The sequence below is a fragment of the Toxotes jaculatrix genome, chromosome 9, assembly GCF_017976425.1.
Source record: "Toxotes jaculatrix isolate fToxJac2 chromosome 9, fToxJac2.pri, whole genome shotgun sequence".
NCBI lineage: Eukaryota > Metazoa > Chordata > Actinopteri > Toxotidae > Toxotes > Toxotes jaculatrix.
In genome coordinates, this window is record NC_054402.1 from 23,609,882 (window position 1) to 23,827,348 (window position 217,467).

General features: G+C 41.6%; 13 protein-coding genes across 21 annotated transcripts; 3 read left to right on the forward strand and 10 right to left on the reverse strand.

The window, feature by feature from the left end:
• Window positions 1-9,275: 9,275 nt before the first annotated feature.
• On the reverse strand, window positions 9,276-18,058 carry ywhae1 (tyrosine 3-monooxygenase/tryptophan 5-monooxygenase activation protein, epsilon polypeptide 1). Of its 2 annotated transcripts, XM_041045948.1 has the most exons (7): window positions 17,826-18,058; window positions 16,051-16,250; window positions 15,203-15,309; window positions 14,655-14,861; window positions 13,746-13,882; window positions 11,822-11,873; window positions 9,276-10,246 (listed from the first exon to the last, which is right to left on the reverse strand). In XM_041045948.1, exons 1-6 carry the CDS (start codon window positions 17,887-17,889, stop codon window positions 11,866-11,868), a joined length of 723 nt encoding a protein of 240 aa, XP_040901882.1. In that variant the 5' UTR covers window positions 17,890-18,058; the 3' UTR covers window positions 9,276-10,246; window positions 11,822-11,865. The 2 variants fall into 2 exon arrangements, with proteins under 2 accessions (XP_040901882.1, XP_040901881.1); XM_041045947.1 differs by lacking the exon at window positions 11,822-11,873 and having other exon boundaries at window positions 17,826-18,057.
• A 1,073-nt stretch (window positions 18,059-19,131) lies between these two features.
• On the reverse strand, window positions 19,132-28,632 carry crk (v-crk avian sarcoma virus CT10 oncogene homolog). The gene is made up of 3 exons (XM_041046695.1): window positions 28,110-28,632; window positions 26,783-27,360; window positions 19,132-22,840 (listed from the first exon to the last, which is right to left on the reverse strand). Exons 1-3 carry the CDS (start codon window positions 28,327-28,329, stop codon window positions 22,703-22,705), a joined length of 936 nt encoding a protein of 311 aa, XP_040902629.1. The 5' UTR covers window positions 28,330-28,632; the 3' UTR covers window positions 19,132-22,702.
• A 7,525-nt stretch (window positions 28,633-36,157) lies between these two features.
• lrrc75a (leucine rich repeat containing 75A) lies at window positions 36,158-79,430 on the reverse strand. The gene is made up of 5 exons (XM_041045738.1): window positions 79,165-79,430; window positions 69,721-69,849; window positions 57,801-57,913; window positions 37,895-38,168; window positions 36,158-37,033 (listed from the first exon to the last, which is right to left on the reverse strand). Exons 1-5 carry the CDS (start codon window positions 79,411-79,413, stop codon window positions 36,428-36,430), a joined length of 1,371 nt encoding a protein of 456 aa, XP_040901672.1. The 5' UTR covers window positions 79,414-79,430; the 3' UTR covers window positions 36,158-36,427.
• Window positions 79,431-81,324: 1,894 nt separating this feature from the next.
• poldip2 (polymerase (DNA-directed), delta interacting protein 2) lies at window positions 81,325-91,787 on the reverse strand. Of its 2 annotated transcripts, none has more exons than XM_041045740.1 (11): window positions 91,546-91,787; window positions 87,079-87,160; window positions 86,670-86,767; window positions 86,463-86,562; window positions 85,472-85,547; window positions 85,051-85,158; window positions 84,800-84,936; window positions 84,554-84,580; window positions 84,295-84,420; window positions 83,878-83,957; window positions 81,325-83,686 (listed from the first exon to the last, which is right to left on the reverse strand). In XM_041045740.1, exons 1-11 carry the CDS (start codon window positions 91,761-91,763, stop codon window positions 83,572-83,574), a joined length of 1,167 nt encoding a protein of 388 aa, XP_040901674.1. In that variant the 5' UTR covers window positions 91,764-91,787; the 3' UTR covers window positions 81,325-83,571. The 2 variants fall into 2 exon arrangements, with proteins under 2 accessions (XP_040901674.1, XP_040901675.1); XM_041045741.1 differs by having other exon boundaries at window positions 87,079-87,154; window positions 91,546-91,762.
• A 610-nt stretch (window positions 91,788-92,397) lies between these two features.
• tmem199 (transmembrane protein 199) lies at window positions 92,398-94,730 on the forward strand. Its single transcript, XM_041045744.1, has 6 exons — window positions 92,398-92,840; window positions 92,973-93,046; window positions 93,401-93,490; window positions 93,639-93,681; window positions 93,806-93,918; window positions 94,086-94,730. The coding sequence occupies exons 1-6, from the start codon at window positions 92,657-92,659 to the stop codon at window positions 94,179-94,181; spliced, it is 600 nt and encodes a 199-aa protein (XP_040901678.1). The 5' UTR covers window positions 92,398-92,656; the 3' UTR covers window positions 94,182-94,730.
• A 2,906-nt stretch (window positions 94,731-97,636) lies between these two features.
• Window positions 97,637-100,120, reverse strand: sebox (SEBOX homeobox). Its single transcript, XM_041045742.1, has 3 exons — window positions 99,881-100,120; window positions 99,102-99,307; window positions 97,637-98,653 (listed from the first exon to the last, which is right to left on the reverse strand). Exons 1-3 carry the CDS (start codon window positions 99,981-99,983, stop codon window positions 97,952-97,954), a joined length of 1,011 nt encoding a protein of 336 aa, XP_040901676.1. The 5' UTR covers window positions 99,984-100,120; the 3' UTR covers window positions 97,637-97,951.
• Window positions 100,121-100,150: 30 nt separating this feature from the next.
• On the reverse strand, window positions 100,151-147,966 carry smtnl (smoothelin, like). Of its 2 annotated transcripts, XM_041045736.1 has the most exons (15): window positions 147,869-147,966; window positions 147,292-147,358; window positions 141,462-141,538; window positions 132,121-132,220; window positions 125,800-125,950; window positions 124,503-125,440; window positions 106,944-107,025; window positions 106,017-106,274; window positions 105,848-105,910; window positions 105,696-105,756; window positions 105,453-105,599; window positions 105,228-105,351; window positions 103,462-103,613; window positions 101,402-102,031; window positions 100,151-101,036 (listed from the first exon to the last, which is right to left on the reverse strand). In XM_041045736.1, the coding sequence occupies exons 6-14, from the start codon at window positions 125,175-125,177 to the stop codon at window positions 101,905-101,907; spliced, it is 1,689 nt and encodes a 562-aa protein (XP_040901670.1). In that variant the 5' UTR covers window positions 125,178-125,440; window positions 125,800-125,950; window positions 132,121-132,220; window positions 141,462-141,538; window positions 147,292-147,358; window positions 147,869-147,966; the 3' UTR covers window positions 100,151-101,036; window positions 101,402-101,904. The 2 variants fall into 2 exon arrangements, with proteins under 2 accessions (XP_040901670.1, XP_040901671.1); XM_041045737.1 differs by lacking the exons at window positions 132,121-132,220; window positions 141,462-141,538; window positions 147,292-147,358; window positions 147,869-147,966 and adding an exon at window positions 130,001-130,082.
• On the forward strand, window positions 135,522-138,954 carry LOC121186782 (WD repeat-containing protein on Y chromosome-like). Its single transcript, XM_041045577.1, has 3 exons — window positions 135,522-135,732; window positions 136,261-138,258; window positions 138,824-138,954. Exons 1-3 carry the CDS (start codon window positions 135,522-135,524, stop codon window positions 138,952-138,954), a joined length of 2,340 nt encoding a protein of 779 aa, XP_040901511.1.
• A 3,648-nt stretch (window positions 147,967-151,614) lies between the features above and the next one.
• On the reverse strand, window positions 151,615-156,202 carry dhrs13b.2 (dehydrogenase/reductase (SDR family) member 13b.2). Its single transcript, XM_041045739.1, has 8 exons — window positions 156,077-156,202; window positions 155,695-155,871; window positions 155,337-155,612; window positions 154,887-155,216; window positions 153,327-153,674; window positions 153,114-153,206; window positions 152,742-152,761; window positions 151,615-152,625 (listed from the first exon to the last, which is right to left on the reverse strand). The coding sequence occupies exons 1-8, from the start codon at window positions 156,120-156,122 to the stop codon at window positions 152,611-152,613; spliced, it is 1,305 nt and encodes a 434-aa protein (XP_040901673.1). The 5' UTR covers window positions 156,123-156,202; the 3' UTR covers window positions 151,615-152,610.
• A 423-nt stretch (window positions 156,203-156,625) lies between these two features.
• Window positions 156,626-162,587, forward strand: gemin4 (gem (nuclear organelle) associated protein 4). Its single transcript, XM_041045729.1, has 6 exons — window positions 156,626-156,840; window positions 157,545-159,620; window positions 159,812-159,968; window positions 160,106-160,376; window positions 161,185-161,892; window positions 162,206-162,587. Exons 1-6 carry the CDS (start codon window positions 156,825-156,827, stop codon window positions 162,428-162,430), a joined length of 3,453 nt encoding a protein of 1,150 aa, XP_040901663.1. The 5' UTR covers window positions 156,626-156,824; the 3' UTR covers window positions 162,431-162,587.
• A 796-nt stretch (window positions 162,588-163,383) lies between these two features.
• LOC121186869 (TLC domain-containing protein 3A-like) lies at window positions 163,384-166,844 on the reverse strand. Its single transcript, XM_041045743.1, has 5 exons — window positions 166,536-166,844; window positions 165,941-166,024; window positions 165,504-165,717; window positions 165,283-165,378; window positions 163,384-164,744 (listed from the first exon to the last, which is right to left on the reverse strand). Exons 1-5 carry the CDS (start codon window positions 166,655-166,657, stop codon window positions 164,484-164,486), a joined length of 777 nt encoding a protein of 258 aa, XP_040901677.1. The 5' UTR covers window positions 166,658-166,844; the 3' UTR covers window positions 163,384-164,483.
• A 590-nt stretch (window positions 166,845-167,434) lies between these two features.
• Window positions 167,435-169,532, reverse strand: LOC121186783 (GTPase IMAP family member 8-like). Its single transcript, XM_041045578.1, has 5 exons — window positions 169,443-169,532; window positions 169,205-169,359; window positions 168,879-169,119; window positions 168,122-168,451; window positions 167,435-168,003 (listed from the first exon to the last, which is right to left on the reverse strand). The coding sequence occupies exons 1-5, from the start codon at window positions 169,456-169,458 to the stop codon at window positions 167,435-167,437; spliced, it is 1,311 nt and encodes a 436-aa protein (XP_040901512.1). The 5' UTR covers window positions 169,459-169,532.
• Window positions 169,533-172,025: 2,493 nt separating this feature from the next.
• usp2a (ubiquitin specific peptidase 2a) lies at window positions 172,026-212,493 on the reverse strand. Of its 6 annotated transcripts, none has more exons than XM_041045731.1 (14): window positions 212,284-212,493; window positions 209,615-209,735; window positions 199,643-200,462; window positions 178,965-179,015; window positions 178,092-178,215; window positions 177,673-177,784; window positions 177,395-177,505; window positions 176,691-176,755; window positions 176,337-176,440; window positions 175,932-176,012; window positions 175,506-175,584; window positions 174,918-175,022; window positions 174,640-174,760; window positions 172,026-173,258 (listed from the first exon to the last, which is right to left on the reverse strand). In XM_041045731.1, exons 3-14 carry the CDS (start codon window positions 200,405-200,407, stop codon window positions 173,174-173,176), a joined length of 1,803 nt encoding a protein of 600 aa, XP_040901665.1. In that variant the 5' UTR covers window positions 200,408-200,462; window positions 209,615-209,735; window positions 212,284-212,493; the 3' UTR covers window positions 172,026-173,173. The 6 variants fall into 6 exon arrangements, with proteins under 6 accessions (XP_040901665.1, XP_040901667.1, XP_040901664.1 ...); XM_041045733.1 differs by lacking the exon at window positions 212,284-212,493 and adding an exon at window positions 210,522-210,626 and having other exon boundaries at window positions 175,932-176,009; XM_041045730.1 differs by lacking the exon at window positions 212,284-212,493 and adding an exon at window positions 210,522-210,626.
• Window positions 212,494-217,467: the final 4,974 nt, after the last annotated feature.

Below are 217,467 nucleotides of genomic sequence, written 5' to 3' on the forward strand. Positions count from 1 at the left end.
CTGTTACTTTTATCCATCTGCTCTAACCATTTATCCAACAGTATTTATTCATTCTCAATTTTAACACCTGAGCACTGTGTTGCAATTGAGAATGAGTGAATACTATATGCCCTGTGCAGAACTCCCCCTCAGGCAAGTACCCCCAGTTAGGAATCACCGATCTGGTTCATCTTTTTAATCCCCCCTTGCCTCCTATTAGATCATTTATGGCATTGTTTACGAGTTCTTAACATTGTGCACACACACACACACAGGGCTGGTCTGAACAGGGTTTCCTCCTAGACCCAGCATCCTGCCTGAGACATTCCCAGTACCCACCCAGTAGATTTAGTGTGTGTGTGTGAGACACATGTTTGCATGTGCGCATGACGGAACCCACTTGTGCTTCCCTCAGGATATACAAGCAAGAGACACGCGTATGCACCACACACTTTCTAAAAACAAATAAGGGACTTGTGCTCTCATAGCAGTGCACTTCCTGTCCCCAAGGACTAGACTAACCAGGGCCTTGACACTTAACATACAGAACACACTGACATAAACACATGAACATACACCATTGATAGGAGGGCGGTTTCCAGGGTGAGGGGGTTAAAATGTGACACTGCAGCCGTACACTCCTGTCTTTGAGACAGGAAAATATAAACAGCTCTGTTGTGGTAGATACACATATTTCATTTGGATACTCTTCCTGACCCATATGATGACTCCAGGTCCCTCCCTGCACTCTTATCTACCAAATATCATCATTCATCCAGGTACCTGTACACATTACGCAATGTGGATTGCTTGAGCATTTCATCATAATTTGTGGGGTGAGATGAGGCCTAACCACACAATAAGGGAGCTTCAGAGCAGAGGCTCCTGGCCTTGGGGAGAGGGCCCTCCTAGATGGTCCATGAGATAGATCTGACAGATTGCAAGATGATGAACAGGACAGGAAAGCAGAAAAGCTCATTTATGCAAAAGACAGATCTTCCAGTACAGTTTCTGATTTACCTCCCTGATGTTGCCAGATGTGGCTGCTGTGAAATCTGTGATACAGCTGCAAAGCCTTAATGATGAACTTTCTTTACTTAAACTAGTCAAGATTTAAACTGGATTTGATCACAGGCATCTAGTGTACCAATGACTCAGAGATTTTACATGTTCTTCTATACAGGATCTTTATTGTATTTTGATATTAAATGTTTAATTTTTGTGTGGTTGTTTTCCTTCTTGCTCTGATATTACAGTATGTCGAATCTCTGCAGTGCTGCTTTCTCAGGCAGACTGTACCTCAGAAAGTGATTCTCACTTGCAACCTATCTTGTCTAAATAAATATTAAATGAGGAGCAGTATTAAAAAATAAAGATGCATGCTTTGAACTTGCATATTCTACAAATGAAAGCCTGTCTTTCAGCATGGATGTTGATTTGTGTGCGTTGTGTTTTGTGTGGAGGGGCAATACAAGCTGCTGGTGAGAGAGGGGAAGTGGCAGTGACACACATCCTTTGACCCCTGACCCCAGCTGGAGGCATTCCTGACAGCCTGGCATCAACAGGAAACCTGTGGCCTTGACACACACACACACACACACACACACACACACACACACACACACACACACACACACACACACACACACACACACACACACAGTCCACAGCCTTGGAGCAGACACGGTTCTGCCCAGATCTATTTTAAAATAAACACATATTTTGGAGATGATTGACTTCCAAGATAAGTACACTACTTTTTTTTCTTTTTTTTTTGTTTCTGTGGAATGAAAGTGAAATGAAACAACGCCGTGACCACAAACACAGATGAGCTGTAGAAAAGTAATTGGGGCAGAATATTTTTACAAAATCATACAGATGTAATTTTGAGAGTTTGCAAATACAAATGTAACTGAATACACAAATTATTGTAGTTTCCCAAGCTGTAAATTCATATTCACTGTAGCAGACATTCATGTTAATGTATTTAGTGGTTTGTTTTATAGTTTATATTTACAAAAATTATCATCTACCTGAAGGGAGGTTTTCCTCCTCACGGGGGAATGTTGGGTCTGTGTAAATAATAATATATTAAGAGTATATGATAATATATAGAGTATGGTCTAGACCTGCTCAGTATGAAAAGTGCCCTGAGATAACCTCTGTTATGCTTTGGTGTTATATAACTAAAACTGACTTGACTTGACATACAGAACATGCTACATCTGGTGAGAAATTTGAATGTTGCTAAATTTAGGCTTTGGACAGAGGAAGCTCTTACTGTAAATCCCTGTCACACAGAGGTTGTAAAAGCATTTGTTTTCCTATTTTCTTGTCCAGATCTTCACGTAAGTTATGACTGTGGAAACCACATTTCCTGTCCTTTAACTTCCTGTGGAGAAATACTGTATATCAGAGGTTACAGTGGTGGATGACAGGTCAGATCCCACTTTTTCACTCATAGTGCTGCAATACTAAGAAATCTTCTTTTTACTTTGGCATGTATATGTGTGCGTGAGTGTGTGTCCATTGTTTCCCTTAATGGATGGAAGATGAGTCATGAGGACAGAGGTAGCTCACACACACACACACACACACACACACACACACACACACACACACACACACACACACACATTGACATGAGATTTTCAAGGCCAATGCAGAAATGATACGACTCACACTACCAAATAATCTGTCATAACAATAATAACAATATAATATCAGTAACTACAATTACAATTTTATTTCCCTGACAATCATATTACTTATTATCATAAGCATAATTATCTTATATACTTGTGTGGGTTTAACAACTAAAAATGAAATAAAATGACCTTTAAAATGAAAATAAATAACGTGGTTTATCGTATTCCTCTACTGCATCAAGCCAGAGTCCAAACCTCCCAGGATTAATTAACTAGCTGTTTAATTTTTCTTTTGTTTCAAATTTGTTTTATTATTTTCATTAAAATATTACTCTATTTATTCATGGAGGCTGTATTTAGATATATATTTAGTTCAAATAATTAGTCATGCAAATTTAAATCTGGTTTTATAATTTTAAACTGGTATATGACATAACAAGTTGCAGCTTACCATGTGGTTCTGAACCAAAGCTACTTGTACCCGAAAAGGCTACTTCAAATAAATAAATGATTTTTTTTTTTTTTTAATATATATTAAGTCTGTGTAACATCTGAGCATCACATGTGGAAATTTGTTTAATTTTTACTTGAAAACTAGTTAGCAAAGTAGTGGGTAAGTCTAAACAGTTGGCAATAAGTAATGGGTAAGTTCCAGGTATCCACAGGAACTGCTTATTGGTCCTTAATATCTATTGATGTGATTTCCAGAAAACAGCAAAGAGGAATTCAGCTTCAGCATGGGCTAAGGCCAAAATAACAAACAAACCAGTTAGAGAAGCAAATGAAGACAAGCTAACCAAGAAATTAACCTTAAATTAACTTAATGACAATAACTGGCCTCTAACAAAAACAGGAGAAAAGGTGGTAAAAAGAAATGGCATCCCACTCCTACCAACTCCAAACACCAGAGAAGACATCAGCAGGTCAGGACGACAAATAATCAAACAACACAGCTGAGCCAGCTTTGCTTCTTATAGTTCACATATCATTTGGTAGGAGCCAATCAGCTGCTACATCTGGTGCAGTCAGCCAATCACCTCCTCGTCCTGACGCACTCCAATTTGCATACGAGCGCATGTTCTCACCTGACACACATCCTCACATCAGTCAGTACGACAAGTGCTCAAACTACTGTGTGACTGGTTGGGACAGGACAGCACGGCTGAGTCAGTTTGGCTCCTTAAAGTTCACGTCATTTGGCAGGAGCCAATCAGCTGCTACATCTGGTGCAGTTAGCCAATCACCCCCTCGTCCTGACGCACTCCTATTTGCATACGAGCTCATGCTATCACCTGACGAACGTCGTTCAGACTTAAAAGCCGAGGGCAGAAAACACATACACACAACTAAGAATACAAAAATATATTCGTAAGAAAATGATTGAGAGTAACAGATACAGTCAGTGGTTGAAATAGTTAGCTTAGCTAAAAGCAACGTATAAGTAGTTGAAACAGAACAGAATCAAATAATTGTTGTCCAACCAAGGCAGGAAATATATTTGTCCCACCATTAAAAACCACAACATAAAAAACACAAACAAAAACAGTGAACACGTACACAAGGTGAAGCAGTACAGTAATATACAGACTGTGCAACAGTTAGCACAGTTATACAGTATGAGTTTGTGGGATCCCCTTAGCTCAAAGCTAAGCTTAAATGAAACATGAGCTGTAAGAGGGAGGCATGATATGTAACACAGGTCCCAGGCAGCAGCTGAAGTGTGGACACTGTAATATTCTGAATGCAAACTTTACCAAACTGTCCTAAAAACTGACAGTGTGACAGTGAACAACAGTGATTCATGGATACAGTGTAAGATTTGTTATAACGGGGTATGTTGTATATTGGTTTAATTTCCTGCAATCAGTCCTGTTTGCTAGAGAAAGAGAGGGAAAGAGAGAGAGAGAGAGAGAGAGAGAGAGAGAGAGAGAGAGAGAGAGAGAGAGAGATGGATTGTGGAAGCATAACTGTGTGGTCATCGTGCATAGATACACTCTAACACACTTAAACATATATCTGTTCCATGGACAAAGGGCACTTGGCCACTGCAGGGCGATTTGAAGGGCGTGGGGCAGAACAGAGCGAGCTGCAGTTCACAGGTTCATCCTGCTGTATATTTGTGGTACGGTCCTGTAACCAGATCCCACATGGAGGCTCAGCCCAGACCAGATCAGACCAGGGCTGAGTAAATCTCACAAGTGTTGCCTGAAAATAACCCTGTCTATTTATAACTGCTGTCTCTGCAGCAGGAGAGGAAGTTCATAATATTTCATTGACGTTTGTTCCCCGGGTCCCACTCTGCAAGCAGTAATCGTGCTCCAACAACAGAACGCCACGGCAGTTTCCAGTTTCCACAGGAAGACAGAGGAAGCTCGAGGACGCCGATTAGGCTGCAGATGTAGAGGAGGAGACCACTAACTCCACAACCAGAACACACCCTCTGGAGAGCAGTGTCTTCAGATATAATGAGTGGAAAGTTAAGCTGTTGCACACCTTCACAGCACATCCATTACCATCCCCTGTGGAAAGGTGGAAATTATTTTAGGGTGAGTGATGTGTTTTCAGTTCAGATGGAACTTGCTGCCCTCTTGAGGTTTCATGTTACAGTGGACTGTTCAGTGGAGGAGAAACCATAAGGTGCCATGGTAACGTGACTGTCAACACATCTCCCGAAAGCTCACGAGGGTCTGTTAGTGTGACAGATTTTTATTTTTAAACCACTGGCTGAGAACAGGTTCTGCATCATAACCCAGCCGAGCATCTCACTTAGCTTTAGACAAATACCAGAGTTTTACATTGCACTGAAGCTCTGTTGTTCCAGGTTCTCTAAAGCACAGGCTCCCAACTTATTTTTCTGTCTAATGTATCTCCACAGCCCTGTTAGATAATATTAATCATATAAAAGTGAAACGTTTTCATGGAATTGAACCGCCAGTGTTCAGGTTGGTCGGGTCAAGTTTGTATTGTACTGTTACCTTGAACTGGCCTTTACTCGGACTGGACTTAACCGTGTGTCTGCTTTTTTTGGTCGTTTGATTCCTTGCAGATTTTAATTGTTTTTTTCTAAACACCAAAGAATCTATCTTGTAGAGGGGCCTCTGTCTAAAAACCTAGCACTAAAACCCCAATTATTTTATTTGAGATTGAAGTAAAGTTGAGTTTCATCACATTACAAGAGACACAAAGAAACCCTGGGCCTGGAAGTTTTCCAGTACAGGTATACGAACTGGTTTCTGGTTCTCTGGGCGAATGTAATGAAGATGCCATCTATAGTGAGCTGTGTGCACTGTACGTGATGAGAAAACATCACAAGGTCCCATCGTCTGGCAATAATTACGCCAAGGTGTCACAGTTAATTTGGCAATAAGATATCTGTTATCTGATGTACGACAAGAACTGTGCAGCAGATGCATAGAGCTGGGTTGGTCATGTGGCATCCTATCTGTTTACCTACCCCTCCTGAAGATCTCCTCCTCTCCTCCTCCTCCATCCTCATTTGGGTATCTGTCACATGAAGGACAGAAGATTGACTACGCCCAGGTCAGTCCACTGATATCTAATCTTCAGGTTGCCCCTCTCTACTTCTCATCATATAGACACCTCATTGCGCAACAACATTGTGACGTGATCTGTGGGAACCTGGTCTCGTTGTGTGTGGCAGATCTGACCTGCAGAGGGCACTAGACGAAGCTGCTGCACAAAAATCCAGTCAGAGTAAAGTCTGGTCTCTGCTCACAGCTGAGTGAGAAAAGAATCAGTCTAGTTCTTCCACATTACTTTTAATAAACGTGCCATTTCATTGCGTCAGATTGTTGTCTCTCATGTTTGCAGGTATAATCTCACTATCAATTCATTCTCTTGGAGTGAGTATAATTAAATAAATACAGGAATGTGAATGCAGGGAAGTGTTACTGACCCCCAGCCTTCTTACAGAATATAGTTATATAGTTATAAATATAGAATATAGTGAGAGGTAAATAAGTTATTAAAAATGGAGAAAGCCTCTGCAGTATATACAGACCTGTAAACCAGATAAAAGCAGAATGAGGCCTTGCAAAATGTGACCAAAAAGTGCACTCTGCCATAAATAGCCAGCTTGTTGTGACAGGACCTTTAACAGTCCAGAAAGCAATTTAGCCTGCTGTCCTTTACCTTGTGATCCTCCTTGTTCTGTTCTGTAGTAAACACCATGACCCCGTTAGAGTATATCTGTCATTTGGGTGTAAAGTGCCTTGTTCAAGAGCTTCAGAGACCTGTCTTTCCCATCTTTGGAAGACTTTCTGCTCTCTTCGCTGCATTTTGCCCTTTATTTCCATGAGTGGCTGCTTTGATTTCTTGCATCAGCCCTCCTGCTTCAGGCAAACATACATTGCATGCTTTCTGTACATTTATAGACCTTCTGTGGTGTTTGTCTGACGAGGAGGGAAGGTGTTTTTAATTCATCTCACATCCTCGACACTTTGCTGCCACTTTCTGCTTGACTGTAAATCACTATAATCACACCTCCACCTCATGTTGAGGAAAAGTAGACACAGCAAACACAACGAATGGGTTTCAAACAAGTCCTACCAGTCGCATGTCATAAAGCTGTAACACATCTTTGTGTGGAAAACTAAACAATTACAGAGATAACACAAAGTGGACAAACTGAAATTTTGACTGGATGACTGTGTGAGATTAAAAGTCAACAGATCACCAAAGTTCACTGGGACCACGATTGTCTGCACTAAATTTAATAGAAATACGTACAATGATCTTTGAGACATTTCACTCAAAACCATAAATGTCAGCCTTATGGTGGCACTAGAGGAAAGGTAACGGGATGACTGAAAGGGACCATGAATGTCTCTAAAAATTTCATGGCAGTATATTCAAAAGTTAGTGAAATTTTTCGGTCTCAATCAAAGTGGTGGACCGACTGACAGACCAACACTGCCATCCCTAAAGGTCAGAGGATAACCAAAAACTTAATGGTTCATCCTCCTGGGAGCACAAGCCACATAATGGAAAATATATCATGGAGTCTAAAACTGTGTAATGAAAGTTCACCTTTACACAGCAGACTGACAAAATTGCTTGAGGGTGTCAGCTGAAAAAGTGGGGAAATGGAAAAGGCTCATCATTTAGTAAACTTCAAGGCAACAAAACCCACTTTTAATTTTAACAGATTTTGAAATTTCTTATGAGACTTCAGCCTGATAGTTCTGTTAGATAGATGGTCAGTGGGACGGGGCACTAAAAATAAGTGTGTCATCCTTTGGGGAGAATGAATATGTTACTATATATAGTAACAAATGTTACTGAAATCCAGCAATTTGTTTTCAAGATACCTTTTCACAGCCCAGAGCGTCGGTCAAGGGGAAGTTTTGACCTGACAGTGAGCTATAGGAAAGGTCAGGGGGGTCACCCAGATGGATTCTTTGCAGATGTTTTGATAAATGTCTCTTCAGAAGGAGATTCAAACAGCCATCGACAGCTATAGCGGTTCATACTGCAGAAAGGAAGCTGCTTTGACTGGCTGTTAGTGCGCTCTCCCCGACAAGCTCCTCCACTTTCACCTGTGAGTCTAAATTTAGTCCAGGCGCTGAGTTCAGGCTGTTATTATTGGTGATGTAACAGTAGAATAGGCGGCAACTGCTACAGAGGTTACAAGAAACTGAAACTGGGGAGGCGAAAGGTTAAGGCCTCAGGTCCTGATCAGAATGAATGTAAATGCTGCAGGGATTTTCTGAATGCACACACAAAACCGCCAATTTGCCCTTTTTAAGTCACTTCCTCATGATCCATGTCTTTGGCCACATGGAAACATCCTTGTGAAAGTATGAGTAATATCTACTGTAAAGATTGCTCTGAGCTGCAGGTTAGCTGCTCCGTGTACGTCTCTACGCTCCCAGACCATCACCTCCATCAGCCACATACACACAGTAGCAGCTCAGAAGTGCAAAAAGCATCAGCTGCACTGTCACAGCAAAACCACAGGCATTAAGATTGCATTTGTCTCTCAAACACTATAAATAGAACATATAAATTTATGATCATGCTCACAGTTACCAACTCAGATTCCAGTTGCAACATCTGCTCTGTGCGGCAGCGCTGTGCTGGGGTCCATCTGGTTTTGGGGTTTAAAAAAAAAAAAAAAAAACAGCACTGACACTGAAGTTCTGAATGGTGAAGAAACAACTGTCATGCAAATGTTAACCTGCAGTTGCTACAACAAGGAAAAGCAAGATTCCCCAGGACACTTTTATTTCATTCATTACCATATTTGAACAAACAGTTCCATGGATTATATTTGTTCACATTAGACAAGATGAGCAGCAAAGTCACCGTCTCCTTAAGGCAAATGAAACAATAAAAGCAACCACTCAGTGTGTAATGTTTAATTTAGATTGTTTAATGTTAATTCCATGCTGTGTTTCAGTAAGAACGATACAGATTCCCTGTCTGTGGCTCCAGTCAGATATCCAGTAGTACAAATCAGCTCCAAGTTACACATAATGAAGCAAAACAAGAAGAGAGACAAAGGAAACGGCAAAAGAAACATAACCTCTGAACCTAGAGGAGCTTTAGCTAAAAAGTAGGGGAGAAGCAGCAGAAAAGATGTGTTAACTCATGCAAGCACTGACAATCTTGATTTTTAGGGCTCTCTGTTGAGGAGCGGCGCCAAATTGAGTGAGAAATCTCCCAAGTTTTGTTTTTTGTTTTTTTTTTTTAATTAAAACCACCAGCTAAGTCCGCCTTCAGAGATTCAGCATGTGTGCACAGTTACAGTATTTCAGCACAAAGTACAGTCCAAGGACAACTACAAAAACATGACAACAGAATCACTATGGTGTAAAAGTTAAGCACTTCTTTGCCCCACATGGATATCGCGAATTTTGCCAACTTCCTCTGAAAACCTAAGTTAACGAAAAGGGCACTTGTAGTTTTCCAAATTGCCCATAAAAAAAGGTAAAATGATTCGCATGACATTTCACTAAAAACAGAGATAAAATAGCTCCCATAACTAATAGTCAACATTATCAGTAATAAAAGTTAATTTCTGTAATTACATTAAGAAAAAAATCTCAATACATCCAGCAACTGATAAAAATATTGAGGAAAAAGCAAAAACAAACAAAAATACAATAATGAAAACAAAGATAACATCTCAGAACTGCTTGTACCAGGACAAAAAAAACAAAACAAAACAAAACAGAAACAATCCAGGGACTCTTTCATTATCTTTGTCTTTCTAACATTGTATTTCCTGTCTCAATTAAGTGGTATTTACTTGAATGATGGGCTAATATAAAAATAAAAAAGAAGAGAAAAATAAACCTGTTCACTCCGTGGCCCTGCTGGGTCATGGAGCTGCAGAGGTGGAAGAAAGGAAAAGGAGAGGAGAGGAGGAGGGGAAAGGAGGAGGAGGAGGAGGAGGAGGAGGAGGAGGAGGAAGGGGACGGTGAGTCGCAGAGAAGGAAAAGGATTTGGAGGGGGGAGGATGAGGAGGACGAAGGAGGAGGGACGAGGAGTGTGAGGAGGTGAGGGGAAGGTCTCAAGTTGTTGGCTGTTGGTGGCATAGTCTCACTGGGCCTCATCCTCAACGTCTTGCAGTGCCTCTTTGTTCTGTTCTTCACCTGGTGGAGAAAACACACAGTTTACCAAAGAAAGACAACGTCTTTAGAATCTCACTGCTTAGTTTAAAACACGCCCATTTGGTACAAAGGCCAACGAACTCAAACAGTCAAATTAAAACTTGTCAGTCTGGAAACAGAGACAAACAAAGCCCGGGCCTTTACTTTCCCTTTTTACAAAAAAAACTACATTCTGGAATTAATATTTAAAAACAAAGGCCAAAGGAAAAAATTAAGGGCTTGTTGCCAATTCAGCCTCATTGGTGTTTTTCCCCATTTTATCTTCAGTTTCTATTAGCAGAGGTCTTTTCTGAACTGTCCTCCACAAGGGGATCTTGTAAGTGGAGAACAGAAGTGGGACAAAACATTCTGATTTTTTGTTTTATTTAAACAAACCATATATAACTTTTTTCATAAAATCTTTTATTTGAAATATGCTCCAAAATATATCTTAATGTGGAGAGGTGTGGTTAAATGCTTCTGTGAGCCAGACTGACTGAACAGAATGACAGCATTGCAGAGATATTCCCTTCTAAAGTTTCGGAGTGAGCCTCGCCCTTCTAACCAATCAAAGAAGGCTAAAATCAGGGGTGGGAGCTCACAGCTGTCAATCAATATGTGACAGTGCTTCTGGTTCACTAACCCCCTCGCACTGAGGCTTCAAAATACTATGGCTGACTTGCAGGGTAGCAAGCTCCTGATTACTGCATTAGCTGAGACAGAGATGTAGGTGAAGGGCTGGGCGGAGTATAACGGAGCAGGAAGAGGAAGGGCGGTGGTGGTGGTGGTGGACTGGTTCGCCTTTGAGTCTCTTACTAGCATCAGCTTGATTTCACAAACTTGCACAAGGTAGCTGTAAGTACTTAAGTATTTTCAGGTGGGTGAACTTGACGACTCGTTTGATGCTGCTGCATTAACCCAAACACAACTTCCACCAGTGTACGGTGAAAACTGAAATGTGGTATCAAACTGTGCATCACAGTCAATCTCCTCCAAATACAGTGTTTAAAAAAAAGTGACGGTGTGAAAACTGTAAAGAAAAGTGAAGGGACAAAAACCCAAGGGGAACCGTGTTTAAAACCTATCACATCAGTTGAGCTTTTACACAAAACGTCACACATGCACACACGTGCGACAACTTCGACTCTTAACTTAATGGAGAAGGTCAAATACTTAAACACTACCATCATTTCAAAGGCATTTATCTGGGGTTTTCCTGACCAGGCGCTGCATCTGTTTAAATAGCTGACTGAAGTGTACAGAATGTGCAAGCAGTCTGACATGCTGATAACATGATCTATACCTCCGCTCCTTGGTGTACGCACAGGTTTAACAGGCAGCTAAGCGAACACGAAGTGGAGCTATGTAAACTCATTAAACATGTGTTTCAACTGACTGCAGAGGGAAGATAAAAGATCACAGCTCGTTATCAAAAGTTAATAAAGATCCAACCGGATGAATGAGTGACAACGCAATGGGTGAGTGGACTGAATTATTAAACCATGAGTGAGTTAGTGTTGAGAGGAAAAAAAAGAAGGAAGCCACACACACAGCAAGGCTTGGGTGAGCAACACTTACAAAGTACAGTTAACATGGGAAATGAACAGTCAGGTTTGTTTCCTTTAGGACTCTACAGCAGAGGGAATGAGAGAAAGACAAGAGAGATGATGAGTCACTGAGAAATTAAAAAAAAAAAAAAAAAAGGTGCCAGTGGACACTCTGCACCACAGCAAATGCAAACTACTGGAATGAATGGAGGAAGAGAAAGAATGAATCAAACAGGGCTCAACGATTTGTTTTTAAATTTAAAAAATGTTTTCAAATTTTAATATTCCAAAAGGAGCAATTTCATCTTCTCTAAAGAACAGTGTCTTAACAAACTGCCACCTGTAGCACTGACAGCAGATTTAACTCAGCTGGAGCTTAATGTTTATTTGGTGAAAAAGCAAAGCAGAAACTCAGGCTGTAGTCTGATCCATAAGACCATAACTGTACTACTTACAGTTTTTACAAAGATGGTTTTGGGGAAGAAGAAATGCCACACTCTGTAATTTCTGAGGTTTGAATGAATAAATTAAGGAGTTTACAGTGTCTTTTTTTATTGTTTATAAAAGACCTACAGAGTGGGGGCTCTTTTTCTACATCCATTTCAGTCTGACAGTTGTCTGAATCTCACGTGCATCAAGTCATTTCAAACTTAAAACGACTCTGAAATCAAGACCTGCAGTGTTCAGGACTGTGACGTAATCTGTCCTGTCTGTCTGTCTGTCTCTCTGTCTGTGATGCTAAGTTTAGCTACAGCACCTATAGTACATCACTGTCCACAGTAGCATTAGGAGTTGACAGTCTGACATAACCATTGTCAGATTGGATTTACCAGCACTTTATCATTATTACTACAACTGGCCAACGATGCATCTGTTATCAATAAATAAAGACATTTTTAAACATCACATTCTGTATATCAGTCATGCAATATCTTCATAAATGTGAGTTAAATTGGTCTTTTTTTTCTGTAGAAAATTAGTAAAGTGACTAAATGTATTGACAGAAAAAACAGGAAGACCAGCCCTGTGAGAACTTTAACAACTGCATTATTTTAATCTGTAGTTTTATAGCATGTTCTACCTGAAGTTTAATTTTTATAAAATCATTGCAATTCAAATAGCAATACTGGTCAGAAAAATCATAAGATGCATATCATCTTCAAATCGTTCAGCCCTAGAATCAAATGCTGCAAGGTGGAAAAGCAGGCAATCTCTGTTAGGTAGACAGATTAGGAAATGTTGCTCCAGACGGCTGTTTTCAGCTCAGCCACATGTGGACCAGTTAGACAGGATTCGGCGCTCTGTACCTGGACATGCACCCTGTGAGCAGCATGACACATGTCCTGAAAGCCTCAGCTGATGCAAGAGTATTCGAAGTTAACAACTGGTTCTATGTAGCCCAGAGGACACTTGTGAAGAGACAAAAATATATCTAATTACTTAAAACGCTTAACCACTTGCACCAGTGTTACTGATGCAAGTGGTTAAGCTGTGTAAACAGTCAGGTCAGAAACAAAGCCTGCACACACACACACTGGTGTAACACAAGTCACAGGGACAGACTGTTTTCATAAACATGAATATTTTGATTTCCTGTTGGTACTACAACACTACCACTACCATCAGTTCAATGTATGACTAAACTCCTTGTAAAAAGCACAATATCACACACTAACAGTGAATGTGTCTTGACTTGCTGTTGACTTAACAGATCATCCATCAGGCTGCTCACAGTACTGACAAATTAGGATGAAATAAATCCAGAGTAAAAGGTTTTAGGTGGGTAACAGGAGATGAGTGAGGTGCGAGTTAATTCATCAATGAGCAACTAGTCCTGGAAAAAGAGGTTGATCAGAGACAAGAACAAGTAGATACTGTCAGCGCAGATAAAATGTCACTGTACACAATGTCCTAAATAAGTATAAAGAATGGGCACCACGGTCTGAGCCTCTTACCCTCTCCCTGCATATCTGAAGTCCATAGTGTCAGGTTGTCACGTAACAACTGCATGATAAGTGTGGAGTCCTTGTAGCTTTCTTCACTCAGTGTGTCCAGTTCTGCGATGGCGTCATCGAACGCAGCCTTCGCCAACCTGAGCAAACACATTCAGCACTTCTGTTGAAATCACCATATACTTGCCAGTGTTGACTGTAATGATGATGTAATGTTAATGCCAAACCAAAACCTGACTTGAACTGTATCAGAAGTTTTATAAAGACTCAAGACTGTACAGATTATTTTTCAAACTGCAATATGTACATCTGTCATATAAAAATAAGACATAAAGATATAGAATTTATGTCAGTGATTGTATCTATTGTTTGTTTCTGAGGCTTTAGTTATATATTTTTATATATATGTGTGATCACACAGCTGACGCTACAAAGGAATGGATTCAACAAAACAACAAGGTCTAGCTATTTTAAAAATGAATGGGGGAAATGGCAGAGTAAAAAGCTGTCACTATTTAATATTGACTTGAGGAGGACGTAAATATTATTAACCTTTTTCTTATATACTTACACTTCATTTAGATCAATCTGTAAAGGTTTGTTTAGACAAAGGGTTTTTCCCCCCATTGTCAAAAGAAGCCAAATTACATCCACTGTGATTTCAATTAATAGAATAAAACAGAAAAAGGTAAAGGTGGTGAACACTTCTTCAAAGTATAGGGTTTAAAGTTTCAGCCTCACTAGTCAGAACAACAGCCATATTTCACAAAAGGCAAAAACATCTACTTATGCATGGCAACTGAGAAGCATCAGTGAAGGCAGACTGAAAACAATCACACAAGATTACTCAGCTTTACCGCTGTTATTGAAATGAGATTTACATGAGAGACATTGTATTGAAAAAACAGTGACCTGCAAGCACGGTCAGGTGAGTTGAGGATCTCGTAGTAGAAGACGGAGAAGTTAAGGGCAAGGCCGAGGCGGATGGGGTGTGTGGGAGGCAGCTCCGACATGGCTAGATCGGTAGCAGTTTTATAGGCCACCAGGCTGTTTTCTGCTGCCTCCTTTCTGTCATTGCCAGTGGCAAACTCTGCCAGATACCTGTGGTAGTCACCCTTCCTGTGGGAGAAAAAAGAAGGGACTTTTAGTAGTGTACAACAATATTATAAATATTTTTTTTTGCTGTTGTGGTCTTGAAGGAGCCAACAGTTCAACTCATTACATGAGACTTCAGTTTACACACCAACATATTCCTGTCATAAGTCCCATTTCTGAACTTCCCTGATATTGCCAGTGATTTGAGGTTGAAATTTAGTTCTCAATATTTGAAATTTAACCACATGAACCATATGCGTCAAACAACTAAGCAAACCCAAAAACTTAAGTGTGCTCAGCATTCTATGTAAGGACGAGACGTCATTTATTCATCTATTAATTAACATTCTGACCACAAAGCTTACATTTTGTTGTAGAAGACCTTAGACTCTCCCATGACAGCAGAGGGGAGTAGGTGCCTTTCCAGTGCATCCAGAATATCACCACAGATTGACTTCAGCTCCTTCTCAACCTGCCACCAAACAAAAACAAAAAAAGGGATTTATTCAATCAGCAATAACATTATTTATGTATTTATTTCCTACTGAAGCCCCTTCTTACTTTCTGCCTGCATGTGGGTGCAAGGGTCCATGTGATGTAAATTTAACCATGTGTCCATATCTGCAAGACTCTGCAAGCACCCATGTATGCAGACTCCCATTAAAGCTGCCCATGACCTCTATATCTGCCCCCTTTAAAACCCAAACTAACAATCTGCTGATAGATTGAATATTTAATATTTAATATTTTACTAATTCAATTTAGATGCTGTTGAATGTTTGATATGGTGGAGATAGAAGAAATGTGTCTCTCAAGGGAGCTGGAGAACTACAAACAAAATGAAGGTGCAATAGCGGGACAGCCCATCTCTGAATCCCATTAGGTCACTGACTGCAGTCAACTGCCTCTCCCATCTCTCTGACACACTCTGGCCTCTCCCAGAGTAATATCCAGCTCTTATTTCCCTTCATAAAAGCAAGAGAGAGTACAGCACTTGCCAACTATGACTCAGATGCAGTCTGTCCAGTAGGTGCTCATAATATGTATTATTAATATGAGAAAGTTTCACATTAGCTAAGCAAATCTGAGATGCTTTAAAATGAGACACATATATGGAACAATGGGACATGGTAAGTCCATGTAAGTGCTCCTGACAGCCACTGACCAAATGTAAATGCTAAGCTTGTTTGTGAGAAGTGACATCCTGCTTTACCGTTTGCCTGTATTCCCGGATCATCTTCAGTTTCTCTTCTCCACCCTTGTTTTCTTCCCTCTGTTCAATACTGCTGATTATCCTCCAGGAGGCTCTCCGAGCTCCAATCACATTCTTGTAGGCCACCGATAGTAGGTTCCTCTCTTCCACTGTGAGCTCTACGTTCATACCTGCCACGTTCTTCATGGAAACCACCATCTCTGTAAAGGAAACATGTATAACACTGACTTAAACATACAGATGGTTTATTCAAATATTTATGACCAGCCTTATGCCAATTGTCATGTTAGCTGACTAAATGGCAGTCTAAAGGTGTGACAGATTTCACAACTGACATATTCAAACTACAGTGTCATTTCCATCATCATGATATGACATAATAAGTCTCCAAATGACAGGTAGAGATTCAGATGTATTCAAGGAGCCACCAGCAGTATGCTAGTTGAATCTGCTTCACAAATCCATCAGTTTTTGGGGCAAAAATTTGCATTATGAATGAAGCACTCTGGCGTCAGGGATGTTGTGTTCATCGACAATAATTTGCATCTCACAGACTATGCAAGGCAGGTTTAACTGTGACCAGGGCTAACCCTCCACCAATTCACCAGCAACACCCACACACAAACCACTTACTCACTTCATTGATATGTCATGCACATCTCAGCTTAAATATACTAAAATATACTGTAACTGTATGCCATTCATGACAGCTGGGAAGGTATAAACTTTTTAAATAACAACTTTAAGGGTTAAAAGGTCAAAACGTGCAGACTGTATTTTCAGAGACTGTGTGCTGATGTAATTTGGGAAGTACATGACTTGTCCCACGTTGATCTATGAAGCTCTTTAAAAATTAATCTATCAAAAAGATGTTAACATTTGATAACCAACTGCACAAAAACAATATGAATACGACTACATTCCGGCAAGGATACCATTAAGCCAGTCAACTATAAATCACCCTGTAAATACACCAGGTCCAAATCCCGTGAATGAGTCATGGCACATTCACTTAACGTTTCTGGGCGACGTACATATGGTGGCAAAGGCAGCCGTCTAAAAACAGCCTCTGCAAGGCCTGTAATGGTATGACACCCTGTCAGGAGCGTAGCGGAGAGAGGAAGAGGGAGTCATTTTCGCCAATCGATCCGTACAGGCTGTTTTCAGGGGAACACCCCACCAAGTGAACAGCTGCCCTCCCACTCCCACTCGCTGCTAACACGCAGCAGGCTCCAAGTAGCTAACATTGTAATTCAGCTAACGAGCCCCTGATGTTAAGAGTTTGCCGGCATCGGTAACAAAATGATGCAAAAATAGATAGGTACGTTATTATGTAAAGACAGCAACATGTCACTGGATGTTGCTTATGAGAACAAACCGAACCAGTAGCTCATGTGATAAGCTATGGAGCTAGCATGGTGCAGGGGAGGCAACTACTGACAGCTCACGCTCCAGTAATCCGCCATTTTGTTGTAGCCCCTTCGCTAACGTTAGCCCCTGTCAGTCACATTCAGTTTCCCTAAATCACAGAGACTTCCAGGCATGGACTGTTGTTTTAATGTCACATCAGTTTATTCCAATAACGAGCCCCTGCCATGACAGTGAATAGTTAGCTGAATGACGGCGGCGGTAGCCACGTTAGCTCTCTTGTTAGCCATGGCTAACACTGAGCTGCCTAGTTGAAACACTGCTCCGTTAACATTAGCTAGCTCGGAGAAAAAAATCCCAGCGGCGAACATGTCCCACTCCGAGTCAGCCCTGAAAGTGTGGCTTACCGTCATATCGCTCTGCCTGCTCGGCAAGTTTTGCCTGGTAAACTAGGTCCTCTCGCTCTCCCATTGTGTATCGAAATGAAGGTAGAGTAGCGAACTAATCAAACTGACAGATATTTAGTGAAAAACACGGTGGCGTGCCAGGTCTGTCGGCGGTTCCTAGAAACCAACTGGGTCGATGAGTGGTGTTCCGCCCCACCGGCAGCTCTGCGTTGGGATGGAGTAAAGATGGCGACTAGCCTCATCCGGGTACTGCACATACGCACATGAATCCCCAGCTCTGATACGTCCTTTAGTCATTTTTATTTTTATTTTTTTGTGAGGAGATAACAGTAAGCAGAATTTCTGTAAGCTCGTTTAAAGAGTAACTAACACTAAATCTATTTAATTGAGCTTTTATATGTGCGTGCACACATTATGTCACTCTCTCAGGTGATCCTGATCCCTGTCCAGAGCAGCAGCAGTTCTGTCTTTTCCAGAGAGAAAAAAAAAAAGAATAATTCTGTCTTCTAGAGCAAAACATCAGTACAAATCTGTGACCCTGTCTTGCACTCCACGCCCCCCAAAGTACAAGGCAAAGTCACATGACTGTGATGTTCAAACTATTGAAAAATAACAGTTGGAAAAACTCAACAGTAATGTGTCTTTCCTCCACAGACTACCAGGACAATGCTTCTGGAAACACATCGCTGTTGAAGTTTCTGAATGTCATTCTTTACTGTTCCGAGTGGCACAAACAAAATCCTATACACCTCTGTTATAAAGGGTGCTAGAGTATGTTTCACAGGTTGATTTCTCAGTTCTCAACCCTTTTGCAAGGGCAATGAGAAAACATACATATTTTTATATGGCAACTTGACATAAAATATATTTTCACTGCCAGTAGCAACAGAAGAGCAGTCAGTACAAAGTACTGGAGCTAGCATAGCAGTTTTCTTAACATCTGCTCTTTAAGAGCTATGTACAGGGAAATCCAAATTTGCTTTAGAAGGCTGATGCACATTTTACAACTTATTTGGACATATTCCTACTGTATGCTGACACTACAGTTACCCAACTTCAACTGTTACTAAAAATATCTCACGCTAGTATGAATGGCAATGCTTTCTGTAGCTAGGCAACTGCCACGTGCAGCATGAATGAAAATGGTTTTTGGTCAGAATCAGAATTAAAATACATGTTTGACTCTTTCACTGTATATTTTAACTTCATAACAGCAACCACTGTTATGAAGTGCCCAATGAGGGATTCCTGACTCAGAAGCACATACTTTTCATGAGCATACAAAAGACCCAGTGCACTAACCAAACCATTTGTCATGGGTTTGACTTTATTTACTAGTATATTAACACATTACATGCTACAGAAAATAAAAAGGTAATTTCAATTGTCTTGAAAGAATATAGTGTTATAATAAAATGGCACATTTTGATATTAACACAATTTCCACTGGCATTTTGACACCCCTTCCTTTTTATGAAAGGAAATGAATGACTTCATGCAGGGCTACTAAAAAAATACTTCTTGGTGGTTTCATTGGCAACACAATTTATAAGATAATGATTTATGTAGCTAACCACTTGTCATGTGCAGTGTGAGAGACAAAGAAGCTTGATTTGATCGCAACTACAGATAAAAATGGACTGTGTCAAAAACTGGCAGTAAACTCAAATGTTACTTCCCTAGATCAGATTTTTCCAAGAAGTCAGCCAAATATTGTTAAACAGTAAATCTTTTAACATGGATTTGGAACATGGCCAACGTGAAAATAAAATGTGAAAGACGGACAGAGCTTCTCAGGCAAAGCCATAAAGTCAGGGAAACTAATGTGTTGGAGCAATCAAGGATAATTGAAAACCATAAAAAAGAGCACATATGATCAATGCAAACTCAGTGTAAAAGCAGTTAAGTGCATTCTGTTAAAAATCAAATTTCATCTCCTTTAATCTCATAAGCACTGGCAGAATATGCTTTCTGGAAGGATCCCATCTTTCTGAATGTTGCCACAGTGCCACCTAAAGGTGGCATTGTGTTCTGGCCAGAAATACTGTACAATGACATCTGAGAGGAACCCTGCACTTGGAAGAGACAGCACGTTCTCACAGATCAAATTCAAAGTGGACCAGGTTCACTCTGGCAAAAGTCTAAGCTATATATCCAGTCCGCTTCAATCCAAACCAGTCTGCTTTATGATGAATGTGGGTGATGATTGTCAGGTGTCAACAAGTAGATTGATTCAATCTCAACAGAAAACAACCCCTTCAGCGCAAAAAAAAAAAAGAAAAAAAAAAAAAAGCCTGTACTACAACATAATTTGCCTGGCCTCTTGGCAATACAGAAATGGCAGAAAGTAGAGATAAAACCGTAAAAGAAAAGGTCCATGTTGGCGCGTGCATCACAAATGGACAAGGCTTTAAATTAAAGAGGGGCAGAGGGCTAAGTAAGGAAACACAAAAGGAAAGCAGGCCGATAAGCCCGAGGACTAAAAGAACAAAATAGTGCAAGGTGGCAGCAAGATTATTAATAGGTTAAAAACAAAGGGTAGGTACCAAATAACACCACTTTCTCTTTTCTTGGACACATTTGACAAGATCTGAACACAGAGCAGTCTGTTTTGCTAAGGTATATTCAGTGAGCTGAATGGAGAGCACTAATATGAGAAGACATTACTAACATGGTAGACAGCCTACATTCACCCTGTTCAACTTCATTCATGTACATCAGAAGCAGAATTAGAACATGTGTTATTGTGACAACTGGGGGCAAACAGATACGCCCCCTCCCGTTTTGCACCAGTAACCCATCACTTCCTCCCAACATGCAGCAGTATTAAGTGTACATTGAAACTGTCCCCCCCCCCCACCCACCCAACCAGACAGTCCCAGCTATGAAGAAAACTACGAAGATAACAAAAACAATATTTTAGCATGTAATGATAATCACATAGTACATCATTTCATAACAATATGTTCTTTTTTTTCTTACAAAAAAGACTACTTGGTGGTACTTGGTCATAGGTGATCGTTGGATGGGGGCTGAGGTGAGCCAAGGTGGCAGGTGTGTAGAGGTTGACTGTAGTGTTGTCTTTATTTCCACCTCGTCAACAGAAGTTTCTCAGGTTCACTGCTGGGGCCTGCTCTACGGCTATGACTACATGAAGTCGCTACTAGATGCTGGTCTCAACTCAGTTTTGTTTCCTCCATTTGATATTTGGTGTCGGGGGTGGATGTCGGACTGGTTCTTGACCCTCCTTGAGAACTGTACACCTCCAGTTGACCTAGCTTTTTCAGTTCTTTCTGAGACATGACAGTCCTCCGTTAATCTGCCCAGTGCTAAAATGACACAGATGCACAGGCATTTCAGTCTTGCTGCTCTTGTCCCTCACAGACTTGGGTTGACTCAAAATAAAGCTGCATTCATGTCCAATAAGAACAAAAGTAGATGTCTACTTTAAAACTAGAAAATACCCTTCGCCTCAACTTAGGTAGGTTGGTAACAGGTCAGAGAATAATGTTCTGTCCAGTTGTCAGGAAAAACTGTTAGATGTTGTAAGCTCCTACAAATCCCTTCAGCATCTGTCAGGAACCCTATTTCTTTCATTTCCTGAATAAAGATATCGCCACCAAGGAGATGCCCGTCTGGAAAAATTAAAGGCAAATATAGAAAAAAATAACACGGCTGTGGCAGGTCTGAGAGAATAACTGTATCTTGTGTGTGGCGACACTGCAAGCTTTACTTGCTGTGGTGAATTTCACCACTCACTACAGGCATGCATGTTAGTGTGAAGCAAGCAGATCAGAATTAAAGCAATAGGTGGATATTTTAGGAAATATTTTTATTTGCTTTCTTTCTGAGAGTTAAATGGGAAGATTGTTACCACTCTCTTATTTGTACGGCAGTTAGCTTAGCTTAGCGTAGAGACAGGAAGTGTGTGGAAACAGAAAGCCTGGCTCTGTCCACAGGTAACACACCCTGCCTAGTTTCAGCAAGTGTCAACGACAATAATTTGATGTTTTACAGGTGAATATGTGCTGGGCTCTTTCTTGGCTGGGTGGAGTGACTTCTGCTAGTTGCCTGGTAACTGGTCCCAGGTTACCAAGATTCTGTTACCTTCGCACAGAGTGAGGTTAGCTAATCCCCCGCCCCCCCGCTTCCAGCTAAGTTAAATGGCTGCAGGCGGTAGCTTCATATTTACTGAGGGGAGAGTGTTATTGATCTTCTCTTCTCTTAGCAAGAATGTAAATAAGCACATTTCCCAAACTGTCAAACTTTTCCTTCAAACAAGACAAAACACATGAAAGATGTATTGTTACCCTTCAGCTTGTTATTGTATTCTCATCTGACATGAATGCAGCACGAGTGATCCTACAGCGGCGTAAACATGGTGACGGATGAGGATGAAAAACGATACAGTGCTGAGCAGTTATCTGCTGGCTCCGACACAGGAAGAGGAAGTGGCTGAATTCTGTGGCGAGGAGTCTCCTGAGGAGTGAGTGTTGATAAGGTGTCCACGACAGGAAGATGATGAGGGGAGGATCTAAAGGGTGTTGCCATTTCCGCAGAACAGGAGACTCGGTATATCTTCTGTTTCCACTGTAGAGTGTATGACCCAGTCAGACAGTCAGAGCAGGTAGTGGAGGACGGCAGGCATGATTATTCAGAGGGGTGGAAATGTAGGGTGTGCATTACAAGGGTCCAACAAGTGTCTGTCTGGTTTGTTCTCAGTGATTCTCTGAAAATGTACTTGGTTGCAGGTAAAAGATGGAGCAGATGTGAGGGAGGAGAGAGCAGGTGAGTGTGTGGAATAGGATGGAAAGGAGGGAGAAGGGATGAGGAAGGGTCTAATACTAGTGTCCAGGTCGCGGCCCAGCTGTCCGCTCTCAGCTGAGTTCGTCCTCGGCATTGTGCTGGTCCAGCAGTTTGACGTGTGTGAAGGGAAAGTGCCCACGTTTGCCTTTACATTCCCCTTCCCACTGGCCGTTCACGTTAATTTTGGTCACCTTCACCATATCGCCCACCTGGAGAAGGAGAGGGGAAAGGAATGGTGTGAGAGTAAAGAAATACACAGCACAGGTAAAAAGAATTAACACATAGATAATCCACTGTTCCCTCAAATCCACTGTTGTCAGGTAGAGATGAAAGAATTCATCGATTAATCCACTGACAGAAAAGTAATCAGTAATTACTCAATTTAGTTATTTAGCACGTCAAAATGCCAAGACCTCAACTGTTCCTGTCCCACAAATGTGAGGATTTGCTGCTTTTGTCTGCTTTATATTACTGCAAATGGATGTTAGCTGCAACTAACGATTATTTTCATTATCGATTCAATTTTCCTGATTAGTCTACAGAAAAAAAAGAGTGGAAAAAATGCCATTAACAATTTCTCACTGCCATGTTCATGTCTTCAGTTTGCATCTGTTTAATGGTATATATGACAAAGAAAAGCAAATCCCCTCATTTCAGATGCTGAAACCAGAGAATATTTGGCAATTATTCTTGAAAACATTTTTCAGTTTCATTTTCAGTTGAACCACTAAACCAGTAAACGACTAACTGCTGGAGCGCTAAAATGGAACGTCTTTGAGTTGTGGACTGTTCACCAGAGGTAATGAGGAAACGTGAAGCTGTCATGGTGCTACGCATTTTCTGAGATTTTACAGACTAAACAATTTATGGAAAAAAAATATTCAGAACAGATTAGTTGATGATGTGAAAATAATCCTTAGTTGCAGTCCCACAGTGAGGAGGAAGCATGTATGATTCCAGTCGACCTGCGCAGGGAGAGGAGTGGCTGTTCCTGTGTCACTGAACCTGAGCAAACAAGGACTAACGTTCAGTTCCAAAGGTCAAATCTATGTGAGTGATGACTGAATGAAGCTTTGTGGGCACGCTCAAAGCTCAGAGTCTGACGCTCTCCCAGCTCTTAATATTATCACTCTGATAACCTGTTACTAGTTCTGACAATCTTCCTTCTGTTAATTGTGCAACTGGCAGCAACTCATGAGTACCCTCACCTCATGCATCTGCACCGTGTGCACCTAAAATAAAATAAGCAAAACAACCAAGATACGTTTGACAGCCGAACAGCTCTGCATTTCCTCCTGTGGTTTCCTGTTTTCCAGTATTTAGTACCGTATAGTATCCTAAAGTGTTTTGTATCGTGTGTAGTGCTGCAACAAACAATTATTTTCAGCGCTGACTAATCTGCTGGTTCTTTTCAAACATTTGTTTGTTCTATAAAATGTGAGAAAACTGTGAAAGATGTCACCTTCAAAGTGCATGTTTTGTCTGACCAACACTTTCTCACTTTGTAGACTCTTCTGGATGGTATTCGTTCTCAAAGAACAGGAGTTTTTCAAGGACAAACAGCAAGTTAGGGTCAACTGTAGACTGACTTTGACCATAACTTTAAAGAGATGGAGTGGAATTAGCTGCTTCCCATTTAAAATGGAGATTCACCTTAAACCACTGGTAGGTAAAAGCTTCAAAGACTGCATCTGAAAATATGGTTGTAATATTGTATGTTCTGTAGTTGTGTTTCTCTGGTAAATTTCTGAATCCACTTGAACTCTATGTTGTATTTTGAAAAGACGAAGAACGTAGTGTTGCCCTGTTTGCTTCTCTATATGGTAGTCTACTAATCAAAAGACCGATCAATGGACTATATACAAGCAAACTGCAAACAACAAACGCAAGACAGCCAGAAACACTGAGATGAGTAAATCTCTGTGAACTGGAAAACAGTTGTGCAACGTGTCTTAACTCTAATGTTCAACCAACAGATCAAAACCCAAAGATATTTAGTTTACTATTACACAGGTAAAAGAACAGCAGGTGAGAACCTGAAACCTGTTTGGTATTCTTTTCCTGAAAAATAATCAACTCTTTTAATAATCGTTTCATCTCTCATCACATGTGATCTAGACACTGACACAAATGCAGCAGGACAGTATTCACTCAACATGACTCTGCCTGCATGCCTCGCTGTTGCTTGTGGAGTCCATTAATTAGAACTGTTGGCTCCTGTCATTCACAACACAGTTGCGTTAGGAACAGTTCCAGTATTTTAACAGAGAAACATTTGGTAGTTCTTTATTTTGTTTAACAGAAGGTGGACCTGCAGTACGATGAGCTAAGGATTAGTTATGGATGAGGCTTTACGCTGCAGATGCCAACGCACCTTGAGTCTTGTTGCCCCCCATGTTGGTCCTTAGGATTGGCTCAGGACATCCCTGAGCACTTCATTTGGTTCATTCCATTCTGTTTTGTTTTTTTTTTTGTTAAACAGAGGTGCTGTTGTCATGTCTACGAAATGAAAAGTATGCAGACCCTGTCATCATTATGTAACAAGCCACAGCAGTTTGACACACACTGATGACAGCTGTTCATTGATAGACAGCATCTCAAAATACCAGCGGGTGTTTCTGCTGCTTTGGCTCCCTATAAACAGCATGTGGGGTGAGGGGGGGCACAAAATATCGCAAACACCATCATCCAATCAAGTAAAGCATCACCACAAGCTATGGACTCAAAATTACCACACAGCTGATCCAACATCTCTTTGGCACAGTTTCTAAAATAAATTCACACTGAGGCTTTAAGATTTGTTGCTAATCAATAGAATTAGAATTAATCTGACAACTATTTTTCAACCAACCAACTATTACCTAGTTCCAGGTGTTAAATTATGAGGATTTGATGTGGTTTTCTGTTTTATATCATAGTAAACTGAACTTTGAACTTTGCTTTTGGTCTATTAGTTGGACAGAAAACTGAAGATGTAACCTTCAAATTGTATTACAGCCCTGCTTTATTCCAGGGATACTGAATGTCTGTTATTCTTATTTTCTCTGCCTTTATCTTGAACTATATGCATGGACTTCAAACTTCACAGATTGGAATTAGAGTTTAAGTCCAAAGTTATTATGACCTGTTAGCTCTACCACAGCACGACTGAAAGTTAGTTTTAGTTGCTAGAGAAAAGGAGATCTTCACAATCGCTGGGTTTTCTGAAGACGACACAAGGAAACTGGAGTTAATTATTAACTGTCCAGTACCACCTTGCTGAGTCACTACTGGCCAACTAGGGTGGAGAAAACAAGCAGCCTCACAGAGGTCAAAGCCAGAATTGTCTCCTGCAGGTGGGAGTGGTAGAAACCAACTGATACAAAGGATCTACCAGTCATACGTAACTAAGCAAACCTCACACAGCAGCAAACTGCTGGTTTGACTCCACAAAAAGAAAAGGATGGCGCAGATTAAAAAAAAAAAAAGTCAATGGTGGGATCTGTATTGGTGTCTTTAGCAGTACTGTCCAGCAGGGTAGAAGAGACAAGAGCATGCTCCAATTGGCCTGTCTCCTAGTCCCACTCCTGGCTCAGCTGGACTCCTGGCTTCACAGAGACTAAAGGAAATGGTCCTGTTCCCAAACACAAACTATTTCCTTCCCCCAACGACCTGCTCCGTGGGAGCCTTGCTTTTGCTTCCGGAGAGTGTAACAGCGCAGCTACCGTGAGCAGGGAGCAGAGCTTAATGGCAGTTTTTTTTTAAATATCTGGGTACCCTCTCATCCTCTCATCTTTTTCACTGTGAGGTTAAAATCTGGGAAAAAGATTAAGCTGCCTGAACTCAGAAGCCAGGGAGTTAATAACTATTATGGGCAGACTTTGCACAGGTCAAACACTACTGTCACTGGATTGATCTTTATAAAGGAGATATTAAATGACCAGATTATGTGGAAAACTACATACAGAGCCGACTGAGCACCTACTGACCTTGATTCCTGCTCAAAAATATCGAAAAGGAAGTAAAGGCACAACAGGAAAGAAAGCCAAAGAATGTGAAGTCAGATTTGATAAGCATACATGGATGGCCTGTACTAAATGTCTCCTTTCCTCTAGCACATATTAAGAGGATGCACGCAGTGAAGGAAAAACACCACACATGTCCATATTTACCTCTAAGGCCAGGGCAGTCTTGTCGTAGGCGTTGGGCACCCTCTTCTGTATGGCCCTGGCATAGACAGGTCCATTCTGGAGATTTGGGAGTGGGGTGGGCTGGGCATACTGGCTGGGGTCTCCCAGAAGCGGAGGGCCAGACTGAGCTGCAGAGCCATCAGAGTTCCCTAGCATCCCCATTCCTCCCGGCGGTCCCCCAGACACACCAGGCCCCGCCACCGAACTTGGAGATGCCGGTCGGTACTTCTCCACGTACGGCACTGGGATCATCCCTGCCCGGCCTTCAGAGTTCTGGGCGTTCCACCACTGCTCCTCTGGCTTCTCAAGAACTCGGAGAATATCACCCTTCCTAAACGGGAGATCCTCCTCGTCGTTACCAGGGAAATCGAAAAGTGCTCGGACATACTCGTCCTCCAGACGCGGCGGGGGGCCTCCGCTGACGAAGGAGGTATGTATCGACTTGTTGATAGGCTCTATCAAGGTGGTGGTGTCCAAGTAGTGGATTTTATAGAATTCTAGCAAAGCAGGGAGAGCGTCGAACTCCTGGTCACCGATGCGGAACCTGGGATGGACCAAACCTGGTGAAAATACGGCAGAATGGAAGAGGAGTCAGAGAGACAAATGAATGGCATTTCTTTTCTAAACAATCTGTCTGCGCTGGCATGTTCAAATCTGGCAGATCTGAAGCTTCTGTATTTCTGTAACTAGGCGTGATGGTGGTGATTTCCAGAATGACAAGGAAGGATTTTTATTTCCTTATTCTGCATTTCTTTCCCCTGACATGTTCATTTTGTTCCTTCCAATTAAAGGTCTTTGAATGTCTGAAAAAGCATGAGGAAACAAATATTCTGTTGCATTTCCCGAACAAGAGAGAAAAAAAAACACATCAAAGGCACGAGACAACGTCAATATGACAGACTTTTTCACATTTTCAACTCTGCCAGGGTCAGCTGGTAAATCAGACTCATTTTAATGCTGCATCAGTCCAGAACTCACATTCATTCAATCTGCTCTTTGAAAACTCACACCGCCCACCACAGCGTCTTTTAGTGACAGAAACGTGCATCTCTGCGATTTACTGACACCAACACGTTGTGTAATATCTAGTGTGTTGACTGTCTGAGGATTCATGATCAGAGGTATGTTTGCCCTGTAAGCAGCCAACGTTAAACTGGCACGTGTTTCAGTGTGTCTGGCCTGCTGTAGTCTCCACACAGGAGAGTAGAAAAAGGGACTACTGCGCATCGTCTTTGGTGCAAGTCATGCAAGAATGGTCACATCAGCATCTCCATACACCGAGCCCCTCCAAACCCCACTGGTCTCTTACCTGGACCGGATTGTCGGTTGTTACTGATGCTGTTAATTATGTAATGTGAGACTTTGGAGTTCTCCGATACCGAGAGCACGTAGTCGCCGGGGCTGGTGATGGAGTCCCGGACAAGAAACACGCCGTGCCTCTGCCCCTGCAACAGAGACACAGCCTCCTGCCTGCTCAACCGACCCCAGTACCAACTGCCACGGTCCTCCGCGTCAAAATTTCCGGCCATGATAACCACTCCAAAGCCGAGGCTTCACCGGGCCTTCCCTGCTCTCCCTCCCGTTATCCACAGGCAAAGCCTTCAACTCATACAAAAACTTTAGCGCCTAGAGCACGTTTAGTAAACAGGCGACATCCGCAGCTGGCCGTCTGGACATCAATTCGCCGATACAGAAACTCAACCACAATATAAAAAAGGGCCCTTATTTGGTTTGTGCCCAGAACTCAGCTCTATCAATCATACAAGGCGACTTAGCAGCAGAATTGCAGCTATAATACAGCGACCGATGACAACTAACTTCAAAAACTGAAATGGCGGATACGGGAAAACAAAAAAAGACCCCTCTCACCGGATGTGACGTAGTAATTATGTGCACCAAACGCACAAATGTTAAGCTGCAAAACAGTAAGACTAAACTTCCGCTCCGAGAGACACAACATAATAGTACTAATCATACAAGCTTATACTTATCAGATCAAGTCTAAATATAGAAAATAACAGTTGAAAAACATTTTAATATTAAGTTAGTGTCGTTTACCATTCAACAAACCGGTGTATATTTTCTTTTCGCAAAATAACAAATTTGCGAGCTTTTATTTTGGAGATAAACTCAGTAGAGTGCTTTTCCGGTTCAGACTAACTCTGTTTGACTTGACGATCCAGTCCTTCACGTTGGTGGCTTGTTGTGAAATCTAAAGCTTGCCTCACTGTTGCGCCAGATTAGCGACAAAGCTGTAATTATACTTCATACACTTCAGGTTTTGATCCCACAAGCATTGTGAAACTCTCAAAAAATATTTCAAGCACATTTAACCTAGTAAATACCGGGTTGGTTGCACTTTGTAAAATTGGCCACTAGATGTCAACCAAAGACTATTAAAAATCCTTAAACACTTCAAACTATATAAAGAAATAAAGAAAGAACTTTTTTTTTTGAAATGTGAAAAATACAGAAGTTACTCTGGACAGAAACCAAGGGTCCACTTCACTGAACTAAAACTATCAACATTCTGTGGTAACACATTAGTGCTCTGGTTACTTTATCCCTTCATAGAGGATTTGCATGTAACTAGCGCCTTAATGTTAATAAATCATTTAATGCTTTATAAATGTGCTTTAAGCTGTTAACTGGCACAGTTTCCTGGTTGTGGGGGCTGCTGATCCTCCTCTCCCATCACACTTGCTTAGTCTTGCTTTTATTTTTGCTTTTAAACTCATCATAAAGACCAATGCAATTGTTTGACACTGATCTTCTGGAAAAGAGCAGCAGGGCATGTACAGGGCATTCACTTACTTGTTGAAGAAATATATCAATAAGAGCTTGGGAAATGTGATTTCTGTGCTTTCCTTCCAAGAATTTGATGAAAAGCTAGATACCGGTTTCGTGTCTCTATGTTAAGTGTGGCATTAGAGCTTAGTATTAATACTGATACCATCTAGCCTGGCACTGTCCAAGGTCAACATCTTTGAAGTTCATTAATAAACACACTGTACCCAGTTTGTTAAATCTCAAACACAAATGTAAACATGACAGATTTATGGAGAGTTATGTGCTGTTTCCCCTGCTTCCAGTCTTTATGCTGAACTAGGCTAATCACCCCAAAGTTAGCACCACAATTAACTTAACAATATCACATACTGTAAATGATATTGGTAATTATCATTGGCTTTTCACATTTGTTTTAATTGCTATTAATTGCTAATAACTATTAATGACTCACCAGCAGGAGAGATTTATCACAGCCTGGAGACTCAAAGTCGTTCTTATTAATGATTTGGAGCGTCTCCATAAAGCATTTGTAAATCATTTATTAACCATTACAAAAGCTATTTGTTACCTATACACCATGCCTAATCAATGATTGATACCACTCTGTTTCCTGTGGCACATTATGGTGGTTCTTGACAAACCCATATATATGTTGACCAAGTCTATATATGGAGAGAGTTCTGAGTGTTGTCTGGAAGTCTGAATCAGTGCAACATTCCTTAATATTGGGTCAGGAAGTCTGTGGTTCTTCAGGGTAATGGGTTTAAGTGAATCACTGATAAACAGGCAGCCAAGATAAACTATGGGAAAGCTTCATTGCAATAATAATACCTATTACTGAACCATCTGAAAGAATGGTATATAGGACTTTTACACTGAGTTAAAGAACAAAATAAACTGATAGCTTTTTTTTTTTTTTAAAGGCAGCAATTTTTAAATGGCGTCATATGTAGGAATAAATACAAGTAGATATTCAAAAAGCAGAGATAGCTGTTTTTAAGTAATTCATACTACTACAGCGTGGTGGTAGGTGTAGTGTTGGTGGATGCTCCTCCACACTGAGGTCTATATAGTTTGTGCTGCACTCTGGGCCCCCACACTGGATGTAGCTGACACCTACAACCCAAACGTTCGTGGATAACAGATCTGGAGCAGTCATCACATTCAAACACCAAAGTAGAACAAGGCAGGATATGTTTTCATATCACAGAATTTATTGGTAAGATCTATGGCATAAAGGAAAATGTCAAGTTTTACAGTTTCACTGGTATATGAGTCCACAGAGCATTCATTTTGTTGTATCATCTCAATAAAGTGGCATGAAAATAAAAGATCAACGGGGGCTTTAGGAAAAGGGGAGTGACAGATGAAGATACTGTGCAGAGAATAATTCAGAGGTATACTGAAGATAGAGAAATACATAGAGAACAAAGATAAAAAAAAAAAGATCCAAGGCTACAGACACTCATGCCTTCAGATTCACATTACCATGATTCTTTTTACATCTCACAATAATATCAGCAGAGTTTGCGAGCGAGACACACACAGCATCTTCACATCCTCTTGTCACCTAAAGCATTCATAGCCCCATCCTGCTCCGTGAGTCCAAGGTGAACACCACAATCATCTCATGTCTCACTGTAACATGTGAAAGGACTAGTCATTCTGCCTGTGGTGACGAGCAGAGAGAGTCATACAGAGAAAATCACCAAACAATAGACATGTGGCGACAATCTGGGTAAGCTATTAATGCAGAACTGCAGTGGATGAAATAAAATTGATATGTGAGTTTTTGGTCAATATTCTCATTAGATACCAACAGACCTACAGAAGGGCTGAAGCCCGTTTGCAAAATCTTTGTGTCTTTATAATCAAGCATTTCATGGATAATAAATTCAAAACGTATTACAAGTTGTTGGGTGTTGCAAGCTTTATTCTTGTCAGTAAGAACAACTGTTGAAAGTATTTTATCTCTAAAATTAGTTTATTAAATTGTGGGAATGATTTTACAAAACTATGTTCACTCCTACCTCTGTGGAATCATTTCAAACTCCAGTTCGTTTTCAGGTTAATATTTTTCCAAAGGACAATCAGGTTAAGATCAAACTGCAATGAATCCTTCATATCAAAGGCGGATGACACTGAGTGACAGATCAAAGGTTTCAAATTAAAAGCGCACATCTATGTTAATACATCAGCCTAATTCCAGTTGTGATCTCTTTGCTTTGATTTGCAGTGACCTTAACTTAAAAGCAGACGTGTGCATGGCTTCATCACATTACAAACATGTACACATACCTCTGATCTCCACTGCCCAACTTTCTCTCTCTCTGCAGTCTGAAGAAGTCCTGTTACAGCAGCCAGCAGAAAACCACAGTGAACCTGAGGATAGAGTCTATAAGCTTCCACAAGAGTTATAGGTGTTGGAATCACATGCAGGAGCTCAGATCTCCTGAGAACAGGGTCCAAACCTCTCACTGTATGCTGTCTACAAACCTGGTGATCCACACAGACCAATGGTAGATGGTATACAAATGTTTACATCGCAATCTGAACTCACTACAAACTGATCAGGATTCAATGTCCTTCCACATGATGGTTTCAAATGCTGATAATCACTGGTTTTCATGGACAGTCTTCCTCTGTTTCACATTAATTGTGTATGTGATGATGCTGCCAGTGATGGTGCACTCAGCTCTGATGCACACTACCGTACAGCGACACCTGTCGGCTTCTCTTTAAAGGGTTCATTGTAACAACCTGTTTGAAAAACGACATGATTTTTGCAGGGGCAATGCAGTAGTAGCTTATTTTAAAGGCAGATTAAAGGGATGTTTCTTTTCATAATGACTTTCAAGTGCAAAACCACTGAATTTCTGCAGCCTGCTGTCCATGAGGCACAAGGGAGCTGTTTGCTGTATGGAAAGCTTTCAGGTGATGTGTATGTGACCCGCATAGTGTAGTGTTGTTGCCTCTGATCGCATCAGCAAAGTAAGTTGTGACAATACTTTCACTGAAAAACAGATACTATACACGGCAGGTTAAAAGACTTAAAGGCTTAAAGGAATATTTTTGTATAAATATTTTAAAATCTATTATACAGTCGAGGTTGATTTATTTATGCAGAGTTGTTTTCCAAAATAGTCTGTGCATACTTATTTAGAATGCAATAAAATTACTTTGGATTAGTTGCTTGCCTTTTTTGCCGTTTTGCTCAGTATTAATAGTATCCATTATTCTAAGAGTGCCAAACCTTACCTGTAAGTCAGCTTTTTAGATGAAATTAAATTAACTCCTACCAAGTGATTTATACTGATCAGGCCCTTTTCTTGAAATTCTTCATTCAGATTGTTATTTTTTACACAACACACCAAGGTTGCAGAGATTATTTTGGTAACACTTTGATAATACAGTCTGTAATTACAGTCTGTAAATACAGTCTGTAATTTAGTCCTAATCAGGTACCAGTGAAATACTTACTGGTTCCAATTGGTGTTTAAATGTGGGTATCATGGAAGAAAATAAGACTATTGGGATTACTGGGAATTTTAGGGGAAAGTAGAAATTAATTATACATAACATTTTGGTAAATATTGGGAACATACAGGGAACAACTGTTTGAACAACCTTGAGTAAAAAGGCCACACATTATCTTACGGCCCCTGCACCTGGGTCTTTCACTTATTAACAAGCATTAATAAATATTATCTTAGAAAATAAATAGAAAGAGGGTCAAATTTTACAGGTGAGCCGTAAGTAGGCAAGCTACAGCCACACTCGAGAGATGTATTTATCATGTCCTCCACTTCACTGTATGTTTTGAAATAAGGACAAGCCAAGAAATGCAGGCATATTCATCCATCACTGCAGCACTTAACATAACAGATACGCATACAAGCATACACAATGCCCAGGTGTTATTCCCTTGTTCCCAACTGCCATTTTTCCCCCCACTGAACCTACATTTAACTACAAGTAGGACCCAGTAAGTATTTTATTCATACCTGATTCATACAGTGAAATTTCACTGTAAATCACAGGCTATATTATAAATGACTTGTAAATGCCTTATACATGCCAGTTGTCAAGATATTCTACTTCTACATGTTGTTTTCTCATCATATTCACCTGCTGACCTTTCCACAAAGCCTCATGCAAATCTGTTTAGAGGTAATGTATATGCTGCTGATAGACAGGTAACGCTTGTAATGGCTTGTTATAATTTTGCATCAATAAGCAACTACAATATTTTAAAGGGGTACTCCACTGATTTAGCACACACACACACACACACACACACACACACACACACACACACACACACACACACACACACACACACACACACACACACACACACACACACACACATTTAGTTAGTTGGTTAGTTAGTTAGTTAGTTGGTTAGTAAAAAGAGATAGAAAAAAAGGATGATGAAAATCAAAGCAGCAGAGGCTGAGATGTCCTGACTTATAAGGTGTCAGTATACTCTGTCAAAACTTCTTGTCAGACAGTCAAACAGCTTCGTGCACCACCTCTCTTCACACCTTCCCAACGCTGGAACTGAGAGGTGGGGGTCTATTTTCATTCTTTACTTAACTATTTCTCTCCCTTTTCATATGAACAACTGAGTGGAATAATTTAAATGTCATGGTTGAGTCTGAAAACATTGGTCATTGATCCCATATTTAAACAAATACTGTGTATTTCTCTCTCTAAGGCCACTGACACACTATCTTCTAACTACACGTGTGATGGATTCCTTGATTCCTCTGCTATGATCTCAATGTGGTAACCTCCTCGAGAGTTGCCATGGTTTCTGTTTACACTGTGAAAAAGCACATATTCACAAGGAAAATGTTCAGTTTTCTTCCCCTCTTAGTGGATACTTCTTAATTCCCCAGATGCATACAAAGTATGCATAGAAGTCTGTGAACATGCTTGACTCTGGCGTTGCAGTCATGATCATGGTTATGAGTAGTACTTCTTGCAACACTGTGCTTCATTTGCAAAATCAGTGGAGTACCCCTTTAAAACATATATGAACATCTGTACATATAATCAAAAACTACAGTAGCTCTGCTTTGTGATGATATTCCCCCAGCGAGGTGTTGTGAATTCCTTGGTTTTGGCATTTTTGTATTCCACTGACTTATACTGCTCAATGTTTCTGTTATTTCATACACTCTCTGCAGTCAGGGATTAGTCCATATAGCCAGTGATCCGAGGGACCTCCATTAAGGAGTCAGCTGTGGCTGCTGGGAAATTTGTGATGTAACTGCAAGGCCTCCGCACATCACAAAAGGCCTTAATTTTTAATGCCACACACGTTAACGGCTCCAAAGGTGAATGTATTAGTGCGTGGGACAGCTGTCTAGGGAAAAGTATATATTTGCATTTATTTATTTTCAACTGCTTTAGGATTTCTTCTACAGGAGTTAATATTCTCTGCCTCAACAAAATCCTCCCGTCCATATCAATGAAACCTTTCCAGTCAGTGTCTTTGATATTATAAGAAATTAAGAGTCTACTTCAGCTATCTCTCAGGTTTGAAGCATTACTCGTGTACACACGTTACTTTGCCTATCCCAGACCACAAAAATAACAAATATAAATCCTTGAATCGAGTGATGTTTCTCTTTAAATAGCTGATCCACGATCTAAACAACCGCCCCAGGACAGATAAAAACAATATATATTTATATATATATATACTGTACATCCAAAAATACAGTTTGTCTCTTAAAGCTTTGCACGGACTATAAGTGACACGTGGAGGGAAAGCACTAGCTGGGTGTGAGCTACATACTGCATAAGGATATCTGCGGCTTATATATAAACACAGCACTGTAAGCATGTGATGCACGCTAGTGTACAGTACTGTGGAGTGACACATGACCTGGATTATGAGATAAAGGCTACTAAATATTTCAACTTGACACCCCAGGGAATTTGGGACACATGGCAGTGAGACCACTGAGCCCTTTCCATCCAAAACGGGGCACTTCATAGTGTCTTCACTCAAGGCCTTTACTGTGTCAATTTCTTTATCAGTGATTCGCTTCTTTTGGTTTCAGACGACTAATTTCATCTTCAGTGCACTTCTCTTCCGCTAAAGAACTGTGCATCTGTTCGTTTCTTGAGTAGCAACTGATTTCCACAAATCTGTTGGCTTGACTTTTGATTCCTGTCTATCTTCTCATCCATCTGGCAAGACATCAGCGTGCGTGGGAGGGAGATATTTTATACATTCCCACTTTTTTTGGCAAAAACATTGTTTCAAAAGGTTTAAGGGCCCCCAACTACTTTGTATGAATCTGTGTTTCTATATTTTCTGGTCTCTTTTTATGTCTCACACACTTTTAACCAGTAATGGGATGTGTTACAGGCACATGTAGGTAACACCAGGGTTACCAGGAAGAAGGACCTGAATAAAGGCTAACAATCTATACAGAAACGTCTCACATGATATAATTAATCAGTCTATTCTATGTATTAGCATCCTTAGTCTATTTGTACTTGAAACAACAGACGGTTACGATAAAACGGACGTCCTGTTGGGGATTGTCTTCTCATGGTACAGTCACCAAGAGTCACCTGGGTTCAGCTGTCCCCTCTGCCAGTATCTGAACGCTGCGGTGGCTGGTCACAAATCAGATCAGTGGAGGGAGTATCGAGTGGCATGTTCATATGGATTACATCCTTCCACCACTGCAGCCTCTTTGACTTTGAGCACGCTCAGTTCGCCTCTGCAGGAGTCTGCTGCTGCTGCTGCGTCCCTCCGCACAGGACTTGATACAGGAGGGGAAATATAAGCAGAGCGGAACGGAGCAGCAGTCAGGTCAAGTGGTCTGATTGGTCACTCAAGTCATCCTCCTCCACTCTCATTGGCTCAATGGCTCCAGAGGAGTGTTGTGACTGGCTGGAGAAGGACAGGCGGGAGGAGCGGCTGTGCGTGTCGTCCTCATCCTCCGCCATCACTGCCCTCCTCCCTGGCTGCTGCTCTTTCCTCTTGGCCTCCTTCTCCCCGCCCCCCTCCCCCTCTCTCCTGCCCCTTCTCCTCCCCCCTTTCCTCTGCTCCTCCACGGTCCACATGCTCTCCTCCTCGTCCTCCTTTCCCTGCACCTCCCTGTCAAAGTCCAGCAGCTCCTCCATCATCTCCTCTATCTCCATCTCTCCGTCCAGCTCCTCCTCCACCTCAGACCGGAGCTCGCCCATGCTCTCAGTCCGGTTTGTGTCGTCTGTCTCCTCCTCTTCCCCGAGCCCCCTCAGCCTCTCAGGGGGATCGCTGGCCTGACTCTCTCCGAACTCCAGGATGGTGGGAAGGTTGCCCTGCTTCGGGCAACGTTTCCTCAGGCTGACCAGGAAGGGCTGTGGCAGGGAGAAGATGTCCACATTGTTTCCCAGGTCAATCCATGTCACGCTAGGGAAACTGCCTGGATCCTAGGGTACAAAATATCAACACACTGTCTTAAAATTATCATCACCATCAACCTATTTTAAGTAAACTAATGAGAACACTGTCAGACAGAGGCCTGTCCACATCTATCACTTGCAATGGTAAGAGGTTCCTTCATCCACAACAAACGGAGCTAAAATCCTCAGTGTTTCTTCCAGCCAGTAGCAAACATAGCGGAAGGTTTCAGACATTTGTTCTAATGGCTGCTAGAGGCTGGTTTAAAGACAGTTCAGACTGCATGAAAGCAATGAGAAAATCCACAGCTTCTTTAAGCAAGTTGAAAGCCAATGTGGCATAAGGGTTAAAGTCATTGACCACAAACCACAATGTCCTGAAGTCAAGTCTAACAGGACTCTGCATGTCTTCCCCCTGTCTCTCTCCCCTCTCTTCCTGCCACCTCTACACAAGTCTACGAGGTCTACAAGGACCAAGGATGGTCTCAATAGTTTAACTTATTATTTGTAGATTTTCTTTAACTCTTTCCTAGCTCTTGTTTGGTACTACCATCTGGTGGCAACACAGAAAGAAATGTTTTTAAAACCTAATACTTTTAGGGGCATTACCACTGTATGAACTGTCCTAGGGAACCAGTAATGGGGGTGGGGTCTGCAGTACTGAACCTCTGGGCAAGTAAAGACTGCATGGCACCTCTGTACTGTGCCTTTTTTTACATCCATTTCCACTTTATCTGCCGTGGCCCCTTAGTACCTAGAATTATTTAGTTGAGAAGGGAATATAGTGACATTAATTTTACTTCTACCTTTGATGTTCTGTACTATAAAAACATTGATTGATAAACGTGACATTAAGACTTAATGAAAATATAATTCCAGTGACTTTCTGACCTTCAGGGCATCAGTCAGATCCTTCAGGATAGCTCTGGTCAGCCTGTTTCCATTCAGTGCCAGAGTCTCCAGGTGCGGCAGGGCGGCCAGCGTGGGCAGGAGCAGGAGGAAAGCCTCATCCGTCAGCTCGGTGAAGCCCAGCTCCAAGCTGACCACTGAGGACGCATGACGCTGTAGGTGTGCACATAGACGCTCCATGTCCCGAGCTGTCAAAGGGATACCAGACAGATCCAACGCCCCGCTCGATAGAGGGGCTGACAGCACCGCCTTCAGACTGCAGACAGACACATGAAAGGTTAGAGCCAGTTTGTTTGTTAGGACCAGTAGTGAGGTTGTAGCTAACAACTGTGCCAATTATGTATGTTTAACGCTCGTTAGATAAATCTCCATAGCCTACTTTCAGTGGTTACGTATTCCATATCAGTAGCTGCACATAATAATTCTATACAATAGCCTCACACATTTTGCATTGTTAACCACCTCCTCTAATCATATAAAACCTGCAACTTCACACTTTTCAGCGTGAACAACATGGTAAGTTTCCATGCTTGTGTCCTATTGGCTGCAAATTATTCACTGTGAAGAACCTAGCATTACAATAAACTAAGCAATACTGGGTTTGGCAGAGAACTGAGTGAGCCCAGCAAAAAGGGCTGATCCAGGGTCTGGTCCATAAACTAGAAAAACTGAGATCAGAAGTTTAATTTTTCCAGCTCACAAATGAAAACAATACTTGTAATACACACTGGACATGAGGGTCAATGCCAATTATCACCCACAAATAGCATACACAAGCATGTGAGGCTCAGGAACACAAACACACACAAAGTGGAATCGTTTAGGACAAACAAGCAACTGTGGTACAGACTGTGGGATTCAACCATTATCATCAGTTGACAGCTGAATATATTTATTTATTCACAAACCAGAGAGACTCGAGAGGAATCTAGGCCAGAGCAGCCCGAAGCTGAGCAGTGAACATGGGTCAAAGTTTGACTCAGTTTCCCAAGGGTCACACAGAGTCATCTGTCACTGGGTTATATCTTTGGCTGAGATTTGGGCAAAGCACGCAACAGCTTGTCAAGCTGCCAATCTACCGACATCAGTCGGGTTTCACAGCAGACATTTTGACTTGTCATAAGAGGAAAAGCACAGGTGTTAGTAATAACATGAACACTGGCTCTGTTCTATTCACATGTCCCACTGAGTCATGACAGTGTGGCAGCCTGCTTAATACTGTGACTGTGAGTTCACAAATGAACTGAAATAAACAGAACTCATCAGATCATGAATTTAGTTGTTTAAACCAGTGCTTTTCCAACTGTTTACTGCAATGTGCTTTGTCACTGTTACATTATATTACTGGGTTATTATTACTGCATTAATTACCATTTTATATTATAGCTGGTCAAAGTACAAGTACCTCAAATCTGTATGTAAGTGCAGTGCTTCAGTAAATGTGTTTAGGTACACACCATGACTGTGTGCAGCTAACACACTAACAGCCATACAGCCATACCCCAGCCATATCCTGTGACTCTGACAAACAAAATGAAAACATAAAAAAGAGATGTACGTGCTGACAATATATCATCTTCTTAAATTAAAAGCTGTACGGTTGCATTTTTTTTTTTAGCCTAAAGCCACGACATCACAGATAACATGTTAACAGTCTGGATACTGTAACGCTCACTTGGTTTCCGCCCTTTTCACATCACTCTTGTGTTTGTCTGTTATGTACGCTCCTTTCTGTGATGGGATTTGAAGAAGTCTCTCATGAACCACGCAGTCTGTGATCTGAGCTGACCTCAACATGTTGCTGCAGTTCCCTTTCAAGTTAATCTCCAGGTCAAATGTGACTGAAACAAGACTGTGGTGTAGGTTTTTACATCACTGCATCACTTCACCTCACACCTAAACACTTATCAGTTGTACTCCAGTTGGTAGATATTGTATACTATTGTGCTGTGTATTAAGCCAAACTGGCAAATAAAAAGCAGTAACAGGGTTTCCACAGAACTCAGTGTAATTCAGTTGGCTTTTTCCACTCCAGTCTGTCTCCCCTGCATCACTGTCACCACCAACACCTTAACACTCTTCCTGTGGGAAATACAGATAATGAAGTGCCTGCAACAGCTGCTCTCTGTAACATCAGGATGATCTCACACTTGAAAATTAGCATCAGGAAAAGCACATAGCGAACAGAGCACATAACCACCTCTGGTACAAAGTTAAACCTGCATTAATTCATGTTTTGGTCACCTGAAGGAAGCAGAACAAGCTGAAAACACAACCTTGATTATCACCTTATAAAGTTGATAAGACTAATGTGTTAGCAAACACTGGCTTATATACACATCCAGTGACACGCAGCAACATTGACATTCATTTGGAATCTTGTTTCTGACCACATGCAGAGGGTAAGTTCAATATTCATTCTCCTTTTAACTGTGTTTGCTCTCCATCAGCTCCTGAGGGAAACATCTGGCTCTTTACCTGCTAAATGCTCCACTATGTTTACCAGCTATCAGCAAACTTTGTCTGTCTGCTGTTTGTCTGTCTGTCTGTCTGTCTCTCACAGCGGTGAGAGGAGTTAGAGTGGACCACAACAGAGATGCTGTGGCCCTAAAACCAAAGCAATGAGCTAAAACTGCTACAAGATTCATACATCAAACATCTTATTACACATACAGTACATATTTCAGAACTGTGGTTGATCTGTAACAGGGACCAAACGTGAAAGCCACTGGCTATGTCAAGGGACAAGAGAGTCATAGTCAGGACAGGGATGTCAGAAAGTGTTAAGAGATGGACTAACACATTGCTGGTTTCGGTCTTTTCATAGGGTTTGTTGATAGACAGACAAATGTAAAGCAACGCCATCCATAGTCTGGTACAGTACATCAAGGGGCAGCATTTATGTACCATTTAATATTGTACATAGTCCTTTACAAATATATAAAGTTACAAAATATTTCTTATTGAAAAGTTTGTGACAGTAAGTCACTTCTTGCAAATAAATGCATATGAACTGATAGAAGCACCTTGGGGCTGATGAGGCTACCCCTCACTGTCTGAGTAAGTGGTCTAAAACCACTTCCCACAGAGACCCTGGAGGTTTGTGCACCAACCCAACTCTATGCAGCAGGCCGTTTCCTCCTCTCTCAGAGAAACTGTGCTAATTAGTTAACACAGCTGGTGTAGCGATGCCCTCGGCTCTCCGTTACACGTGGTTTGAGACCGCTGATCTAATCGTTACAGCTCATATTCTCCTCCCATGCTCAACCGTTCCTCCCCTCTCATAGCCCAGCTCCTTCTGTCTGGACTAAGTGTTTTTCTGGACTCGACAGGAAACACACACACAAGTGGCTTTATACAATGCAAGAAAATTAAGTTATACACATCTCAACCTGCAGACTGTCTACGTCTGATGTGTTATCAGCGTGGGGAAGAAATGTCTGGGGATTTCCCCATATTCACCCCTCCCACTCGCCTTATCCAGACAAGCTACCATTTGCAGCAACGCTCTGCCCCGTACAGTTTAAAGCAATAAACAGAAAACAGGCAAGACCAGAAGAGTGCAAATAAAAAGCAGATGAAATGCTGGGAGAGCTCGTGATGCATTTGGCCACAGACCAAAATCCCACGCTACAGAGAAAGACGCACGCCCGCTTCAAATGGAGGTCATCCACCCCTGTCTGAACAACAACCAGCACGATGGTGGGATCGAGGGCTGGTATACCATCTGTGACATACAAGGATATGAACTGTGACTTTTTACACTTACAGATATATAGTTACTTCAGAGGTTCAACAAGTAGTTTCTGCTGCTACTCCTGTCAGGCTTTTTATTCTAGCACAGCACATTTGCAGTGAAAACACTGGCAGATTTAACACTCAAATTCTAACTGATGAAGTAATCCCAAATATAGGACCGCAGGACGGAGCCGGACACTGGAGTAGTTTTAGTTACCTCAACATCTGGGCACATCTGTAATAACTGTGGGAACATACATGTGTGACAAACCATCCTGATTTCAGAGCAGAGTAAAGTTAACAAAGTTGTGTAGAGCATAGCCTGCCCAACCACAACTACTCAAGATCGGGACATTTGTCCTGCTAACTGATGAGACTGTCCTCCCAAGAAGAACAACAGCATCAGTCATTTCGGCATGGGCCCCAAAACGACATGTTTTTACGTTCAAGAGACTAATTCCCTTGGTGGCTGCAGTAATAATGGCCGGAGCGAAGGAGGAAGTCATGTGACGTTGTTACGGAGTGACAGAGTCTGTGCAGTGAGGAGGTCGGGATGAATGGATGAGACAACCAAACATCAGACTTTGGCACCAAAGTCTGATGTTGCTGTTTGTTTTCTCTTTCCAACATCATTTTTTTTCTAACCAAGACCATGACTGCTCCTTCATCGTACCCACGCATTTATTATTGTAACCATGACAACAAAGTTCCTCTAACCTTAACAAAGTATTCATCGTACACCACACCACAATGTGTACCTAAACCTACACCTAACCTTTTTGTGCCTAAAACTAACCAGACCTTATCCATAGTGTTTTCACATCAGGGCCCTCAGATCATAAAACACATTATTCGGCTTAAACATGCATAAACACTGGTAACTCTTCCTGTACCTCTGTGGGGGCATCATTATTTACCCTGAGGTCACTTTCTTTCTCTTGCTTCTTTCTCAGACCGGAACAGAACATGGTCTGATACAGAGTCAGAGAGTATAACGCTCGTCTATTATAACGAGAGCAAATACAGAGCAGTAATTTCCAGCAAGCTATCTGAAACCATAGGGAATCAGTCAGGCCCAACGTTCCCATGCTGATAGTCTGATTACCTACGTGCCTTCAATTATCACAATGAGGAAACAATATGTTGAGAGTCATAAGCTGCTCTTGCACTTATCCCCGGAAATGTAGACAGTATAACGATACAACAGGGACTTCGTCATCGCCTGGATTTCATATCACATCTCTGAAAATGCCATTTTTGCCTTTGCTCATCATCACTGCGTCACCACAAGGCTTAACTCTATTTCACCTCCATGATGTATCATCCTCCCTGTGCCTGTCCCTGTCTGACGGGATCTTTCTGCCTTATCTTATCTGTCATGCATGGTCTTCCTTCTCTGTTTGATTTCTTCCTCCATAAGATCTGAAACCACCCACTTGTTTCCTGCAGCAGGCTCACAAGGTGAATCCAGGTGAACGCATCAACTTTTCACCACTGCCCCCTCTCCAGACACGAAATGTGTAAGAGTTATTAGAATAGGGTCTTAATATACAGTGCATTCCACAGTTCTGTCCTTATTTCTCCTCTGCCTGTCTGCCTGTGTTTCCGTCTCCTCCACAGATCATTTATCACCCAGTCAGCTTGTGTGTGTGCACACCAAAGATGGCAAGTCTCCTTTTGCCTCCTCTCCAGTTCAGTAACAGTGGAGGTGAGAAAACATCCTCATCTCCTTCGTCTCCTGTCGAATGAGGTTTGCAAAGGTAGCACAGAGGGTGTGAGAGGTTAGGTTGTTACTGTTAAGGAACAACAGACGAGCAGGAGCAACATTTGATCGCAGATGCAGTACTATTCTCTGTCTGAATGATCGGTTGTGACATATTAAAGACACATCACTAGCTCCACTGCAGTCTTCTTGCTCAGTTTCTAATCATGTGCCATCAGGTGCTGCGTTTATGCTCAGTCAGATTCCAAGCAATCACTGCAGCATCTGATTACACTGATTAGGCCAATTTCAACGACAGAGGTGGAGCCAGGGAAACCAGCTGCTCGAGTGTTCAGGTGAAGGAAAGTCCTGCAAACACACTGTTCTCTGCGACACTGGTTTGACACCACTTGTCTAATTGTCTTTAGTTCATCTCCTGCTTTAACACCAGCATCAAGTCTATTGTTCCCTCTTGTCCAGGTGACCCACTTGAGTACCTTTCTTGCTCAGATGGCACCAGCTTTTATATCTTTAGTTCCTTTGAAGGAAGACAGACATTAGGTGCCAGTGCGAGATTTCTCTATTGCGATAGGAATTAGTTGCATGCTTGTTTGGCTAAATGTGATTCTAAAAGTACAAAAATAATTTATTTATTATTTTGAGGGCTGATCTGCATCATAATCAGCAGCTCCTTTTTCATCTTTGACATAATCAATATTTTAACACAGTAGAGAGCTATCAGTCAACTCTACAGCTCTACAGAAAGTTTTTAGCTCATTGTTTTGGTTTCAATGGAAAAAAACGGACAAGTCAGCGACTACTCGATGAACATAGCTGAGCATCTGGCAGCTAAAGAGAGTGCATTTTCTCAGGAACTGGTGGAGACCAAATCCAAAGCTAAAAGAAGAGCATTATACTAGATTTACATTCACACTAATATGACACCAAATAAACACTAATATTGCTCCTTGTCTGCTAAATGTTTAGGTACAGTGTTTGAATTATGGACGTAAATACTATGTACTATGCAACTTTAAACCTAAATGTTCATCCTATTATTTCCACACACATTAGAACCTTTCAGCACATTATCACTGAAGACAGCTGCTGCCAGATCTACCACGGCTGACTGATCTAATGCCTCCTAAACCAACCATTCATATTTCTAATGCTACAATAAATAATAAAAGAAATTCATAAAATCTAAATAAAATGTAATGTCTTGTCATTTTAAGTGTATGTGTGCAGCTCTGCCCTGGTGTCAGTAGTGCCTGAAACATGACTGATGGGGACGTGCAGTGTGTTAAATTCGTCATGGCTCTTGGGGCTGCTTTCATGTGTTGTTTTAAGCCCCTATGTGTGATTGTTTCATGTGCATCAAAGACCAGCTACAGCACACCTCCTGGCAGTGCATTCAGTACAGCAGCCTCTTTCTCTCTCTCTCTCATCACATCAACACCCTCCCATAGCGATTTTTCCATGCGATGACAAATAAACATAAAATCCATGTGAAAGTAATTTAAACCCAACATACTGTCTTAAAGAAAAGAATCTGGGACACTTTTGTAAACTTCAGTTATTCAGTTATAAGTTTTAGCTCAATCATGTGAAGAAGAAAGCCAACTGTGACTCAAACAGTTGGCGTCAATTCAGTTATTCATCGACAAAATATAGTGAGAACAACCGAGAGCCGATCTGTACAAAGTGTCTTTATCTGTGTCAGGCAGCAGTGGAGCTCAGTGGGTAACACCATTATCCACACAGCTACAAGAGGTCAGTGGTCCACTGGGAATAAACATGAGTCACATTGAGACACAAACAGATGACGGTGTTGTATTGTGGAGGAGGCCGGGCTGGAGATGGAAATGGCAAACCATGGGTCCTGTTTTATCTGATTCATATTCATATTCAGCCATGCCAGTGCATTCAAAGCATGACTGGTGTGGCACGATGTCGCCATACAGCTGTGAGCTTTAGCCTACATCATGGACGCACAGCAAAGGTTACATTTGAATTTCTGTGCTTCATCACAATACTTTATATGACAGCGCTGCATAATGCAAAAGGAATTATCATTTTTTCTGAATGGGTGTATATGTTAGGACAAGTATATGTGTTATAGATAAATGTGGACAGTCCACAGCTTTAGGGCTCTTTGAGCTTTTTGAGACGTGCTGAAGAGAAAAGGAAGTGGTGGGATTAAAGACATGTGCTCCGTTACACCATCTGAACTCACAAATTCAAAAATTCACAGCTTTTTTTTTCCCTCTAAGTCCTGTGAGAGCAGATCATTAAAATTTATCAAAAGCATAATCCGCCTGAGTCACCTTTTCTACTGAATCTTTTATCATCTCCTACTCACACAGCATCGCCGATGGTTCTGTCGTAATCTCATATATTTTTAGAAATGGGTGTTTCATTGTTTTCCTTGCTCTCCTCTGTGTGCTGTGAACACACAGAGTTATTGTAAAGCCAGCAACAGCCTCAGGGTGACAATGCGGCTCGGCGAGGGAAGGCAGAGGTGTACAATTTGGGCAGAGAGAATGATTCAGAGGACGAGTCAAGGAAAAGAGAAAAACGATTAAAATGAGAAAATGGAGGAAGAGAATGAATCTAAGTGCTTTAGAAATGCTCAGATTAATTTTGAAATTTCATTCATCTCCACATTCCACCAGTTATGGCCTGTGTTAATATCTGAAGCCAAAAGTTCACAGCTGCAATGAACTCAAGTGAGGCCAAACAACAGGGACTGAAAACAGTGTCAAGATAAAATGAAAAGTCATTTTTTAAATGCAGGATAAATATTAATTTACACCTCTCTTTTATGCACAGTAACACAGGTCTACTCACTCCGTGGATACCAGTCAAAAGGAAGAAACAGGCCTTGAAATGCATGAAAGCAGCATTTACACTGAGAACAATAACAGGGGAAAATGGAGGGGCAAGACAAGGACAAAAAAGACACCAGAGCTGTTGTCCTGCTTAAAGAGCAAATCCAACATAAAACTGTCGTGCTGTTCTTTTCTTACCCCCATTGATAACATTTTAAACACAGAAAAAAACCCAACAACTGTAGGAGAGTCACAGAGACCAATTCCTTCTTTCTCCCTCCGGAGCAGCAAACTGACCAAAGCTGACTGAGGGGTGGGTGAGAAAGAAAGACTGAAATCTCTGTTTAAAATAGACAATCTGAATGCTGGTACGAAAGCTCTGAATGAAAGTGACATGATTTCAAGGTAATGAACACTGGCACAAAATACCCAGGAGACATTCTGCTGCTGCGACAGCATCTGCAAATATATCACAATGACACGCCGATAGGTCCAAGACATCAACAAATGCTACATACATCATAACAGGCTACTTATTTATTTTTTTATTTGAGCTGATAAAAGCTATAGAAAATCATCTTTATATATATATTCAGAATTTAATTGGCAACCACATGTTTTTAACAGGCAAACATTTAAAAATCTGTATGTTCACATTGCATTTTTGCATCTTTTAGCTCATTGTTTTGGTTGTACTGCCTACAGCTTTAATGTTTTGATTCATTCTCACCACCAGGTAGCTGGTTCCAGCAGAAAAAAAAAAACACACTCCTGTCCACAGATGAGATGCTTTAGCTGCTCTGCATTACTAGCAGGTCTCTGTAAAGCTTGCAGTGCTTCACCATGCTTTTATCAACAAATACAAGTAAAAACGTCAAACTTCCTCCACAGTCCGAGCTTCCTTCCACGGCCAATCGCTGTAAACAAATGCTTGCGGTAGGTTCACAACAACAGCAGCGGTGATCGAGTGTGAAAGGGTTCAAGCTGGCAAATCAATGACTTCCTACAGACAGGAAAATGGGTTAGAAACTGGCAATGCTACATTTCCAATAATTGCTTGTGCTGCTCCTCTGTCTGACAGGGGTTTCAGTCAAATCACAAAAGTCCTTCATATTTTAATCACATTGCTGAAATGTGGCTGTGGGATATCTGAATATCCAATATTCGTGGAGTATTAACCAGCAGCTACTTCAGACTAATCATCAAGCATCTTTAACTGCCTGTGTAACTCTTGATGTCTCTCACTCCTACACAGACGCAACGTTTTTTGAAAATATATTTTTCTATAAGAGCAGATATCCACCCTGCTGGTTTTGCCTGCTGGTGAGACGAAGCAGTCAAGGGAAATGAAGGGGCAAGATGGAGCAGGGAGAGGCCCAGAGATCCTGAGTCAACGCTCAACTTCTCTCTCTGCTGGCTGTCAGAGCACAGGTGGGAGGCAGCCAATAAATCTGTTGGTGTGGCAGCGTGACAGCCAGCCAGTCAGCAGGCGGCAGACACGACGGCAAGCTGGCAGACGGGTACAGAGGCAGACAGACACACAGACAGAGCTAGATGTAGGTCTGTGTGTGTGCAGGCGTATATGCGTTTCCATGGCAAACAATGTTGTGGTCAAGTAAAACCTCAGCAAGACCTCATTATTTCCCTTCCAACACCATGAAAATTAAACGAGCCTTTTGGAAAAAAAAAAAAAGAAAGAAATGAAAGACTCAGAGGAGACAGACAGATTCAGATCCAGAGCCAGACGATCGACAGACAGGCAGTTGTTTACTCGGTCAGTTAGCATCTTGCCTGGTGCTGCCTTTTGGCTTGCTGTTCCTAAAGGCAGGGGAAGCTGTACTGGACCCCATTCAGCTAATGTATTGACTTTAGTCAGTAAAAGTGAAGAGCAACATTTGCTAAGCAGACTGCTTCTCCACTGCCCTGCAATAATTTTCCACTGACTGGCTCACGTGCTGTGGAGCAGAATGGTTCTCCAGACTTATCAGTGTTTCACTCATCCACAGTATAACTCTGCAACAACCTCCAATTCTAAGTTATAAGTATAATTACTGACTGAAGTCTCTGGGCTTGTACCTCAGCGATCGGTTCTGATGATACTTGAGGATAATGTTGGTGTGTCCTCATCACCTGTTGAGTTTTTCTTGTTTCCATCAGCTTCTCTGACTCTAGGCCAGTACTTCCCACCCGGAGTACGACTTCAAGAATATATGAGAATATATACTGCCACAGTGTTTACCTCACTGTTTTCTCCGCAGGGGTCCCAGACCTCGGCAGAGAGGAGACCAGGTCTGCTGGCTGCTTCAGACATTCAGCTGTGCAGCTGCCTCATTTCAAACCACTGAGAGGACTTGTTGAGCACACTGAAAGGAGCTGTTGTTAAGCAGCCAGACAGGGAACAGTAAGCCTTGTTAATCTTTGCCTTTTTTTTTTCATGATTCACAATCACGTCTACTTCTGCTGAATAGACAATAACAAACTGACACCCAGTTTATTTACATTTTATATACGGTCCTTCCCAAACAGCAACGATGTCCAGCTGGACTACTGAAACATCTTTTTTTTTTGGATTTTGATCAATCACCTTGACCCAAAAAAAAAAAAAAAAAAAAAAAGTTCAGACCAGATCCAGAGCCCGAGCTGCCAGGCCCAGCTGGTTCTGATCACACACCCCTCTTTGTCCAGTACACTGTCAATGATGTAAGACGTGAACCTTGGAGTTAAAAAGCACTGAAACTGAAAGCTTTTTGAGTCTCTTTATCCAAAAGAGGCCAATTACTCTGAAATCCTCTTTGTTTCACAGAAGAGAAAATTTCTCATGGAGGATTAGAAATGTCCTCATCTTCTTTTACTTTCACAAGTATTTCCCTGCTGATAAAAAAGTTTAGGCCTGACAGATCAGGAGCCCTTTGCATTAGTGCAAGTAAATATTTGGTCATTTCTTTCCCTCCTATTCATCTCTATCTTTATTATTCTTACTAAAACAGATGTGAGTCTAAAATATCTGAGGCATAATGTCGGCAGCTCTGCGTAACATCTGGATATTAAGCCAAGTTTGTGGTAAAGCCACAGTATTTGTTATGGTTTGTTGTGGTTTTCCAACCAACTTCACTTGTTAAATAAGGTCTACGACTGTGGTGGAATTTAAATGTGTGGTTTACAGTCCAGGGAGTTTGATCCTACTGACTGCTTAATCTGTGTGTGGATTAGGACAGCAAAGATGTCATGTACATTATGTTCTGATTATGTGTGGATGATAAATGTTCTGCTATGTGAGGCTCAGAGACCCAGCTGAATCATTATGAATTTCAATTTAAATGTATTATTTTAATGTATAATTTATAATATGGTATTTCAAGTTCCCATGTTAGATGAACACAGTAATCAGGTTAGTAATAAGGAAGACTGGACTTAACTGGAGAGGCCTTTAGGGGAGAAACCTTTATATTTTATCATTTTATTTAATCAAGCACAAAAATGAGGCGTATTTTTCACTTCTGAGCAGATGGAAACTGAGAACCACCTGGGGCTAACCCATATTTGAAGACACATACACTCAGAAGCTGTGCTTTCAGAAAATGTCTCTCTGCTGGTTTTGATCTAAGATCTAAGGTTAATATGGAAAAGGGATTTGTAGGAAGACATGAAGAAACACTGGCTCATATTTTCTGAGTGGTAAATATACAAGAGAGGTAAGAGAGCCAGGCATGACAAGATGCTGATTTTAGGAGTTAAAGTGGCAATGACAGAGCTGCTGGGAGATGAAAGCTGTCGCTTTCTGTTTCTAGGAGTTTTATTTCTGCAGTGAGTGAGCGTTTGTGTCATATGTCATATGTGGCATAGGTGAACTGTCCCTTTAATTGTGGACACCTGAGATGCACAAAGCTAAAAGCAGAGTAACCCTGCTGTTACACAGTGGGAACAAGGAGCTGGAGACAGATACTGTATGGAAAGATCATACGAAAGCAGACATACACACACGCACACACGCACGCATGCACGCACACACACACACACACACACACACACAAACACACACACACAAGGCTGACTGCCATCTATAGAACAAATCAACACACGGTGAATACGTAGCACAAACCCACAATATTTAAAAAAAAAAAAAACAGGTAAAGGAACAAAAGTACATTTCTGTTCCTACAGGCAGTAACTGTGATGACTGAAGAAACATGTAGCATATAAAATCCACAGCACACACACACACATACACTTAGAAAGGGAGAGACACATTTTTCATTATCAGTATTTATGGTTAAAACTATTCACGAAGGCTACAGTAACGTGTGCTGGGAGGTTAAAGATAACTAAAGACCAATACACAAACTCCTATTTAGAGACAGACTCTTAAGACCTTTGTAATAGTGAGATGTTCTTTGTGCCAATATCTGTTTTAATTACCACAGACATAATTAAAAATCTCTTTAACCTGTCTGACAGTTTAATCTCAGTGTGACTACAGTTTGACAGTATGACTATTAAAAGCGGCAAATGGAAATTATTTTTAATTTGAAAGGACTGTGTTTTTTGAGCCTCACTCTCAAAGTGCCGTCTGTGTCATTAGTGTTAACTGAAGACCTTTTACCAAAAATGAAATTGTGCTGTTTGGCACAGTCACTAACAGGAAATGTTAGGGTGCTGGAGTGACTGACCTGTCCTAGTACTCATCTGATTTAGCTCTGCATTCCTAAACCACAGTCGTTCTCATGAAGGACAGTTTTAAAAACAATGATCAAACCTGAGGAGAACTCTGGGGGGAAGTCTGGGGAGGTCACTTCTTTCTGACTCCAAACCCCCAGATTTTATTTTTTCATCTTTAAATTTGTAGTCTTCAGCCCCAGGCAACACCGACTCCAGTTACATCACTTGACTTCACACAGCTCCCTCTGGAGCCACGAAAGACTTTATGCAACTTTTTCCCACATATGCATCGTACTCCGCAACACCTAAAACCAGACTTTGGTGAGTCAAATCGATGGAGTTCCCCTTAAAGACATTCAGATCACTGACGCCATGTCAGAGATATGATCTATGTCTATGTATTTTAAGGAATAGTTTACTCAAAAATGAATATTATGTTATTATTTAGTGGGTTGTTACAATGAAAACAAAACAAAATAAAAAGCAGAACATTTCTCATGCTTGGTATTCTGAATATTATGCCAAACTACCTCACTCTTTTTTCTCACTTTTCTCTAAACTGTACATCTCATTGTAAAAAGGATCTTAACTATAAATCAAATCTGAAACACTGACATAATATCATGGAAAATAAAAAGGAGAAGAACACATAAAATATCATCTAATCTCACATCAGTGGTGATTTTGAGTCTTATTATTTGTCCACTTTACACGTCTGTCGATGAGCCCAATTATTAGCTAACATTTAAACATCAATCATCCATCAAATTAGTGGATCCTTCTAGTACCTAGACCATCTCTGGGAGATATCAGGGAAGACTTAAAAACCACAACAACACGAGCTGAGGAAAATGATGAGTGTCATGCCAGAACAGATGTCTGCAACCTTGGACTTGAAGAGGCGTTACAAGAAATCGACAAATGAAACAGGCACAGGGATCCATGCAGACAAAAGTGACATAACTTGGTGGAGCTCGGTGAAATAACACAATGGAATTTGTGGCCAAATTTCTGAAGTCAGAGCTGACCACAACGGGTGAGACCAAACTGAAAATACAGCGCTGCCACAGAGCTCTGGGGCTGCAAACACAAAGATCCACAGTGGTCACTCTAGAGTACAAAACCCAAAACTGAAAAAGACATAGGTTTTTATACAAAGACAAATCTAGTAGTCTAGGTCAACTACAACTAAGGTATTTCTGAATAGTGGATCTAGTATCTATAATAACGCAAACGAGGCTGTGGAAGGGTTTCACAGTGCCCAGGACAGAGAACCCAGCCCAACTCCAAAGCCATATAAGAAAGCATAGGAGAAATTAGACGGGCGTTATCAGCGAACAGGACAGAAGCTGCGTGCTTTCGCCCCACAGCTCCCAGAAGACCTGATATCAACAGCCGTGATAGAGCGTCTGGTCTGATAATCTGGAACTATTCCGACGTAGCTTTTAACCTCTCCTCTCTTTCTGAATGGACATACTGACCAGCTTTTAGCTCAAGATAAGATGGTATCATGAAGCTGCGGGAGTAGAGCAGAAAGCTGTTAGCTGCTGTTTTAGGACCAATCCCACTGCTTACTCCAAAGAGAGGCTCTTACCTTAAACCACCCCTCAGATTTAAGGAGCACAGCTGTTTAACCCCAGTTATGGAAGTCAGGTTTGTTTTTTTACATTCATTGTGTTCTGTTTTGTTTATATTTTCATAGCTGTCTATATCCAAGTTCAATAATAATATCTGTCAGGTTTTAATGGGCCATTAAAAACACCATCACTATCTCACTGTGAATGAAATATGAGTAAGGTCACTATATTCTAGTTAAAAGTAGGATAGACCACAAAGAAATTGCTTTATTAAACGTATATATATACCAGGTCATGATTGATAGTTTATCAAAAAAATATTAAATTTATTAATCTAAGAGTCATCTGGAACTTTAAACCAAAATTCATTGATCATGCAGAAACTGAAAAAAATCTGGCATGATAGAGGTATGGAGGGACCTACACTCCACAGAAAAGCAATTTACTTACTGCTCCCCTCACCGCACAGAATAAACCAGATTGGATTTTTTTTTTTAAATCTCAATCACAGACAGACATGATAAGCGAATGCAAGATAAGTATTAGAGACGTGAGATGCCTGGAAGGCAGCGCTAAGAGGTAAACCTATAGCTTTCACTCCTTATAGTCGAAAAAGGAGAAACATGGATACTTATTAGAACTACAGTCAAAAATGAAGAACCTAGAAACTCAGTGATCTACTCCACAAGTATTGGCCCAACTAAAATGCATCTGACAGGAAATAAGTAGCATCTATGATGAAGAAAATGAGTAAAAAAATGAGGTTCACTAAACTAAAATCTGGCCCTAAGGCTGTGAAGCTTCAAACTCAAACAAACTGAGAGGTTATACAATAGGTGACCACCAGAACAGTGCACTGACTGAAGAGATAACCATCACCCATCTGGACGGTGCTGTCTCCTGAATGAAAGCGAACAAAACATCTGGATCCAGTGGCTTCATCAGTGAATGACAGACAGTTACATCAATTGTCCCTAAAGAGGACAAGGGACTGAACATTTTATCTCTGAACTAACAGATCCAGACCAAACGGGGCTTGTCCAAGAAAGACAAGGACCGGATGTGGGGTGAATATTAGGCGAACACCCTGCGGTTAGAGAGTGCTAATCAGTCTAGTTGGGTGGGGTTATCTTTACCAATTACCAGAGCAATTTGGCTTCGGTGTGAGATCAGTTCAATGCATGAGATCAATACGCCCTCACTGCTAGAAAAAGAATTAATGGGCTCCTACCCTGATCCATCAAGCTGGACAGGTTGTCTCCAAGCTTGCTCACCTGGCCCCATCCTTTCTGCATTCTTTATAGACCCCCTAACTCAAAGGAGGATCCAGAGATTAACAGGACTTTAATAGGGGACACTGAATATAAGATAAGCTTATTTGGAGAAGACATTGTGTTTATTCGGAGAAACCCAGACAATTTGATGTCCCTCCTGAAACTATTCGGCTCATAGTCAGGATATAAACTGAACACACACAAGTTCCAAATACTTTGATTTGCAAAGAAGACTCAATATAGGGCTCCTCTGCTATTAAGTATCTGGGAGTTTGCATCCCAACAAAAAAAATATATGAAAGTAACTAGGGTCCTGTCACTAAGACAATAGTCTTAGTCTTTTAGTTTAGCAACTAGACACGTCAAACTGAATTTAAACAATAAAAATAAATGTAATTTCCCGGTTTCTTTACTTATTCCAGTCACTTCCTGTTGCTAAAGACTTCAGTGAGTGGAACAGGATGATCTTAATATTTGTATGGAACAATAAGAGGCCCCAGATTAAATCTAGGATCCTACAGTTATCTAAAGATAAGGGTGAAATCTCCCTTTCATGCATCAAGGACCACAATACTGCCACTCAGCTAAGACCACAGGTATGCTGGTGCAACCCAGACTATTCAGTCAAATGGACAGATTTAGAATTAATGCACAGTCTGTATTAGCTAACTACCCACACCAGGTTTCTTATCTGGATAAACCAAACCAATGGATCAAGGTAGCTGTTAGGGTTTGGTTTAAGACCTGCAAAAGGTTTCACCTTGTGAAGTATGACAGAATACTGAAATGGGATACGGCATATGATTCAGAGTTTAAACCTCTGGATGTGAGATTTAGGCAGGCGGCAAATAATGATGCAACAGTTTACTGCACTATAGTTATGGTGGTAAAGGTTTGGAATCTTTTAACTACTTTTCAAAAGCACACAACCTTAAAAGAAAAAGATTTCTTCAAACCTCTCCAGGTCAGAGACTATTTTAGTAAAGAAACAAAACAAACAGATGATAGTGAAGCTAATTTGATATATTCACTGATGCATATAAGATTAAAGACAACAAATATCTTGTATCATGAATATATAATAAATTACAAAGATCCAAAATTAAAATAACTCCTCTGGTGTGAATACATGACAATGACATTTAATAGCCTGGTCAGTTCCCTCATGTTATTCCCAGAATATATTTCATAGTGTCAGATTTTGATAGTTAATTAGTTCTATGTTGTTTAACAGATTTGGGGGAATAAGTCTTTGTAGAGCAGCTTACCCTGTACAGGACAACTGACTATAGAGGGGATGCATCTTTATCTAATGAAGTTTTTCAGAATATTCACAGAGGAAGAAAAACCAGCAGACATTCACTACACTGCAGCACAGTGCTGATGGGGTTAACATCACAGGGGAGGTTGAGAAGGAAAAACATTTACTATGCTCCTTGATAATTTAACTCAGGGTTGTGGACGATATTGTAACTATTGGGTCTGTAGTAGACATGGACATTCAGGATGATAACAACACAACAACACAGAAAGTCACAGGCCTCCGCATGGGGAAGGTGAAGCAAAGATACCCCATAAGGTGAATCTGAGTCTAAAATCCTTCTCCATCTCAGAGTCATAACTCAGACAGATCTGAATACACAAACATGAACACATATATTTGAAGATCCACAGTGACTCTTCCAGTTGATATCATTATCTCTGATGTCCATCACAAATAAAATCATCAAATCAATCTGATTATTGCCGAAAAATTCAGAGCTTCTCTGAGACTCATCACATTTTTAGGTTGTCTTCAGTCTCAAAGGAATCCAGTGTCAGTTGTGTGTACATTCATGGGTAAAATGCAAACAGAGGCCTCTACTAGATGGTTCTGCAAACTATTTATAACAAAATATAAACAAATAGGCCTACAGAGAAAAGCAAAAAAAATTTCACACTAAGCTGATGAAAACAAGTATAGGGACAAGCACCTGTCCTCACAGAAAAAACTCCACTACATCCAGTTTAAGATATAAGGACGTTGCTCCCTGCACACTTGTGATTAAAAGGGTCACAGACAAGTGAGGGGACGATCGGTGGATGGTGCTTCTCAACTGTTTTTCATCTGTGGAGAAACATTTTTCTTTTTTGTTGACTCCAGGAGGAGGGGGTGACATAATTAGCATGAGGATGTGTGTTTGTGTGCTGTGTGCGGAGGGTGTTAATGGCGTGTGCTCCATGCAGAAGGATGATTCAATCTCATCTCTTGCCCTGAGACTCTGAGTAAATGGGGCCTACCCCTCCTCTAGCTAATCACTCTGACTGGAGTTCATGACAGCCTGAAGTGCTGACTGCAACGCTGCGTTGATTAAATCTCATCCACCGGTCCAGAATTACTTAAGATAATTACCAAACTCATTTTCATTTTCAACTCCGGCTATCCTTTAATTCCATTATAGGTTAGACACTGCTTTAACAGCATTTCTTTGGAGATGACATTTAGAAAAAACAAACCACTCTATAACTTTTGTTGACTGTGAAGGCCGCAACACACACACACACACACACACCCAAAAAGACTCAGCAGGGGTCCAGTCTTATGGCCCATACCAAATTGTTATTTTTCCCTCTCTACACTTGTGCATTTGCCTGCAAACTGTTTTCTAGGGGAGTTGACACCTGGTGTTCATAACACACAGCGGTGGGGAATCCTCTCTCCAAATGTGTCCTGCTACAGTGTCATTTTGCTGCCATCTGCTCCCACCAGGATGTATTTTATAGCAGGTCTGGATGTTTCCGAGTAGGATTTAGTTTGTGCAGCGTCACACAGGGATCAGATTTTACAGCGAAGGCAGGTCCAGGGAAAAGAAAAAGTCTTTTCATTTTATTAGAATTATAGACACAAACGTGTCTTATTATAACTTTTGATATGATGTGGTTAATATGTCTGTATAGCCATTTTTCATTAAAATCTCTCATTAAATAATTTGTCAGTGTTGTAAAGGGAAACGGGCCATTGAAAATGTTTGTGTTTCTGAATGTTTGTCAGACAAAACCAGACATTTTCCCTGTTCTCTGATCGTAGTAGCTTATGGATCATAAATAATGAATCTATTACTCAAGAAAATAATGGGCAGGTGAATCGATACTCTGTGTGCATTTGCACAGCACAACACAGCAGCAGTCTAATGAACCAGTATACGTGACTGAAGATGAGTACTAGTATGTCCACACTGCCAAAACGTGACATTCTCTCTTTCACTTCCAAACCTCCACCTCCATCAGTTTTACCATCCAGTTAAACTGAAACAAATAAAACCATCATCAAGTAAAACATTTTTATGCAACATGCAATTGTTCAGCACTTGAGGATAATCCATGTGTGTTATGCTTTACCCCCAGAATATACAGTACATTTATTTACAGCCGGTTGCTCTTAAAATACTGCTTCATCACGCCTGCTGAGTGAAGGCAGTGATCTGCATTTATAAAACATTTCATTTTGAGAACAGCTTTCAAACGTCTTCGCTGACCGTACTTTACAGAAGTGGAGAATCATATGGATTAGTTGTTTATAGTTGCTTTTGATGGCTGATTTGCATATTGTGTAACACTGCTGTATAAATCAAATCCATTTCAATCTCCATTTTCATTTGGCTGCAGACCCTCAAAATGAGGTGTTTACATAATGCAGGGAGGGAGAATGGGGAGAAGGCTAACTGCTGCACAGCAAAGTGAAGAGAAATGAGAGCCACAGCTCAGAGCTAACACTTCAAGAGCACGCTCATCAAGCAACATTCAGACTTTTGCTTGGTTTGAAGAAGTCACGCTGAAATTGAAATGATTTCAAATAAAAATATAATTTAGGCAATAATGTGAGTCATAAAGATGGGGTTTTATCTGACAGTGAGAGGGAAAAGAAAAGAGAAACAGTGAAGGTAAAACAGAAGGAAGCGATTTCATCTCCAACTGTGTGCATCAGTGAGAGTGAGAAAAGAAAGAGGCCGAGACATGAGTGGATTTTTCCAAGGCATCCAAAGGGGCAGCAGATGATGACACACTGAGATGTTAACAGAAACAAAGACACATACTGTACCACGCAAAACACACACATATGCAAACACTCACCAGGCCTGAGGTTTCCTCTTGAGCAGGCCCTGTCTCCTCCACTGAGAGTGGGGGCTGAGATGGTAGGTCAGCTGACGACAAACCTTCTCCATGGCCCCGAGAGAGTCGCCCTCCTATTGGACACAAACAGAGACACACATACTACTCAGCTCAGATGCAGAGGACAGTCAGGTGAATAGAAAAAACCTTCTTGTGCCCATACTGGAGGGATTCAGCACTTACATTAACAGCTGGTCGCACATCTGAACTTTTCAGCAGAACAAATTAGACATGATTCATTTCTGTGTTGGCCTGGAAAGTGATTTCCTGCTGTTAGCCTTCATCTGACTGATATCACGGTGGGCTTGTTAACTAGGCAACCAAAGTAGCTTTTTATAAAACACGTGTGATTAGCACACGTGGTAACAAGTCTAGAGGTGTCCTGTTTTCACACTATACACTGATTCTGACTGTGGTTTGAGTGTGTCGTACGTTCTGAAAAATCATCATACCCAACAGGACCAGCACGCAGACTAAAACAGCTTTTTCTTTGCCACAGAAAAGACAGGAATTGTGTTGCACTGCTACCAGCTATAAAACTGACTAAACAAACTGGTACGGTGAGCTACAATATGTTTTCATCAGTTTTCATCTCTGGAACTGACATCTGTTGTGTCATTTTAGTTGGTACTTAGCAACCAGCTAGTAAAACAAGTCAAACAGCACATAATCTATGTCTAGTCCATGCTAAAGGCCCTGCACTCCTCTCCCTTTCCCTCTCTCTTTTTATGTTCCTGTCTTGTGTTGCCTGATTGCGGGAGTGGGGACAGGTGCGCAGGAGCTCAGGCCACCAGCTGCTCGTCACCATCATCCTGCTCTGCCATAAATACCTGGTTCCAACCTCAACGCCCTGCCAGACTGTAGACTCTGTTCCATAGTCAGTCTTATTCTAGCCGTTCTTGTTATTCAGCAGATCTGCTCATACTTGTCTCCTTCTTCCCGCAGCATTCCCCTCCGTCTCCCCCCCTGCCTCGCCTGAATCCCTCACTGGATCCACTCCACCTGCCTGTTCTCTGGACCCCCCCCCCACCCCAAAAAAAAAAAACACAGCCTCCTCAGCTCTGCTGCCCGGCTCAGTTCTCCGTCCTGACTTCCTGCTGCCTGTCCCCTGCCATTTTGACATGACATTTTACATGCAAATGAATAGAATCCATCCACTAATCTCCCGCAACTACCTGTTGACAAAAAAGGAAGGAGCTTCTGGTGAATTGCATTTTCCACAACAACCCGATGTAGAATTTACATAATTCGCCATGAAAATCTTCAAATCACAGATTATTGCATGATACTACATTATGTAACACTCATGCCTTATTCAGATATTTTATGGTAAGATTACCAACCAAGACTAATGAGGAAACGAGCAACAAGTAATGGATAACTGACTGACGTAATAATGTGTGAGTCAGAGGATTTATTTTCAATATGGACCAAGTGTGTGTGTGCTTTCATAATATCCTTTAGCTTAGTGCTCAGTGCTCAGTCATCTGTCAATCATTCAGCCTATGGCCCAATAAAAACAGAAAAAGAATCCAACCTGTGAAAGTGACGTGTGTTTTTTTCTATACAGGAATGTATGCGTAACACTCACATGGTTTTGATGCTGTCGGTTAAAAGCTTTGGAGTAAACAGAGGTGTACGCACAGAGGAGCAGGAACAGGAGGGGAAGTGTCAGGTTGGACACGACATGGTCACAGAATAAGACAGAGCAGTGAAGTGTCGCAGCAACAACAGACAAGAGAAACACTCAGGGATATAATAAAAGGATCTGAGGACCACTGGAGCAAAGAATTAACAAACACACGTTCTGTCAACGTCAAACGTCTGATATGACAGGACACACACATAAATACACTCACTGCGAGGCTGGGGAATTCACCGCTACACGGTGCGTTGATAAGCTGTGTCTGTAATTGCTCCCCATTTGCTACCTAGTGTGCGACATTACATTCACTCTGTGCCATTACATTTGAGTGTCTGAACTGTACACACAACTCAAACATCACACAATGGAATGAGAAACGTCATGTGCACATGTACGTGACTCTCCCACAATATAATGACTTGTCTCAGTACCTCAGATGATTGACATGTAAATTACAGTCATGTGAAACTACATCTATTGGTTGTGACAAATCGTAATGATGAATCATAAATGTTCAACATCTCAATTTACTAATGTGTACAGAGAACCCTACTGAGTTTTCATCACGTAGGGAAGAGCGAACATGGAAGCAGTTGCAGACACAGCTACCCATCTGCCTCAGCGTCAACACAACCCTCCACTGTACCATAACTGTGTGTGTGTGTGTGAGGCTTCCACCCATACTGAAATGCATTTATTCAGGTGGTGAGTCAGGTTTGCAGGTCCCCACAATCCAGTCTAAAACAGATGGTGAAGGGAAGAAGTGATGTCAGTAAAGACATTTAGTGTTCCCTAAACGGTGAGGTACCACACTGCGTGCTGTTCATATATGTGTGTGTGTGTGTGTGTTTCTGTTTACTGTGCTCTATATGCCTATAAATATACACAGGGAGAGACCTGAGTACAGAAATATAATAGCAGTATGAAATGAAATAACAGAGATTTAAATATACATTCATAGACAATAACATGACAAAATATACATACATACATATGTGTATTCTATAATATACTAGCCATAGTTATATAAATTTAAAGTCATACAAGCATATTATGTAAAACAGTCACACACCAGAAAGCCCTGACACACATCTCATGGTTAGTGCCATTATCATAAATAATTACAAAACTTTTTTATCACACAGTTTTCATTTTTAATCTTAAGATTTTTTTTTTCTTAAGTTTTAGAAAAAAAAATGTACTGACACCTGCAGTAAAACAAAATGTCCTGTCATCCCATAATATCCCTCTTCTGTTTGACAGGTTCAGTTTTCTTTTAAGGGTTGAGAAAGTCCTGGTCTGATGAAAACCTTTTAGAGGATACTGGATCAACTCAAATATGCATGCTAAAAATACAGTGGCCTAGTTGCAGAAGCATTGACATTTTGGAGTTGCAAGGTTTTCATTACACAGATGTATTACACTGCTCTACATACATGATCACACATCTGGTATTTCTAGTTTGCATCAGACACATTTTAAGGGTCAACACCAAACCAATAACTCGTGTTCTGACAATATTTTACTTATTTCAAACAAAACTTTTAGCCCTACATCGCTGTTTATCTCTGTAGTCTTAGTTGAGATGTATTGATGTTGTGCTTTGTACCGACACTCTTGGTAATGTACAGTAAGAGTGGTCTTATCATGTCAATAAAGCTGCATGAATTGAATTGTGCTGAAATGAATGAGAGAGAGCTCGGGTCGATGAGAACAGCAGCAGCAGCAGAAGACTCTGGATGGAGCCTCATGGCTTCACTGTGGCCTTTTCTACATTTCACTGCATTCAGTTCTCATTCTCTCTCATTTCCCCCCCTGTCTTTAGCCTCTCTCAGTTTCTCCTTTGCTTGTCTTTTTTGTCTTCTTTCTCTGTTGTCTTGCTTCCCTCTCTCTTCCCCCCCCCTCCTCTCTCCCATTACATTATTGATACAGACCACATCTATGAATCTTTCCAGTCTCCAGGGAGCTGATGACCTCTCCTCTCTCCTCTCTCCCTCTGTCTCCGCCTCTCTCTCTTATTTATCTGTCTGCTTCATCAGTACTCCTTCCCCTCAGGCTGGCCCTGATAAAGTTCGTTTGCACAGTACAAATGGAGCCATGACTTTAGTCCTATTTTTCACTGCATGCCCTACATGCTCTGGTAAATTACTGCTAAACTGTTCCTCCATTCTACAGATGAATTGTTTGGATAATTCAATTTTATTGCCGTCATCTCAGCGGTCAGGAGTTAAAGGGGAAGACCTGGCAGACAGATGAGAGGGGGTCATGGCTGGATCACAGCTCTCAGAGAGGGGATACTTCATGTGCTCTACAGAGGACAGTGACGTCCTCTGTGTTTTAGGGGGACTGTGGGGTCAGGATAGCTATAATCCATAACCCAAAGTTAGAAATGATTTCTTTTTTTTTTTTAAAGCTATTTCAATCAATAACTTTAGACCAACCAGATTAAACAAACAGAAACGACTCACTAGAAGTCACTGTGCAATGGTTTAGACATTCACTTAGCAAAAATAATATTTACAAATAATGTAAACAGTTGTGAAAAATCAAAATGTCTGTGTAAAATGCTGACTATGGCCCTGATGCTGCACTGTAACAAACAAAAACTATGAAGAAATGTTAAGTTATTGTAAAGTGAGCTGATTTCGTTAGCTAGGCTGTCAGTAGAACTACACCAGTGCACAGCAATGATGTCCAGTGTAGCTTTAGAAGGTGTTTTATTGTGATATATACATATGTTCAGAAGGATGCTGCTTGTTAGCTAGCAGCATAACCAGTGACAAATGCAAGTGGCTGACCGTGCCGGTCATAGTGTTAGGTATTAAGCTAAATAAGATTAATTCTTTGGCATATTTTGACAAAGATATGAGAGTTTAGAATATAATGAGGATAGGAACGGACAGTTAACAGGTGGATGATATGGAGAGAGTGGTTGGAGATAAGCCACGAAACTGGGTCACCGCTGAAATGCAGTGTATCTGCTGCTTCTCCACGAAGCAACAAACACTCCTCAGAAGCATCCTCTCACTTCTATGAGCAGAGAGCACCAACCACAAGTTTCAGCTGGTTCAGTGTTTTCATGTGAGTCACTCATGTCTCAACATTAAATAATAAATAATTCCATCATCAAGACTGCTGTTGAATTTACATCAGAAAAATCAGACACAACTAAAATGATCTTGGTGTTTGATTAAAGATTAAAAATCATTCTAAAGAAATGATTCAAAAAGTGCCTTTTATTTTTATGGACTGAAAGAAATAATGAACACAGTAAAATATGACAGAAGCTGATATGTTTTTTGTCAAGACTGAGACTGAAAATACAGCATCGTATGAGAAAACACTGAATTTTCAAAAATCTATTAAGTTATTTGGGTATGAAAATGTTCAAATTTCAAGCCTAAATTTAAAAATAAGTGGTCATTATAAAACACATTTGTTGGATGTTAACCACAGAGACAGGAGCAATTGTGTCCTCTCCCCTGTCTTTCATACTGAAAGTGCCTCGTGTTATCCTTGACCAACATTTCACTTCATTTAGCACTTTAGAATGACAGGACAGTCTCTGATAGCTGGATGTGAAAGATAAAAGACACACTCCAACAAAGACAGTGATGGAGAGCCTGAAAAGCTGTGTGTGTGTGTGTGTGTGTGTGTGTGTGTGTCCTGTCTAGACACCAAAGCGACAGTGATTTATGAGCAATCAATAACTTACCAGTATTCCTCTTTAAACACACACACACACACACACACACACACACACACACACACACACACACACACACACACACACACACACACACACGCACGCACACAAACATTCTTATCTTACTATCCCTGTGAGGACACACGTTACATAGACCCTTACTCTAACCTTCACCATCACAGCTAAATGCCCGACCTTAACCCTGACCTAAACCTGATCTAACCTGAACCCTAAAACCTAAAAGTCTTAACCCTCAAACAGCCCTTTGAAGTTTTGACGTCCTCACAACTATTTCAAACCAAAATTTGTCTACAGCAACAATCGAAAGACATGTACACACACACACACAGTGCTGAGACTTTCATGCTGTATAAGCATGGCCTGTGGTTATCCCGTTCAGTTTAAATTGCATTTTGTCATCTATTCATCCAAAGCCTTCACATCTCCTCCACTAAATGACACCTCTCTCTCCTTGAATAGAAATCTCACTGGGTCCATCTCAGCCACTGAAGCAAAATGACAATATCAGTTTGGAGCATGGAAAAGGAGACAGAAGAAAGAGAGACACGCTTACAGAGATGGACCACAATCTGAGAGGATTTCAGATTAGAATGAAATCTGTTATAGATTTGCAGCTGTAAGAACGTGCAGAGTGGAGAGCAACAAACACAACTGTAAGGCTCCACTCACATCTCTACATCTGCACATGTACATTAACATATAACATCCCACAAAGACTTAAAGCAAATACTAACTTTTTCATAAACTATAAGTTACTGCTGACAATATCTTGGCTATACTGACAGTAACATCATGTACTATGAGACACTCTGTGTTTTTCAGACATCACAGCTTATGTGCATCTTATTTCATCAGAAATAATGTACATGTCCATTACTAATCATCTCCCAATGCTCTTCCACATTTCCTCATGCCACATTTCCTCATGCCTCTGTCCTATGTTCAGGTACCTGATTTATTTTATTCACTTAATCTTAATCTTTGTGTTCATCTGTGATGAAAATGAGCCAAACTTCCAAGTCTGCCAAGTTTCACTTCATATCTGCTTTTTGATTAAAAGTTAGGTGCTGAAAAGGGGAACAAGGCTGAAGATGTGAGATAATAAGATGCAAAAATAGACATTATTATGTGAACAGCTCAGAATCTCTGTATGTTGTACAGGGACATATGGATGAGTGGGCAGATATTTATTAGTGGCACCTGTTACCTCTCAGAGTTACACTGGAATATTGTCCAACTCGCTGCGCTTGATCTGAGAGCTATGACAGATCAGTTTTATGCCACAGATATCTGAGGCTGTCTTAAAATCACTGAAAATGGTCTGTTTTTTATATGAAAATAACTTTATGACCATATTACCTCAGTTTATTAACATGTTTTGACATTTTCCCTTCCCACATGACCCCTGGGGGGCTCCCTACTCCCCCCCAGAATGTCTGAAAAACCCTGGATTAAGTTCATCAAGTTCATCAGTCCAGTGAAGATGTTTTTTAAATTCTTGATGGGATGCAAACTACGGTCTGAAGTCTAACACACTTCATACCACCACCCCAACCTGAACATCTTCACAGAATCATCAAATATGAACATCATTTGAATCAAAGAAGCACCACAATCATTAATACTGACCAATAAATACATAATATAGATAATGAAATACATGAAGGTTATAATTCAAATCAGGCACCATGTATCTGATGGTGGACAGCAGTGACAGACTCATTTCTGCCATTTAATGAACAGTCAGTATCAGCAGAGTCAAACACATACACACACAGATACTGTTATTCCATCCAAGTAAAGCTGAGCAGCGAGCTGTTGGATTCACAGCAGAAGAAAAGAGAAGGCACGGGCAGATGGATGGATGGATCACACAAGATAAGTGAGAAAGAGAGATGACTTAAAAGTTGCAGAACACAGACCAAAGAGGTATGAAACGGAAACAACAAAGAGGTAAAAGAAACAGAGCCGGAGAGAGAAAAGAGAAAATAACTGAGGGAAGACAGAGGGAGAATCACAGCAGCTGCAGTGACAAAGCAGCCAAGCTTTCAGCTGGTGTAAGTATCGATTCACAAGCTACCCTGCTTAGCTGGAGTCACACAGCAATGAATAGACCTTTCACACTCTCTGTGTAGGCTGCTGTGTGTGTGTGTGTGTGATCTTGGATGTTTTTAGTCCAAAAACTAAGCAGGATAGCTCTGAGTTGGCTTGTGTCCCTTTCCAAGAGGTCTTACACTGGTTGATTCAGCAGGTGTGGTCATGCAGGCGACTAGAAAGAAAGAAAGTCAGTGAAAGGCGTTTTAGCGTTTTAGTATTTCCTGAGTCATGTGAGCACTTCACTGATCTGTCTCCTGCTACTTCAGCAGACTTGTATTTGCAAACCACAATTTTCCTTCTGCTGCTGTTTCACATTGCTTCTGAACCACAGGGAGGCTTTTATTGTGAAGCAGCAACAGGAAATGCACTACTGTGTAAACCCTGTGAGAAATCACTCCTATATATACTCAGTGCTCGTGTTATGAGGTACACCTGCACAATCTAATGCAGCTTAATCAAACAGCTCTGCCATAAGTTCTACTTTTACAAATGCTGTTCAGTTTCTCTGCCTGGCAGAAATGGATTTTCACAGCTCTTGACTGCGACGGCTCACTGACAATGCATCCACACAACAACATTTTGGGCTTTTTTTTTCTTTTTGGATCAGTTTGAAATATCACAGGGAGCAATGCTAAAAGAAGAAACAGCAACCGTGGAGCTGGTTCGATAAAAACCTGCAGGCGACAGGTGCTTACTGAAGTTCACACACACCAGCAAACACACCATGATGGTGAAGAGCACCTTTTCCAACGCTGCTCTGTTATATATAGAAAAAAACCACCAGCGCCATGTCTTCATCTTGTCCTCTGAACCCACTACCTCATAGCATGGCTCACTACAAGTACCCCAGCTGTTTGGTTAACTCCACCATCGTTTACTATCATTCCACATTATACAGAGATGATATTACATGGCAGTGATATATAAACATCACAGAAAGAGTGTTTCACAGTCAGCTGAAGAATAAAACAATGTGCAATGTTTTGTTTTTTTTTGCTTTACAGTAAATGTTTTCCAACTGAACCTACATCCAATAACAGAAGACAGTGCTTTACATTCAGACCAATGTATTGGCTTCCTCATGCTGACCTTTAATTAAAAGTCATTTTAGTCCTTCCTTTGATTTGATGGATACGATGCAGTTTGATTGATTTAATATTTACTGTAGGATCGATCAATAGCAGCCTGGCTGTCTATGGGAAGAACTTATCCTGTACTGAGTGTAATCTAATTACACACAAGTGTACAGGAGTGTGTTTTATTATTGATAGTAGCAGCATTATCCAGGGTTTCACTGTGTTGTGTGTGTAATACTGTAACCTAATTAAAAAGATATGTGTTTAGATAGATACTGAAAATACAGAACATTTTCCGTCCTCTGTGGCGTATTATAAACTCTGCTCTCACCACAAATATTTAATAAAAAATCTATTAATCCAGGCTCTTAAATAAACAGGTTATCACTACCTTATTTATTTAAAGTTGTCATTAAAACTCCAGCAGTTTTACTGTGTTAATATTAATCAGACGTGAGGAATAAATCAATTCTCTGTTCTGTGACTGAAGTATCGACTGAAACATAAGAGACTGAAAGAGGACGGCTGTATAAAGATGTATTCTGTCACCGTGTTTGTTCACCTGATCTTTTCTATATGCACTTTAGTAACAAAAACAGTTACAGGCTGTAACAGCATGACTGACAACACAACAACCACGGCAATATCCACAACCACAGCTGTGAAACAACACTGTGGCAGATGGAAGTGCAGCAAACAACATCCTTAAAACATGTTCCCTCCGCACAAATGCAGCGTTATCCGCTGCCTGGAGGCAGAGCAGGTTATGTGTGGTGGCTGTGAGGTGTCCCTGAGATTACTATTTGTGCCTATGATGCTGCTTAATGGAAATTTCCTCTGTGGGGGTGAGGCTGGTAACCACTCTGAACTGTATGGCTTTGCAGTCCTTGGAGCTGCAGCGATGAATGAGATGTAAAGAATGATGAAAAGAAGAGTTACGTGTGAGACTCAAAAGAAAACTGAAGAGTTTTATATACTGTAGAAAAAAGGAGATATCTGTAATAAATCTGTGCAATAAATGTAATAAATCTGTTCACTCTACTCTGAGTGGGGCTGATTTCACAACCCATGCCAAGTAAATTAAACATCTGAAGCACAAGTTAAGCTGTAATCAATATTTTTATATTAGCAAAGAATCAAATGACTGTATAATGTGAAAGGCGTCACTCATAGTGTCAAACCACACAGAAAATGACTGTTCAACTCTGCAGTTCCCCACAGTTCTACAGAGAGAATCATGTAATTCTGCATGTTACATAAAATAGACTAAGACTTTAAGATCATTCCTGTGTCAAGAATAAAAAAATCAAGTAGAAAAATCAATTAGATCTTCTGACAGCAGCCTGAAGTCTGACTGTCTATAAGTCACTTGAATTATATTTCTCTGAAGTGAGAGAGGAAAATAATTATTCATAAGAAGATGTAATATTGTTATTTAAAGGAACATAAGTCATGACAATTAATATATTTGTTAAAGGGGAAGTAATTTTGCGAAACTATATTCTACAACGTCACCTCACCACTGACAGCACATCAAATATTCAATGATTATAAATGTCTGAATTATGTATAGAAAAAACTATGAATACAACATTCATAGATGCTGCATTAATGTTTTATGAGTCAATGATAAGAAAATAAGTGAAGCCTGAAAGTAAAAGAGAACAACGATCAGACGTGTCAGACGGGACGGACGGAGCAGAACGAGGGAAATAACACCTCTCTCTCTGCCTCCTTCTGTACTTCCTCTCTCTTGTTGCTTTTGACTCCGAACATAACAACACCCCCTCTGGTGTTTCTTTCATTCCTGCTCTGCTCTTCTCAGCCTCTCTCTGTTCACCTATCATGAACTACACACAGAATCCTCATCTTCAGTTTTCTCTGCAGCTTCCACATGTGTGAGGAGAGTCGCAGAACGTGGCTTGCACTCTGATCATGAGAATTCTTCAGCTCTCTGTTTGTAGTCTGAGACCATAAAACAACAACAACAATAGTAGACAACAGAAACGCAGATCTGTTCCTTTAGCACATCTGGAGGAAGATTTATGCTTGACCACTCGCTGACATTACTGCGGCAACGTGAAAGCGAGCCCACTGGAAATAACCTTAGACTTTGATAATGACCAGCAGCGACAGCGTAGCTGGTATTGTTTTCACCTTGTCTGTATATGTGCGGTTTGTGTGTGTGTGTGTGTGTGTCATCATGGCAAAATGTGGTCTTGGAGACACCAACTGTAACGGGAACTACAGCAGAGGCGGTTTGGAGCAATTTGGCTGGTGTCTGTCTGTCTGTCTGTCTGTCTGTCTGTCTGTCTGTCTGTCTGTCTGTCTGTCTGTCTGTCTGTCTGTCTGTATGTCTGTCTGTCTGTCTGTCTGTCTGTATGTCTGTGGACAGATGTTGTCACTGCAGTATAGTCACAACTGTGCAAGATGCAAGAACAAAACTTTACAGGTGTGCATTTGAGATCAAAATGAAGGGCAGTGTAAGCAAGCGAGGGTACCAGAAGTAAAGGGTAGGAAGTAGGAAGTATTAGCCCCCCCACTTTACCATCCTGGCCAGCATTCAGATCACTGCGATCCCACTGTGCTGATTACCTTAAATTACACTGATGAACCCTACATTTCCAGCATCCTGTTTTCACAGGAAATACATCAAATTAAGGAGGCAAGATGGTGTTTCGTGAGGTCTTGGTGAGGTCAGTGGAAAAAAGTCATAGACACAAATCACTCCTGTGTAGATTAGAACAATTAGCTTATCATGTCAGAAATACACGTGCTTCATTTCAGGCAGGAGGACAGATGGCATCCAGAGCTCTAGAAATTATATGATAGCTGTTTTTCAGATCTGACTTTACAGTAAATAGATCAAAATGGGTTCAGCACTGGTTTAAAATAAGCCTTTTAACACAGCCATCATTGGCTGTGTTAAAAGGCTTATTACACAGCCATCATTGGGGCAACAGTATTTCAATAGAATGCACCGCGCTGCAATTACACATCAGGCCTTTTAATTCCTATCTTCATCTGCATCACTCCTCCTTCCTCCCTGCATTATTCATCCAGCATGGCTGCTGTCACGCTTTCTTTCCCTCTCTCCCTCAAAGACACACTGGACTACACGAATGAACAAACACAAGGAGCTGTACTTCCCTCAAGGACATCCACAGCCACACAACCACTTAGAGCACTTCTGTAACCTAATAGTGTCAGGCACGATGCGTCAGGAGATCAACTGATAGCAGCAACAAAATGAATCACATCAGTCTGTGAGTAATTGGCAATATTTACTAAGTATTCTTCACTTTAGATTATTTTTTATGTGTGTGTGTGTCCTACCGTCTTGGGGCAGTGGACGTATCGTGCCAGGCTGATAATCAGGTCGTGTGTAATGGGGTCAACCAGGTTCCTGAAGCTGGCGTAGCGGTACAAGACATCATCCAGGGATGTCGACTCCATGCCCAGGTCCTGCACACACATATATACACATCAAGACAATCTGTTTTTCTATACCAAATTTCATACACAATTCTACTCAATGAGCTTTCATAAAAAAGAAGAAAAAAACACACATGAAAGAAAAAAATGGTTTGACTAAAATATTGATTAAAATACTGACCATTGGTAAAACAACACCTATTTTTCCTTTACAAGCAATGACAAAAATGTACATACTCATTGACACACACAGGAATACACTCATACACATAAATCTCTTCTGCTTAAGTGCAAACCAGAACCTGAAAGGCTTTTTTCCATGCTGTTTTGTAAACCCTCTGACCTCCTAAAGCATTAAATTAAAGCCTGCTGCACTGCCTCTTGCTGTCTGACTGTCGGCTTGCTGATGAAGGAAAATGAAAATTTGTCACATCTCAAGCTCTATCAAAGCCGACGAAGCATAAACCTGTTGGCAGAGCTTCACGCATGAAGAGCGGTGTTGTTAAACCTTAAAAAGTCAACATGAATGACAACTCTACTTAAAAAATAAAAATAAAAATACACAGACACAGGAGAGGATTATACCGTAACAGTTAAAGATATTTTGAGGAATGAGCAATGCAGCCTTAAACCATTTGCTTGAGCTCAAGCAACGTGACCACATTAATAATTTAGATGATTCATCATGATTACAGGCAGCCAAAAAACTTCTATTGTTTGGAAACCAGATTAAAAGTCTAATTAACTACCCTGAAAAGCTGCAGCATTCCTCTGCACTCACACTGTGTGTCAGTACTGAACATAACAAACAGCACAATGCCAGTTTGCTGCTCTTCACGAGCAGTGGAACAGAAATGTAAAGTTTGTCCTGAGTGTGGGAGTAAAGGAAAGGTCACAGACTCCCTTGGTAGCATGAATGTGCTCATTTCATGTCAATCTTCTCATCTGAATTATGAGAAATCCTGACTTTTTGTATTGACTCATGCAGTATGTAATATGGAGAGTGTCAGTCCTCTGGGGGCTATGATTCTGGTCAGTAAGAGTTTGGGCAATCTGTCCTTTTTTATAATACTTTTATTAATTTTATTCTGAGTCATGCTCACTTGAATTATGCATTTTGTAAAGAATTATGTATTTTCTTTCTATTCACCACTGGTTGAATCTTGGATTTAGTGCTAATATCTTAGACACTCATCTCTGTGAAGTCATTGTCTGTGGTGGTGGTGTTGTGTAACTGGGAAGCCTGACACCGAGATGTGTTTATGTTATTTTGCCCACGCCATTAATTTATCTCATTATCCATCAGTGAGACAACAGCCATTGAGTTTATGACCAACTCTTGGCACAAACACACACATACTGTGGTGTATACATAATGCATGTTGTGTATACACAACATGCAACATGGGTCTGGTGGGTCTGCTTTTCTATCTACAACGCAATTCTTGCTGAACTTCTTGGTGAATGTGTGTGTGTGTAAATGCATTTCAGTTTGTAGGTAAGTGCACACTCATAGTGTCTGCAGATATATTTGTGTGTGTTTGGGTTTGTTTGTGCAGACAATTTAAACCCAGTTAAGTGGCAACAGGGGGAGAGAGACACAGAGAGAGAGAGAGAGAGAGAAGAGAGAGAGAGAGAGAGAGAGAGAGAGAGAGAGAGAGAGAGAGAGAGAGAGATGCTCGGTCTCCTACAGAAAGGTATGACTCACCGAGGTTTTCATGGTGCCTATTGTTCTGCGTAGGAGGGGCAGTAAATTATGACAGGAGCTTTGACTGAATGACACACACAAACACACAAACACACACACACACACCCACACACACACACACACACACCCACACACACACACACACATACACACGCTTATCAGAGAGCAATATTAATAGCAACATAGCAGATGAGAAAAACCTATGATTAGTGCATCAACAGGTGTATGTTATGATATGTCCTGGTGGAGCCCAGGACACACAGACTCACACAGTTTCCAGCTGAGATCACGCAACTGAAATTATTTTTGATTGTGTCTAATGTCCACTTTAACAGAACTTCAGATGTCCTCTGGAGAGATGGGAGAAGCTGCCTGATCAATGACAGTCTCAGCAGTACTCCACCAATCAAAATGAAACCTACAACACAACAAAGTGTGCATAGGTGAAGGGCTCTGAAGCAACTGTATGTGCAAGGACCCAGTGGCACTACACACCCCATTCTGGCAGCCATGCAGCCAAATGATGAATTAGCAGCAGAGACGCTAGCATGGACATAATTAGATACTTTGCTATTCTTCAGTTTTCCACAATGTCTGGATTGAGGATTATGAATACAGGCTACTGACTGTTATTTCTACCAGCTGCAGTCTTTGCAGTGTGTACAAGTGCGACTATTTAAGGCGACATGAGGTAATTTAATGTTTGATCAGTCAAACGTCACCACATAAGTTCAGGTCTCCTTGGTATGTCACTAAGCAATCAGAAGGATTAGAGTTTTAGAAGCAGTGTCCCAAGGAGAAAAAAAACTGACTACCAGTATTTTTAAATGTTATTAATTGACACACTACGCCTCGTTTGTTTAATCTGTGCATAAATTAAAGTATTAAAACCAAAGGTTTCACAATGAGTTACGTGCTAGAACTGTTTCCTGGCCTGGTAACATTTAGAAATGCTGATGATTTAGGACTTGCTCATGCTTTTCCCCTCTGCTTCCAGTCTTTATGCTGAGCTTAAACTAACCAGCTGCTGGATCTAGCATCATATTTAGCAGGCAGACATGAGAGAGCTGTCAATCTGCTCTTCTCATTCAGCAAAAGACTGAATAAGTGTATTTCTCAAAACGTCAAACTGTTTATTTAAACATCCAATGAATGAATTTGGATTTGCAGTTTTTGGATCTTAACCACATTCATAAATTTTCTGACTGGCAATATGTCCAGGATGAAAAGAAACACAAACATAAGGATTCTTTCTGAGAAATTTTCATGCCTTAAAAAATGGCACCCACACCAAAAATCTAAAGAAATGCAGATTATTTGTGTGTGTGTGTGTGTGTGTGATAAGGATTTGAGGCGCTATGCAAATAGATCAGCCCTGAATGAAAATGAATCTTCCAGTTTGCTCTAATCTGAACCCAAACATGGTAAGGTTTCCGAAGCAAGAATTAACATATCCACAACAGGGGGCTGGCACTGTGTGTGTGCATGTGTGTGCTGTTGGTGCAAAGGTCTGCAAACGTAAAAAGGAAGTAGCAAACAAAGTAAGTACAACATAAATGGTATTCACTCTCCAAAAAAGCCATACATTATTAACAGTATCCCCTCATGAAATATACATGATAACAACAAAATAAAAATGCATAGTCTACTTCCTTGGACTCTAAGGGGATAGTGGGTTGAGTGTATACACGCACACACACACATACATAATAATTTATGCTATGAGGAAAACAGTGTGGGCTTTTCTTTCATTAGAAAGCACCACCCACACTAATTAGACCCGGTCAACATCAAAGCGGAGGTCTGAGCCCGGCTGAACATGAACAAAGACGGAGCTGGAGACAGACACAGCAAACACAGCGGCTCAAGTGCAGGCTCTTTGGTAAATAAGGGGAAATGGCAACCGGATCAGGAGACACCATAAGAAGCTGATACTGACCTTTAATAAAGATCACGTAACTGTCCAGACAGTGTCATCCACCCCCGACGTTATGGAAATTATTATGTTCATTCATCAATAAGAATCTTCATTATTAATAATATTTTTATATTAAAGGTCTAATGGCAAAACGGCTCCAGGCTGTATCTTAAAAAGCTATACATTTATATGTTTAATTTAGCAAATTATTAATTCATTTAAGAGCAGCCACACAGCTGCCGTCAGTTACTCTGGCTGATTAGACCTGATCTCAGGTTGAAGCAGGGTGGAGCCATGCTGGGATGCCAAGCATGGCTCCACTAATCATGGAAGAATTTGGAGGCTGTGTATTGTATGGCAATACGATGCACTATAACATGCTCATCCAGAGCACATGTCCAAAAAAGCTTCCCAGCAGACGTCATGACTCATCACTGAATGAAAAGCACAGGTGTCATAAGTGTAATAAATGGTCTTGGTATTGTGCACGTTGCCTCACTGTCATAACTTGCAGGGGACACTTTGATGTAACTGGGTCATGACGGATGTTTTTAGGTTCCAGCTGTTGTTTTGCTCGGCTGTGACAAGCAAAAATATCTGCGGTGAAAAATCTCTCCTTCTATGACCCTGAAATGTACACGATCTTGAACAAAAACTGAGTAGGTCTGTGTTTTAAGTTTGTGGCTTAAAACTTCATTGAACAAACTGTCTTGTTCAACACCTGCAACACAACTAAAAGGAGAGTCAGAGAGACGCCAGTTAGGCACAGAGTGCACATGACCACACAGTCCTGGGAAGAGAAAGGTGAACACACCTGCACAGGTCATGAGTGTACAGTAGCTTTAAGGTCTAATGTATCCCACAGTTTTGTTTTGTTTTTACCACTGAGTAAATGAGATGGGTGCTTTGACTTTGGCTGTTCACTTCATTTGCAGTGGGTAGTAGCTCAGTACCTTCCTGGCTAACAATGTTATCCACCATTTTTGTAGTTTCATTAACAAAACATTAACATGATTATAACATGAGGCTGCTTCACACCACATAACCAGCCTAAATGATCGATTTTTTATTTGTGGTGGTTAAGCTTCCAGTCTTATGTTACGCAAAGTCTTATCATCACAGCATGCACCACCACATATCTGCAGCACTGAGATGAGACTTAAAATCCAGTAAAACACTGAGTCCTTGCAGCAGTGTGGAGGTTTCATCATTTCTCATTTCTTTTACACACAGAACACCCTAACCCTACAGACTAATGGCAGCTTCAGTCGCAATATGTTAATGGCGACCGCAACAAAATAGCCTCTCATTATCTGACAAAACCCTGGTCATATACCATAGGATGAGCTAAAAATCTCATGCAGCTGTTTACAGCAAACTAGAGACCAAACTAGAGGGAACCAGTGAGGAGACATTTAGAGCCGATGGAGGTGTCCAAACACACTGTTGGTTATAGTTTAGCGATCAGCTCTCGGGTAGCCCGGGGGTGAGGGGGGAGGGGGGTGGAGTGGTGAAGAGATGCAAGATTTGGTTTTAAGTTAATTGGAGGGCGGTGATTAAGAAGGTGGCCTTCCCATTAGCTCTTAACAGAGCTCCTGCGTGATTAATCAGTGTCTATTTAGTCTGAGCTCTCCGGCCATTGCCATGGTTTCCGGGCAACGAAGAGGAGAACCTGGTTACCAGCGAAGAGTGACTCTCCTGTCTTTCACACACAAGCTGTCTTTCATTTCATTTCTCCTCCTTTTCTTTCCCTTCTCTGTGGCATTTCCTATTTTTCCCCTCTAGGTACTCTCTTCTAATATTTCTGCAATCACTCACCACCTCTTCCATTCTACTTTTTCTTTTCCTCAAACACACCTTTTTTCCCCCCTCTCTGCTCTCTTTATCCTCAGTAATTGTCTTTATCCAATTCATCGTGTGGTCTGGCCGTCCTGTACTATTCTGCCAGAGCACAAACTCTCCTGAATAAGAAGGCAAATGTGACTGATGGTTATGTCACTGGAGCTTGTCCAATTTTGTCTTCATGACCCAACATGAAAGCTTGTTATCATCTACACCGTGTAAATGCCTTTGGGAAATAGATGCAGATATGAGGTAACACATGTCGCTGTCATCCTTCTCAGTCCATTCTCCGGCTCTATGCCTCCATCTCTTTAAGGACAAAAAGTCAAGGATTCACGTTCATCCTTCAGTCTGAGAAATCACAATGCATCTACACATTCTTAACTCTGACCCAGTTGGAGAGCACCGTGCTTGCTGAGGTTTCATCTCCTCTAACCCCCAGCTCCACAAACAGCAGCAAGGAAAAATCCTTAAGAGGTCAGAGTAGCTTGACCTCAGCCTATTGCTCGATGGATCAGAGCTAAAACCGTGTGGCCTGGTGTTTACACCATCACACCTCCTCTCTTCTATTGGTACTGAGGCACAAGCAATCCTGCTCTGTGCTGGAACAACACTGTGAGTTTCATCATATGAAGAACGGACATGTTGATCAGGAAAGGAAATACCTTCTGTCTAAACTGTTTACAAGTCACTTAATGAGAGCAGAAGTAGTCCACTAAGTGCCGATAGAGGCTTTATCGTTCACCACAAACCTCCCAGCAGCTGTATCTGTATCTGTTGTGATAATGGGCGGAGAGTGGCTGTTTGCAAATAATGCCTAAATATGTTACAGTGAGGTTAGATGAAGAGAGATCCTTGAAACAGACAGTGGTCTGACGCGTTAAGCTGCTCTCTTCAGGCAAGCCACCGGTAGAATAACAGGGAAAAAAAAATCAATCACGTGTGCTAATAAACAATAAAGCTCATTCTGTTGAACAGGAAATGCTTGATAAAAAGGAGGTGTTTTATTTTTAATCACTTTTATATTAGTGGTATCTGTACTGATTAAAGCTGAGTATCACACCTCAACACTCAGAGCATCAAATTTCTGCTCACATTTGTAATCTTGTTTTCCTGCTCTTCTATCACACAGTTCCTGATTTAAATGAATGTTTTGTGTTATTTAGGGAAAATTATTGTATGACTGTTTTTGTTAAGGCAACACTTACTTGAAAACTTTAGCTTCTTTTATTAAATGAAAAGGGGAATTAACAGGAAAACGCATTTATATTTCTGAAGTATTGTTTTGCCATCGATACCAAGACTCACATATTATATCCAACATCAGCCAACATCAATGAATTTTGATGTTTATACAGAGAAACACAGTGTCGTTCCTCATGGACCTGCAATGTACAACAGACACAGAAACACCACACAGTCTTAAAAGGTTCAGTACATTTTTGCCTCTTGTACCAAACTGGACATGTTGGTGGAATTTGAGTAAAATACACTTTAAATCTCAATGACTGAAGTCGTCAGTGATGGTGCAAAATCCATCAGGTTTGCTGTTACTGTTTGTCGATGGCTGATGCTGCTGTGTAGCTCTTACAGGTAAACTGCTACAATAACAACAGCGGGGGAACACGTTATGCAGGTAGCGTTGGCCGACACCTGATGACTGCAAACTCCACCAGCAGAGATCAGTGTTCGGACCCAACCACAGCATTCATGCACCTTAAACACACAGTCCATTGCCACGAGTCCCATCTGACAGCAGTGATTCCCTGTTGTTTCAGTAGCCTGTCCACATCAGTGGCTGTGTCCAGATGTGGCTGCGTAGCCACGTGCCAGTGAAAACAAAGAGGCAGCAGTTCATTTCATCATGCTCACTCTGCAAATCTCCAGAAGCTGAGCTTTACTGTTGCAAATATGTAAAACTGGACGCACTGAAATATTTGGTCTGAGAGAGGCAGCTGCGTCTGCATGCATCACCATGGCAACCAGAGGTGTTTTTAGGAGTCTTGCTGAACTTTGCAGAGAGTCAGGCTAGCTGTTCCAGTCTTTATGTCTTAAGTTAGGCTAACACTCTTCACTCTTGGAAAGAAAGCGATAAAGTGTATTTCCCAAAATGTTGAACTAAAAATGCTTTGCACAGAAGTGGAACAAAGAGCCATCTAGACATCTAGGTAAAAAACGAGGCTAAAGTTGGTTGAAACGACGACAAGGTTGCATTTAACTGTCCAACAGCATTTTAATGACTATATTTCAGTGTGTGGTCGTCAATAAAATATAGTCATTTAAATGCTATCCAAACAACAGGGCTGCTACTAACAATTATTTTCATTATCTGCTCTACAAAACGTCACACAATTGTCAGCCTCCCAGAGCTCAAGGTGACGTCCTGAAAATGCTTTTGTCAAAGCAACAGTCAATTTAAAGTTATCAACAAAAGGGAGCAAAGCAGCAAATCTTAAAGTACACTTTAAGAAAAATGAAAGCAGGGAATGTTTGACATTTCTGCCAAACTGCAATTTTGAAAACTGTCCAAACAAACAGGCCAAACAATTAACTGACTGCGTTTTCAGCACAATAAGAAACAGACTTTTAAAAACTCTCTTTTCATCCAAGTTTCGTCTTGTTTTGGCCGAAGCGCCTTTTGTCCTGGACATCACACAGAATCTGTGCTCCGTGTGAGGGACTCTAACTGTGCTGCTGTGTCCTCACTTTCAGACTGGAGACCGTGGCTCTCCCCTGAGGTATCATGTCTTAATGAACCAGTGACAGGGACCGTAATCCCTCAGTCTTAACGATGATGGAGGATGGAGAGGTGTCCTTCATCTTTAAGCCTGTTTGCTTTGCCCCACTGTTTATTATTGTTTTCATGGATTAACAATCTAAATGGATTTGATCAGAAAAAAAAACAGTAACAGAAAGGAACTGATGGAAATCTCCAAAGCCCAAACAATAAACTGTGAAAGCAGTGTGCATGTGCATGTGTGTGTGTGAGTGTGTGTGTATAAGCTGGAGGAACTGTTCCCTGTGGTTGAGTCATAGGGGATAAACTGAACACTGGCAGCATATGGATTCTGTGCAACACTGTCTATGGAGATGAGCATTTATAAACCTGTTTCTCTCTCCACTGTCTTCTTTAGCTTATCTTCATTTCCTTCTTATCACAGCGATAAAGCTCTATTCAGATCAACTTTTCATAATTTCCCCTTGGTTACACTCAGATCCTCCTTTTCTTTGTAGCTTTGCAAACCCACCAATCCAAGCTACTGGCATTTTCATTTTCCTGCTTCCCTTATGCTTCACACCACAGCAGATTCTTTCAGTCTGCTGTCAGGTTTTTCCTCCTCTCTGTAGCAACAGCAACAGCAGCAGCAGCAACAACAGAAGCAGCAGCAGCAACAGCAGAAGCACCAGCAACAGCAGAAGCAACAGCAGAAGCAACAGCCAGCCAAGCGCTGCAAATGTCTTGAAACACAGAGAGAGGCTATAAAATTGTAGCAGCGTCCACACCGGACCAGCAGAGCCGGGCTGAGAACCACAGGTCCAGCCAGCCAAGGGTTCTCGTGTCAGTCGTACAGGCCGAGATTCAGTCAATTCATCAGGCGTGTCAGCAGTCAGTCTGTGAATCAGTTTAGTTAGAGTGGCGACAGTCAGTCAGTCTGAGCCTGGCTTCTGTTTCAGCATCAGTGATATGACAGACGACTGAGGAGGAAACAGGACACACACAGGAAAAGAAAGCAAGCAAATCAGGGATGTTGTGGCCTTGTACTACTGCACTGCTGTGTAGAGAAGTGAACCTGTGACCCTTCAGAGCTTGTACTCACTCTTCAACTCTCATTCACACACACACACAAGCACACAAGCACACACACACAGCAGCTACCTGTCGGAGCGTCTTCAGCATCTCTGTGGCCTCGTCCTGTTTGCCCTGCTTGGCCATCAGCATCATCTCTTGGATCATGCCGATGCGGCGCTGGTAAGGCGGTGGCGTCCCTCCGCGGCTCAGCCGGTCCCCTGACTTAAGCATAAGGGATGCCAAGATGTCTCCCCGCTCCTTGGTGGGTGTCCGCTTCCAGCTGTGCTGAGGACTGGCTCCTCCAGGCTCCTGGCCCTTGGTCTGCTTGGCACCCATGGTGCTGTGTTAATGTGAACTGAGATAACAACGAGACCGGTCCCACCACGCCAGTCGTGCAGAGGCAGGTTTTATCAATGTCTGAGATACTTTGCACATCAAAATGTCTGCAGCTGATCACATTTTCCTAAAGTCTGCAGTTTGGGGGCTTAGACATGAAGCCTTGTGAGAAATCAAATTCCAAACTGCTTCTAAAAACATTTCATTTCACTCAGTTACACAGAGGAGTGAATGTTCCAAGAGTACAAAACAATAAACCAAAACATTAACAAGTAGCTGTAGTAGTTTTCTGCGGTTGGGAACTTGTTAAATCCCAGAGAGTGAAGCTCAAGTCGGGAACAGGTCGGAGGACGCTGCCTGCAGCATGGCCACAAAACACGGACACAGCAAAGTCAGGATGCAGGACGCCCCACAGCACAGACCGTGGCCCGCCGCAGCCTCCTATCCCGAACACAACTTCACCAAAATGTTTACCTTCGATCGCAGCGTTGATGCTCTTACCCTCCTCTGCTGTGATCCTTCAAAACAGAGCCCTCTGTCCTGGACCGGAGAAGGAGGAAGCGGAACGGGGGAAGTGGTGCATGAAGCAGGGCATGGCAATGTTTACGTCTCCTGTAGATCACCACTGACTGCCGCCTTCCTCAGCCGCTGGAAGTCATGCATTACCTGCAACAAACAAGCACTCGTCCTTCTCCAAGGTTGATTCTCTGTCCGCTCAGGAGCACGAAACCGCCGCATCGGTGTCTCGGTCCACTCGCTGTGGAGACGCTGCAGATCCACGGCTTGACAGGAAGGGAGAGTCTGAGGTGTCCCTTTGCTGGGACTGAATTATGTATTGCACCCTCTGTTCGAGTGAATGGAGACGCGCAGCGTGTGCACGTCAGCACAAATCCTCCCTCCTCACACAGTGATGGAGAGAGGGAGAGGGAGAGAGAGGGAGGGAGGGAGGGGCAGGAGGAGCACGAGCACCGTCAAGTTTGCTGTTTCTTAGCACCCATGCAGGACGCCCTGTCTTCTCCAGGAAGGCGGTGTACCAGTGTCCATTAAAAAATATGTCAGTTTAATGTTGCGTAGCTCATTGGCAGAGCTAAGTATATCTTGTCCAGATGACTCATACCTTTTAAAATCCTACATAGTCTTCCAAGAAATCGGCATAAAGCTGCTCGTTAAAGGAGCAGTTAATTTAAAAAATAAAAAATAAAAAATAAAAAATAAAATTCAAACTAACTGATTCATGTTGCTGCATGGAATATTCAGTAGACGAGGAAACAGCTACAACCTGACATTAGAAGTTAAAAACCTATTAAAGCAGTCGCTGTTCTGTGCACTGGAATCTGCTGCATAAAACAGCAGAAGCTTTATTCTAATTTGTGAATGGCCTTGAGTGTTGCTGTCTCTGCCGATAAGCAAGTCAATATTAATTTTAAACAGAGATTTCCCTATGGACTTCAGTCTTATCTATTTATTCAAAGGCGAATGTGAATAGATGATGAAGTAATGAATATAATTTCCTACCGTATAATCCAGGGGTTTTACCTGATCATCACGTGTTGGTGAACATTTTGCAGTTACATTAAGACATATGGACGAGTCCGTTTTATACAGGTTAACATGAAAATAACGCAAGTTGGCATTCAATGCGGTACATGTGATCACATGGCACACACATTAGTGATCTATATGTACGCCGGTGATCTGGGAAAGGGTTGCACTGACATCTGGTGGTGGCTGCTGGGAATTCATGCATCCATACAGTAAGTATCACGTGGTTATATCACCTCCCTGTGGATGCGTGAGCATGTTGAAGACTCACAGGTGAACACGAGCCGTTCAATCTGGCAGTAAATGCATAGAATATAAAACTTTCAAATGCAAATACAAATTTCAAACACATTCAAATGTCGAGACGTATTTTTCAAAAGGTAGATTTATTTTTTAGTTTTTGCCTTTAATTACATCTCTATTTACAGTAGTATTTCAACCATCATAGTTGCTTCAAATCACTTATCAAAAGAAAAATGTTCTTTTCTTTTCTCATTTTACCGGTGAGAAGTTTTAGGCTCATAACTTGTCTTGTCACACAGCTTGTAAAGTCAAACAGTCCGCCTTAACAAAAGACATCCAGGGTAAGTGTATGGGATGAAGACTTCATTCTGGTTTTTACAAGGAGCAGACTGCAGAGAGGAAGACACACATGTCTCTCTCACACACACACAGAGACACACACACACTTCTTTCCTGTTAGCCATGACACCAGCTGTCAACTGCTTGCTTTAATTACTTAATGGTGTGGCCATGTTAGCTATTCAAAGACAACTAAGACCTGACCCTCGCCTCTTTTCCAGGAACGGAAGGACTCACTGTTGGCAGTGAACACGTACACTATTTATAAAAAGTTTTCAGCCTTCCACAAGTTTTTAATCGCTGGATCTTTCACACCACTGAATCACAGTGGATGAAATTAGAAGAAAACAAGAAAACAGGACTTCAATGTCAAAGAGGAACCAGATCTCTATTGAAATTATCCAAATTAAGTACAAATATAAAACACAAATTAATGGATGGTGTAAGTATTTACTTCCTTCACTGTGACACAGGAGCAGCCAACTATTTTTTAGTCATATAATTATCTGAATGGAGAGGTGTTCAGTCAAGGTGTGACACACAATTTCAGGTTTAAATACGTCTGTGTCTGAATGATTCAGCAGCTGCTTTCCTGCCAGTGATGGCATCATGAAGACAAAACAAGTCTTCAAAGAAACCTGTGACAGGTTTATTAAAAACTACCACAGGGTTTCACAGACTGCATCAAGGCTATGTTTTATGTAAGACAAAGACCCCACATCGACCAAATTTTTAAAAAAAAAGCAAACGTCATTCTGTGTTTCAGACTTGGAAGTAGCATTCACATCAACGTCCAAGTCGTAACAATGACAGGAAGACTTTTTTCTGAGAGCTCCAATACACCTGATATGGGGCCTAACGTCAGCTCATGTCTAACATTCAATGTAATTAAACTCAAATTTAATAGCTTTATATTGTCAATGCGCAGTATTTTTAACCCTCACAAACCGGCTCAGCCATCACACAGCCATCTTGAGCTGTCCTGTGTAACGTGAACCCAGACAAGCAGCGAACATGGGAATTTTTCCCATCTCCCTCGCATGACGTGAACGCAGCATAAAGCCTGGTGGTGGCAGCGTGGAGATGCTTCTTTACCACAGGCTCTGGAGGATTTCAAAACAACACTAACTTTGCAAAGTGGATAAACTTAGGTTTTACACTAATGAATGGGGATAAACTGCAGTATCCAGATGTGCAAAGCTCACACAGACCTCTCTACACACACTCAAGGCTGTTACTGCTGCCAGAGGTGTCACTACTAAACACTGACATTGAAAATTACAGTTATATATTCTTTTATTTTGAAGAGATCTGAATTCACTTTGACATTGACACTCGTGCACTGTAACCAGCCTAGAATTCAATCAGATTTCCTCTCATCAGCGTCCCACTGAGGTCTGACATTACTAAAGTGTGACAGGATAATTTTATGCTTATTAAAAAACATGACAAGAAAACTAGGTCCAAGATAAAAGTTGTGTAATGTTTTTATAAATCCCAACAAGAACATCATTATGGAGGGGGGGGGGGGGGGGGGGTGTAATGTGTAGTGATGGCTTTCTGGTTGATTTAAAGTATCCAACTGAGGCCTCAGTATGATGCTCAGCAGGAAGTTCTCCCACTATAAAAACAACCGAGTCGATGTTTCAGCTACTCGATGCAGAACGAGAACGAGAAGCTCTGCTTGGCAACATTAACTCCCCTCCCTGCCTCCCGGTCCTCTTCCACTAGACTGTGCATGTCTCTTCAAACACAACACGGAGTGAAGAAGAATCCATTTTATACCCTATATGATTTAATCAATGACACACTGCTGTTGGGTGCACTCTGACAGGAAAAAAAAAGGGGCAAGGTGCGCCCGCACTTGTCTGATCTAGAAAATGCTATATTTTCCCTTTGCATAACTTGACTCATGCTAGTTTTATGCTGAAGGCTGAGGCAATGTTACAGGGGAAGGACAATTCTAGACGACCCAGCCACGTCCTGGACTGATAGTGTGTCCGGGCCTCACGGGTGGGAGGTGACTACTCGCAGTTAGAATGTGTAGCCAGCGGGGGGCGCTTTGTCGTCTTTGTTGCTCTCCAGGGAGAAAGGGGGAATGCGAACGTCGAAGTGGGAGCCGTCGGTCCTTTCAATACGAAACGTCCCCCTAAACACAAACGCAAAAACAGATGAGTGAATGTTGTTTACGTGGGAGGTACAAAAAAGAAAAGAAAAATCCAGTACACTAAATAAAGACGCTGACCCTTTAGAACATGAAAAAAAACAGCAGAATATGTAGCACACCTGGGATGTGGGATGAGTCTAACAGTAAACCGATGTATGAATAGGCAAACTCACCACATATGACCACTGGGGGCTTGTAGAGACACATGGCTGCTGTACTGAAAGGCTGGTTGCTCTTTAGACAACACGGGCTCCTGTGACGACACACGGACGAGAGCACGGTGTTAAGTTCCTCCAGATTTTATGTTTTTAATGTTTCAGGTGGAAGACACTGGATAGTTGGTTAGCTGGTGTAATCTTCGTCTGTCCCGTGTACAGCATGCTGCAGTACAGCATCTGTGGTGCTTCACCAGGTAACAACACAGCTGGACTGGAGTCAGGCAATACAACAAACCTCTTTACACGATTTTTGTGTGTGTTTTTTTTAATGTTGTGAAATTAAAAGATCAAAATGTGTTAAAAAAAAATAGAATTGACTTGGTCAAAGGGTGCACTGACACCACACCCGTGTGTGTGTGTGCGTATGCTGACCCTGCCTACGACTCCTCGTCCTCTGACTGTCTCCAGGGTTCCTGACAGGCTGAAGATCCTCCAGTGCCTCTCTCTCAGCTGAACCACCTCACTGCCCATGTTCTCCAGACGGATACAGTATCGCCACTGTTCGAAGGCAACGCACACAAACACGTTAATACTCAGAGTCGGCCGGGAGAGACAGGGCCGGTGTTGATATCCAACTGTCCTATTGGACCATTCCATGTGATGTTCCTCTCAATAAAACTATGCTACTTACCCAGTAAACATGGGAGTTCTGGGCCTCCTGAGAACAAGAAAGCATTTCCTTTAGTGTTTGGATGGACCACAGAGAAGGCCTGCAGTACATCATCAAAACAAAAAAAGTCCTACAGGCCAGTGTCTTGACTGGCAGACTCAAACACCTCTGATGTAAAGTAGACAAACTCTGAGCTGGAATGGCTCAGGATGTGTTTAAAGAAAAGAGAACAGCAACTTCATATTTTTAAAAGTATTATTCCTTCACCCTCATGCCCATGTAGAAGGGGATGACGGTGACTCGGATGTTCTCGGTGGTCTCCCTGTGGACGTCTGAGAGCTCCAGCCAGGGGTGGTTCTTCTCCTGCCACGCCTTCAGGGTGTCTCTGGCTGTGAACGGAGGAGCTACAGAGGAGGACGCAGCGCACAAACAGGAAAAGAAAACACTGATGATTATGACTGATAAAGGTTTGTGTGAAGACAGGTGTTGGAAGCTGAAGTCTGTGGTAGAGTGTTTACATTTGGCAGGGTTGTACATGAGGAAGCGCTCAAACAGCTCATGCTGGATGGGAACCTGCTCTGCAGAGTTGTAGGGCAGGATGTCTTCATGGCTCACATAGTCTAGACCTGAAGCAGAGAAACACAGACACACGGTCACATGGAGATGAGACAGAGAACTATTACAACCCTCTAAAACACAGAGTTTTATACTCTGTGGGAGCTCAACTGATGACAAGGAACAAACTCATCTCTGCTGTATGAGGTGAAAGTTAAATGTAACGCAGAGAGTCTGGGTGGGTGCTGAGCTGGAGGGTTTCATTTACCATAAAAGCCCAACTAGAAATGAAACAGTAGGGGAAAAGGATGTAAAGGGTACACTGCTGGCACTGTGTGGCCAACATGTCAGCGCGTCCCGACTGGCCTGGGTATGGCTGCCTACCTGGGATGGCGTACAGGGCTCTGCTGTCATCATGGTTGGCCAGAAACGTCACTGCCTCTGTCTGAGACCTCTGAGACTGTCAAACACAACACACACCGACAGTCACACAACTGGTGACTCAGACACTAATGAAGACAGCTAGATTTAAGTGATGCACAGTGAGTCAGTGAGTCTTTGTCACCTCATAGCATTTCCACTCGCTGCACTGTATGTCACAACAATCAAACTGTACTTGTACAGAGTGTCCACAAGTGTCATCAGCACAAATTTAAGATACTTCACAGCCTCTCTAATGGCAGCAGGAATCAGCTCTGAGACCTGTTACATACTTTTACCAGTTATCTGTCCAACAGGTCCCTGACCCTGAGTGTAACTCAGGGATGTGTATCATCAAGAACTGTGCAAAACTGATTAAGAGCATTAATACTTATCCTCTTATCCATTGACTTCCTTCATTTTAACAGGAGTAAGATGTATAACTAGTAACACAGTGAAAACATATACCCTTCACTCATTTATTTCTAGTTTTTTTTGTGTTATGTTTGTGTTGAGAGCAGTGACTCAATATTAGAGACAGACATTAGCTTGTTGCAGATATATCAGTGTTGGTGTATATGTGGGCTGATACGTAACAAGAAATTTATGCTGGTGGAGGTCATTTACAAACAATGCCTCTATTACTTAGTTTGTCCACAAAAGAGAAGTGGCAAGTTGATTCTTACACTGAAAAATGTAAAACGTGATGTAAAATAGCTGTTTAATACTGGCCAGTATATCCTTTTTAAACTCTCAAATGCTCATGTTCATATTATTGGTCCACGGTGAAAGTGATGATTCAGATGCGTTTCCATCCTGCCATGACCTCACTTATTACTGAAACCATCTGAACCTGCCTGCCTGTCTGTCAAAAGATGTCATGGGGCCACATCGGTGTATCTGAAATGTTAGGTAGTAGTTGCTGGTCCTAAAGGAAAAATCTGTAGTAACTCACTATGTGAGGACAGTCTCTGGTGTCAATCAAGACTTGGTAGTAGGTGTGAGTCTTCCCCTTCACCTCCTTGGAGCCATGGGCTCCTGGAGGCTCAGGTTTGCTACAGGAATCAAGTGAGACAGAGACAATAGGACATCAGTTATAAAACTCTCACCCACAAACCACGTCACTAAGGGTCTGTTGGTGCAGCCAGAGCTGGAGGTTTACCTGTCAGACATGGGAGGGGTGATGTCTCTGTCATAGAGTCGGGCATGCCAGGGAAACAAGACAATGCCTCTGTAGCCAAACACACTGTGGAGAAACAGCTGAAACAACAACAGAGAGAAAAGAGATAAGTCGATGTGAGATTATATATGTAGGAGGTTTAATAGAGCATAAGTTAGATGGGATTACAGTCACTCGACAGGATCACGCAAATGTGCACAAAGTTACTGATTTATTGCAACTTAAAAACAGAGCACAGGGTAAAATCACAGGACACAGTAACATTGAAAAACAGGTCTAAAACTGACCTAAATCATTTGCTTTACAATGTGTGTGTGTGTGTGTGTGTGTGTGTGTGTGTGTGTGTGTGTGTGTGTGTGTGTGTGTGTGTGTGTGTGTGTGTGAGTCTTACTTGTCCCGTTTCATATTTGCCGTGCTGCTTCACAGCCTCAAACACTCCCACTGTCTCCAAAATCTTCCCTTCAGGCCTGTTCCTGCCAAATACAGGCAACACCATTACACACTGGACCCTCTGAGAGTGTGTGTGAGTGTATAAAAATAAAAACTTTAGCCATCAAAAGAACAGTATACAACCACAGACTTACATATGGGTCTGCATGCTGTACAAACATAGGTACTGAGATCAAAACAATGTATGGACAAACACAAACAACTTGTAAGTCCCAGATGAGTCTCAACGGGAAAAGGCTTCAGGATTTTCCTCCTATAGAGACGATTTACATCCATCCCTACAGGAGGGAAAATCCGGTGACCTCCCTTTAGCCTCGCTTTTCCCCTCAGTCCTAATCTCAATCACAATTTTGACAAGATTGAATAAAACACCTCCACTTTACAGATGTCAACAAACAGAAATACCATTCGACCAAATCTCTACATCCTGGCCTTGCAACAACACACACAGGCACGCACACACACACACACTTACAGTACATATTACCACTGACAACAACAGCTGGTCACTTCAAATAAATAACACACATACTTCTGTGCTCCCTGCAAAGCTAATCTTCACAACAGAGATGAAGAGAGGGGATTAATGAGGTGGATATATGGACAGGGGGATTTAATATTTCACTGTAGGTTTGTTTCAGGTTATTTTCATATCATGGGTGCATTGGACAAAAATAATCAGCAGGTAACCTGATTTTAGTGTGAGAAATATGGTTAAAAAGCAGAATCCTGACATTTAAGGGCTGTGAACCACAAAACGACCATGGCTCTGGACAGTTACCTGGTCCTGATTTTACCAGCTGATGGGTAATTATTTTAACCTGAGTTCAACCTGTGATTATCCTAATTGGTGGGGAAAAAAAACAAAAAACAGGAGAAAATTTCTTTGCTCAACATAAAATCCCACTGCATTTAATGTTAAAGCAGCGACTTAACATTATTAGCAAATTAGACGGGCAGCAACTACTTCTGTCTATAAAACGTCAGAAAAAAGAATTTAAAAAAAAAAATCACAATCGCAACTAATCAGACCCAAAAGTGACATATTAAAACTGATCAGCAGTCCAACACCTAAAGAGATTCAGTCCACTGTAATTTAGACAATAAATTTAGATATAAATTAATACATTTAGAAAATAAATGATGAGTGCCTTGTTTGATACAAACTGCTAAAGCAAAATGCAGCAGTTTCACCACCATATGAACAAGAGCATAGAGGTACGAATCACAATTATAATACGGATATCATTATTGTAGAGTGCACTTTGATTCAAGCCCAGCTTGTACAGTATCAGAGACGATTCAAAGGCATTAATTCAACAACCACTGTGTTCTTATCTTTACAGCTTTAAGACCTGGTCTAAATCCATCTATGAGTGTGAATGCAGTGCCTTACAATACACTGAATATTATGTCTTACTTTCAAAACTGAATTTCAGTCCATCCTAAACCGTACAGTTGATTTTGGTTGGTTAAAAGGGCACAATTACTACCATTGTGAACAGTAACTAATGTCTGATAATGACCAGTATTTATAATGTGTCTAAAGGAGATCTGAACATTAGTAGCACATGACAGTGTAATGACAGACAGTACAGATTTTCTGTAATATGTAATACACCCCACTTTTCACTTTTTCTACATTTGACTGAGCTAAAATACTTTTCTTATTCCCCAGTTTCTCCTCAGAGAGAAAACTGTATAGATATAAAAAAATATACAAAATTAAGCAAAAATGTCTTGATGTTTCACAACAGTGCACATAGACCACAGCGCCTGGCCATAGCAGCTCTTCAACTGTTTTTTTAAAGACTATTTTTGGGCATCATTTGATAGTGATAGTGGAGAGAGACAGGAAATGTGGGGAAAAGAAGTAAGAGAAGGACATGTAGGAAACGGTCTGGGTCAGGAACGGAACTGGAGGAATCGCTGTTCAGGGAATATATGCACCCTAACCACTCGGCTATCAAGTCGCCCCTTCAGCACAGTTTTAACGTGAGCTTTACTGTTCTGTTTCTCCCTCTGAGAAATGTCAATACACTGTGTGTCCACACACAGAATCAGATCTAAATATAGCCAGCCCACTGCAAACCCTGGAACTCGCTTCAGCCAACAAGCTAGCCCTGCCAATACACACATGAACTGTCTATTACACATCACCTCTTTTCTTCTGTCCTACAGGAGTGAACACAGGTCACTGTGTCACTGAGCTGTCACCATGCGGTTACATAAACTAAACTTAGAAACTAGGTAGAGCTGGATCACTGCTGCTTTCCACCAACTGTGGAGGCACTCACCCACCTGTACACCCACCTTATCTTTCCCTTACAGAGGCCGCACTCTGCCTCTCATTGTTTCTGCTATGCTCTGAACTGATTTCTTTCAGCACGCCTTCCTGGTCGATCAGATTAAGACAGCTATGAAAATAAGAAGACCCACTGGTTTTTCTCTGCACTGGCCAACAGCCAAGTTCCTGTAATTCCATCACATGTCACCACCGCTGGTGTGAAGGCCAAACAGAAAAGTTGAGCATGTAGCTGACACACATGGCTGCACAAAGAAATGTTGGAAAATGTAGACTATTATAAGAGAAACTGTCTGAGCTAAATTACTAAAATACCATCAGTAGTGTACATAGTTAAAATGACTGTGGCCGTGTTACTAATGATAGCACTAAGTCTGTAAGCTCTGACCACATGTCCAGGCTGACTGAGGCCAAAAACTGCTTGGTCATGGTTTGCAGTGGGAGGTTTCAGTTAAGGAGCTAAGTCAGATTTACATGAACTAACACAGGAGTTTATGTTCATAATTGAAACCTGGGATCTGCACTTGGAACAGTCAGTAATAAAAGTGATGAAAGTTAGACCATATGATTTAAACAAATGTTCTCATGCATCCTCTACTTCATATTTTTATTTAAATTTTACTGAGGTGTAATGTTTTAAATGTTTTTGAGATGCTGATATAGGCGCCCCAATGCTCTCTGTGTGCTATAACAGCACCATGAGCAGAAAGTCCAAATTTACAGCTGCAGTTTGTTGTACTTTTACCTCGATTTCTCAGGTATTTCATTAACTGGATTTGCAGAAAACAGAAAATCCAGTTTTATCTGTAGAAGGTTTCTTGACCGATTTTTCCAGAATATTTAGTAATAGTTTAGTTTATTTGTGGATATTGTCATATGAACTGACATATACTGTGGCATGAGATATTATCCTTTTGCAGGAGTCAAGTACAATAAAAGTTATATAAAAGTGATCATTGTATGATGAAAAAGTCTTTCTGTGGAGATTTAATATTCCCAGAACTTTCTTTGAGCACCACTAACCAAAAAAACTGCCCAACAACAAAGCATGTACTATGATTTACAGAACTGATGATTAATCCAAACAGAAAACTTCAAAATCCCCTTTCTGAAAGGAACAAGTCCTGTAACGACACTGAAAACCAGCAGGTGTGTTTGGCTGACGTCACAGAGGATGCTGAAAAGCTTAAGCCTTGATCTTCTCAGAGCCACCTGAGGACAGAGGGCAGGGACGTTTAATGGAACGGCAGCTGCTCAGGCATCTGCTGGGACTTCACTTTAATAAACACAGAAACATGCTGATTAATGAAAGCTCAGCTCTGTAAATCTGAGTGATGAGCCTAATTTGCAGCATAAATTGTAAGGTTCCTCTGTTGATCATAACATAGTCTATAATTATGCAAAAAGACTACTCTTGAACAGTATGAGATGATACATAAAAACACTGGTGTGTTAATTTATTAACCTATTATATAGATATATTACTAATGAGCGTGTAACCAGTAACGTGTGCACTTTTACCAAGTACTACAAGAGTTATGTTACACAGTAAAGAAGGGCTCCAACATTAAATCTTAAATCCTACAACAATGATCCCGGAAAGTAAACTAATAACATGCCTCCAGTTAACAATGCATTCATTCTGACACCGTCGGATACAGATATATGCAGATATATTCACAGATTGTTGCATCGGTCTTAACAGACAAAGCTCATACTAATCCTACTCTTCTCCACACGTGTCAAATCATAACAAAAATTCTCCACGGTGAGAGTCAACTAACTTTCTCCAACTGTGATTTAACTTGAGTCAGCAGGTTGGAGGCTGTCAGGTGTTGCTCAATCCATGCTGGCAGGCACGCTACCTTGCTAGCCAATGAGCGGCAGAGGACGACTGTCCTTTTCTCATTTTCTGCTGCTGATTGTCACTTCAAATTTACACACCAGGCTCATAACGCAGACACCACATCAGGGCATCTGTCCACTCAACAACAACAACAACGTGGCCAGCGTCTTCACGGTGCCATCTTGAAGAGCTCGCACTTAGCTAAAGTCTTTAGCATGTTAGCATTGACAGAGGAGGACACTGGCTGCGCCTCTTACCGTGACGACATGAACCTCCTCTGCTGAACACCGCCGGGCAAGCCGCAGGCCCGGCATTGTAACCGTGGTCTGTACGCCTCAAACCCGCTACTGGTGTCCGTGACACTCAGTATTCTGTGTGTGTGTTTCTTGTTGTATTTACTGACTGTGCTCAGGAAACCTCGGCGTAACGCAGAGGCCGCCATCTTTCCTGTCCTTGCACGTTCGCGCACACGCATGTACAGCGCTATACTGATGCTGCTTTCAGGGGAACGCTGAAGTGTCGTAATTTCGACAAATTAAATGATTAACACGCGATGACTTATATTTTTGTATTTTTATTTATAAATTACCGGTAGACCACACAGACATAAATGCCTGGTAAATATATGTCTTTAAATAGCATAAATCCTAAACGCATGGAAAAGTCAGACGCGAATAAAAATATTTTAGAGATTAAGGTAACAACTGAAACCTAATACTTTAAGTTATCCTATTATATTGGTATTAGAAGATAGCTAAATACTGATGTGTTACGAGGACCAAAAGTGAAACAGCAGTCTCCAAAAGTAATTTTGTTTACATTTTAGTTTTATTTTTTTTTAATCAAAATTCTCTATTGCACTAAAAGCCTGTTAAAATCCCCAGCTCTTGGCTTTAGGAGCTGATGAAGAAACCGTGAAGGCACCAGAAGAGCTCACGTGTTCTGCAGCGAGCAACCTTTACGTGGAATATGCAATAAAACGTTATTGTCAGCTTATAGAATAAATAAATGTTTATTTCTTGTCTAGTATTAAATTATTAAATTACTATTAAATTATTTTAAAATGCGCAATTTAAAATTAAACTGACAGCTGGTCATGTGAGCGAATACGTCATCATGTCACAAGGTAAATAACATGGCTGCTTGCTTGCTTTTATATTTTTTGTCCCTAGATGTTGTCAGCGGTTAAACGCTCATTTTCAGTGTGTACTTACATAACACAGGTACAGATATTTTGTTCCTTTTCTTCATGGCATATGGTCTCTGTCAGGTTTCGCATCGCTGTGAACAAGGCTAGAAATAGAGGTGTTTAGAGAGCTGCATCGCATAAAACCAGACTTCCCAGTCAGTGTCACTTCCATCAAAACGATGGCCTCGTCATTTGTCGTCGGAGATCAGTTCAGAAATAAGGTGACAGAGTTATTGCAGAAGACAGACGCATCTCTGCCACAGCGATTGAGACTAGAACTGGAGGAGATTCTTGAAAAACCAGAACCAGCAACCCTGTCCTTCAGTACAGCAAGAAAACTCAAGACATACCTTCAGGACACAGGTAATGTTAAGTATTTGTTTATATACGGTGACTAGTGATACCGTGTGCCGACTGCGTTAGTTTCATGAATAGTAATATGATAGATGATGAAATTACTGTGCAAACTATTTTCTCCTGGCCGTTTTTCTGCAGGGCATCCTTTCTACTTGCATGAGCTGTTGGAAGACAGTTCCCTGCACCTGCCCGAGTTTGTGAAGCCTCCCAGAGTGAGTGAAGCCCTGCACATGTTTGTCATGCTATGGTTTATATCTGTCAACCTGTAACATCATTATCCTACATTCACAGCATGTGGGAAGCAGGGCAAAGCTTTTTACCTACTTGAAGTCAAATGTAAATAATGATTAGTTCTAATAATCTGAAAGAGAAAATATGGAAATGTTATTTTAAAAGTTTATTCACTGTCAAGTACAAGTTCCAACAGTTACTCCCATATAATGTGAGTGCTGTAATAATAATAAAGCCAGGAAAGTGAGATACCTTTGTTTGAAACCAAACACTATCATCAGGACCGCAGCTGGAAACAGGCCACATTAAAGTCCAATGTTTCTCTCTTACTTCAGAACCCTGAGCTGGTAGCACGTCTGGAGAGGATCAAAAACAAACTAGCCAATGAGGAGTACAATAGGATCACACGTAATGTCAACACTCAGGTAAAACTTTTCTAAGATCACATCAGCATGAAGACATGCAGAAGGATATGTACAGCTCTGATCTTTGCAGTGGGCTGGTTTTCCTATCAGCCACAACAAAGACTTTCTCATACTTTACCATTTAATGAATATCTTTGTTTGTCATCAGGAAATCACCCGGAGTGGAACATTAGCAGATTTTGGACGGCAAGGTTTGTCACGTGTCCAACTTTCAAATCAGCTGAAGTTATGTTGTGTCCAAAGCTTATAATACAGAAGCTGAATTGGTTCGTACCATAATGACAGTTTGACTTATTTTCCCTGATCTCTCTGCAGTGCGATCAGTCAAAGCAGTGGTGGTGACCATATTCAACTTCCTGGTCACAGTGGTTGCTGCTTTTGCCTGTTCTTACATGGGCAGTCAGTACCTGTTCACCGAGACCACAGCGGTAAGTTGCCATTTTACTTGGTACTCCTATCTAAATTACCACAGCCATGTAATTAAGTGTACATGTGTTATAATTGTCATACTCAGCTTTTGTGGTGTTGATCTTAGATGTGTTGATTCAGCCTATAAATTGCATTATAATGAAGCACTATCCTTTTTTTTCCCCAGCGAGTGATATCAGCTGTGATCGCTGCATCTGTAGTCGGTCTTGCTGAGCTGTATGTCCTGGTCCGGACCATGGAGGGAGAACTAGGGGAACCATAGCAGCGACAGACAACACATGAGGGAGCAGCTCTCAAGCCTCCTGATTCAGATCAGACATCCTACTTTGCAGTGAAAACTTTGTGGACTTTTTGCCTTTTATGTATAAGAAAAATTGCTGGAATAAGTTTAAACTTACTGAGGATTTACAGATTAACGACACAAGTAAACCAACTGGAACATTACAAGAACATTACATTACAAGCAAATTGGTTTAAAATGACTGATTATCAGTTCTTTCACTTACTTATTTAGATACTGCTGATTACATTCCACCTGTCCAGACATTTTTTTTAATGAAATCAAAATATGAGCTACATTTCTTATTTATTTACAGTCATTTTGAATTTCATATTTTTCCTGGAACAGCCTCTAGTTTTTCTCCCCCCTCTTTCTCTTTGGCCCCACCCTATAAAAAAGTGAATGTTGCTCATTTTCTGATTTCCTCCATTCTGTTCTCTGATGTAATCATGTTTGTGTTTAATAAAATCAGCAGTGCTGACTGCTAATCCATAAAGTTGTTAGCTCCAGTTAGCTTTCCCTCAGAGAGTACTTCTTCCTTGCCTTCACTCTGTGCATGTTTCTGCAGGAGATTTAGGATTACTGTTGTGAGAATACTCTGACACCAGAATCTGATCAGATGCTGGACTGTGATCATTTTCAAATATTATCTCACCGTATGTTACTATGATTTAGACCGTGACCCATGATACACAGACATGGTCCGGTAAGTGTAGATGTATAAAATCACTTGTTTAAAGGGTGAGGCTGGTGTTATTCAACCCTTAGTCCAACTATCAATACCTTCCCTTTGAAAACAGAATACAGATATTTATCAGCAGTGACGGACAGTCAGTCCACAACTTGAAAAGTCAGACTGAAAAATCAAAACTAATGGATGCATAGCCATTAAATCTGTTACAGACATCCATGGTCCCCACAGATTGAATTGTAAAAAAAAGTGTTGTGATGCCCTAAAGGGGAGCTCCACTAATCTGATCAGTTGCTTTAAGTGATGTCACATGAGTTAACACTGGTTGGGTCTGAAGTCAGTTTGAAAAAGAAAAATATCTGAAAGTTAGAAAGAAAGTTGAAAAGTAGTGAGCTTACCAGAACCTCTGCAGTCTACTCCTCATCGCTGCTGGAAGCTAGCTACATTAGCCACTGTTAGCATAACACACCTGAATCTCTGACTGAACCACCTGTTGGTGGTTGAGGTGCTTTGTGGGTAATGTAGGCACCATAATCTGTTTCTTTTTTCACACATTTAACTGTCCATCTGGCACCATCATCAGGTCAAATTTTATGACAAAAACAGCTGCGCTTTGTGTTCAGTGTTAATTAGGAAATGTTTGCATTCCAAAACATAAAATGATATAATGAGTTTGTGATAGCCAGTTATTTTATAACTGAATTTTAACTAAGTTCAGGCTTGACCTTGGGAAAAGTAGTTTGGGAAAAATCTGTATCCCCTGATGAAGATCTCAAGAAAAAAGCTGGTAAGTGAACCATGGGTCAAGTTATTATGATTATTATTAATAAATACTTGCCCTTGGTTTGACTCTTCTAAATAGCCCGTCAGATGTGGTTTTAATTGTCTGCTGGTCTGTGCTCCTTACTCTGTCTGGTTTGAAGTGAATTACAGAGCCAACCAATACATAAAAAAAAAACAAACAAATATCATACACCAGGAATACAGTAGCTGTGATCAGAAACATAACATCCTCAGAACAATAAGGCCTTATTCCTTATTTCTAAACAATTCCAATACAACACAGATGATCTCTTTTCCCCTGATCCCTTCTCCAGATATGAATTCCTATTTTTTTGTAAACTATCCCATCCTCCTCCTGTCAAGTCCTGTCATATCAGTGGAAGGATTAAAAGATGTAACTACATCTGGAATACAAAATAAAAGTATCTTCCTAAGATCTGAGATTTGACACCCGGATTAAAGGTTTATTGAAAGATTATTTGGTATTAAAGATGATTATGATATGCAGAGATCACTGTCCAGCGCTGGACGAACAGTGGGCGCTACTGTCTGTCATATTTGCCTCTGTATTATACCTCTCATGTAATATTTCAAAACTTAAATCCAGGCAGAATTACAGAGCCTGTAAGCTGATAGACCCTGAGCTCTGGTTTTAATTTAGTTCTTATTTTTCATTTTTTTTCTTCCCTCTGTCCGTCTAACCCTCCTCATACTTACAGTACAGAGAGATATGAAAAAAATATATTTTGACTTAGAAAATAATTATTCCTGTCATGGTATCTTACCACAAGGAATCATTTTAATCAGGATGTTTTGAAAGATAATACTCGCAGGGTCGCAGCATTAAACATGCCACGGCTCAGCTCAGAGCAGGAAAATAGGAGCTGGCATCTGTGAGAAGAATCCATGTCACGAACAAAAGTGTTTCCACGGAGGAGGAACGTTGGCGAGCGACATGATGCCTCATTTACTGACAAATGTTCAACATGAGACTCCAAACACACTGACAGGAACAAGTCCTGAGTTATATAAGCATGTATAAACCCTCTGGATAAATAATGATTCATTTGGGTGGAAAGAAATCACCATATTTGTTTATAGTCGTACCCCAGGGGTACTCTATCATGTTATTAAGTAAGAGAGTCAGAAAAACTAGTTAGCAAGCAAACAAAAAGTCTAAATCATTAGCTCAAAGTAATGGATAAATGAATGACATAAAGAGCTACACGTGATGTACAGACAGTTCAAAGAGTAAATGTAATATTTAATCAGTTTAAATAGGTCAAATTAATGGGTAATTATATTAATGGATTAATGGATGGTTGAAATAACTAGTGGTGGATAAATCATCAAAAGCTTATCTGTGTAAATGGTTAAAACAGCTGGCTAAAAGTAATTATTTTATACATAACTCAACAACAAATAATGTATAGTTAGAAAATTTAAGTTTGCTAAAAAATAATGGATAATTGGCTGAAACATCCAGCTTCTGTCAGTCCACAGATCCAGACGTGACCAAATCAGCCTGAAAACTGAGAGTTCAAGAGCCCAGTTAAAAGACTGATGAAGGGGAACTGAGGGCTGTGGGGGCACTTCAGACAGAAAAGGCTGGGAGCAGCTGAACGACTGTATCCTTTATTTCTTAATGTTATAATTCTGGGGGAGGTTTTTTTCTTCATCTTATGGTCTCTCATTCTACAGGGAACCTTAGGAGACAGGTGCTTTTGGTTGTGAAACAGAGATGGGCGTCACATTTTCTGTCCTTGCATAAGAAATACTGTAGATTTACGTGACATGTTATTCTCTCCTGTTCCTAATTTCCACCTGGTTCTTTGAAAAATGTTGGCTGTAACATCAAAAATGGCAAATGTGGAGTGTTAGTGGTTTAAGTAAATATCTAATGCAGGAACAACCAAGAACGCGTGGTTTAGGAACAATTAGCAGAGGAGATTTAACTCAGGGTTGGGATTAAATACACCAGTTTATTCCCTAAAATATGCAACACACTGTTGAAAACAAATTACAAGGACAAACCAACAACAACAACAACTGAACAATGCTACATGTATATAAATATATATATATATATATATAAATATATATAAAATATATGTTACAGGTTTCATGTATAATCACCTCCAGTGACACACAGGACAGACTGAGACACAGAACATGTTGTTAAGTTAGATACGAGGGAATGTGACAGAAATGAGCTCTGTGATGGAAACAGCAGCTGGTTTTAACACTTCCCACAGATAACGCTCCAGATCCAAGCTCATCAGAATTCAAGAAAGTTGGTGACAATAGCAGCGTTGTAGATCAGGTCTGAGATGTATCCCATGGAGGTCTGTGGGCCCATTTGTGGGTGGTGATGATGGTGGTGGTGGTGATGTCCTTGTCCCTGAGTTACCTCCCAGTACACCGGCTGAGGGTGAGAGGGGACTACCTGGTCCACAGAGGCATGACCTCCACCGCCAGTGCTGCCTCCGCACATAGCCTGATGAGCCCCAGGTGGAACCAAGCTCTGGGTCTTGAAGTTCCTGAAAGCCTGATAGGAGCGGGCCGGGACAGAGGGGTGAGACTGCCTGGTGACGGGCTGGGAATATGAACTGGGAAGAAAACCTGGGAGTGCTGGTCCCAAGTGCTGCTGCCGGTGGTGGTGCTCCTCCTCCCAGAGGCGAGACTCTGAAGCTTTGGAGGAGCCCAGTGTTGGCTGATGGTGGGCTGATGAGGAGCATGGTGGCGATGACACAGGGTTGCTGTAGATTTGGATCCAGTCAGAGTAAATTTGTGGGACATCCTCAGAGTGGTGGTTCTGCTCTTGCCTGAATATGTCCTGCAGGGTGGTCGGGGCGGGAAAGGTGGAGGTCATGGGTCCAGTGGAGGGCTCCGCAGCCCCTCTACCTCCAAGGACAGGCTTGGTGGACTTGGGTAGTCTGCCTGTCTTGATGCTTCTGGCTCGTCTGTTTTGGAACCACACCTGTGGGAAATGGCTTTTAATATCTGGGTCTTATGAATTAAAGAAAAAGAAAAAGAAAGAAAGAAAGAAGGAAAGGAAACAGCCTCCTCTTGCCTGCTGAGGCCAATCAGCGAACTAAAATGGTAAAGTCGCGCATCAGAAAAAAAAAAACCCGTGAAAGAATAAAGGCTGTGTAAATCAGAGACATAACTCACTGTGGCTTCGTCACATCCAGAATTTAACATACAAGTGCTTATTTAATCCACTGTATTAAAAAAATATTGATTATCGCCCCGCTACGCAAACATTAAGACATTTTCCTTCTTTTGTAAAAACTTCATGACCAACATCTAATAAATGATAACACTGACCGAAGTGAAAGTGTTTGTCCGTCATACTTTGATGTTTCTAAAATGTAGTTTCGCAGACTGTTTTCATGTAAACAGAAACGCCGGAGCAGCGGGTTCACCTGTATCTTGCTCTCGGGCAGGTGAGTGTGCGCGGCCAGCCTCTCCCTCAGGGTGATGTCCGGGTAGGGAGTCACAGCGAAGGCCTGCTCCAGCTCCGACAGCTGGGCTCGGCTGAAGATGGTCCTCTTCCTCTTCCTCTGACCCTCCATCAGACCAGCGGCTCTGTCCGGCTCCGGAGAGGACACGGCGTCCTCACTGCGCACATCTGACCAGGAGAAAACCAAAGAGGGAGGACAAACATTCAGAATAATATAAATTAAAATAGGCCACATTAAAGGAAAATAGGATGAATAAGAAGGAGGTGGAGAAAGGGGAGATTCTGACGAGGAAAGGTGTTACATTTACATTCTGGCTTTTAGTTTTTAGTTTTTATTGTTTGTATTTTTTTTGTCATCGTTTTATCGGCCATTGAAATGAAATGACAAGTTTGGCTTTGTTGAACAAAAATATACTGAAAAAAACGGTTTCTTTTATTAATTTTACAGAAATACGAGGAAGCAATTTTATATTTTCAGGTAACAGTTTTTGCTCACAGAAGCCTAATATTGACGAGGTTTATTCTCTGTTCGCTACAAAACACTTGTTTTTCACTTTTTAAAAATTTTTTTAATTAGATAAAAATTCTGTCTGTTTAATTTCTGCTGATATTTCTGTAGCTGCCTTTTTTAAAATGTCATTATTCTTCCAAAAAACTAATAATTTTCTTTCATGGCCAGTGATTCATTTGATTCATGTTAAATGTATTATATTGCTATTATCTACATCATTTTAAACTCACCTCTACAATGATCCTGTTCTCCAAATATGGCCTTAAAATCCATCATGTCTGTCTGCTGGTTCTGCTTGAGTAAAGAGAAATCTGAGTCCATGAACAGAGCCATGACCACAAACAAGACACTCAAACAGACACACACATCAGCTGCCCAACCTTTACTGATGCTGACAGCTGAGGAGGAGTTTCCTCTTCTTATACCCCGATCAGACGGGACACCTCCACACACACACACACACACACACACACACACACACACACACACACACACACACACACACACACACACACACACACAGCACCCTGACAATCCAGGTGTTTTTCACCTCTGCCTGTAATCCCCCGTTACTGAGAGAGCAGAGCTGTTTTCATGCCGTGCTACACTATGTGATGTTCAAGTGCTGCTTCTCTGACCTGAAAGGCTATTGAGGATGTGACTTTGTGCTTACTGGTGCAACAATCAACAAAACACAACATAAAAATAAAATGTGTGTATATGAGCGAATACAATGTGTTATGATAACAGATCAAAGAACAGGGATAAAAAATCCATGAATATATTTATTTACATTGTTCATTAATAAATGATATTCATTCAGTCACTGCTTTATTTTTTTGTCCGCAGAAATTTTGTATAGGTACAGTAAGTAGATTGATCAGCTACATGTTGGTATCAGGGTCTTACATCTAACCTCAGGTTGGGGAAATATACCACATTTCATTTGCTTTTGAAGTAAGTACAGAAGTAGGAATATTACTTCAGATCACCCACGTGTTATTAAAGACATGGGTTCCATGCTTGCTAAGCCAAATTCTCCGATGACACAGAAAAGTTATCCTTTTTTATAACTCTGTCGGACTCACTCAACATTTGTAGTCTTCTATTCTTAGACATACTGGACACTGAATTATCCTACAAAATTTTCCAAGTAGGTCATAGGGCTATTTAATCTCCTGGAGCGATTGACTCCTTTGTTTAAAGCCTGTTGTTCATGAGTGCTCAGATCAGAAGAGATGAACTGATGAGATGTGATGAGTTTATGTGTTTCTGCTCTGTCTGTCTGTGCTGCAGCTGTTCTTATTGCCAGCAGCAGAATCACTGAGTCTCTCACTGAGCTTCTACAGGTTAACATCAAGAGTTAAAACTCAGCTGAGGTGATGCCTCTGATGGAGGCGAGTCCTGAGCCGGAGCAAGACAAACAGTGAAACTTCAAACAGTCTGATTCCAGACACATGAGCGTTTGTTGAATCAGCCTGTTCGTCCACACCTTTTCTCACTTCCTCTTCATTTTACAGTTATTCATTATTTTTTTCTTTGATTCCTAGTAACACAATGTCTACATTTAGATGACAAACAGCACAATTTATTTTTCTAATTTCTCCATCTCATCGCTGTCTCAGTTTAACACCATATCAGGTGTTAAATATTGCTCAGAAATCAGTTCCACTTTACAAACACATCATTTTATTTCTTATTTATTTATTTTTTTGTTATAACATACTCTGCCCTGTAAGGCAATTCATAACCAACACAAGCTATTTCAGTTCTTCAGTGATATTTGTGAAACACACACACACACTCCATTGGTGCAATGTTAAAGGCTAAGATCAACATTAATTTTGTCGTGATAGTAAAAGATTTAAACAACACAGCAACATTTCAGCTCTTTGTCCAATTTATCTCAACTACACACACACACACATATACACACACACAACAACAAAAAAAACTACTGTTGAAAAACCAGCAGTGACATTTGTGTGTCATTAGCATTAACAGCGTGGGACTGTACACACACACACACACACACAGTGTTCTCCCCGTGAAACAATGTCCGTGAGCTGTGAGCACTTTTCCTGCAGTGTTTGGAGGAACGTGCACTGACCCACCACCAGGGGGCAGCACAGTCTTTTCAAAGTGCTACCATTCAGCTGGGTGCAGAGAATGAAGAACCTTTGAACACCAGAAAGGTGAAGAGGAGGCTGAAAAGCAGAAGTGTGGAGGAGATTAGATCCCAGATGTTTGAGCTTCACTCAAACTTGCGCAGGTGGTTGTAGAGGGATTGGACGTAGGTGAAAACACACATGGGGTCAGGCTTACGCCCCATGATCATCATGTCGTCCACCTCGATCAGCCGATCACATCCTGCCTTCACTCTGGAGACACAGACAGAGAAACTGTAGTCAGAAGGGAAGGCTTTAAGATGCATGAATATGTTTCAACTACACTGTCAGGCTGAGAAAACCTCAGAAGGAACATTTATGGACACTAAGTTTATAAAATCCCAGGAAATGCCAGGAAGATCTCAGTTTCCTAAAGTGATTTAATAAAAATACTGTTTTTGCTGTTAATCAGATCATTATCAAAACAGTTGCTAATTAATTTTCTGTTGATCAACTTCACACATCCTCCACATGTCTCGGGACATTCTGATGAAAACCCCCTTTTGTCCTTTACATTCTAACAAACATGTTTTGAGGACATAAAGAAGGATACTGTGCATGTAATAATTCATATACATTTATTGTCCTATAAGTCTCTGCTCTGTGATCTCTTTAAGAGTTCAGACCTAAAGCCGCCTCTCTATATGAAGGATTGATGCTGTGGCCAAGTGGATATTGTTTTTCAGTCAAATCAGCTTAATTCTACAGCAGTGTTAAAGAATAACAGTCGTAAATCAAGTGGTATTTTTAAGACCTGACGCACAGCACGTGCATGTCTGTGCCTTATGCCTGTGTAATGTCTGATCCATAGCATGCAGCCTGTAGGTGCAGTGTCTGTCTGAGGAAACAATAAGCCGTGCTCTGTGAAGCCATGCAGTCAGGTTAAAGGAATGCACACCTTTCACCAAACACACAACAGAAAAAAAAGCATGGTGAAATAGACAGGATAGGCAGGGGTATCACCATGTAACATCTGTGTGTGCGGTGCTGTCTCGTTTAAAATAGTGAATGGTAAAATAGTAAATAGTAACAGAGGACAATAAAGTAACAGCAACAAAGAAAACAAATTGAGAAACATTCAGCCACAAAACTTTCATAGTTGTTGCAGTTAAGGCCCAGAAATCCTTTAAGGCTGATTCAGCAAATTTCAGAAACCATAACTAACTCCCAGCTAACAGATGGGCGTTTGTGCTCCTGCATAATAAGAGCAATGGACATATGCTTTTTCACTTTGCTGCTGAGTTAGATCAGAAGATGGATTCAGCTTCTCATATCTGTGTGTTCAACATGAAGCACAAGGACGGGAAAGAGTTAACCTGCCCCTGTCCACTTACCAGCACCTCTAAAGCTCATTAATTAACATGTACCATCTCATTTGTTTAATCTGTACAAAAAAAAAACAATATGCAAAAGCAACACGTGAAACAGAAATAGGCCTACCAGCACCTTTAAAGTGCACTAATCAACATGTTGTGTCTCATTTTTAATCCAGTTGGATTAGAAGTCTCTGTGCAGGTATGACGGTCCTGTCCTACTTCATGCACAGACATGGGAGTGGTATTACTCATCTTGTCTCACTCTCAGAGAGAAAGGAAAGGTGCATTTGGAGACTCTGAATGTCTGTTGATACTGCCGTCACTCACTCTGCAGTTCCAAAGGCTAGCTCAAAGTTGTGTTTGCGGTTGGCGGGCGACAGAGAGGTGTAGTCAAACTCATTGGGGAAGAAGGAGTGGACCAGAGCACAGAAAGCCATCCCATCGCTCCAACTGGACGAGAAGTTCTGGATGTCGATGTTCTGAAGAGAAACAAAAAAAAAAAAAAGATTTGGTGATGATGTGGCAAGTGTGCATGTGTGTTTCCGTGAGTGTGTTACTGTGTCATTTCAGACCTCTGCGTGCACAGGGAAAAACAGTCAGAGCTGAAAGACAGAGGGAGGTAAAAGAACATGACTTGTAAAAACTGACTGGCAGTTAGCTTGTTGGAGCTTCATAAAGCCATCTCCCCATTCACTGACTAACCCATAATAATGATGGATAAAACAGACTCTCCTCTCCTGCTTTTGGTCCATTACATGCTTTTGAAATCATGTCATTTCAAGGCTGCCCTTTATTAGTCTGGTGTTTGCCTTGAATCGAATGCAACATGTCGAGTCACTGGACGAACATCTCTCTCTCTCGTGTGTGTGCGTGAATGTTTGCTCCCAGTTAATAAGAGTCTTGGCTTTGCCGGGCTCTGACTATAATCAGAGCCACATGGAGCAGCTGGCACAGGGCGCTGCGAAGAAAACGGTACCGGGGTGCAGCAATGTGTCCGTGTACTCAACCATGACCTGAACTACCTCAGCCCTGGACCCTCACATACATACAATTAGACACACCTAAACTCACGAGAGCACTCACTTCCATATAGCTCCATGGCTGAGAGGCAGGTAATAACACATTAGCACGGTGCTGTATGCTGACAGGTTAAAGCTGTATGAAAAACCAGCAGGAGCTACACTCATTTAAAAGAGATGATACTTGTATCTCTCATGCATATTCAAATTAAAGGACCATGACTGTGCAGTAAGTACAGAGCTGGAGCCAGGAAACAATTAGCTTAGCTTAGCATAAAGACTAGAAGCAAGGGGAAAAAGCCAACCAGGCTCAGAAAGTCCATCTACTGGCATGTCGAATGCTCACTGACTGACATGCATGTTTTTCCTTTGATGTTTATGGAAACAGAAATGAAAAAAACTACAGTTATACATGATCATTTCTGTATACTGTGAAAATCAACCAAAGGTTTGGTAAATACAGGTGGTCCATCACTATGATCACACACTTCTCTTAAATCACAGACTACAGATCTATTTTTGTCAGAGTAACATTATGTTATGACACAGCAGTTGAAAGCCTGACAGAAAGTCAAACCCAAAGGACTAACAGCTGGAAGACATCTTGAAAAAGATGACATGAATTTATCAGCTTCTTGCATTAACATGGCTGATGCTTTAAAGCACTGACTTTAAAGCCCAGCTTCAAACGTCCACACAGGACATGAAGACACTGTCAGTTTTCCACTACATTACCATTACAAAAAATAACAGGACATTGACTTCTACAGAACCAGATTAGAAGGGTTACCTATCTCAAACAAGTCTCTGCCAGTTCATTTTCATGCTATGGTGAAATGAACTGACGTCAGTGACTTTCTGGCACAAAGTGAAAACACATTTTAAAAGTTAATCAACCTGTTCTCGACTAAAACTTACAATATACGCAACTTATAATACATGGACCAAATGTTAGGAAATATGAATCTAAACAGATTTATACTATATAACCTGAAATCGTATACAATGTAATGTAGTAAATGGCAGAATAACATTGTCAGAATTGTGTCTGCAGAATACTAATAGGTGTCATACCTGGTAGCCTATGGTCTTGGAGCGGCACCACTCAAGAAGGATCTGTTTGATGCTGCTGGCGCTGGACACCCCAAAACTCTGAGACCGCTTCAGTTTGGGTTTAGAGTCCACTGGTTTGGGACGGCTGTACAGAAGAAGTTGGAAAGGAGGCAACAAAGATGCAGAAGACAGTTGTATCTACTGTTGTTCCCATATTATGCAAATGCAGCATTAAACTCCATTTACCTGTTACTTGCTTCAGAGTCCAGTCTTTCAAAGATAGATCGACGAGCCTGAGCACCAATGTTACGAGGCAGAGTCTGTGACCTCACCAGCTCCCGCCTCCTCTCTCCTATCTGCCCAAAGGACTTGTCACTGTTTATATCGCCATCTCTGCGGGAGAGGAGCACAGAACACAGAACACAGGTTAAGACAAAAAATATTTGATTTGTCCTAAAAGATGTCCTTCCACATTCACTTCACACTCACCTCTCATGCAGCTGTAGCCCTGAGTAGGTCACAGACTTAGCAGGGGCTGAATTTGCCTTGTCTGCAAAACACAAACATTAAGAGTGAATCATATCCACAACATTAAAGCCTCTAACAGGTCGTCAGGGTATGTGTCTGAAGGCATGGCTCACCCTGAAGGCGGGGGGATCCCAGGGCTCTGATAGGTGCAGGGGTCCATGTCTTCACAGAAGATACTAACAGAAACAATGACAAATGAAACTGTTAAATAAGAGATTTTCCAAAAGAACATAATTATGCTGTATTCACGGCCAGACTGGTCAAACTGACAAAATCAGCTACCTGACTGAACTGGAGACTCCTCTGCTGGTTGGGGCTGGATGATGGTAGAGGCTGATTGACCAGGAGGTGAGGCCTCAGATACAGGGGAGGACCGACAACCGACGGGGCTGCTGGGAGAGTCGGGAGAGCCCTTAATGTCTGCTGTCTTGGTTGTCGCTGTGATGGGAAGGTGGGGCATCCGCATGGCGACAGGGGCTATGTGTTCATGTGGGAAGTCACTTGGTGGAGAAATCTTTCCATGTACCAGCGATGAATGTTCTAGTTGGAGACAAAGATTGGGAATGAACACAGCATACAGCCCACAAACTCTACTCTCATTAAACTCAGTCCAGCAGCAGCAGCAGCAGCAGCAGCAGCAGCAGGTAGATGTTCTCAGACTGAGAGGCCTGATAAACTGTGCACTACCTGCCCAGCAAAAAAAAAAAAAAACATTACAGTGTGTAAATTTAAATGAGCACATAAAGGTGCTGAAGTACTCCACAAATAAAATGTAGCTTTCACCAGTGATTTAGTATTCAGTGTCTATAAAGAGGGACTTACAAGAGACAAACTAAAAAAAAAAAAAAGTATGGTGAATTAATGCAACAGAGGCTTGGAAAACCTGACACTGAGTCCCTAACATGGGTTAGACCCTGTCTGAGGGTTTAACAAAGCCTTTCCACACCTTAAGTTGTTCCGTTAAAGATTTACATTCCCTGAGCTCAGGCTAACCTAACCATAATCCCTGGTGACATCATCTGTGTTATTTTGTCAGACGTCATGAATCTCCTCCAGAGCCACAGAAGACATTATACAGCTGTTTTCACAGGCTGAGTAGTGCCCCTAAATTATGGGAATACCCCTTTAAACTGCAAACAACCTCAAAACAAGTTGGTTCAAATCAATTAGCATCTTTATATAAGCTGTTCGCTTCCATGATGTGGTTACCTGTTGTAGCAGCATGCCCATTCTCCAGCCCAGCATGTGTGGGGGCGGGGTCCACTTCTATTGGCTCTTCTCGCTCAATGCTCTGAAACACACATAGAGTCCCAGTTAACAACAACACACTCATAGACTTCATTGCTTTTAAAGGAGCATGAAGTCATATTTGACCTTCAGTGGAGACCAGTAGGAAGGCTGTTAGTAGATGTTTTTCTCTAAAACACAGTACAACATGTAGTAAAAACTGTACTTGTTGCCCCTTTAATTTTGTGTTGAGTTGTTCAAACACTAATATGTTGTGTTTGGATCAAAGACAAAAAGTCAGGGAATTGTGTTCTTCTGGATTGAACAAAAAAAGAAATCCAGATGTCCACTGCTTATTGAGTCATTGTTGGACCATTTCACTCTTTTCAAGTTTTAGGCTTTTCTCCAACATATGGGCTTTTTTGACACGACTTCAGACAAAACAAAACAAACCAACAAATTGGCCCGGCACGACTCAACGCACTTCAAAGTCGTACATTTGACGGCATAGACTTCAGAGCAGTGTTGTAGGTGTGAGAGGCACCGGGGTGCTCTGTTCAGTGTGTCTATCTCCTCTCCTGTGATAAGAGCTGGGGAGTCTTTGTTTTAAATCAGGCACCGCTGTCGCTGACATGCTCAGTGATGGGAAAGCTGCCAAAATCTGTCCGGTGATCTGGCAGCGTGACCGCTAAAATGACTGAGATCAGGTTAGAATGTCAAACATTGTTAGCATCTGAAGTTCAGTGTCTACGTGACCCCGTCTATTTCCTGTCTCTGTGATCAGTTTAGATCCTCAGCAGAGGCTCTCCTTCCTCTGTCCAAACACAATCAGCCACATGGAAACAGCTAATCACCATCCTGAGCAGATACTTCTATCTGAAACTCTTGACCGCATGCTGCTGACCCACATACGTTGTGGGTCAAGCTGTCACTTTCCATGTGGCCCTGTCAGACAGATAGATGGAGCTTAGTATGTTGATAGTAAGCCCCTTTGGCACAGAACAACATTACTCAGGTCAACAGTGCAACACTGATAGCTGTGCACATTTTCTCAAGGTCACATGTCACGTTGTATCTGCGTTGGTCTAACAGACCCTGAAACAGGTTTTCAGGAAACATAACGCACCCTCGGGCAGCCATGTAGGAGATCCTCTGCACTTTGGCAACAAATAAGAAATGAACAGCTGGTTGTGTTTCAAACTTGGCTGTTACAGTGGAACTAAATAGACAGGGTTGATTTCTGTGCTGTGTTTGACTGAGAACATTATTTCACCACTGATGCATCTGATGCATCAGTGCTGTGTTTGGATAAAGTCGGCATGTTTGGAAGCAAAACTGCAGCATCTGGTCAGAAACCACGACATGAACTGACAGAGGAGCTGCTAAAACCTCCACTATTCACAAGCTAGTTAGCTGCTCGGTCCCCAGTTTGGTGCTCAGTGGGTTCGGAAATGATGATCACACTAACAGTGAGAGTGAAGCAAACCAAAACAACGAGCTTAAAGATGCTAAAATGCTCCATAGAGCTAAGATGAACTGCGTTGAGTCTCATGAATAATTTTCTGTGGGTGTATCACAAGCTACGGCTTTTATATTACACAGTCGTTTTATCTATTGATGATATAAGAATGTAGATCGCAGCATTTTTATTTAATGTACAGAGTATGGCTGAGCGCTCCCAGTAAATGAGGGGAGAGAGGGAGAGAGGGGGATGACAAATCGTAAACATTTAAGCAACTGATTTCTTGGCAAACCAAACTGCTACACAGCCTATAATAAAGTGATCTGGCATCATTCACAGTGGTTTTATAGTCACATCATGAAAACATTTGACTCACCCAATTTACAAATGCAAAAACAAAAAGCAAGGAAAACAAAAACATTTTATCACTTCCTTTTAGTAGTATTTAGTCATGCAGATGGTTTATTTGGTTTTATTTGAAATATCTGTCTCTGTGATTTCAGCCTCCACTACAATGGAGGTAAATGAACGTCTCCATTGATGGCAGTGTGTTGTGTGGATTATTCACAGTAACAGCAACACTGTTTTAGAAAAGAGATGTTGCTGTTGGTTATTGAATATAATATTTCAGTGTTGTGAGCAACATAAATACCTTTCCCTTTATCTCCATTGTTCTGGGTTGGAGGCACAAAATTTCAGAGAGACCTCAAATTTCTTCCCGCAAAAAGATAAAGTAGAAAGGCAGAAACCGAAAACTATGACTGTATCCACACACACACACACGTGCGCTCGAGCAAAGAACAATATGGTGTTCTTTGCTGTCAGAGAGCATGCTGTGCTCACTTGAGGAATAGGCTGGGAGTGTGTAAATGTGTGTGTGTGAGTGGCTGAGGTCACCATATAGGAATGCTGCTCTGTGTGTGTTAAAACTCGGCAGGGGAAAGAGAGAGTGAGTGAGTGAGTGAGTGAGTGAGTGAGTGTGTGTGTGTGTGTGTGTGTGTGTGTGTGTGTGTGTGTGTGTGTGTGTGTGTGTGTGTGTGTGTGTGTGTGTGAGTGAGAGAGAGAATAGTTGGGGTGGGGGTGGGAGGGCGTTGTCAATAAAGGGGCAATGACACACCTGGAAAAGAATAAGAGAAAAAGCAAGGACTTCTAGAGAAAATATCACTATGTATGAAAAGGTGAGGGAGGCAGAGGGGAGCAGTTGTATACTACATGATGAGAAATGGGACGGAGGGGACAGGGTAGTGAGGTGGAAACAGCTGGTTGTCCAGCAGGAGGAGGGAGACTAACAGCAGAATGTCTAGCGTTGGGGAGGGGAGCTTCCCTGGCTCAAGTACTCAGATCATCAGACGTCCACTGTGGCTCAGAGTGGGAAACATGATAGCGGAGCTGCTGAGGTTCCTGTAAACTCTCTGGTATCTCCACGTCTTATTTGCTGGCAGAACAAACCGGTGCACACTTAACGTGGCAAAGCACCGACAAGGGACCTCAGAACATGATACACCCATCGCAGTCACAGCACGCACGAACAAACACTTTGGCATAAGAACCACATGAGCGTGCACTTAAACATAAACTGATATCTGTGTGGATTTACTTTGCACTGGATGTACTGTTATATTGTTTGGAAGATCATCAGTTTCTATTAAAATCTAAGTGATGTTGAACTCTGAGAGAACCTCAAGCAGCTTCCTCACTTTGACCAAAGTTCAAATATTGTGCGTCTTCATCCGTGCTTTATCGATTTATCCACGGTCTTCCTGTTCGTTTATCATTTCATCATGAGGGTGAATTGAAAAGAAAATATTATTTCCCCTTTTGTTACTCAAGGTGCACAGGACCCACTGATAAAGACAGGAAGCAAGTGCAAGTGTAGTGTTCAACCAGGGGTCAATATTGGTCCTAGCAGCTATATAGTAAATATTTATACATTGAGAAGGTATGGATACACACTGTAAGCCTCCATCAGCACTGAAAACCTGTGTAAATATACAGCTGCTCTAAAGTGACTCAGTGCACATAGTAAATTCTATCTCCATCAGTCTGGTAGAGCTGGTCCTTAAATATCTTTATGACTGAAGTTCAGAAAAGATTGTCTAAGAACCTTATTATCATATTGTGAAATGTGCTGATTGGGTTTGATGCTGGATGAATGTTTTCTGTGTAGGCCATCTCAAAACGCAGCACTTTCAGTCCCAAAAACTACACCTGTGCAAAGAGGCAGTCTAGATGAAACTCTGTCTCCTTGTAAATTAGGAATCAAATTTAAAGATCATCACCTCAACCTACAGTGGGGCAAAAAAAGTATTAAGTAAAAAAGCTGCTTGCCTATTGTAGATTCACTCTTCCCAGCCATGTGCAGGTCTACAATTTTGTTCCTGGTGTCCTTCCACAGCTCTTTGGTCTTGGCCATGGTGGAGATTGGAGTCTGACTGTTTGAGACTGTGGTCAGGTGTCTTACAGATCTACACATAACGAGTTCAAACAGGTGCCATTAATACAGGTAACGAGGGGTGGACAGAAGAGCTTCTTAAAGAAGAAGTTACAGGTTTGTGAGAGCCAGAAATCTTGCTTGTTTGTAGGTGACCAAATACTTATTTTACGCAGGAATTTATAAATAAATTCTTTAAAAATCCTACAATGTGATTTCCTGTATTTTTTTTCCACATTCTGTCTCTCACAGTTGAAGTGTACCTATGATGAAAATTACAGACCTCTATCATCATTTTAAGCGGGAGAACTTGCACAATCGGTGGCTGACTAAATACTTTTTTGCCCCACTGTATGAGCTAGTGGCACCTTCACAAACACAAACCTACACTACAAGTCACGTTTCGTTTTATTGGCAGACACATGCTGGTTAGAGTGTTTGCTCCCAATTGATAAGCAGCTAAAAGTAGGGACCATCACCATGACACTAAAATAGACAGAGCGGAGCTGTAAGGAACTATGGATGGACGTGGAGGAGGTGTGTTTACATTTATCCTCATCCTAATTTATCCATCACTTCTAAAAGGTAAATCAGGCAGCGCAGAAGTTGAGAGGGGCTATTAGCAGCTGTCACTCTGTTACTGCGCTACAAGGAAGAGGAACAAGCCATAAATATGGAGATGCACCAACACGCACACACGCAAAGGTGTAAGCAGACAAAAGCTCCCTTTTCTTCCTTTGAATGTGTCATTGCATCATGTCTGGGGAACATTAAAATGTCTGAAACAGTGAAACAGAAAATGTGGAAAAGCCCTCAGTGTGACGGGGGGAGGAAAAAAAGAGGAAGATAAAGGTGAGGAAGAAGAAGAAGCCATTGCCATTGTTCAGTTTAGACATGTTTGGATTTTAGACATGCAATACTAATGAAACATAAACCAGAATATCTGCAAATACCACAATGTTGTCTGGTAATTTGGAACATTGCGCCCCGGGAAACCCATCTGTTCAAACAGCAGGAGGTATGAGGGTGCTGGGTGAGCACTGCGTCCTGTGTTTAGTCAGAGGACATTGTTTAGCTGTCAGAGGCTGCTTCATCACTGACACTTTAATAAGACTTTGTGGGTCGAGGGGGGGTTGGTGAGGTGGGGATGGGAGCACTCGGCTGTTGGAGGCTGAGTATTTGATGAGGGCTCTCTGTAGTCTGCTGGGAAACACACAGAACACAGAGCGCTCAGAAAAAGTAAGACACTTTGTCGTGTTGGCTCTGTGCTCCAACACATTACATATGAAATTTAACAATGACAATGAGACTAAGGAGCTGTTAACTCTCTCTGTTAACATTCAGTCTTTAAGCTGCACATCACCTGCTGGCTCTAGTTTAATATTTAACATACAGAGAGAGAGTGGGGGTGGTATCAGTCGTCTCATCTAACAAGCAAGAAAGCAGAGAAACGTGTTTCACATATTTAACATAAACTAAAGTCGTGATTTATATTTGGCGATGCTGTAACACAGCCACCAGTTATTTCTTTAATGAGTAAAAGGTGCGACTTGTGCTCAGGTGGCCATAAGTCTTTCTGTTACGTTTGCTTTCATCCCTCCGTCGCGTAGCCTACCTGTCCTCAGTCCTTCAGCCTCTGTTTGCCTCTGTCTCGCCCTCTCTGTCAGGGTGACATTTGAGCTTCACAGGGCCTTTGGGTGGTGGAGGACTAGAGCACAGAACAATGGAGGCAGGCTGGCAGCCCTCCAGTGACTGCCAGTGTGTGTGTGTGTGTGTCACACACTCACCATTATGGGTACACTCATTTTGATTTGCAAACATGCACTGAGTCTGCCATCAAGACATGATTTCACAGTGAAGCCTTTGTGCTGCCCGCAATAACCTGGCTGAATGAGTGAGGTGACGGGGCAGGCTTACAGTACACCACATGTCGTGAATTATTACTAAGCTTGTAAACTGGTATACATCACTGTCACCTACAGTAAATGATAGAGACAGCTAATGATCCTGCATTTTACTATGACATCAATCAAAAACCACAGAACACGGTATAACCAGCAGTACATGTGCAAATGTAACATATGAAGCGAGAAGCATGTGCTTGTGTACACACAGCTACTGTAAAGCTATCAGAGCTCCCCTCAGTTATCAGGAGAAACAGTTAGTGACAGAAGACTCCTGCTCTGTAATTTCCTCCCAGGGGTGTATGGAGGAATCCTCTCGACACACTCAGACCACCTGTTCTTCAAATACGTTCACGCAGACTGCAATTTCTCAGCCAGAAAAATCGCAGGGAACGCCACTTTGGGATGAGAGTGGAAAATATGCACAGCCTTTGAACTGAGAAGATATAAAAACCTAATTGCAGGTGAGAGCCACTGAACGGGGAAAAGTTTTCTTCATAAACACAGCGTGTCTGAATGTAAGTTAGAGGATTGGCCGGTGACAAGGCATGATTTCACATGTACATCTCTGCTGACAGTATCTTAAAGTCAAGGGTTAATTCATGGTTTTTGAGGTCTGTAACAATCTGTTATCATTTTAAAAATGGCATTATACTCTCTGTTTATGGTGAGATATACACACACACCAGTTTTTACCTCACCGGTGACACAGGCAAAGCACAAAACAAAACTATTCAGCCTTTGTTCATGTATAGCACATATATAATATTTCCTTAGCTGGTGAGTTTTCTCAACTGCTCCCATTCTCCCATCAGCCTTTCCTTGTCTGTTACTGGTTAAGTCACCATTAAAAATGTACAAGATTCATGGAAGAAGAAGAGTTCGGTCTCAGTTTCTTCCAGGCAAAGCATCTATGAGAAATAGTTCCTGTTAGTTGTTGGGAAAAGATCATTTTTCACTCTTGCACTCCCTTCTCTGTTACGTCCAGCTCCAACATATGACAACAATAGAGAGCGACTCCCCTGTCTTCCCTGTCTACCTCCCTTCCTCCATCCTCCTCTCCTCCTCCATTCCTGGAAGTGAGGCAGTGAGGCAGAGGAGAATGATGTGGGGGAGTCTGACCCTGGATAGAGGTCTTCAAACAAAGACAATATCTATCAACTCTACCCATTTCTAACAGACAGCTGACTAAACTGCACAGGAGGTGTGAGGGGGTGTATGTTTAGAGAAGCAGGTGAAAGAGCAGGCAGCTCCACTACTCATCCCAGCCCAGTATCCCTCAGAATTACATCAACACTGGACGAATCTGCACCTCATGAATCTCCTCCAATGGCAAACGTAGAGGTGTCAGAGCAGAGAGTAGTGCCTTTCATTTGGAGAGGCAGGAAGTAACGGTGGAGGTCAGAGTGGAGGTGGATGGGAATGTAGCGAGTCTGACTTTAAATGCAGGAGAGAATTTGCCGCCCACAGACAGTTACAGTTAAATTTTACCTTTACATGAACCATTACTACAGTCTCTCCCCAACATTAACCATACCACAGCTGCCATATAGAGATACTGTTGAACATGAGAATTTGAAAGATGGTGGCACTGGATGTAATCTGGGGTCTTGCAGATCTAATATATGTGTACGGTGATAGGTTTGTTCATCTGGATTAGGGCTGATTAATCCTGCGTTGGCATTTTATTAAAAGAAATGTCTGGTTCCATCAGCATGGCCCATTTAATTTCTTAGCACTGATCAATAATACACTGATTGTCAGTGGGAAAACCTTTACCAACACCAAAGGCACTTGTAATTAGGCCAGTCACAATAATGATGGACAGGTTCAGGGTGTAGCTGCCTCTCAAAGCATGCTGGGATATGTAACAGCCCCTTGTGACCTTTAACAGGGAAAGTGATGAACTGAGGTTAGACGATGGAACCAGGCACCATGTTAGCAGAGCCACCCAGCGTAGCCCAGTGAGGCTGAGCTTCAGGCTTGCAGGCGTCATGTCAGTGAAAACAAAGATTTGACTAAAGCCAAAGTTCTTTAACCAGCTCAACTTCAACCAGGAAGAAAGAGCAAGTCTTTGAGATTCCTGCAGAATCTGTGTCCAGATCTCAAGAATTACCAGACGTCAGCTAGAAATGATTACTATTATCACCATCCCCATCACACAGCCTACCCAGTCTGCCCACGTCACGGCCTGTATCGTGTTTATACTTGGCCCTGTGGCCATTCTGCAACAACACACATAAACGCTCACGTAAAAACCGCTCAGCCAGAAGATCTCATCACCCTGAGATTTCGGTTTCACACTTTAAAGGGGGGGAGGCAAGCTTTAGTTCCATTTCGCTTGCACAAGGCTGTGCTTATCAGAACGTTCTGCTTATTCTGCTCTGAAAATTTAATACATTTGTTATTTAGATCTGGTGAAATGTGACTGATAGGTCAGGAGTGTTTACTTTATAATTACGAGTCTACATATGTACTGAATACAATTCATTCACATATTTTTCATGTACAAATATTGTCACAATATCATACATATTTTTCACATTTTTCTTTCCACTGCACATCCTGATAATGCCACTATTTTTCCTTACAGTAGTACACAGTGGGAACACTCAGCTGGCCTTCTGATCATCTCCAGCACTCATCATCTAACCTCTGTGGAGTTTATACGTTGAATTTCATCCTCACAGTGACTGACAGGCAGATAAATTAACTCTAGGTCACGTTCCTACTTCTCAAAGTAGTAGTTGTATCTGGGTCACCCTCCTGTGGTAGGAGACTTAATGTCTGACAAATCCTGAAAACTTCAGGAACCCCTGCTCTCTCTGCCGTGATCCCGCACAGTGTCACCCAATCCTGCCAGTGCCTTCCGGGCATTATTCCAAAACACGGGAACTGAGTGCAGCTAAATGAAATTTGTGAAGTATTCCCAGGGGGGATTGAGCTGATGTAGCTAAAGAGGCAACCTTAAAATCTACTCCTGAAGTTGACTTCCAGTAAGGCTTACTGGTTCCAGAGGGCAGCGAGGGTGAGGAGGGTGAGCTGTCCCACCAGCCAGTCAGTTATTAACCCGTTTCCACAGAGATGATGACGGGAACATGGTCTATTGTCTGGAAGTCATTAAGAGAACCAGGGGTAGCCAGGGAGTGGCCGCATACCTCTGTTAAACCCCCAGCATGTGTACGCACACACACGCACACGCTCTGGCACACACACACACAAAACACACTTTCACTCTCTTCAGCTGGGCTCTGTTGTCAGTCTAATTCTTCTCTTCTGTATCAGTCCAAATCTATTCGAACTTCTCACTAATGGCATGTCTTTGTCAGAATAAGTTTTGCCAAACCAGAATTCAAAATAGCCCTAATAAGTCGTTTACACTGCCAAACCACTCACGCAAATTAGTAACAGGGAGACACACCAACAAACAAGAGCACAGAGACGACGTTGTAAGGATATGTGGCAAAATGATAAATTAATTCAAGACATGTCAGAGTTATGATTCCAAACCCAGTACATATATTTAGCTTTTTTTTGTTGTCTTATATGTGTTTGCATGAGTGTGTGTTTAATCACAAAAGCACACTTGTTTTTCATGCCTTTATTAATAGCCACAAAGGGGGGGAGGGGGGGGGGGCAGTGTTAGTGCCAGGAATCCAGCCTTAAAATGCAGCAGAGCTCTGAGGGGGAAATTTGGGGGAAGGGCAGAGGGGTGAGGAAGGGGCCACAGAGGAAAAGAGGAGTGCATGGATGGGTGGATGGATAGATGGGTTCTGGTAGAATTTGGGCACACAGAGATCAGACGTTGTGCGTCACAGTTATCAGAGACAGTCAGAGCCGGCTCAGCTTGGAGAGTCTCCAAAGACAGCGTGTAAATGTCAAATGTCTTTGTCATGGAGATAAACAACAGTCCACCACAGTCCTTACCCTGCTGTGTAGCCCTGTGTTCAGCTGAGTGTCCACACAGACTCAAACACACTTTCACTCATTCATTCACCTGCAAAAGTGAATGTGATCAGCTGGAGTTAAACGTGAATTTAAGTAACGAAACAAGCAAAAAAAGTTAAACGACTTCTTTCAAAAATGAGAAAAACATGATGTGGCATAGCGTTTCTGTAGAACTGTTACTGTTTGAACGCTTTCCATCTCAAGCGTGTTTGTGCAGGTGTACAGCTCTGCCATTATAACCTGACAGTTTTCACTCTGCTGAAACGGTGCATTCATGCCAGCACTGTTTACTGCCTCCACCACCTCAGCCTCCACTTTACTTGTTATATTTTTGGTATTGTTGATTTAACTGCTGTTCTGAGCCTTAATCATCAGGCGAGAAAGTTCAGCAACAAGTCTGATGCAAAAAACTTAATAATTTACCTAACAACAGCAGCTATGTGTGTGTCTGTGTGTACACCTATGCCCACAGAACAAGAATGTCACTGGATACAGTACAGCATGCACACATTAGTGTTCATACCATTTCCATAGCTTATAGCCAAAAAGGGATCTGTGCATGTGATGTGTGTACCAGCAGCCAGTAATCACACTGTAATTCAGTTTGGACTGGGATCAGTACATCTAAGTGCTGTGAATGTATAATCTATCCATCAGCCTATACTCAGACTGTGACTAAACTAAAACACTGCAGGTTAAATGCTGCAGTGCTCTGCTGCTCGTGTGTATGTGTGCGTGTCCAGATAAGAAACAGATAGCATCAAGGCTGAGTTGTGTAACATTAGGGGGAGATGGAGCCAGTGGGTGTACAGGGAGGGATGGAAGGAGACAGAGTATCTGGAGGAGTGTAACCTGATGGAATTTATACCAACGCGATTCAGAAGATCAGACCATCAAATGTCAAATGGCTGCATTCAGAACTCAGAGACAAAGACATGATTCCACTTTGAATTAATACATCATTACTGTCAAATGAACTTTAATCGCTTGGTATAATTACTGTCAAAATGGGACACGGGTGGAGACAATGGGGAGCTTCTGTCTCTTAGCAGTGGTACTGAGAGTGCAGATGTTCCTCGAAATTAAAAACACATTTCCAATAAATCCTGTTGCTTCCTACAGGAATCTCTTGAAAGTGATTTTGCCTTTCATTGCTGCCACACCACACAGTGTGGTGGCAACTGCAGCACACTGCTGACAGAGGGAATGCCTCAGAATGTACACGCCAATCATATACTCATATTAAATTCCTGCATGTAGCAACCTTTAAGTGAAAAGCCATGTAACATCTTACAGCCTGTCGTCCATATAATAAACATCCATACTCAACTTTTTCATGTCCAGAAATCAGCTCTTGCATAACATGTGGTTCAAGTGCCACACTGGGCCATAAATCAAGCGCACCCAGTCTCTGCGCATTGATAGAAAGCAGTAGATGACCCTCTGACCTGACTGCGCTAATCTGATCTGTTCATCTGCTAATGAACGCACACACACACACACACATACGCACACACACACACGCATGCACACACACATGCATGCACACACACACACACACACACACACACACACACAGAGCACTAGAGGAATGTACTGTGTCTAATGCTCTGCAGTAGGGGAGGCCTGAGTGGTACAGGTGTGGTTTAGGAAGGTATTTGTGGGTACGAAGGAAAATGAAATTGTGGCTTTTCTGAAATAAAATCTGAGCCAGAGAAGGAAAGATGAAGAAATATATCATTCATGTATTTATCAGGTATCTCCCTTTTATTAAAAACTGAATTTGATCCAGTCAACCTCTGACTCATTGTTTTACAGCTGATCAGTATTAGATTTGTTATCTGTGGCTTCAGAAATATTGCACCCCCATAATTTTGAGGAACTCAAAGGAAAACTTTAAAAACAACAAGAAAGAAAAGGAAAAACTGAAGCAGTAGAGGCTGAGTTTTCCTGACTTTTGTTCCCTAGTCTGGGCCAAGCTCCAAACACAGTAGATAAATTTCCCATAATGCAACTCAAAACTGTCTTTTACTGGCCCAGTCTGGTAAATTCGTGACTTTGTTTATGACACCTGTTATCATGTGACCACAATTCCATGCTTTTGTCATGTGATGACAATGGAGCCATCTCCATGACAACTGAGCAAATTCTATCTGCTGATGAAGACAGTGAGATGTGGTTGAAAGTCTTGCTAAAAGCTAGTAAGAGGACCTCGAGCTAAGAAGAAGAGGGGAGGGTCGATTTTGTAATCCTTCCACACTCAATGTACTCCCAATGAAGCACAAGAACCCACACAATGGTCCATTGAAACGGCTGCTTTGGCACCATAATTGGCAACAGCGGTGTTGTCTGCAGACACGTGTGTGTGTGTGCTGGTGTGCGTGAGATGGGAGAATGTGGAGGGGGGACGTGAAGGGGAGAAACAAAGGAGGAAGAGGAGACATTGTTGAGGAGGCTTAGGTCTTTGTCCTAATCCTAATCTTGACTAATTCCTGTTGCCCAGAGCCATTAGAGGACAGAAAAGAGCCGCACAGCTGCCTCTTTACAAACCGCAAAAACCTTCCAGATGGAAACACACACACACACACACACACACACACACACACATGTACACACACAGCTGGGTTTCCATTCAAGTATTTTTATGTGAATTCCGATGTACTGAATCAGAAAAGTGGAACAGAGGCAACAAATTATGATGGAGCTTTGTCAAATATTGCAAAGCCTTAATCATCATCTTAACAAGGCAGAATGAAGAATCTAGAAGTCTATACACACATATACTTCACCTCAGCTGACGAAAAACCACCAGGTCTTGTTCAAAGAGCTGAGGCTGCGTGTGTTCATATATGTACAATTCATACAGATACGTGCTGCAGGTGTGCTTTCAACATGAACGAGATTTTGCTGACATACTGCAGGTGTGTTCTGAAGGTGAGTGTGTGTGTGTGTGTGTCCTCTTGTGACGGCTTGGCAGGTCTCAGTGAAGATGCACAGTAACAGCTGGAGAGCAGGCTGAAGGACAGACCTGCCTATACACATCTCTCTGGCACAGATAACTTCAGCTCGGATTCGAGCCGTTAAGAATGCGTGCAGTGTGTGTGTGTGTGTGTGTGTAACTGTCAGTCAGGCCTGTTTGAACAGCCAACTGTACCTTATGCACTGTATCTGCCTCACACGTCTGTCTCTGACAGATAGGTGAGGATGTGGCAGGAAGCTGCAGTTAGACGTCAAACAGCAGTGTGTGTCGAAATCTGACCACGTGGACAAAAATCTCATGAAGCTAATTACAACGATGAGAGCAGAGAGGCAGCACGCGCACAGTCAGCCTCTGTGCTCGGATACGTTATTTCACAGTACTTTCTGCATCTCATGTTTGATCAGATCTCTGTGTGTGTGTGTGTGTGTGTGTGTGTGTTTGGCTGACAGTGGGGGATCTCCCATATCAGACACACACAAACAAAGGTGCCCTTGTGTTGTTTAGCTATGACCACATGATTTCACAGAAGATAACATTCCTCTGTTGTATCCAACCACATAGCTCGGTAATTACAGATGCAGGAGGAACAGTTATTTGTAATGTGTGTGTCTGTGTGTGTGCTTGTTTGTCACAATTATTTTGATTTTGGAAATACACAGGAAACCTGAGCAGATGTGGTGCTCAGTTTAAAGCAGAGATAACAGGTCCTGTTGTCTGTGACTGCACTGTGTACCATTTAGAAAAACTGGGACATGAATATCTTTCTGATCTCAGTTCAAAACAGTTTTCAAAACTGTGTCATAAATGTGTGCAAGGATATGCACTCTCCGATCGAAATCCTGCAGATACAGGTCAGATTCAGTCAATGTTCACATCAAACATCAGAATGTGATCTCAGTGACTTTGACTGTGGCGTGAATGTTGGTGCCAGATGGGCCGGTTTGATTATCTCTGATCTCCTGAGAGTTTCACACATAACAGTCTGTAGAGTTTAACTCAGGAGCCAAAAACTAAAAGCATCCATTGAAGCAGCAGCTCTGAGGATGGAAACACCTTGTTGATGAGAGAGGTCTGATGGATCTGGATTTCTGCTGAGGCTGCAGATGGTAGGGTCAGAGTTCGGCATCAACAGCATGACTCCATGGACCCAACCTGCCTGGTGTCAACAGTCCAGGCTGGTGGTGGTGGTGGTGGAGTGATGGTGTGGGGTTTTCTTGTTTCACTTTGGGCCTTAATACCAATCATGGTCTGAATGTCACAGTCTGAGTATTGTTCTGACCATGTTCATCCTTTATGGCCACAGTTCATCCAGTATCCTGCCACAGCAGGATAATGCTCCATGTCACAAAGCTAAAGTCGCCTCTAACTGGTTTCATGAACATGACAGTGAGTTCAGTGAACTTCAGTGACCCCCCCAGTCTCCAGACCTGGATCCAGTAGACCACCTTTGGGATGTGGTAGAACAGGAGACTGGCAGCTTGAATGTGCAGCTGATAAATCTGCAGAAATGATGTGATGAATCAGGTCAACATGGAGCAGAGTCTCAGAGGAAGGTTTCCAACATCTTGTTTTGAGAGCAAAGGGAGGCTCTACCCAGTATGAGTATGGTGTTCCCAATAAAAGTGCTCTGTGAGTGTGTGTGTGTGTGTGTGTGTGTGTGTGTGTGTGTATGATGTGTCCCAGCTTTGTGTCAGGTGTGAGTTTATGGGTAAGACAAAAATACAGAGCTTCACCAAGGACCAGCTCTGCTCCAAATAAAAAAAGAGAATCTCAATCCTAACCTCATAAACAGCATGCTTTCCACAGCTTTTACGTGCAAAGCAAAACTGTTTGACACGTGATTTCACGTCTTCGGTTTCACTGTATAATTTTAGTTATACATGTACATATGTATTTGTGGTCGGTTAGCAAAAACTCCTTCTGTTGCATAGGAAGTAATGGGTTTCAAAAAACAGGAACAAGAGTGAGACGGAACTAGAACTATGCTGTTAAATCGGTCTGACTAACACACTGTCTGATATCAGCTTACTGCAGATAAATCAGTATACACGTACGACATAGCAAAGAAACTGAAGTATAGAAATGCCAAACTACATATGAGGTAAGTTAGTTAAGTGTTACCATTATATAGTTTGTCCACTAGAGAGCACTGACAAGTTTATTTATAAGGGGCCAGTGTATTCTAACTGTTTGTCATATGGAGGGATGGCTATGGAAATCCCCTCCAAAATGGAAAGGTATATGGGCGGGTCTGGGTCTGACCATTACTGTAAATTTCCAAAACCGACCATCACACATTAGCACCCATCTCACATCATGACTGGTCAGCTGTGAGAAAGGAGCCAAGGACTGAACTTCCCTCTCCCTTTCTTCACCCTTGGCATAACTATGTACTTTTTATGTGAACAACTGGGTTCAGCTCTATGAACGTCTGCCAGGAGCGACTGCCTGAAAATGTGTATCATTATCTCCACATTGAAACAATATCACCTTTCTATGACGGCCAGCTTTTCAGGCCACATTCAAGTTTGGCCGTTTGGAACAGCTGTAAACACTTCACTGATTTCGTACAAGCTAGCTCTGATTGAGCGAACCCCTGCCCTTACAATTTAAAATGTCCTGCTCTGTATGTGTCTTGAACACACACACACACACACAAAAAAAAAGAATATATAAAAACAAATCTAAGGAAGCCAGTGTCACGATGGTTTATGTTACGGGTTCATGTTGAGAAAATTTACTATTGGATCGCGTCATCTATCTCATTCACATCTGACGGAACAGATATGCTTCAGTTTTAATCAATGCAACTTTCAACACCAGGTGTGAAAAAGTTTACAACTTACACAGACAGCTGTGGCCTGTGTCCTAACCTTTCTTCTAACGGCCTGGTGTCACTACACCTTAGGCTGCACACCATCAGCGTAGACACCGATGGAGGACTGCAACTGCTGCTAACGTGCTGCTTGCATTGTGCAGCCAATGTACACAGAGTGTCATGCACACAGCACACAGGTGGAAAGTGAGAAGTTTCCATAGAACAATGCAAACATGCTTAACAAGTTCTCACAAATGATGCAGAGATTGGTTGAATGTACCTTCAGTCTTGCCATTGCAAGAGTTTTACAACAACACGTCTACTAAATCACAGAGGAATGGAAAGACAAAATAGAAAAAACAAACCTGATTGTCCTCAGCTGGTGTGTACTCTCCCATTTTTTCTAAATATTTAGACAAAGGAAATTCTGACATAAGACAGAATTTCCTTTCTGCTCTGAAAAAGCAATAAATTTCAAGAGGAGGCCAGGAAAAATGCATGATCATCTTCAACTACTCCAAATGATGCAGTGACCACAGGATGGATATAAGCCAGGACAGTCTCTTTTTGGTTCAGAAGCAAGACAAACATAGGGAGACAAGCAAAGGAAGAAAATAAATTCAGCTACACAATGACGTGAACAGGGACCGTTTCTGTACCAGAGGGCATTCTTCCATGAGCAGCTTCCCAAGCTGACAGTAAAAATGTATTCCTGATAATAACTCAGAAACTGACAACACTGACACAGGCCGCCTGTTCACCATTCATGCATTGATGAACTATGACCTAACCCTGATACAGATGCAACATAAAACCAGTTTACACCCTTAGTATTAAGAAAAACGCCAGCTTTCCAGGAACTGAGAAAACTCGCTCGTTTTCAGCTTGACCCATCACTTTTTAAATATATTCAGCAAAGTTTAGAAAGACTTTCACAAGCCCAGTGGTTGGAGTTTCCTCAAAAAACCAGAACCATATAATCACTCAGGTGAAGCTAAGAAAATCCCCCAAACCGGACCCACAAGGTTCGCACGGGCTGACAGCCGTAATGACTAACCAGAGCCTGCATTTCACAACACTGATTTCATATATTTGACTCAGAAAACCACACGACCACACTAACCTCAACTCCCAGGAGCCCGCTCCACTCATGTTACTGTACTTCATAAATCCTTAAGTATCCTGGTGGAGAGCTGTTGTGCAAGCCAGCGCTTTGTATGACACATCCACGCAGCTACAACGCAAACGGTTTCAGTCGAGCTCACATTCTGCCTCCTTTACAACAGAGGCCCTTTCCAAAACTAGAATTTTACATAGCAATTACTGGATTACCTCCTCTGTTATTGTATATTCAATTTCAGCATCCATCTTACAAAGTATCTGCCACTGGATTGTGAAGTGGTGGGTCAGTACATATGTGTCAAGAGCTTCTATGTAATGATTCACTAAAATGCATGAATAAATGGTAATAACAGATATTTCAAGGTGGACGCAGCTTAAAGTAGCGGCTCAATCATTGAAATAGTTAGCTAAAAGTGGGCGTATTGTTCACCTAGAAAGGTAAAGGTAAAGAATCATGGTTGAAACATTAGCTAAACGTAATGAATAAATGATAAGGCTAAACAGATCAACAGCTGACAGAGATAAATAACAGACAAAGGGTTGAAATGTCAAGCTCCAAGCAGCAGTACTATAATGCAAATGTAAATTTGAGTTTGTGTGAAACCAAACCAACTTAAACGCTGGCAGTTCAGCTGTAGGAAAATGACTCTAACCATGTCCTCGTATACATAATCAACAGTATTAATTCATGCTCAGTTTCTGTGCGACTGAACAAACACCTGTTTGGAACATGGCGAGTAGTGGTGATGAAGGAGCGCTCGACTTTGACAGGGGTGCGGAGGTACATCAGAAAAACAAGGTTGGGAACCATTGTTGTAAAAGGACTCTGGATGAAAAGCATCTACCATCTTGTCTCTACCAACATGCAGTACTCACGTTAGTCTTGCTGGACACAGCAAATGTGGCTCGGCTGGAGAAGCGGGCCGTGGAGGGGCTGCTGCTGGACACTGGGCCTGTCACCACGGACGACACTCTAGAGCCAGCAGGTGGACTGCTGGAGCTGGGGGAGGGTGAGAAGGTGGTAGGTGGGGATGCAGGACTTGACTGACTGTTGAGGCTGCTGTAGGTCTGGGCTTGGCTCCCAAGGGTGCAGGGCTGGATGTGGAGGTGAGTCTGAGTGTGAGTGTGAGCCTGACCCTTCCCGTAGACCACCTCTTTTATCTCCTCATGGTTCTCCTGAATGTCATTAAGGAGATTCTTGTGATTCTGACTGTGATTGTGGTTGTTGTTCATATAGGTGCTTCTGTCACACGTCATCCCACTCAGAAGCTCCACCTGTTGGGTAAGGGCCTCCAGCTGACTCCTGAGCTGCCGGTTCTCCTGCTGGAGCTGAGCCACCGCTCGTCCGAGGGGCCCGCTCAGGTTGGCTGTCTCCTCCAGGCGACGCTCCATGCCCAGCTTGAAGGCACTGACATCCATGTGGATCTCCCTGATGGCGTCCCGGAGAGTGTTCTCGTAACGGGCTAGAGCTGCACACACTGTTTCCCCCTCTGGAGAGGAAGATCGGGGGTGACACAGGTCTCCCATTGGAGCGAGGGTGGGGGCTTCCATTGGTACCACTGTTGCCACTGGGGACGGGCCAGACAGCCTCTCAGCGTGTTCGTCTGTAAGTGAGATCCTCTGGACACTGGAGAATGTGTAGCTTCAGTCACTGTGCTGAAGGTTTGGCCGGAGGGGGGGTGGGGACGGACTGACAACGGTTGAGAGGTGAAAGTCTGCAGGAGAGGGGATAAAGGTCTGATCTGCTGGACGTCCCACACTGCTTCTCCTTCCGCAAGCTCTGCTTTTCAGGTAGAGATATCTCACTTTGTCCTCTGAAAGCACAAATGGGACAAAACGTGGCCTTTAGCTTGTGAGCAGCTGTCAAACTGTTAAAAGTCTAAGTCGTAGGTTGTGTCCTGTACAAAAAAGGAGCTGCATTAGAAAAAAAAAAAAACAAAGATAGTAACAATAAAATCAAGTTTTGTACTAAATGATTTCATTTAGAATCTACGCAAAAATCTAAAACATCACAAACCTGCTTCAAACAACTGCTCTGAGCTGAACTGTTCTGTTTTTTAAAGAGTCAGAACAATAGAAAGAAAGCAGACATCTATTTAAGCCAGTTATGTTTCATAACTGCCATAAAACACAGCAGTGAGGTAATCTTCACTCACAGCTGCAGCAAACCTACCTCAGCTTTGCTCTCCAGTGTAGCTCAGTAGAGTTCCCTCAGCGCTGGACAGCTGTGTGAGTATGTGTGTGTGAGAGTGTGTGTGTCAGCTCTGCTCTACGCTGCCGGCTCTCTGGTTTGCTCCAACTCTCAGGTTGATCACTCCTCTCTTCTAAAGGGGGAGGAGGGAGGAGAAAGGGAGGGATAAAGCAGGAGGTTGGTGTTAGTGGTGGAGTGGAGAAACAACATGGAAAGAGTAGTAAATGTGAGGGGAGGGGAAGGAGGGAGGCGGACCGAGCAGCTTTTACATCCTTGCACTGTATAAACTATTAGAAGAAGTCCCCCCCCCCCCCCCCCTTCTCTCTCCTTTTCTGATTCTCTCCCTCCTCCTCTCCTCTCTATCATAGCTCTGTCTGTTCCTGATCAGTCAGTGTAACATCTGGGTTAAACAGTAACAGTGGGTTAAAAGGTGTCGCTCACAGAGACTCAGCCACAGACGCTGCAGTTCCCCTCAGCACCACAGAGCGTCCGTGTCTTTCAGCTTTTACATCCTGCTGTTTGACTGATTGGGTTCAGTGTCACGCTGCCATCAACCTTGTTTGCAGGATGTGTAATTTTGAAACTGAAACTCCATGGGGTTTTAAACCATAAGAGAGAGATAAACGGAAACAGCAATGAATGAAACCAAATAAAAATTCTATATAAATATAAATTAAATTTAAAAAATAAACAAAAATAAAAGGGGGTGGACATCCATAGCACTGGTCAATGAACAAGTTTGTCTACTTGTAGAGCTTCTGCCAGTATTCTGCCCCCTTAACCTAACAGGAAATAAAAAAGTGTACTGTAGTGTACTGAGGCAAACACACATTTGACCCCCCCCCCCCCCCCCACCTCTCTCTCTCTCACTGGCCTCCATCTGTAAATCTTCCCCTCTCTCTTTCATTATCTTTCCGTCCCCTTGCTCTAATGGTATTTTGTTAAGATAAACACTGCAGCAGGTCAGGGGGCAGCATTTCTTGGTGTTGTACCCTGTGTGATGTAGCATTGGATAAAAATATCAGCTGGGATTATCATGTGGAAAACAACCACAGATAAATACAAAACTATATCAGTTTGATACTTAATATACATGTGAACCACAGAGAATACAAGCCCATAGAGGGGGTTAAAGGTTTACCTTCCATTAGATTCATTAACATTTTTCTATTCTGTTCTATTGTCACTGTGTGTTCGATGGTAGACAGACAGAAAGATAACCTGGCTGCTGAGGACCACCACCCTCCCCCTTGTAACTGGACCCCAGCAGAGCAAACATTCCACACTAGATAGCAATTGTGTGCGAGTGTGTGTGTGTGTGTGTGTGCGTGTGTGTGTGTGTGTGTGTGAGAGAGAGTACGACAGACATACCCATTCAAATACTTCAACATTCCACCCTCCTGCTTACTGTCAACAATGTCTGTCTGTGTGTGTGCTGTTAAGGAGTGTGTGTGTGTGAGACAGCAGCAGGGAGAGCTGGGAGATGAGAAGTGGGCTTGTGAGCACCCCTTCAGGGTTTTACGTGAGTCTGCTGGGGTGCAGTGCAAGACACGTGCAGCAACAAACCACTGTAGAGGTCAGAGATCAGAGGTATCAGCTTCATCTGAGGCTCTTAAAAACACACAGCGCTGATGTATATTAGACCCTGTCCACATTCACACAGATAAATCTGTAGATGTACTTTTTCTAACACACTGACACTGCTTTTCATCCTTGAAAGTTGAACTCTTAGGTCTTAAAAACCTTTAACAGGCCTATTACTCCGTAGCAGCAACATAACAAAGCCAACTTCCTGTTACCTCCTAATCTTTTTCAGTAAAGTATATCTGTTAAGTGACAACTTAAAAGATAAACTACAACAGTGATCCTTTAATTCGGGGTGTTATTGCAGCAGCCCAGAAATTACAGCTGCCATTACTTGCAATCAGATCATGATCTAACATAATTCAGTCATCTGCCAACATAAACAGAAAGAACAGTCGAAGAGAACACCTTTATTGTGCGATCGTGACTTTCAAAACATAAATCATGACGGCACAGAGAGTCGGTCTCATGCCTGAATAAGCCTCTGAGCCAACTGTCTGTAACAGTTTCCTATTACTAAAGTAACAAATCACCTCTACACCTGCATTATGTAGTTCACTAAGCCGATTTTATCTCTGTCTGCATGCAAAACAATAAATAAATGACAACATTATTACAGTGCTCACAAGAAGGGCAGAAAAAGATGTGCAGCTAATATCTGTGTATTAAATCTTGTGAAATTCAGACTTGACCCTTGAGCTGTACAAAGTACTGTGGAGACAAACATGCAGCCATGTTTGTCAAGAGTCTCATTTGCATTCTCATGCATTGTAGCCCACCTCTCACCTGAAGACGGTGGTAATGTAATCTTGGTGTTTAAAATCTTCATTAAACTAAATAGTAAGTCAGACACATTTAATGGTTTTCAGTGTAGAGAGCTCAGACACCAGCTTGAACACCAGCACTGACATCAGGTTTCAGTGTTACTCCTGTTTGAAATTCATGTGCACTGAAACCAGACTTCAGACGAATGCAGATGTTGCCCCATGTCTGCCGCATGACTAATCAGAACTGTTTGCTAACACGTTCATCATAACAACTTTATACAGTGATGTGTCAGTGTTGTGTTTACCACTTGTGTCATTACCCCCAATACTTTATCAGCACCTGTGTTTGCTGCACAAAATCCTGATTCCTCGCCATCGTGTGACTCATTATATTATAGTTTTAAAATTGAATTAAGCTTGATTACGGTGAAATGAAACTTTTCTTCATTTTGCTCGGGGCACCCTGAAAGTCCCTGTGGCCCCCATGTGGATCCATAGACCCCCACTTTGAGAACCAGTGCTTTCCAGTAACAGTGAGTCAGCAGGTAATGTGGTATGACCTGCATGAATCAGAGGGGTATGAAATGAAATACTTCAGCTGTCGTCACAACAATAGATCTCTCCCTCCCGCTCTCTGCAAAGCCTCCCACAATCTAAGTTGAGCTTTTTCATTGTTTTGACAATGACCACATATGTTTTACTTCTCTGACTCTGGCTCCCTCTGTGCGGAGCTGAGGTTGTAAACGTCCAGTGCGATCACTGCAGAGGAGAGGTCGCACACTTTGATTTTCTTCTCATCTGGTCTTAAACCAGTGAAACTATTTGTTGATATTGCAGAGACATTTGCAAACACACCTCTTCCTCTGAGCAGGGAGGTTGCCTCAACTGATTAAGTGCGGATTCGGTCACCAAGCAGCCTGGAAGACATTTGGGGTTTGCGATATATAGCACACTTATGGACTAAAATAAATCAAAGCTGTCAGAGTCCAAACATCTGCAAAAAAAAAAAGGAAAGAGCAAGAAGAGGAGAGAGCAATTGTTATTTCCTTACTGATACAGTGGGATTTTTTTTGAATGACCTCAACACAGATTTGAGGTGTCTACACACCACAGAGTCAGACTGTGAGCAGAAAATCGACAATTAAATCCCAAACCCTGAAAGGTATTTAATTGTGTACGGTCTCTAGACAGTTTCTGGAGGTTTGATCTAAAACTTACAGGATCAAACACAGTAAATAATGCTAAGCTATTTTAATTGCCTGTTGCCTGTGCTATTTACTTCCTAGCAACCTGAAATATAAATTTCTGTGATACTCTGACAGTCCCAACGAAACCTGATAGAGAGGTTTTGTTGGCCCATCTCTGACTGTCCAATATTACAACAGCGACACAAAACCGAAAGAACACAAAGGCAACCAGTCCAAACACAGATCTCCGGTTGGGATAACTGTCTTCAGATGCACGAAATGTTGCACAATAACTCAAAACAAGGACAGACAAACACCGGTCGAAAGGATGACACATTCTGATGTAATGAACGTTCTCACACTGCTCTCTCTCTGTGGCTTTAACAGGAAAACATGATGACTGCATGATACGGTTCATAAAATGTTAACATCATGGCAAAAGACATGTGATGTATTCACAGGAAAATTAGATTACTGAACACCTGTATATCTGTTTATGATTCATGATTCATGTTCATTCATTCATCCCGCCCACTGCTTTACAAGGTAGTATGAATGTGATCTGGTTTCTACATTAAAACCGGATAAGAAGCATGCGGTCGGCAGCTGAGGTTTCTGTTGGAGGGTGAGGCAGTGTAAACGTACCTGTGTTGGTACCTGTACGTCAAGGACAGAAGGTTTTGTCGGCAGTTGTGTTGATGAGCAAAAACGTTGCCAACTCTGCGGTGTGCAGGCTAACAGCAAAGTCTGACTGTGTGGCTGCGACAGAAAGACACCCTATGAAAAGTGGGGGCAAATCTAGCAGAGGTGTGTAACAGACACACGTTAATGATCCAGATAGAACTGTAAGTGTAAATATGGGACCAAAAAAATGACACAGTCACTCTGGCACCAGCACAAGGGTTTTAAATGTAAATATATTATGAACACTTTGTACATTTGGAATTGTCATTGAACTGCAACAGGCTGCTTTGGATATAATATTCGATTTTTTAAAATTTACATCAGGAAACATGGAAATGCCGGATGCAAATCCTTATTCAAAGCTGTTTTTTGTGACACCAGCATGGGTCCTGTCCCACTCTGGCTTTTCACAAACGACTCCAGTGGTTTTAACTTCAACACATTTCTGGCTTCAGTTTACAGCTGGCAACATGAAAGGAGAATCGACTGCTGTACTTAAGTGAATAATGGTTGATAGATGGTCATTAAGGAATACGTTGTTTATAATTAAGTTGTTAATTATGGGTTAGTATGGACGTAGTGAAACTGTATAGCTAAAACTGCCAAACTTAACCACACACCTCCTTGGTCTGCTTTAATCTCTCCTCTGTCATCATACACATCCCCCTATGCAGTATATAAGAGGGTTAGAGTACACACACACAGACACACGCACACTTATATCAACACACATGTACAATATCCTCCCTGCGTCAATGTCATTCTCATATCACCAAAATCCAAATTCACACACACTGACTGCTGGTTACAGACTGTAAACATTAACGAGAAGGCTCTGACTTCACCCACAGAGAACAGTGTACGTCACCACCGCATTAAACAGAACACAAATATGTCTGCTCTCCCTCAAACTCCCATAAACACACACACACACACACACACATGTACAGATGTAAACATTGTTTAAATCAGAACTGTATCCCGGTAAACTGCCAAAGTGATTTTTGTCTAAACATGAAAATGAATCAGGCTAAATGGAGGTTAAAATGATACTACTACTGATAATTAACACATACTATGTTATAGTATTTGTTTGCTTCATTCTTAGATCTGGGTTGTTCATTCAGTGATTAGACTGAATACAGCTTTGTGGTCTGTGCATATAGGGAACCTGACCGTGATTCATACATTTCTGGAATTATTTTAATTTGGGGCTTCTGAATGTGCATTCTTCATAACTATGAACTGTAGTTAAATTTATTTCATGTATTACTTAGTATGGTGGCTCCTAACGACAAAGACTTAGAAATGACGCACATAAACACATGAAAGAGGAGGGGGAGAGAGATGCTTGATTGCCAGGTGGCTACAAAATTTCGTCTCAAAGTCTGCTGCCCAGCCAGCAAATTAGCCTCACCTTTTCCTTAGTGTTAAGCATGCTACCTGTGTAAAAGCAGACAACAACTTAATTGCCACATGCATTTGGTCTTATTAAATTTGAATGGGTCCCTGACAGCAAAAATGTCTAAGTGAACCAAACACTGGAAGAAAACCATGACCTGAAAGACGTTACACCCTGGAACTGAGTGAAACAGCTGAGTTTCTGTGGGGATTTATCACTACGAGTTGTTGACCCCTAATGAAGTCATTTTATATTTTTGTATTAAACTTTTACTGATGTGAAGCATCTGAATACTTCCTCCACTGCTTACATGACAGCCTTGGCAGTTGTTCAGGGACACTCAGTATTGTAGGACAGTTGTTCAGTGACTTCCCTCACATTCACCCATACATGCAAATTCAGTGGTAAACCTTCAGCTGCATAACTTCAGTTCAGCCTTTGTGAGGTATGACTCAGCAGGACTTGTGGCCGACAAACAAGCTGAAAACAGCCATGAGGGAATTTTGTTGTGGCTAATTTAGGAATACTGTGAAGATACGTATGAATTGAATGTGTTTCTGTTACATAAGTTTTTGCTGAGTTTTTATTGGCGTTTTGATAGTGCCTTCTGTTGTGGGAACGGCTTTTAGAAACTGATCCCTGAACATTTTCCAGCATTCCAGTATGAGTTGATACTAACCTTAAACATATTTGGGGGTGCTATTCCAACACATTCTTGCTGCACCGTATGAAGTAAACAAATCCACCAAAATAATGAGTCAGTAACATCTGCACCCGACCTGCAAGTAAACACAAACAAACTTAGGGGACATTTTAAGGATTTAGGCTGGGCTTATCTCGAGCAGTCCTCAAACACTCAATGATGCACCAGCACACAGTGTTCAACATTAACACACATCATGACTCAGCAATAAACATTCAGTCGCACTTCAGCTTTCCTTTAAAATGATAGAATTAAGTAATTTTACATTTAATTGATAATATAATTATGCAAACTGCTTTCTCTGCAGGAAATTCATTACATTTTTTAAAAAAAATATTTCACACGACTAAGCAGCTAACTAGCTGTTAGCTAAAGATAACTGCAATACAAAGGGAAACAGCTAGCCTGGCTCTGTCCTACAGTAATGAAATACCACTACCAGCACCTCTAAATTATATAACACTGACTAATTATATAACACATTACATATCCTGCACATAACCCCACATAAAACTTATATTTGTAGTTATTACACTTTAGTTTATGTAGAGATTAAACAAATGAGATATAACATGGTGATTAGTGGGCCAGGGTAGCTGTTTCCCCCTGCCTTTACTCTTTATGGTACATGTTATCTAATCACCTCCTGACTCCAGCTCTGTTCTTTACATAGTTTGAGATTAGTATGGATCTTTTCATTCAACTCTTAGCGAGAAAGTAAACAAGCACATTTCTCAAAAGGTGAGAATATTCCTTTAATTAAAAAAGGAAAGTGCAAGACAATGTTTAAATGCGTTCTTGACAGAATTCTTTGTGAGCATTTGCACGTTATAAAAAGGTAGATTTTTCCATTTATGGCCATTTCTCTCTGCCCTTTCCCAAAGCACCGAGCCAGATCATTCTTCTTTACATCAGTCTTTAACTCACACAAATTCAGGACAGCTTGGCTCTGATATCTCTGCCTGGAAACCAACAGAGAGACGCAATAACATGCAGGAGGTCGTGCCAGGCAGTATGTTGTATGAGTCCTCAGGCTGATTGACTGGCTACCTGCTGGCTTTGATCCCAGTCTGCTGACACAGCTCTGTTCCTGCCTGTCCATGTGTTAACAGACATCACATTTCACCCAAAAACAGACCTGAAAACATCATTCACTTTAACTCGCCTCGCGTCGTCCCCCCCGCCCATGACATCAGAGTTTCCATGGGAACCTGTCAAGTCTAAACGGGACCACAGGGACGGCAGCCAAGTCATGATGTCATTGACAGTTCAAAGTACAACTTTAATTAACTGCACACAAAGCTGAGAGAGGGAGAATGAAAGAGAAAGAAGCGTACTGTTTTTCTGTGCAATTAGCACAAATTAGCTAGAATTGTGTCATGTGGCAGACGCATGGCTAGTAAGGCCACCCAGTATTTGGAACTGAGTGGAACTGAATAAAGAGCAAAATAATGTCAGCACAGAGTCCTTTGTATACATCAAATACAGTTAGCATAACAATTCTGAATGAGGCTATAAAGAGATGAGCATTCACCAAACCAACACTGTCCAACAACTGTACAGGCGTGATGACAGAAACTTGAGATGTGAACTGATCCAGGCAGAGCACCAGGGAGGAGAAGGTGTGTCTGATATAGATTTTGGGAGAGTAAAGGAGAGCAAAGAGATGTGGTGGGAGGATGGGGATTTGAACATATCAGGAGTATCAAGAAATCTTGCAGGGTCACTGATGGAAACCCTTTCATAGTCAACATTTGGTTTATTTTCACATCGTCCATCTTTGGCCTTCAAAAGCACAAAGAAGCCTCTGCTCTCGGCTAACGTGTGTTCCATATTAATCAACCTGCTGTCTCAACTCTGCAGGATTTATTACTTTATTGTTTTAACAAGAAATGTGGATGAAATTACTGAACATGAACTGTGAAGCCTTTCTATCACCACTGTGTGTGGATCACACTGTACATGTGACTGAAGCCAGCAATAAAATGTTTTATGTGTCAAATATTTCCAAGGACCTCGCAGAGGGTTTTTCTTACCATATTGCAAGAGGTCCCTGAGCCACACTTTGAATATTATATGTCAACAAATGTAATAGGTAAGAAGGAAGGAAGGAAGGTGTGAGGCGGGAAGAAATAGGACTTTAACCCGAGGGAGGAGCGAGGGTGTAACTGAGGAAGAGATGGAGAGAGACAAGGGGCCACATTCTGCAAACTCAGGCCAAGCCCCCGTCATGACGGGCTTCAATACTTACAACCCTACAACCTCTGCTGCCCTCCAACAAAAACACACACACACACACACACACACACACACACACGTTGCCTGCATGTACGGCAGTGTTTGGAAGGCTTCACATGTTTGATGGTCTTTTCCACTAAATGTTTTTGATGATTCTTTGACAGCAGAGTTTCTATGCTACTTCATTCATTACCTGTTAATGCTGATGAATATCACAGAGCTAAATTAATGTGATTAGTGTCAGGGCTGAGTAAGTAGTGGAGTGGACACAGGCGCAGAGTCAGAGTTTGTGATAACCAAAAACGGTTTAATCAGTCCAGGTTCGATACATGTGAAATCAGTCCGATAAGGCAGAGGTACAACAGGGAGAAGGCAAACTCGAAATCCAAAAAATCCAGGCAGAGGTCAAACAATCAAAATAGCTAGCTCTACAAGGAAACGCTGGAAAGCTCGGTAGGAACACAAAGAACAAACAAGACAATCTGGCGACGAGTGCAGGGAGGACAGGGACTAAATACATCAGGAGGAGGGGAGACAATTACACACAGGTGAAACACATTAAGGGAGGGAGGGTAATCAGGAGGTGGGAGGAGCACATGAGGAGAGGGAAGTCAAGACACCTGGAATGAGAGGAAAAGCAGTGAACAAACATTACCAAAATAAAACAGGAAACACCACGTTATCAAAATAAAACCGCCATGGCTCACAGAGTGGAACCTGACAATTAGATTTCCAAAACCATGTAAAAAAAATAACAGTACTACTTATTTATTCACCAGTGTTAAACTTTCCATTTCCACCTATGATCTTCAAAAGCATCAACAACAACATGCCACGTGATGTCATGATGTCATCACGTGGCATGTTGTTGATGATGCCTTTGATCCTCAAAGTCATGATGTCATCACGTGCCATGTTGTTGATGATGCCTTGTCATCACGTGGCATGTTGTTGATGATCATCACAGTCACTGGTGTATTCTATTTAAGCAGCAAGAGAAGAGCACAGAGAAGATCTGCCAAAGACCACAGAGACAAAAGACACTAGAGCATCGAGGCATAAAGGAAGACCTGCCAAAGACCACAGAGACAAAAGACACAAGAACATAGAGGCATAAAGGAAGACCTGCAAAGAGCACAATGGATGAGGAAAAGACAGCCCTGTTTAGCAAAGAACAGCTTCCTCTCATTGTGAGAGCATTTGAAGAGGCTGATGCTGATGGATCTGGAGGACTGGACATGGAGGAGTTCTGTGCGGTAATGAAGATGCTTGGCACCTCCATGACCCAAGAAGAGCTTGAGATCCTCCACATGAAGATCGATGCCAACTCTGACACAACTGTGGACATTTGTGAGCTACTGCAGTTCCAAACAGACCAATCTAGGACAACTGCAACTATGCAAAACCAAATCTTTCCCAGACCTGTCACATTTATACCCACAGGTCACCACAAAAACATTGTGCGGATGTTATTCCGTCCTTTCACGGATAACACAGAAGATGATGTTTCACAGATAACAGAAACAGAAAGAACCAGGACTTACCAGAAAGGTCAATACCTTTCCATCAACTCAAGAGGTGTGTTAAGTTTCTGGACTGACAACTTTGCCACCCATTACACCATTCCCTTAGACCAACCAGAGGAGACACTTAGATTTTCACATAAGAAAAAAATGCTTGTAACAGACATGGTGTACATGCCAGAAATAAGAAAAATGGCTATCTCCACAACTGACAGAGAACTGCTGTTCTATAGATGCTGTGAGATCACCAAACTGTTTGGCCTCAGTCATTCTCTGATAGTGGAGGAAAATATTGTGAAAACCATGAACTACTGGTCCAATGGCACAAAAGCAATATTTTCCTTTGGTGATACAGGTGGCTTTCTATACATGTTAGTCTCTTATAATATAAAGACACAAGGGCTCTTCTCCTCAAGGGCATACGAGAAAATCTCTCTGAAGAAATATCCGACTGTGTATGTTTCAAGCCTGCTGGAAAATCCCTCTGAGGACTATCTGTGTGTCAAAATTCACATCTTTAATGACACGTGCAGTCAGATCCAGTTCTTGCCATCACTTGACATGTTTGCCATCTGCGGTACTTCAGGTAGGACGATGGTCCTCACTGGTCTCCCTAAATCACTCAACACCAAAACAAAAATCCCAAAACGAGTGTTTGAGAGTAAGAAAGAGCACGAGTTTTTCACATGTGTTGTATACTCTCCTTCATCTGATCGTCTGCTGACCGGGGGTACAGATGGTGTACTGCGGGTGTGGTCTCCTCACAGAACCACGTCCTGCGAACATGAATTAAAAGGACATGTCAAACCCATCACCCACATCATAGGTAATGAAATTGACGACATATTCATCAGTTTGTCGATGGATATGAATGTGCGTGTATGGACCACGAATGGCTGGATATGTAAACAAAGCTTCCAGGTTGATGGTATGGGACCGAGCCCAATCTCCAGTGTATGTTACAGCGAACATAACAACGAGTTAGTCCTGGCCAACACAAAAATAGGATTATGTCTTGGAAGAGGAACAGACGTTTTTAAAAGCACATTAACATCCCATGGCAAACCCCTGTGCTCTGCACTGCACCACAGCACCTTCCAACAGGTCGTCTCTGTTTGCCAGGATGGTGTGGTGTCAGTGTGGGACACCTTAACAGGAGAGGCCGTCAAGCAGTTTAACATCTCTTCGAATCAGACTTCTGGATCCACTGCCATGTTATTTAATGAATCACAGCGCAAACTAATCACAGTTTCAGAGGATGGGAAAGTGAGACTGTGGAACTTTAACAGTGGAAGAGAGCTTGCCGTTCTTCCTGTGACCGTGCCAAAGGAGGTGACAGCTCTAATCTGTGTAAACAACAGATTATTAATTTCAGGGAAGGACTCCAAGATTATTTTTGACCTGGATATGGAGAGAAATGATCACAGATTTTTCCAGCATGATTATTTAGATGACATTTCATCCATGGATGTGCACGGAGCCAGATTGGTCACTGCCTCCAGCAACGGAAATGTTGTCATCTGGGATATGGACACTGCTATGGTTCTGTACTGGCTTAATGTTAGTGAGAACCCCCGAACACATATGGCATTTAAAAGCGCTCAGGGCCGGACTGGCAGTGTACCTGTTGAGAAGAGGTCAAAATATGGAGTGGACACTGGGAGAAATGCTCTCCATAAAAAATCTACAGCTGTGACAGACACTAGAATGGATGTCAGTCCTCTTATAAAATGTCTGCGGACCAGGGAGATCAAGGTTGACACAGCCACACTGCTGACCTGTGCAGATGGCTACATCCATGCCTGGTCTGTTATCAGCAAGGGAGGGCTGTTAGCAAAGTTCAGGGCTGTGAGTGACGAGGGTGCAGTCATTAACACCATGGCAACAGATGCAAATGAAAAAATACTTCTCACTGGGGACAGCACGGGAAGGATTTGTCTGTGGGACATTCAGAAATTTGGCTTTAAAAAACAGTCAGATGAAGGGCCATTTGAAAACATCAATGGGTGGCGTGTGTCACTTTGCCCACCTCCACTGTTGGACTCTTGGCAAGCTCATCCTACGGCAGTAGTTAGTGTTACATGTGATCCAGCTTGCAAAAACATAGTTACTGCAGGTTTGGACTGCAATGTCCGGCTATGGACAAACACAGGCTATTGCGTAGGTGTCTTCGGGAGAGATAAATGGGCATCGCATGATTTAAAACGCTGCCCACAGGAGAATGCTGACCATAAGCAGGCAGGAAAACCAAGGACTGCAGTGACAAGAAATATACAAGTACCAGTCCTCAAGTTTTCTATACCGTCATCGCCCTCACTACCGCTTCCAAAGATTGAAAAAACCTGTGACGAGAGTCACAGTTTCCCCGTTACATATAAAGCACAGCAAAGAGAGGATCGCTTCTATAACAAATTGCTATCTGAAACACCAGCAAAGCCTGACCCTATCTCCTTCCAAGACTTAAGAAAAAAGATAAAAGAAGAGTGTAAAGAAGGTTATGCGCTGTGTGCAAAGGTAACCAGGGCCCAAAATGAAGCTCACGCACTCGTAAAATCATTCACAGAATGGTATATGGACAAGCAGAGTTCTAAACACACTTCAGAGAGCACACACTTACCACCCATTTCAGATAAAGTGCAGCCCATCAGAGGTGGTACTGCCCCTAAACAAAGAAGTGATCGGACCTCACCTCCACATTTAGAATGGACAAGGACCAAACGTGGAAAACTTGTCCTCAAAGCGACCAGAGACCCGTTTAAAGACAGTGTCCCAACCAAACGTGGGTCTGAGCTGATGTCAGAGCATGTACGCTTACCACCCATCTCTGATAAGGTTCAGCTCACACATCAGACCCAAATCAAGCCACATCCCCCCACCCCCCACAATCCCAACAAACCCCTACCCCCCATTATCCCCAGAACCCCCCACCCCCGACAATCCCCATAACCCCACAATCCCCATAACCCCCCACCATCCCCACAACCCCCAAAATCCCCACAACCCCCCACCTTCCTTCTCCACAGGCCGCACTAACGCCACAAAGAATTGAGATGGGGAAGACACTAGAACACACGGAAACTATTCCTGTGTGTCAGGGCAGCACAGTGGAGCAGTCATTTGCACTGTCACCACACAGCAAGAAATTTCTGTGTGGAGTTTGCATGTTCTCCCTGTGCTTGCGTGGGTTTTTCTCCGGGTGCTCCGGTTTCCTCCCAAAATCCAAAAACATGCATTATTAAAAAATAATTAAAAATTAATTAACAAATTCACCAACAAACCAGTGATACACAATGATTTATTATAAATACTTATATGTGGATGTTAATTCATGCCTAAAATGCTCATGACTCACTGAAAAATATGTAGATGTAGCAGTACATAATGTGAACTTAATGTATAGTGGCTTCAGAAAGCTTTTAGACCCTTTCACTTTTTGCAACCTTGTGCTAAAGTGTAAATGGATAAAAATACTATGTTTAGCACATCAATCTACACTCAATAATCCATAAAAACATAAAGTGAAAGGTTTTAGATTTTTTTTGCATCTTTATTCAAAATTGAAATCTGAAATCTCTCATTTCCAAAGGTATACAGTGCTTTGTAGGACCCTTTTAGCTCTGATTACAGCCTTTGAATGTTCTTGGGTCTGTATTTAGCTTTGAAAAAGAAGAAAATGGGGAAAACAAGTCTAAGAAACTTAAGAAATGCTGAAGAAATGTTTCCTGTGGACAATGAAACCGCAACAGAGCCAGATACTGTACAACCATTTCATTTTTGCACAGCTGCTTGTATTTACTTAGGCCTTTAATATGGCAAATATCCAAACTGATTTTCTTCTGTATACGTTCATTTTGCTGGACGTTGCATTTATAGTCTTTGGATACATACTGACTCTTCTTAAGCTGTTTCATCTGAGTGGTAGACTTGGTCTTTGGGTTTTTGGAAACAAAGCTGTCACTAGAAACAGAGAGTGAATTAAATCAAATCAGTTTTATCAAATCTGATTTTATTCAAAGTTTTGTCAAATTGTGTCACAGTGTGTGTCAAAATCTACCTGACGGCCCTGTCCTTTAAATGGGCTTTGTTGAAGGTGTGTGCTTTTTCCTCGTACATCCCCTTGATTTGTTTTGGCTTTGTGAGCATAAGCCGTGTTTGCGTCATTTAGTCTGGGTGTGTTTAGCACGCAGATACCCCAAAACACAGGGTAGGTCTCAACCAGTGGAAACCAGTTTATGAGAAAACTTTCCAGATAATGTGAAAATGTTCCATCTGATACAAAGACACAATGATTATTCCACTGTTGCACTCTGTGCGGAAGGGGGAAAAACAGTGGGCAACCCCCTGGTCCTTCAACCCCCAACACTTCCTTTGGCAATTTTAAGAAAAATCCAGTATTCATGCCATTTTCTGCAGGTAAATTATTAAGTTGATATTTAGTAGGACGACTGTGGCTCAGAAGTTAGAATGGGTCGTCCACTAATTAGGTGGTTCGATCCCCGGCTCCTCGTGTGTGTGTGTGTGTGTTCATCAAATCAGTCCGGTTTAATTAAACTGCACAGTGATTAAGGGGCAAATTCCTCAGTCCATCAACTTGTGCACATCCTGTTTTCACACACACATAACCTTTCAAGTTATTTCAACCCTCAGTACTCACGCTTTACCGGGAAGACACACTGGGAAGGATTTTTAGGATCTGACATGTGCTTTAATTCTTAATGTTAAAAAGCAAACAGATTTGAAATAGATTCAAGCATTTCATCATTTTAGCATATTTGTGACGTTTTTTTTTTTTTTTTACTAACAATATTCTCTTCTCTCTCTCTAATACTGCTCTGCCTGTTTCTAAATGATTTCAGTTCAGGTGTGTTTATTAATGTGCGCTGTTCCTGGTAAATAAACAATAAACTGATAGAAAGTCTGACATGATACCACATTTCAGATGCTTTGCATGGATCTACCTCCTAATCCTGTCCACCCTGTTCTTTCCTTCTCTGTGTAACAGCGAGGATCAGTGGACTGTGTGAGACTTTGAATGTGTTTACAGAATGAGTGGAGTTAATGGCACCAGCTAATATCATTAGTTGTGCAAACAAAATGACAGCACTGTCAACACATCTGAAGCTTAAAAAGCATTTTCTGTGAACCCACGTGGTTTTGCACAGGTTGGATCCTGGATGGTTGTGTGTCCTCACTGATAAAATGTTGACATGCAATGCACATAAGGGCTGTTATAGCAGCTCAGTGTGGGGATGCTGGAATGTGCTATACCTGGGTAGAAACCATAAGTAATTTATTTCTCATAATTAAGGTGTTTCAACAACAAAATCATCTGATACAAAGATATCTATACATTTAAAAAGAAAGCATGAACCACAAGCACAAGATGAATAAAAAATACTGAAGTCAACATCTAGAACAAGAGTCAGGTGGCAAATCACTCCACAGCACTTCCTAATACTGTCAGGCAGGATTTTACAACACAGCCACAATCATCATACAACAATAGTGAGGTAAACAGCAGAAGCACTGCAGAGTAAACTAGGAATGTGCACTTACATGTATCTGATTTGGCAATGCAGTGCCTTGCACGATGACATGGCCTCACTCAGTCTCAGAGACAGATAAATCCAAACCTGTACAAATGAAACCAAAACTATATTTAGTTTTTAGACAGTTTTAGTTTTTATAAGAGAAAGAACAAACAGATACTGGGAGTATCTACTAAAGTTCATAGGTCAAAGCAAGGGTCTAATGAAGAGCCAGTGTGCAAAGCATCCCACTGCAGCTTTAAAATATTTAAACTGAGGCCCACCGGCTGTTGTGGAAACCTGGCTGTCATGTACTTTAGTATTTTCACTGAAAAAATGAATAAAGCACAGCTGATTTATATTTAGTGTATAAACCAGCTACAGGTTTTAATGTAGTGGCTGAATGATGTGTGCTCACACTGGCCGGCTGATGCACTCTCTAGGGAGGAGAATGATATCAGTGACAGTGAGCAGACAGAGGGAGACACACAGTGAGCGAGTCGGGGACGGGGTGTTCTCTGTGGGATGGCGTCAGGATTAGATAGGTGTGGAAGTGGACATGCCCCTAATGTCAATAGTAAAGTGGATACTGGGAACTGCTGTGAGGATGTGACCTCAAGAACTGGATGGGGCCTAGGGAAGTTGAGTATGCATGGGGAAACAAGAAAAGACAGTAAAACACACACACACACACACACACACACACACACACACACACACACACACACACACACACACACACACACACATCCCCACCTGGGATTGTTTTATAAGAAAAATAGTTCTTTGGATTGTCTGGTCTAACATTTTTGCTACAATGCAATGTCTTTACACGGGACATGCCAGGAAAACATTTAATGTTTCTAACACACACCTGTAGTCACTGACCAAAGCAAGAATAAACACACACACACACACACACACACGTATACACACGTATACACAAAAGTTTGAGAACTCTCATGCATTTTTCCCAGGAGGCAAAATGCTCAATCAGTGAGCAACTTTGAACACACACTGATTACTGATGACTGATTCTTAGGCAAGAGCGTGTGTACGTGTATTTATATGTAACTTCAAGATGATATCATTCACCCAGACTCAGCCAAGAACATCTCAGTCATATCCATCAATTGTTCTTTCACTGCAATCTACACACACACACACACACACACAAGCACACACACCTCGCTGTGCTACCAGATCAGCCCTTCAGCTGGCAGCGAGGCCCCAATTCAGCATTACATCACCCTTTCCTCATCCAGATCCTGGAGCCAAACGCAGACACACACACACACACACAGAGTCAACCCCACACACTGGCACATACGTGAACAGAGCTTATTAGCAGGGTTATTAGATAACATCCATCGAGCCGAGCTATTTTTCCTCAGAGCTAAGGTCTGGAGAGACAACATCTTTTGTTCTGGCCAGTAGCAGAGTAACATGTAATCTGTGGGCACATCTGAAGACACAGGAGGAGACTTGTCGAGGACACAACAGTCACATCAGTCAGGGTTTTATCAACAGCTGATTTGAAGGCTGAGACTAATCATCACAAAAAAAATAACTCACACATTAAATTCTAAAAACATAACTTCTATGAATATTTAAAAGTTGGACAGTTTTGGTTGTGTGCAGATTAAGGCTAAATTCACCTGGAGCCTTCTGTCTGTGAAGGAGATGATTATTGACACATGTATACTCTACATATATACACTACATACACAGTTCTCACAGTTGATATAAATGTTTTGTCAGGGCTCAACATAAAACTCTAGCCCAGACAAGACTTTGTATCTCTGTGAGGAGTAACACAATCCACTGACTCATGGTGGGATCTGTAAACACTGGAGGTTTGAATACTTCTGGATCAACCCCTCACTGACCCGCTGTCTTCTGCAGGCTGCTGCCGCTGCTCTCTGATTTATACCTCGACTTAATAGGGAAGAGGAGAGGAAAGAGAAGAGAACATACGCAAAGGTCGGGGTTGTGCAATAATGTAAATTATTGTGTGGGGCCATTTGCAATGTCTGCTAGTTTTTCTTTGACATTTTTAGACCTTGTACAGTTCATTCCAGTCCCTCTGGCCAACAGCTGATGTAAGTTGTTAAATTCACTTTTGGGAAATAGTTAAGTGGGTCTTTCCAACTTTGGGGTGGCTCAGTGTAATTTTGTCCAAGAATTATTGAGTTGCATTACTTCAAAGGCAGAATTAATATGACGTTTCCACAGCTAACACCAAAGCAGCAGTCCTTAAAGCTACGAGACAGGATGTTTCAGGTCTGGAAGGTTACCACAGCGACAATCATTTTATCCTCCAGGAGAACTACTCCATTCACATTTTAAAGTAATCCACCAGGAATGTGCACTTGCATGCGTTGGACTGACTAATGGAGCGTCTTGCCAGATTACAACTCACTGCACTGCAGTTTTTTTTTTTTCTGCAGTACATTTCTTCTTGCTGGAGCCCTTTGTGTCAGCACTCTGACACAAATGAATGACAGAGCTTCAGTTTAACATGCTAACATCTTTGTGAACACAGTTATTGTACCACAAAAACTCATAACCTCAGTGTGGATTGTTGGGTGTATAAAGTGTGTGACACCAAAGACCACAGTGTACATGCTGTGCTCCTACTGCATATTTTAGATATAAGGACATAATGTATTTTAAAGTGCGGAGCTATTGCCTATGAGCTGGCACTGTAATTTTCTTGCGTTGCCTTAAATCAATGCAAGGGGCTGCACTGGTGGTTGTGGTACTGGTTTATGGTACTGCTGTGGGAGACATGAAATACCATTCAGTAATTTCAGTTGGAGTAAAAAAAAAAAACAGATTCATGCATTTAAAGGCTTATCAGATACCAGAACACTGCACAATGGTTTGTAATACTCACACAGGATTTTACAACTTTCACGGCTCTTTCAGCAGGATGACCGCGAGGTAAACAGTAGAAATACAGCCTTCACATTACAAAGTTATCCCTCAGGAACATGCATTTCCTTGTTTGTTTGTTTGTTTAACTTGCCTAAACTTAACCAAACCTCAAACAAAGCAGTGGCAGATCAGAAAATGCTCATACAATTTTTTTTTTTTCTGAAAGTCAGATGGGCTGTTATGAAACGCATTTTAGGTATTTAGGGATATATTGTAAATTACGTAGCTAATGCCAATTAGCTGGTAGAATCATTTGAAAATGGCTGAACTTCAATTACTTTATTTAATAAAGAAAACAAAAATAGGTAATTAGCAGGTATTAATCCTCTCACCTGCCATGGTGCATTAAAGCAGCTATTATTTAATGATATGAACTGTATAATCATGTTGAGTCATATAATTACCTGGTTTAGCAGTGATGTGCAGGGAAGTGCAGCTGAAGACCTGACTCCTGAAATGTTGACTATGAGGGATTTAAGCAGCAGCAGTGGTCTGGTAGTCTAACATACAAGCATACATGAAATTTCAGGGTTAGAAAAAAAAGTTTATTAAACAGAAACCACACAAACCAGCTGAAGGGTACAGGGACATAAAATGAGATAAACAGGAAAGAACAGAGGAGACAAACATGAGTGGAAGAGGAGGAGGAATCAAACAAACATGTCAGTAACATAAAACACTGATTTACGGCGTGGTGACAATGAGTTGTGTCATTTATAATTAACCAAAACAAGAGTTGCAAAAGAAAAGCCATTCGTGCACACACAGGCACACAGTCTGTGTCTGTCTGTTCCATCTTCTAACAGTACAAATGAGGTCATTCAGGATGAGTTTTATCAGGGCCCTGGAGAGCCAATAAATCAGGAGCGTGCCGTCTTTGCACCGTGCGTGTGTGTGTTTGTGTGTGTGCACAACATAGACACAGACATGCAGAGAGGGAACGTAACGACTGTATTTCCCTGAACGTCCCTTCTTGCTGTTTAACAGTCTGGGAATCTGTCCCGCTGACCTTTCCCGAGTTACGCTGTTGGGGAACTGCTCTGACTATAACATCTAACCACATGCGCACGCGCACACAAACATGCACACACACACATACATCTGGCTTCCTCATTACAAATTAAAACTGAGCCTAATCCTGGTGTCAGCAGGGCCTACGATGTGGTTGGAACATGCAGCATCACCACAGAGTATTTTTTTCTCCTCTGAACCCCCGACCCTCGAGTTATCTAGATCCTCTCTCTGTACGGATCCTTCCTGAACGCCACCTAATCATAAAATCAGCGATGGATTTCACTTATGCAATAGTTGGACGCCTTCTTTTAAATTATAGTGTACAACATGTGGAGAGATCCTGTTTGAAAAAGAGAGGCCCATCTTTCAACCTCATCTTTTTCTGGACATCAGTCTTCCTGCTGACAAGGCTGCTTTGATAATTCAATCAAAGAAATGTTGGTTTTAGGGAGGTTTCCATAGAAGTGGAAGAAAAAAAAACAGTTATGTCAGCCCTCAATTATTCACATGCATATAGATGTGTGAAGCGGTACGTGTTGAAGAGGAAGGTCTTTTTGTCGATAATTAGAAGGGTCCTGAGATATAGTTGATGTTTTCCAGCTGGACAGGAGACAGACCTGATTTGATATTACTGAGTTGGAAGAGCCGGCAGAGATGGAAACCATCAAATAAATCACAGAAACATCTAAAACTCCGCTGCCTGTCACTACTTAATGCAGAAATAGCTGTAATTCAGAGTACTTCACTAAATTAGCATTAAAAGCATTTGAAAAGCCAACAAAAGCCTCAAAAACAGTCATAATCTGATAAATAACAGGCTGCAGAGCTGCTAGCCTCAGGTGCAATGCTCGTATAGGCTAGTTTAGTAATGAACTCAACATGCCAACTTGGACTAGCAACAGACTGAACACACTACTGAGCTGGAGACCGTCTGAATCAGAGCTGAACTGACGTGGCTGTATGAATGGAAATGCTTTCGCTTGCTGCAGTGCCTTTCAACAAATCCTGAAGTGCACTGAACAGTGATGCTTAGCTTAAGACAAAAAGTGAAGGAACGGCTTTATAATTGGCTACAAATGTTTGAACTTGAACCTTTTTAGCCGCGTGTTGCTGCTGGAGAGGACACTAATGAGAGCGAGAGGGAAACAAAACAGTAATTGTGGGAGCTGTAAAACCAAAACAATGAGCTGAAAGACGCTATAAAGCTCCATGAAGATGAAGAGGACTACAGTTTTAACAGAAAGTGCATGTTACGCACTGGTGTTATGGAGTTTGACAGTCATATACACAGACATCTTTAAAGCAAACGACAACAGTAGTTTGCTGTTTACACACCAACCAATCAGAACTACATACCTAAAGCATGTCTATGCTAACACTGTGATTAGAACAACTAATGCTGTAGTTCAACAAATGATAGATTATTCCTTTGGATTTGTCTCTACATCCCTGTTCGTTTCCCAAAATAAATCTGACGTGTAGTGTTTGACATGTAGTGAATAACTGCGTCTTTTCACCAATGAATCAATGACTGCAATTGCATGGACGCAGCACTCTGATCTTAATCAGATGAAGACAGAGGGGCTGACAACACCTGTTTTTCAAGAAACATAAAACAACTCAAAACAAGCAAACTGCTGACACATTGTCTTGTTAACCTGGTTTTGTTTCAGCAAGCTGCTTTGATCACTTCTGCTTGTTGTCACCTGCTAAATGTGTCATGGAAAAACGTTGTTGTCCCTTGTTTCTTAATCTGATTAATACTGGAGTATTGCTGTCCATGTAACTGCAGTAATTCATAAAAAAAAAAGATGCAGTTACCTGTAGTTCATTACTTAGATACTTGTACTTACTGTCTATGTGCTCTACTAAATTCCATTTTAGTTCACATTCAAATTTCTCACCTGATCATCTGTATCTCCAGAGAATGTCCTTGTCTTCCCACTTCTTTCAGCATGTCTCTCCTTCTGCCTGCATTGTAGCCAGATACCATTACTTTACCAGAGGAACAATGACTGACCTTCATGATCATTTTAATTTGAAGTAGTATTCACATCCATTACTGATGTAAAAGTACCAATACAGAAATGTAAGAATTCTCAGTTACAAGTAAAATTACTGCATGAAAAATCCCAGTATTAGCAGCAAAATTTAGTTAAATTATTACAGTCAAAGTACTGGTTTGGTTCTTCTGACTGATATATTATTATGTATGACATGATTAGATGATTAATACTGAAGCAAAGTAACTAAAGCTGTAAAATAAATGTACTGTCATAGAAAGTACATTTCCCTCTGAAATATGGTGGAGAAGAAGTATAAAGTAGCATAAAATACTAAAGTACCTCAAAATTTACTACAGTACTTGAGAAAATATACTGAGTTACTTTCCACCGCTAACAGCAGTAACAGTTGCCTGAGATGTTAGCTACTGCCTTAAATTAAGCTAATGTTAACTTGTTCAGGTGTATAGTCACGTACTGCCTGCTGGTCCTTCTTTCTCCGTTTTTTTCTTTCACTTCTGCGGACGGACCGAATTTAAAGACCCGTTAAATAAAAATCATAAAACAACTGGAGCGCTAAATCAGATTACCAAAATGTGCGCTAGCTAACCACGTTTAGTAAACATGGGCGCAACCAAGTGTAGGATTGGGAGGGGGGAGTCACACACGTCTGTTTATCTTAGCTAACGGAAATTAATTGAAAATAAATAGGTAATGACAAGAAACAGTGGTGGTTCATATTTTCTACTGTATATTGTATTTTTTCACAGTATTGTGGGGGACAAGACCCCCCCAAAAAATGCACAGTGGCGCCCCCAGTAAGGACCAACCACACAAGAACGAACCCCTTACTGTGTTGACATCAACAAATAACAGTTTTCAAAGCAGTGTGTGGGAGCCACGGATGCTCTTCATCATCTGACTTATTGCTTTTCCCCTTAGTGGATGCCAGCTTCTCTGAACTATCCATGACACTCTGACACCCAGTCCAGTGTTTACACTATGTGCCCTGCAAGTGTGTGTGTGTGTGTGTGTGTGTGAGTGTGGTTGACACCCACTCACCCTTGAAGCTGGAAGCAACCATTACGGAGGTATGGCACACAGTGAAGACATTTAAAACTTCTCTGAGGAGTGTATTCAAGGGGCAGTCACACGGTGTAAACAGACACACACACAATGTCACACACACTCCTGTCTCTGAGGGCCACTATCAATTACAGTTGTTCCCCTTGTGTTTCCATGTAAACGCAAACAGAGGGAGAAATAAAAGTTAAAAATACTCATGGTGTCATTAATCTCAGAACAGTTCCTTCCCAGTCACATCCCACCTTGTTGCTCAGTAAGTCTCCAGTTCTTAGCTCTATAATGTCACCACATACATTTAATTGCTTTGTGTTTGTGTTACCGCTACACAAACACACGCACAATCTTTTTTGGCAACAGTTTCCCCGAAACACAACCAAGAAATTCCCCTGTGATCTGATTAGGTTATTTTCTTCAAACATCTTCATAACACTCGCTGCATAGCTATGCACTGACACAACCTCATTTTACGATCTGACTTAAATGTTGGTTTGCTGCGCCATATAAATCATATTTCACTCTCTCTCCCTTTTACTCTCCTATGCAACTGTGATGTTTCAACATGAAAACTCCAGAGTGTCCATAGCTGCCATGGGCCAGAACAGAAACTGCATGAGCTCATCGCCTCCGAGCTGCTGCATGTATGTTTTTTTTTATTACTTGGTGAGACTTTGTGCAGCCTGACCTCACCTGGTAGGGCAGAGGCTTGAATTTGAACATAAATTGAATCAGTCATGGTCTGTCAGCAGAAACACTGATGAAAATTAGCTGCTTTGCTTTTCCAAACACCGTTTGTGTTAGAAATGAGACTGGTGTTATTCCTGATCTGTCACAACAGCTCAGGAGAGGAGAGCCAGACGGTTGGACCGTCATCAGAGCTGTTTATTATTCAAGGGTCATAGGAGCCACTCTGAAATCAACAGAGAGTAAAAAGAAGACTGAACAGAGAGGAAGAAATAAAAGTGAAGGACTTGTGGTGAGGAGGAACAAGGAAAAGGGAGATGGGGGCAGAAAAGAGGACAGCTGAAGCCACAGACAGATTAAAGCTCGAACAGAAAGACCGACACACCAAGACGGAGAATTTTCCACCAGCTCTACATGGAGCTTCATAATGCGTGCAGTAGTTAAGTGTGTGGCCAGCGGTTTGGTCACAGGGGCATGTGAGCTAAACACACACACACACACACACACACACACACACACACACACACACACACACACACAAACATTTATGGGACATTCTCTGGTCTTGACATGAAATTTCCACAGAGTTTAAGTTACCAGTGTATCTGTGGGAACACAGCAGGATCAGAGGGTCGGTCTGTCAACCTTGTACACACTGTGACACACTGTGACACAGTTACCCCTAATAAACTCAGCAAACACCCTCCATATCAACTGACTGACACACTGACAAGTATGAGTAAATGTGTAGTGCTCCAATGCTGAAGCCTCCTCATAACTCCTCCTAGCCATGCTACCACTGAGTCTGTAAGGACGGCTGTGGTTCAGCCATTTAGTCCAGACTGAAATATCACAGTCTAAACTAATGAATGTATTGCCATGAAATGTTATACAAACATTCATGTTCCCCAGAAGGTGAATCCAAATGACTTTGTTTGACATTTGTGGTTTAAATTTCCAGAATACGTACAGTGATATCCACCATCCTCCAGGACCAGCCCTGGTTTGCTGCCTGTCCTTCAAACAAGCTCATGGTCTTAACATGTGTGAGTCTCTGTAACTACACCAAACTGATGCAACATGAACTGTTCATCTGTTTCTCTGGAATAATCATTTGTAACAGGCAGATCCTGTTGTCAGTCTGCTGTTGTTGCTGTTTCACCCTGATCTGAAACTGCCCACTTCAATGAGCTTATTTCTTTGCATAATAAAGTGAAGATTTCCCAGCGGAGCTTTACATTGTAACTGTAAACCTCTGTTCAAATATCAGGACCACACTGGCTCCACAGAAGCCTTCTATGGTTGTGTTTTTGAAGGCTGATACCAATATAGATGCATTTTCCATTGAAGCTGCCAAGATTTGATTATTTATTAGTGATACTGGTTTAATGCCAAATATAGTATTCACTATTCCCACAGTCTTTTAGTCTTGCCTGTGTCGAAAAGCCTCTGAAACAGCGTGTAAAGAGGGAAGGATAGAGTTATGTGATCTGTAGTTTTCTACCTGTTGACTTTGGTTTGGCCAGGTCATTTACCATGTACCATGTTTTGGATGTTCACATCTTATAGCCTTATATCTTGGAACTGATTGTTAGCGTGCGTCTGTGTCTTTAGGAGTGTGTTGGGAGGCTGCCTGTGAATTTTTAGGGCCTTTTTCTTCTTTTCTGTTTGGTCGTGGCACTGCTTCAAAGAACATCAGAAGTTCAGTCTGTTACTTCGATTCATTTTCTTTCTTTTTTTCCCTTTTCTCACAAGCTCATTCTCTTTCTTGCCCTCTGTGACAGGTTTATTGCTGCCCCACTCTGTTTGTCTTCTCTGAACATTTGTGATCAAATCTGGGCCACACACAGACACACACAGACACACAGACACACAGACACACACACACTAACCCCTGAGGGCACAGGGTGCTGGTAGCTCTCACAAACACACATCTGGTATCAGTCTATGTAAAACTCTGTTTATCCCTGTAAATGGACTCAGACCTGGCTGACCAGTTTAGCTGCCCTCTCTGTGGACATAGAGTTCTTCTTCATCAGGCTGCTTCAAAGCTGACGGCTGACATATACAAGAAGTGAGGGTCAGTGTGTTTTACAAGGATAAGTGTGCGTGTTTCTAATGAGACAGCTACAAAGACGATGTAACACAAGAGCAGATGATTTTTAGAGCTGGAAGTTTTACAAGAAGCTTTGATTTTAGAGTTGAGTGTAGAGCAGAGTTGAGCGTGTGTAGAGGAGAAAGCAACAGAAAAAGAATTAATGAGACAAAACAAGAACTTTCCCTTCATTTGCAGCCACCTTCGATGCACTTTTAACCAAGTTAAGACACGTCTGAAACTCTGTGGAGTCTTTTTATGTCAAGAGACATTTTATAAATAGCTTTTTTAAGCTTGTGAGTGGGAGTAAAATGAAGGATTTTTGTTTTTGCCTTTATCGTTCCAAAAAGGACAATTGCACATTTCAGACAATCATTTTTCCAACTCCAAGAACACTTTATTCAGTCACGTTGCCAAAAATAATTTTAAAACCACTTGATAACAGCACAATTTTTCAGATCAATGTAATCTGTCACAGCACGTGGTCTGTAACTATTTAAACAATTTCAATATAAATTTATAGTCATTTTTACTGTACCTGATAGGTGTATTATATTTATACAGGTCAGGGTTACTGCTCTATCACATTATGCAACAGTAAAACAGCAGGTTTTCATTTGAGATCTACACCGCTTTTGTTTCATCAAAGGTGCTCTGTGGAGGTTTCTTGGAAATAAACAAAGTTACGCTCAGTGTTTCTCAGCAAAACACACAGTGTGTGTCCTCTGAGGTCTGACAAACATGCTGAGTGTATTTATGTTCTCATAAGAAAAAATCATAACCTGATTTAAACAATATTTTAAATAGTGCATTGTTTACATCCATGTTTGCTTGCTAGTACTCTTCTTCATCACCGTTGTTGCAGTATTGCTTGGCATCATCACACATTAACCAGCACCTGTAGATCACTGGAAAAATGATGTGCCAGCAGGAATGTGCCATGTTGTCTGAGTGCTTGCATGTGTCTGCATGTGTATCATCGCACACATGCATGAAACAAACAAAACCGGGACCCACTTGTAAAAACATCGCTCCACAGTTCTTCTACTACTTCGTGTCAAAAACTCCATAAGGTACATTTAAACTGAAAAGTCTCACCTGTGTAGTAATGAGTGCACTGCTCTTCACCCATGACCCAAGATTTACTTCAACATCATGTTTTTAAAATGAACAAAAATCAAAGCAAAATCAAAGCCACTTGTCAAAAACCCCATTCAGTTTCACAGAAACCCAAACTCACCTATTAAAACAAGCAAAAATCAAACATCTAAGACACTCTGAAATAAAAATGAATGAGTGAGGGAGACAGCCTGTCTGTCTTCACTGCTGCTCATGATGTGCTCGGTCCACCAAGGGTCTCAGTATGGTTTTTTCTGCTCACACACACACACACACACACACACAGGCCGACATACACAGATTAAATATTTGTTTGCACTGCTGATTATTAATTCAAAACAAAGACAATTTTGTTTTCATATTTTCTTACCTGCACTGATTTCTTTTTTGCTGTAGAGAAAATAAATGATAATTACTCTCTTAGACATGAACACTTCATGTGTCACAATGATATTAACACAGTAATTAATCTGTTTTCATGTCACTGGGACCCAGACACATGATATTTGTCCCTTGTGCTTTAGCCTCACCTGTGTATTTGCCTGCTGTGCACATGAGGTGACAGTAAAAGCAACCTCTGTTATACAATCATTATTGTTCCATTTGAAACTAAAGCTAAATTAATACATTCCTCATTATGGCAGGAGCTTGGACTAGTTTTAAAAAGACTAATCATTCTCCAGGATCTTCATGTCCATCCATCTTTTCATCAGCCTGTCTGTATGAGCCTCTCCACACCCACCTGAGTGCAGGTACTGCAGCATCACATACAGGATGGCCAGCAGTGTGACCACAACGACACCAACAGTGAGGTTAAAAAGCCAGCTGCTTGGCTCTGAGCAGAGAAAACAGACAACACAAAGACGTCAGGTGTCAGTTATGTTCCTCTGCTGCCACTGTGTGGTAGCTCATGGTACTACAGCGTAATTACTTTGAATTGGTTATCTCCTCCCACCTTCAACAGTCAGAATGAAGCTCTTCTTGATGGGCACTCTCAGCGACTGGTGGGAAACACTGCAAATAAACTGTCTCCCTGAGTCCCTGAGCGAAGCCTGGAGGTAGAAGAAGGCCGACACAGAGTAGGTCTTGTCCTGGTTGTGTTTGTGGCTGGACAGCAGAACGTTTGGGAGCACCTTGGGGAGAGGAGCGCCGACCCTCTGGCCCGACACTGCCGGGTCTTGAACATACCAAACTATCTCCACGTCCAGAGGGAAATAGCTCTCTGCATCACAAACAACCTTCTGGTCCTCACCCTCCTGCAGAGAGAGTTTGGGTCCAATGTTGATAGAGACACGAGGAGGTTCTGAGGACAACAGAGAATAAAATGAAATGAAAATTTCAAGGCCTGCCAGAGGTTCTTCTTATGAGTATGACTCCTTATGAGAATGCCCATAGCTAATGTGTGCAACATCGATTATCCATATAAGGAGTTTCTTCTTAGTTTTAATGCTGATGGAAGTTGAGTCGTTTATCAAACATTTGCTAGTTTTAGTTTCTCAAAAATGAGAATATCTTTGATTTTCTTTAAACTGTTAACTTGTCAAAACATGATGATGGACATTTTACAATATTTTAATATTTTAATATATAAAATAAATCGGTCAATCTACAGATTACTTGAGGAATTCAGCGATAATAACAATAAGGTCTGTAGCAGCCCTTATTTAATGTAGGTGAGCCAAGAGGTCTGTTTAGATGAATCAGAGAGTAAAGTAATCCTCCTGACTGAAGTATCACTGAGGCACATTGAAGTTTTTTAACTGTGAATGGGTTAAAAAACTTTGTCCACTCGCTTTCTTGCTCAGAGCTAGATGAGAAGATCATTAAAACTTTTGTGTTTGTCTGTTCAGTATGAAGCCACAGCCAACATTCAGCTAGCTTAGCTTAGCATAAAGACTGGAAAAAGGGGAAGAAAGGCCGGTCCGAGGCTAGTTCTTAGTCAGGGGCAGTGACTTCCTAAAGATCTGTTGTGGTCATGAGGTTGCAAAGGCAACAGATATAAATAGCGTGGAGGCTTTTCAGAAGATCACTGCTCTCATTACAGAAATAGACAAGCACATAGTCTAGGCAGTTTGAATATTGAGATTTGTGCTTTAATTTTGCAACGCTTCAACTAATGTAATGATCTCCAAGAGTAATAAATTAAAAACATATTTAGAAACTTCTACCAAGGAGACGTATTACCTGTGGATGTCCTTGCACTTGCTGCCAGTTTGTTTTAGAATTGATTTAGTTTTTACTTACTAGTTCTGAGGGGCTTTGTGGATTTGCCTCTTATTTTACCTGCATATTCATTTACCAACCAGTCTGAAGTCCTCAGCCATGCTGACTGACCCCCAAGTAAAAGCTGAAGACTAATGAAGACCAGGTCAAGACCAGGACCCAGGAAATTCCCTGCCTAATGAGCTCACACTTGGAAAATGTATTATCTTCTCTATTGACAGCGCTCATTTCACAAGGTTTTTATATATTAAGTATACAGTATCATAACTCCATTTCTGTGACTCTCTCTCACCTTCAATATGCAGTTGCATGTCCAAACTGGCGAGCAGTGGATTCACTGACACTGAACAAACGTACGTCCCTTCACTGCTCATCTTGGTGAAGGGGAGGGTGTAGGAAGCATCCCCGCCTGCAAGGCTCTTCAGCCCAACCCCAGTCCCATGGGTTTGTCCTGAGCGGCTGGTATGGCTGAAGAGTCTTGTTCTCTCCCCACGATGTTGCCAGTGCCAGTCCACAGTGACATTTGGTCCCTTGTGGTCAAGAGCAAACTGGCAATGAAGCTTCTGCTGGGAGCTCAGGCCCGCTTTCACTGATGGAGTTAATGTTTTAATGACCATAGCAACTATGGACAGATGCGGATATGACAAAACAGAGGCAGATGAGACAGAAACAGTACACATTTTAGTTAAACTTGGATATGGGAATGATATTATATGAAACTATTAACAACAGTGAGTGTTACCTGTTGTTGTGAGTATCTCTCGATCCCCGATGGCACGCCAACTGCGGTAGTCCTGCTCTCCTGGCGGTGGTTGGTCAGATGGGTGTCTGAGGAAGCCAGTGACGGTGAACAGGCGCTTGCTGTGTTTTATGGTGCAGCTGAACCACTCGTTGTAGTTCTGAGCCCCCTGGACAGGCCAGCGGACATAGATGCCCATTGTACTGTATCTACGCAGCTCACACTCCAACTGCTCTGCCTCCACCTCCTCCACATATCGCCGCAGGTCCAACTTAGATCCTACAACAGAACATAATACAACTGAATACAAAAGAGTAAGAACAGTCCTCAGTCTGTAGACATACCAGGCTACAGGTCTTACCTGTGATCAGGAAAGTGATAGCATGTGGGTTAATCGGAGCGTCTCCTTTTTGACCAAACTGCACCATAGCCTCTCGCTGGATGAGCTGAGTCTCGGTGTGACCCTCTTTATTCACAAACACATTCTCATCAGTGAACTGACAGGGCAGCCATGGCATCTCATGGATGGACAGGACACCTAAGACACACAAAGTGAATCAGTGTAGTCACCTAACATTTAGTGTAGTATACTGTAGTAGAGTATACTGCAGTACCGTATAGTAAAGTACAGTGTAGTACATTAGTTACTTCATTCATGTCTTACGGGGAAATAGACGTGTTAACCCGACACACACGCACCAACAACGACACAGTCTGTAACAAAGCTGCAGTCAGTAACTTACCTGCACAAAGGTACAAGTAAATAAGGATCTTTAAGATTAAACCCATGGTTATACATTAGCAGAAATCCCCTTGCCGATCGCGCTGAGTTGTTCACGGTTGAAAGGACACTTTCACTTTCGTTTTACAGGAAAAAAAAACTTTGCCTTGTCCGCATCTATGGTCACGTGGTTCACAGATAAAATATCACAGGCAAAATATTTTAAAAAATGTACAACATATGTTACGAAAATCTAAATTATCCATTGTGTCTGTGCACTAAATATACTGTTTAATTAATCCTTCCTGAGCCGTGTGTTCAGTGAGAAACAGTGCATGCTACGCTACACATAAAATCAGGACAGCAAAGATGATGCACATATTTACTTGCTGTAACTTCAAATATATTTGTCGAAAACCGAACAAGGAGTGAGCGTTATTCAGCAGGCGGCTCGGGTTTGCAGCCTTCAGTACTCGGCGTGTCCTGAGGGGGCGCTGTGACAGCAGCGGGTCCCCTCCTGTCCTTCGACACGTTGATGCGGAACAGCGGAAGCGCTTTATACGAAATTGTTGACATGCTGCTGTGAAGTTGTGAAAACCTGTTCAGGGAGACAGATTTCACTGCTGCACCTGTGAAGTTTATGTCTTTGTGAGGTTTCCTTGACTAAACTGACTCTTGTGGCCGACACAGCTCATGAATGGGAACTGAAAACGGGACTGAAATAAGCTGACGACCTTCCTTTAGCTACATTCAGCGGCAAACCGGTGATAATGATGATGGACAAAGGTAACACTGAGTTTTTGTATATTACTCTGAAACACGTCTCTATTTCCATATATAGAGAACACGATGCTACATTTAATTTGAAGTATTTTATATTCAAGCTGCTCTGTTTGCTAATAAATCCCCAAAATAAGACTGTTTTTGGAATCTGGATGAATTTGTTCTGAATTCGGCTTGATGCACGAAAAGTGATTGAATTGCAAAAAAGTATGAGTTTAATCAGACAATCCCAGGGTTTATTTTTGGTAAAAGAAGATTGTAAGATTGACAGGAAAAGACAAAACATTCACAGATTCTGTTTTCTGAATCATTCCGATGCCAAAAACACATATCAGACACATATTTTTACAGATCAGGTTTGTTCCTGAGGCATTATATCTGATTTACCGGTTATGATAGACTGTTGGTATGGTATTCTAGTGATAGCGTACTAATATATGTGTTTAGAGCTGAAACAATTAGTCAATTAATCAATTATTCAATCAACATGACATGAATATGCAACTATTTTAATAATTGATTATTTGTTTAAGTCATTTTTCAAGCAAACATGTGAAACGCTCTCTGATTTCCAGTGTAGTAATGTACCTTGAGCTCCAGGACAATATAAAGACCTGTTTCTTTTTTTTCTGACAAACTGATTTAACTGATGGTTTGCAGTGCATGAATGGGTTTAGTATTTAAAGCCTGGTCTTTTCTGCTTTCAGGTTCAGCAGTTCTTCAGGGTGCTTTCCTCTTGGCTAATAAGAAGTGTCTCCCTTCGTCCCTGTCCTCCCTGCAGAAAGCTGACTGGAGCAGGGTGGGACACCTGGTCGTGGAGGCAGTCAGAGAAATCTGTGGACAGGATGAACTCTGTGGTCATTCCAACACAGTGTCTGGCTGCTGGAAAAAGAAGATAGTTTGTGTTGTGTGGTTGAAGCTGTTGTGCAGACAGGCTGACGAGGACGTGGAGACATCGTGGAGGGAGAACCCTTTCTTCCCTCTCCAGAATGGCCTCCCTGAGATCAACCATGTTGTCCTGCTGGAGCTGGTGAGGTCTCTGGCAGCTGCAGATATTTTTGCCCATTTTCTTCTGTGTCTTCCTCAATCTCAGATCTGCACTGAGCTTGAGAGGCTGACGCAACATGTGAAAAGCAGCCCTACTAGGGAGGATGATGTCCGATTTTTTCTGGAGGTGTGGTGGGAGCTGTGGAAAGGCAGAAATGAACAGAGAGCAGGAGGAAAGGAAAGCATAGAGGCAATGTTTGCCGACCAGTTTGCTCGTCTGTCTTCCAAGTCCTCCGGTCTGTCCCCTCAGGCTGCCAAGAGGTTAAAGCTTGACACATCAGATCAACTATCATTGTCACCAGCCATTGATGTCCTGCGCATTCTCCTTCATGGACTTAAAGACCTGAAAGATCACATATCCTCAACAGATCTCTGTCTCCAGGCCCTCTCCATTTCCCTGGACTCTCTTTACACCACCTTGCTAATAGACCAAGACGTCATACTTCCGACTCAAGAGAAGATGCACATGTTGTCTAAAGCTGTCAGCATCAGAGAAAAGAACGATGAGACACTGAGCCCTGAACTCATTCAGGAGGCTCAGAGAGACCTCCGTGCTTCTCACTCACCATCTCGGTTTCAACCAAGCAGGATGAAGCTCGGGGAAGCCTTGAAGATTATAACAGACCTCACACAGTTTTGGATTAACAGTGGGCTCCTGAAAGTGTATGACAGTGCTGCTCTTAGTTACCCTGCGTTTAAACTAGAACAAAGTGTCCAGAGAGTCCTCACAGCTTCAGAGGAAGCAGACTTGTCTGAAAGCATGACTGAAACGGATGTTCAGGAGACAGAGAAGAATAAGCTCACAGGTTTGCTAAAGTCACTGACATTCCCTGTCATACAGACAACCCCTGCGGTGGATGCAAAGGTCACTACGATCATCATAAGTCACCGCCTGGAAGACTACCAGAGCTTTGCTGTGTTATTTGCCAGTGAGAAGAGCTGGGCCTCCTGTGATGAGCACTGGCTGGACTGCCTGGACAAGAACCAAGCAGCCTTCCAGCAGCACGATACACTGATCAACCTCGCCTCCACCCTCATGAGCAAACTCCACAGCGAGAGCCCAAACGTGAGCCAGTGCAGGAAGCTGATGAAAGTTGTTGCAGACATTTTCTCAGCACTTTCGTTAGAAGACAAGAACAAATCCTTGGCTGCCATGTTGAGATTGTCCCCCAGGGGTTTCTTTGGGCATTCTGTTCCCTCTGCTGTGACTGATGGGTTTGAGCAGGAGCTCAACATGGCATTCAACTGCATCATCCAAGCAGGGGGTGGAGCGTCAGCAGCAGCGTCGCAGGGCAATCTGAATACAGCAGCCTGTTTAGTAGCGAGAGTGGCCTTTCAGAACCCGGAGGCCGCTTTGAGGTCATGTTGTCATTCCGCTATTTTCAACAAGGGGGCGTTTTCTCTAATGGCCAAGATCCTTCAGCAGCTGCCTGGACTCAGAGGACGGAGGGGAAGAAAAGATGAAGATGAATATAATGAAAAAGAAAGAAGAGAGGCAAATGACAACATAGATGAAGGAAAGGAGCCTGTGAGTGGTGGAAGCCTCCTCTGCAGGTGTCTGCAGGAGATCATCAAGACCAAATCACTGTTGGCCAGTGAAAAAGAGCAGTTCCTCAGGTTTCTGGGTCTGCTGATGATGCCAGTCATAGCGATTGAGGGAGAAGAAAGGAGGCAGTGCTTTCTGCCACCTCAGGAGGTCGTGAGCGTCTTCGTCCTGCCAAACCTTTCCACTATGGGTGAGTATCCTGTGATATTCATACTTTAAAACTTTGTGAACTGTGGGCTTAAATGTTTGTTTAGGAATGAATGAGTGAACCAAAAAATAAAGCTGGGGCCTGTGAAAGTAAAACAGTGAGCTGAAAGATGCTGAAAGCGTCTGTAGAGCTGAGTCTGCTCTAACACTTTTGAATCTTTGAATTCCCTCCAGGTCACAGCTCCTTTGATGTAGAACTGAGTGTGCAGCTTCTCCACACTGCTTTGTGTGTGGATACACAGGATCCAGCCTCTTCTCCCCACTGGGTGTTGGACTGCTCTCCCTTTCCTCTGCTTTACGTCCTAGCTCAGCTGCACAACCAGGCTCTCAGGTTTGTATAATGACTGATCGTGTAGCCTTTAATTCAGATTCAGATACTGACCATTATAATGTTGTTGTTTTTTTAAGTTAAGTGATACCTATGACCTGCCTTTGATTTCAACACACGTCCATCTAAATCTCTGCTAGGTTTTGGGAGGAGCCAACAGAGGGTGCTGTCCACCACTGGTCCATGGACACCAAGGAGCTGCTGGTGTCCGTACTGGACACACTGGGGCAGGTGGTGGGTGCAGAGGTGGCAGCAGCCCCCAGCAGCTGGTCCAGAGCTCTTTCCTGGCTCTACAACAAGATGGAGGAACTGGACTGGACAGTTCGGTTCCACCTGAAGCCTGTGTGGGGGGAACACTTTAAAAATGAAGTTCCCTTGTCTCTGCTGACCGTGTGTGATTTACCTGAGCAGGTAAAGGATTTCCCTGGTTGATAAGGTGTACAAAGAAATTATTCTACCAAGGACTCAAAACAAGCCATCTGAAAACATCACACTGGATTCTCTGCAGCTGTGATATGTTTTTGTCACAGCATTATAAACCAAACAATTGATCAGTTAATTAAGAAAAGCCCTTACACCAGCATCTCAGTACTGATGAGGTTTTTGGAGTATCCTGATTATATATACTGCATGAATACATCATATCCTGATTTCAGAAACCTGGACATGCTCTCATCACTGCTTTGTGGAGTCTGAATATACTCCAGTATAAACCTAGGCACTGTTGTGTATAAACACCTGATCACATCATGAGGGGAACAACAAAGTGTTTTTTATGTTCCACAAAAAACATAATCTAAAAACCAGGAATCTAATGAGCAAGTAAACATACACAGATCCAGTCTATGATCTCATAGTTTACCACCTGATTCAATAGGGTGTTCCAGTGTCACAGTGTCTTGATGACTCAGTTGTTTCACATAATAAACCATATACCCTGGACCTGGGTATATGGTATCAGGTATGTTTTTGACTCTAACTAAGGTCATCTGTTATATGTTTATTGCAGAAGTGCAATAAAATAATCTTTGAACAGTTCATGATAAGCTGTGTGAACTTTGAGATGGTCCAAATCAGCCCACTTGTCAGCTGGATCAATAAGACAAACCATTGGTCACAGCAGGAAACAGAAAGTGATGTAATACTGAACCCAACTGTTTGAACTGATCATCCTTCTCTGTCTCCCATGTCCCTGTTCTCCCATGTCCCTGTTCTGTAGGAGTGGTCAGGTTTGGACCTGCCTCAGTACGGCCAGGGCAGCGGCCTTTTGGCATGGATGGAGTGCTGCTGTATATCAGACTCCCTGCAGTCCACCATGTTGTCGTGTCTCTCTCTGGACCAGCGCCGGCCCGACCACGTCAGCATGTTCAGCAAAGGCCTGCTGGTGGCTCTGACCCAGACTCTGCCATGGTGCTCCATCTCCCAGTGGTCCAGGCTGCTGGGAGCCCTGAGGGAGCTGATCACCTCCGGACGCCTCCACGTCCCCTTCTCGCTTGAGTATGTGGACTATCTGCCCCTCCTGGATCTGAGGAGGTTTTCGTGTGAGCTCCGCCTGTCAGTCCTTCTGCTTCGAGTCCTTCAGTTCCTCTGTGGATCCAGCTGCTCACACTGGCTGTCCGTGGACGGTTGGGCACATGTTGGCAGGTTATACGCTCATGCTGTGAGAGACGTGATAAACTCAGTAAGAGCCAAGCTGCCTCTTCCATCATCTGCCTCAATGCCTCCAAAAACACCAGCATGTAGAGACTCAAATCCTTCCTGCGCTTCAGTCAAAGCTTCTAAAATGTCCAAAGACTCTGTGAAAGAAGCAGAAAGCCCTCCGCTGAAATCAAGAGAGTCACAAATGGACGAGGAGGTGGACACAGTTCCCAGCCAGGAAGTCCTTTTTGTCCTCAGCCAGCTCTTCTGCCATGTTCAGCATGTCCAGGTAGGAATTAACATTTTTACCACAGCTACTGAGAATTCTAGATTCTGATTGGCTGGAAGGTGTGAATTAACTTTTAAGTAGCCTGCCAGTATAACTGGACGCCGATGACATAGGTGTGTGTGTTAAATTGTATAGAAAGACAGCAACAATGAAACTGAACTAACAACTAGTTGGATATTCTCTTACTTTATAGAGTGTAACTATCTGAGTTATTGAAAACCAAACACACAGTGTGTTGGAATAGACTCCTCCAATTACATTTACTTCCCTAAATCTGGATCAAAGTTTCACCTATAAAATTTCCCTCTCCCAGGTGATGATGCCAGGAGGCCAGTGCGAGCCGTTGTTCCTGTCCAGTTTGGAGATCCTCAGTCACTACGAAGCCATCATGGCCGCCTTTCCAGGCAGCAGCAGCCCGCTGGAGAGCGACAACACCCGACACTTCTTCTCCACCATCACAGACAACCTGGAGAACCAGGAGATGAAGGTCGTACTGCAGCAGAAGATCGCTCAGCTCGTGTCATCAGACACACACTGATTTTTCATTTGTATTCCTCTGGGAGAATATGGTTCAAATGCTCCAAACTCTGTCTGTGGATTTTGATCATATTAGTGTGTTGAACTCAACTAATTTACGTTATTTAGCTATTGCAAAGTGATGTGTTTGGAATCTGAGTAAATAAAAAAAACACAATTTCACCGCAAATGTGTTTTTCTGCCTGACTAACATTCATCGGTATTGTAAGTTGAATTGTTATGGTGAGTTCAGAAGAAACTCGCGCGATAACGGCCGTCGGACTGGAGTACTTCCCAACCTGCCTTTAACAGCCAATGGGAAGGCTCCTTTTAGAGAGGAGGGGCTTTACCACACACCTTGGCAACGTTTATTTCCGCCATCAACCATGAACGAAATAACCACTACAGCTGCCCTGTACCAAAGCCGGCTATGCTAATGTTTGCGCTAACTGGGGAAGGCAGCTAACTCTAGTGCTAACTTCACTCGTAGTTAAGTACAACCAACAGCTGGAATCATGTAACAGATACAGATGTTCAGAACTTACCCGGTAGTCCTAGAGTCTCGCTGATTTTTCAACAAGCCGTCTTCTTTTCTTGTTCTGTGCTGTGTTGTACAGCTGGGGATGAACACAGGCGGCGTCCTCAAATTTAGCCGCCATATTTGATTGTTGGTGACGTCAGGAGAAACTCGACGCTGATAGGTTTTCGTGACACTGCGTCACGCAAAGTTTTCGCTCAAGTTGAAATATTTTCAGCTCTCGCAGGTGCGTATTCGCGGTTTCTCGCGTGTTTGCACTGACTACCTAACGTGAGCAGGTGAATTCCCTCCACAGACCTGAGCTGGAGGTAGTGGACTGTGTTCTTGATACAGTAGATTGGAGAGCTTTACTGATTTCAATTTGTTTCTATTTATTATAACAATCAGGATCAGACCCAAAAAATCAGAAAGTGCAACTATGTTGCTCAATAACAAGCAAGGTAAAGTCATGCCACCTTTGTCCTTGGGCAGGTGTAATATTAGAAATCTTATCCTTGGTTTTTGCTTTCCCACAAAAAAACTTGGAAATTATTCTTTTCCATTCATTGAAGTGCTGTAGAGGTACCTCAGCAAGCAATGATTGGAAAAGAAAAAGCCATCTGGGTAGTACATTTATCTTTACAGCATCGGTACGTGTTCATTGGTAACAGCGGCTATAAATGTGTCCACAGGCAGCAGATAATTTAACAGCTTTATTAATTAACAAGTTTATATTTATACAAAAATATTCTCTATAAAATATTAAAGCATCAACAATGTAGTATGCAAGCTGTAACACAACTTTTAAGATGGTTGTGTCACACAGTAACAGCTAACACTTCTAAGAGGACACAAAAACTAGAGTTCAAACATCAATGTCATGATTCACAGATAAAAGGCATTTAATTACGTAGTGCACTGCAAACACTGGACTACTGAGACTGAGATTTCTCTGTATGACGCTGTTGGGGGAAAAAAATAAGAGATTTTGAGAATAAAGTCAGACATTTATGAGAAAAAGTCATATTTGAGGAAAATATTCACAAGATTTCAGGAAAAGAAATATGTTTGAGTTGAGATGTTTCGTGAGAAAAAAAGCATTTCAAGGAAAAAAGTTGTAATCTTTTGAGAAAGTCAAAATATAATGAGGAAAAAAGTCTATTTCAAGGAGACAGTCTTAACATCTGAGGAGAAGTCATAATATTTTTAAAGGGAAAAAGTCAAAAATGTACAAGAAAAAACATCAATATTTTGAGATAAAATCGAAAAATGTATGTCAAATGACATATTTCAAGATGGGATTTTACCTTTTACAGTTAGTTTTATTAGTTTTCTTTTTTCTTGTAAATTATGACTATCAAAATATTTGAGTTTTTTCTCAAAATATAACTTTAGTCTAAAATTATTTATTCTCATAATTTCCTGAGTTTTTCAAGATTCTTTTAAAATCTCTGTTTCTTTCCCCAACAGTGGCTCTAATACTTGATCTCAGTGTCCAACCTGGTCATTTTTGGAAACAGGTGGACTCTTCAGTCTGTCTCGGCTTGTCTTTGTTTCCTTACCCTCTCTTCTGTCTCAGGTAGAGTCGGTTAGCCTTCTTCAGCAGCAGGATAAACCAGTATATCTGTGGAGCCAGGATCACCAGGTTACCCACATTGCATTGCAGAGGCAGATGGAAGGGCACTCTGTGGAGGGGAATCCCAAACTGCCGGCCATACATCCAGTACATGTAGGGGAAGACCAGGATCCGACACATGAAGAAACTCAGGAGGACAACGATGCCATTGATTCTGTGCAGCCTGGTGTTGTCAAGACCCAGCTGGATATGAAGGGTGAAACACAGGAGACAAAGACTGTCACCCAGATGGTGCAGGAACTGGAATAGTCCACGTAGCTTAGAAAATATCTTAAAGCCTAAATATGTGTGTAACAGTTTTGTGTAAAACCGCATGATATTAAATACATTACTGCAACAGAAAAGAGCATCACCTATTTATTCTTGCTGCATTTTATAGGGATAGAAATCTTTACAGTGTTTACAGTTGGTCCACTAGTGAGCTAAAACATGGGCAAATAAGGCCCAAAGTCTGTTGTTTCATAATATGCAAATAATGCAAAAATGACTAAACAATGGGACCCAGCAGGAATTAAGTGCAGGATAAATTACTTCAGCATGCAAATTCCTTGTATGTGTAACATACCTGGCAATAAAGTTTTCTAATTCTGATTTTGTCTCATGTCAAACACTTTGAAGTCATATGAATCACTTTGTAAAAGTAGAACAGAAAGAACTCTGATAGTCTTCTTGGAAAGGACATTGGCATATATGAATAGCAAGTGCTGATGTCGTGGTATACCTGGATGAGGATCTTTCCTATCGAGATGAAAGGAGTGCTGAACTCTGCATTGAACAGGCAGCCAACAAAGAAATCCCCCAGTCCTCTTCTGAAGAACTGCAAATCAGACACACTGCACATCAGCACAGTCAGGCAGTCCTCGTGTGTGTGTGTTCACACCAAACAGACCAATCGCACGTAAACACACTGTGAGTATGGCAGTGATTCCTCCCTGTTCTCACCAGAGTAATGGGCATGAAAACCAGGAGCAGCGCCAGGTGATGGAGGACCAACGTCCAGTCCTTGGAGAGGAAAGCCATCAATGTCTGAAGAGAGTGGTGTGCACTGGCATGACCTTTGACCCTCCGAGTATAAAAGTGACTTAGATACATGGCATAAATGTCATGAGCCATGTAGGGAGCTCCAAAGAGAACAAACTGATTGACCAGCCAGTGACTGTGTGGAGAGACAGAAAGCATTTTCACTGAATGAACATGGTTTACATGCAGACAGTATGCTATATATCACATATGAAAAGACAGCAATTAAAGTTATTTATATTTTGTTTGAAAGGTTTTAGTGACATAAACTGTTCACTGATTTTAAATGCAAACCATGATCAGTGTCACACCTTTCTATTACACCTGGCAGCCAGTATTACGGTGTGTGGTGATCGTACCTGTCAGTCATGACATCCTTGCAGGATGTCACGACTGTCACTCCAGCTGCAGTAGCCAAAGATGCATGAATGGCAGAAACAAGCCTGAAGAAACAGAAAACGACCAACGTGTCATGCACAAAAAGAAAAGTGGAAACAGACACATTATGCAAGTATTTTCTAGATAACTACACGAAACTTCATAGAAAATACAAAGTCGTTTAATTGGTGTCTTGCTTTCTGGCACCAATGTACACAAGATAAAAGATTATTTAAGAGGTTAATCCACTCAGAGGTCGTATTTGTTGTCTTCGGCCTACACATTATATGCCTATGGCCGAACAGTTGAGTAAATTTAAATCTTTTTGAATAAGTTCATAAGGCTTTATATCGTCTGTACAGAGGAACAGTGACGGCAACTTCTTAAAAAAACTTCACTGAAAGGTGCCCTTGGCTCATTATATTAGTGCCGAATTAACCAACACTTTATAAGAATTCATAATAGTCAGTAAACACCTACAATGTATGTAAATCTATCAATAATCAAGACGATATTAAACTGCCATATATCTTAATGGAGTTCGGTGAGGGGGGAACGGCCCGTGACGTCGCTCACCTCTCACTGACCGAAACCACGTCCGCATCAGTCCAGTGTGTGAAAGTTGATTTCAGTATTTTCCTGAAGGTGTAGAAAAGGCCTGGAAACACCACAGCTCCACATGCTAAGGCTGCAGACATGATTGTAACCCAACTTCCTCTTCCTGTGGCCGCGATAGCGCCTCAATAATCAAATAAAATCAATAACAGACTCCACGGTCCCTGTTAAGAAAAAAAAACAACAAATGTAGGACACAGCATAACGTAGCTGACAGCTACCGGTCAATAGCAACGTTAGCTTGTCCTCTGAGCTCCAACACTGCTGCTGCACTTCCTTGTCATCTAAGTTTCATTTACAGGGCTTTTATTGGTCGGAGGAAACGCGCTGTAAACCAATAGCAGTGATTGACCTTAAATAACCTTTAATGTTTTCGTATGAAACGCGTGCACATGCAATACTACAAAAAGTACTGTCTTCAAAACAAAGACACGGAATGAAAACAGAATAAATATCCACATGGTTTATTCACATGTACTCATGATCTAAACCCAAACTGTTGTTCATGTTATTGTAAACAGATTGCAAAAGGTATTTCAGTGTTTCTTACTGCACTTCGTATGTATCTTATATCTTCAGATTATTTTCATTTTCATTTGTATTCCACAGACACACACACACACACACACACACATAAGTTAAACTGTCTTTTTGCAAAAAGAAAATAAAATAAATTTTAAATGTCAAGCTGTGATAACCCTGATTAATTTCTCCAAATCTGACAAAGCTCCTGCAGAGCCACTTACATAAGAGTCTTTCACAGGCTGATTAGTGTTAAACTGAAATTCATGTGCAAAATTTGAAGACTGCACCTTAGAAGAAAAAGACTTTCCCCATATTTTTTCTTTTTAATATAATTTCTATAGTTGCTCAACCATCTCCAGTAGCTGAGTTACTTCAGTTTTGTCTCCTGTTTTTATATGAAACACATGATGCCGGTGGCCACATCTGTCCAGCACCCACTGAAGAGACTGCCCCTTCTCCTCTATGTGTTTCTCTATTGTCTTTCCTCTCAGCTCTTCTCCGTAGGTGAACAATACCACAGTGTTTAACCACACATTGTTCCCCAAAACACTGAGGTACCTCTCCACAGCTTTCCTGTCTTCCTTGCTGAATGAATCCACTGGCACAGCCAGCAGGAACGTCACTTTGCTTCTCTCAGGACAGAGAGAAGGGCTCTGACTGATCTCCCTCTGGACCTGCTCAGGATTGGCCAGACCAAACAGACTCCACCCAGGGGTGTCCACCACCGTGACAGACCACCTTGACACGTCCCCGTGGCCTACAGAGCACCTGGTGGTCTTAATGTCAGTCTGAAACTCTTCTCTGTCCAGGATCATATTGCCTGCTGAGCTCTTGCCTGATTTTCTCCTTCCCAGCAAGATGAGGCCAATAGCAGGCTTAAGACCAACTGGCCCTGCTGGGAATCCTGAAATTACACACAGTGCAGTTGTTTTCACATTTTAAGCAACTTATACATATATTTTTTTCCACCTATTGACTTACTGATTGTGGGCAAAATTAGAAATATCTAATTAAAGTCCTACCTCTGAGCATGTATGTCGATCCTGAGGATATCTGCTTCATTTGTCTTGGCCTCCCGTCATGCACATCATGCCTCACTGTCATTTCTAGCTCCTCTTGTCTTCCCTTCATGCTCACATCTCGTCTCAGCTGGGTGTACATCCTGTACTGGATTTCCCTGGGACGCTCGTTAGCCTTGATCATCTTCTGGATCTTCTCAAAGAGCTCTGTAACCTGACCCTCTGAGGCCCTGGGCTGGTTGGTCATAACCTGGTACCTGTTCCCACATCGCTCCAGCAGCCAGTGAAGAGTCTGGCCTTGTCGTTCTATGTGCTCCTGGATAGACAGGCCTCCTACAGCACAAATAAGATCATTGCTTGGGATAAACCTCAGTGGAGGGGACTGATCATTTCCCAAATGTCCCACTTTGACATACAAGTGAGCTTGACAATCTTATATGTTAACACAAGTCATAGCTTATTAAATGAGCTGGTTTGTTTCTAGAGGGGCGGCAATGAGAGTAGTCCTGTTTGTCCATTACTTGGTCCAGATGGGTTTTTCCACTAGCTCCACTAACATTTATGTTTTATTTATGTTTTATTCCTTTAATTATATGTAAAAGTAAAAATTTGAAAAGTAAAATTTTGAAGAAAGTCTGATAAAGTGAACATGATATTGTGTATGTTTGGGAACCTCAGTGCTAAGATACTGACACATGGAGCAATGGCTGAACAATCCAGTAACTGAATGTCTGAATTAACTAAATGATCATTAGTTTACCTAACTTATCTCCATGCGTGAAGAGGATCATGGCTCGCTGCCATATGAGGATTTGGAGCTGTCTGAATTGGGCCTCCATCGCCCTCCACCCTTCCTGGCTGAAGGTGGTGGTGATAGGCAGCACCAGCAGGATGGCATGGGGTTCTCCGTTGCAGAAGACCAGACCTCTACGGAGCTCCTGGGACACTCTGTCTGGAGTGGCGGAGTGGGACAGCCACCCTGGGGTGTCCACCACCGTCACCTGGTTCATCAAATTTAGTCAACGTCGAAAAAGATTTGATTTAAATCTAGTTATGATGATACAAGTGTAAAATGTGTACATCCACCTGTCTTCCAAAGATGGTGCCATTCTCCTTGGAGCTGCAAGTTGTTTTCTTGTGAAAGGCTTTTCTACCCAGGATGGTGTTTCCTGCTGAGCTCTTGCCACTTTGTTTCTCGCCCAGTAACAGCACAACCACAGGGGACAGGCTTGGCTCTGTACCTGAAAAACAATTATTGTATCCCATCCATACATGTTCAAGCTCAGTTGTCCATGCCCCTTCTAAATTGCTTAAAATAACATACCGTGTAAGGCAGCCATGTCAGAATATGTGTCAAAGCTTCAGGCTGAAATCTCTCCCAACGAGCTTCTTCTCGTCTGTGAGTCCACTTCTGTATTTACTTCCTACTGGTCCAGTCTTGTCTTGTGGAACTGAATAAATCAACATGTAGTCATTGCTGAGGCTGGGCCACGGCACGCAATTTGCTCTGTATCAGTTTCAAAGTTCACAACAGAGAAGTTCCTGAGAAGTAGCTCTGGTCAATAAAATGACCCAGACCAAACACACATTAACTGAGGATATAAAACAGAATGAAAGCAGGCACACAGCAGTAAATCTACAGTTGAAACTGATATTAAACTAAATCCAAATGGAAAAGTGAGGCTGTCTATTTTCCAGCCTTGATATCATCAGTGATATGCAATTTAAATTACTTTTAAAAGCAAGCAACTCTTTTTAAACAGATTTGGTGTATTTCATCATCTTACACATACATTTCTTGGTTCATTCATTAGCTAATGTTAGAAAAAGTTTAGACAGAAAGATTTTATTTTGTTTTTAACTGCAAATCTATTTATTAAATACATTTATTTATTAATAAGTTCCAAGAAGTTCCCTGTTGAGAAGACATAAACAATTTGGTTCTAATTTTAGTGACAATATGAACAGAGGTCAGTTCATTAAGTTCCAGTTAATCACCAGCTTGAGTCAGAGCAGGTCAGCTGAAAATGTAAATGTGTAAAAGTGTGTCCACTGTGTGTCCACTGTGTGTCCACTGACAGTCACGTAATTTGACATATATGAAGATCAGAGATTTTAAAAATACATAAATAACAAATAAACATTTACTTCAATTTAAACTGAGCTTTTCTTTCAAGGAAATCCATACAGAAAAACACAGACACATTAAACAAAACATTAATATTCCTGTGTAGCAGACATTACTGACTGGGTCAGCTGACTTTATAACTACTACCTGCATGTGCTAGTGTTGTACTATGGTTTGGTATTTATCATTACACTGTAATTTCCACTTGTGCCAGCAGTGGTCGCCGTTCAGCAAAAGGTACATGGACAAGCTTTAAAATATTCACATCTTGTTTGTTCTAATTTGAGTTAGAAACATAACCAGAGTTCAGGTTGTGATTGGTGTTAAACTCACACTAAAGTTGTGACTCTGGGTGTGCATGTTGGCCTCAGCGGGATCGCTGCAGAGCGCACAGTACAAACAAGAATAACAAGTGTAGAAGTAGAATATTAACTGAGAACTGATAAAGAGCCTTGTTCTGCATTTTAAGGTCAAACACTGTTTTCAGTTTTGCAGATTACTTCACCAATAAAACATCATATCATCAGAGCGTCAGTCTGATGATATGACGGATGTTCCTCCCTGAACAACAACTAATCCATGTTGAGATGGCGTGTTACTGGATGGACAGTGGATCTGGTTCCATGTGTATCATTTGTATTTGAGATGACTGACCACATGGATCCTTCCCACTGTGATGTGGAAGCCTCCAGAGCGTCAGCCTATACAACTATTCCTGACCCTGGACCTTTTCGTTGCATCAAACCACACTGTGGGGGCCGCACAGCTCGGACCACAGAAATAGGCCATGTACGGATAATGGAGCAGCAGGAAGTAGGCCATGCTGCTGCACCTCCATAACCATTATGGAGCGATTCCATCAAATGAAGGCGGTATGTGTCTCTGCGGTGTTAAGCTGATAAGAGAGCTGTTTGAGGCTGAGCTGTCAGAACGCGAGATGAATTATATGACTAAAGTGTGATTTTACCGTGTGCTGAAGTTCAGTTTCATAACAACGTAAATCATCCTTTTTTTCCCCCAATCAGCTTAAGATTCAATTTTCTGCCAAAGTCAGATGAACTTTGGTTATTTCACATAAGAGATTTCTATATTTGTGTTTTCCTCTCTGCTCTTCTCGCTGGTTTGAAGAGGAGGGACTCAGTTAGAGAGAAGTGGCATCACATACTACACCAGTCAACATCTGGACTGGAATCGGAGGGCAGTAGTTTGCTCAGTCATTCAGATCTATTCAACAGATATTTTCTTGAAATCAAAATATGAATATGAACCTATAAAAGAAAGTTGGGGCTTTTTTAATAATACATAAAAAGTAATGTTCAAAATGGAAACAGCTGGATCTAAAAATATCCTGATGCTTAGATCAAGTTCTAAAAACTATAGATTGACAAAAAGACATTACATGAATCAGCTGTTTTCAGCTGTTGCTGTCATTGCTCATCTGCTATTCCTCACCTGTCCACTAGTCTCCACTGTAGCTTCCCCCTCGAACTCTGTTAGCGACCATGTCTGAGCTACACCTGACCGCACCACAGTGCTGATCCTCCGTCATAAAGGTTGAGCCAAAAAAGACAGACTCGAAGTAAAACCACTGTTTGTTGACTTTATTCATATATATATATATATATTTATATACTCATGTGTTTGACTGCCACTGTTAAAAAGTGTGACTCATCACATTATCACCTGTAAGCATAAATAATAACTTTTTTTTCTCTCTTGAAACCTGGTAAATAAACCAACTGAAAACAGTTATGGGTCATTTTCAGCACCATTGAATAGTACATTCTCTATATTGCATCAGAATATAAAAATATACAGATATAGTGTTTTTTTTTTTCTTCTTTAAAACATTCTTTCCGTGTTGTTCAATGGCATGAAACAAGAGAGGAAGAAAAGACCTCATACTGACAATGAGGATTGTTACCGTTATTATCGTCTATTTCAATAACCCTTAGCAGGTCCGCACTGGACTGTCCGCTCATCCGTTCACAGCACTTTTAAAACATCAGTAGCAGCCACACGTGGGAGAAACAAATTAAATAAAACACAAGTTAGAGGGCTGTCCTCCGAAACATGTACCGCTCACAGTGCCACTGGCCTCCCAACCACTTTAAGAGAAAGAAAGAGAGTGAAGGAGATGCTAACAGAGACATGGGAGTGTGGTGGTGCAGTGGAAGGGAGAGCCATGAAAACCAAGCAGGCCGGTGGGCTGTGAGCTCTTCGTAACCATGACCGGTTCTGTTACACTCGAAGCACGGTTTATTCACAGTCCAAAGTGGTGGGGATGATAATGATTCTCATGGTGCTGGGGCAGTAACAACCCCCCCAAAAAAAAACAAAAAACATAAAAACGACATAAAATCAAAGCAGAAAACAGTCAAAAAAAAAATGAAAGAAGTCAGTTTTAATGGTTTGAGGCAAACGAGAAGATCAAGACTTGAAGAAAAAGAAGCGAAGGCGCAGTCAGGAGAGTTCGGTTTGCAGTGCATAGAGAGGGACTTCTGAGATGGACACGGATTCACCGGCTGGTCGGTCAGATGGGATTATTGCCCTGCGTCAACCTCGCACACTTACACGCACCAACACGCACACACACGCACACACAGACACAGTAAACACACACCTCCACCCAGAATGAGCAGGACACAAGAGTAAAGACAGAGAGAGAAAGAAAGCAGGGCTGGTTGATCAGGTTCCTGTGGTTTCCAGAGTCTTTCCCTCTCCAGCTCTCTCTGTGCAGAGAAGCAGCCTCCAGACTGGTAGAGGTGTGTGCCTTCGTGTGTGTGTGTGTGTGTGTGTAAGATATATGTCCAAATACAAGTCCAAAACAGGCCCGGCTCCACCAACACTCTTGCTTTCCACCCATCCATCCATCCGTCCGTCCATCAGTCAGAGTGGTGCTGCAGGCCGTCGTCCTCCAGGAGGCTTCACATCCGTGAGGAAGAAGCCAGCTCGTAGAACAACACGTAGGCGTCACTGCTGCGCACTTGGCTGGAGGACATTGGCGTTACTCTGGAAAGACAGAGACAGAGAGTGGAGACAGGTTACATAGTGAGAAACAGAGGAGTTATGGTGAAGACAGAGCTGCTCATCATTTCACCCTGAAAAAAAAACTAACCGTAACCCGTCTATAGAGAGAAAATCCAAACTACGTACATAAACTACACATATAAACCATGAGCTTCTTTTCCTCATTTTTCACTGTCCTTACCTGCAGACTGATGGTGGTCGCTGCATGTTTTGACCAGGCATGTCAAATATTGTGTGATATTTTTAAATCCATGTATATGAATTCTGTATATCAGCTACATGCTAATCATCATAGTACATTATTTTAGAAGTTAATATACCAAACACTGTATATTAAGAGGAACTGTGAGTCACTGAACTTGGTTAACATATGTAGTGTTATATGCTGCTTCTCACTTTTCCCGTGTGAACACTCTTCATGCTCAAAACCCTGTTAAAGTTAGCATGTAATATGGACTTAGGGTACAGTTCTTCATTTAGCTGGGGGCTACAACTGAGCCCCATTCTTAGCCTTTCTATACACGTGTTTACATTTCTGTGAATCTGCACCATGTCAGCCAGAAGCTACTGGCTGTTTGCTCTTTAACCGTGGATGTACAGAGCAAACAGGGACTTCTTCACTACCTTGTTAGTGAAGAAAAAGTATATTTAGTGATTATTAGGCAGGAGATAAGGCTATAAATGCAATTATTTCCAGGTTTCCAGATTTATGGAGCTTTAATGGACAGCCATGACACTGATGTTACCTGGAAAGAGTAAATGAGGCTGAACCCAGCAGTTTTTCATCTTTTCAACCACAGTGTGTTCATGGAACTGCTGATGGGATCAGCTTACTGACATGAGACCATATTATGATGTAGTCAAAGATTCATTATGAATGATTTATCTCCTGTATATGTAACTAATATGCAATTAATAAGAGACTGAACTCAGAAATAAATATTTGTCTTAGCTCAACCTTTCTAACAATCCTGCTGATGAGAAGTAACGCTGGAATTAAATTTGAGGAGGTTTCATTTAATTGTTTACACTCTGTGTTTGTTGGGTTTGCATGAACAGCTGCCTCACAGAAACATTTGGTGATATATGTTTAATGTTTCTATGACACCACTTTGTAATAAACTGTATTGCTGTATAATTTATAACATTTCCAATGAGAGGCTCTGCTACAGAGCTGTGTCTGACGGCAGCTGATCCAGCTCCGGAGCCAGAGGGTGGAGATGAAACTCAAAGTTAATCACTTTTCAAATCTGTAGTACAGTTTTGTGTAGGGTTCTTTTTTCTTTTTGCATCTGGTCATCATGAAGTAAACTGCATTAATAAACTCTGATGTCTTCTTGATTGACGCAGCGCTCAGACCTACCTGGAGTCATTAAAGGTGTACCATTCTCCCGAGTTGGGATTGCGACAGTAAGCTGTGTAATGACCGCCCATAGTGGTGCCTGAGTGGTTGGACACTGCATACAGGTTGTACACTGCATTTACTGCAACAGAGCAGAAACAAACATTAAGATGTAACCCCGTGATTACTGGTTCTTTAATTCCAACATTTAACCTTCTACATGTAAAACAAATAAACAACATAAATATATACGTAGTCCTGTTAAATACAAACAGACCTGTATGTTAGAATCTACTTACTGCTGTTTTCAGAGGCAAACTCCCGCAGGTCAAGATCCTTCATGGGGAAGTTAACAAAGGTGGACAGTTTGCTGGTTCTTCGTGCTTCAGAGAAGCGTTTCAGGTCTGGACAGGAGGCGGAGTCAAGGACCAACTGCTCTATACGGTGCACAGCTTTCAATGCATTAAGCCAACATTTTGCACAGTTGTGTACAAGTTTTCTCACTGGGAATCAGGGCCTTTCAATAATTACTCAAAGAACCTTTACATAGTCAAAGCAGCAGGTGTAAGGAGCCACACATACAAGAGAATCCCTTTTATTCTATACGGACGTTTATGTCAGGTCACACTTCTCTCTGATTATTCATGGAGCTGATGTATAATCCAACAGACAGTAATTCAGAATAATAATGCTCTGCCAAGTCTCATAGTTATTCCTGAATGTCAGTCAGCTACTGTATACTACAATATCTACAATCCACACACACACACACACACACACACTATCCATTTCACACAGACAATAACTGCTCTCCCAGATATGGTCTCACTGCAAATGCATGATATACTGCATCACTGTCAGCCATCAATGTCCAGAGGAAAGGATACGCAGCACTAAGATCTTGGGGAACTTCTGTATTGTGAACTTCTTCGTGCATCTCCTCCGGGCTTTACACCTGTAGCATGTCTGCAGACAGGAAACAAAGAGGTGGTTCAGTCTCTGTTTACAAGGAGCTAGTGAGCAGGCTACATCTACTGAAATGACTTGTATATAATTGTAGATTTCCTCTGAGACTCTGTAAAACACACATGTAAACAATGCATATTAACAAACTGAACAGGCAGAATAAGAAAAACGACAGCAAGAAATTTACTAAGGAAAATACAACAGATGAAGTTATTAAGTCTCACTCATAGTAACTTAAGAGAAGATATGAAAAGACTGTCATCTGTCCTATTTCTCCAAACAACAGAAGGTTAAACTGACTCTGAGGAAGAATCATCCCTCAGCTGGCTCTCGCTCTGGATACCTACCGGCTTCTCGTCCCCATCGAGGACGTCTTCTTTGGTGAAGAGCCGCATGCAGTCCATCAGACTCACCTCACCGTGGCCCTTCTGAACACAAACATAGATGCATTCACATTAGCATGCACACAACACGCACACACACACACACACAGACACACACAAAGCAAAGCACAAAAAGAGACAGGGAGGAAACCAAAAGCTGGAGTTAGGGGCTGTGGACAGATATTCATAAACACAGAAATGTCATGTTCAAATCATCGTGAGAAAGCAAAGAAACCAACCACACAAACAGCAAGTCACCTGTGTACCACTGACTGTGCTGACATTTGTGTCTGCTGACCTTCTGAACCGTATTATGTAAGGGTGACCAACTCGTCTATGTCACACCTGTGTGTGTGTGTGTTTCCTAACCTTGGCGATAGGCAGAGAGAGATCCCAGAAGGGGTCGAAGACCGTGGAGCAGAAACCACAGTGGCTGCAGGTCAGAGAGCTCTTCAGCTGACCGACAAACAGGTCTGGAAAAGCAGGAAAAACATGACATCAAATAACAACAGGGTTATCTTTAGCAAACCTGCCTCCAGCCTGTTCAGTCCAAACCAGACAATAGTTTGATCTATAAAGCAAACAAAAGTTTACAAAACTGGACTGCAGACTAAAACTTTCAAGACTGATTAAACAAAAAGGTTTTTTTTTTTTTAAATAAGATTTCAGGGCAGGGAAATAAAAAAAATCAAGCACCTAGATTTTGAAGCATGTTCTACTCACCCACTATCTTACTGTCTTCTCTCTCCAGGTATTTACTCCACATCTTCTTCCCTTTCTCTTCATCCCTGAACATGGAGCACAGACCAAACATTAAACTGTATAGTTTTTCTTATTAAATACAGTACAGAGTGATTGAGAGAATGACTAATCCAGAGGAAGGCATACTGATGATAACACTCAGCTGTTCCGATGCAGCAAAAGGGCTGACAATGTAATGGATTATAGACCTGACCCACTTCATTCTAAACATCTAGGTGACAGAATGGAGTATTAGGGGGTTAAAAAGAGAGACACAGTGTCTACCCTGAAACACATCATTGTTTTTTCTACATTGTTTTTCAGTATTTTGGCAGAGTGGACCTGATTTGAGGGTAATGCTGAAATTTGCAGAGATTAACTCTGACCCTTAAACAAGCTGCTGTTAGATAACTGATAATTATATCCAAGAAGAACTGGAGCATTAAGCTGATCTGGACCCCAGAGACACAACAACTCAACACAGGACGTGAAACTGTCTCACGCAGCCTTACATTAAAGCTTAATGATGAAGCTTTAATGATTCATGTTGAGTTTAGGCCCTGATTACGTACTCCATACCATTCCAGAATATTTCATATGGAAAAAGCCCCAATATAGAGAGATATGTCAGGTCTACATCTCCTGGACACTGTTCTTTTACACACACACATACACAGAATACTTACGGCAAGTGGTCAAAGTCCTCCACGGTGCCTCTCGGCCTGACAGTGACCCTGTTGACCTCGTTGTGCAGCCCGTCCAGGAGGAAACGCAGGAACTCCTGAGCGTCCTGTTGGCTGCAGGACACACAGTCAGTCAGTCAGAACTAAAAATATCAGCCATTATAACAGTATTCTGACTTCTTTCTGGTCTTGCAGTCCTATTCTTCTCGGACAGTTCTCAGGCAAAAGCACAAAAAGAGAGAGCATTTCTAACACTCAGAGAAGAGAGAAACAAAACTTACTTGTAGCCCACAAATCTGGGAGCGTATCTCTGGATCTGAGTTTTGAATTCAGACGGGCTGACTGCCTCACTGCTGGATGACGTCCACATGGTCTGGATCAGCTTGACAAATTCTATCAACAGAAACACTTAAGTCACTCGCACGCTGAGACACAAATTGCACTCACTCTACAACTGTGACAAAGTATTCAGGTTTGCTGGTGAACTGAAGGTGCACCCTCTCTTTCAAACCTAAAAGACGTAGAAAAAACACTCTCACTTTCTATCCAGACCTATAAAATAAAAAATAAAGTAGTGTTTTAAAGTTGTTTTCCCAAACGGCAGAGAAGCGAGATAGAGGGAATGAGTTGTGTTACTTGTGAGCAGCTGTGAGGAGTGTTTATTTTGGACTCTAGGGGGCCTGCGTAACACGTCTCTCACCTTCCATGAGGGCTGTGTTGGTGCGGCTGTTGTTGTTAAGGTCTCTGCGGTGCGAGTTGTGCAGGCAGTAGTCTCGCAGGCTGTGTGTGTTGCTGAGACACTGCAGGATACTGTTCATGAAACACTGCAAGGAAGAACACAACCAACACAAACAGTTTAATACCCTCACACATGAAATAACATCAGGTTCAATCTTCAGTCTCCCTCAGTCGACCCCATCCTCCAGTTTTTAAAAAACTGTGACCTGCAGTCATGTGTTAGCTATGCCTGTAAAACTTCTAAATCCTCCTGACAACAACAGGCCCACAGATTATATGACAGTTTGGCTATAAACATGTAATCATACATTCGTGATTACTGCATTTTTTATAATTGTGGTGCAACTGAATTTTGTTTGAAAATTAGCAAATTAATTTTTCAAGGCTTTCAAAGGCAAAGTGAAAGAGCCCATGTATAATTACTGGGTATGAAGAAATATCTCACACACACACACGGACATGTTGTCAGGGACTGCGCTGTGTGTGTGTATACACTGCTCCCATCACGTGTCCACATGAGACACGTGCAATTTGGTAAGTTCAAACCAGTCAGAGAGAGAGAGAGGACGAGTCCTCGTCGGTCCATAGTTCAGAGCTCTGATTAGGTTACTGTATACACACACTGACAGCCTGGTGCCTGGCAGATACTGCCCCACCACCACTCTTGTGTGGACTGCACCAGATAGCAACAAACAGCTGCCGGTCTCAGACTAACTGGATTGAGGGGGTCTAGTGTGAGCTTCCCCCTCCACTGTAAAGAATAAGACGTCACTACTGCAGAACTTTTGGTTCCAGACAGATGTAAACGTGTACTGTGTGTTGCTCCTGTACTTACAGTGTTTCCCAGGTTCTTTAGTCCCACCAGGCCTTGGGCACTCTTTGAATTCTGAAAGACAAAGGACGTAATATTCAGATGAAACTTAAAAGGCAAATTCAACTTATGATCTTCTTACATGACACCTAGATTTAGTTATTTAAATAAACCCAAGAATAAAGACGTCTTGTTGTACTGTAGTCTCCCACCATCACTTAGAGTGAAAGTGTTTAGACATCCAGAGCCTGCTTTTTGTTTCAGGAACCATGAGACATGTGAAAGAGGAATGGCCATTTCGCATTCTGCATATAAATCTTTTATAAAAGAGTGCTGCATTATGATGCAGTGAGTTTTTAACTTTAATCTCCTGTTGTCTCATCTCTGTGTTAATATGTGCGAATGATTTTACTACTTTTAGCCGTTTGCAGTGTTTTACCTTGAATTCATCAGTGAGTGATGACTAAAGCATATCTGAACTCAGCTGAAGGACATAAAGGTCCAAATAGCATCTCTGATGACAACTATTTGCTTGAATTGTTGTTTTTCTCACTCCCTTGGACACTTTGGTTGTATTTGGCCACTGAGACCTGATGGGAGCTACTGCTTTTTAGCTGTGGCTGAAGCCCTCGTAGCATTTTCCCCTTTAAAATCTTGTACACCAACAATCCTATGCACATAAATAGGCTCATGTATTGGACATTGGAAGGGATACTTTGAAAAGACTCTTTAAACACTTGAGAAAGCATGTTTTGTTTTTTCACAAAGATTCACCACCAGTGTTTGAAACCAAAGATAAATACTCATCACTGTGTTTTTCCAACTGAAAAAGCCAGGACTGTAATGTACATGGCCACCAGCTGTTTTTTAAACACTGCAGAAGTGTTGCAGGCTGGATTCGTGCTTAAATATTATCCCCCAGGAAGCTGGAGAATCAGCAAAACCAGAATATGTGCAGATCTGCAGATGAACGTGTTTGTCGTGTCCGTCTAGGAATGACTTTCCTGGTGAGCATTATCTTTAGAGAGGAACTTGTTTTTGTTATCTCGCAGTCAGTTCCTCTCCTGGTAATCACTCCCAGATGGCGTCTGATCAACAACAGCAGATAACACGGAATCACAGCACCTTAAGGATTTTCTGCACTGTAGCTTTTACTGTCGCAAAATTCTCGGTGCGAGGACGAACAAAACACACACATTTTAGCTCGGTGAAACACACAACAGATGGCAAAGCATATTATCATGATTTCAAATCTTAAAATGGTACAAAATGCTTTGCAGAACTTATGTCATCGCTTGCTGCGTTAAATTTCATTACATAAGTTGAGTGGTTATATAATTGAGCAGCTAGAGGAAGAAGTAACAAAGAACACGGGGGCGGATAAGGAACGCACTTGTGCCCTCGACTAAGAAGCAGAGGCAGCAGACAATTATGGTTTAGAAGATGCAAGCTATGCCAAGTTTCATTTCTTCTTCACATCATTCCTTCTACCACAATCACTGAACCAAATCCCTGCCCTCTCAAAGGACATGTCACACTGATAGTATTTACAGTTATTTTAAATAAATTGATAAAACAGGGGCAGAGAAACAGCCTGGTAATTTGAGCTTGTATTTTCTAGGCAGAGAGCGGCTCTGCAGGTCCAGCAGCTTAACACCAGTCACCTGATCTCACTGGCAGTTGTAATCTATCTTACCTACATGCTCCCTGTTACCCTCACCTGTAGTGAAGCTAGAGCACATTCTCTGAGAGTGGACCATGTCTCAGGACAACCACGAAAAACAGGCCAAATCCAAGGTGAGACCACACAAAAGCTGCAGTGATTTAACTGTTCACTGACTAAATCAAACAGAGCACGGAAAATAAGGAAAGGGGCCACGAAACTATACAAAAACTGGTGGTACAGTGATAATAATCGCTAGTTACTGTAGCATGAGATCAAATTTCAATCAAACAGAGAACCAGCAGCTCATACAGACTGAGCCCTGCGGTCAGCAGCCTCACCATTCCCTGGATGTGACCTGACATAGACTGCATACATTCATTTGCATACGTGAGTGACCACAGGCTCTACACTTGGCGATCTCTCTGAACCAAGGGAGTTGGCCTGTGTGATCACACCATTCAAAAAGGTGTCAGCAGTCTCAGAGGATGTATGTGAGTGAGCTGGGAAACGGCCTGAATCGTTGCAGTATCCTTAACCTTTAGCATCATTTCTATCTAAGCAGAAAGTTTTCTCTGAAGCAGCCATTAATTGTTGGACCTATAAAATGTCAAAAAGAAAAAGCCATCACATTTTTTTCAGAGCACAACTAGATTTTTTCAAATTGCGTGTTTGGACAACAAACAGTCCAAAACCTAAATTTACAGTGCTATAGAACAGAGAGCAGCCAAACCAATATTTCTTTTGTGTGAATCTGTTTTAGCCCCCTCCAGCTTCTGAGGGGAAATATCTGTCTCTTTATCGGCTAAATACTCTGTCTGCTGTTTGCTGCTGAGTACATGTCTGGCAGTAGGAAACCAGCTTCATGGGAGCCCTGAGACCGAAACCAAAACACTAAAACTGGGTCCCGAAAACCAAAGCAATGAACTGACAGATGCTAAAAAGCTTCGTAGGACTGAGGGGGAGAGCAGAGCTGGATGACAATTCTCTGTGGGTAGTGAGCAAATTGCACATTTGATCCACTGTTAATATTCAGCTTCAAACGTTTAATTGATTATTAAAATACTCTTCCTGTTAAGTACGTTTTCACTGTCATTTCAGCTCTGAACGGAGGCTTCAGTTGCAGTGCAGGTTTGGAGAAAGGACACCGAGTGTGGCGGCGATAATCAAAGTGAGCAATCCTGTCCTGAGCTCTGCCGTCGGCCCTCTGGAGGTTCGCATGATTGGAAGTGTGTTCGTCTGTTCATGAGTAACGTGAGCCTGCAGCTTATCTGGTTATGAGTACTGATACAGGAAGGGCTTTTTACTATTATATAAATAACCTCCGCCATCTGTCTCTAATTCAGGAGAAAGAGAGTACAGCATGTAGAGAGGAAAATCTACAGTTTAATTAGTTATGGCTTATCTAAATCCTCCTTTCTGTAAATTCCCCTGTTGTGAATGGAGCACTTAATTAGCCATGGACACGCAACATAAATACACACACACACACACACTGCAGCTTCGTTATGACTCTGTTATGACAGGATGCAGGACAAATCCTCTGTGGTCACCTCAGATTTTATTTCATAGCACACACACACACACAGCTTCTTCTCTGGAATGTGTATGTCAGACTTTGCTGCACTCTGCTGAGTAATACCACGGCTGCTCCCAAAAATAGCAGCTTCGCTTTTAATAACGCCTGCTTGTCCGCTCGCAATTGGCTGATCCCTTTGGCCGGCCTGGTGGACGTCATGATGATGAAACGACGTCTCTCCAGCTCTGTCTCCATGGCAACGCTACTCTCATTTTTTGCAGAATGGAAAGACATGGTGAGGACATGGTGACATCACAGTGACGAGGCTTAGCGTGGAGAGGTGGTGTGTGTGTGTGTGTGTGACTCAGTGTGTGAGAGAGTGGGGAGTGAGAGGAGCTGGCTGTGAATGACTTGGAGGAGATGTGACTTCTTAGAGCACAAAGATTTTTAGATTTAAGCTGAAACCAGCCAATATTTTGATCCGATCTTCTCTATTTTATCCCACATTAACAAAAAAGGTTGACTCAGTGCTTCAGCATTTTACTCAGCAGCATCTGGGGCATCATGGGACATTAAAGCTCTCCACTGAAAGCCACGCTGACATGATTTTTGGTGAGTTCCTTGTGGCAGAGTAAAGCAGCTTTTACAAACTGTAAATTTCAGTTATTTCACAAATGTGTGAGAAATAACAACATGAATTTATTATATTATATTATATAATATAATACAATATAATAATATATATTGTATTATAAATGTACAGATTTCTCTGTTATATCACCCTACTGCCTCCACTCATTTGACAGACACTGTGTAAAATTCCATGTAATCCAAGTCATTAAGTCTCAGTTTTTAAAGCAGTGTGTCAAACAGGATCCTTTAATGTATGTGTGTGACGATCCATGAATCACTGGCTCAAGCTATGATCTCAGTCTGTAGCATGACTATAATGACGGCTCACTGTGTTATGCAAATTCTGCTGGGATTCTTCCATATGAGCAGTTTAAACCAGCACAGAGCGTGTGTGTGGGATTAAAGTCATGTAATTACAGTAAAGCTAGACGGGCATAGTACTTTCAGCCTATAAAATGGCAGAAAACAAATGCAGTGACAGAGTGTGTCGAGGCGCATTATTCCAGAAATTGAAGTAAGAAGTTTAAGCTCCTGGACGTTCAGTTTAAAGTTCGTTTCGCAATCATGTGACGATTTAAAGGTCAGTTTCTTATCTCAGCAATGGGGTCATGAATATAATATTTTCTTCCACAGTTAGAACAGTTTGAGCTACGATAAATTCTCACATAAAAGCCAGTATTTAAATGCCAGGCAGCTGACAAGGCCGGCACAAACAAATAAAGCCCCCCAAGTAATTCCATCAGTAGAACAACTGTTTTTTTTTTTTAACAGAAATAATGACTTCATATTCTCACGTTAAATGTCTGCCTGTTAAAAGGAGGCTGAAGGAAAATGATGGAGGGAGTGTTGAATTTCATTCATAGTAGCTTCACATCTGGAGGGTAAAGAGCAACACCTGACATTACTCTTGATTTACCAGTGGAATTAGTGCTGCAGCAGTGGACATTATACTGAATTTACTAAGACAAACAAACATGGAGGAGGTTTTGAGTTTGAGCCAACTGGGGAACAGGGGAAATGAGAAGTAAAAGCCTGTCTCTATTAAAAGCCTGTCCCACATATAGGCCACTGAGGTAAATACATTTTTCTATTTTTTCCCCCCAGTTTTTCTATTTGATAATTTACAGTATTTTACATGAGAAGTTCTTATCCGTGTAGTTTTTGTCTGTGCTCTATTCACTGCTTTGAAGTGGGCAGGGTCCTGCTGGAAAACACTGTTATACACCTGTGCACCAATCGTAATTTAGGAATCTGATGACACAAAACTAATAATAACGATAATTAACACCTAAAGATTTTTTTTTCCATTTTCTTTCCCTTTATTCGTTGTTTATTCATGAATATTTAATGTTACAGAAAAATATTAAAGGTTTGAAAAAAGGTTTTCATGGGCTTTAAAGGCAACACCACATAGTCAAATGTTTTTTTTCCATACACTTTTTCCGTAACAGTAACAAAACAAATTGAACTTGAACTTTTGACAGTTAAAGAAACAGCCTGTGACTTTCAAATCGCCTTAGCATTAAGTACCATCATAGTACCATCAGTTGACTATTGTGGCCATGGTGATAATGTTAGACAGAATATTTTGACTGAAGGTATCCCACGGTAGAGTAGAGCAGAGCAGGGAAGCAGCTACTGACTGATCATGAGCCAGTCGTGGATCAAAACAGCTATTTCATCTTCCACTCATTCATTTCTCTGGAGCATTTCACACTGTAATAACATGGTCTAACAATTACCTACCTCACTCCTTTACATAATACATTCATGAATCAGTCCATCTATCTAATTTATTTGGCAATAAATTAAACTAAAGCAGACAGGTTTCACTTAAGAGTCACTGCATGGAAGAAAAGGACTTTTGTTTCATAGAGGAAGTGAAGATGGGAAAATAAAGAGGGGGCAGGAGATAAATTAAACGCCAACAGTCACATGAGGGAACATACGTTCACTGTTCATATTCCCAGCTGTTCCATGTGAGCGGGCAGATACATACTGTACACAAAAGAGACAGCCCAGGGGGATAACTTCGTATAAATGCTCCATTCATAAATGTCAGAGCAAGCTCAGGCAACTAGCGAGCTACTTTTGAAACCCTACTCCTTTGAGGCTAAAAAGCATCGTGAACAGAGAGGCCACATTAAAAAGCATTCCAGAGGCCAGGTTGTACTGCTTCCTAAAGCCGGGAATAAGAGACAGCGGAAATGTCCCTTTGGCGTGTACCCAGCTTAGTGGAAGCAAAATCTGTCTATCCACTGTGCTCAGTTAATTCAGAGATGTGGGACGGCCGGCCTGAGGGATGGAGGGTGCTGTTGGAGCAGAGGACATGGGTAACAGCAAGGTGAGGAGGCTGGAAGGAATAAATAATCCCTGATTCTGGCTCGGCTTTCCAGGGTGACTTAAGAGGAAAACAGAGGAACACAAGAACAAACTAGGATAATAAAAAAGAAGATTTAAATTCTGTAATTTTGCTCCTGGGACAAATGTTCATCTCGCCACTCAATGAACTTTTGCCCACAGCAGAGAGATTAAACTGTCTAACACGCGATCTGTGTTTGCGTCAAGTATAATCTAAGGAATCCAGTGCAACAAATGCCTGACATGCTTTCATTTATTATCGGACATCAGCTGATATTGATCAACAATGTGATGACAAAAATGACTGGCTCTTAAGGCTACATCCTTGTCATGACTTTAAGGGAATAATGAACTAAGGGTTGAAGACAACCCCGTTCCAACACCATGTTTGTTGGAGCCATCACAACACTGTAACTAAAATTATTTCCCACCTGACAACAACACAACCATACATTTGATGGACTGAGTTCATGAGACATGTTCATGTTTTTGAAATGAAAACAATACATCCACAGGTTGTGTATTAACAGTGACACCTGCAACTCAGGAAAGTGGAAAAATCATTATCCATCACAGTTTTCAACAAGCAACTGTGTGAAAACTGAGATGAACATAATTTCATGTTGAGAAGATACCCTGTGGAGTTTTTGATCATTAGTAGTGCTATGAAGCAATGCTTGTATGAGCGGGTCTCTATATTGTTTCTGTTGCATGCCCGCGCGCACACACACGCACAATACACAGAACTTCATGAACCTCCCGCCAGCTTCATGCTATTGTGCTGATTGACAGTTGGCAGTAGTTAAGTGCAAGGAAACAGTGATGTGTGAAAAGGAAGGAAGAAGAAGGCTGCAAGTTGGCAAACATGTCTGTAAACTTTAATTGGATTCATTGCTGCTAAAAGCCAATGTGTGTGAATAATATTTCAGCCTGAATCCTATTATAAAACTACCTACACTGGCTGGTAAAAACTAAATGTATAGTGAACTTTGAGATGTGCTGGTTGCTAGGGTTACTGGCCAAAGAACGCTTCCTCCTGTTTGAACTGCAGTGCAGTTAACATTAGAAATAACCTTTCAAAGACAGACTACCTCAAACAGCCTACAGAACTGCATATGCTTGTTGCTTCCGCAGCTCCTTAGTAATCTAAACCTTGTAGAGACTGGAGATGGTGTGGGGAAAATAACAAGCTCAGAGCACAAGTGATACAGCCTAATGATATCCCAGAGGGTTGCTTAAGCCAAACTACAAACGAGTGCACAGGAGTATTCTGAAAACTTCTGTACAATCTGCTGCAAAGTTTATCAACTCTTCATAACAGTTTGGTCAAAGAAGTTGACAGTAGTTTTTAAACTTGCTGCTCCTTGGTAAGGTTAAATGTCCTGACTGCAGTACTGATATATTACTGATTTCTTTAAGTGACATTAGAAGTGGAGAATATGGGCAAAATCCTCTACCATGGTGTGTGCAATATTATACCACAACATCTATATATAGTGTAATATAGTACATTTTTGGAAAATCTATTTGTAAACTAATTATGGATAAAACAACTAGCTAATAATGTCTCTGTTTCGATAATCAAATAAACACCTAACACAGCAATGCAAGCATCATTAAAATAAACCTAATATTTCCATGTAGCAGTCCTGCTCATTGATTTACAGCATGGCCCACTGTGACCTAATACACACAGATATTAAAGAGATAGCTCAGATGCTATAAATAATATGACAAACTCTCAGATGGTTGACTCACACTCAGCTGGCAATTTATTAGATTCACTGAGCTAAAACTAATGCAGTCTAATATAAGAGTCCTGCAATAAATCCTCCCATCATGAAGTTTTTAATGAAACAGTTATAGAGAGGTGCTGATTCACCTGTATGATCATTTGGGAAGATGTAGTTTGTGCTGCTGTTGAACTGCATTGCACCGTGCAGGGAGGTGTTTCTCTTATTTAGCCTACCACTATTGATATAAATGGAGCGAGTGTATTCATACTGTCTCAAAGTATTCACTATATATATCACTTAAATGACATAATTAAATTTACAGAATTATTGTGGGAGTCCTCTGAGGCAACTTTTAGACCACCACGGGATACTAAAACACTGCTGTGAAACAGAGAGTAATAAAAACACAATATTCCTGCATAGCAATGAGAGAACCAAATGCTAAATCAAAATCAATGTGGATGACTAATATCTAATTGCAGTATTGGCAATGCTGTAATAACATGCTGCCTCACACCAAAGCAATAACAAGTGCCACTTTCCCCCCTCTGCTCTGCCTGTGTCTCTGGGGCTGTAAACTAAACTTCACACTACCAGCAGCAGGATGCCTGGGTCCACCTGGCAGTGCAGAATGCCAACTGCTGATTGGCTGGCAAAGCAGCGTGAGAGAGAGCTGCAGAACAGTCTGTTCTGACCTGTCTCTCTGTTTGGCAGGCCATCATAAACAATCTCTCTCTCTCACTCCCTCACTCTCTCTGACTTACCTCTTTAGCTGCCTTTGCGTGAGTAAATGTGACACGTTTGTGTGTGACACGTTTGTGTGTGAGTGAACACTCAGTGTTGGCACTTGATCGAGAGAGAGAATCTATTTATTTCTCCCATCTATTGCACAGAGGGGTGAAATCAGCCATCAGAGCTCATTGAGCCAGTGTCCGGTGACGTGGAGCCACAGCTCATCTCTCTCGCACATGCTCACAAACACACACACACGCACACACACTTACATGCAAACAAGTAAACAGTGAGATCCTCTTACTGAGAAGAATGATTGTCTTTCTGAGAAATACAAATAAATATAGCCTATGAGCCTATGAACTGGCCCCTTGGTTGCATTTCCTTAGATCAAAGCCTGTGAGAAGACACTTTTCACACATTATCAGGGTTCTCAAGCTAAAATCCAACATTGTTTAGATAACAGCTAGAGTGCATGTGACCATAAAGCAATGCATCGGCTTCTTATATAACAGCCCTGTTCATCTTCACACATCTCAACTGGCAGGTATTTCTCTACCAGGAAAATAAAAAGACCCTCAGTGGCAGAAAAGCACAAGCTAACAGGCTTGTGTTTAGATTACACTGAAGCCTGGGCCCCTGGGCCTGTGTCTATTCCCTCCTTACCACACCGGATGATCACACCATAGGTCTTTATAAGTACACTGAGGACAACCAAATACTCCTGTGTAACAGGAGGAGTGCCTACGCCTCAGAATTTTATACTGTGGAAATACCACACACAATATCCTCATGACAGGTCTACGGTCAAGTTATTCCCACTGAAGTGAAACCCAGTGTGATACACTCAGACTGAAATGAACCCTCAAACACCACATGCTGACAATATTTGACTTTGGCTGAAAAATCAATAAGGATAGCATTACACCTCTGAGAAGAATGGCTTGGTAATGATAATAAATTACACATAGGATATACAATCATATATCATTACTTAAACATATCATGTTAATTTGTAGCAGCATAACTGTGTAGACTAATTGCACTGCAATGACAACATGATCATTTTTAAATGTAATTTTGCATACATCTGCCATACTGATATATACTAAAAATGGAAAAATATGTTTATTAATAATTTCAGTCATGTAGCTCAGCCTTCCAACTAATGTAACAGCCCAAAAACCCAAAGATATTCAACTGACACCGGCACAAAACAGAGAAAGGCAGCAAGTCCTTGAACTGGAAGCTGGAACCAATTTTGTTAAACAATGACTAATTGAGTATCAGAATTGAATCAGAATGAATTTTGATAAGCGGAGCTATCGTAGAGGACTAGTTGGAGAGCGGCGGCAGAAAGCAACCTTTAACCTCACAGCCATCAGCGCTGGTGTGCTGTGAGGCTGCTGTGCAGAAACAGGTGCAGGATCACAGATAACCACACACACACACACACACACACACACTCTCCCTCATACACTGTAGAATCATGCTAACAGTTGTACGCACATGCACACATGTTTCTCTCATGACAAATTTCTCTTGCACAAATTCACATTTGCACATACAGACAGAAAGACAGAGCATGTTTCCTTGGCATGCATGTGGTTGTCTGTAGAGAGAGAGAGGGGAGTATGAGAGAGATGATGATCAAGAGCAGACGGACAAGGACAGGACAGGACGAGCAGGTGGATGGTGACAACAAAACAGAAAGTGTGCCAAGCTTCCAGGCCCTGCCAGCAATAAAGTGTATTCTAATGTGATTTCTCATTACATAACAGAAGCTGGCACACAGCAGCTTGGGAACATACACACATATACAAAACACAGATTTAATAAAAAAAAAAAATGGCAGCAGCAAGGCGATCACAAAGTCATTCTTCTTCTTCTCATATCAGGACAAATACAGCTGGCATGTAGGCTTTTAAATCTCACTTTACCCAGCAATACATGTGGAATTAAAACCTCCATTTATCTTCACAAGGTGTGCACAGTAATGACAGCTTTAACGCATAGAATACATATATGAATTTAACTGAGTGTCTCTCATTGTCTGTAAGGCCACATGTTAAAGACTGGGTCCCATCAGTACACAGTTTAATACAATGGTTTGCTGCAATGAGTCATTTACTAGTTATGGGCAAATCACTGTCAACCACTTTTGGTTTTATTTGTGTAGTGAATATACTTGTCAGCACAAAACCTGCAGTAAAATCTGTCTCACCTTACTTTCTGGCTTCTGGTCAATGAGTTTTGTTTTTCTTTGTTTTTCAGAGTTTTAATGTCCTGTGTAAATCTCAGTTTTAGAGAGGCTTTTCCACACTGACAAAACAAAGTGATGAGGAAATCATTCTTTACCTTTAACCTTGCGAGATACTTAAACTTCAAAACTGTAAAATGTAAAACAATTTAAATCAACAGAAAACGTAAACAGTGACTTTCAGTAAAAAAGTATTGCCATAATTCCTTTGTCTAAAAGCAACACTGGCTTAAATGCCAACGGTTTTCTGTACATCATGTACTCTACATTTTTCTGTATGTGTGGCTGTCCCTATGAAAACAACAATAAGCAACACACATATCTTAGATATTTCAGTGCATAAAGAAAGCCATGTCAGAATGGGGTCTTTCTTTATTCATTTCCATCACAGGCCTACAGCGGGATACATAAGAGCAGTGTAGTAAGAGCAGCTGTAATGTATGAGGGGGATTAAACGGTGGTTATATAACCAGTGACCTGCCCGTGCAGGCCTACTGATCCTGGCACAGCGGAGTACAGCGGCTTAAGAGAGCGGCTTACCTCTGCAAATGACTCACTTCAACGTTAAACTGACATCATCTTTCACAAAATACATAAACATCTGCGTCCTCTATTTAATGGCAAAAAAACTCGTTTCTGCCAGCAAGGAACCGCAAATCTCCAACAAAATGTGTGAACCGTTGTCCCCGATTCACAGACATTAACCTCGCACATGAAATATAACCTGTCAAACAGGACGAAGTAAAGGTCTTTTAACGCAGCTCTTAATGTTTTTATTATTATTATTATTATTCCTACTGTACGCTCGCACTGCTTGTTACGACCCACCGCGGAGTATTTTGGTGACATGAGATAATGGATACCACACACGCACCAATTCCTGTGTAACTGATTACTGAACAAGTGCTGCTTGGTATATTATATATGCCTCGTTTCTTTAATCCCTGCTATTCACAACGCCTCTTGTAAATTGTAGCGCTCTGACAGAAAGTACTAATACAATCTATAAAGATTAAATTGCCTGATTTTTGAATGGAGTTTGGTGTTGCGCTCTCTCCGAAGCAGAGCGAGCTCAATGTAGCGGACACTGCCTCTTCCTTACCTTGGCTTGGTTTATCAGAAGCCCTACGAAAGTTGACACCAGCACCGACCCAGACATGCTGCCTTTTCTCCGCATCTCCTGCTTCAGAAACGGGAAAGCGGCGGCCGGCGGCTCCTCGGGTACGGTCACCGTGTAGGACTGTCGCATGCTCGGCATGCTGGCGGAGAACTGAAGCCGACTACCGGTGCGAGTTACTCAGACGACAGCCAAGGTTTCCTTGAGCGCTCCTGCTCTTTGGTTTCTGAGCCGCTTTCTGTTGCAGCGGGGCGAATTAGACGTTTCACTCCGTTTCTGATAGGCTCGTTGGCTGTTGTCACTCATTCATTCACATAACGGTACCAACCTCACAAATCACGCCGAACAGAAGACCTGTGGCTTTCCCTTTAAACGACTACTTACAGTATAATAACCCTACGGCGAGCGATAAACACAGGTGAAACGTTTAAAAAGCCCAACTAACTGCTGTATCATTCCACGCAGGTGTAAGCGACGCGCGTGTCCACTCAGTAGCAGTAGGTCTGTAAATGGCATTAAACGTATATTGTGCTCCCACTCCGTTTTACAGCACTGGAGATCCGCCCCCTTTGGCTCGGGTCAGAGTCGGCCTCCAACCAACGTCAGCGACAGCCTCCGGTCGTGCCGTCTACGTCAGAGTCCATCCCTCTCCACGCTGCTGTAACAGCCTGAAGGACTAATGCTGTGCTCCAAGGAGACTACTCATCTCCATAATGATAATGACACAAAACCAGCCTGTATCGTCCTGGCCGTGATCTATATGCCACAATATATACTCCATTAGATGCGATGTGTCATAAAAGCTAGATGACACACTGCAGAATAAACGTGACAGTAGGAGTGTGTGTTTAGGACAATCTGATTAGGTGGTTCTAAAGTTAGGACCTGCAGTCCTAAAAGGGGTCTTTAATGGGGTTTCTGTGATTCACCAGCAATGCAAAGACCTGCAAAGAACACGGGTTAGGAAGTAGTTTCACTCTGGCACAATAAGAGGATGATAATAAGAGGACAATCAGAGAAAAGAGAATTTAACAATTTTGTTAAATTTTTCTTCTCTCTCTCTCTTACACCAGAGAGAACAAAAGCCTGTAGTAATTCATTCTAAATAAACCTGACATGTAAATTTCATATTGCACAACAGGCAACACAGGAAATTGTAAAAAAAAATCTTATTAAATATGAACAATCATGGAGGTCTGCCTTTTTCTGTCTTATATATTTTTTTAATCTTAAACCTGCATTTACTGAATTATTGGTCACAGCTTGAACACAACACTGATATATTATCACCTCTTAAGTTAATATGAGAAACTTGTTAGAACACAGTTACTTATTTACACATCCAACAAATGCAGAGCAACATTAACATTCTTTAGAAAAATGTTTCCCAATATTCACTCTCCTTTTAGCTCTGTTCTGGCTTCTACTAACTCTACTATGTTCATCAGCTGGTTGCTAACTTTGTCTGTCTCCTGTGAGGTGCCAGGCAGGTAACACTACAGAAGGGTTTTTGGAGTTTTGGAGACACTGCAAAAATAATAACAACAACAACAACAACAACAACAACAACAATAATAATAATAATAATAATAATAATAATAATAATAATAATAATAATAATAATAATAAATAATAATAATAATAATAATAAAAATAATACCAGTAGCAACAACTAAAACCTAAGATGCATAATCAAGGTAGAAAGCAAAAACTTGTTTACTGGGCTCACCTTTCAGTATTTCAGAAACTCACGTCTCTTTCTCTAAATACCTTTTGTTCATTGCTAGAGCTGGAAGCAAGATTTTGGAAAACATGCAGGTGTTGCATCAGTGTTTTTCAATTCCATGGCCACCGTCTGATGATGCACAAAAGTGTGACTGAATCTGACTGAGCCAGAGGGACTTGGAAACGTGGTGTTACATCCGATTTAAGTAAACAAAGGTTATATTTCGACATTTTGGACAGCCTTAAATAGACCAGCTGTTTGTCGTGAGAAAGAATTGTTGAGGAAATATTAAGCGTAGGAGGCTAAAGCCCTGGTTATACAAGGCTGTTGACTACAAGCACCTGATGACTCTTGAAGGCCTTGTTGACAGATGGTCTGCCTTTTAGACACTTTTGAAGAGAATATGCAGTTAAATTTAAAACATAAATTTACCTGAAGACCAAATGATCCTCCTTCCCCTAAATGATCAGCTACTGACCAAGTCAATGCAACATGCATTTCCTAACTGGTCTTTAGAGAAAGAATTATAATTCACACTGGACTGATTTTAGCTGAAGTGACGCCTGGTGTGACAGCCGTGCAACATGTCCCCAGCAATAATCTTATGACCCGGGCTCGAGCGTGTGTACAAAACAAATAGTCAAGAAGCACATTCCATCACCTGGCTCAACATGTGCGTGTGTGTGTGCCTGAATGTCTAAATCCTTGAGGTGGAAAACTACAATGTGAGAAGGGGCAAAGAGTCCATGTTTGTATTCTGATACTGATGCAAAGAGCTCAGCAGTCTGGTATAAAAATGGGACAAAAGCAGTCTCTGAGCAATGTGATCTAGGAGAAGTCAGAGGAAAATTACCTAGGGATAGCTGATCTATTCCCTAAGCTAAATTAGGCACATTAGGCTGACAATCTCTTCATTCAAGTGTTTAAATTTAACCTAGGTACAACATATTACTTTGGAGGGCAACGAAAACAATTCATTGTTACTAATGGCAGACAGGCCTTTATTGTACATTCCTACAAGGTACATAGCATTCTTTAACTCGCCAACACCAACGTTACTGCTGAAATCACCTCATTAGGGGAATGCGGGACAGTTCAGGAGAGTGTGTAGGAGAGTCTCAGAACAGGATGAAGCCTTCTGTGTCACTGTTCCAGAACAGAATGTGGTCTCCTGTACAGTCGCTATAACAGGACATCAGATAAAGTCTCAGGTTGGCTACAAAACCATTAAGCTAGCAAAATGAGAAACCATGTCTAACTGACCTTTTTAGTCAGTTAGACTGAGTGCTGATCTGCTCATAATTAGGAAGTCTGGGTCGAAATCAGGGGTTTTAAAATCTGCTGTAAATGTTTACAGATTTCCAAAACAGGGCAGAGTGTGATTAATAGAGTTCTCATGCAAATTCTGAAGTTATAGGTAGCGTCTCTTTTTCCTATGATTTGTAAGCAGATTTACTGACGTTTAACCTCGACGGACATCAGAGATAAGTGCAAGAAGTGTAAGTCACACTGAATTAAAAAATATGTGTATCATGTCTGCGTGTTCAGATTTGACTCAGATGTGACTGAGAAGAAGTAATATGTTTGCTGCCAGCTGAGTCATTCAGGCACCACTGCTGCTGCTCCAACAGCTGACCGTACTGATAAGCAGGCCAAATTAGTGTGTCAAATTATAGTAACTCATTTCCCATTGTTTTCAGTATCATGCACCTATCGCTTTAACCTCACACAGTATCTTTGCCTAACATACACTGACAAAATAACTGTAACTCTATTGTAACTCTAGGTGCGGTAATGTAATCATTGTATCAGAGTGTGGGAGTCAAGGGAAAGCTGACCCACAATGCAGAGCTCTTGATTTATTCATTTACGGTCTTCATCAGCCCTCAGCTTTAATAATGAGCTTTGGGTGGTGACCAAAAGTGGCCAACATAGAAATCCTAAGCTGCTGGCTAGACTCATTGTGCATAAGTGGTTGAATATGTCTACAATCTGAGAGAACCCCACGGTTCAGCAAGTGCATCAGAGATTTTGTCTCTGGTGGTTTAGGTCCCTGATAAAAAAAGGTCCACCAAACACAAATGAAAAGATAAGAAATGATGATTTGCTAGCTGGCCTAGAAGTGCTTAGGGACTTCCAGAAGAAGAAGAGGAGGTCAAAGAGAACATCTGGACTGCTGCACACCCTGCTGCTACCCTGACCTAGATAAGCAGCAAGAAAACAGATGTATGCATGGATAGATACTGTGTAACTGACATGTAGAGCTCTGTGAGTAAAAAGACTTCTTAGTTTTAATTTGAAACTTTAAACAATAATAACGATTTGAGGACAAGATCCCAGTATTGATACTGGTCCACCCACAGAACGGTACACAACTATACCAATGGACACCAGCTTTAGTGTGATGTTAAAATAACTGTCCTGTTAGACATGCAACACACTGACCCTAAAACCCTACCAGTCACGAAGACCCATAATAACAGCTTACAGCTACTAAAGTACTGGCCCTTATTTGCCAAATAACAAAGTAAAGCTCCAACTTGTACTGACCGTGTTTTTTTTTTTTTTTTTTCATCAAACCATAAGCTGTCTGACCAAAGTGGCAAACTGAGAGTCAGACAGTCTAAAAATATTGTTGACTCAACAAAAAGTCTAGACACAAAGCCTGAGCAGAATAAATTCGGTCAAAATCATGACAGTATTCACTCAGACACGCCACCCTCGCCCTTCACTGGCTGTTTGTTTGCAGGAGCCAAAGAGTAACAGAGTGAGTGAAAGGTTGTCATTGTCTCTAAATTTGATGTGAGGTAACACTGGACCATGTTTAGACAGCAATAAACAGGGCTGGAATGAGTTTGAAGCCAATACTGAGAGTGACTTGTAGCAGTCAGATAATCACAGCAGTCGTAAAACAAGTCAGCTGATTATCCAAACCCCTTCATGTGGAGGCAGACCCAAAACTGAGTGAACCTATAATGTTGCTCAATGCACAGAAACTGTGTAATAAACCATGGTTTTCCTTTTAAGTTTGGTTGGTAAAGCATAGGTTTACACTGTAAATGACCCTGGTTATGACAATACTAACACGTAAGTGCTAGCTAGCCAACTCACAAGCTAATTCACCAGTTATGTTACAGGCTTGTATATTGACATCTGCCTTGTGTCTTATCAGTCTATTGGCAGTGAGCCACACGAGTCAAAACCTGCAAATGCAAGACACCAGCTACGAGGAGTCAGTAAACAAGCTGTACCTAATTATTTAAAAAAGTGATTATGAACTCAAAGAAACACATGTGATGCTTGATGTGGTGTGAGAGTAACAGTAAGACTGTATCCAGCAAGGCACACACGGTCAAACTTAAACTTAGTACAGCCACAGAAATGCTCACGTCATATGTTGTTTACATGTTCTGGTGATCTGAATATCACGCATGAGAAAACAGGAAAAACAAGGGTGATGATAGTCGTGTTAACCAGCTTGCCTTACTCATGAACATGGCACAAGATGAACTGGACCATGAGGCACCAGCAGCTGTTATTTTTGTGTTGTAAGCTTCTGAGAAATCAGGGTTGGGTTTACCTTGCTTTGCCAATGCTATTTCCAGACACCTTTCAACACATAACACATACAACGCATAAATGAGTTTAAACCTTCATATTACAACAAGAGGAGAGTGAGTATTCATTTAAGCCATTTTCTAATCATTCTGTTGGACTGGAAGCAACAGTGAGGTAAGAGGTGGTCAACCTGGGGTGGAGGGATATGTAGTTGTTTATACACTAAACATGACCAGCGACCAGACAGCTGGAGTTTGGGTTGAGCAATAAAAGTGCCTGTAGTAAGGCCGCTGCTTATGGAATTTCAATGTAATTTAAGTTTGTAGATCATATTATTCTAGCTGTAAATGTTGTGAATCAATGCTGTTATTTCAACATGTGTGACACAGCACCAATGTTACACAGCAGAATAAAAAAAGAAAAAAAGCGTCTAAAAAAAGCTGTAATACCGCTCACTCTGGCTGTTTCACAATTCCTTGTGTCTAAGTTGCTAATTAGGGCTAATATTGTGCATTAAAATGATTCATCATTTAACCATCATTTAACCTTTGATATTTGCATCCCTGGCTGTGTGCAAACATTGCTTGATGTTCATTGCTGGGTGAAAGTAAAGAAAACAAAGCAGCGCTCCACTGTCTCGCCTGAGGATGGCTGACCTTAACATGACCTGAGGAGGGTTCACTGAGTGGTCACAGGGGCTGACACTGTGATGAGCATCAGTGATGAGATCATTTATGTTTTCCACCAAAAAATGTGTCAGACATTAGGCACACACCCCACATGGGACAGCACGCAGCACACACCCACTCCGTATCATTGTCACATTGTAAGGATTTCTAATGGGTGACACAATGCAGCTAATGACTGTTTTCTGTATTGAATCTGTTGATTACTGTATTATTATTATTATTATTATTATTATTATTATTATTATTATTATTATTATTACCTTAGAAAGATATTCCTGTAGAATGAACATCACTGAGTTATTTACTCACTTGAATACCTCTTGTTCTCCTACTGTGTGACAGTATAATTAATTTACCAGTATCCCATGATTGTCCCTTGTGGCTGCTGACTAAAAAAGTTGTAAAGTTTTTCTTCAGCTGACAAATTGTTTCAGCACTAAACATTAATATTATATAAACATAACACAATATCAAACTGAGGACCCTCACCAAGGCCGGTTTCAGCAGACTGTGTTTAGGGCTTTATCGGTGCAGACACCCAGCCTTGGGGAAAGTGGGTGATTAACTGTGCCTGGAGTAACAGAGGCCTGGGGTTAATTACCAGGACAAATAGGCCAGCTGGTGACATGGACTTCTCAGTCCGTGCATGACAGACAAGTGTTGATTACTTGATGGGTTATAAAGAGGATAAAAGTCAAGTTCAAACTTGCCAGTTCCACTGCAGGAAAGGGTCAGTTGTGTTTCACTGTGTCTAAATTTCCCCTGCTAAACAATGATTTTATTTATTTATTTATTTATTTTGGTAATGAGATGGAATGAGGTGATGGTGCATGATTAAGTGGAATATCAAATAGTCTCTCACATATATACACTTTAAAATGAATGCTTTTAGTTAAAAAAAAAAAAAAAAAGGAATTGTTTTTATCCAGTGATTAATGTTTAGTTTTAGGACAACACCTCTTTGTTATTCTATAAGTCATTCAGTAATCTCGTGGTGATAAGGTGATTCTCATTTTTGTCTCAGGATCTCAGGAGGGGCAAGAGTTTGGCCATTTGTAGGTCATGTTAGGTCACATGAATCTGTTTCTGAATGGCCACTTGTATGAGCTAAACAGGAGCACCTGACTAATTAGAAAAGGCACAGCTAGAGTTAATTTTTTCAAGCACACCTACACGATGACAGCCGGCAGCCTCACCACAAGACCAGTTACTTAATAGTGTTAAATCTCTCTTACTCAAGTACGTACAGTCCATGAGTCCAGAGTCTACATCATCTAACATAAATACTTTTTTGGACCAATCTGGTTCATATCACACTGTCAAGCTCTAAAGTTAAACTCACACAAAGTTTTCAATGTGATGTTCTGAGATGGCTCTTTGTTTTAAAGGCTCTGCACACCCGTGGTGAACTCACACAGCTGATTTTCATTTATTCAGCTGATTAGACCTCTTCTCAGGACCGTGCGGCTGTGTGTACCCACGTGTCTGATGACCTCACATAATTCCCAGTATAGCGCCGCCCACTTTCAACCTGACCACAGGTCTAATCAGCCAGAAGAAGTGAAATAGCCCGTGTGGTTCCACAGAGCCTTTAAGACCTTTAACATCAAGTGTATTTTTTTCTTTTAAAAAAATGTTTCAGGAGTCATCCTGAAATTATGAAACATACCAAGATAAAATGAACCCTAAACTTGCATATGTGTTTCATTTGTCAAGAAAAACAACAAATATTAAGACATTCTTTGGGATGGACACTGAAGTGTCCTGTCTAATGTGACCTAGTTCAATATCCAGTAACAAATGTAAAGTTTACAGTGTCACAATTGTGGACAGAAAGGTGCTGAATTGATTGTATGGTGCATTATCATCTCAGACTCCATCCATTGTGTGATATTATAATGACTGTATGTTTGATCCTATGTATGAAGATTGTATTTTTTATAAATAACAGGTTCATAACTACTTGAAATGCACAGAAAAGTACGTGAAAGTAAAGATTTACAGCAAATCCTTTCGTTCTCTCACTCTTTCTCCTTCCCATCATCTACTCTTCTCCACTCTTCCCACCCTCCTCCACTCATGTTATCAGGTTATCAGGACTAATCCAGAGGGGAAGTGGGTCAGTTGTGCTTTCTGACCTGCATACACGAAGCTCAGGTCATTAATACTGAGCTTAGAGATGAGGCTAGTGGCCTGCTGACCCAGCTCATCATAGCCCTGTAGCTCCTTCAGACAGCAGTAAGCGAGCTAATTGCTGGGTTAGAAAGGGTCAGGTATCCATGCTAAGAGTTCATTTGTCACATAAGCATGGAACTACTCACGTAGACAGAAATAATGACCTCCAGTCTGCCTGTGATGGGACTATTTCTTATTATGTTAGGGGTAAATAAGTAAAGTAAGTAAAGAGTGAAACACGTCTAGTGCACTGTTGTACAACCAGGCTTCAAGTGCTCATAAATTCATTTGAGCAATAGTGCCCTCATTTGGTAAAAAGCAGTACTCTCAGGACCCACAAAGCACTGTGGGGCTTTATCATGTGTGAAAGTACAGAAATGAAACTAGTGTTGCCTGTGTGGTGACCACTTCAGCTTTGATTTCATTCAGCCTTACTCAGCCCCTGGAAACTGATCCCCTCTGGAGTAGTACATCCCCAATAAAAGCAGAAAGCTTCAGCCCAGCATGTACAAGAATAGAGGACATTCTCTTACCGTGGAGCCCCTGGTGGGGGAGTCAGACAGTCCGTTACTGCTCGGCTCCCATGTCGAAGAGCTGAATGCTCTGCTGCTGCTGCTGCTGAAGGCCTCCTGGGTGGAGCTCCGCGAGAGGGCCTCCTGAGTAGAACTGCGCGACAGGCCTGAGTAGCCCGTGCGTGAGCTAGTGCCATACGAGTCGGCCACATCGCTGGTCCTACTGCGATAGCTCCTCAGGGCACTGGTGGAAGAGGACGGGGTGGAGGAAGAGGAGGCATCATTGAAGCTCAGAGAAGCCAGATCCCTGCTCAAGTCACTCTGAGATACTGATTTCCGTCGGTTGAGTGAGATGCTGGAGGCCACCGGTGAAGAAGAGAGGTAGCTGGACTGGGCCGAGGACGAAGAGTAGGGACTGTAGCTGGTGTAGGCCGATCCCCCACTCAGCCCTGACCCTCCATAGCTCTTAACGGGGGTTCTGCTGAGGCTCTCACTCCGGCGGCTGCTGCTGCTGCTTCCGAGGATGTCGGTGCGTGGGATGGTTCGCCCCCGGTCGCGATCAGGGTCTGAAGAGGTGCTGTAGTTGCGACTGCGGGCGGTAGAGCTGCTCAGATAGCTGGAGGAGGAGTAACCTGAGGAAGAGGAGGTGGGGGACTTGTAGGAGGACAGCCTGTCCCGCTCACTGTATGAGCTAAGGCCCGGTGTCAGGGAGGAGCTGTAGGAGCTGTAGTGGCTGGTGTAGGAGGGGCCAGCGTAGCGCTTGGCGGTGGAGGAGACGCGGGACATGCTGCTGCTGGTTTCTCAGCCACAGGGAGGCAGAGCCTCTGGAAGACTGCATCGACTGCAGCCACAGCAAAGAGACACAAGTATTAGATCATCAACAACAATCACATCCAAACTTAGATACAGCAACACTGTAGGCAGCAATTAGGACATCATTTATTCTTAACTGAACAAACATCAATCTGAAAACTTACAATATAAAGTGATACTGTGTAACAACACTGTCTTACACTGATACTCATTGTCCTGTTATTTAAAGGAGTGTGTCAGCACTGTATCATGTTTTAACCCAGAGGTTTTCAAAGTGTGAGGCGGGCCTCCCCAGGGACACTCTGAACAGCTTCATGGGAGGATCAGTGGATGGAAAAGAAATAATATTGCATCAGTTATCAAAATGAAATCACATAGAATAGTGTAAATGTGAGTTAGCTCAGAGACACAGCTAGGACAGACCTGTGCTGTAGTCTGAAGTTATGTCAAACAGCAGTTTTACACCATCTTGGCTCAAGTGTTGAGTGACTATGGGAAGAAACAGCATAATCATGGGATCCAGGAATTTAGCGAAACTAAGCAAGTAAACTAAGGGTGGGGGTAGTGGAGGTGGGGGGTGGGCACAGCCTCAGACTCTGAAAACCCCTGTTTTAACCCACAACAAATTATTATAATTTACATTACTGTGACTAATTTTCAAAACATGCTATAATGTTGTAGATTTTTAGTGTATTTTGCAGAGTATAGCTTCAAATCAGTGCTCTACCTACAACATTATCGAAATCAACTTACAACAATGTGCAACTTGCATTATTTACATAATTTATGAGAGTCAACATTACGTCTCCTTTAACTGTCAACAAAGTTTATGTCATTTCGTTGCGGGTACATGAAGCACAGGAAAGTGCATGAACTTTAAACTCCAAACTTTAAAGCTATTACATGGAGCCTCTGACCATCTCTTAGTGGTATCATCACAAAACATGCTGATGCAGACAGCAGAGCACAATCCCACATCTACTGCTGTGTATGTCTTTTGTCTTTCATACTCCATGGCTCCAGGTTTTAATGCAGGCTTACACATAAAAACCCCAATGATCATCCTGTGATCAGGTAAAATCCCTTTCAAATGATGCATTTATACCAAGAATGAAATTTCCATTCTAAAATTCCCTTTTGAAAAAAAAAATCAGAATCTAAAATCTAATCTTAAACTGCCAGAAGCCTAAAACAATACAGAAGTGGAATTACACACACAACTTTGCCAAAGGAAACTGTTTTTGGATACACACCTTGGATGCTCATGGACTTTATGAGGAGTTTGATATGACAGTTATGTTATAATCTTTGCTTGTACTATACACCTCTGTTCTGTAGTGAATTTGGTTGAAATTAGTTAGTTATTTGTGATGGCTTGACAAATTTATGATTTTTTTTTCAGTTCATTCTGCTTTGTCTTCTGTCTTCTTGTCTGCGATCATATAAGGTTTCATCATTGCCACTTTTTTCCATAGACTGGAACAAATCAAATGGGATACATAACGGTGTTAGGACTACAGGACTACAGTTGTATACTGTATACTGGTTACCGAGGCCTGGTAGACGACTACAACATGGATACCATACCATGAGCCAACATCACATAACTCTGAGGCGCGTGATACACTTTCCTGAGGAGACCGATCTGCAGTGACACAATTAGCACTAGGTGGCATGCTTGTTAATAGAGACATTGAATATAATCTCTCCATGTTTCTTGCAGGGCACCAGCAACCCCCCCCCCCCCCCCCTCCTTCCGTCTCTTGGTATGGTGTATATCTCTCACTGCTATAATGTATGGGAGAGTCCAGCTGGGTGTTGGAGGTAAAGAAAGGCAGGCAGCACACTGTGTTCCTGTAGCAGAGAGAAGCTCTTGTTCACATACACAGCACTGTTTGAATAAATAAAAGTATCTGGTGTTGCTGATCCGTGTTGAGTTTAGTACGGGAGGCTCCTATTTCTTTAATCTGTCTCTCCTGTCTTCTCTCTCTCTCTTACTGCTCTCTCTACTCTCTTGCTCTCCCTCTTCCTCCTCGGCACCCTGCCTTCTCTCCGACTGCACCTACTTCTCCTCAGTGTAATTTCCCCTCCTTCTGGGGCTCTATTGCTTTCTCCCTTTGCCTCTCTCTCTCTATGACCACAGGCTTATCAATTATTCAGAATATGGATCTGGAGTAGGCAGACAGGCAGCGTGCTGGAGACAGGCAAATACACACTGCTGGCCAAAATACACAGGCGCAGGCCAGGCAGCTGTGGCCATTCAGCTGAGTGCTGCTAAGCCACCCAGGCTAACAGCACCAAGAACCTGGCTTTGTTTTAAGTCAGCCAGCTAAAGTCAGGCTCAGTTGACGTATGAGGCGTATGATTATATCATTTGGCAGCATTGGTGTTTGGACAGTTTTGGTTTGGGTGCTGCAATGAACATGGCAACAGTACAACATGAGTATCTCTGACATGACCAATAGTTCTCTGATGGGATGAAGCCTGGGTCTGGATTTATTCTCCACCACCACCTCTCTCAGTTACCACACAGAGAAAACTACATAAACTCTTGTGATACTTTGAGTCACAAACATCCTGAACTTAAAGACTAGAGATGATCGGTACATAAATGACTAAATATTGAAGACTGAATCAGTAGCTTTCTGCATTGTAGCTCCCCTCACTGGTGGATGAAAGCACTGACAATTACATGTGATATGATATACAGCATTCTAGTTATGGCTACAAACTTGAAAACCCCATGTAATAACTCTATTTTATTCCCAATGCTCGTTTTTTGTTAGTGCTTTTTTCCATTAGTTTGAATAATCATTAAGTAATTTATCAATGAAAATTTTGAAAAAATTTGCCAGTGCCAGTTTCTTAAATGTGAGAATGAATCACTTTGCTTTTATTTTCCGTTTTACATCACTGTAAACTGAACATTGGCGTTTAAAGATGTCACCTTAAACTCTGGGAAACTGGTATGGACTTCTTTAATCAATTAAAGTGGACAGATTTAATGATATGTCATTATCATTATCATTATCATCAGCTTTAAAAAAATATCACCATCAGCAGTGGCCACAAAAGTCATGCAGTGATGTTTTTATAAATGCTTCCACACTGACTCCAACATTCAGATTTCAACATTCATACTAAAGTTTGTTTAGTTACATTTTATATTTTAGAAACGTATTGTATCGATACTTGTAAGGGATTCATTGTGTAAAGAAATACACAAGTATGGACTCCAGTAAAATACTGTACTACCCCAACCAAAGATTCCTGTTCAGATATCCAGACTGCAGTGCACATTTTCTAGGAATCTGAGCTGGTAATTTGCTGCCTGAATGCAGAGGGAACACTAGCCAAGCACCATTTTCAGAGCTTGCATCTGACTGTGATTGAGGCAAAACTTATTCATCACGGCAAATTCCACCGACTTACCAGGCTGCGGCTGGTAAGCCCACCACATCCTTATCATCACACTAGCTCAGACCTTCATTATGTGACTCCTCACACTGTGTAAACACAGGGATGAAAAAATGTGTGAGGGAAATAACAGTAAGAATCCTGGATGATCTGTGGCACCACGAGGTGTGTTTTCTCTGACAAAACGGTGAGTAAGACCCACTGTATAAATATGGCTCTATACTGAAGCAATGGTTCTAAAATGGACGTTCTATAACACCCAATAATAAATAAATAACATCATATGTCTTATCATATGGAGGTCTCTGGTTCTCGTGTTTATTTTAGGCTCATTAACATCTTGGAATTCTGCAACTGTCAAATAAGGGCAGTCTATATGTCTTTTGAACCCTTGTCTGCAGCACCTTTGCCCTGGCTAATCCTTACCCTGCCTCATGTGTGCACCCCTCTGAATACCCACAGCTGTATCACAGCCAAAGACCCTGGGCAGCTGAGTGAAACAACCTTGGGCTAGCCTGGTGGGCGAGCTGCTGAGAGTGAAGTGCAAACAGCAAGTCACACCCGTGGGAGTAACACCACACCACACCACACAACACGGACACACGGGATTGATAAGGTGATAGCAAACTATGGATTTTACTTCTGAGAGGCAATGTCTCCACGGAAACAACAAATGCACAAGCACAAGAATGCGCCAGGCTCTCTCTCTCTCTCTCTCTCTCTCTCTCTCTCTCACACACACACACAAATGCACACAGGCTACTCTGCATTTTCAGCCTCCCCTGAGGTTGTTCTAACCAGTAGTTACCATAGCTACCGTGGCAACAAGCTGCATTTGTTTGCCTGCTACAGACGCATAAAGAACTTAAAAGTAGTACGAGGACATATTCCACAGCCAATTTACACGTACTATCAGATCTGCAGCCCGGCGGCTGTGCGTAATGCTCTGTATTCCCTTATCTCCTTCAGAGAACCACAGAGGAAATGAAGAAAAACTCCTGACAAGCCTAACAAGCCGCTGTGCTGCTGGAAAACGATACAACAGGATTAGATAGACTCAACTATGAAAGGTCAGAGAGAAAAAGAAAGTGAAAAGATGTCAGTGTGAAAATAAAACATTCCACTGCTATGACCGAACTTCTACTGACTCTGTATTAAGAAAGCTGTCAACAGAGTGGCAGAAGTGACTGCATGAGCGAAGTGGAAGAGAAGATTTTAGCAGCTGACTGCTGGCAATCCTTGGCAAAGAGCTGGAGAGATAAAGTTTCACTTACTGGGCAGGTTTCAGAAAACCAAGCTAAAAACTTCTTGGGAACCTCACTTTCATTACCTGGAACTGGATTCAAGAGCAATATAAAGACAAAAGGGGGAAAAAACAAGAATACTAACAAAACACCTGTGGTTAAAATAACAGTTCAGGCTGGTTGAACTCTTTTACTTGTCAGTACACACATTCTCAGTCCATTCATAAAGTGTTAAGCAGCAGCAGTACTAGGATATTCACCAGGTGGAGAGGAAGTCACAAAAACAAATGACCTCTGATCTGATTCTATTTGTGCTTATAATAAAATGTGGCAAGAATAAAACACAACTGCACCTCAAATATCTTTGATTAAAAAACATTGAAAATAAACCTGACTAATATTTGGAAAAGGATTTATTGAACTTTATAAAAGCTTAAATGTATAATTAAAGCTTAAATGTATTTTTCATAGACTTTGTTGATTTTGATTGGACCTATCGTCTCATGGTTTAAAATCCATCATTCTAATCAGTCAGTGAGTCAGACCTCTTACAGTACATACTGTCCTCCCAGGTCTCCTCCTGGCCTATTAGAGAGCAGGGCCAGTCTGAAGTGCGTTAGGAGAGTATGTGTGATGACGCAGGATTTCTGAGCTGCTGTTCTCTGGGGGGCGCATTGCCTGAATGTAACATCAGCATGGACACTCTCTTGTAGGTGCGCCTGTGTGTGTGTGTGTGTGTGTGTGTGTGTGTGTGTGTGTGTGTGTGTGTGTGTGTGTGTGTGTGTGTGTGTGTGTGTGTGTGTGTGTGTGTGTGTGTGTGTGTGTGTGTGTGTGTGTGTGTGTGCATCAGTGTGCTGTGCTATAGTAAAATGGTTAGCTCAGTCTCAGCTGAGTCAGTGCAGTTTTGACGCGAGTGCTGTGATTCTATGCAAAAGTCAAGTTCAACAGTGGATCAGATACAGCTGTTACCACAAAGACACAACAGAGGCACAGTGGACTCAGGTAGCTTAATGTTTCACTCACCCTATAGTACAAATTGACCATAATACAGCCAGCTCGTCGAAAACCTGAAAATCACACTGAAGTGCCATTTCATTTCACTACGTTCACTCAGCATGACATCCGGACACATTTGCCTTTGGGAGGGGAGCAGGCTTGTTTTGACCAATCAGTAGTCAGTAATATATCTGGCCCACAGACGTTATTTACAGACCACACAGAAGCTGTGGTAGCAGTTCCTAGAAGCTCGAAACATTTTTCATGCTGGTCGGGGAAATATGTTGATTTAGGAGTCAACCAATAAAAACTGTTAATTTAATTTTATTGACGCTTCTCGAAATTTTTCTGGTCATATTTTTATGCCTCCATGTTACAGCAGTGACCACCGGCATTATGTTTTCAGGTTGTTGAGCCGTCTGTCCATCCATCCCACTCTTGTGAATGTGATCTCCGATTTGACAGAAACATGCACTTGGACGCGAGGCTGACCTGATTATATTTTGGTGATAAAAGGTCAAAGATCAAGGTCACTGTTGTTAGGGTTTTTTTTTTGTATAATTCAAGAATTCATGAGCTAAAATGATGAAGTGACACTTTATATCCAAAAGGTCAAAGGTCACTGTCAGATCATAATATTCTGCAAAAGCACATTTCTGGCCATAATTCAATGGCACAGTTCAGGAACAGAGGAGGTGGAGGGGGACTGTGACCATATTCCACATTTGGTCAGATGCTGACTTGGTGACACTAATCTTGGACTCCCCACCTCGAAACTCTGGTGACTGTATAGATCTTCTGTGCTGCCAAGCTGAAGATGTGTGTGAAAGTGAACATAACATACCATAGGCACTGTGTTTCTCTCATAATGTCAGAAATCAACATAGGGGCTGTTAGGGTGTCTCTGGGCTGTGCTGAGTTTGGTTTGGCCTTACAGGGGGCTATATATACCCTGAAATGTGAGCAGATAAGAGACAGCCGATGTCTGTGAGGGCCACACTGACGCCTCTGCTCCTCCCCCTCCTCTGCCTGTTACAACTAAGTGCCCTGCATATCAAAATTCGGCTTGAGTACTTGGTTATTCTGACAAGCCGCAGTTGGACCTACTCCAGCCTTCCCGAGCTGGTTAAACTCCACTCTACACTTCTGTTTTCCCCTCGGCCAAGTCTAACGTGCGACAGTACAATCCTCTTTATAATTCTGTATCTACAGCTACATAAAAGAAAAGAAGGAAATGAAGTAGAGGAATGCACAGTGCTGGCACAAGAACTCTTAGAGGGCAAAATAAAACCACAAAATTAAAGTGGCAACTAAAAACATCTGTTTCATAAAAACACTATGAAAGAAGAGATTTAATATCAGTGATTTTTCTTGTCCTAGTGCCTCCAGCAGTGCCTCACAAAGCTCTAGGGCTCTGACTGTAACAGTCCAGTCACCTTTCATTTTCCATCCTTGAACATACTTTATTAAATTGTCTAAAATAGGTCACATCCTCAAACGCTGCATTCAAAGTTTGCAACGGAGGAGAATAGATCATTTGTTTTTTCATATTTCATACTCAAATGCAGGAAATTCCCTCCAGAACCTACCCCTATTGCAATTCCTCACTACTGAAACCAGGTTTATATAATGTGAAAACCTGGCAAGGAGCAACCAATTAGCATTTATCATTACCACCATCTGTTGGTGACTCACATGAGAGGCCATAACAGCAGCAGTGACCTGAGAGAGGACTGGATCTGAGGGCTGCAATGATTGATGCTCCGGCCAATGCAGCTGGCTGGTGTAATTCTTTATTCATTGAGGTAATCATTTGCTCAATTAGACAGATTATTATTTCAAACACCTATCAATCTCTGTCAGTCCACTGAGTGGTGCTGAGAGATGAATTAGTTACACAGAAGTTGCTTATAGCAGCTCTTGGTTAAAGAATGAATTTACACTTTTGGGATAGTTTCACTTTTCAACATACACTGTATTTTATCCATTCATAAAGTCAGCCACCACCAGTGCTATAGCTTCACTGATGATCTTATTTTGAAGAGATCTAGAATTTTATACAGTTAATGACTTCTACATATTCTGGAAAACAATATTATATTTGATAAACTCCAGTCTGGTTTCCACAGACAGCAGATTCTGAGAGTTTGTTTAGGTTTACAGTTTCTATGTATTAAAAAAAAAACATCTACTGATATATATCGCAACCAGATTTCTTCAACTCCCCCATATCAATATCAGTATCAGCCTCAGAAGTCCAGTATTGGTCAGTCTATAGTCCAAATCTAATCTGTGCCACCAAATGTTTCATGTCTCCATTAATGATCATGTTTTGTCATCAGTCCCTTTCATATGCAGTGTGTCACAGGGATCAGTGTTTGTCCTAGCGCTGGTTTCTGTGTACACTCAGTCCCTTGGCCACAAACTATGTCACTTTGATAACTCATTTTTATTACAGTCTCTGTTTTATAGCAATAACTCTGTAAAGTAGATGCAATTCAAAACAATGACAATAACAATAACAACAATATAACAATATATCAGCAGACAGTTAGATAGTAATTTTTAAAAAAAATCTTCTGATTATATCTGTCAAACTAAATTCTGAGCTCTATGTGAAATCATTTGCTTTGTCCTGTTTTTCCCAACTAAGGAGCCATGAAAAGAATCAGATCATCTCTTTGGTCTGAATATATGGAAAAAGTCATCCCTGCAACTCTTCTCTATGTCGACTGCAGCTGGCACAGGACATTTTACTCTTGACATACAGTGTAAAACCCAACATGGTGAGGCACTTCCGTATTTAAAAGAACTGTTGTGGCCTCTCACTACTGGAAGGTGCCTCAGATCAGCAGAACAGGGACTTCTGGCTGTTCAAAGGTCAAAGCAGAAATGTAACTTGTTACTTCTTGTCTCTCAAACAGCCTCCTGTATCAGGACATATCAGGAAATACATTTCATTCCTTTTATCTGATATTTTTCCCCCAAATCCACTAGATAAACTGCTCTCTATTAGAAATCTGAATATTACCACCACTGTATTTTATAACAGATTAATTGCCTGGTAGTTTTGGTGTCTAATGTGGTGGATATGTGTTATTTTCCACAAGTTTCTTTTTTTCTATGATCATCAAAACCTTTTAGCGGCATAAGCTGCAATTTAAATGTCATATTAGTGTCACAGTCTGAATGTCTAGGTGTCAGTAATGCTGAAACCTAAGAACGAAGTGATGTACAGCATCACCTTTCTAACTTAGTCATTTCTATGAGTCACTGGTAAGTTTTATGATACACGATAAATAACATACTTTTCTAAGTTTTTCTGACTCTCTTTCACAAAGGGACTGATAAATTCTGCTGCGATACATCTGAACCACGCAATCAGTGATGTAAAACTCTGCCTTTACAAGCAGCAACAACAGGAATGCATTCTGAACTACATGTACTCGGGGACACTTAAGACCTCAGACTGTTGGCGGGGACGGTGTGTTTGTGTAACGGCATGTGTGTGCAAAGTGGTTACCTGCCGTATTTGTAGCTGTGTGTCAGTCCCTGCAGACTGTGATAGGTCTGGGGCGGCTCATCCTATTGTTACTACCCCACAGAGTACACACATCACACAGGCTTTGTGGCACTGAATACTCCTGCAGAAACACACAGACAAGCTACATGTCATACACACAGAATGATACAAAAGAAAAACCAACAAAAAAAACAGATTTCATTTTCTGTTGACTCTTGGTTGAGATGAATGTAAAACAGGCAAGTAAATATCACTGTCAAAGAACAGCTATCAAACAATCTACGTGGTCAGAAAATTCCTGCTTCAGGATAACAAATGTTGTCTATAGACCATCAGAAGTCAATGTCTCCTTGATCTGTTTTGTGCTGTCTCTCACAGCAAACTGTGACACTTAACGACAGACATGTTCAGTGTGAAGTGAGCGTACGGGCCTCCTGTACACACATTCTCTGGATTTCATGTCCAGCCGTTAAAGATTGATGATGCATCTGTCAGCTCGTATTATCAAATCCGGAAAAAAGTTGCTCAGTTATAAAGCTCATAAAGAGCTGGATCCATCTTTGAAAGCTTCATTATGTGTCTCCTCCGTACCTTGTTTCAAAGGTTGCAAACACATTGGCTTCTATTCTCTATATATTTTCACTACAAATACACATTTCGCACATTTCAACTGGTGTTATGCCCTACCCTGGAAAGTCGTTCTCAGCCCTTCTACTCATGCTAAAAAAAAAAAATCCAGAACTTTCTGAAACGTTATCCCCTATACTCCTATCACAGTCTCCTTGAGAAGATGCACCCTACAGCTGAGCAGACTGCCCACACTGTAAGCATTCATCTAATGAGCAGGTACCTGAAAGAAGAAAAGGGAGGAAGAGTGACGGTTAAGTTGATTTTGTAAGAGGCTCACCCTTGTTGTTCAGAGCGACCAGGCCAATAGACAGAAAGCAACGGGGTGCTACTTGGGAGGCTGTGGCCCCAGAGTGTGAGAGGATAGTATGAGCACAGCGAACCAGAATGCCACAGATCAAGTTACAGAGCCGGTAAATATAGCAGACGCCTATGACCTCTACAGGTCACTCAACACTCAGTGGCGTTCCAATTTGCTCTTAAAGGACTAGCATTAAGGCTTTTTATAAGCCAAGCTGGGTAAGCATCAAGTCCATCACACTGCTGTAGCCAGCAGATTGGCTGCTTCCACAGAAATTAAAGTCTGAAATAAGAGGCAAGCCTCACTGGATCATGATTCATCCGCAGGCATCTCTGACTTCCCCCAGTAATGGCTCAGATACTGTACACACTGTTATACTAAGTCATTTGCTGGTGGCCAGTTGCTCTGAAATTTCAGCTATCAATCAGCACTGAGTTATATCAGTTTTAAACACTGACAGAAATGAATGCATTTCAGCTTCACGTGACATCATAAAAAGCACGTACATGTAATTTTAATCTATTCAAAATCAAAGTCATATTCTACCGGCTCTCCCCTTTTCTGTCTGTTATTTCATACAGTCAATCTGTGTTTTTTTCAAATACACGCGTAAATCAAAGTGTGTTGCAGTACTGGTGTAAGAGAGACAAACACCAGTAAATTACCACATTAAATCAAGTGCTTTCTGGCGCAGGGAAACAGTTGAGGTATGTGTGCAAGACAATGGAAAAAGACAGACGTAGTGCTGTGGACGGTCTCTGTGAGGGGTATTGCGTTACATGACACTGAGAGGAGATGGGACGACACTAGCACAGAAGCCATAGTCGATGCACCGCAGTGTGGCCGTGTCTATATGGTCCTTCAGCCTGATTTGAGGCAAATATCAGTGTTTCTTTCTATTTTCTTTTTTTTTTTTAAAGATCCCTCATAACGTCCCCATCCACACGTGATTAGATAACCACTCAGACCCCGGGAGCGTAATGGAAGCGGGGCAGGTTTGACAGTGTACTGTCCGTGAGGGGGGCGGAGGGGAGATCGAAACAGCGAAAACTTACCGTCCCTCAAGTCGCCTGGACTGGGAGGTAGCGAATTACAAAGTTAAAGCGTCGTTTGTTACCGAGCCCGCATGATTATTTTGTCCGTGCAGCCTCGGTGAACGTCCCACATCGGTTAGTTAACAAGCTATCTCGCTAGCTAATTCTACAGTGTCTCTGTAGCCAAGACAGCAGCGGTGTTACGCCAAGGTGTTCAGAGACCACCCGGCCAAACTGTAGTGTAAGCGAATTGTGGCACTGCTTATTGGCAAACCGTACACATCTCACGGGGAATAACAAAGCTAAGAACCATCATACCCGCTACGACACCACTCCTCTCTGAGACGTAGCTATATCCGATAGAATAAGCAAGATTTAAGTCGACAAAATCTGAACTTTTAAGGCTGGCTCAGATCTCATTCTTCCCCCAGAACACACGTAGGGCAGTTTATGCGGCTAAAGTGTCTTGAAACTTGAAAACTAAAGAGCTGCTTCACAGTCAAATTGTTGTCGAACATTTTGGTGGGCCATTATGACTTCTAAAATGTGTTAGTGTCCAGTAAGGTATATATATATTTATTCTCCACAAGCAAGATAACGTAATATTACCAGAGCCTGGTAGGAGCCTGGTTTGGCTCGTGATTGTGTCCATAGGAGAGAACAGCACATCAGTGTTATGGTGGTGTAAGGTAACTGCATTCACTCACCCCACAGTTGGAGATCACCTCGATCCAATCGGTCAGAGAAACGCCCCCAAAAAGTGTCTTTTCTGGCTGGTTTGTGCTGCTCTTTAGGCCATTACTTACTAAAGTCGCTGTGAAGGATAACCAGCAATGTCGAACAGATGACTACACAGGCATGGGTTTTTAATCAAGACTACACTGGTATTCAGCCATATCTTCTACCCTCTTGCAGTTGTAGAGTTTCAGCAACCAAGTAACGGTCCTTTTCGCTTTAACGGTGACGTCAGTCCGGTAACGGAGCTAATTTCTGATTGGTTCATACCTCTCTGTGAGCGTCAACAGCCAGGACAGCGAACCGCCTCCTACACCGTCGCCGTGGTGATGAACGTAAACATCAGAGGTGTCGTTCATTGAAAAAATGCGACGTTCAAGTCTGTGGGAAAGAGGGAAACCTGTTTTCAAAAGTCAAATTTCTCTCCACTTTTGTGGTTTTGGGCCTACATACTAACAGAAATACCAGCTGTTCACTGGTAAATACTATAAAAATGTTATTTATTCCACCTGTTTAGTGCACATGTGCTGGCCAATCTGCCATGTTGTTTGACAGCTTTAAGTTAGTGTAGTTTCACGGTATTTAACCGTAAACTTGTTTGGACAGAAGATCAAACTGAAATTGTCACAAAATATCGTGGTATTAATATTGTGTAAAAATACAGATGACACTGAAATACATTTTTTGTTTCGTTTGGTGGCTTGTGAATGCTGGGAAATTCTAATAATATTTTTAAACTATTACAAAGCTTACCATATTTGTACTGTTCTGAATGTCTGATAAATCAACAACAATGTTTACTAATGAGGAATGTGACCTTTTTAAAAAGGCAGTTTGTAGAATGTGAGAAATAATGAGAATTACCCCCATTCTGTCATTTTAATTCTATATGTGCAGTAATTACTGCATTCAACATTATTAGACTATTAACTTCCTACAATACCCCAGTTAATTATAAGAATATTGTGCTGTAAAAAATACTGAAAAATGTCTCAGGAAAAAATTATGTCTAAGATTATTTCCTTTAAGTGTTCCAAGTTTGAGCTCTCAAGTAGTCATTCACACTGGAGTGTGGCTGTCAAAGCGTGCATCAAAGCGAATGAGTCATAAAATCATGCTGCAGTATAACCATCTCTACCATGAAACAAATCCAGACCCCTGACATGGTTCCAAAGCTGCTGCTGTGAATGAAACAAAGTCTCACACACTGAGGAGGGAGACTGCATTTTATTACCATTCAGTGACGCATCTTTCTCTTTACATACTTACACAAGAAAGATGACTCATTCTTTACCATTTAATACTTCATATAGGTTCCTACAAAATGATTATGTTTTAAATGCCACAGATTATGAACAGTCCCATGTTACATATAGTTGAGTGAACTGATTAGCTTAAATACTGGTGTATAAGTCTGAGCAGGGGTGAAACCTAGGCATCCTGCAAATTTAGTCCAACCAAAATCTATAACTCTATAATCAAATACAAATATAGCCTTCTAAGATCCACCTGAGCTCTGGTGCACTACTTTGAGAGGCAGACGATGGCTCAAGCAGTGTATTTACGGATATATCCGGAGTAGCAGTATCTATTTAGACTCATGGGTTTCCATTCAAACGCAATGTGCAGTACTAAAGCTGCCAGATGTCTGGCATTATATGTTAAGTATTTAACTAAACAAAGGAAATATGGAGCTTTTCAGTGTAATAATTTTCTCCATTTCAGCTGGCAAGCCCTAATCTAACTGAAGAGTGCTTCATTTTTGTTCAACAGGCATGATATCAGTTCATCACTATGGTGAGAAGGTTGTTCAAAATTTAAATTCAATTTTCTGTTTCTCATTTATCCAGTTGCTTCTTACAACATGAACTGAATGCACTGGTTTTGAGGAGTAGAGAATGAAATAATGGGTTATACCTGACTGACTTCAATGGAAAAATCCACCCTCAGTTAATCTTAAGGAGATATTTTGTCTACTTGAATTAGGGATTTATTCTATTTTTAAAATGCCTGTTGACGGCCCAAAGTACTTCTCTGAAATTAAAGCAATAGTTTGATATTTTTGGAAATATGCTTTTTCACTGTACTCCAAATAGGGAGCTACAGCCAGCAGCAGGTTATCTTATCTTAGCACAAAGACTGCTATAAAAACAGCAAGCCTGGCTCTGTCTCAGCACCTCTATAGATCACTACTAAGTGTGTAACTGAAAGGTTGTGGTTTTATAGGGGGGTCATGTGCCAGACTGTTTCAGAGCAGAGACCCCAGTAAGTCACTGCATACAGCCAAGAAATAGCCAAGTCCAGCAAATAACCTCCATAAAACTGCAGTCTCTAAAATTTAAACTAGCATTAGTGAATTTTATAGGTACTGGTAAGCATACTGGTTAGCTTTGGACAGAGCCAAGCTATTTGTTTCCAATCTTTATGCTAAGCTAACTGTGGCATTGATCTTCTCATCTAAATCTCAGCAAGAACAAAATAAGTGCATTTTCCAAAATGCTGAAGCATTCCTTTAAATATTATATTCAGCTCCATATTATATACAAATGGGGAGAAAATAATGAGAGTGAAAGTAGTGATGACAGCAAATTGAGAATGGGATGGACCCCTCTGGCTCAGTCTAGAAGCTCAACCTGTCTTGTGGCTGTACTGCATTCTTGTTTATTGAAGCTACTGCTGGTGGAATTATTACCTCTGCCTCTGAAATGGGTGTCTCCCTGAAGGACTGCTGACTGAAAAGAAGGCTCCTGAAGGCCTCACAGTCTGATTCTTTGAAACCACAACCTGATGCTTACTGCTGACGGTTTAGCTGAGCACAGAACATCTGAATATTTTACATTTACTCATCTGGCAGATGATTTTATCCAATGCGACTTGTAAGAGAGAATATGACCTCAAGTTGTCTTTCTGACCTGTAATTCAGAGGAGTGAAACCAACAATAACACAACAGAGGGAACAAACAAAGAGTACAATGCCAAGAGCAGTTAAAGGGGTATTTAGGGTGGAATTATCCTTTAAAGGCCCCAAAAACCTATTCTGTCAATCAGCGTCTGACTGTGAGTGATGAGCTCCTACATAAATACCACAATTTTTTTTTTCTTTTTAATTTAGCTTAGTTTGTTTGTTTTGTCTGGTTTGAATGGGTGAGTCTCAGCTGGGAAGTGGGTGACTTCACATATTTGGACCAATCAGAATTTGATATGATGGCATTTGGGGTTGTTTCTTTATGTCGCCAGGACTCAGACCGTCCTGATGACGCAGATCAGCTGAGTTCTGGGCTGTTAAACTCTTCATAAATTGTAACTATGGATGTTTGATTTTTGCTTTGGTATTTTTGCTTTAATGTTACAGAAAAATAATTGAAATCAGAATTTTCAGGGGCTTTAAAGGCTGTAAAATGGCTTCGCCAATATTTCTGGCTTGTGGCAGGCTGTACAGTAAGCAAGAGACACAATAAATAATATCATAACATATTGTTTCTAAAACAACAAAAAAACAAAAAAAAAAACAAAATCTGGATAAATTCAACAAACAATAAATTTACATCAATACTTAAAATATTCCCCTCTGTCTTAATATAAAACAAAGTTCCGTTAAGTGCAGAGTGAATAGTTTCCTCGCAAACACCGAAAATCAATAAACCAATAACATGCATACCATGATAAACCACCCACCCTGCAAACAGCTGCATACTACATATATGCTCACTTCAAACAAATCTCACACTGATAAGCACAGACACTATAACTCAACACTTCAGTCTAGAGTTGGATGTTTGTGCCAGCACTGCACTGCTGCCTCTCTGTGCCGGTCTCTATGGCTGTGGTTCATGCTACACTAACATTTATTCAGCACTACTGGGATAAAATGGGAAAAGAGGTTAGAGTGCTGTAAGTCTTTTCATCAGACCTGCTCACTGCTACACCTTCATATTCACTCGTCTATTTATATCACACTTTCTAATGTTCAAGTAGAGCAGTAGTGTTAGAAAACTAGTAAATAACAATAATAGTGTTGGATATATTGTGGCATTTGCATACTCGAGATATTAATACTTTTGAAGGGTAACAACACTGTTAAAAAGAGGCTGAAGCTCAATGAGCTGAGTTTTCTCTCAACACTGAATGAAGAGAAGCTACAGCCCAAACACATATTTGTTTCCAGACACTAAACGTGACACATCAGCTGCTTCCTTACCTGCTTCCCTACTCTGCTAAGTTGCTTTCTACAAGAAAAAAACAACAGCACCAAACATCTAACATCAATGCTCCTCTTATACAAGGTGAATGCTGCTTATTAAAATCAATATATACTGTATACTTTCCACATTACAATAATATCATAATGAGCTATCTTTGGTGAAAGTATCTCTCCATAGAATGGACTGAAATGTAAAATATACTTGTGTGTGGGAGGTGAAACACTGATGTAGAGGATTAATAGAGGAATAGTGTGCAGTGTAAAAGGGCCCCCCAGCAATTTTGTATTCTATGTCCATAAAGTCAGGGGACTCGCAAGAGTCACGGGCTGTCTGGTAAAAGTTTTAAGTCTAAAACCTGTCCCAGTCTAAAAGATGCACATGAATCGACTTTACTGAGTCCAGTGTCTGTTCAAGGATGACACTGATATATTATGAAAACTGTAAATAAACTGTAAAGAAAGAGCATTGACTAAGCATTTAAATGTCCTTAAAGCAAGATCATATGCAAGTAATAAAGGAAATCATGCAACTGAAATAAAAAAACAAAGCACTGATAAAAAAAAACCCCATAACACCATCCTCTTAAATACATAATATTAACCTGAAAACAATAAAAGTAAAAAATGTGTGCAAAATCAGAGGAACTGAGGAAACCACGCTGCTACCATATTTCATTAAAATGGTCATAAACACACACAAGTTAATAAAGAAGCTCACAACCTTTTCTTGCTCCCCAGAACGTATTGAAGTAAGGTGGTCTGAATGTGAACAACGATGATTCAAATGTGCCTTTACACTGTTCTTATGCAAAACATGCACCAAGAGATTGTCTTTTAGGTACCCTGGTGTGTGTGAGTCACTTCTTCCCGCACAAAGAACCTCATCTTGTGAGGTTACTGTAGTGGCAGAGCACAATTTTTATCTAAGACACAGACAAAGCCTGTAGGGGGCAGC

What these genes read in the sequence shown, in the direction of transcription:
- smtnl (XM_041045736.1), bottom strand. Translation starts at nt 125,177, where the DNA reads ATGGAAGCCCCCACCCTCGCTCCAATGGGAGACCTGTGTCACCCCCGA. An exon ending in GGGATCCCCCCGCCTTCAGG is followed by an intron (nt 105,757 to 105,847) that starts GTGAGCCATGCC and finishes TGTGTTTTGCAG; the next exon opens with ACAAGGCAAATTCAGCCCCT. An exon ending in GGGCTACAGCTGCATGAGAG is followed by an intron (nt 105,600 to 105,695) that starts GTGAGTGTGAAG and finishes CCTCTCCCGCAG; the next exon opens with AGATGGCGATATAAACAGTG.
- ywhae1 (XM_041045947.1), bottom strand. Translation starts at nt 17,889, where the DNA reads ATGGGAGAGCGAGAGGACCTAGTTTACCAGGCAAAACTTGCCGAGCAG. An exon ending in TCCGGGAATACAGGCAAACG is followed by an intron (nt 15,310 to 16,050) that starts GTAAAGCAGGAT and finishes GTTTGGTGGCAG; the next exon opens with GTTGAGAAGGAGCTGAAGTC. An exon ending in TTCAGATATGCAGGGAGAGG is followed by an intron (nt 10,247 to 13,745) that starts GTAAGAGGCTCA and finishes TTTCTCCACCAG; the next exon opens with GTGAAGAACAGAACAAAGAG.
- tmem199 (XM_041045744.1), top strand. Translation starts at nt 92,657, where the DNA reads ATGGCCTCGTCATTTGTCGTCGGAGATCAGTTCAGAAATAAGGTGACA. An exon ending in GACATACCTTCAGGACACAG is followed by an intron (nt 92,841 to 92,972) that starts GTAATGTTAAGT and finishes GTTTTTCTGCAG; the next exon opens with GGCATCCTTTCTACTTGCAT. An exon ending in AGCAGATTTTGGACGGCAAG is followed by an intron (nt 93,682 to 93,805) that starts GTTTGTCACGTG and finishes ATCTCTCTGCAG; the next exon opens with TGCGATCAGTCAAAGCAGTG.
- sebox (XM_041045742.1), bottom strand. Translation starts at nt 99,983, where the DNA reads ATGGCTCTGTTCATGGACTCAGATTTCTCTTTACTCAAGCAGAACCAG. An exon ending in AGAACAGGATCATTGTAGAG is followed by an intron (nt 99,308 to 99,880) that starts GTGAGTTTAAAA and finishes TCTCCTGGTCAG; the next exon opens with ATGTGCGCAGTGAGGACGCC. An exon ending in TGCCCGAGAGCAAGATACAG is followed by an intron (nt 98,654 to 99,101) that starts GTGAACCCGCTG and finishes CATTTCCCACAG; the next exon opens with GTGTGGTTCCAAAACAGACG.
- dhrs13b.2 (XM_041045739.1), bottom strand. Translation starts at nt 156,122, where the DNA reads ATGGGTTTAATCTTAAAGATCCTTATTTACTTGTACCTTTGTGCAG. An exon ending in TATCACTTTCCTGATCACAG is followed by an intron (nt 155,613 to 155,694) that starts GTAAGACCTGTA and finishes GTTCTGTTGTAG; the next exon opens with GATCTAAGTTGGACCTGCGG. An exon ending in AGAGATACTCACAACAACAG is followed by an intron (nt 155,217 to 155,336) that starts GTAACACTCACT and finishes ATCTGTCCATAG; the next exon opens with TTGCTATGGTCATTAAAACA.
- LOC121186869 (XM_041045743.1), bottom strand. Translation starts at nt 166,657, where the DNA reads ATGTCTGCAGCCTTAGCATGTGGAGCTGTGGTGTTTCCAGGCCTTTTC. An exon ending in GTGGTTTCGGTCAGTGAGAG is followed by an intron (nt 166,025 to 166,535) that starts GTGAGCGACGTC and finishes CTGTTTCTTCAG; the next exon opens with GCTTGTTTCTGCCATTCATG. An exon ending in TTTTCATGCCCATTACTCTG is followed by an intron (nt 165,379 to 165,503) that starts GTGAGAACAGGG and finishes TCTGATTTGCAG; the next exon opens with TTCTTCAGAAGAGGACTGGG.
- lrrc75a (XM_041045738.1), bottom strand. Translation starts at nt 79,413, where the DNA reads ATGGGTGCCAAGCAGACCAAGGGCCAGGAGCCTGGAGGAGCCAGTCCT. An exon ending in AAGAGGAAACCTCAGGCCTG is followed by an intron (nt 38,169 to 57,800) that starts GTGAGTGTTTGC and finishes GTCTGTCTGCAG; the next exon opens with TCTGAAGGCGGTGCTGTCAG. An exon ending in ATCTGACTGATGCCCTGAAG is followed by an intron (nt 37,034 to 37,894) that starts GTCAGAAAGTCA and finishes TTTGTACCCTAG; the next exon opens with GATCCAGGCAGTTTCCCTAG.
- LOC121186783 (XM_041045578.1), bottom strand. An exon ending in GCACCATCTTTGGAAGACAG is followed by an intron (nt 169,120 to 169,204) that starts GTGGATGTACAC and finishes TTGATGAACCAG; the next exon opens with GTGACGGTGGTGGACACCCC. An exon ending in CACGCATGGAGATAAGTTAG is followed by an intron (nt 168,452 to 168,878) that starts GTAAACTAATGA and finishes TTTGTGCTGTAG; the next exon opens with GAGGCCTGTCTATCCAGGAG.
- LOC121186782 (XM_041045577.1), top strand. Translation starts at nt 135,522, where the DNA reads ATGGATGAGGAAAAGACAGCCCTGTTTAGCAAAGAACAGCTTCCTCTC. An exon ending in TGACACAACTGTGGACATTT is followed by an intron (nt 135,733 to 136,260) that starts GTGAGCTACTGC and finishes TTGGTGATACAG; the next exon opens with GTGGCTTTCTATACATGTTA. An exon ending in TGAAAAAACCTGTGACGAGA is followed by an intron (nt 138,259 to 138,823) that starts GTCACAGTTTCC and finishes CATTATCCCCAG; the next exon opens with AACCCCCCACCCCCGACAAT.
- gemin4 (XM_041045729.1), top strand. An exon ending in CTGCACAACCAGGCTCTCAG is followed by an intron (nt 159,969 to 160,105) that starts GTTTGTATAATG and finishes AATCTCTGCTAG; the next exon opens with GTTTTGGGAGGAGCCAACAG. An exon ending in GCCATGTTCAGCATGTCCAG is followed by an intron (nt 161,893 to 162,205) that starts GTAGGAATTAAC and finishes TCCCTCTCCCAG; the next exon opens with GTGATGATGCCAGGAGGCCA.
- usp2a (XM_041045731.1), bottom strand. Translation starts at nt 200,407, where the DNA reads ATGTCCCGCGTCTCCTCCACCGCCAAGCGCTACGCTGGCCCCTCCTAC. An exon ending in CCCCCACCAGGGGCTCCACG is followed by an intron (nt 179,016 to 199,642) that starts GTAAGAGAATGT and finishes TTTGTCTTTCAG; the next exon opens with AATTCAAAGAGTGCCCAAGG. An exon ending in TCTCTCTGCCTATCGCCAAG is followed by an intron (nt 176,013 to 176,336) that starts GTTAGGAAACAC and finishes GTTTGTGTTCAG; the next exon opens with AAGGGCCACGGTGAGGTGAG.
- crk (XM_041046695.1), bottom strand. Translation starts at nt 28,329, where the DNA reads ATGGCCGGAAATTTTGACGCGGAGGACCGTGGCAGTTGGTACTGGGGT. An exon ending in CAACCGACAATCCGGTCCAG is followed by an intron (nt 27,361 to 28,109) that starts GTAAGAGACCAG and finishes TATTTTCACCAG; the next exon opens with GTTTGGTCCATCCCAGGTTC. An exon ending in AGACTGCCCTGGCCTTAGAG is followed by an intron (nt 22,841 to 26,782) that starts GTAAATATGGAC and finishes CTCCTTCTCCAG; the next exon opens with GTGGGCGATATGGTGAAGGT.
- poldip2 (XM_041045740.1), bottom strand. Translation starts at nt 91,763, where the DNA reads ATGCGTGTGCGCGAACGTGCAAGGACAGGAAAGATGGCGGCCTCTGCG. An exon ending in CCTTCTACATGGGCATGAGG is followed by an intron (nt 84,581 to 84,799) that starts GTGAAGGAATAA and finishes TCTTGTTCTCAG; the next exon opens with GAGGCCCAGAACTCCCATGT. An exon ending in AGAACTCCCATGTTTACTGG is followed by an intron (nt 84,421 to 84,553) that starts GTAAGTAGCATA and finishes GCCTTCGAACAG; the next exon opens with TGGCGATACTGTATCCGTCT.